General features: G+C 39.3%; 1 protein-coding gene across 2 annotated transcripts; it reads right to left on the bottom strand.

Annotated features, from left to right (window-relative positions):
• Positions 1-97,770: 97,770 nt before the first annotated feature.
• On the bottom strand, positions 97,771-253,125 carry GBE1 (1,4-alpha-glucan branching enzyme 1). Of its 2 annotated transcripts, XM_070750256.1 has the most exons (17): positions 252,593-252,916; positions 207,879-208,048; positions 200,254-200,369; positions 176,901-177,026; positions 174,104-174,239; positions 171,632-171,722; positions 169,658-169,867; positions 156,189-156,304; positions 155,942-156,069; positions 153,855-153,953; positions 148,394-148,504; positions 146,793-146,964; positions 123,968-124,152; positions 123,189-123,319; positions 108,772-108,889; positions 106,006-106,071; positions 97,771-98,444 (listed from the first exon to the last, which is right to left on the bottom strand). In XM_070750256.1, exons 1-17 carry the CDS (start codon positions 252,682-252,684, stop codon positions 98,388-98,390), a joined length of 2,124 nt encoding a protein of 707 aa, XP_070606357.1. In that variant the 5' UTR covers positions 252,685-252,916; the 3' UTR covers positions 97,771-98,387. The 2 variants fall into 2 exon arrangements, with proteins under 2 accessions (XP_070606357.1, XP_070606358.1); XM_070750257.1 differs by lacking the exon at positions 106,006-106,071 and having other exon boundaries at positions 252,593-253,125.
• Positions 253,126-288,358: the final 35,233 nt, after the last annotated feature.

The following is a 288,358-nucleotide window of genomic DNA, read 5'->3' as shown; positions in this document are numbered from 1 at the left end:
TTGATTTGAGTGATTATGTGGGACTCATTTACCATTTGGAACATTACAAGAAGATAATATCAGGAGTTCTTGTGTAAATAAAACCTGCAACTGGTTTTTAGAGGGATTACAATATATATGCAATAGATATATGGGAAATTATGATGAATAGAAGTTTAAGACTTACTGGTATCAAAGATACTCAAAGCATACTTATACAGGTATTTTTTAATTTTTTTCCACAGTTTTCATACATATATCAATACATATACCTTAGAATATATCAATAATATACACAATTATACACTTTTATCAATCAATCTTAAATAGTGTCCTACTACTGCACCTATTATTTCTGTTCATCAGCCTGTTATTATTCATTTCTGTACACTCCCCTCCCTCTTTCTCCTTCTCTCTACCTTCTTACTCCTTTTCTTCCCCTTCTTCCTTCCTTCCTCTTTTCCCCTTCACCTTTCTACTTCTTCTTTTTCCTTTCTTACCTTTTCTTGAGTGAATCTTATCCTGATTTATCCCTCGTTTAACAAAAAGATAATTTGTTCCCATACATTTTGAAGCTATTGGTGTCTCTTCTAAATGTATCATTTCTATACATACAATTCTTTACTTTAAGTATATGCTACTTATCTAATGCTCCTCCTCAAAATCTAATTTTGTCATCTGTATCTAACACCATACATTCTCTGTTTATTTCTTTTATAATCATTCTAGTTAATTTTTTATGTATATTCATTTTCTATATTCATTTTCTATCCAATCATAAAATATAATATTCTGTGTCTTCTTTGTCTTTAATTTTTATTGTCCGTCTATTCATCTCTTTACAGTCCAAAATTTTCTTAATCATAAAAAATCCTTCTGAAGGAGAATTGATTAAGAAAACTTATACAGGGTTGAGTGATATACTTTAGGATTGTGAAATCTAACGTGACAGAGCAAAAGTAATTAAGCATTCAGCATTTTTTCAAAAAAGGAGCTAAATATTCATGCTAGATGATATATATTTACTAAAACATTTTCACCAATTCAAATCTAAAATTATTCTCTATACAGTATATAGAAAACTATGGTGTCAATATAAAATTTATTTTACTCTGCACTGTCACCTCTTTTTATGAATACTTTGGAGAAAACATAGCAATGTCTGCAAATAACCTTATTATACTCTGGTGTTTCCTGAAGTCAAGCACTTTATATTGCAAAAATCTGCAAGAGAACAAACACATTGATTTCAATATAACTAGAATACCAATCATGCAGTGTTCTGGCTCACACAGAAGCCAAAGTTTTTTTCTTCTTGTAAACATATGCATAGAACATGTCAATGCTGCAGGGAACCTGACATTATTAGAGCAGCATTGGCAGACTCTGGTAGTAATCCAAAATACCCATATGTGAACACTTAGAATTTAGAATCAAAAACTATTTTCTGTTTCTTTATATAACAACAAATCTCTAACCAAAGTATTAGGCAATTTCAGACACAGCTTCTATCTAAGAAGGAGCTTATTGTTTTTGACATAGATATCTAATAAATCTTCCCAATTGCACAAATTCAATTTGGTGCACAACAAATCAATTTCATCTTACCACTGATCACCTTTTTCTTTTGTGACCCCATTTTATTAATGATCTGTAGAAGCCACCTTCACACCTTTACCTCTTAAATGGAAAAATAAGAGACAGAGAGGATTGGGCAGTGTGTATAGCTTTCTGATCTATGTTGTGTTACATAAGGCTCAAACAAAATGACAGTTATATTTTGCAGTTACAACATATTAGACTTTTTCCTCAATTGTAGAATTGTATTGGCATGTGAGAATGAACATGGGAGACAGGGAGAGAGCCACAGACTGGACAACTGGCATCTACAAAGTATCTCAGTCCATAGAAAGAGAAAGAGCATGAAAAACATTTCAGAAGAGACTGGCACTAGTTTTCCAGAGAATAAAAGGAAAGGAGAGAAATACTTTCAATATTTCAAGACCATGTCAGTCTAACCTTAAAATATAGAACTACTGCCCTTGGAGGTCCTTCATTTCTGGGCTACCTCAAAGATCTAAGTGAAAATAATTTTTTTCAAAGCCTTTGGTGACATCACTGCCTTCCCTTCAAAAATTAAGTTTTCATATTAATTTCCAACCATTCTTCAAAGCAGCTTCAAGTATCAAAACAACTTTCATGTGCATTTCTATAACATTTCAACATAGGGAAACTACCAGATCACTCTGAATCCTAACATTACTTTATTTAGTGCCAAAATATTTCATAAGATATATTTTACCAGAAAATCTTTAACATATGCATAAAAATGATCAATGTTACATATACAGTAAATTGTTAGGATTCTTTATCATATTGTTAAGTATTATTCAGGATTTTGAATTTTTCTGGTGTTCTTTATTAAATTGTTATATAATAATGCTAAGTTATGTTTTACTGTTCCAAATTTCAAAGTAGAAGCCAGAAGCTGGGTAAAATAAGGATCAATAAGTGGCAGAGAAATAGAAAAAATTAAAATAAAAGTCCTCATTCATTTAAAGGTAATCTGTTCACCCTAGAACAGTGATGGGCAACCTTTTGAGCTTGGTGTGTCAAAATTCGCCAAAAAACCAAGCATAACTCAGGTGGTGTGTCACCTTGAGAAAAAAACATAATTTTGTGATATTTATAGTTTAAATAACAAATATGTATAATTATTTAACTTATCTGCTTAGTGACTTCTTTGTTAATCTGTCAGTTGGTTTCTTTTGTTGGTCTTGCTATTATTTAACTTGTGTGTGGTGCCATGAACTAAGATAAGTGAGGGGGAGGGGGAATTCTTCCAGTGATGGCGAACCTGTGGCAGTCCAGCAACAGCTGGACTGCCACAGGTTCACCATCACTGATTTAGTGACTTTTTTGTTGTTGAATTTCATTGGCTAAATCTTCAATTGAGGTTGAAGGCATCCACTCAAATGTGTAGAGACCCAGCTTTTAACAGGAAAGAAAAGGAATACAAGATTCCCTCTTATTTATCTTTTTTCTTGTTAAAGAAAAAATATTTCTTTTATTTACAGGCTATATTTTATTCAGAAATCCCAAATGGCCTACAGAAGTGTTTCCCAACCTTTTTTGAGCTGCGGCACATTATTCACATTTACAAAATCCTGGGGAACGGTGAGCGGGGGGGGGGGGGGGGGGGGCTAAAAAAAGTTTGGACAAAACCCCCCTCTTTTCCTCCCTTTCGCCCTATTTCTCTCTCTCTCCCTCTTTCTTTCCCCTTCTCTCTCCATCCCTCTTTCTTTCTTCCTTCCTGTCTTTTTTACTCTTTCTCCCTCCTTTCCTCTTTCTCTCTTTCTTGCTTTCTCTCTCTCTCTCTTTCTCTGTCTCTCTTGCTATCTCTCTTTTATTCTCTCTTTCTCACTCTCTCTCTCTTGCTTTCCTTCTCTTTCTCTCTTGCTTTCTTTCTCTCTCTCTCTTGCTTTCTTTCTCTCTCTCTCTTGCTTTCTTTCTCTCTCTCTCTTGCTTTCTTTCTCTCTTTCTTTCTTCCTTGCTTTCTTTCTCTCTCTTTCTTTCTCTCTCTTTCTCTCTCTCTTGCTTTCCTTCTCTCTTTCTCTCTTGCTTGCTTTCTCTTTCTCTCTCTCTCTCTTCCTCCATTTCTCTATTTCTTGCTTTCTTTCTCTCCCTTGCTTTCTCTCGCTTTCTCTCTCTTACTTTTCTTCTCTCTTTTTCTCTCTCTTTCTTTTTCTCTTTCTCTCTCTCTCTGTTCCTCTCTTTCTTGCTTTCTCTCTCTCTCTTGCTTTCTCTCTCTTACTTTCCTTCTCTCTTTCTCTTTTTTCTCTCTCTTGCTTTCTTTCTCTTTCTTTCTCTCTCTTCCTCTCTCTCACACACACTCTCTTTCTCTCTCTCTCTCTCCCTTGCTTTCCTTCTCTCTCTTTCTCTCTTATTCTCTCTCCTCCTTTTTCTCTCTCTCTTTCTCTCTCATGCACCACGCCGGCAACAGAGAGAGAAATAGAGAGGGAGAGCGGAGAGAGAGTGGAGGGCGGCTTGCTGGTCCGTGGCCCCCTGGATCAGCGTCCCTGCATGGCCCCAGCGCAGACTCTGCCATCACCTTCGCCTCCGCCTAAGAGGCAGCAGCCACATTCACCCCTTCGCCCTCCCAGGTGTCCATGGAGCTCAGCGCCTGGCCACGCGCCGCCTCCACCTCCTGGTAGCGCGCCAGACATCTACCTCAGGAACGGGTGGTTGGGCGCCACGAAGGGCGGCGCTTGAAGGCCACCATGGCACCGTTGTTGTCATCACGGCGCAAAGCCAGGCAGTCCCGGATCGCTCGTTTCTCCGCCCAGCAAGCCGGCTGCCTGGGAAAGTGACGCGATTTTTAAACGCGCGCTTTTCAAATACGGCGCTTTCCTGGGCAGTCGACTTTGCTGGCCGGAGAAGGGAGCGATTCAGGACTGCGTGGCTTTGCGCCACTTCAAAAATTTCTGCCGGGGGAGGGGGTTCCTAATGGCTGTGCGGGCACACAATGGCCGGCACCCTCCCACCGGGCCCCAAAAGCTCACTTACCATCACCACCAGGGAAGCTCCAGCCGGGCCGGGCTCCTATTCTTGCTCTTCGCATGTCCGCGTCCCTTTTTTTTTTTGGTGCTTGGAAATCAACAACGCGGATCCTTTAAGAACCTGCGCTTGCGCTCTGCCGGCTTTTTCCTTCCCGGGCTGGGGGGGGGAGGCGAAGGAGGTGCGGGCTTCTCCAAGCAGCAACGAAGGTGAAACAGGAGGGGGTGGTGAGAGTGAGGAGGGGGGGGTTTGACTCTCGTCGCGTGCGTTTGGCGCATTCTCTCCAAAAGTTTCTCCGGCGGCCGCGTGTCACTAAAAATGACTACGCGTGTCAGTGCTGACATGCGTGTCATAGGTTCGCCATCACTGCCCTAGAACATCACAAATGAAACATTACTGTTGCAATTTTTATCAGAGCAGAACCTTTAGACTATTCTAAAAAATGCTCAAAGCTACTTATTTTAATTCCTATAGCAAAATGTCATTTTTTAAAAAAAATGGAACATTACTGAAAGCACTTGAAACATAAAAGTATGCTCTATCTGTAGCAAATCTACTAGGAGTTTACATGAAGAGTCATTACTTGATTTTACATAGAAAAAGCTGTAATAATATTAAAGTCCTTTTCAGTTTTGGTTTCTGGACAAGAACTAATACTGTTGTCATCGGTTGTATGTCCAAGCATACAAGCCTTTTACTAGTTTTGGATCTTTGCAGAAATTACAAATTGTTTTCCTATAATTTCTCTTAATAGTTCTGTTCAAGATAGTTAACTTTCTGTTATTAAGAAATAACTGTTAAAATGCATTAGAGATCACAAGACAAGGATTATTTTTTTCTTATCACTGTCTTTAATTTTTTGGTACAAATAGCCTAGATTTTTGAGCATAAACTCAAGTGTGTGACATTGTTCCTTGTATTTACACTCAGTTTTCTGGGAAGCAGCATGTCTACTTGTGACACTAAACGTGTCACTCTACTGGAAGCTTACTACTTCATTAAGGTCGCATGCTCTTATTTTTTATAGTTTTGTTTATTTTAGCATTCACATTAGTTTTTTTTATAAAATTAGACATCTCAGAGGATTTCCTTTAGCTTATAATCTAGTTGTTAAGAAATTATTATAAAACTATTTTATTACACCTCCAATCAAACATATACAAAATAACATAAAACTATTTATTTAGAATGGTCCATCAAGTCTATTATGTTGAACACACTTTTTAAATATAGGAAAAGGGCCAGTCTACAACTGTTCTACTCTTAAAGGGCTTTTATTGTTAAGAAATAGTTCATAATGTTCAGTTGGAATCCATTGTTTTGATTTTTGTACTTTGGAACATGCCATGACCTCTTTCTATGTGTTACTCTTTCAGGTAATTTAAATACCCACGAGAGAACACCTGGACTTTTTCTTAATTTCTATTTACACCAATTAAGACTTCTTAAAAATCTACATTGTTTTCATGGATGGATTTCTAAAAATTGCTGAAAACCACAGAAATGTCCTTTTCCCATCCATTAATTAAAAGCTAGGGTGGTCCAGTGGTAGGAATGCAATATTGCAGGCTGACTCTGCCCAATGCCAGGAATTCAATCATGACCAGCTCAAGGTTAACTAATCCTTCCATCCTTTCAAAGTTGGTAAAATGAGGATTCAGATTGTTGAGGCCAATTGGTTGACATTTATAAAGAGAGTGTTATAAAGCACTATCAGACAGTATATAAGTCTAAGTGATATTGCTGTTAATTATTCTCCACTGCACTTAACAGTGGAAAGTGGGTTTTACAAACTTTCATGTTGAACCATCAGTAACTTTTAAAAGTCTAAGTGAACCTGAGGGCAAGGAAAACAATTTTCTTCTCCTTCCCAAGTTTCTATTATTATTTTATTATTATTATTATTTATTGGATTTGTATGCCGCCCCTCTCGGCAGACTCGGGGCAGCTAACAACAGCAACAAAAACAGCATGTAAATCCAATCCTAAAAATATCTTTAAAAAAAACCTTATTTGTAAAACCAAACATATATACAAACAAGCATACCATGCATAAATTGTAAAGGCTTAGGGGGAAAGAGGATCTCAGTTCCCCCATGCCTGATGGCAGAGATATGTTTTTAGGAGCTTATGAAAGGCAAGGAGGGTGGGGGCAATTCTAATCTCCAGGGGGACTTGGTTCCAGAGGGTCGGGGCCGCCACAGAGAAGGCTCTTCCACTGGGCCCCGCCAAATGACATTGTTTTGTTGACGGGACCCGGAGAAGCCCACTCTGTGGGACCTAACCAGTCGCTGGGATTTGTGCGGCAGAAGGCAGTCTCATAGATACCCTGGTCCGGTGCCATGGAGGGCTTTATAGGTGATGACCAACACTTTGAATTGTGACCGGAAATTGATTGGCAACCAATGCAGACTGCAGAGTATTGGTGTTACATGGGCATTTTTTGGAAAGCCCATGATTGCTCTCGCAGCTGCATTCTGCACGATCTGAAGTTTCCGAACACTTTTCAAAGGTAGCCCCATGTAGAGAGCATTACAGTAGTCGGGCATGAGTGACTGTGAGCAGTGACTCCCGGTCCAAATAGGGCCGCAACTGGTGCACTAGGCGAACCTGGGCAAACGCCCCCCTCGCCACAGCTGAAAGATGTTTCTCTAATGTGAGCTGTGGATCGAGGAGGACACCCAAGTTGTGGACCCTCTTCGAGGGGGTCAATAATTTCCCCCCCCCCAGGGTGATGGACGGACAGATGGAATTGTCCTTGGGAGGCAAAACCTACAGCCACTCCGTCTCCGTCTATGCATGACAAAAGGGTAGCTTTGGATAAATAATCTAGGCCTGGATCAAATTGCCAATTGAATCAAAATGCTTGTATGCCAGATATTGAGTTATGATGTCTTGTTTCTACTATGGAACAAACCTATGCTCATTAGTAGCTGACATAAAAGTGAGTAAATGATAAAATCCTACTGGTTGGAGATATTTAACGAATAAGCATGTCATTGTCATTGCTGATATTCACACATATTCAACTTGCATGACAAATTTTGCTATCATTATTGCCCTAATTTGCTTATGTGTAATCTTTCATAAGCAACTATATTAAACATTGATGAGATTTTTAATTATAAAAATTCAGAAAATGAAAATGAAATTATAATAAACCAACTATAACCAATAATATCTTACATTGGGTTTTTATAAAGCCTTAATAAATATTTCAATAAAAGCAGTTCACTTTCCATACACAGACCTTATGTCTGTGTGCGCATTAGTAGTACTATCTGAACAGAAATGGCAACAGAAAAAAAGCTAATGCTAAATGTAATGTCTGCTTCCAAGAACATAATTCATTTGTTCTTTCAACAATATTCATTTTCAAAAGTCAGCAATAACATTGTAGCTTTTTGCTTAATTCCTCATCTGAAAATATTCCTTGACATTATATTGTATGTGACCCAAATAAGTGCTTTGCAAAGCACATTTTCCAGCATTGACAGATATATCATTTACTTTGTGTATGTTTAAAAAGTAGAAGATATGAACAGGGGCGAGGGAGAAAGGGAATTAATGTGCAAGCAAAAAGCAAGCTGAAAGTGAAAATTGTTAGAAAAGTCTACTTCATTTTTTAGATGTCACATAAAAGCCAAATTCACATGGTATCAGACATTTTCAGAAGTCCCACATGACTCCCTGCTAGCTCTGCTGCAGAACTAAGAAATCCAGCAGGTACTGCAGTGTTGTCAAAAATTTATATGATTAGTAAATGGGAACTGCCTGTTTTCCTACAGTTAATGTTGAGTGCTAATATAGATAGCTGAAACATGATAACTAGGTCATCTCTGCTCCAGGCAATAACTAGATATAAACCCTTTAAAATAATCTCTAAGCTATTCTGTTCATAGTAATACTCTTTTTATTAATTCTTTTTCTTCTTGGATGTCAGAATAATTAGTTTGACCAAGAGGTCATTTGGACATGCCCCATACCTGTAATTTGTTTGCCTAAGGAGCTTGTTCCTTTTTATGTTCTGTTTAATATGGATCCTTAGAGAAGATTTTGAATATTCTCTACATAAAGATGTCTTTAAAAAAAATCCTCTGGAGTTTAATTAGCAATGCCTTTGAACTCTTTTTGGTGGAAGAACTCATGTAAGATGTTACAAGAACCTGTAAGAACTCAACTTTCCCCAGTTTAGGCACTTAAGATTTTTAAAAATGAGGAAATCAATATTAATTAAAGTTTCATTTTCTTTCCATAAGAGCAAGCATCAATAAAACAAATAAATCGTTAACACATATTTTGCTTATTTTCCCCCCATGTCTTAATGGTAAAAACTGATTTTATACACTGAAGGACAAAATAACACACCAAGTGTATAGAATAAATACACAATACTTTATATTCTCATTAAAAGTGTGCTATTATCATAATTTAGAATTGTATAGGCCAAAGCAAGCACACTGTCATAATTATTATAACTGACTTACTGTATTGTCTAATGCAGTGATGGCGAACCTTTTTTTCCTTATGTGCCGAAAGAGCATGCATGCATATACTATTGCGCATGCGCGAGTGCCCACAGCCATAACTCAATGCCTGAGAAGGGTGAAAACAGCTTCCCCTGTTTCCCAACTTCTGGTGGGCCCAGTAGGCTCAGGTTTTGCCCTTCCCAGGCTCCAGAGGCTTCCCTTGAGCTGGAGGAGGGTAAAAACACCTTCTCCTATTCCTCAGGAGGCTCTCTGGAAGCCAAAAATACCCTCCCAGAGCCTCTGTGCCAGCCATAAATCAGCTGGCCAGCACACATTGGAGCTGAGCTAGGGCAACAGCTCAAGTGCCACCAGATATAGCTCTGCATGCCACCTGTGGCACCCGTACCATAGGTTCGCTATCACTGGTCTAATGTACATTATCAGGATGAAGAAAGGGAATGTATGCACAGTTCAATTTATATTGAAATTTATACAATTAAATTGTACAGTAATGACAACCCTTCTCTCAAAGAATTCATTATTTTATATATAACCAGTAGTAGGAATGACCAAGGTAAGTATATTCGCATACATTTTTTAAAAAAGGTATAGAGAAATGAATGTGCAAAATGTTGTTATATATAAATAAAACTTGGCTATAACTGGGGGAAAGGATTAAGAGTAAAAAAACAGTGATAAGATGTATTTTGAAGTAGGATCTGAGGAAAAAGAATCTTAATGCATAGTAAATCACTTTTTGGAGAATGTTACAAAGGGAAAAAGTGCATATATATCTTTCAGTTGAGCAAATTCACTATAGTTTATCTTCTAGAACAAGTCTAACCCACTACAATAAATTTTCAGTTCATGAATACATATTTTAGTTCAATCTCAATGTTCCTGCTAGACTCATCTTAGTCAGCTCACCTATGATTTCTTGGTCATTATAGGGATATCTCCCCAAAAATTATCATCCCAATGCTATTGGCAACTCATACACTCAACATGATTATCCAGCCATGTGACAACGAAGACTGAGATGGGAGGAAGGGGAGTTATTTTATGCTCTTAGAAGGACAGGTTAAATTTTGATAATTATCATTTGTAAATATATATTTTTACAAATAAATATATTTATATATATTTATCATGTGTGTGAGAGAGAGAGAGGGTGGGGAGAGGGAATATATATATAAGATAGGTAGATGGCAGCAGAGGTGGGTTCCTCCCCGTTTGAAACGGTTCACCCAAACCAGTAGTGACTGCTGGTGACATCACAATGATATCAGAAAACCAGTTTGGTCGGTGCCAGTACATGGGTTCTGCCATCTTTTAAAAAAAATGTTGAATTTTTTCAAATTTATTTTTTCTTCTGAGCATGCACAGAAGCCGATTTTCTGGCACTGTGCATTTGGTTGCCATGTTGTTTTCAGCTTTTGTTGTTGTTGTTATCATCATCATCATCATCATCATCATAATCATAATCATCACTGTATTTTTTGGCACTGCGAATGCAGTGCGCCAACACGGTGCACATACGTGGTGCAGGAGGAAGTAAACCAGCAGCAAGGTAATTTAGAACCCACCCCTGTATGGCAGGTAAAACACTGGGAGCAGGGGTTGTTTGTTTTGTTAAAATATAGGAAAAGTACATTGTTGGGTTAAAAACTGAAACTGACTTTTATGTTTCCCTGCAATGATATTCCAGATATTTTCAGTGCCTTGAAGGGGAAGGCAGGTAGATCTTTTCTTTTCCTTCCTTCCTTCCTTCCTTCCTTCCTTCCTTCCTTCCTTCCTTCCTTCCTTCCTTCCTTCCTCTGTATATGTCTGGGAGAAAACCAAGTGGGTTCTATGTAATCCCAGAAATTGATAATTCTTCCTCCCTGCCTGCCTTATTCAGTCACTGTTTTGTAACAGCTTAGTGATGCTATATAATCAGCACTGTTAGCAATAAAATGCATCAGTTGAACTTGTGTAATTACTGTTTTAATTGATCCACTTAATTTGTATCCCTTAAAATTTGTGCAGTTCAAAAGATCTTTCTGGTTCAAATAGTTCATGTTTTCTGATGGATATAAATGTAATTGACCAATTCTCTTCACTAGTGTTCTCAGCTTTGCAATCTGACGGGTTCTTGGTGCTCTTTGAGCTTGCTTGTTTTCTTGTAGACTTTTCATTATCCTAACTAGATAATATCATCAAGAAATTAAGCAAGCTTAGAGACCACCAAGGATCCCTCATTTCAACCCTGAGCTATGAATATTCTCATTATTTTCAATAATGACTATGCTGGATGGGAATTCTTAAACTTGAGGAATTGGTCCAGGTTGGGAACTATTGCTGAGGAAATGCCAGCTTGTTCCAGTAATTAAGTCACCAGGATAGAAAGTAGGAGACCATGAGTTATGATCTCCTAGTTTAATGAAAGTTAGCTGGGTGACCTTGGACTCATCACTCTTTCTCCGCCCAGACTTCTTGTTTGGAGGGGAATAGGAGGAGGAGGGAATAGTAGATATGATTGCCACCTTGAATAGCCCTGATCTAAAAATTGAGAACAGTTTTCAAAGCAATTTAGAGAAACAGTAATTAGTTAGTTAAGCCTCGTGATTTTTCATTACTAGACATCATGCCTTATTTTCTATTGCTTGTGATAATTTTTATTTTATCTACCTAACTAGGAATTAGAGTTCAGTTAGTCTTTTTTCACTCTAGTCTGTGATTTTTGTTTATTTGTTTATTTATCCCATATTTGTGGCTATTCATCTATTCAGGTTGAAACTTTGGGCAGTGAACAAAATTTAAAAAGAGAATTTTATTAAAACACTAGATCAATTAAAACTAATTAAGGTTCAATACAAAGTGAAGTCCTCTAAGATATACCGTATATACTCGAGTATAAGCCGACCCGAGTATAAGCCGAGGCACCAGTTTTGCCACAAAAAACCCTGGGAAAACTTATTGACCCGAGTATAAGCCGAGGTTAGAAAATGCAGTGGCTACTGGTAACTTATAAAAATGGAAACCAATAAAATTACATTAATTGAAACATCAGAAGATCACATGTTTTAGAATATTTATTTTAAAGAAAACCAGTAAACTAGCTCTGTAAATTTAAAACAGGATTCCTTCTCATCATCTCATCATTAATTGGATTTACATTATTGTTCTGTTTTTATATATGCTGTGAGCCACCCTGAGTCCTTGGAGAGGGGTGGCATACAGATCCAGTTAATTAAATAAATAAATAAATAAATAAATAAATAAATCTGTACAGTGATCCCTCGATTTTCGCGATCTCGATCTTCGCGAAACGCTATATCGCGATTTTTCAAAAAATATTAATTAAAAATATTTTCCCACCCGATGATGTCACTCTCTTCCTTTCTCATCTTTCTTTCTCTCTCTCCTTCTCTATCTTGCTTCTTCCTCTCTCACACTCTCTTCCTCCCTATCTCATCTCTTTCTTTCCTTCTCTCTCTTTCTCTATCTTTCCCCCTCTTGCTCTCGAGTGGCGGGCGGCGGGCGAGCGGCGGGCGGGCAGCAGCGAGGAGCCGAAGATCGGGGTTTCCCCTTTGCGTGGGCGGCGGGGAAACCCCGATCTTTGGCTCCTCGCTGCTGCGCCGCTGCTGAGCAGATCAGCTGCTGGGCGGCCGAAGGAACCTTCCCTGGGTCTTCCCCGCCGCCCACGCAAAGGGGAAACCCCGATCTTCAGCTCCTCGCTGCTGCGGCGCTGCTGAGCAGATCATCTGCTGGGCGGCGGAAGGAACCTTCCCTGTGTCTTCCCAGGTGCGGAAGTAAAAACACCATCTGCGCATGCGCGGCCATGGAAAAAAAGGGCGCGCATGCGCAGATGGTGTTTTTACTTCCGCACCACTATATCGCGAAAAATCGATTATCGCGAGGGGTCTTGGAACGGAACCCTCGCGATAATCGAGGGATCACTGTATATCCAAACAGAGCTTCAGCATTAGCTGCTGTGAGGTTATCAGCATAGAAAACCAGATAGGTAGGTAGGTAGGTAGATGATAGATAGATAGGTAGATAGATAGATAGATAGATAGATAGATAGATAGACCAACAGACAGACAGACAGACAGACAGACAGACAGACAGACAGACAGACTAGTGAGACAAGCAAAACTTGCAAAACACAGACAGCTCTTGTGGTTTTGTATCCTAAATATGCAGGTCCTATTAAGAATCAAACTCATTTTTAAAATATATAAAATGCTTCCCCTCATACTTATTAATTGAAATTTGCTCTCAAACCCACTTTATAAAAGGCAACTTTTAAAGATCCACAAACACACTTTAGGAATTCCTGTCTAGCTCTTGCCTTATTAGTTCCTATCCAAGCAAGGACAGCAACTACCACAAAATACCATTTTTTAAAGAGTTTAAATCCTTTCAAAGGAGGGGGAGGAGAATCTGACAGCAGGGGGCCTTTTTAATCCAACTAAGGGCAATGCAGAGAGAGCAAGGAATAGTTACTGTAAACCTGTTGACAAATACACACAGGGAGTAAAAAAAAAAGCCTCCGGGTTTTCAGCAAGAGGTAGCTGGCTTTTTTCACGGTGGGGGGGAGAGGGGGCATACACACACACACACACACGACCTCACCGGCTTCCCATTGCTTTCCCCCCCTCTCAGTTGGAGCAAATGGCTGCCTCCTTTGCTTGAGCCAGGGAGAAGGCACAAGCTCCACCCCTCCCACAGCTCCTACGGCGTGCGAGAGGGGACAAAAGCTGGTGCCTCCTCGCTCTGGCTCAAGCAATGGCGCCCTCTTGTGGTGACTTTGTCAATAACCCGAGTATAAGCCGAGGTTGTGTTTTTCAGCCCATTTTTTGGACTGAAAAACTCGGCTTATACTCGAGTATATACGGTATATAATCCTGCCAGAATTTCTATGATGGCACATTAGTTCATTGGTTGGGAAAGAGTCTTGCTGTGTTCCAGGGTTCTATGTTTACATGTTTACAAGACTGAAAGGGAGAGCTGTGGAAAAAGTGACTGTTTTTGAAAATGCAACTTACAGACCTGATCATTTTCATTTTACAAATCTCCACTTCAGTTGTTTTTCCACCATTGTACCCAGTGTATATTGAGGTAAAGCAAGTACAGCACAATAGTTCTTTCAAAAGTTTAAACTTCAGATCTAACTATGTTTTAATAGTAGCTTACAAATTTACTGAAATATTGTATTCTATGTTAATGAATAATTTTAATCAAGGGAAGATGGGTAAACAGACCTTATACATTTTGATAATATTAACTATGGATTGATTATAAGGGCTTTGCATTAAAACCTTATTTTGCCATGATTCTACTTTTATATCTGGGTTATTTTCAGAAATAATGTCAGATAATGTCAGAAGTCTGGAGGTCTTCTAGTCCAACTGCCTACTTAGGCAGGAAACACTACACCACTTCAGACAAATGGTTATGCAATCTCTTCTTTAAAACTTCCAGTGTTGCAGCATTTACAATTTCTGAAGGTAAGTTGTTCCACTGATTAATTGTTCTAACTGTCAGGAAATTCTCCTTAGTTCTAGGTTGCTTCTCTCTTTGATTAATTTCAACCCATTGCTTCTTGAACTACCCTTGGGGGCTTTGGAGAATAATTTGACTTCCTCTTCTTTGTGGCAGCCTCTGAGATATCAGAACACTGCATCATGTCACCCCTAGTCTTTATTTTCCATAGCTAGTCTCCAAGGATGGGACATAACATATTATGTCCCATCATACCTATGAGAAAGTATCATGTTAACCAATGCCTCTTTTCATATGATTAGACATATCCAGTTCCAGCAACTGTTCTTTATATGTTTTAGCATCTAGTCATCTAATCATATTTGTTCGTCTTCTCTGTAGTCCTTCTAGAGTCTCAGCATCTTTTTTTTACATCACGGTGACCAAAACTGGAAGCAGTATTCTAAGTGTGGCATTACCAAAGCATTATAAACTCTTCATGTGATTTTGATTCTATCCCTTTGTTTATGCAGTCTAGAACTGTGTTGGCTTTTTTTGGCAGCTGCAGTACACTGCTGGCTCATATTTAAATGGTTGTCCACTATGACTCTAAGATCCCTCTCACAGTTACTACTGTTGAGTGAAGTACCCACCTCACATACCTGTGCATTTTGTTTTTCTTGCCTAAATGTAGACCTTACATTTTTAACCATTGAATTTCATTTTGTTAGATAGCATCCAAGTCTCAATCAAGATGGATTATCTCAAGACGGATTATCTCAATCCCCCCAAAACTGTAAGATTCTGCAAAAGTTTATTTCATTCCCATTTTCTTTAACAACTATATGAAACTTCTGGGATGAAAAAAAGATAATAAACAACACATAGATAGCACATTGTGCCAGATTAAGCTGTGGTGGTGCTGAACTATCTGTGCAACTAGTAATATGTTGGATAACAACTGATAAATTGAATCTGAAACCCATGCGGTCTAGAATCTGAATGTACATTTCTTTCTATTCACCTTGAGATTTGATCAAAAAATGTTCTGTTTTACCTCAAACAGTATTTTAGTGGTCGATTGCCATTTATAATTAATCTTGGGTATAAATAATATAGTTCATGACCTAGCAGTTTCTTAACTGAACTGCAATAATTCAATTCATGCCTGCCTATCATTGAAGACATTAAAATTTCCCTGAAACTAGATTCGGATTCAGAGCAATCACACTACAGTGATTATAAAGAAGCTATTTATCATCTTTAATTTTTTAATAGTTTGAGTATCAAGAAAGTATATTTACTTTTGTACCTTATAAAGGTACAAAAGGAAGCAATGTTGCAAGTGATTTGTTATTGGTCCAAGGACTTTTTAACTTATTAAGGCATTTAACTGGTTTCCATCTATAATATTTGCTGCCTTGTTTGCTCATGATTATAGGTTTGGGTATTTTATTGTATTAATGTATTTTAACCTTATTTTTACATTGCACACAGGAATCCACAAAATGTTTTACTAAATAAATACATACATTTATTTGTAATTCAATGGCTGGACACACAACACAATCCCAAATAACATTGTACATCAGGCAATTTTGTCTTGATTTACTATTGTTTATATATAAAGCGAAGAGCCTACAGCTACCAACAACATTATTTATGGCAAAAAACACAAACATAAGTACTATAGATCAAACCCCTGAATTATTTTTAACTAGATAAATCTGAATTTTCAAAAATGGCTTACAATGCAACTACTCATTTTGCATTTCATATATATTATCAGAGATCAAAAGGAAGATGTGGAACAGAAGCTAGCTATCAAATGGTCTGCAAACAAATCAAAGCACTCCCCTAAATTGCTGAAGAAGCAATTTGAATGCTGCTAAATAAACACCTTTGAAATTGAATATATGTTATATGCATACCACTCACTTTGCCTTTTTTAATATTAAACAATACAGTAAGAAAGTTATGAAAGTTTAGTTTCAGAGCCTGAGGATGGAGGTGAAGAGAGTTAAGTAGTAATGTAGTGGCAAAACGGAGAGGGGCGGCATACAAATCGAATCGAATGAATGAATGAATGAATGAATGAATGAATGAATGAATGAATAAATAAATAAATAAATGCAAACAGAAGTCGGACAAAGGCAAATATAATTTATTGTCTGGTTTTACAGACTGCTTTCAAGTAAAATTTATTCCCCCCCCCCCCCATTTTTTTAATGGCTGTATGTTAGTGGCAAATATTTTGTAAATGGACATGTTCACAGCAGCTATGATGATGACTTAATATTTCTTCAGGATTCTAAGTATTGTGATACCACAAGATATGTTGCTTTCTTTTGCTGTTTACACCCAAAACCTGCAAACTAGGGATAGAATCAGAATTTAATCAATTAGAAGATCTTTTTCAGAAAATTGAAGGAATTTTCAGACAAATGCCATCCTTCAATCTCCTTTTTATAAATTAACTCATGATTAAGATTAACTGCTTTCAATATTATAATTCATCAGAAGTATTAACAGTGACTTGAAGTTACTGTACCTATGTTATATTTATAAATAATGTAAACATTGTGTGTTAAATTGTAGATCATCCCAGGCTCCAATCAGGAATATGTTTAGTTACAATAATGCACCATTGATTTGTGGGAAATTTCAGAAAGTGGTCAACCAATGCTTCTATAGGGAAAACTTTTGGCAGAAGTTTTTAAAAGGAAGCAAATGACAAATTCTGCTACATGCTGTGTTTGAGTTAGTTTATGCATCATTTACTTACTTACTTACTTACTTACTTACTTACTTACTTACTTACTTACTTACTTACTTACTTAATTAGTCCAATATACAATAATACACAATGAAGATAATAGAGAACACCTTTGAGGAAATAGAATTAGAGAAAGAATAGAAGAGAGAATATAGCATAAAATAAATCAATGAGAGAATAGAAGAAAGATATAGGGATAGAAGAGAAGATATATGGGATATAGGAGAGACAATAGGACAGGGATAGGAAGGCACTCTAATGCACTTATGCACGCCCCTTACTGACCTCTTAGGAGGTCATGTTGTGAGATGCCTATGCAAAAGGAATAAAACATATGTTATGCTACTGCAATACTGCTTTTGTGATTTTGATGAAATCAATAGACATACCTCTTTTACATTTATCATGTTTTGTATGTTTGTAATGTCACAGAGACTGGTAACAAAATGGGGTATTTACTTCACTAAGCTCAATCAATTAGGAACTGTTTTATAAAACATGTCACTGTATCATTTTTCTTTTGCTTAGGTCCACATATATATCATTTGACAGTATTTACTTACAGCATTTCTAGAACCAGTGACTGTTCCAAAAATCAATACTACTGATCTTGCCATTTTCCAAATGTCTCTACTTTCTATCTCTTTCACACAAGCATTTTCATTCCCAACCTTGCATATGGCTTTTAAATGCTAGTCTGCCCATGTTCTACTTGAACACTTTTGGCAGCAATCATCCTTGTTACTTTCGCTTCAGGGATCTGGATACACAGAATGTTTGTTCTGGTTTTTTATTTCCAGGGACTTATCCACTGAATAAGTGGAATGGGGTTTTTTTCATAGAAATTTGTAAAGTTAACTTGCTAAAAAAATTTAAATAGAACATTTTACTTAGAGTGTTATTGCCCATTTCATATTGTTCACCGAGAAGATAAATATGAATAGACTCTCAATGCAGATAAACTGAAACTAAAAAGCCTCATACTTTAAAAAAAAACCCATTGAATCTTGAAAACCTATGCCATAGTTTATACAGACAACCTGGTTTCAAGACCCTAGGACCATATAATAGGGTGAGCTCCTGTTACTTGCCCTAGCTCCTGCCCACCTAGCTGTTCAAAGGCATGCAAATTCAAGTAGATTAATAGATATCACTTTGGTGAGAAAGTAATAGCATTCTGTACCCTTCGCATATAGTCATACTGACCACATAACGGAAGTATCTTTGGGCAATGGTGGCTCTCTTGGCTAAGAAATGGAAATGCATCTACCCTCTAGAGTTGGATGTGACTAGAAAGGGGAAAATATTATAATATACATACATACATACATACATACATACATACATACATACATACATAGCTGAAGGGGTTGGATACTGTAGCCTAGAGGATAATTCTCTGCCTTACAAGGCAAAGGTTGCAGGTTCAAGTCCCAGTGGGTATGGCTAGCCAATGAGGCCAAACTAAGGCCGAAATAGATCTATCCTAGTCTCCCTTAATTTTCAAATTCAGAAAAAAAAGTGACACATACAGATAGAATTGTTGGTTATCAATAAAATTAACTGCCTTGGAAATGGCCCTGGGTTGGGCTGAGAGGCAAATAAGGAGCTGTGATGTTCCTTCAATATACCAGGGTGATTCAAAACAAAATATGTAACCCTTCCCTGGTGCAGAGCTGAAGGGGTTGGATGGCTCAGCAATTGCCTGTTGTGTAGAAACTTCCTGGTGAATCAGTGGGGTAACATCTGGGGTCGTTGATGTAGCTGAGGTATGCTGATTAGTTAATGGTTGTTGATTAGGCGTGATATCCTGAGTAATTGGAGCTTGCAGGCTACTTGATTGTTTTGCAATATGTGTTCTGAGTCTAGTTTCTGTTTTTATGGCTGGGTTAAAAGAAAAAACCTCCTCCCTTTTCCAACACTTCAAAACTACAGGACATGAAATTGATTTTGAAAGTACTAAATTAATTTCCAAAACAGAACACTAGAGCAAAAGAATAATAATGGAAGCCATCGAGATAGAAAAACATCCCCAAAATATGAACAAGCGGGATGATACCTCCCGCCTACCAGACATCTGGAAACTAGCCCTCAAACGTAATCCAGCCATAAAAACAGAAACTAGACTCAGAACACATATTGCAAAACAATCAAGTAGCCTGCAAGCTCCAACTACTCAGGATATCATGCCTAATCAACAACCATTAACTAATCAGCATACCTCAGCTACATCAACGACCCCAGATGTTACCCCACTGACTCACCAGGAAGTTTCTACACAGCAGGCAATTGCTGAGCCATCAAACCACACCCAGCCACCAGTATGTATAGAAGGAAGGCAGCTTAGGTCTCTCAGTGTTCGCCTTAGAACACGGACAGAAACAGCAGCCTGAAGATGATGAGTGGGACCTCATCGAAACGTCATCAGAAATTTCCAAATCCTACACGGGAAGAAACCCGAATATACCAAGACCATCATACATGTACCCGTGAAAATCTACGACAATATATATATATATATATAAGCTAAAAAAACATTTGACATTATATATATATATATATATATATATATATAAAAATATATATATAATAAAAAGAAAGAAAAAATGCATATTAACTGGGTTTTTCAAGTCACAAGAAACAGATGTCTCCTTCTTTTTTTTAAAGATAATTGTGTGGTCCACAATTAATAGAATTATTTCACTAGAAGCTGAAATTGCATCTAAAAGATGGGAAGAGTTTTCAGTAAACAATATAGGCTATCCCAGCTGGCTTTTTACTTCTATTTCTTTCATCAGTATTCCCACCTGGCCACCATCTGCAATATGCCATCTTCCATCTGGAAACTGTTTAATTAATCAGTTTTTTTAAAAATGGAAATACTCCTGTTGGTGATCAATTTCCCTCAAATTGCTAAGAAGTAATATTAAGAGGGGAGCTTCCCTTTGGCCTTTATAGTAGTAATACAGTCCAAACACCTGTAAGATTGGCAATGTTTTATTACTAAACATTTTAGTAATAAAAATGTTTAAGCAAAAGAAATTATATAAATTATGCAATTATCACTTGATCTCATAAGTGTTCCAAGTAAATAATGCATTTTATTGATTGATTGATTGATTGATTGATTGATTGATTTTGTCCAATACACAATGAGGGTTTTAGTGGGTATACACATAGTAAAATACATAATGAAGGTTATAGAGGATATACTCATAGTAAAATATATCTAAGAAAGAATAGAAGAGAAGATATAGGAATAAACCATATCAATGAAAGAAAAGAAGAAGATACAGTATATAGGAATAGAAGAAAGGTATAAGAGATATAGGAGAGCAATAGGACAGGGGACGGAAGGCACTCTAGTGCACTTGTACTCGCTCTTACTGACCTCTTAGGAATCTGGATAGGTCAACCATGTATAATCTAAGGGTAAATTGTTAGGGGTTTGGAAAAGGCCCAATGTGGGAGGGGTATCTTTGTTTGCTGACAGCTCCATATCAATAGCCCCTGTGCCCAGTTCATTGTCATTTATCTGACCCTCCTCTTTGTCAGAAATATCATCAAGAGAGTCCCTGAGGGAAAGATTACCTGAATCCAGTCTGAGGTCAAAGTTTGCAGTTTTACACTGTGATTGGAGGCGAGGTTGTCTCATTTGAGAGGCAGAGGTGGCTGGGGAGGAACTCCCAGTCATAGCTTCATTATTTTTTGTTTGGACATCTGGTGATTCCAGAGCCCTGTCTGCACCTGCAGAGAGACCTTGAGCCTAGCTAAGGGTTGGGGCTGGGCATGGATGTGCTACACCTCCGAGACATCAGCCTCCCCCAACCTCAAGTCCACATTGTCCAAAGACATAGTGTCAGATGCCCTAGAAGATAGGGGTTTATTGATAGGTGTGTGACTGGTTGAAGGCTTGGAACCTTTGGTGTGTGGATCCTTTGTCTTGTGAAAGGCCCTGTCCTTTGCCCTCTTTTGAGGCCTTCACCTGCTTGGCCCAAGTCTTTTTCAGCCATTTTGTGCCATGGAATAGTTTCAAAATGGCCATGGGCACTTACATCCTACTTAAAATGGCCAATGAAACCTTAGGACTATTCAAAATGGCTACCAGGGCTTCAGCAAGCAGTAAGATGGCCGCTGGCACTTTTTAATTTTTCAAAATGCCTGTCAGTGCTTCAGTTGCCATTAATTTGTATTCAAAATGGCTGCCTGCACTTCAGGACAAACAAAGATGGTGACCGTGGCTTCAGAAGTCAGTAATTAACATTCAAAATGGCCACCAGCCCTTTGACTGAAGCTAATGCTAACTGGTGCCTTATTATTATTCCAAATGGCCCCCACAGGTTGCTTTGGTTTTTACTTCTTTCAGAAGCCTGCTTGTTGGAGAAGCAGGGAGAGCTGTTTTGAGGCAGCTCATGTAGGATATTGTTCGCAAAGCAGTTTATTGATCCGGACTGGCTGTGATTGGCCTAGGCCCAGCTGGAGGGAGAGGTAGAAGGAAACTCAAGCACTGGGCTTCTGCGGCTTGATGGTGATGGCCAAAACAGCTGGTAAGATGTGTAAGGACCTCGTTCCCTGTGAGCAGAGCTTGCCTATTAGAAATAACGAAAAGCCCCTAGCTCAGAGAGAGCAGATGGAGCTGGGATGAATAGTAAGGTAGTTTTTACAGCTGTCATCGGCTCGAGGACCAGCTTTGGCAGGGTAAGAGGCCCCTGCCAGCCTCGACTGTTGTGCGTGAACAGCACTGGAGAGATAGACATGATTGATTTTACTAGTACTCACAGGTTTTTGTAAAAAAAATATTCACCTCAGAACTAACTAGCCTGAGAGGATGAGAGCAATGCATGCATTCTAAGGCTAAGACTGAGCCAAAAGAGGGGTAGCCAGGTGTGTGGGCCAAAATTATAGGTTTTCAGACTCAGTCCTGATTGGCTGTGGTCGGTGTCATTCTCATTCTTGGAGGCTAGCTCCACCTATTATGGAGAAGAGACTGGTTTACAATCTTTTCTAGCCCAGCATCTTGGTCACTACATTAATACGCTCCATACTATATGAAATATACAATGAGATGAGGTTTAGATTATTCATAATACACAGTACTGAGCACTGTGGATATTGAACATTTGAATAGAAATTAAGGTACATGCTGATTTTAACTAATTTTCATTTTCAAATTGAATTGTATTTCCATTTTTTTTCATTCCAATTGTCTATATCTGTGAGTTTTTGTTACAATATACAAACTTTTATTTAAAACAGTGTAATTGGGAATACTTGGTGATTTAACCTTCTAACTTTTCTTTGAGGTTGCATATATGGTGATGTCCTATGAGAGGCAAATTGAATTTGGAAAAAATGATTGGCAAAGTCAGTCAGTTGGGAACCTGTTTATAATCCTAGTTTTCTTGTTCTAGACAAATCCATTACTTGGATTGAAGAAATAATTGTTAGGATAAATAACAAAAATGAAGCAGATATGTATAAGAAATTTTGAGCCAACACAAAAAGAATATAAAGAAAAAGCTGCTTTGAAATTTTCTGCAGATAAGGTACTTATCTAAAATACGATGACAGCTGCCCCATTATTATTTTACAGATTATGAAATCAAACACTGATCTTTGCTTAACGATCCATGAACCTGCCATTCAACTTCTGGCTGTTAATCTATGAAAAATGCCTATGAATTAATTCAAACATGATAAAGGACACTCCTTTGTTTATTAGGAGCTGTTTGTACAGCTTTGCAGCATCAAGTGAGCAGAAACTGCCATGTGGTAAAATCCACAGGCAAATGAACTAACTTTCTTTCCCACAATAGATCAAGTTGAAGGAATATCAAACGTATCAACTCCATGTCTAACTGATGATTTTTCAATGAAAATCTCATTCCAAGAGCCCCAATCTCATACGGTGTTTCTTGTATAGTGCTTGTTATCTAATATAATAGGATTTGGATAGCTGAGAATTATCTGAGCTTGGTAATGCTTGATGCAGGCACCTGACAGAGAGAATACTGACTGGAAACCACTGATGAACACAGTCGGTCTATTGCAGTGACTTTTAAAAACCCAGGAGGTTTTCATCCCAAAAGTTTCAGTAGATTTTATTCACTTTGGTCAACATTTTGCCTGCATCAGCCAATTAATGACAGAAATATTACCGTATTTTCTGGCGTATAAGACGACTTTTTAACCCCTGAAAATCTTTCCCAAAGTGGGGGGTCGTCTTATACGCCGGATACGCCGGCGGGGAGAGCAAAGGCGGCGGCGGGAGTAGCGGAGGCGAGGCGGAGAAGAAAGAAGCGGCGGATAGCTGGCGAGGCGCCGGCTAGAGGGCTGGACTCTGTCGCTTTGCCGCCGCTCCCGCCGCCGCCTTTGCTGGGGTTGAGCGCCACGCCCGGCGGCAGGAACTGCGGGGGGGTAGCCGGCGTAACGAGCCCTTGCCGCAGCTATCCGCCGCTTCTTTCTTCTCCGCCTCGCCTCCGCTACTCCCGCCGCCGCCTTTGCCTCTTGCCCGGCGGGAAGAGCAAAGGTGGCGGCGGGAGTAGCGGAGGCGAGGCGGAGAAGAAAGAAGCGGCAGATAGCTGCGGCAAGGGCTCGTTACGCCGGCTACCCCCCCGCAGCTCCTGCCGCCGGGCGTGGTGCTCAACCCCAGCAAAGCCGGCGGCGGCAAAGCAGCGGGGTCCAGCCCTCTAGCCGGCGCCTCGCCAGCTATCCGCCACTTCTTTCTTCTCGCCCGGCGGGGAGAGCAAAGGTGGCGGCGGGAGTAGCGGAGGCGAGGCGGAGAAGAAAGAAGAAAAGAAAAAAGAAAAATAAAAGAGGTTTTGGTTTTTTTTAAATGCCTGTCTTCCCCCGCCCCCTTCAGCAACTGTTTCAGAACTTTCACATATTTGAATACGTTCCATTTAAGATGGTTGTGGCAGTTGACAGTTTGAATGCCTTTGTCAGTTCTAGGAGGGCCGTTGAGCAACCTGTTTACTAATTGTCCAACAGCTGGTTACACTTGACTTTACCTGAAGAGGTGACTGTTTGATGCTTTATTAAGTTTAGTTACTGCAAATGAATTTTAGGACAATTCTTAATCTTGTTTTTCCCTCAATTTGGGCTGTCAGCATTCTTAGCTATGCTAAGTGGGGTGGAAATCTCTTCAGGCATAGTCAACAGCATTAAAATGGTGGGCCCCACAAGGATTGAAGCCTTTTTACGTGTGTGTGATAGCCACCACCACACATACAAAAAATGTAATTTGATAATGTTATTTTACATTTTTAAAAAATCTTAATTATTTTGTTTTAACGTTTTATTACATTGATTAAATTGTATACTGCTCAGAGTCCTGCTATAAGCCAATTACAAATTTAGAGACAGACAGACAGATAGACAGACAGATGATGGATGGATGGATGGATAGATAGAAAGATAGATAGATAGATAGATAGATAGATAGATAGATAGATAGATAGATAGATAGAAAGATATATGATGGATAGGTAGATAGATAGACAGACAGACAGACAGACAGACAGACAGACAGACAGATGATGGATGGAGGATAGATAGATAGATAGATAGATAGATAGATAGATAGATAGATAGATAGATAGACAGAAAGATATATGATGGATGGATGGATAGGTAGATAGATAGATAGACAGACAGACAGACAGACAGACAGACAGACAGAAAGATATATGATGGATGGATGGATGGATAGGTAGATAGACAGACAGACAGACAGACAGACAGACAGATGATGGATGGAGGATGGATGGATGGATAGATAGATAGATAGATAGATAGACATACAGACCGACAGAAAGATATATGATAGATGGATAGAAGATAGGTAGGTAGGTAGGTAGGTAGATAGATAGATAGTTAAATAGATAGAGGGAGAGATAAATAGATGAGAAAGATGGAATGATAGAAAAGTAGGTAGGTAGTTAGGTAGTTAGGTTTGATGTTTGATGACAAGCAGTCTTATGTTTTCCTGCTAAACACCTGCATGTCATAAGCAGTTGAATTAAAATTATTATCATATTGAAATCAAATCTGATGGGGTTTTTTTTCATTTTTATTTGGTGTGCGTCAGAAGAGGGGTAGTCTTATGCGGCGAGTATATCTCAAATTCTATATTTTAACTGGAAAAGTTAGGGGGTCGTCTTATACACCCAGTCGTCTTATACGCCAGAAAATACGGTACTTAAAGAAACATTTACTAAAACAAATACCTAAAGTTCACAAGACATATTCATTTATGATCCAAGTTTTATCACTATACTAAGATGCATTGGAAATAAAAACAAAGAAAGTGAGCTGTCATGTTTTCTTTTTTCTAAAAGAAATTGTATTTACAAGCAGAGCTAAATAATAGTTATTTTGTCCAGGTTATTAAATACTTCACAGATTCAAAGGTATGCTTTACAGCCACAGCATGGTTTACGGCAATATGAAAATGCAGCCATTGTGTTACTTGTTAATCTTCCACACATTTTATTGTATGGATTACACTGGGGGAAGTGTTAAGATGCAATATCCCTGTGATATGTCTTTCATGCATTCCAAATCCATAATTGCAGTCACACATCATTTAATAATTATAACCTCAGATTATTTCACACAGACTTGTTGAACATGTGAAACACAGATTTCTTAATTGCTTCGTGACTGTGACTTTGGTCCTTTGTATATGTAAATAAGACAGCAAAATTATCCTGCTGTTATTTACAATACTGTGCTTTTATTTGAAGTCATGTTAGACACAATTTTAGATTAAGATTCAAAGAGATTTAACTCTCTTTGTATCTTAAAGTTCAAATGTTGAACTTTGATCAAAGTGGACTTTTCTTAAAAAAAAAAAGAACTTTAAAATGAAAAAGGATATAATATTATGTCCTGTCTGTCTCTCTCTCTCTCTCTCACACACACACACACACACAATTTTTATTCCTTTTTCCCTTTTTCAAACATCTTTTCTAATATCTGGCATGTGATTCAAACCAAATTATAAATCTAAATATTTCACATAAAGAGTATATAGGTAGTCCTCAAGTTAACACCACAATTAACTCCCACATTTGTGTTGTTAAGTGAGACATTTGTTAAGTGACCTTTGCCCCATTTTATGACATTTTTGCCACAGTTGTTAAGTGAATCACTGTGCTTGTTAAGTGAGTAACACAGTTGTTAACTGAATGTGGCTTGCCCTTTTACTTTGCTTGTCAGAAGGTCACAAGAGGTGATTGATAACATGACACTGGGACACTGCAACCATCATAAAAACATGTCAGTTGCCAAGCATCTGAATATTGATCATGTGACCATGGGGATTCTGCAAAGGTTGTAACTGTAAAAAATGGTTATGTCACTTTTTCCAGTGCTGTTATAATTTTGATTAGTCACTAATGAACTATTTTAAGTTGAGGACTACCTGAACTCAAAATACAACTATAAATTAAATTGGAAATCACATATTATTTCAAGGCTATCTTATGATATACTTATTTGGGAAAATATTAAGATCCATCAAAATTATGTTAACAGTTACTCTAAATGCTATGATTTTAGGATATGTTTTCCATGTCCTAAAAATCTGTTTAATCAATAGTTGTAATGCCTGCTTGGTCAGAGATCAATGTCAAAGCATACTGTGTGACAAATAAAATAATAGCTTAAATATGAAGCCATAAAAAACACTTAGAGCTGTTTTGGTCACATTGATAATCAATGAATTATTTCAAATAGATTGTCTAGGAAAAATAAACAAACATAATGTATTTTCAACAGAGCTATGTGATATTGGGAAACAATCACCCTCCATGAACACCCACTATATTTTTAAAAGTTAGTCAAAGTCACCAGCCTAAGGAAATCTTAATTAAAATCCCTGTGGAAACAAAAGGAACACAGAAGAGAAGATCTGTGTGTGTCATAGTAAATTATGTTGAGGCCACTGATGCTTTAACACCATCAAATACAGAATTGAGTTAAGAGACAAAAACTCTATACATTTCAAAATTTCTATCTCTCCTGGAGACATATATCTTGAAAAGCCATTTATGTTCCATAATTAGAGGAAAACTAAGAGCTCAATCTAAACTAAGGTACCAGTACATTGTGTTCAATGAGGTTATTTCCAACTGACTATAAGATTATGTCTTAAACTGGTATGTAAATCTTTTATATACTATGGGTTTATGAATGGTTGAAGGCAATGCCCAACTTTGATTGAATAAACTTGGATATTTAGTTTAATTTGAAAATACAATTGCCAACCTAAATGTTTTTGTTGTAATAATAGAAACAATCAATATTTATCCAGTTTAGCCAGTGATGGGCTACCAAAATTTTTACTACCACACTGTGGGTGTGGCTTAGGCATTTTGTTTCAACATCTTCCAGTGCAAATTTGGTGCTCTGGGCTGGATCTCCAAATTTTGCTACCAGAACTGCGTTCCTGACCGTTCCCGTAGGAGCCCATCACTGAGTTTAACCCTTTAACTTTAACCAGCTATTTCTCAATTAACATAATTAGTTATGGTACAACTAGGAAATGTGAGGCAGGAGCCATTGCTTTCAACAAAGACTAAACCGAAGATAGACTGACCACTTTGAAATCTGTGTTGTAAGGTTGGGCGGGATTTGTGACCAAATTTGAGTTGGTCCAAACTCAAGGGAGATCCCCATGGCACCATTGTAATTTTGTCCTTCTATTGTTTTGAAATCACATAAAGTAGACAGATAAACACAGCTTAGATATTTAATTACCACAATTTTGGTGTATAAGACTCACCTTTTCCTCCCTAAAATGGGCTGATAATTAGGGTGCATCTTATACTCTGAATGTAGCTTTTTTCCCCAGCCCTAACTAGCTGCTAATGATCTTCCCAGCTCTTACCTTGCAGACACTTTCATTGTTTCTCTCTGTGAACAATGTTTTCCAAGCCCTAAGTCTTTGCAGGGTTAGTTTCATTACTTTAACTTGCTCTGAGTAAGTTTCTTTCCAGCTCTAACCAATTGCTAATGATATTCCCAGCTCTAACCAGCTTGCAAGCTCTTTCATTGTTACTCTCTGCCAAGACTGTATTCCAAACCCTGTCTTTGCAGGGGGGGGTTTTCTTCATTGCGTTAGTTGCCCTAACCAGGTGCTCTTAATGTACCCAAGATCTTTCATTGTTACTCTCTGTGAAGAATGTTTTCCAAGACCTAAGACTTTGCAGGGGTTTTTCTATTGTTTTACTTACTCAGACTGTTTCTTTCAGGTGCTAATGATGTTCCCAGCTTTTACTGGCTTGCAAGCTGTTTCATTGTTACTTTCTCAGAATTAAAAAAAATTAAGCCCTTAACCAGGGGATAAAATAATGTGCTGAAGCTGACCAGACTAAAGATGCTAGCCAGATAAATACTTGGTAAGCAGATTCTTTTTCCTATTTTCCTCCCCCAAAACTAAGGTGCATCTTATATTCTGGTGCATTTTATACTCTGAAAAATACGGTATATCTCTGTATTATAATATTAATAGTTTCTCCTGTTAAATCTGGTGTACTTCATAGTGGAATGTTATGAAAAATCCTTATTTAAGGATACTTTTTCCAATAAAAAAGTCAGTAATGGTTAGATTTGACATAAATTTAACACAATTTGACATAAATTGTCAGATCATTTTATTGAATGCGTGTTTTCATTTATGATTTTAATATTTGATTGAAAAGTTATTAATAGGTTTAGCTTTGTTTGTTAGCTGGCATAATATTTTGTGTCATTCCCAAAATCTGTTTTAGTTTCTAGTGTTCTTTCAATTCTTTGATGAGTTTAGAAATTTGTGGTATGTTGCCAAGAGCAGTATAATATTGCCATTCTTATAATCTTACACTGTCAGATTTTGAAAGCTTTTATATATAAGAATAATGTGAACATGTGCCATTGAGCACTGCTTTTACATAAGTGATGATGAATGTATGGTAGAAGAGGCTATTTATTCAGATTGACCATTATATGAAAAAATCTGCAGATGAAAGTTATAGTTTGATTCTAAAGCACAGAGATCAGTTGTTTCTGAAATAATGTTCAGGAACCCATAATATTACAAAGCCAATAAATTGTTCTGTTAAATGTGAAATATTAAATTGTTTACCATTCTCTACGTTAATTATAGAGGTACCCATGGAAACATTTATCTACTGGTATTTATTCCAAAATTTGCTACATGCAAAAGGGGCATTAGTACCTACCTGATACACCCTTTCTCATAGGGTGGAGCTAACCTCCAAGGATGGGTTGACACTGCCTTCTAGCCAATCAGGACTGAGTCTGAAATAATAAAAGCCATTCCTGTGCCTCGATACCCCCTCTTTGACGAAAGACAAAGGCCAGACTCCATGTGACGCTCCCAAACCAGTCAACAGGCACACAAGTCAGCCCCTCAACTGTCAACAAGCATACTAGTCATCCCCTCAAACCAATCCAGACCACATATTCGGGGATGGGGGGAATTTGAGGTTAGCTCCAACCTACGAGAAAGAGTATATCAGGTAGGTACCAATGCCCTTTTCCATAGTGGGTGGAGCTAACCTCCAAGAATGGGACATATCAAAGCTGTCTTTCCATTGGACAGGCAACTACATCTGGCTGGTGACTCCAGTTTCCTGCACTGCTGGTAGCAACACCCATTGCAACACCCAGAGCCAAAAAGCAACTTCAGATGAGTCAAAAAGTCCAGTTATATTGTCAGATGAACAGAGGTGGAGAGGACCAGGTGGCAGCCTGGCAGACCTCACCAATTGATGCCTAGATAGACCCTGCTGTGGCGATGTCAGCACCACATTCAAATACGCTGTCCCTTGGTTGCCTGAAGGAAGAACAGTTGATCATAAATCATTACAATTTCAAAACTAACCCAGCAACCCAGAGAGGAGGAGAATGTCATATGACTCAGAGAAGTGAGCTGAAAGGAACAAACTGCACTTCCACCTCTGTAAGCCTGCACGGTTCATCTTAGGCTGAGGTTGTAGTACTATCTCTGAAGGTGGTGTGCTGCATGCACACCAAACTGGGTAGAATAAGTTTGTGTGCCCCAGGAAAAACAGGAAGCAACTTAGGAGGCAAGTTGGAATCAAACTGCAGCTCCATCCTACCAGTGAAAAATACAGAGGTCTACTCTGATGGGTAGAGCCGCCAATTCAGATATTCTATGGACAGTGCAATCACCACCAAAATGGCAACTTTACAATCAAATGGCATAGCGACATGATCCGCAAGGATTCATAGGGTGCCCCAGAGAGAGAGGTGAAGACCATGGACATATCCCAGGTGGGATACCTATGGACCACAGGGGGAGAGAAATTGAGCTCCCCATCCTGCCAGGAATTTGCGTATGAAGGGATGAGCCACTGGACACCTCAAGGAGTGCCAGGATATCATTGTTGAGAAAGCCGCTTACTGTCAATGAAGCGTGTTGGGGGAGAGGCATTTGGCCAACCTGTGGCACTGGAATTTAAATACCCTACTGATGATGAAATCAACAGGAGAATATCCACCTGCATATCTCCCCTTGGGGAATCAATAAGAGCTCCTAAATGGGGTTGGTCACAGATAGAGGTAGGAAGCAATTTCTCCGACTAATGGAGAAAAAGTGGAACAGTGAAGCTTCTGCACTTGATTAGGCAGTTACAAGTCCTTAAGGGCTTGAGAAGAGGAAGACAATGAGTCAATATACCATCCAGAGAACACTGAACCCATATGGGGATGCTCTTCAGGTGAGCCATGAGTGCTGACACCTAAGGAAGTAAAGGCCATGGATCTTATGATGCTCCTAGGGGGCATGGCCTGGTATTGAAAAAGGAGCACCATGGAAAAAGGCCTTAGTGAGGTCAAACAAGGTGAGGAATTTGCCCCTCCAATGTCAGCCAAGAAGGTAGACAGTGAAAACACTCTAAGGCATTGATAAAGGACCTAATGGTTCAATTGTCAGAGCCACAGGTTGCTGACCTCTGAACTAAACCATTTAAAGACCAAATTCAAATGGCCAAAAGCATGGTCAAATTTCTGTGTTTGATAGCACATAATTACATCAACTGGACCAAAATTAGCATCTGGGAGCTAAATCTTCCCATTATATTTTGTCCTAAAATTTTTCTGCTAACCCTGAGTATTGATAGATGTTAATTAGACAGGAAAGCAGCAATTTGTTGTAGAAAATGAAATGGTTTATTTGTAGGACATTTATTTCTTCGCTTATAAATGTGAAAGGGAATATATTGAGTCTCCCAGTTTACATATACTGTTAAATCTGAAGGAACTATTCAGGTTCCTTTAAAAAAAAAGTGAAAAGAACATTTTCCACCATAATAAAATGGGAAGAAACTGATAAAAGGCAGGAGAAAGTCAGGCCATTTAATTTCCCAGTGGCAGATCTAATAAGGAAAGCATAACCAAGTGCCTAGGCAAAAGCTACAGGTGCTTTTTTCCTTAATTAAAGACACATACCTAATGTTCATCAATTTACACCACTTGTTAATAAAGAAACATTACCACTTGCCACTTCACAGAAGTGGAGTCATTCTCAACAAAAACAATTCCATTTATATAGGTTTTCTGACTAAAAAACTTGTAAGGAAATCAGAGCCCTAGAATTTTCTGCTTCACAGTACATAATTGCAGTAAATAGCCCCACCTTTTTATTGTTCCCTGACTCTCTTCTTTTATAAGCTAAAAGCAACATTTGTTGCTTTAATAAAACATTATTTTCCTTCTCAAACCTGTGTCCATTCTTTGCCAGCCAAAGAATTGGCCCTTGTAGTCAATGTTTTATGTGGCCATGGCTTGACATAATGTCCTATAATTGGGATAAATATTTTTAAACTTTACAGCTGTTTTTTGGAATGATGTAGCATGGGATAAAGAAGTACTGTTTGTATTTCCTTAAGTTCAGAAGCATCTGTAGGGTGAATCAAGATGGCAATAATGGTCATGTGATTAAAGTCCCATCCCTTTTGTATATACAAGAAGATCATATACATGTAAAAAAAATGATATGCAATATTTTAGGTGGGAGGGGATTAATGGTGAGGATGTGTTATGAATGAATGGATGAATGGAGTATGCCTGAATATGTAAGATATATTTTATCTCCATTTTTATCAATATTTTTATTGTTGGAATTTTAATTAATTATTGAGGGGTTATTTTAAAGATGGATGACTGGGATTGGATGAAGTGTATGATACGAATGAGAGTAATGTTATGAATGGAAGGGTTCAGCCTACCTGGCAGCATAGAGGCAAGAGGGATGGGGGAGCCTATCTTTGGGATGTTAGAGGGCCAGAATATTCCGATGCTGCTGGGGAGAGGAAGATATGGTGGGAGCCACTGGGCAAGCTGTTCTGGAGGAAGAAGGGGATGCTGCTTGAAAACGATCCCTTGTTCCAGCTTCATGAGCTCATCTGGGGGTACTAGTGACAAGTGTAATCTGGGCCCTGGGCTCAGGCTGCTGCTATTCAATGCCAGGTCGGTGGTTAACAATGCTCTCCTTATCTGGGACTTGATCCTGGAGGAGGAGGCCGACCTGATATGTGTGACTGAAACCTGGCTGGGCCCAGAGGGAGGAGTTCCTCTCTCTGAAATTTGCCCAGCCAGGTTTCAGGTATGGCATCAGCCGCGACCTCAGGGAAGGGGGGCGGAGTGGGTATTATAGCCAAGGAGACTTTTTGCCTACGTAGACTCATTGCTCCTGAAATTGTGAGTTGTGAGTCCCTCTTTGTGAAGTTGGACCTAGGGGTTCAGGTGGGCTTGCTGCTCACATACGTGCCTCCCAGCTGCGTGTCAACAGCCCTGTCTGTGCTGCTCAAGGAGGAGCTACATGCCTTGTTTGCTCTCCATGTGTCCCAAACCTTTCACGGAGGGTTTTCCACCTCTTGAAAGATTGGGGACACATGGAGAGCAAACTGGGAAGAGGAGAGGTGGAAAACCCTCCATGAAAGGTTTGGGACACATGGAGAGCAAACTGGGAAGAGGAGAGGTGGAAAATCCTCCTTGAAAGGTTGAGGACACATGGAGAGCAAACTGGGAAGAGGAGAGGTGGAAAACCCTCCTTGAAAGGTTGAGGACACATGGAGAGCAAACTGGGAAGAGGAGAGGTGGAAAACCCTCCTTGAAAGGTTGAGGACACATGGAGAGCAAACTGGGAAGAGGAGAGGTGGAAAACCCTGTGAAAGGTTGGGGACACATGGAGAGCAAACTGGGAATAGGAGAGGTGGAAAACCCTCCGTGAAAGGTTGGGGACACATGGAGAGCAAACTGGGAATAGGAGAGGTGGAAAACCCTCCGTGAAAGGTTGGGGACACATGGAGAGCAAACTGGGAAGAGGAGAGGTGGAAAACCCTCCGTGAAAGGTTGGAGACACATGGAGAGCAAACTGGGAAGAGGAGAGGTGGAAAACCCTCCGTGAAAGGTTGGGGACACATGGAGAGCAAACTGGGAAGAGGAGAGGTGGAAAACCCTCCGTGAAAGGTTGGGGACACATGGAGAGCAAACTGGGAATAGGAGAGGTGGAAAACCCTCCGTGAAAGGTTGGGGACACATGGAGAGCAAACTGGGAAGAGGAGAGGTGGAAAACCCTCCGTGAAAGGTTGGGGACACATGGAGAGCAAACTGGGAAGAGGAGAGGTGGAAAACCCTCCGTGAAAGGTTGGGGACACATGGAGAGCAAACTGGGAAGAGGAGAGGTGGAAAACCCTCCGTGAAAGGTTGGGGACACATGGAGAGCAAACTGGGAAGAGGAGAGGTGGAAAACCCTCCGTGAAAGGTTGGGGACACATGGAGAGCAAACTGGGAAGAGGAGAGGTGGAAAACCCTCCGTGAAAGGTTGGGGACACATGGAGAGCAAACTGGGAAGAGGAGAGGTGGAAAACCCTCCGTGAAAGGTTGGGGACACATGGAGAGCAAACTGGGAAGAGGAGAGGTGGAAAACCCTCCGTGAAAGGTTGGGGACACATGGAGAGCAAACTGGGAAGAGGAGAGGTGGAAAACCCTCCGTGAAAGGTTGGGGACACATGGAGAGCAAACTGGGAAGAGGAGAGGTGGAAAACCCTCCGTGAAAGGTTGGGGACACATGGAGAGCAAACTGGGAAGAGGAGAGGTGGAAAACCCTCCGTGAGGGTTTTAAAACAGTCGCGAAAAGCCGTTTTTTTGCGGGGGTTTTTTTGGTTGCACGGATTAATTGACTTTACATTGTTTCCTATGGGAAACAATGTTTCGTCTTACGAACCTTTCGTCTTACGAACCTCCTCCTTGCACCAATTAAGTTCGTATCATGAGGTATTACTGTATTTACTAGCAGTAATGGTTGCTGTTACACTGTAATAGCAACCATTCACAAAGATGAATCAAGCAGCAGCATTTGATCTATTTTAAATGTTGATTTTTTAAAATTTGTATTCATTTCATTTCATTTCATTTTATTGGATTTGTATGCTGCCCCTCTCCGTAGACTCAGGGAGGCTAACAACAGTAATAAAAACAACGTGCGACAATCCAATACTAAAAACTAAAAACCCTTAATTTAAAAACAATCATACATACAAACGTACCATACATAAATTGTGGAAGCCGCGGGGGAAAGAATATCTTAATTCCCCCATGCCTGACAACACAGGTGGGTTTTAAGAAGCTTGCGAAAGGCAAGAAGGGTGGGAGCTATTCTAATCTCTGGGGGGAGTTGGTTCCAGAGGGCCGGGGCCGCCACAGAGAAGGCTCTTCCCCTGGGTCCCGCCAAACGACATTGTTTAGTTGACGGGACCCGGAGAAGGCCAACTCTGTGGGACCTAATTGGTCGCTGGGATTCGTGCGGCAGAAGGCGGTCCCGGAGATAACCTGGTCCGATGCCATGTAGGGCTTTATAGGTCATAACCAACACTCATTCATCTTTTATGCAAACACACAAGATAGATTACAGATTATACTCTGCAAACAATTAATGCACTCATGAAGAGGAATATTTTTATGCATAATTTGCAAATCTATTATGAGTTTGTTTTCTGAGTAAAAAATAAATTGGGGAGAATACTACAACTTTTTCATGGTGTTAGGTTCTTTGGCAAAATAATTGTTAAAGAACTCTAGCATTTTGATTTCCTGTCACTGCCTGTCTTTTTTGTTGTCATACTATCCCATCATTTTATTAACAAATCAGGAAGGTACAGTAGCTATTTTGTCACAGAATCGATTACTCCCATGACAGCAGAAATGTTTAGAGAATCATGCTGTTCGATATGACTAAAATATACCATAAAGAAAGAGATTAAGAAGTAAAGAGCTGTGGTGGCAAAGTGGTTAGATTGCAGTACATATTCACATGTAATAAATTAAATTTTAAATTTGATTTCCAGAAAAAGAAATAGCAAACTGAGGATGGTCCTACAAATGCATGGGCAGTTGATTTATGGCTGCATGAAATTGCGCTGGGGCCAGGAAGAAATTGGCCCAGCACTTAACCAATCGGCTGCAATCTCGCGAGGTATTGCGAGATTGCTGTCCCAGTGTTGCACTTTTGCGCATAGTCTTTTCAGCCAGGGGTGTGCCTGGGCGAGCCTTAAAGAGGGCTGCGCCTCTGGCACTCTTCCTCTTGCCCCCGGCTCCAGAAGAAGTGGGCATGCTCAGTGTCCACTGCCGAGGGACTCAGCGTGACATGGGCCTCAGATCGCGCTGCGCCGTCCACCTTCAGAAGCACATATTAAATTGGAACGATACAGAGAAGACTAGCAGGAGACGTGGGCGACGCACAGATGATCCACACTCCTCCTTTGTTTGCAGCTCCCGAAATGGTGGCCAGGCATCTACAAAGTTAAAGCCTCTGCTACAAGGTGTGGGCCTTGGTTCAGGCCACTCTTAGGTTTAGAGTGCAGAGGGAAGGGAAGGAAGTTCAGGACTCAGTTTGGCAGTGACACGCTAGTTCCCCTCCCATCCTTTGTTTTTGATGCTTGCTGCATTTGTGTTCCTGGGCAGGGGGCCTTGTGGAGTTCAACTTGTGGATTCCCCCCCTCAGTTTGCCATAGCCCTTTCCTACAAAGGTCCCTGGTGCAAAACTAGGAAGCCTTCCCCAACTTTGTTTCATCAACAGTTTAAGCAATTTACGTTCACTGGGTGGATTGATTTATTATTGTTGTTAGTCATGAGTTATTCCTGATTTCTCATATCTATCAATGAATTAAGGGATTAATAAGCCATTCTATTAATCAATATACCCTATGAATTAGAAATTATTGATTAGAAATAAATACATTAATGATTTGTTAATCCATTCAATTGGAATCAGGCACATGACAATGAAGAGGGAGTCTACAAGGTATTAACTTATTCATTATCACGTCTAAAGCATAGCCCATACATTTAAGACAGGGGTTTTATTAATAGAGGATTGTTAATACCATCAGCCAGGGGTGATCTATGGTCATCGGACATGCATCCAACAGTGCACACAGGGTGGCCTTACCGCTGTGATGTTAACTTACCTTGTTCTGTTTTAGATCACTGCTTATGGGAGGAGCCCGAGAGAGCTACAAAGTTTGACTTCGAATGGCAGAGAATGCTGTGCCAGTGGGTCATGTTCCTCCATCCTGACCGAGAGGCCAGCAATGGAGAGGCTCTTCCCATTTTCATATGGGGTGGTTATCAACTGTGGTGCCACCCATTTCGCTGTTGTTGTACATGGTGGCAACATCCTTGGTTTGGCCTGGCCGTGATCGGTCATGCCTGTGAAGGCCTGTGGGTCCTCGTTGTGTGGTTGCGCCAAGTGGCTGGTCTTGCTCAAGTTGGCATGATACTGGAACGTGAGAGGCTTAGCTGTTATCTGTCTAGCCCATGTAGACCTTCAGGTCCCCCCTTTTTGTTGGTTGCCCAGTTGCATGTTGCTTTGCGCTGTAATCCTCCGGAGGATTGTGTGGCACAACTTATTATTCCCTAGAGTGGGGATGAGGCAAGGAAGGGGTTAGCAACAGTTAACATCAATGCCAGATTAGAATTGACAGGCCTGGGCTCTACCGAGCCACTGGCATTCACCTCTCAGGTGAGGTGAATGCCAATTTTTCCTTGGAGACCTGCAGAGGCACCTGCGTGAACTGGTGCAGGTTGAGGGGGGAATCGGGGGGCCACAATAGAGATATGAACCCCCCTCCATGGCAGGTTAGGGGTGGAAATGGGCAGTGGTAGCAACTGTGTTCTCATTTAGGACATCCTTTGGAAGATGATGGGCAATCTCTCACCAGGAGCTCAAGGTACCATGTGGCCAGGGCAATTGGAGAGGGGGTGCCCTTGGGACTCACCTATCCCAATAACCAGGAGGGGATGGGATGGTGAGCCCTTCCACATGCCAAGGGGTGGCCAGGAACCACGTTAAAGCATGGTACCTTCACCTTGTTCAGCAAAGAGCTATGCCCATAGTTGCCCAGGAAGGTTATTCATGAATTATTTCTGCCCCAAATTTATAGTGGCCTCTGCAGGTCCTGATTATTGGTCGATAATCAGTTAAAGTTCATTTAACTTTAATAAAGTGACCCATTTAAACCCAGCTCTTGGTGTCCATGTTCTTATTCCGCCTCCAATGCAAATGCACAGGCAGCCGATTTACAGCCATATGAAATTGCGCTGGGGCCAGGAAGAACTCGGCCCAGCACTTAACCAATCAGCTGCAATCTCGCGAGGTATCACGAGATCGCTGGACTAGTGTCACGCTTTTACGCATAGCCTTTTCAGCCAGGGGCGTGCCTCGGTGAGCCCTTAAAGAGGGCTGCACCTCTGGCATTCTTCCTCTTGCCCCCGCTCCAGAAGAAGCAGACACCCGCCCACCCTCCCCATCTTACAGTGTGCCTTGAATGGGTCGTCCACAGGCGCCGAATAGGAATTTTTTGTGGTCTCAGCTTTTAGCAGCGTCTGTTTTTCGCCTATTCCACACTGGGGAGTGAGGATGGACTGGTTGGGGGGGGGTGTCGCATGTAGTCACAATTTGATAATTGGCTTCCTTTTGGTCACTGGAGTTGACAGGTTAGGGGTGGAAATGGGCAGTGGTGGCAACTGCATGTTCTCCTTTAGGGCATCTTTTGGAAGATGATAGGCAATCTCTTGCCAGGAGCTCAAGGTACCATGCAGCCGGGGCAATTGGAGAGGGAGTGCCCTTGGGATTCATCTATCCCAATAACTGGAAGGGGATGGGATGGTGAGCCCTCCCACATGCCAAGGCGTGGTCAGGAACCAGGTGATGGCATGGTACCTTCACCTTGTTCAGCAAGGAGCTAAGCCCATAGTTGCCCAGGAAGATTATTCATGAATTATTTCTGCCCCAAATTTATAGTGGCCTCTGCAGGTCCTGGTTATTGGTTGATTATAGTCAGTTAAAGTTCATTTAACTTTAATAAAGTGACCCATTTAAACCCAGCTCTTGGTGTCTGGGTTCTTATTTCGCGTCTGGTGCAAAAATTGCAGCCAAGGATCAAGGTGTAGATTAGCTGTGGTGGTGCAGTGGTTAGAGTGAAGTACTTCAGGCTATTTCTGCTGACTGTCGGCTGCCTGCAATTTGGTAGTTCAAATCTCACCATGCTCAAGGTTGACTCAGTCTTCCATCCTTCCAAGGTGGATAAAATGAGGACCCAAATTGTTCGGGGCAATATGCTGACTCTGTAAACCACTTAGACAGGGCTGTACAAGCATTGTAAAGCAATATATAAGTTTAAGTGCTATTGCTATTGCTAAAATCAAAAAGAAATACTCTATTTTTATAGTTTTATAAAATAATATTTTTCCAATGAGCAATGGTTGTTTGAGAGGTATAGTGCAACCAGATAATATTTTTACCTGTAAGAGCAAAGACTGCCTGAGATTTATCATGATCACTGGAGCATCTCATATCCTTCCAAATTTCAGCATCAACACTATTGCTAAATTTCAAGAAAAACATTCAAAATAGTCTCAAGGTATTGAGGGTCTTAAACTTAAGACAGAGGAGGAATTTAAAAAATACCCAAAGCTGTATGTATTTAAGACTTATGTATGAACTTTATATACAGGTAATTTTCAAGAAAGGTATTTACTTTTTGCATTGCATATTTTTCTTTTCACGCTTCCTACAATATTACAAAAAATATGTATAAACCCCCATAGCTTTAACCTTAAACTGTCTACCATGAAACTCATCCCATTTCTGAGAGGTTTGTAAGCGCATCAACATGCCTACCATCCCTGTCCTACTGTCCCCATTTATTTATACTCATTTCATATACTCATGTCCATGTTTATACTCACATGTGTTATCTTGTACATGTTTGACAAACTAGATAAATAAAATAAAATAAATATAATATGTGTTGATTATTCATGAAGTATAGGTGGTTTGTAATTGTTTATTTAAAAAGAGTAATTGAGTAAAAGTGACCAAAATGTATATATCATTTGAGAATGCACCATCCTATTATTCATTTTTCTATCATAATTCTAGACTTGTAGGAAACACCTGGCTATGAACTGTGAAAGGCAAAATAGTTATTGTGTGCATTCAAGCTTTGTTGAGTTATTGAACTGTTTATTACATCTAAATTGAGCTATTTCCAATAAATTGGTCAGAAATCAATAAAAGATCTGGGCAGCAATATATTAGAAGAAACCAGGATTCCTTAATTTCCATCTTAAATCTGAAAGGAAAAAAAATGCTCAGCTTTTCCTTAATTAAAATATGGCATTTTATCCAATTATACTCATATTTTATGGTGTGGATTATTAATATCTTCTGATAAATCATCTTTATTATTTATATACCTAAGATCTAAAATGAGATGAATGGAAAGCATATTCATCAGATGTTTCTGTTACATAAACAATATTCCATAAGCAAATAAAATGCAAATGTAAAAAAGAGAATTTTTTTTTAAAAAAAGTTGAAGCTTTTCCTGAAGCAAATTTGCAGTACCTATTATATTACTTAATTTATAGATGATTTAGAGCAGTGTTTCCCAACCTTGGCAACTTGAAGATATCTGGACTTCAACTCCCAGAATTCCCCAGCCAGCATTCGCTGGCTGGGGAATTCTGGGAGTTGAAGTCCAAATATCTTCAAGTTGCCAAGGTTGGGAAACACTGATTTAGAGCATGAGTTCAAATTTGATCGTATCACAGGCTGGATTGTGACAAATTGCAATCTTTTTGCCTTTGCAGGTAGGCATGCCTGCACAGGGCATATATGGCATCCAGTTTGACAGGCCTGATTTAGAAAGTATTTATGGCCTTCAAAATACTATTCCAAAATTTATATTATTGATGAATGACTTCTGGTAGATTGATGTTCTGATATTTGTGTTTACATATAATATAACTTTTTTGTTTCCTCTGACTTTTTGGAAATCTTTACTCTTCTACTTCTCACATTGCTTGTAAACATTTTTAGCAACTTGAAGTGTTTTCATGTTTATCTCAAATCACATCACTGAACAGATTAAAGCAGACATTTGATTATACCTGTGAACCTGTTGTAAGACTTAAGCATCAACTTTTTAATCAATTTTGCAGAAAGAAAGCAATAAAGACTCTGAAAAGGAAGTTCATTCTGGAGCACTTAAGCTTTTCCCTGTAGATATCACCAATTCTTTATTTAAACAATTAAAGAGTATTATCAAATCATTTTTGTCTTATAATTGGTTCTTCATTATAGTGTAGGTTAATATGATGATATTACTATATTAAGAAATATTTTAAGCACTTTATAAGAATAAGCAATTAATGCCTATTCTTATCAATGAAAATATAGGCTGCTTCTTCCAATCTAGCTGAAACTTCACATAAGCCTACATAAGCCTCCAGGCTGCATAACTGGTGCATTAGAGCTGAAAATGAGATGGGGGATATCTAATATAGTCCTGGTAATCCTGCCTAGAGCTGAAATAGATGTGGGGGTTGTAGCATCAGAAATGTTGTGATTAAAAAAAGATTTTTTCCCCCCCTCTTTTTAAAAGTAGCTTTTGGGTGTTAGAAAGAAATATTTTTCTTTTCAACAATTTTAAACATTAACAAATGAACTGAGTACATAATGGAATGCCTCAACAGACCTTTAATATAGATTATGTTTAAGGTATTTAAACGATAGGCAAGGAATTTTCAATTCTCCAGACTCTTAAAGTTTCACAGGAGATAGTATACAGTGAACCCTCGATCATCGCGAGGGTTCCGTTCCAGGACCCCACGCGATGATCGATTTTTAGCGAAGTAGCGGTGCGGAAGTAAAAACACCATCTGCGCGTGCGCAGATAGTGTTTTTGCTTCCACTGCCGCCCGCCCTTCGCCCGCCCACCCCGTTGCTCGCGCCTGGGGTGCGCGCGCGTTTGGGGACTCCCTAGATCCGCTCCCCAGCTGGGGAGCGGATCTAGGGAGTCCCCACCGCGCGCGCGTTGCTGGGGAAAGTGCGCGCGTTTGGGGACTACCTAGATCCGCTCCCCAGCTGGGGAGTGGATCTAGGGAGTCCCCACCGCGCGCGCGTTGCTGGGGAAAGCGCGCGCGTTTGGGGACTCCCTAGATCCGCTCCCCAGCTGGGGAGCGGATCTAGGGAGTCCCCACCGCGCGCGCGTTGCTGGGGAAAGCGCGCGCGTTTGGGGACTCCCTAGATCCGCTCCCCAGCTGGGGAGCGGATCTAGGGAGTCCCCACCGCGCGCGCGTTGCTGGGGAAAGCGCGCGCGTTTGGGGACTCCCTAGATCCGCTCCCCAGCTGGGGAGCGGATCTAGGGAGTCCCCACCGCGCGCGCGTTGCTGGGGAAAGCGCGCGCGTTTGGGGACTCCCTAGATCCGCTCCCCAGCTGGGGAGCGGATCTAGGGAGTCCCCAAACGCGCGCGCTTTCCCCAGCTGGGGAGCGGAGCTGGGATGTCCCCAAGCGCGTGCCGCCCGCCCGCCCACGCCGTTGCTCGCGCCGCCGCTGGGGTCTTACGGGGGCAAGAGGGGGAAGACCCAGGGAAGCCTCTGCCCGGCGGGGAAACTCCACCATCTATGCATGCGTGGAAGGGCACGCATGCGCAGATGGTGGAGTTTACTTCCTGGTTGAAAACTCGCGAAATAGCCCTTTCGCGATACTTGAACACGCGAAACTCGAGGGTTCACTGTACTCAGATTGACTCACAAACAACAGGGGTTAATTTATTTACTGCAAACAAGAATTAAATCACATACATAAAGATCTTTTGTTCTAGTACATAGACGTCAAAGTCTACATACAATATAAGCGAATGCTCTCAAAATGAAATGCTAGGTCTTTCATGCTTTTCCAAATCAATGTACATTTAGCCATGATTTTAAGAGAATTCTGGTTTAGGAGTATAAAATAGTTCCCTCTAACCTGGATTTGTTTTCAGTCATTAATCTGGAATTGCTCTTTTGTCATTAACTTCATTTCCTACAAATCTGACTCAAGTAAATAATAGAAATAAAAAGAAGTGGATCTGTTTTCAGTTCCTTTACTATTCAATTAATAATAAAATAAAACTGAGTTGGATTATTGCAAAAGGATGCAAATATTGTCATCAGGTGACATTGTTTCTGACGTAAGCTAAATTTTATTTTCATAAAGTTATGGCAATTCCTTCAGCCAATCGGCTATGGAACTATAATGAAAGTTACTGACATTTAAAATATATATATACATAGGATTAATTCATTTTACTTTGATGGTTTGGTGAATGTCTGGAGATCAAATTCCTTTTAGTTATAATGGATTTCTAAAAGGCTTATGGAATAGGTAAAGATATAGAAAAGCTTTAAGTAATGATGACTTGAGATCAGATGATAAACAGGGGTCCTGTTAAGTACTGATTAAGATAATATGTTATATGAGGATATATCCTTTGGCATATAAACCTCATAAGTAAAATTAATTATGATATACCATCTACTGTGCATAAATCTGTGATTAAGATTTATGATTTAATTGTCTTAAAATTCCCACTGTATAAATCTGACCAAGGAAACAAAATAGATTTGCACAAATTAGGTTATTTTATTTCTGTGTTAAGAGTAATATAAAATTTCTGATAATATAAAATAATGTAAAATTTCTGTTAAAGGACCTTTCTAAATTGTTTTATTGTGCAGGGTTTACAGTGATCCCTTGAGTATCGCGAGGGTTCCGTTCCAAGACCCCTCGCGATAATCGATTTTTCGCGATGTAGGGTTGCGGAAGTAAAAACACCATCTGCGCATGCGCGCCCTTTTTTTCATGACCGCACATGCGCAGATGGTGGAGTTTGCGTGGGCGGCGGGCGGCACCCAGGGAAGGTTCCTTCGGCCGCCCAGCAGCTGATCTGCTCCGCAGCGCGGCAGCAGCGAGGAGCCGAAGATGGGGTTTCCCCGTTGCCCAGGCAAAGGGGAAACCCCATCTTCGGCTCCTCGCTGCTGCCGTGCTGCGGAGCAGATCAGCTGCTGGGCGGCCGAAGGAACCTTCCCTGGGTCTTCCCACCGCCCAGGCAAAGGGGAAACCCCAAGATCGCTTGCCGCTTGCCCGTCACCCGCCCGCCCGGCCGCTCGCTTGCCGCTTGCCCGTTCACCCGCCCGCCCGGCTGCTCGCTTGCCGCTTGCCCGTTCACCCGCCCGGCTGCTCGCTTGCTGCTTGCCGCTTGCCCGTCACCCGCCCACCCAGCCGCTCGCTTGCCGCTTGCCCGTTCACCCGCCCGCCCGGCTGCTCGCTTGCTGCTTGCCCGTCACCCGCCCACCCAGCCGCTCGTTTGCCGCTTGCCCGTTCACCCGCCCGCCCGGCTGCTCGCTTGCCGCTCGAGAGCAAGAGGGGGAGAGATAGAGAAAGAGAGAGAAGGAAAGAAAGAGATGAGAGTGTGAGAGAGGAAGAAGCAAGATAGAGAAAGAGAGAGAGAAAGAAAGATGAGAAAGGAAAGGAGTGACGTCATCGGGTGGAAAAATCGCGATATAGCGTTTCGCGAAGATTGAGATCGCGAAAATCGAGGGATCACTGTATACAGCCATAACCTTACAGTGGCATATTTGCCATGCTGAACTGCTTACTTAACTTGCTGCTTCAAGATAGAAACTTCCTAGCATCTAACATCATGAAAGGTTGAAATTTCATGGTGGGGACAATATGAAATATAACAGATAGATGATACTGAACCACTTGTAACAACCAATATCTACTAATTTTTATCTAAGAATCTCAAGCAGCGCACATTTAAAATACATCTATTTGCCTTTGTGGGCATGTAAGCAGTGGTGGGCTTCTACGGGTATGGTCGGGTACGCAGTACCAGTAGCAAAATTTTGGTCAGGTACACAGTACTGGTAGCAAAATTTTGATTTTTGTTTCTTTTTTTCCCTTCTGGGCTCTGGGTATGTTTTTCCTATTGCAGTAAATGAGGTTGAATGTGTATAATTTTAGAAGAGCTGTGCGTGTGTGTGTATGTGTGTACATACACTTTATATAGTAGATAATCAGGGGTGGGGTACTGCCCGGACATGGGGGAATGCAGTAGGATAGCGAAAATGGAGTTCCACCCCAGAACACCCAATTTGCACTGAAAGATGTTGAAACAAAATGGTAGTAAAATTTTTGGTAGCCCATCACTGCATGTAAGTATACCCTAATGGCCACTATGTGATACAGATCTTACATTAGGCTGGTCACTGCCATAATCTTATATTATTTTGCTCTGAAGTAAACATAACATGAAAATCATTTGGAAGGTTGAAAAACCAGAATATCATTTTTTCCATACCTTTATTCAGCAATGGACATAATTTCATTTAACTAACTGCCTGTCTTCTCAGTTCCATAATAGAATTATGGGTGTGGGAGTGTGTTTTGCTAAGGACATGCATCCTTGCCTGTATCTCCTTCCACCAACCTTTGTCTATTTTGATTGATACTAATGGTATAGTGCTTGTTAGCCATCAGATTTTCTTTCTTTCTTTCTTCTCTGCTTCCTTCTGCATCTATGTACATTAATACATAGTTGAAGAAGTAATACCAGGCTTTTCTCCAGTATCGGCTCATTGAAATACTTTAATTTTAATTCCAATTATGAGTACATATTTTAGTTTTTTTCTCATTACAGCTAAAGTTTCATTATTCCTAGCACGTTCCAGGATTGCTGTCTGCAGCTTATGTTCTAATTACAGGGTTGTAGTCACTATTATATTTATGTCAAGCTACTGACCTTTGACTATTATTATCTTCACTTTTGCTAATGAAAGATACATCTACTAGTGTCTTTTCGGTAGCTAAAAATTATATCATAGCTATAGTATTCTTTTTAAAAATATTTTTCTTAAGAATTATATTGAACAAATAAGAATAATATAAACCTAATACAGAAATACTTAAAACATATGCACATATTTTTAAAAAGTTCAAAAATGAAGAATGTCCCCAAAACATTTTGTACATACACATTCATTTCCATAACTTTTCCTATCTTCATTAAAGTCCTCTTTTTCTTTGTTTTCCTTATTCTACATTGTTTTTATGGTTTTTTTAAATTTTACTAAAAATAATCCTCTGTTCAGGATTCAGATCAGAAGCTGGATTGCGATGTGTCAAGTTACTTATGGAAGATTTTACTGGAAAAAAGAAAATAACAGAAGAGTATCCCTATAAACTAGAGCAGTGTTTTTCAACCAGTGTGCCGTGGCACACTAGTGTGCCGCGAGACATGGTCAGGTGTGCCGCGAAGCTCAGAAAGAAAGAAAGAGAGAGAGAAAGCAAGAGAGAAAGAAAGCAAGAGAGAGAGAAAACAAGAGAAAGAAAGAGAGAGAAAGAGAGAGAAAGAAAGCAAGAGAGAGAGAGAAAGAGAGGGAGGGAAGGAGAGAGAGAGAAAGACATAGAGGGAGGTAGGGAGAGAGAAAGAGAGCAAAAAAGAGAGGAAGGAAGAGAAAGAAAGAGGATGGAGAGAGAGAGAGAGAAAGAGGAAGGAAGGGAGAGAAAGAGGGAGGGAGAAAGAAATAGAGTGAAGGGGAGGAAGAGAGAGAGAGAGAGAATTTTTTTGTCCAAACTTTTTTAGCGCCCCCCCCGCCCCTCAATGTGCCCCAGGGTTTCGTAAATGTAAAAAATGTGCCGCGGCTCAAAAAAGGTTGAAAATCACTGAACTAGAGAATATTATTGTCTTCAAGAAATAAACAAAAATACCAGTATTTCTCATCATTGGTGAAGCTGCTGGGAACTTTAGTTCAGAAACATTAAGAGCAGCGGTAAAATCTAGCAGGTTCTGTCAGGTTCATAATTTTAATTAGTTTGGTGAACTGGTAGTGGACAATTTGAATAGTTCAGAAAACTTGCAAATACCACTTCTGGCTGGCCCCAAAGTGGGGTGGGAATGGAGATTTTGCAATATTCTTCCTCCAGGAGTGGGGAGCGAATAGGGATTCCTTCCCACCTCTGCACTGAGGAAACACCTTTGGGAAATCTATGAATTCTAAAATCCTGTAGTCCTAACCACCCAAACCTCCCTGTTATTATTTGAAGTCTCTCAAAATTGACTTTATTCAAAAACAGAATCACAGAATATCACATTATTTTATCTGTGTCTCTTGCCTCCTCCCCTCTCTTTATAGGAGTATTTTACAGGTTAGAGTTTTGTTTTACTTAACATGTTTGCTTTCTCTCTACTGAACCCAAGACCATTGAGAAATATAAATGACTCATGACAATTATTCTGAATTCTCTGAAGTCCCTATGTTCACTTAAAGTGTTTGCTTGTGACTTCAGATTTTTTTTTTAAAAAAGTATTTATTGATTTTTTAAAAAGAAAAGTTTTTTCATATATATTCTTAAACAGATGATAACCCACATCAATTACATTTTGAAATTACAATTCATCGCACTATGTATTCAGTTAGACTATGTACATTCTAATACATTAATAAGGAATAAAGCATAATATAATAGTGAGCATGAATAATTTGTTCCTATAGAGAATAGTTTTGTCTTAAATAGTTATTTCATTTCTTCCTATTACTATTGCCAGATATTTAGTTTTATCTCTATGTACACCGATACTCTGCAATGCTATGTTTTGTTTTTATTGCGGATCCATTTGTGTCATTTATGCCATGTCTCTTTGGTTTCTTTATTCCTTGTTCCCTTGACTGCATTTGTCATTTCGTCCATTTCCGTGCATCTATAGATTTTTTCAATGATTAGGCTTTCAGACGAGGTTTGTTCTTTTTTTCACATTTGTGCAATATAAATTATAACTGCAGTGATTATATGCATCATAAGAGAAAGTATTTGCTTAGGTATTGTTTTTTTCCAAATTCCAAGAAGCATATATTCAGGGGTAAATTCTGTTTAGAAGTCAAAAATTTAACCCTGTGACTTCAGGGTTTTTTTAATTTTACCATTAGAAAGCTATCTGAGAAAATATATTACATTTTATGTCTGAAGGGTCTCCTTATGTATTATGCCAAAAAGATTAGACAAGAAGAAACTTAAAGCCAGGACTTAAATTGAATATTAAATTGTAAGATAAAAGACAACAATTCAACATGAAATATCTTTCCTAGATTAGGAACTGAATGAACTCTTGCATGCATACACAGAGTTCAGTTGTACAGGTTAGAATGAGATGTTATTTTTAAAGTGCAGAAGAAATATAGATGGCATACTTTACTAAACCTATATTACATCCTACCCTAAATTAATTTGATATCACTTTTTAATATTATTCTTTAATTTATATAAATAATGATTTGATTTAATGAATTGTTACATGACATTTATACCTTTTCACCATGTGATGCAAAAATAAATAAATAAATTATTCAACCATATTTTACAGAATAACTTTTCCTGAAATATTATTTTTTAATCTGTGAACTAGATGACATATTATTGAAAATTAAAGAAAATTACCATTGAAGGTTAATATAAGAGATCTATGGACAGAATGTCCATTTTTTTCTGCTTTAAATGTGAAGGAAAATCAAGTTGTTGAATTAAATTAATGCTACCTTTTTTTCATTTGTCCTTCTGAACACATTAACTGGTTGAACCTGCAAACAGTGCATATACTTTAGTTCTTAATTAAAACCTTTCTTAGTCTGAAACAGACAACAAGTTAATTGAAAGACTGCATGATCCAATGTGATCTTCCAAACATTATACTAATGATAGAAATGTGCTTTGATTATTTTCTTGTTAAATTCATGAAATCATCCCAGGAATATGAAGTTTTCTCCAATAATTTGTTTTCAACATTTAAAACCCCTTAAAAACAAAGTAACACACTGTACCTTGTAGCTTAAATGTTTTACTGTAGTTTTAAGCATTTTCACATGAAGCATTTTCTCAAGATGACCAAACTCAAATGAAATGAAAAAATAATCATAATATAAAAATGACTCTTTCCCCTTTAACAAATACATGAAAGAAAACTGAAGAAAATGTCATTAGATAGCCAGACTGCCTGGTTACAACCAGTTCCTCCATTCAAGTGGAGAAATGGCGACTGCTGATTGGTTGAGCCACCTCAACCAATCAGCAGTCTCCATACAAAAGGGCTAGATGAAAGACTGGCTCTTTGCTGGATCTTGTATAGACTTGCAATAAATAACTATTTCAAGTTATTGAAGCCTGTCTCAAGCCTCTTCAGAACCAGAACTCAATAAATGTTATAATGCCACTCAACACATTATGGGATTCTGACACATTCCATGATTGCAGTCTCGTGTAATGTGCTCTACAAGGGTTTGTCTTTAAAAACCACTTGGAAGCTTCAATTGGTTCATAATTCATCAACATACTTATCAAGAGATGCTAGAAGACATGAGTACATTGCATCTATGGCTCCCTATTAGCTTCCAAGTACAATTCAAAGTGCTGTTTCTTACATTTACTGTCTGGCTTGTCTCTACAGTATTTGCAGCAATATATTCCTCACCTAATTTTGGTTCAATGGATTCAGATGTCCCCAGAGAATCTTTTACGGAATCCTGCTCTCCCATTTTTTATGAGGTAAGGGAAATAGAGATATTGTTATAGGCATACATTTTCTGTGGGTGCATGTATACTTTAGAATAGACTTGTCTCATAAATACAGATTGCTCCTGCTCTATTGGCTTTCCACAAGCTATTAAAATAGTTATTTTAAATAGTCTTTGGAAAATGAACATTAATTATTGAGTTGTTTTTTACTAATTATCTGACTGACTGACTGACTGACTGACCGACTGACTGATTGATTATTGTGCTGTTTTTGACAAATTTGTTTTAGATTCCTTTACTGGTGTTTAATTGCATTTCTATTGATGTATGTGAATGCCAGAGTACAGACTTTTTGATTGTGGTAAGGTGTAGGCATAACAAACAAATAACATTTGAGACAAAACGTAGTTGTATATTTGCTTAAAAAAACAAAATCATGAAGCAAAGTGGACTGAAGTTATAACATGGTATTAATTTATTTAGCATATGGCATACAATGTCAGGGAAATCTATACATTTCCAAGCCATTCTCAACAACTATCACCCAGTCTACAACCTTCCCTTTATGGGGAAGGTTGTCAAGAAGGTGGTGGTGCTCCAGCTCCAGCAGTCCTTGGAAGAAGCCGATTATCTAGGCCCTCAACAGTCGGGTTTCAGGTCCAGCTACAGCATGGAAACTGCTTTGGTCGCGTTGATGGATGATCTCTGGCGGGGTTTATCCTCTGTCCTGGTGTTTCTTGACCTCTCAGCAGCTTTTGATACCATCAACCATGGTATCCTTCTGCGTCGGCTGGAGGGGTTGGGAGTGGGAGGCACTGTCCTTCAGTGGTACTTCTCCTACCTCTCCGGTTGGTTGCACTCGGTGTTAGTGGGGGGTCAGAGGTCAACCTCTAGGTCTCTCCCTTGTGCGGTGCCTCCGGGGTGGATCCTCTCCCCTCTGCTATTCAATATCTACATGAAACCTCTGGGCGAGATCATCCAGGGGCATGGGGTGAGTTCTGTTGCTAGAGGGGAAAAAGGCTAATCCTATCTTTGTTGTATCTTGGGTAAGGGTATTTGCTTATGAATAGACCTAGCTATCTCTTTAGCTCTTGTGTAGATAGATAGATAGATAGATAGATAGATAGATAGATAGATAGATAGATAGATAGATAGATAGATGATAGACAGACAGACAGACAGACAGACAGACAGACAGACAGACAGTGTGCAATAGGGTTGATATTCCTGGAGGCATCTGTCATATGGTAAATGATTTAGCTTTACTAGATAAATGGTCAAAGCAATGGAAACTGCAGTTTAATGTTTCCAAATGTAAAATAATGCACTTGGGAAAAGGAATCCTCAATCTGAGTATTGTATAGGCAGTTCTGTGTTAGCAAAAACTTCAGAAGAGAAGGATTTAGGGGTAGTGATTTCTGACAGTCTCAAAATGGGTGAACAGTGCAGTCAGGCGGTAGGGAAAGCAAGTAGGATGCTTGGCTGCATAGCTAGAGGTATAACAAGCAGGAAGAGGGAGATTGTGATCCCGCTATATAGAGTGCTGGTGAGACCACATTTGGAATACTGTGTTCAGTTCTGGAGACCTCACCTACAAAAAGATATTGACAAAATTGAACGGGTCCAAAGACGGGCTACAAGAATGGTGGAAGGTCTTAAGCATAAAACGTATCAGGAAAGACTTAATGAACTCAATTTGTATAGTCTGGAGGACAGAAGGAAAAGGGGGGACATGATTGAAACATTTAAATATGTCAAAGGGTTAAATAAGGTTCAGGAGGGAAGTGTTTTTAATAGGAAAGTGGACACAAGAACAAGGGGACACAATCTGAAGTTAGTTGGGGGAAAGATCAAAAGCAACATGAGAAAATATTATTTTACTGAAAGAGGAGTAGATCCTTGGAACAAACTTCCAGCAGACATGGTTGGTAAATCCACAGTAACTGAATTTAAACATGTCTGGGATAAACATATATCCATCCTAAGATAAAATACAAAAAATAGTAGAAGGGCAGATTAGATGGATCATGAGGTCTTTTTCTGCGGTCAGTCTTCTATGTTTCTGTGACAGACAGACAGACAGACAGACAGACAGACAGACAGACAGACAGACAGACAGACAGACAGACAGACAGACAGATACAGACCGACCGGCCAACCTTACATTTTGATCTGTAACTATCTATGATACAGACCAAAATGTAAAGTTATTTTCTGATTTGATAAAAAGATCTGTAGATGATGCAAACTGTAGTGCTAATTAAATGTTTCAAAAACACTTTTGAACTTGCTAGTAGTCTGAATGGAAGAAGTACCTTTTTTTCTGCAAGAACAAGTCAATTTGTGTTCTCTTTATCCTTTTGATTTGATTTTATACTTGTTTTTATGCAGTAGCAATAGTTGGAGTATTCTAAATTGTGGGAGGAAAATAGTGTTGGTGGACAGCAGGGAAGCTTTCCGCATTCTGTTTAAGACAACTTTTCTATGTAGCCTTAATTACAAGGCTGGAGTTGCATAGCTATAATTATTCCTTATTATCTGCTAGCTTTATTGAAACGTTTCGTAAAATAAAAGCAGGTTGAATGTCAATGGAGCAACGTGCCAGTTTTAACACATTAGATTGCTAGGGCAGAGGAGAAGGGGCAGACCTGCCAAGCAAACCCCCACCCCTCCATTTTCTGTGGAAAGCAGTTCCTGGCTTCCAGCCACATGGTCCTCCTGCTGGAAATGACAAGGGTTGACTTCATGCATTTCAAATGAACAAATTAATTGCTGCTGCTCTACATATTCACATTCTTACATTGATAGATTTGATCCTTTATAGACATTTGTACCTTGAGTTTCTGCATGGTTTTACATTCATTCCATACTCAAAAAGATTGGTAAACTGATCACATCATTACTTCGAGGCTTCATGGGGCAGGCTGCCTGGAAGAAAGTAAAACTAAAGCAACCCCACAAATCATTTACAATAGTTAGTGGGTACTTTTTTGTACAACCAGTTTAATGCCTTGTATATATTTATCTGTGTTGGTAGTGTACTGATTACTGGAATACACTGAAAGGCAAATGTGATGTGGTGCTTTTAACAAAGAAAATAAGACAATTGGATATTCCTGTTCCTTCATAGAAACTTATCCAAAATGAAAACAGGGAGGAAAAATACTACTACAGTACAGTGGTACCTCTAGATACGAGCTGCTCCACATGCGAGTATTCCAAGTTACGATTCGCGACGCAAGCAAAAATTCTGTTCGACACCCGAGCTCAAATTCGGGATACAAGCCAAGCTTCTGCTAGGTGGCACAAGAATCTCCTTGCTTTCAGTTATCTCGGTGTGAAAAACAAAGTCTAAAGGCATTCGTTCAAGATGCGAGTAGATCGACTTACGAGCTCGGGTCTGGAATGAATTAAACTCGTATGTTGAGGTACCACAGTATTAGTTTTCGCCACGACAAGGATATCAAAGAAAGTTTAGGTATGGATGCAATTGCTATCATTTGTAAGGTGACCCTGATGCAGAATGACACTATTTCTTTAACAGTTCTCTGTTTCAGCCAGTCAGCAATATTCTTTTGAGTATATTTTCAGTTGCCTGAGGTATTTTCCCCTCTGGTTCTCTTTTCCCCCCCAGCACTCATGGAAACAGGGAATGGCAACTAAAATCTCACCCTTAGACTTTTCTCCAGGCCCTTCTCTGCATGGGGTACTATTAGGCAAAAACTGTTTAAACTTATTAAACAGTGTCCAGTAAACATAGAGCAAAATTGATTTAGCTAGGATCGCAAACTATATTGCTAGTGAATCCAAGCAATATTCTGCCTTCCCTCTGACATAGTTAATGATACTTAAAGTACCTAAATGTCAGGAGCCTTTAATTCTGGCAAAAATATCATGTCTCTCTATCAGCCAATACAGGAAGATTTTAGAGATAATACCGCTTTAATTCTGGATGAAAAGAATTTCTGTATATATCATATAGTGATGCCCATATATATGCATATAATTAACTATGAACAAATGGCTGGAGTGGAACAAATTGTTGATGATGGGTCTCCTGTTCCATTTCTGTTTCCTAATAAATACAATCCAGCTCCATTTTTCTCTTTTATGTTTCCATTTTTGACATTCCGTTCTCCGATCACAAGTACACATCTTGCTTCCATATTCTGTCAATTTCAAATTAAACATCACAAAAATCATCAACCTCTTCTTTTTATGCATCAGTGATTGGTATATAAACCTGCATGATCAGTGTATTAAAGGATTGTCCACACTATCTAATCAATATTTTTGGACATTGGTTGTATTGTAGACAAGTACCGTTCTTACTATACCTTTCGTAATTATAAAACAACACAATTTTTTATGTCCTGAGTAATAAACATGGTCTTCTGACTGAAAGTATCTTATCACAATCCATCTCAATTTGTTGATACCTAAGGAATCAATCTGAAGATGTTTCCTTTCATATCTCACTCTGTTGAATATCTGGGTGTTCATGTACCATGTTCCTGCTATCATTCTGTATTTGCAATTTTAAATTTTATTTTCATATATGGTAACATCAGCAAAGAGATACTCTGAAGGCTTTAATCTAGCCACATCATGAACATAATTAGTGCTATGAAAAATCCTCAGCATATTGAGTTATCATATGACCTGATGGGGCCATCACTTGGCATAATATCATCAATTGTTTTATAATTCATATCCATGTGTTTTTGTTTAAAATAAAAATGCAGATTGGTTTACTAAATCCTTCTTCTAAAATTCTAAATTTTTAGATCAAGACATTTATTTTTATAATGTACCCTATTTATCTTATGCTTGACTATATGTGTAATAAGTATTTGACTAATTTATGGTTAACAGTAAATATTATGTGACTACTTTTGAGCATTTTCAGTTAGATCTCAGAATTTCCTTTACTTATATCAGATCCAGGATGATCACATTAATGATATCAGCAATCATGTAAACACAGATAAAATCTTTTGTGACCCTGCTACATGAATAAATTGTGTTATTCATCTGTTAACACAAGTATTTGTCTCATAGTGTTTAGATCAAATCCCTTCCCTAAGGAATAATGCTAATTAACTGCAGGCTGCTTGCTGTGGAATTTAGGCACATACATGGCTAAATATACTTTTCCCCTTAGTTGTGGTTCGATAAATAGGAAAGTCAAATCCTAAAGCAAATAACAATATAATGTACATTGGCACAAACAGGTAAAAAAGAATGGATTATTCAACTTCCTAATGTTCCCATTAGGATTGGTTGAAGACATACTATCTGCTAATGCTGTAAGGCAGCGGTCCTCAAACTACGGCCCACGAGGCGCATGCGGCCCGTGGCAGCGCACAAGATTTTACATATACACAATAAGCTCCCGAATCTCCTGTCCAGTAACCGCGAAAAATAACACACCCCCCCCAGCAGCCTTTTCCAAGGCTGTGTAACGGAGCTGGGCATTGGAGTTGGGGGTGGGGAGCAACGAAAGTGCGAAGGCTGGTGAAGGTTTTTCTTATTTTGAGTGTCATGCGTGTATGCACGCATGCTCCCCATCCCCCTGCCAGCCCGCAGGGGGGACAGGGAGGCCATGCCCCCATGTGCTGCCGTCGCCGGCCCGAAGATTGTGGGGGGGACACAGATCTACACCCCCGTGTGCTGCCAGCGCCAGCCCGAAGATTGCAGCGGGGGGGAAGGATCCACACCCCCATGTGCTGCCGGTGTGAAGATCGCAGCTGAAGGGCAAGGATCCACGCCTCCGTGTGCTGCCGACGCTGGCCCGAAAATCGTGGGGGGACATGGATCTATGCCCCCATGTGCTGCCAGCGCGCCGGCATGAAGATTGCAGCAGGGGGGAGAGGATCCACGCCCCTGCGTGATGCTGGACCGAAGATCGCAGGGGTGGTGGTGAAGATCCATGCCCCCCATGTGCTGCCAGCGCCAGCACGATGATCGCTGGGGTGGGCAAGAGAGAGAAAGAGAGAGAGAGAAAGAATGGGAGAGAGAGAGGGAGAGAGAGATAAAGAAAGAGGGAGAGATAGAGAGGGAGAGAGAAAGGAAGAGGGAGAGATAGAAAGAGTGAGTGAGAGAGAGAAAAAGAAAGCAAGAGAGAGAGAGAAAGAAATAAAGAAAGAGAGATAGGGAGAGAGAAAGGAAGAGGGAGAGATAGAAAGAAAGTAAGAGAAGGGGAGGAAGAAAAGGAGAGGAAGAAAGAGTGAGAGAGAAAGAAAGAGAAACCTTGGCAAGGAGTTGGGGACTTGCTCCACTTCGCTTCCTCCTCCTCCTCCCCAGGGCGGCGTTAAGAAAATCACCGCTTTTTTTAATAGTCCGGCCCTCCAACAGTCTGAGGGCAGTCTCAGGCCTGTGAACTGGCCTCCTGTGTAAAAAGTTTGGGGACCCCTCATGTAAGGGATATTCCACCGCAGGAGATTCTATGAAAAGCTGTGTTGCAAGCCAGGGGAAGAAAACATTTCAAACCTTCTTGGCAGACCTTTATTCCAGGAATTAGTAAAAAAAATAATTACAATATGCCACCATTACACAAGCTGAACTTTCTGATATACTGTCAATCTTGAAGCTGACTTGGCTGTGGCTGTTTTCTTTTCTGTAGTTTTTTTTTAAATTGGGATTTTCCCCCCCACAGGGCTTCAGGTTTAACACAGCTTGGAGGTGAAGGTGAGGTAGAGATAGATTGGGTTTTGTAGCCAAAACAAAGTAGTTCTCTTATGAGTCAAGGATGTTTCAACTACTGGCTGCCCAGAGGAGGACGAAAGGACAAAAGGCTTTCCACCAGTTTGTGCCAGGATGTTATCTCCTTATAAAACTGTTCTTTGAGGAGCTGGCTTGTTTGCAATGGATGTATTACTTGGAATGTTGACACATACCTTACTTTCCCAGTTGATAGTCTTTCTACTTTCAGTTCAATTCTGAGAAAATAGAAAGCAAGGACTTTTGGATTTAATTTAAGGAATTTAACAAATATACCAGTCCTACAACATATGGAGTATTTATGCAGTTTTACATAGAAGAAGGTTTTAATGAAAATTACTTTCGTGGTAAGGCCACACTTGGAATAGTGTATCCAGTTTTGGTCGCACAATGTAAAAAAGATGTTAAGACTCTAGAAAGAGTGCAGAGAAGAGCAACAAAGAAGATTAGGGGACTAGATGCTAAAACATATAAAGAATGGTTGCTGGAACTGGGTATGATGAAAAGAAGGACTAGGGGTGGCATGGTAGCAGTGTTCCAATACTTCAGGGGCAGCCATAAGGAATAGCTATTCTCCAAAACACCTGAGGGCAGGACAGGAAGCAATAGATGGAGATTAGTCAAGGAGAAATTTCCTGATCGTTAATTAATCAGTTTGCCTCCAGAAGTTGTAAACACTGGAGGCTTTTAAGAAGAGATTGGATAACCATTTGGTATAGGTTTCCTGCCTAAGCAGGGAGTTGGATTAGAAGAGCACCAAGGTCCATTCCAACTCAGTTGTTCTATAATTGTATAATTCTACTTCTTAAAACCAAATCATAAATAATATATTATAATAATATAACACAACTTAACATAACAACACAACACAACAACATAGCATAGCATAGTTATGTAACGTAACGCAACGTAACGTAACATAACAACATAATATAACAATTAAGAGAAGGGGAAAATGTGGGAAACAAAGAAAACTGTCAATCACACAGAGAATCTCAGAGAAAATCAATACAATGAGCTTAGCTAAACTGATTATTTATCAAGTCATTGAAGATGTTTCATCATATAGTATGTTCAGTGGTAAAAGGTTGATTGCAGAAATATTATCTGATACTCCTCTTGCATGTTGACATGTAGGGTCCCTTTTAATTTTCGTTCCTTCTTTTCTTCCTTTAGAATTATCTTTAGTTTAATAGAACATGGCAAAATAAATAAAATTAAAAATTTTAGGAGAATAAATTATTGTTGCTTTGTCTAATCAAAGGCAATCTCCATTTATAAAATCCTGAGTAGTGAATGAATCATACATAAGGTGATTATATCAATTCTTGGAATGTTAGGAAAACAGTTTAATTTTTAGGAATCATGCTTTTGTATTAATCTTAATTCTATATAATCAGACATTCCAGAAAATCAGTTTGTATGATGTTTTAGGACAAGCTAATGTGTTATACAAAAACTAGTAGTTTGTTAAAAATGTGATTCCCCTTGTCTTTCAGCTTTCCTGAAAAAAACTATCCTAGCGGCAATGCAGAATCTCTAGAAATTACTAATAAAGGACAAAGATCAAGCTGCTTCCTCCAGATAAGATATTCCTATCGTTTCTTACTGAGGCAATATAAACAATAAAACTGGATTTGTTTTTCTTTGAAAGTTACCTAATCTTGAAAGGATCATATATACACTGATGCAAAATTAGTTTACTTCAAAAGACTCTATAGGTTTTTATGCACTATTTCTGCACTAAACTCAGAAGACTGATTGCCAAGATCAAGCTTTGTGATGATAATGTTCCTTAGGCCTCAATAGAAAATGTGTTCCCCTTCCAGAAATGTTGCAGTTGGTGGCATTATCATTACATTTTTGCAGACCTTTATTTTTATTTTCCTTCAAAAATCAATTCAGAATCTCCACTGCCAAAAAACCAAAAGAGCAAAGTTCATTAGTTTGAACAGCTTATTTGTGAGCAACCAAAATCAAGCCTTCATATTTCATAATGTTCCAATTGTAAACCATTGGCAGATTTTTATCTTTATCCACCTTCCCCTCAATGTTTTGTAGAAATTGAACATATAATTGAATTATATAATTGTTTTGATTACATTATTTCAGTATTCACTTTTTGCTTCCATTATTCAATAAATACCAATTCTAAACTTGTATCAGTGCTTGTTCTGTCTGTTCTGTGTTCAGCCAATGCATGTTTCCTTCTTATTTGACAGTTTTTTCCATTCCCTCTGTTCCATTTATTTCTAATAGATATAAGATATTAATATCGATATTAATATCTTCAACAAAGGAGGAAAAACAGACTATGGAAACTACAGACCAATTAGCTTAACATTAATACCTGGGAAGATACTGGGAAATATAACAAAATACAATAAAAAAACAGATATGTGAACATCTAAAAACAAATAAAGTTATAATGAAAATCCAGCATAGGTTTGTTGAAAACAGGTCATGCCAAACCAATCTTATTTCATTCTTTGACAAAGTGACTGCTAATTTAGTAGATCAGTGAAATGCTGTGGGCATAGTATACTTAGACTTCAGCAAGTATTTGACAAAATAGACCACAATCTATTTCTTGGTAAGCTAGAAAAATGTGGGATAGACAATGTTACCATCATATGGATTTGTAACTGGCTGACAAACCATACTCAAAGAGGGGTCCTTAATGGTACTACATCTACAAGGAGGAAAGTAAACCGTGGAGTACCACAAGATTCCATCTTAGGCCCAGTACTCTTCAATAGCTTCATAAATGACTTAGATGAGGGAATAGAAAGGGAACTCAACAAATTTGAAGATGACACTAAAGTGGCATGAATTGCCAACAGCCTGGAAAATAAGCTCAGGAATCAGGATCCAAAAAGATCATGACAGACTTGAATAAGGGACACGATACAACAAAATAAAATTTAATGTGGAGAAAAGTAAGATTATATACAAAGGCAGGAAAAACCAAAGGTACAAGTACAGATTAGGCAAAACCTGGCTCAAAAACCAGGGACCTTGGAGTCCTAATGCAGCGTTTCCCAACCAGTGTGCCGCGAGACACGGTCAGGTGTGCCACGAAGCTCCTAGGGAAGCTCCAGCTGGGTGGGGCACTGCCGTTGCCGGTACCTCTGACCTGGAGCTCCCACTCGCAACTGTCCCCTGGCCACAGCCCGATGCCGCTGTTGCCGGCGCTCTCCTGCTGGGCCCCAAAGAAGGAAGGCGGGGAAAAGGAGAGCTTCAGAGAAAGGGAGAGAGAGAGAAAGAAAGAAAGAAAGAGAAAGCAAGAGAGAGAGAGAGAGAAAGAGAGAGAGAGACAGAGAGAGAAAGAAAGATAGCAAGAGAGACAGAAAGAGAGAGAAAGAAAGAAAGAAAGAGAAGATAGCAAGAGAGGCAGAGAGAGAGAAAGAGAGAGAGAAAGAGCAAGGGAGAAAGACATAGAGGGAGGGAAGGAGTGAGTGAGAAAGAGAGCAAAAAAGAGAGGATGAAAGAAAGAAAGGGATGGAGAGAGAAAAAAGGCAAGAAAGGAAGAGAGAGAAAGAAGGAGGGAGAAATAGAGCAAAAGGGAGGAAGAATTTTTTTTTTGTCCAAACATTTCTTTAGCCGCCCCCCCCCCCCCCACCGTTCAGTGTTCCCCAGGATTTTGAAAATATGAATAATGTGCCGCGGCTCAAAAAAGGTTGGGAAACACTGTCCTAATGGACAATCAATTAAATATGAGCTAGCAGTATGTGGCAGCAGCCAAAACAGATAATACAATCCTTGATTGTATAAACAAAGGCATAGAATCAAAATCCCATCAAATATTAGTACAACTTTATAAAGCCTTGATAAGACTGCATCTGAAATACTGCATCCATTTTTGGTCACCATATTACAAAAAGGAAGCTGAGACTTTGGAAAAAGTACAAAGAAGAGCAACTAAGATGCTTAGAGTCTTGGAAACTAAAACATATGAAGAACAGTTGCAGGATTTGGATTTGACTAATCTAGAGGAAAGAAGGACTATCAGGGACATTGTTAAATTAGGACAATGAGGACTCACAAGTACTGTAGCTAAGGATTCTTTATTGGAAAGCTGTAGTGCAGTCGGAACTGAGCAGTTCTCCAAAGGGAAGCCACTTTTAAAACTGGCTTGCCCAGAGGCGCAGTTCTGACAGTCCTTTGAATTTGCTGGTCGCGCTCTGACCACTTCGTGACCGGCATGCAAATCTAATGACATACTCCTATACTCAACTCTTCTTCCCCCCGAGTCCATGGTTGCCTTCTAATCACTTAGCCATGTGACGTGGTCTTGCAAGAAGATTGGTCATCATGTCACTCTATTGGACCAGCGCAGATCAGTCTCTATGCTGGCTCCGGACAGTGAGGTTAGCTCTGCTACAGCTGCGCTGCTGAGTCCTGAAAGGATCTGGAAATATCCTCCTGGCATTGTAGCTGCGGCACCACCGCTGGCCTCAGGATGGCCCAAACCTTTGGATGAGCCCCCCAGAATGCTGCTGGAGTCTCAGGGAAGGTCAGATATTGGTATTTCTGTATTGGTAGTCATCCGGCATGTTGACTTTCCTTTGTTGTTGTTTGGATCGTTTGTATAGGTTGCGAGGGGTAGAGTCAATCTGTTGGTTGTCCATCTGGCTGGACTCTGCTTGTCATAGCCTACCAATGTCCTGTCACCTACGGAGTTGGTCTATGTGCCTCCTCCACTCTCGATCATTTTCCAGCCGGACATTGTATGACTTAGGTCCATTTTTTTCGATGATGGTGACTTTCTTCTATTGGGTCTTGTCAGTATAATTCCTGGGGAGTATCTTATCTCCCACCACAAGGTTTGTTCTGGGTTGGTTATATTTGTTTGGTTTATTGGGTGCATAAGAGGGGTTAAGTCTGTCCAACTGTGAGTGGATTTTCTGCCCATTAATAATTAGCATTTGCCCATGGATGCATATGGAGTAGTGTTGGGTGAGCAGGAACTAGTCTACTTGCTCCTGACAATCCCCCAGTTTTGTTGTGAATGAGGTTCTAGTCTGGCCAATGTTTCCTTGGATAATCTCATCATCCATTCTGCTCATCCATTGCTGGCTGGACAAAAGTTGTGGGTGCTTCATCACTAGAGGTTTTTCAAAAGAGACTGGACCATCACTTGTCTGAAATGGTATAGAGTCTCCCGCTTAAGCAGGGGTTGTACTAGAAGACATACAAGGGCCTTTCCAGTTCTATTCTGATTTATACACAATAAATAGCTATCACTTTGCTTGAGGGTTATTTTTGGTGGTGGTGGGGGATTTCCAACCTATCAAATTTAGCATGCATCACAGGTATGACTAGCTATAGATTGTATCAGTCTGATTGATACACAATGAATAGTTATCACTTTTCTTGAGGTTTTTTTTTGGTGGGGGGATTTCCAACCTATCAAATTTAGCTTGCATCCAATTAATAATTCCAACAGTGTATCATATCACAGGTATTACTAGCTTTGGATTGTATTATTTTTTTGATTTTTGAATTTTTGACTAGAAGCACATTGAAGTATCTGAATCCACAGCAACATAATGTGATACTACCCAGAGAGATGTTTCTCATGAAAACAAGGTAAACATCCCAAGTTCAAGAATAAATATACTATAGCAAATGTATTTCATAGTATGACTTTTTCCTGTCTAAGAATCTTTAGGTTTCTCCGAATTATTCACAATGCTGAGAGGCATTTTTCTCCTTGCTGATTTTTAATAAGTGCACTGCTCCCATGCTGTGAGATAGTACTGCTTCTCTTATGCACATTTCCCTTCTGAGATTATTTGAAGAAAATTCTTTGCAATTTATTATTTTGGGGTGCTGAACCTACTTCTGCAATTTTAGAGTTTTGTCAGTAGGAAAGCAAGAAATGACACAATGGGTATCTTGGCTTTATAGCCGATGTTCTGTACAAGAGTTTCTAATTGTTCGTCTTAAATGAGTTTTGAGTGTGCACATCGGGATACAATTTATTAGGGCTCACTGAGATGGCTGCATAATTCTCAGATAAATGATCCTTTTTCTAGTTAACTTATTCATGCAGCATTTCAAGTATCATCAGCCAAAGTTTATAGAGAATATGAGAGGATGATAATCAAGTAGTCAGAAAGGTATTGGAGCATACATAAAAGCAATACAATTCTCTTTTCTATTAACCTCTTCTAATTGTACTAGGTTGTGTTTTCTTTGTGCATACATATAATGTGTGTTATGACACATTTCAATTCATGCATAGCAGTATGGGAATATTTGAATGTATATATTTTTTTGTTGTTTGAAGACCGGTCATGGCTATTATTTTCATTCAAAGAAAAGGCCAATTTGAAAAAGAAAATAATTTAAATTTGTTTATCCATATAGTATTTTCTACAGCAAATTATTCTGCATCAAAATGGTGGCTACAGATGGGGTAAAATGAAATGAGAGGTTTTTGAAGGGAGGAGCCCTTCAAATGGGCTTTTAAAGCTTTTAATCAATTAAATGAAATCTACCTTTTTATTTCAAGGAGCTCAGAATGTGTGTGTGTGTATCCCTGTACCTTATTTATACCAAGCCGTGGTGAAGCAATGGTTAGAATGCTGATCACAATAACCTATTTCTGCTGATCACTGGTTGCCAGCAGTTTGGCATTTCGGGTCTCACCAGTCTCAAGGTTGACTCATCCTTCCATCCTTCCGACGTTGGTAAAATGAGGACCCAGATTGTTAGGGGCAATATGTTGACTCTGTAAGCCACTTAGAGAGGGCTATAAAGCAGTGTGAAGCAGTATATAAGTGCTATTCTATTGCTATTATCTTGACATTTTTTCCCTCTTCATATTTGAGATATTATTGCATTTATAATACAAAAATAAGAGCTGGGCGAATTTATTATTGTATACAATAATATATGCAATACAGTAGTACCTCTAGATACGAGTATAATTCGTTCCAGAAGGGAGCTTGTATGTCAAACAACTCGTATCTGGAACAAATGGCTTTAGACTTTGTTTTTCCCCTTCGAGATAACCAAAAGCAAGGATTCTTGCGCCACCTAGTGGACGCTCGGCTCATATCCCAAATTTGAGCTCGGGTCTGGAACAGAAATTTCTCTCCCCTTGTGGCTCGTATCTTGGAATACTCGCATGTGGAGCAGCTCGTATCTAGAGGTACTACTGCATATTATTTCTGCTATAAGCTTTCTATTTTGATTTTATTATTATCAAAGTATATTTCATTGCTTGATGTTTATTTTGACAAAATTCTCCTCCTTTCACTGTAGTTTTGTGCAACACCCCACAGAGATAACGGAATGGCAAAGACACATTTTTATTTCTGTTTAATTCATTCTCCCCTCTTCCCCCTCTCCTTTATAGATCAGTGATATAGGACGCATAGGCTGCAGGATATAGCTTGAAAAGTACATTATTATCACCTTTGCAGAATCGGATTTCTTTTTTTCCATAGAAGCTTTGAAAGAGGCAATCCTCCTTTAGCCCATTAAACTTTCCAAGGGAAATTGTCCATTTTCCATCTGTATCTGCCATCTATGAAGTCTCATTTGCTGGAAGGAAAAGCAGACTGTTCTTATTAGATCTGCTGAGGTTTTCTTAATTTAGAGGCTTATTTTTAATCTACCTATTTTCTTCTTTTTGCAGTTACTAAGAAGTATCTAAAAGTGCCAGAATCTCTATGCACCATGTGTCATCCATATATTTTTCCTTGTCTCTACCACACAATTATTTTTCTTATTTTATGATATTCTACTCTAAATTGGTTCTTTAACAGAAGATACTTTTTCTGCTTTTCTACTTTTTCAAAATAATGCTTCTTCAGATTATATGTCTTTTATTCTAGTACAATATTGGTGAGCAAGGCATGCTCATCAAATCTTTCCTATTTATTAGCAATTTTACTGGCCTGCTTAAAATCAGGAATTCAAGAGAATTTAAGTAACTAAGAATCCCAGTATAAGACAAATTACAGTGCTAGTGTTATAATTATAAATTAACAATATCATCCACATACAAAGAAAAATAAAATAAAATATTTTACAGGTGGCATTTGCCACCTGCCCGCTTATCTAAAATGTACTCAAATCCATTCCCGAAATGTTTGAAATGTCCAGATAATGGAACATAATATCATGTATGATGGATGTGCCCAGCTGCAAAAAGCTTTTGGAAAAAAAATAGAAATTATTTAGAACAAATTATTACTCAGCAAATCCCACTAAAAACGGAATTATGTTTACTTGGAATAATTAGACAAAAAATATACAAAGAAGACAGATATTTAATACTGCACATAATTACTGCTGCCAGGCTTGTATAAACACAACATTAAAAATAATATCCCCTCAACATTAAATTTAATAAATAAAATTTTGAAATTGCCAAAATGAATAAACTGACACTGGAAATACAGGAAAAAGATGATACGGAATTCTATCAAACTTGGAGCAGGTAGTACAAATGGGTCAATCAGAAAAAATATCTAAAAGTTTAAATACTTATAAATTGCCATGGAATCCATGAGCTCCTGCACCAACTCAGCGGATTTGTTGAGCAATGGCATTTTGAAGTCCCCTAATACTATAAGTCTGGGGAACTTGACCACCAGCCTGGCTACCTCCTCGAGTAGCGCAGGCAGGTCTATTGACACATAGCTGGGAGGCAGGTACATGAGCAACAAGTTTAATGGCAAAATTAATCATTTTGTATTTAAATGTTTTTCACTTAAATTGTGGTTAGTAAATATACTAACAGGACTGGCTAATTGTATATAGTGACATGAAAACAATTAAGGACACAAGAACTTAATAGCATTTTCCTTATAAAGTGCAAAATATGCAAAATGTACAAAGTATTTTCTTATTCTTAAATACTAATCCTCCCCTAAATAATAGACAAAATAATAATAAAAGGAGAAAAAAAAAATCCTTTGGACTTTAGTATTTTAAATTAGTTAAAAATCACCAGTAAAATAATTATATTTAACTTTTAAAAAATTCACATTGATTTTCAAGCTTAAACAACACCAGGATACTTAGTTGATCTCCTATCTCAAAGTATTTGCTACATTAAAAATATTGCATCAGCTCCAGAAAATACTTAGTCTTTTTCACATTTCTACTAAGGATTGGAATATATGAAAGAAGAAAAAGTCTGAGAAAATCTCTCACGCATACAGAAATAGCAGAAGCTTTAATATTTCTATAGATAGTTGCAGAAAGGAGCAGCTGAGGCAGAAGAAAGCTGGTGGCATAGTGGGCAGAGATTATGTTTTACATGACTGATCTGAGATGACCGGTTAGATTCTGAGACTTCAAAACTTGGGCTTCAATGACTACTGAATAGTACCTTTCAGTCAAGGGGAAGTGCCATTTCCAGCTTACTATCATCAAAAAGAGTTCAGGCAAGGTAAATAGCAGCCATTCACTTGATAAATGAAGCTTTACTGCTCATGGCTGCAGAATTCAATAGGTTTTCAAAGAAAAAGCTAAGATCTGCAGTTGGCCATAGTATAGAAACCCTTAGTGGTCTGACCTGCATATCTGAGAGACTACCTTTGTCCCCTGTGCAATCAGTAAAATCAATCAAGCAAAACAACTTTGTCAGAGAACAAAATGTTGGCAGGGTGTTCTCCATGAATGGCCCTGAACCTTTGGGTTTTACTGTCCCTTCTTGTGTATATGAGACTGGTGAAATGTGAAAGCCACCAAGGAAATTTTAGAATGCATTGCTTTTTCTAGGTACAGTATTTTACTCTTGAGGCTGGGATCTTAACAATGAAATGGGTTTTACGCTTTCTATCTGCTTAAACTTATTTTCATATGTGATCAAAGTATTTCATTTTCTACCTAACATGATCGAAGTATTTACTTTCCTATCTAAATTTCAATATTTTGCAAACATAGGCAAAGACTGTTATTTGAAGGGAACATAATTTTTAACTATTAAAAGAAAGCAAATAACGAAAATAATTATTGGAAGATTTATTTGCTGAAAAGATGCGGGGAGATAACATGAGTATTCATTACCATTCAAAGTGTTTAGATGTCTGAAGTGGAAAGAAAAGGATGTTTAGTATACAGTGGTACTTCTACTTATGAACTTAATTTGTTCCGTGACCAGATTCTTAAGTAGAAAAGTTTGTAAGAAGCAATTTTTCCCATAGGAATCAATGTAAAAGCCAATAATGTGTGCGATTGGGGACACCACAGGGAGGGTGGCGGTCCTATTTCCTACCAGGATATTCCTAGAGAGGCCCTATGGAGGCTTCTCCCCACCTTTTCCGGCCCTGTTTCCTCCCAGGAGATTCCTAGAGAGGTCCCATAGAGGCTTCTCCCCTCCTTTTCTGGCCCTATTTCCTCCCAGGTGACTCCTAGAGAGGTCCCACGGAGGCTTCTCCCTGCCTTTTCCGGTTACAGTTTTGGAGGCTTGGGCTTGTAAGTGGAAAATGATTCTTGAGAAGAGGCAAAAAATCTTGAACACCCGGTTCTTATCTAGAAAAGTTTGTAAGTAGAGGTGTTTGTAGGTACAGTACAACTGTATGATGAGAACAGCACATTGGATGCAAGTTAGGTTCCAATTAATTATTAAATCCTAAAACTTAATTTTCTTGTTTGACAATTAGTAGAGACCTGATTTTGCAGAATGAAGTGAGCATCACAAAATGTAAGTTCTGTGGTACCTCTACCTAAGAACGCCTCTACTTAAGAACTTTTCTAGATAAGAACCAGGTGTTCAAGATTTTTTTGCCTCTTCTTAAGAGCCATTTTCTATTTAAGAACCCGAGCCTGGAAAAATTTCCCAGGAAATTTGAGAGTGGGACGAAGACCCAGCCAGTTTCCTGCCATTTCCCCTTTAATCCCAGCCATCTCAGGCTTTTCTGGGCTGCCAGAGGTGCCTTTCAGTGGCACTTAAGAAGGCTTTGTCAGTCCAGAGCAAACAAAGCATTTTCCTTTCTCTGGGTGCTTGGAGAAGGAATAAACCTCTGCCAGTGCCCAGAGAAAAGAAACTCTCCCTTTGCTCTGGGCAGCCCAAAGTATTTTTCCTTTTTCTGGGCACTTGGTGAGGGAATAAACCACTTCAATGTGGTGACTCCCTCTCGCTGCCTCCCATACACCTGGTGCAAGGTTGCCTCCGGAGTGTCTGGGCAGGAAAGGCAAAAGGGGGCACTTCGCCCTGGACAGATCAACTCGGCTTCAGCCAAACTGGAGTCACCACAGTGAAGGAAAGGTGTGGTGTTGGCTACTAAGCAAGTGAGTGATAGGAGAAGGGAGCCCTTTAGCATGGGAAGGAAGAGGAAGCACGTAGCAGCAACAGCCGCCTTTTGGTCAAAGGAGCGGGAAGTTCCCCTCTCTCGCTCACCTGGGTTTCTCTCTCTGGTGCAGTGTATGGGAGGCGCATGCTCCTCCTCACTGCCTCAGAGTCCCTCTTTTTTTTTTAAAGACTTAAAGTTTTGGATTTTTTTGATTCACCTCACCTCCCCTTCTTCCTTCGGCAGCACTGTCCTCCTCCCCTTCTTCCTCCACCTCACCCAAATTCCAAGCTTTTATTTCTTTTCTAATGGTTTTGCATGCATTATTTGCTTTTACATTGATTCCTATGGGAAAAATTGCTTCTACTTACAAACTTTTCTACTTAAGAACCTGGTCACGGAACAAATTAAGTTCTTAAGTAGAGGTACCACTGCATTATTAAAATAAGTATACTTGAAATTAGCTGCTACATATTCAGCATGTACAAGATGATCCTGTGCAGATTCAGACATCCACATTCATTGAGTTCAGTGGGTTTCTGCATTCACAATGTTGCACTGACTTTTATTAAATTAGTTTCATTTTATATTTCAGCGATTTCTTCAAATTTCCTCTGTAAAGTAGAAACATAGAAACATAGAAGTCTGACGGCAGAAAAAGACCTCATGGTCCATCTAGTCTGCCCTTATACTATTTTCTGTATTTTATCTTAGGATGGATATATGTTTATCCCAGGCATGTTTAAATTCAGTTACTGTGGATTTATCTACCACGTCTGCTGGAAGTTTGTTCCAAGGATCTACTACTCTTTCAGTAAAATAATATTTTCTCATGTTGCTTTTGATCTTTTCCCCAACTAACTTCAGATTGTGTCCCCTTGTTCTTGTGTTCACTTTCCTATTAAAAACCCTTCCCTCCTGGACCTTATTTAACCCTTTGATATATTTAAATGTTTCGATCATGTCCTCCCTTTTCCTTCTGTCCTCCAGACTATACAGATTGAGTTCATTAAGTCTTTCCTGATACGTTTTATGCTTAAGACCTTCCACCATTCTTGTAGCCCGTCTTTGGACCCGTTCAATTTTGTCAATATCTTTTTGCAGGTGAGGTCTCCAGAACTGAACACAGTATTCCAAATGTGGTCTCACCAGCATTCTATATAGCGGGATCATAATCTCCCTCTTCCTGCTTGTTATACCTCTAGCTATGCAGCCAAGCATCCTACTTGCTTTCCCTACCGCTTGACTGCACTGTTCACCAATTTTGAGACTGTCAGAAATCACTACCCCTAAATCCTTTTCTTTTGAAGTATTTGAAGTAAGTAAGTATTATATATGTTTAGAAATCCCAGTGGAAAAAATGTTTTAAAACTAAAATGTCTACAGATTTTTAATGATGTCATTAAAAATAGATGGTATAGAGAAGGCTTTATATACTAAACTGCTCCCTTTGATTACATATTTAATTTAATTACATATTTTAGCATGTATAATACAGTACTATACAGTGCATCACATGTTTTCCATAGTACTATTGTCTTATATATTAGAGTATGAAATTACTATTGCAGTACCAAATTACACTTGAATAATTTGATACAAATTGCTTGATATGGCAATTTCTTTAGGTTAAACAGTGTTTTTTAATTGAAGTAACTGTTGAACTGAAAATTAGTGAGACCCAAAATTTCAATTTATACCTATACATTAGATAATATTTTTTTCTTAGCAAGATTAGAATTACCGTATTTTTCAGAGTATAAGGTATACCAGAGTATAAGACGCACCTTAGTTTTGGAGGAGAAAAATAGGGAAAAATCTGCCTACCAGGTATTCATCTGGCTAATATTTAGTCTGGTCAGTTTCAGCACATTAGTTTGCTGGTTTTGAGCCTATGTGCTTGCTTTTTATCCTCTGGTTGGGGCTAAAAAGAGTTTCTAAAATAATTCACTTCTCTCTTTCTTCAGTGAGAAACAATGAGAATATCAGGCAAAAGGAAGTTCGCTTTACTAGCAAAGTACAGACGATCACTTCACTCATTAGCATCTTGTTGGGGCTAAAAAAAAGGGCAGAAGATCACTTGCTAGAAAGCAGGGAGGATTGTTTCACTGTTAGCACCTGGTTATTTCTGGAAAAAAAGGTTCAGCTGATTGTAGGACAGAGCAGCAATGAAAGAAGCAAGCAAAGGGAAGATTGCTTAGCTAGCAAAGCACAAAAGATCGTGTTAGCACCTTGTTAGGGCTAAAAAAAAGCTTATTAAAAACTACAGTTGGAGTATATGACTCACCCAAATTTTAAGCCATTTTTATGGGGAGAAGTATATACTCTGAAAAATAAGGTATTTACTATGGATTTTGTGATAATAACTATTAAAAATACTTGGAAATAGTACTGAAACTTTGATGGTATGATTCATTTTGTGAAAGAAGTTTGCACAAATCATCTCTTCAAACAAAATATTCTGATGGCATCTCCAAGATGATTTAAGATGTCAAATCAAATCAGGTTCTTTGAAATTGCTTCAGACAGATTCAAATGTAGTTGTATTTATTTATTTCTTCAATTTATTTGGCCCCGCATCTCAAACAAGTAACCCTGGGCAGCATGTAGTGGATTTCCTTATATTTTCTGGCTTTGTAGACTTTTAAGCTTTCTTGTGATTCCAAAAAATGGCAAAATTTAAGAAAATTGAATATTATATGATAGCCAGTCTGTAAAACATAATAACAACTCTACTACTCAAAAAAGAAGAAGAAGAAGAAGAAATAGTTAAAGAGATGTAGTCACTTTGATCTTCAGTTAGAATGTATTTTTTCAACAGTTTTTAAAATTACTTCTGTACTGGAATATGATATTTTCTACATAAGGGCAAATTCTCTGCAGTTTATAAATTGAACTAGAAGTTGCTGTGCTTTTCTGTATTGCTGTATGGTATCACTGTTTTAAAAGATAGAGGAAAATTGTTCAAAAATGTATTTATGTGAAGTCCTGGAAGATACCTGGTTGAAACATGCTTAAAGATATCAATCTACTAGTGCATCTAACAGCTGCCCTATTTTCATAGACTTCTACCAAAAGTGAAACAGTTACAAATATGTTGATATAACCAACAGAAACATTTTTACTTTATTAAAATTGATTTAAATTGATTATTTCTGCTTTCAAGTTCTTAATTTGAGTATAATCTTGTCACCTTCACATTTTGATTTTCAATCATATCTTAGCTGATTTGCATACCACTGCTGCAAATTACATTCATTATGAAAAAATACATAATTAATATGTGCTGTAAATATCAATTTTCGTTGTAAACACTCATGTTGCATATAAAGTAACATTTACAATACAATCTTATAGAGCAACAAATTCATGGAATATCTGACAGTGCTTCAGTTGTATATACAGTGGTACCTCGACATATGAGTTTAATTCGTGCCAGAGCCGACCTTGTATGTCGATCATCTCGTATCTCGAACAAATGCATTTAGATTTGGCTTTTCGCACGGAGATAACTGGAAAAAATTGAATTCTTACGCTCGGCTCATATCCCGAATTTGAGCTCGGGTGTCAAACAGAAATTTTGCTTGTGTCGCAGCTCATAACTTGAAATACTCTCATGTGGAGCAGCTCGTATCTAGAGGTACTACTGTAGTATCTAGACCAGTGATGTCAAACCATTTTTGGTTCGCATGCCAAAAGGGTTTGTGCGCGTGTGCTAGCACGCATGCACATGCCCACACCCATTCCCTCCTTCACCCATGCCCACACCCATTCTGACACAAATTAGGATTTGAGCCTAGGCTTTGCAACTCTTGCAATGCACAGTTCTCATTCTCATCATGAGACATTCTTGTCATGGTTTTTGTTCTATAAATTTAATTATTGCAATTTTTAAACTACAGTGGTGCCTCTACTTAAGAACTTAATTCGTTCTGTGACCAGGTTCTTAGGTAGAAACGTTCTTAAGTAGAAGCAATTTTTCCCATAGGAATCAATGTAAAAGCAAATAATGCATGCAAACCCATTAGGAAAGAAATAAAAGCTTGGAATTTGGGTGGGAGGAAGAGGAGGAAGAAGAGGAGGAGGACAGTTGCTGCTGAAGAAAGGTGAGGTGAGGGGAATCAAAAAAATCCAAGACTATATTGGGGGGTGGGATCTCATGGCTGGGGATATTTCCCTCTCTTCTGGGAATGCCCCCAAGCTCCATTCCCTGGGGGTTCTGGTCCTTTTGGACCAGACCGGATCTCTCCTGCAGGGAGTGTGATGCATGGGACACTGCCAGGGGCTGGCATGCCCCGCTTGGCAAACTGGCTTGTCTCGCACCGGCTGTGTAAAGCTGGACAGACAGTCATTCCTGTTCCAACACAGTTGTGGAGACTACGCAATGCCAGGATAGTAGCAGAACGATTCCTGCTGGAAAGAGACTTGGAGGAGTTACCTTCGGAGGGGAAGAAGGAATTTCCTGTCTATGGTGGTAAGCGGAGAGTGCCTGAATGGGATTTTAGACTTTTGTTTCTGAGTGCCTGAATGGGATTTGAGACTTTTGTTTCTGCGCTTCGTTGCTGGATGGAGTTAAAATGGCCTGAGATTGAAGAAGGCAGCTATCGGTGCAGTGTGGCATTTCAGCCAAAGCTTTGAAAAGTAGCTAATTGCCCATCATTCAATTTTTTCTAATTACCTAATTGGTTTTCTTTGAAATTCACCTTTTGAAATTTTAAACTTCTGTTGTGGAATCCTTATCTTTCTTTTCTTCTATAAACAAAGAGGAACGTAAGACTGGAAGTCACTAAAACCGGAAGGAACTATAAAAGAGTTATTCAGAGAAGACTTGGAAAATTGATTACCTAGTGACATCCTGTGGCTGGAGGAAATATAGTAGTTTGCTATATGTTTAAAGACATCGGTATTTTTGCTGTGAAAAGATGGATCAGCTAATACATGGAAGGAAGAAAATGTTCAAGATGAAATTATTTGAACTGAATTGAACTGATTTGAATTGATTTGATCTAATTGTACTGATTTGAATGAAATTACATTTGGACTGCCTGATCTGACTGAAATTACATTGAATAATATAAAAATTGAAATTAAATTCTCTTAAGAAAACTAAAATTAAAATAGAGTGGTACCTCATCTTACGAACGTCTCTTCATACGAACTTTTCGAGATACGAACCCAGTATTTAAGATGTGTTAAAGTGTTTAACACCCGGTTCTTATCTAGAAAAGTTATTAAGTAGAGGCGTTCTTAAGTAGCGGTACCACTGTATTATTATGACTTAACATGCTGTGGAAAACTAGACAATTTTGGTTTATTTTAAAAAGTTGTAAAGATCATGAACTGAGTCAATTAGACAGCCTGCATACGCAAGTCCATTCACCCATACTTCAACTCTTTTTTCTTTCCCCCTTCTTTTTATATATAACCCATTTTATTTATTCATTGAAATGGATCTTAACTCTTTTTTCTGTTTTCTATAGGAATTCACTGTTCCTATTTCTTATACAAGAATAACAACAAAGAAAAAGACAAGTCTTCAGTAATGATGAAGGAATAAACAGATTTAAGGCTGAGGTGAGAGGAAGGGATAACTGTAAGAAGGTGATGTTATAAAACTAGCAGTTTCCGGAATATGCCACTTAAAGCCCTTTCACTAGAGCTCACAACAATGCTAGGAACAAGCAATAACATGCCCATCAACATCCAACCCTTTTATGAAAGGAATGCACCAAAGTGGAATTGCCTTTTGCACAGCTGCTGAGCACATCCTCTCTAGAGAGAAACACTGGATATTGGAAGAAACATCCTCTGTCTCAGTAACAAAACTGACAGCTGGGAAAAATATAAAGTCACTGCACAGAATGTTTTCAATGGTTTGAAGTACAACATACTGCTAAATAAAGAGTTGTTATTTTCTTCCATGTGGTAATTTTATACAAGTCTTTCACCTGGTGGGTAAGAAGAGTCAAGAAACACCAAGATACTCCTAAACATTGATTTATGAATAAAATATTTTGCTTTTATAAAAATTGTCTGTCTGTCTATGTTATAAAAGGTAAGCCCAGCAGATCAACTTCACTAGTTTGAAAATTAGCAACTTGGAACTATCATTTTACTTGTTTAGATATTGCCACAGTGAAAACATCAGTGTTTGTATCCAGCAACAATTAGACCACACTACTTGTATAGTGATATATGTTCCTAAGCAACAAAATTGGATAAAAAACCCCTCAATGCTTCATACATCAACAAAGAACTCATAAGGTTGCTTTGTGGTGTGCGTGTCTGAGGTTTTTGACTTCTCAAAAACAATAGACTGAACACTGCTAGCAATTGATATAGTGTTGCCATTGTAAATAAACTAAGTTATTTTTATTCAACTAAAGCTGTGCCATTCTATAAAGAATAATAATGAACCCTGTTTTTCAGTATAAGCTGAAGCCAGTGTGAACTTTTGGAGATTCTTGAGAGTGAACAGAACTCCTATTGCTGTAATTCCTGCCATTTTGAGCGTACTAATGAAGACATTCTATTTTCCTTCAGCTTGGGGGGGTCTTTGTTATTCTGACACGCCAGCGAGACTCATTCTAGTGTGTAAGGATATGAGCTCTACTAGAAAAAAAGTTTGTGTGACTTTGTGCATTTTTAAAAAATAAAATACAATATATACTCCATAAACCTTGTTTCTCCACAGACAATGCTTTAAACTGACTGACCAGGCTATAGTTTTCAAATTACGTAAACATTAAACAAAATATAATTTAAATTTAGGAATAAGGTTCAGAAGGAAAGGACAGTCAAGGGTGAAAGATTTGCTCACAGACCAACATTTTGAGATTCAGTCTTCAACATAAAATATAGAGTTAGAGAGAAATGGAAGCTTACCATATATACTAGAGTATAAGTCGACCCAATGGCTCTTCTGCAAAGGTGACAGCTGGGCGGCAATGTTTCTCGGCGTTCTCCCGAACCCGAACTTTTGCCAAACATTTTGAGTTCGGTGTTCGGGAGAACGCCGAGAAGTGCCCAGCTGTTTCAAAAGAGTCTCAAAGAAACAATATCTAACTGATCCGATAATAATAGTAGTACATAAAAGAAGTTAAAAATTTCCAAATATTTTACCAAGTGAGGGAACTAGAAGAACTAGGCAAAAGGACATCAGCTGGGGTTTCAACATTCCCTTGTCCATAAAGGCACAGACTCAGCTCAAATTTGACTTTTTAATATTGCTATTGTATGTAACCTTACATTAACTATTGTTCAATTAAGTTTCATATCATTTTTATGAAGGGGAATAATTAAATTTGAAAAAAACTTTTTCTAAGTACCACATAACGTAATTCAGATGTAGTGTCACTATATGTAGGTGTCATAGATTAAGCAGAAGTTATGAATCCAGTTTCCAGTATTAAGCTCGACTTTTAAAAACCTTCATTTTCTGATTTCCAAATATTTAATCATTATATTTTATTTACAGTATATATAGTCCCCTTTGTCCTGTTATTATGTCTATTACCCAATGGAAAATCAGTACAGCAGATAATATGTCTTTATTAATCTACAATTTTTAAATATAGGAAAGAGTCCTAATCATGTGTATATGAAATGCCAAATATAGATCTGGAAATATGTGGCTTTCACAAGCCAGTTGTATTTGAATAGGGGGAAATACAAACTAAAGAGATTTAGAACTGTGGTGGGAGGCACAGGTAGATGAGGGGAAAAATACAAATGTTCAAGTTAATACAAATGTTCAAGTTAATCATGTTGTCACAAAATATTTGTGCACTGATACAGTGAGAGAAACAGCATGTGTAACTAGAAATTCCTTTAAAAGCATTAAAATGTGCTATCCCAAATAGTTTATATCAGTTGTGTTGTACATATTTGGATTGACTTTGAATATAGTTGTGCATCCAAATGGATATTTTTTTTGGGTAAATCATTATGCAATGAGAGGTCTTTGGTGCTTTATGAGCATAGTTGTTCTCTTGCAGATGTTTTATTACACAAACTAGGTAACATCATCAATGCACTGACGAAACATCTGCAAGAAAACAACCAAAATCAGAAAGTACCAAGGACCCTTCATTTCAATCCTGAGCTACCAATATTCTCGTTTATTGGAACCATAAGTGTAATTACACTGATATGGACTGTATAAACCTTTTAATTATATAATTGGAACAAACGCTAAAGCCTACTTATATATTTTTAACACTGAAAACTTGTTGAAAAAATTGTTAGCTATTTTAATTGAAAATAACTCCCTCTCTAGCTATCTTATGAGAAATGTTTACACCTGTGCCTTTCTGATAATATCTGCATTTGATATGAAAAGATGCAAACTTAGAGTTGTTAACTGAGATATTATAGATTTTGCTTCTGTTTGCAATTTCAATCACATTGGACAATTACCTCATTTGCCTTAGCAAGCAGAACAGCAGCGAGTAAACACCACTATGAAGAAAGAATGCTATTAAGGAGACTATAAAAATAATTGAAGGTTTACTTCAAGTTTATATAAAATTTTTAAGCATCATTGCAAAAGGTTATTAAGATTTCAGTCCTGTACCTCAGTACAAAAACTCTAAAAGTTGAGGCTATGTTTGATGAAAAGGATCACATTAACAATTGAAAGACAAGTTCATTTGTTAGGAGCAGCAAATCAGCTTTAAAAACCTTGCATTACCAAGACCTGCTGCTTTGGAGACTGAATTAGATTGTTTATGAAGTTTAAATTGATAAACTTTTCAAAATTTAAAAAGTCAAAGAGCTGAAGGATGTGTCAGGAGAAGAAACCTCAACTATGGAAACTGAGATGCGTGAAATTATCTGTAAACAAAGATCTTAAATGCTTACTATTTTATATATAGTACCTGAAATGTTCCTTTTATTTTCTTGTCTACATCTAAGCATAAGCAAAATAAGAGACTATTTTAATTACTTTATCCTCATTTTTCCAATTCACAACATAGCATTGTGAAGTCATCCGCAATAGTTAATCACAGCAAATCAATTGAAGAAACTTTGTTGAAGACTAATTTGGCAGGAATGAGCCTTAGAAGATAGCTATCTTGGATGCAGAGTTTTATGGTAAGCTGGTTATCGAGGAATAGTAGACGACATTCATTGTATTTTAATTTTAAAAAAATCTATGTATATCTCAGTATGCCAGGGATGCAGGGAACTCTTGGTGTTTTCTTGTTTGTGAACCTTCTTCTGCACTTTCTCCAAACATAAAATAAATGAATGGTATTAAAGTTTTACATAAAAATCAAACTAAAGCAAAAAACAAGTTATCTATTCCATGGTAGCTCAGTCACAAGAAAGAGCCAGCAGTTCTTTCTGGATTGTAGAAATGTACAATGTCACCTCTATTAATACCAACTATAAAGTTATTTCGGAGCCTTATCCACCCCTAATCTATTTCCAAAGTATACTTAACCATGCATTGTCCCTAGAGAACTTCTGTCCATTGCAAACAATGTGTTTCTGTTTGTTTGAGCCCACTCTAGCAATTCATTGACTGCTATGCAGAGGCAGGTAGACCCTTTCAATTAAATCAGTGGTTATCATAATTTCTAATATCTCTTGGGGTGATATTTTACTTTGAATACTATCATACCATAATGGCTATAACTCTTGAATGCAAATGGAAGGTTGATGGTTAGAAATATGGCATATATACATATTCAAAGCACTACGACGGTATTCTATCCTATGCTTTTTTTTTAAAAAAAGTTTTTTTATGTTCCTGAAGACAAAATATAAAATACAGAATTAAAACAACAACCCAAGAACTAGAAACAAGACATAAGGAAAAGGAGAGAGAGAAAAAGTGTACATAACAAATAAAAAAATAACAGTAATAGATCCTACATCCCAAACTGCCCTCTGCTTTGTTAAAGGTGTAGTGCAGCATCTTTTATTATTAATATTGTCATTTGAGATAAGGGTAGAAGAATGTAGTAAAATTGCAACAACTCATTGACAAATGACTAACATATGAGTAAATTTTACTCCAGAAAGGAATATTATTGGAATAGCATCCAAAGCTGTACAAAAGCCCTCCAAGTCTTGGTGTGACCCCTTCAAGGTGAAACAGCTGAGATTCCAAAAAGATCTGTGAAAATTGTTTTATGTCATATAATGCTTAATTGAGTCCAAAATTCTTAGTTCATATTTTACATTTTATTTTTTATTTGAATTTTGAACTGCATGCTTTTCCTCACCAAAACACAACCGGATGCTTGCGATAATAAATCTGGGGGGAAAAAAATCTGAATTGATAAACATTCCTCATGATTTATTTATTTATTTAATTTCCATCTCATCGACAAATTCTAAGCTTATAAATGTTGGAGGGCAAGCTCTTTTTGCAGTACACTGGATTATAACCTTAGGTATCAGTTTTAAACATCTCATTTGTGATCAGCTACCCTCAATTATTTTGAAAAGCAAATATAATTCCTGTAAGCCAAACTATGAACACATTTTAATATTCTTGTAGCATCGTTTACCTCTACCTTTAGATATTAGACTATTTAAAAAGAACATTAACTTTGTGACATCACACTGCTGGTAACATTGTTCATGAAACAGCCACATGGGGGTGTCAGCCGAACATTTGTATGTGATAATGGCACTCTAATTTTATATGCAGTCAGCGTATTTTAAGGATTTTAAATGTGTTGTAACAAAAGCTGGGCTTTCCAAAGGAAGCATAAAAGCAAAATCCACCAAGATCTCCTGCTCTGAGAGGCAGGGTTGGATGCTCAAGCCTTTTCTCTTTATGTTCCTACATAACCATCTCTCTGTGCTATCGTTTTCTTCATTTTGATGCAAATAGTAACAGAACATCCTAGGGATGAAGAAGAATTTATTTGACTTTATCAAGGTGAATTTACTTTGTGATGCTAGTCAGTCCAGTTTTAGGCTGATGCTAAATGAACACTGTGCGGTTTTCTCCCACAATGTTTCCTTAATGAGAGGGAAAGGATATCAATACTCTATCCTTGTTTAGTGTGCTTTATTTACCATTTTCTTTGGGAAATATTTTTTAAAACATAAAACTAATGGCTATTAAGTATTGTTTTCTTATTAGTTGTATACAACCAATGTAAAATTTCATGGGGGGGGGGGGAATGGCACAGTTAATTCATTGAAAAAATTGATCAAAGAAACATGGATTTTTCAATGGATTCGTATGTTTTTAATTGATGCTCCTTACATTATATATATTTCCTAACCCTTTAATTTCAACCATTGTTGTTCGAGCTAAGTTACATTACTCCTTAAACCACCAAATCTATTCTTAAAGTATCTCCAAATCTCTGGAATAGGACAAATAACTTAAGCAGGCAGTGGAGAATCTATATCATCGACCATGGTATCCTTCTGCGCCGGCTGGAGGGGCTGGGAATGGGAGGCATTGTTCTCCAGTAGTTCTCCTCCTACCTCTCTGGTCGGTCGCAATCGGTGTTAGTGGGGGGTCAGAGGTCGACCTCTAGGTCTCTCCCTTGTGGGGTACCTCAGGGGTCAGTCCTTTTCCCCATACTATTTAATATCTACATGAAACTTCTGGGTGAGATCATCCAGGGGCATGGGGTGAGGTATCATCAGTATGCTGATGATACCCAGCTGTACATCTCCACCCCATGTCCAGTCAACGAACCAGTGGAAGTGATGTGCCGGTGCCTGGAGGCTGTTGGGGCCTGGATGGGTGTCAACAAGCTCAAACTCAACCCAGACAAGATGGAGTGGCTGTGGGTTTTGCCTCCCAAGGACAATTCCATCTGTCCGTCCATCACCCTGGGGGGGGGATAATTATTGACCTTCTCAGAGAGGGTTCGCAACTTGGGCGTCCTCCTCGATCCACAGCTGACATTGGAACATCATCTTTCGGCTGTGACGAGGAGGGCATTTGCCCAGGTTCGCCTGGTGCACCAGTTGCAGTCCTATTTGGACAGGGAGTCATTGCTCACGGTTGCTCATGCTCTCATCACCTCGAGGTTCAATTACTGCAACGCTCTCTACATGGGGCTACCTTTGAAAAGTGTTCGGAAACTTCAGATTGTGCAGAATGCGGCAGCGAGAGCCATTGTGGGGCTTCCTAGATTCGCCCATGTTTCTACAACACTCCATGGCCTGCACTGGCTGCCGATCAGTTTCTGGTCACAATTCAAAGTGTTGGTTATGACCTTTAAAGCCCTACATGGCAATGGACCAGAGTACCTCCGGAACCGTCTGCTACCGCACAAATCCCAGTGACTGATAAGGTCCCACAGTTGGCCTTCTCCGAGTCCCATCGACTAAACAATGTCGTTTGGTGGGCCCCAGGGGAAGAGCCTTCCCTGTGGCGGTCCTGACCCTCTGGAATCAACTCCCCCCGGAGATTAGAACAGCTCCCACCCTCCATGTCTTTCACAAATTACTCAAGACCCACCTATATCGCCAGGCATGAGGGAACTGAGACACCTCCCCTAGGCTTTCATATTTTATGTTTGGTATGTATGTGTTGTATGGTTTTAATTGTTGGGGTTTTATATATCTTTTCTTTTAATATTAGATTTGTTCACTGTTATATTGTTTTTATTATTGTTGTGAGCCGCACCGAATCTTTGGAGAGGGGCGGCATACAAATCTAATAAATTGAATTGAATTGAATCATTATTCTGTTTGGAGACATATAGAAAACTATTTGATTCATATGATGACTTAGTGCATTAGTTTTCTATTAATGTGAAATTGTCACATGCAGCTCAATCACTTCTATTCTTAAAAATGCTTTTGAATGACTCATGGAAAGCATCTTTTACATTATCAAACTGAAGCACATAGGCTTCAATCAGGTCCTCCATTCTAGAGGAAAAATACTGACTGCTGATTGGCTAGATCGTCTGGCAGCTCCCTATACAGGTGAAACTCAAAAAATTAGAATATAGTGCAAATGTTCATTCATTTCAGTAATGCAACTTAAAAGGTGAAATGTAATATATGAGAGAGACTTATTACATACAAGGCAATATAGTTCAAGCCGTAATTTGTCATAATTGTGATGATTATGTGGTACAGCTCATGAAAACCCCAAATTGTCAATATCAGAAAATTAGAATATTACATGCCGTCAATAAAACAAAGATTGTACATAGAACAATATTTGACCTCTGAAAAATATAAGCATGCATATGTGTTCACAACTTGGTTAGGGCCCCTTCTGCGGCAATTACTGCATCAATGTGGCATGGCATGGAAGCTACCAGCCTATGGCATTGCTGAGGTATTATGGAAGACCAGGATGCTTCAATAGTGGCCTTCAGTTCTTCTGCATTGTTTGGTCTCATATCTCTCATCTTTCTCTTGGCAATGCCCCATAGATTATCTATGGGTTTCCGGCCAGGTGGGTTTGTTGGCCAATCAAACACGGTAATCCTATAGTAATTGAACCAAGTTTTGGTGCTTTTGGTAGTGTGGGCAGGTGCCAAGTCCTTCAGGAAAATTGAAGTCAGCATCCTCATAAAGCTTGGCTTTGGAAGGAAGCATGTAGTGCTCTGAAATCTCCTGGTAGACGGTTGCATTGACCCTGGACTTAATGAAGCACAGTGGACCAATACCAGCAGATGACATGGCTCTCTAAATCAACACAGACTGTGGAAACTTCACACTAGATTTCAAGCATCTTGCAGTGTGTGCTTCTCCATTCTTCATCCATACTCTGGGTCCTTGGTTTCCAAATGAGATACAAAAGTTTCCACTGTCTATATTGATAGAGTGTTTATTATTGTAGCTCATATTTTGATTTGTTATTAGAATGTAATGAGAGCTATATATATAAAAAAATAAAGTAAGAATTTGCATATATTATTTAAAAAGAAACAAGGAATCTCTGTTCATAAAACCATAATCCCCAGCAATTTCTATCATTAAAGTCAGTTGTGAAAGATTTGGGAAACTAATTCAACAAGTTTGGTAGGGAGGGATATGATTGACTAGGTATTTAAACCTACTTAATGCCAATCGATTCTGCCTAGTATTAATGTTTTTAAATAAGACCATACCACTATTGGCCATGATTTACAGACATTTGCTGTTTTTATTCTGGTATTTCCAGCTAATGGTCCATACACATATCTCGTGAAGACCTGACATTCCAATCTAAATATTAGCCCCACAATTGATTGCTATACACATATATTGTACAGCTAATAGAACATTCTCAGATGCATAGTTAGGTACATTATACAGTTTAGTACTTCATCTTATAAAAAGATCATTATCGCCAAAGTAACTTCCATAGCTCAGTAGTAGAGGACATAAAGATCATTCTTTTAATTTTATTAAACGGTCACATAGCAAGTAATCTTAAAATCTCAATGACTAATCTTGACCAGATAATCATAGAGGACTACAGTAATATGGAAAAAATACCTAAAAATCTGAGTGACATAAACTCCAGTTCATAAACAGAAGTCAGGTGCAGCAATATATGCTATACACAATGACACAATGTAAATGAGCCAAGAGTTATTACAGAAAGGAATGGTTCATGTTTTCATAAGGATAATTTTGAAAATATTTTTAAACAATTTTTGTAATGTGAAAAATGAATCTTAAAGGTCCTTCTGTGCCTCTTTTAAGTATGTGAAACAATGATCGGCCAGTTTATAGCAAATACTGTTTCATGGCAGGTCATAGCTTCCATTTCTGCTTTAAAAGTGTGGGGAATATGACATACCTTACTTGATTACTTGTTATCACAACTGTACAGACTTTACCAACTGGGCTGTGTTAAATTGTTTAAAAAGTTTTTAACATATATTATTCCTTTGAGATTTGATTATTTAAAAACAAAAAAACAGAAGCTTTGTTTTACAGGTTGATTAGTTCAAAGGGTCACTATATCCTGCTATCCTTAGTTAATGGTGGAATTTTAAGAAGTCCTACAGGATTTAGGAAAAAATTAATGTGAGCATGCAGTTTTAGAATTGTTACAAGAAAATTAGTTTTAATGACAAAATTGCACTCAGTAGAGTTTATTTATTTGTAAAGATTACCAAAGAATTAAAAAGGAGTTAAACTGTGCCAACCTAATTAAAATTAATGCCATACCAAACAGATAAAACTCTGTAGGCTGCACTGCATATTTAAAAGAAAGTTTTAGAACATTACATAATTTAAATCTAAGACTTAAAATTCACACTACATGAACCAATCAAAGCCCCTCCTGATTTCCAAGGAACTTTGTAGTATCCTAAAACTTAGTGTCCAGATATTTTGAGTTAAAGCTCCCATGAGCCCCCAAATGCCAGTATATCTAATGGCTATAAAAAATAAAAGTTGTACCATATACAGTGGTATCTCTACTTATGACCTCCTCTACTTACAAACTTTTTGAAATACGAACTTGGTGTTTAAGATTTTTTTGCCTCTTCTCACAAACCATTTTCCACTTACGAACCTGAGCCGCCGCTGGGATGCCCCACCTCCGGACTTCGGTTGCCAGCTAAAGTGCCTGTCCTTGCGCTGCTGCGATTCCCCTGGGCCTCCCCGCTGGGATTCCCTTCGTTCTTGCCGTGGCTGGGAATCCTTGCCTCCAGACTTCCATTGCCAACTGAAGCGCTGGGAATCTCCATGTTGGTGGCAAGAGCCAAGGGGATCCCAGCGGGGGGAGGCTCAGGGGAATCCTAGCAGTGCTTTGGCTGGCAAAGGAAGTCTGGAGGTGGAGATTCCCAGTGGCGGTGGCAAGAACGAAGGGAATCCCTGGTGGAGGGAGGCTCAGGGGAATCCCAGCAGTGCAAGGACCAGCACTTTGGCTGGCAACGGAAGTCTGGGGTGGGGATTCCCAGTGGTGCAAGGAAAAAGGGGTGACTTTTGGGATGGTTTTGCACGCATTATTTGCTTTTACATTGATTCCTATGGGGAAAATTGCAAAGTAGGCAATTTGGATTATTATTATTATTATTATTATTATTATTATTATTATTATTATTATTATTGCTGTTATTGTTATTGATTGTTGTTGTTATTATCCCAGAATATTATTTGTAGTTATTATGCCATCCAGATTCCTCTCCCTTATGGTGAGGTGACACATTTGTCTAATCCAAATTCCACTGAAATATTTTAGGATTATATATACAGATAGTGTTGAGAAGCAATTCTATACTACTATGGTTCTGACATTCAACCAGGTTTTAGGATTTAGAAAATGTCAGCAGAATTGGGTCCGTTCTGATCTTTGAAGGGGAAATATTCCAAAAAGTGGGCATTATAGCAGAAAATGAACATCTTCTAGCTGTAAGGACTCTGATACTAGCATAAATAGATCCTGCCTAAATAGATAGAATGAATAAAACCAACTATTTAATAGGATTTACTTCTGCTTCCTAGAAACTATTTGTTAGAATTCAAATTGTTAGATCAAATTCTTTTATTTTATCTTATGTTTCTATATAGTTATTAAAAGCATGAGTATTTTGAAATATTTGCACATGGTTGACTTGCATTGGTATCATGCTCTGGATTCCCCACATAACACATAAAGTCTTATAAAAACACACAACTTCTTATAAAAAAAATGTTTTAGTAAAAAAAAATGGTTAATATAATAGATTTGCTAGATTCAAGGTTGTAGACATTCCATATAAGCAAATTCATTTCAGGATAGTAAGAGCAAATGATTTGGTGAGAATTTATGACCAATGTGCATAACGGAATTCAGGTTTTGAAGAACAGCAATATCAGAATTTATGAAAACATACAATATTGCTTGACATTTATAAAACACTTGGAATGCACAAAATGCTTCTCATATATTATATCTTGACTTGTAAATGGCACATAAAACACTGGTTTAAACAATTCCAGGAGGCCCCATCCCTGTAAATGGCAACTGAACCCAATTTAAATGGAAAAGAATGGATTTTGCTTTGGCAAAATTCTAAATGTGAACCTGGTGAAAGGAGTGAAAGTGATAATTTGATCAAATGTTTTTGATATCAAATTCTGTGTTTTATTAAACAAGTGATTTGTGGAGTTGGATGCATTTTTTAGAAAAAGCAATTAAAAGTAAATGTCTACACCAGAGTATATTATTTCCCAAGGATACCAAGGGGACCAGTTCTAAACGAAACATTGTGACAGTAGGAGTTTCATTGTGTAGAAGAGAAAGATTCAGTATCTCCATATCACAGAATGTAGTCCAATATTATTCATTGTATTTCAACAGTTGCAAGTTGTGCATATTTTATGTTACTCATTCTAGGGCTTAAATAGCCAAGGGCCAAAAAATATGAATATGCACGTAAGACTCACTAAAGTGATGGAAACCCAGCATTTCAAGATTTTTGCAATTGAGCCCTCTCTTTTCATAAGTGTGGCTGGGAGAAATATGTATTAAATAAGGCAGGCTGCCCTAAAGCCAGGCTTACATCCAAAAGAAATGAACTCTGTAATTAACTTGGCAATCTGCTTGCTTGAAAATCATGTCAGTAAGTCACAGAAAGCATGACAAATGCTTTGCTTTATAAAAGCTGAGGGAAAAAATGCAGAAGAAATAATCTTAAAATACTTACTGCTTTTGTCACAGATGGTGATAATGAAGTTCAGGAACAAAAAGTCTCATCAAACGCAAACAAAGAATGGATACAGCATATTGTACTAAATCAGTTTGGTTAACCACAGCTAACTGAGTAAATCACAATTAAATGGGTTTGCACAACATATTAAACTATAAATTATAATTTACAAACCACAGTGGCTAAGTTAATACAAAATGCTAAGCCAAAACCAAATAAAGCATAACATGACAGCAGTTTGTGCAACCTGAGCCCCAAAATATTTTGATTCTTCAGAATATTTTTAACAAATTGCAAATTGGTAGAAAGATAGGGAAATGCATATCACATCATCTTTATTTTAATCTAAACACACTTAATTCTTAAATAATTAAAGCAAATAAAGTTTTAATAAAAATATTTTCAATACCAAGAGAACTAAAATCTGCAGATCTGTCACAACCTAGAAATAAACTATTTCAATTCCTTCTAATGGAATGGTGCCATAGGACATTGCATCCAAATGAAATAGACACAGGGAGTTCCCCCTGCCACATGCCATTACTATACTGAACACCTAATTCCCACAGCTCTCTCTCTAATATTTATGTGCACGTATCCATGTAGTATGGTTGTATTCTCCATTCTTATTGGTAGAATTATGATTACTCTGATGCTTTGCATGCATACTGAGAGCTTCTGCACTAGACACAAATTCTTTGTGTGTTTAATTGTGTGACACACTTGGCCAAATAAAGTACACTGTTCTACAAGGAGAAAATCTCAGAAATGAAAGCAGGTTAATTTTACTAGAATTAGGTAAAATAAAGGAAAATTAAGTCCTGAGTATTAATTGGTTCCGGTTTCCAAGATACAGTTTCAGGTCTCAAAAATTATGAGGGGGATGCGCACTTATACTCCATAAATTTTCTTCAAAATGTAATAAAGGAATGAGAATGGTGCCACACCAATCATTAATGATGCCACACCAATTATTTGCTGGCCAATCAAACACAGTAATCCTATTGTCATTGAACCAGGTTTTGGTACTTTGGGCAGTGTGGGCAGGTGACAAGTCCTGCTGGAAAATTTAAGTCACCATCCCCATAAAGCTAGCATGTGGATGGAAGTATGGAGGGGCAGGAGAAGGAACACATTGTTTAATTAGATAGAGCTGTGTGTGGAGGAGAGGCAAGAAGTGGCTCTCCCTCCTCCCCGCCATCTCCATCTCCCAACCTCTTTCACCCAATTGAGGCTTTGAAGTCCTTAGGGACTGCTTCCCCATCGCGGCTGCCATGTTTGGGGCATTTCTAGGGGTGCAGAAATACCTACAGTCATGCCCCCAGTCATGCCACGTCGGATGGTCTTGAATGTCGGATATCTGAAGGACAGATAACCGAGACTCTACTGTACCTTATTTTGAATATTCATCTAGTATTGAGTTTTTACAAGAGTTCACCAATTGCCATGACATGGACATTTACTAGTTGCCAGGACAAACTCTTATTTGTTCCTCTATCATCTTACCGTATTTTTCGCTCTATAAGACGCACCTGCTGATAAGACGCACCTAGATTTTAGAGGAGGAAAATAGAAAAAAAATATTTTGAGCCAAAAAGGGGAGAGGAAGAGAGGAAGGAGTGAAAGAAGGGAGTGAGGGAGGGAAGAAGGGAGGAAGGAAAAGGAAAGCAAGAAATGGAGGGAGGAAAGGAAGGAAGGAAGGAAAGAAAGAAAGAAAGGGGGAAGGGACAGGAACAGAGGAAGGAAGCAAGGAAACTTATGAAAGGGGAGAGTAAGAGAGGAAGGACTGAAGAGAGGGAAGGAAGAAGGTAGGAAGGAGAAATAAAAGAAGAAATAGAGGAAGGGAAGGTAAAAGAGAGAAAGAAAAAGAGCAAGAAAGAAAGCAAGAAAGAGAGAAAGAAAGAAAATGAAAGAAAAATAAAAATAGAGAGGGGGAATGAAAGAAATGGAATGAGGGAAGGAAGGAGAGAAAGAAAGCAAGAGAAAGAAAAAAGAATGAAAGAGGAAGAGAGCAAGAGAGAAAAAGAAAGAAGGAAAGAAAGAAAGAAAGAAAGAAAGAAAGGCAACTTCAAAGAAAGGCTCACTGAGCATCTCTCACTCTCTCTCTCTTTCTATCCCTCTTTCTTTCTTTCTCTTCCTTTCTCTCTCTCCTCTTTCTTTATCTCCTCTCTCTCCCTCCCTCTCTCTTTCTCTCCCCCCTCTCTCCCCCTTTCCCTCTCTCTTTCTCTCTCTCTCTTGCTATCTCTCCCCCTCTCCCTCTCTCTCCCCCCTCTCCCTCTCTCTTTCTCTCTCCCTCTCTTGCTATCTCTCCCCCCTCTCCCACTCTCTTTCTCCCTCTCCCTCTCTTTCTCTCTCTCCCCCTCTCTCTTTCTCTCTCTCTCCCCCTCTTTCTCTCTCTTCTTCTCACTTTCTCTCTCTTGTTTCCTTTCTGTCTGGGCAGATGGCTGCCTTCTGCCTTGGGGCGCGATTCGCCCCCTCTCCTCCTCCGCCGCCGCCTTCTGCCTTGGGGCGCGATCCGCCCCCTCTCCTCCTCCGCCGCTTCCTGCCTTGGGCGAGCAATCCCGGAGTCCGGGACTGTGTGGCTTTGCGCCATGAAGAGGAAACGGCTCCGGCAGCAGGGAAAAGTCGGCCGTTTTCTCTTCATGGCGTAAAGCCACCCTGTCCCAGACTCCCGGATTACTCGCCCAAGGCAGGGGGCGGCGGAGGAGGAGAGGGGGCGGATCGCGCCCCAAGGCAGAAGGCAGCGACGTTGGAGAGGGGGCAGATTGCGCCCCAAGGCAGGAGGAGGCAGCGGAGGAGAGGAGGCAGATCGCGCCCCAACGCAGGAGGTGGCAGAGGAGGAGAGGAGGCGGATCGGGCGGGCAATAGGGCAGCGTGGAGAAGCCAGGGGCGCATTTGGCCGGAGGCACCATGGGGAGGCAGGGGCGGCCGCGGCTCCCTTTACTCCTACTGCCACACCTCCCCGCGGGCTGGCAGGGGGATGGGGAGCGTGCGCCCGTGGAAAAGGGCGCTCGGGTGTATTTGGGGGTGCACGCCTGCTCACGGGCGCAGCTTACGGGGAACGGTGGGCCAGGCAGCAGCTAGCCAGCCAGCCGGCGGGATGGTGCTTCCGAATTTGCAGCCTCCCCCCCCCTCCCTGCCTGCATCTTCGCTCCATAAGACGAGGCTGATTTTTCATCCTACTTTGGGAGGAAAAAAACTGTGTCTTATGGAGCGAAAAATACGGTATTTGTTTCTCCTACACAGAGACATAATCTCTTCATATGCAGTAATCATAACAGCCATTCACAAGTTTATCCTCCATGCATTTAACTGACTTTGTTGATTGCATGAAGTTTTTAGCTTTAACAGCCATCAATTCCATTTTGTGGCAGCAAATTCTGTTACCAAATTACCAAATTGCCTCTGCTTAGTAAAAAACCATTTTCTCTCAAGCTCACATTTTCTCAAATGAAAGATTTTGAATACTATTACTTGGAAGAAAGACCTCATATTCTATGTTGGAATGGTTTTCTCTCCACAACCACTACAAAGGTATCTGTATTGGAAGGTGAGTTTGTCTCCCAATCTTTCTTACGCATTAAAAAACATTTTGATATTAGAATGCTGATTCCTTACTACATTCCCTGTTTTCAAAACCTTCAAGATTTTTTAAATTTTTTAAAAATATAGTGTGCAATGAAATTTATCTTCCATATGGAAGGCAGCTTAGTTCCAAACAGGATGCAGCATAATATGACCCAATAATGCAGACTTGATTTAGAAGATTGAATTATACATAACCTGATGATACAACTCAATATTTTGAACTACAGTGATCCCTCGATTTTTGCGGTCTCGATTTTCGCGAAACGCTATACCACGGTTTTTCAAAAAATAATAATTTAAAAATAGTCCGCGTTTTTTTTCTACACCACGGTTTTTCCCGCCCGATGACATCATACGTCATCACCAAACTGACGTCGGCCATTGCTGATTGGCCGAAATCTCGGCCAATCAGCTTTGCCATCGCAAAAAAAAGCAAAAATTTCGCCCGACTGTTGATGGACAGAAATCTCGGCCTATCAGTGTTGTTTGGCCAGCGTGCTTTGGAACTGTTGGAACTTGTTGGAAGATGGCTCCTAAACGTCACACACGGAGCAGAGGCGGCGACGCTAAAAAGAGCAGGAAGATACTGACAATTAAGGAGAAAATTGAACTTTTGGACATGCTGAAAGAGGGACGCTCTTATGCAGATGTTGGTCGGCATTATGGGATCAACGAATCGAGTGTGCGATACATTCGGAAAGACGAAAAGAAGATAAGGCAAACTTCTCTGATGACATTCAACAAGGCTGCAAAAAGAATGGTGATGCCTAGAAACAAACGCCTTATGAAGATGGAAGCTGCTTTGTCCGTGTGGGTACAAGACTGCCGCAAAAAGAGCATTGCTTTGGATACCAACACCATACGGACAAAGGCACAGCAACTGTACACCCGTCTTGCAAACACAGAAGGAGGCGATGCAGATGAGGGAAACGCAGGTGAGGGCTGGGGTTTTTTATTCTGTCATTATTTAAGTGCTTTTATTCTGTCATTATTTAAGTGCTTTTATTCTGTCATTATTTTAGTGCTTTTATTCTGTCATTATTTAAGTGCTTTTATTCTGTCATTATTTAAGTGCTTTTATTCTGTCATTATTTAAGTGCTTTCATTCAAGAGTCACTTCTCTCTCCCTTTCCTGTCATTCTCTGCAGATGAAGGTGCTGATGACTCTGAAGACAACCAGCCATCAACATCTTCTGCTTCTTCAGCCCCATACACATTCACAGCAAGCAAAGGGTGGTTCGAGAAATTTCAACGGCGCTATGGCCTGAAGAGTGTGTCATTGCACGGAGAAGCTGCCTCAGCAGATACAGGTGCAGCCGAAAAGTACGTCCAGGGCACGTTTAAAGACCTAATTGCAGAAGGGGGCTACCTTCCAGAACAGGTGTTCAACATGGACGAAACAGGCCAGTTCTGGAAGAGGATGCCTTCACGGACTTTCTTGATGCAAGATGAAGCCAAAGCCCCTGGCTTTAAGGCCATGAAAGATCGGGTGACTTTGATCATGTGTGGGATCATGCAGCAGGCTTTTTGATGAAGCCAGGGCTAATTTATAAGTCACGAAATCCAAGAGCACTCAGGAACAGAAATAAGAATGCATTGCCAGTGTACTGGATGCATAATCCTAAAGCATGGATTACAAAACCCCTCACGCGGGACTGGTTTCATCAGTGCTTCATCCCACAGGTGAAGGATTATTTGTCTGGCAAAGGACTCAATTTCAAAGTGCTTCTCCTAATGGACAATGCTGGAGGCCATGATGACCTGGCACATGAACATGCTGGGGTGCAAGTCGAATTCTTGCCACCAAACACCACATCGCTTATCCAGCCGATGGATCAAGGTGTTATCCGCGCATTTAAGGCACTGTACACGCACAATTCCCTTGGAAGCATCGTGGAAGCAATGGATGCTGATGAAAACTTCACATTGAAGGCCTACTGGCGTCAGTACACGATCGCATCGTGTCTGAAGAACATTCAGAATGCCTTAATGGATATGAAGTCACAGACAATAAATGCCTGCTGGAAGAAATTGTGGCCAGAAGTGGTGCATGATTACAAGGGATTTGCTCCCGAAGAAATTCAACATGCTGCAGTCCAGAACGCTGTGAAGCTGGCACAGGCACTGGGTGGAGAAGGCTTCGTTGACATGACACCAGATGAAGTGAATGGTTTGCTTGATGAGCATGGCCTACCGCTGACAGACAAAGATCTGGAGGAGCTGACCAGGTCAGCGAGTGAAGAAGAGGAGGAGGAAGCAGAAGCTGAACAAGCTGAGGAAGAAGAAGATGCTGGCCTAACGCTTGAGCGGCTTGCAGAACTGAACAGAGCTGCTGCACATGTACAACGCATGGTGGAACTTTGGGATCCCAACATGACTCGCTCTATACAGTTTAAGGCCTCCCTTGACAACACCTTTGCACCATACAGAGCCATGTTAGGCCAGAAAAAGGAACTGCGCCAACAACTGCCCATAACTATGTTTGTCACGAAAACCAAGAGGTCTGTCATACCATCACCTGCAGCGTCCATTGTAGAAATGGTGATAGAAGAAGATCCCGAGTTATCCTAGTTATGCTACCCCCCCCCAAAATGTAAATAAATATTGTTATCATTTATAACAGGATGACTAAGTGTCTTATTCAATGTGTACAGTACAGGTACAGGTAATGGGAAGGGGAAATGGTAATTAAGGGGATGGGAAATGGTAATTTGTGGGTTAAAAGTGTTGGGACTGAGTGGCATACAGAAGAATGAATGAATGACTGAGTGAATGAAATTCAAACACAGGTGAGGGCTGGGGTTTTTTATTCTGTCATTGTTTAAGTGCTTTTTAAGAAAGGAAGGAGGGAGGGAGGGAGGGAAGGAGGGAGGGAAGGAAGGAGGGAAGGAAGGAGGGAAGGAAGGAGGGAAGGAAGGAGGGAAGGAAGGAGGGAAGGAGGGAGGGAAGGAAGGAAGGAGGGAGGGAAGGAAGGAGGGAGGGAAGGAAGGAGGCGGGCATTCTAAAAGCCGAGAAGCCATTGCCGCCAGCGCTGCTGCAGGAGGACTCGTGCCCCAAGAAAGCCGGTGAGAGGGGCGAATCGGGCGGGTGGGGGGTAGCGGCGAGGAGGCCGGAGGCGCTGGGTGGGTGGCCGACATTAAATACAACCATTGCCAGCCTCCGAACTTTCGTCGCTCCCTGCCTCCACCTGCAAGCCCTTGCGCGGCCATGGAAAAAGGGCGCGCATGCGCAGATGGTGTTTTTACTTCTGCACCACTATACCACGGAAAATCGATTATCGCGGGAGGTCTTGGAACGTAACCCCCGTGATAATCGAGGGATCACTGTACAACAAAACATTAAAATATTAAACTTTTATAACAATCATATCATGGGTGTTAGGTTTAGTTCTTTACTAAATGGATTTATGATTTTTCTAGGCTGATACAAAGTACTACATAAAATTGCTTTTTAAAAATTGCTGTAATTGTTCAGTGACATATAGAAATTAGACTGAAATTCAATACCAATTATTCAAAATTATTATTATTCAAAGCAAAATTATTAATAGGGGATTAAGCACATCATTTTTCATAATCATAGTTTTTTATAGTTACAGTAAATAATATTTTGAATTGCAACTGCTTTCCAATACAATTTGAAGAGGAAGGAGGAGATGCCTCAAAATGTCTTCCTAGAGTACCATATGCAAGTGGATCTACTGGGTCAACATAAGATGGGAAGAAAATTATTTGCAAGAACAAAAGCTCCCTCCCCCCCAAAAAAGTCACACACAATATGTTATTTCAGTTGTGGAGTCCCTGATGCTCTCTTGGTTGTTTCCTTGCCGATGTTTCATTACTGAAGTGAGTAACATCCTAATTACTAAGCTAGGTAACATTATTATCAATTATTTACAGAGTTTAAGATAGTGGGGGGAAAAGAAGCAGCAAAGTTATGAATAAAGATAGGAACTGAAGACATGATGAAAAATAATTGTGAACAATGGAAGACTTCTTTAAAAAAAAGTCTAATAATTGTCTAAAATATCAAGGATGGAATAAAACAACCACACACACAAATAAATAAATACATTAAGGATGAGAATTGTAAGAGATTGCAGTAAGAGTGTTTATAAATAGTTTCTCTCGTTGCCTTCCATAATCTGGCTTTCCCCCTAAAAACTGCAGTTGAGAAGATTAATTTCAAGAGCCATTGATTTGAGAACAAACTTATCTGATTCCAATAATCCCCTTTCTACCACAGTGTTATATTAAAAAGGACAAAGATGTGGAATTATTGCTACATCCCCCCCTCTATTTCCCCGCTAAACTTTGTTAACCTCAATCCAACTGAAATGAGGCCGTGGTCCACAGAGAATTGGAAATAAGGTGAAACAGATATTTCCATTCTCATTTGATTGGAAACCACTATATTCCAAATTGCCCTATTCTGTATCATATTTGAGGCAGCAATGAAACAGTACAACTTCTATCAAGTTGGAACACAGCTTACAAAGTAGTTTACAAGCTACAACTTTTATAATGACTACAATTTAATTACAACTAATATCTGTGGGAAAACTGCAAACAGAAGTTGAAAAGGGAATGTTTGTTAAATGTTCATCTGTGATTAAATTGCTTATACAAATAGACTATTCATTAAACTGTTCTATTATGTCAGTTCTCCTTGCAGAAACATAAACTTGGATAGGGAGTATTAACTGAATATTGTAATCCTGGAAGAGTTGCTGCCACAAATATTAATACAAACTTTACTATCAACACTGATGAATTTTCAAATGCGTGTCCCTTTTTGAAAAGTATACTTAGCACATGTAATAAGAATGTAATATGAAATATGTATGTAATAAGAAACTAATTTTGCTATATTTAATAAAACTTGCTTATGTTACAGTCTAAATCAGTGATGGTGAACCTTTTTTTCCCTTGGGTGCCAAAAAAATGTATGCATGTGTGAGTGCCCATACCCATAATTCAATGCCTGGGGAGGGTGAAAACAGCTTCCCCTGCCCCCTGGAGGCCCCCTGGAGGCTAGAAATGGCCTGCTTCCCAACTTCTGGTGGGTCTCATAGGCTAATGTTTCACCCTCCTCAAGCAAAGGCTTCCCCCACCCCCTGGAGGCTCCCTGGAAGCCAAAAACACCTCCCAGAGCCTCTGTGTGAGCCAAAAATCAGCTGGCTGGCACACACATGCACGTTAGAGCTGAGTTAGGGCAACAGCTCGGGTGCCAGCAGATATGGCTCTGCGTGCCACGGGTGCCATAGGGTCGCCATCACTGGTCTAAATGAACAGGAGGTAAATTGAAGTGCATTTTAAACATGAAATATGTTTAAAATGAAATATGTATTCAGGCCATCAAGAATAATATATACTTGTACTTGCAAATACTTTCCTTATTTTTTATGATTTCCAGTTGTTGCTTTGCAAGTATCTGTACTGTATATGAAATATATATATGTAGATTGTTCTGAGTTCGGGTTTTGCCCCATGTAATATTTTGAGTGTTTATGCGACGTTTTGGTGAAATCACATTCACCATCATCAGGCTGAAGTTGTAAGCTTCGTGCTGCTGTAGATATAGTTTATATATCTATATAGTTTATATATCTATATCTACAGCAGCACGAAGCTTACAACTTCAGCCTGATGATGGTGAATGTGATTTCACCGAAACGTCGCATAGACACTCAAAATATTACACGGGGAAAAACCCGAACTCAGAACAATCTACATACATATACCTGTGAAAATCTATGAAAACATATATATATATACAGTGGTACCTCGGTACTCGACCACAATTCGTTCCAGAAGTGTGGTCGAGAACCGATTTGGTCGAGTACCGAATTTATTTATCCCATAGGAAATAATGGAAATGGATTTAATTGGTTCCCAGCCCCTGTTAACTCGCTGGGAACCAATTAAATCTATTTTCTTTATTTCCAATGGGATAAATAAATTCGCTACTCCAAGCTGCAGGAAAGGTGGTGGCTGCTGCAATCCCGGCAGCTTTGGGAGGCTCTTTTCCTCATTGCTTCCTCTTATTACCTGTAAGCAGCTTCAAAAACTTTCTCCTTCCCTGTGGCTGCAACAGCGGCGATTTCCCTTCCAGTAGCAAGAGCGCCGGGAACGTCACGTGATGAAGGGAAGCTGCTGGAGCCAAAGCAGCTTCCCTTCATTACGTGACATTCCCGGCGCTCTTGCTACTGGAAGGGAAATCGCCGCTGTTGCAGCCACAGGGAACGAGAAAGTTTTGGAAGCTGCTTACAGGTAATAAAAGGAAGCAATGATGAAAGGAGCCCCCCAAAGCTGCCGGGATTGCAGCAGCCCCCACCTTTCCTGCAGCTTGGAGCTCTTAGAGAGCTCCTCAGCCCCCTGAAGTTGCCGGGATTACATTTTGGATAATAAACAAAATTTTCTCTGGCTGTTCGGTATCTGAATTTTTGTTCAGATACCGAAGCAAATTTTTGCCGAAAATTTTGTTCGTTATCCGAAATGTACGAGAAAGGAAGCGTTCGAGTACCGAGGTACGACTGTATATATATATATATACACACACACGCATGCAGACATGCCCATGCAAATACCTTTGCTTTCAGTAAAGTTTTGGTGTTAAGAGAAGATAATGTATTGGAAAGTTTGTGTATTTTTTCCACTGCTAAGCATTTAGCAGAAAAAAATATTTAACAGAACTGCAATTCAAATTTCTTGCTTGAACCAATATTTTTCATTAAAGCTTCTAATGTGCATAGATAAGTTACTTAAGAATACCAAAATGCACAAACACCAATTTTACATTTCTTTATTTGCACATCATTTTATAACATCTCATTACACATATTATTTTCCTACACAAAAGTTTGATATGGACAATATCCTTACACCACATATACAAATCTAGAAACAATAACATATTTATTATATTTTATATTATAAATCTAATGAAAGTGCACCTGTATTTATTGGACTGTTTATTTTATTTCTTGGTTGAAAAATTTATGTGAATTTGTAACTTTTATATAACTATCTGAATCTTCTTCCAGAAACTGTTGAACTTGTAATTAAACTAAACCTTATAATTTATTATTTTCAGATAATTAAATACATCCGCTGCTGTAGGATTTATATATACTAAATCTCGGTATTCTAGTAACATTATTAATAGGAGAAATTTTATTCACTAGACTTATGAAATGTTTATCCCAAACTTCTCACCTATTCTGATCTGATGGTGTTTGTGTAAATATGAGGGCAAGATAATGAAACCCTTTCTTTTTGCATGAATAATACCTAGCTTTTAGGATTGGTGGGAATAAAAAGAGCAATGTTTATTGTTACATTTATTTCTAAAATGAATGTTTGGCGATGCATTGAAATGTTTCCAGACAGTTTTGAAGCAGAGCATGCCAACTAAACATGATACTAAGAAGCTTGATGTAGAGTTGCTATTATAAGGAAACATTAGTAATATGGTCTTGACAAACATAGCAAAATAATAACTAATTCTGTCTTGAATATTTTTGATAATTACATATCAAAATTGACTGTAAACCAAAACTGAAATAAGTTTTAACACTGTATATTTTTTACAGTCTGGAAATTCAGAATTCAATCCCTTTATACCTGCAACTGGTATTAATTTTTTAAAAAACTTATTAAATACGTTTTAATTTGATAAAAAGAATTATCTGCCATTGTTCACTGATAAGTCACATAGTTTGGTTTCAAAAGATGTTAAATGATAACTAGTCAGCAATGTAACTAAACTGATGATGCAGATGGCTCAATGCCAGTGCCAGGCTTTAACACAAATGAACATGAATTAACTTCATTAAAAATACATTTCAAACTGCTAGGACTTTTAAAAATCTCTACATGGTAAAAATGTTTAGGAAAGGGAATGTGGGTTGTTTTTAAATGTTTACTGAATTAAAAGTTAAATGTTTACTTTTGCACAAATATAAGGGTCTGCTTGGCACAGCAACCAAACTGGACAGACATAGACTTCAACAGATAGTTAGGATTGCAGAAAAAATAATTGTAATCAGCCTGCCTTCCATTGAGGACCTGTATACTGCATGAGCCAAAAAGAGGGCTGTGGAAATATCTACAGACTGCTCAGTTCCTAGACAAACTGTTTCAACTTCTTCCTTCAAGACAAAACTATAGGGCATTACAGTGATCCCCCGTTTATTGCGTCCCCAACCATTGCGAACAGGGTACTTCGCTATTTTTCAACCCGGAAGTCAAAAATACCATCTACGCATGCGTGCCGGGCACGCATGCGTAGATGGCAGCGGCTTCCCTGGGTCTTCCCCCTCTTGCTGGCGTCAGCGAGGAGTTTCCCCACCGCCCACGCAAACTCCTCGCTGCCGCCCGCCCTTCGCCCGCCCACGCCGTTCATTCTCGCCGGTTTTGAGCTGAGTCCGGAAGCGAATTCGCTTCCGGACTCAGCTCAAAACCGCCGATAGCAAGCGGCAAGGAACGGCTTGTCTCGGCGCTTTCGAGCTGTCAGCTCGAAAGCGCCGAGACAAGCCGTTCCTTGCCGCTTGCTATCGGCACTTTTGAGCTGTCCGGAAGCGAATTCGCTTCCGGACTCAGCTCAAAACCGCCGATAGCAAGCGGCAAGGAACGGCTTGTCTCGGCGCTTTCGAGCTGTCAGCTCGAAAGCGCCGAGACAAGCCGTTCCTTGCCGCTTGGTATCGCCGGTTTTGAGCTGAGTCCGGAAGCGAATTCGCTTCCGGACTCAGCTCAAAAGCGCCGAGAGCCAGCGCCCCCTGGACCCCCAACCCGGGTTTGGGGGGCTGCTAGGAAGCCCTCCATGCCGGCGGCAAACAGCCGCCCCGCCCCCAATCTTCGGCTCCTCGCTAGCGCTGTGGGAGTAAAAACACCGTCTGCACATGCGCAGACGGTGTTTTTACTTCCGCATCGCTACTTCGCGAAAACCCGCTCATTGCGGGGGCTCCTGGAACGGAACCCTCGCAACGAGCGGGGGATCACTGTATATGCCAAATCAACCAGACACATACTATCACTCTGCTAAACAACAAATTCCCACAACACTGTTTATGTCTAGGATATCAAATCACCTAGTAGGGCTGTATTTCCTATTATCCTTCCAATATTTTCATCTTTCCTATTATCCATTTTCCTTAGCTTCTCATGACTATAATTTTGTTGTGTCTCATGATTTATATCACTTGCCTTTATTTAGCATCCTATTATGAGTTATGTTGTTTGCTTATTAAGTATCCTATGCCTATCATTGAGTTTGTATCTTATGTTTTATAATGATTGTATTTTATTATGATGAACATGATTTATCATTTGTTGCTTGTATGTACACTGAAAACTTATGCACCAGAAATAAATTACTTGTGTGTCCCATCAGACTTGGCCAATAAATAAAGAATGAGTGCTAACACTCTAAAAAGAACTCATAAATTAATATCTTTATTTTGTGACAGTTTTTTTGAAATAGGCACATATTAAAAGACAGTCCATAATTTTATATTTTGACAGACCTAAATTTGACAGAGCTTGTACTATCAATGAGCTTTCCTTTATTGTGAGGTCCTTACATAAAAGTGGTTTATTAGTTTTTAGAGAAACAACCCTCTTTCCCATGAAAACACAGTATAACTTAAATCTGGAATCCAGTGTTAGTGCATCAGATGGCAACTTATTTCTAATACAATAAACACACCCATGTGATTTGAAAAAAAAATCTGAAAATACAGCAATTTTTGAACATGATTTGTAACATTACTTCAATCCTTATGTCAGAAAGACTGTTTCTGAAATCCAGTTCTATAATACAAATGCATTTCATAATGCATAATACAAATGCATGTTCATAATGCATTTGTTCTTCCGTGATTATAATCTCTTTGAATAAACATTTTATAATATATTTGTAATTATGAATAAATGCTCATTTCAATTTCTTAGTATGAACACACCTTTATGCAGAACCCCCCTCAGTTTTTTGGATACAATCATTATTGAATATTACTTGGCCTTTGAAGTAATGGAGCCAGTTGCAAGCCTTTACATCTGAATATCCATATTTTGAAATACTATGGCCACTCTGCTTGGAATGTATACCTAAAGGGAGAATAAAAATATCTTATTTTTGATCCATCAGAAACCTAAAAAAAAAATCTAAATGACTTAAATACTTAGGATACTTCATTTAATGGCACTGAAGAATCAAACATTTATTAAATGTGGCATGGATATACAGTGTTCCCTCAATTTTCGTGGGGGATGCGTTCCGAGACCGCCCGCGAAAGTTGAATTTCCGCGAAGTAGAGATGGCGAAGTAAATACACCATTTTTGGCTATGGACAGTATCACAAGCCTTCCCTTAACACTTTAAACCCCTAAATTACCATTTCCCATTCCCTTAACAACCATTTACTCACCATTATTACTGGTACTCACCATTGAATAAGACACTTAGTGATCCTGATATTTATAAACATAATTATTTATTAACAATAATAATTTTTTTTGTTATTTGCAAAAAATATTAGTTTGGCGATGACGTATGATGTCATCAGGTGGGAAAAACCGTGGTATAGAAAAAACCCGCGAAGTATTTTTAAATTAATATTTTTTGGGAAAAATGTGGTAGAGTGAAATTCTGGATTTGTATTTAGTCTTAAGACTAAATAATTAATAGAAATAACACACTTTGCATCCTTCATATCCTATTACTGATGCTGGATTGGGTATTAGGTATAAATGAAATTGGATCTAGAGGACACATGATTTAAACTGATACAAGTCTGAATGTTTGAAGATACCCAGGCCAATGTATTGTGTACTAGTAAATGACAAACTCTTAGTTGAATTTGTATTTTGCCTGATATATCATTCAGTGGGAATAAATACAGCAGAAGATATAATAAAGCATTTAGTAACCTGCAAGTCAAAGGGCTGAAATGGGTCTCACTCATATATATTCAACAAATTTGTTGAAAAATGGTAATAATGTTCTTTCAATATTATGATTAATGTTTTTATTCTTTTACAGATAAACTATGAATCTGAAATCATTTTTAGGCAAGGAAAAAAGAAATCTGTAAGTGGATTTTATAATGTTCCTATTACAGGTCATCTTCTGAGTTTTTAACTAATTGATATGTGTACTTAACAGACTGCAACTGAGGAGAGAGGGAGAGGGAGGGACGGAGACGGGGGGGGAGAGAGAGAGAGGAACCTGGAGAGGGGGAAAAGAGATTTTCATTGAATCACATTCTAACATGTCCAATGAATCATAGCTATTTTTCAGTTATCAGAGTGTTTTTCTCTAAGGTTTCTGTGATAAATAACTCCTACAAATCTGCTCAGCAGGGAAGGACATTTGAGATACACCTGGAATGCGGTACTCTGAAATTTTCAGGAAAAAAAAAATAAAGTCAAGGGAATGGTTATTGATACTTGCAAAATACGTGATATGGAGTTTATTTCCAAATATTTTAGCAAATAAAAACATATATTTGCCAATACAGTGGTACCTCTACCTAAGAACGCTTCTACTTAAGAACTTTTCTAGATAAGAACCGGGTGTTCAAGATTTTTTTGCCTCTTCTTAAGAACCATTTTCTACTTAAGAACCCAAGCCTGGAAAAATTTGCCAGGTAATTTGAGAGCAGCACGAAGGTCCCGTCAGTTTCCTGCCATTCCCCCTGGGTTTCTCTTTCTGGCGCAGTGTATGGGAGGCAGCCTCGCGCCAGGTGTATGGGAGGCATGTGCTCTTCCTCGCTACCTCACTCTCTCCTTTTTTTTAAGCCTTAAAGTTTTGGATTTTTTTGATTCCCCTCACCTCACCTTCTTCCTTCAGCAGTGACTATCCTCCTCCTCCTCTTCTTTTTCTTCCTCCTCCCACCCAAATTTCGAGCTTTTATTTCTTTCCTAATGGGTTTGCACACATTATTTGCTTTTACATTGATTCCTTTGGGAAAAATTGCTTCTACTTACAAACTTTTGTACTTAAGAACCTGGTCACGGAACGAATTCAGTTCTTAAGTAGAGGTACTACTGTACTTCATGTTCAAAATTAATGAGAAATAAGTATGAAACAGTTATTAATGAAGGACAGGCAATCTGTTAATGAAAAATGGTCATTGACAAAATGATGTGGGTCAGGATGATGTTTTTTTTAAAAAAAACCTTAGCCATAGCTATCTGAGCACATGTTCTTCACCCCTTCTGTAATCCCAACCATTATTCTTTTTGCCTTCTTATTCTATATGGATTCTACACACACTTAGAAAAGGCTATACATTTTGATAATACGATACTTTTAAAAATATTTAAAACAATATTAAGAAAACAAACATATTAATATATCCATAAAGCAAAAATAAATTTTCATTTCCCTTGACATCAGCTGAACATCTCATTTATGTCCCTTCTTGAAAAAGTTCTACCTTTTTTTTTTCATTTGTAGAAAAACTTGGATTAAATTATATTTTAGCATTTGAAGGAGGAAATTGGATTGGATTTTCCTGCCATTATTAACTACTAACACTATTTCACTTTCCACAGCAGGTTTTTTCTTTCTTCCCAAAGACTCTGAAAGCAGTCTGATGGCAAAGATTTTTTTGGGGGGGGAAGCCATTTCTCTCTGCTTGCCTTGATTTTACAAAGGTTTTCTGCAGATAATACTTGATTTTTATCCTTACCTTTTTTCCAGCAAAAAGGGTCGCAAATACCCCCCCTCCTCAGTTTGGGGACTATCTATCCCATTAACCAGAGTGGATTAAAGGGACATTCTTTCTCTTTCTGCTCTGCTAAAGGGCCATATAGCCAACCAAAATATGTACATGTTGGGAGGGTTTATTTCATATTTTTGCCTTATTTTTTGCTTTTCTAAAACTTTTCTAAAACCTGATTTCTCTCTTTCTCACCCTGCCCCTAAAAATAGGAATATTTTAAGATGGATTGCTTAACAGTTGTTATGGGAACTTTTAAAATCTTATTAAGTTTACTTATATGTTACCTTCAAGAGATTCTGAGTAGCTAGCAACAATAAAAATGAATAAAATGTATTTTCACAATAAAATCAACACAAAAATATAGAGCCAGATATTTAATGATTAAAATATATATTTATCCAAAATAAAGAGTAGCCAATCTATCCCCTAGAGATATGCTAAAAAGGATATATTTCCTCCTTCTACAACACTGTTAAAGAGGACAGGCAGCATTCTTATCTCAAAAAGAAAAGCATTTGAACGGGTTATAGACTCAATCTTAACTATCTTCTCAAATGCTAACCGCCAAATAGGTCTCTGGTAGGCAATGAGATCTCAGTGACTGCACTTACTTCTTTTAATATAATTAAGTAATAATGAAAGGATATGCATTTTCTTCAAGCTCCAAATATTTAGGGAAAAAAATGAAAACTTCTTTAGTACACTGTTTTATTGGTATTATTAGGATTTTTCCTAGAATATTTTAATCCACATATTATGGCTATGTGGATATTGTCTTCTACTGTCAAGAACTTGTCCCATTTAAATGCAGACTATTTTTCTATTGCACATAACTTTAATTGAATAAATACCAAATTAGATAAATACCAAAAAAGAAAGAAAGATATATAATGTGGAAAAAGAAGGAAAGCTACAAATAATATATGAAAAAGAAGGTAAAAATGTCTTTAACATTGTTGAAAGACTAAACATGGTGTAAAATTCTGAAGTGCATCGATATTAGTAGATGCATCATTTCATCCTAAAATAAACTTATTTGCTAGTGCAAGGTTAGTGAAGATGAGGACTCAGCCACCCTCATCTTGCATGTTTAAGAATATCCAATATGCCTGCCACAACAATTTAATTGAATGAAGATTCAAATGGCATTAATGGAATATCAACATAAATATATCTGCTAACATTTATTTTGCAACTTACTTAATTTGAATTGTAACATGACTAAATATCTACTTCAATTGATGTTTAAACTATAATGTACATTTTGTAGAAAAATGTCAATTATTGCTGCATAATTGATAAAACAACAGCTAATTGAGAATGTGTCAAGTTGTCATATCATATTGAGCAAGAGCAAATACATGTCATGCTTGCAGTTGAAAATATGTGAGAGCGCTAAGTTGAATTTCTTCGCTCCACTGAGAATAACATGTGAATTCACAATACACTATATTTTGTGCTTTTTAGTAGATATACAAAAGTGCAAACTATACCTGTGTTATACTTGAATTAGTATAAGTGGAATTTCCTTTTGAAAATGTTTGCACAATTGGTTTGTGATTCAATGTCATTTAAAAAGAGTATATGGACTTCTATAAAAAAATTGCAGCAATGTAAAGTAAAAAAGTATAGAATAAACAATCATTCTACTACTACCCATTTCTATAGTTAGTCAAAGTAGATTGAAGAGAAATTCATTGTGGATCAAGAAATATAAAAAACAAATTAAATCAACAAATAAAACAATAAGTAAAAAGAAACCAAATTTACATCACCAAAAATCCAGTGTTATAATTACAAACAATTTGCAATTATTTGTTATAATATTAACGTTACAGAAGTAATGACTTCATATTAGATGATTCAGAAAGAAGCAAAATTACCAAAGGAAATAATATTTACATTCATTATAATAAAAAAAAAACTTGGATCATTTACAATATTATGGACGGTAGTTACTATGGGGGTTTAAAACAGCTGAATTTATATATATACTGTGTATATTCAGTAAGTGTGTGTCTATGCTGAACTTGTTCCCAGCAAAGTGGGTACAGAATTCAGGCTTAAATAGTTGAAAAAGCTGCTTCCTTGTAAAGGAATGTAGGATAAATTATGGTCACAATTTATCCTTCTGTTTATCAAATGCCATTTTGGGATTTTTTTTGGTCTTTTCTCTCCAACTAACTGATCTAATTTATTCTATATATACTGCATATGTGAATCTGTGAAACTTCTACAGTAAGAACCAGTGCAGCAATAGTTACTATTCCCAATTTATCTCATAAAGTAACAGGTCATTCATTTTCTTTGAGCCTTATTGGGCTGCCATCCTAATAAGATGAATAAAAATACATATCAGTTATAAAAACATACTTAATGTCACTCTTCCTCCTGTAGGACTGCATCACAGTTCACTTCTTCCACTTCCAACACTTCAATCAATAAATCCATAAATAATCACATTATTTTTATCTATTTTCAGGAAAAAGTCTATAAAGATTTTCCAATCTTTTAAGAAAGGACTAATTATTTTTTCCTTGATTTAATTGGTCAATTTTGTCATTTCTGCTAATTTTATCAACTTCACAGTCCAATCCTCCATTATGGTAGTTTGTTATTTTTCCACATTTGCACATACGATAGTTTCAATTAAGTTATTATATATAAAACCAATTTTCCATGTGCCTTTTCTAAGTGGCTATCTGTAAAAAAAATCTTTGGTTTCATCATAATGTTAATTTTTAAAATTCTCAGCATCATCATATGTATTTGTAACCAATATTTTTTATTCTTTGAGAAGTTCACAGTAAACATTTTAGGCTTTGCACATTTCCAATAATTATCAGAGTACATTTATATATTTTAGATTATATTTTTTTCTAGTGTTATATACCAGCTTTACACCATTTTATAGACATTGTTCCTGAAAATGTGTGAAAGCATTATTCTTGGTATGTTTCTTAATTTTGCATATTGTATATTCATTCTGTACACCTACAGATTCTTGAAATATTTTTGTTCATTTCTTTTTCAAAATTGCAAACCTCTCTTTCATTCTCCCTTCAGGTATAGGCAAGTCTCTTTGATAGATTCACAAAGCTGTCACTGAAGCTGAAAGATTCTTTCCCAGCTGTGGAAACTTCCTTTGGAATATATCCGTTGTAATCTCTATATGCTCTGTTAACAATGTCCTCTTCCCTATTTTCATTGCTTTCCAGGTTGTAGTCATTTCTGTTTTTAAATTTGTAATCCATATAGAGGTAGCATTAAAAGATCCTTAAGAAAAACATTTTAGCCCTTAACTCTTTAGTTCAATTCAGCACTTCATAGGTCTACTCACATGATCTTTCTCAAATGCCACTTATCTTTTTGTTTAAAAAGCTTAGCCATTGAATCCCCTTAAGAAAGTTAGAGTTTTCTTTATCACAGAGCTATGCATTATATTTTTAATTAAATACAAAGTACTTTAAAGTGGATAATTTAAAATTTAACTAGCCCCTTCTGTTTTAGTTTTCTAAATTCTAAATTTAAGAATTCAATTTCTTAGTAATTTTTTTTTTACTAAGAACTTTATTTTGATTAATTTTAAATGCTTATTGTTATTTCTTTATATGGTATATAACTTTAAGTGCTACTGCTATTATATTATTGAAATCAGGAACATTTTATTTTCGGTAAGCCATATTTATTTTTTCTTCTGACAAAATTATGAAAGTTGTTCCATAAATAATATATCTAATAAAATAGCCTTGAACCAGTTGCAAAAACAAGGTTACTATTTTGTTTCAAATCTATTAGTTTATGTAAAAAAAGAAAATATTATTAATATTTACTATTAGGAAGTTTTCTTTTCTGCTTTGAGAAAACTTAAAGGAAAAAATGTATTATCTAAAAGAGACTTTTTTTACTGGTTGCAATATTGCTCCACTTAGCATGTTTAAAGGTAATATGCAGAAATCATAGCTGCATGGTTATTTGGAACATCAAGGATTGTCCAAAACATCAAGGCTAGAGGAGAGAAATGAATAGAAATTAGACATCTTCTTTAGTCACTAGAAACATGTTCTGCTAAAGCAGGGGGGATCTTTAGAGTGTATTATTTATTTATTTATTTGTTTGTTTGTTTGATTTTATTTTATTTGTATGCCAAGGACTGGGGCGGCTCACAACATAACAAAGACAAATTGACAATACATCTAGATCTAATTAATATAATTAAAAAAGCTAAATGTTCTAATATTATTAAAAATATTCATTACCATTCATTCCGTGAAAACACACTAAAACACTCGTTAATCAGGGGGAAGATCTAATGACCCAGGTCTGGTGACATAGATGAGTCTTTCAACTTTTTCCGAAGGCAAGGAGGGTGGGGGCAATGCGAATCTCTGGGGGAAACTGATTCCAGAGGGCTGGGCCCCCCACAGAGAAGGCTCTTCCCCTAGGTCCTGCCAACCGACATTGTCTCGTTGATGGGACCCTGAGGAGGCCAACTCTGTGGGACCTGACCGGACGCTGGGATTCATGCAGCAGAAAGTGGTCTCGGAGGTAATCTGGTCCGATGCCATGTAGGACTTTGTAGGTCATAACCAACACTTTGAATTGTGCCCAGAAACTAATTGGCAGCCAATGCATGTTGACAAAATGAAGAAAATGTTCTGTAATCTTAAAAGGTGATAATATAAATGTGCTAGACTTAATGATGTCATAATTCTCTTTGGCCATTCAATTCTGGAGTCCACCAATTGAAAAAAAATCATGGAACACAACACTGAACTTAAGATGTCTTAAGATGTTTTCAGTAACCCTACTTCCAGCTTGTAATGTACATTAATGATTGGTGATCTATGGTTTGTTTTATACATATTAGTTTAAGCATGGAGATAAGGATTTTGCTTTTTATCATGCTATTTGGCCTACACGTCTGCCTGTAATTTTACCTTCAAGTACTGTGTGAGCTGGTGTCCTCGGCTTTGGCCATCACTTTCATTCAGTACATTGGGTTGCTAAGGAACACAAAGGAAAGGATGACCCACACTCAGGGTTCAAACTTATATTGTAGTGCCATTATCATGCCATTAGCTTATAGCCAAATTCAAACTATATTAATTGCTTGGTTATTAAATTCTTTACATGCTTTCGTTCACGTGCATTTGTTAAATTAATTTTTACAGTTTTTCCAACCTCTGTATACATTAATTGTATTTTGCATCTGCCCTATGCTTGTCATGTTGATAATATGTTATGGTTAATAAGACCATAATTATGTGAGGTTATCTGCTGTATATTAATTTTACATTACATTTGGTAGGATAGTAAAATTTGCAGAAAACCACTTTTCAGAATTGCATTGAAATCATTTTCCTACCCTGGGATTTCATTCACTGTGATATATGAACTATAGAACAAGAATGTACATATATGCAGAAAAGACCATGCATAATGATTCAGGATATTAAAGTGACTATTGATTACTGGTACATATTCTAGGATCACTGATATGATTGATTATTAATATAAATATGACAAGCTGCCTATGGAGATTCAGTCATCCATATCATAGTTGTCCTAAAGGTGCTTTTACAAGAGGCAACTAGACTTTCTTGTTTTTTTCTTTGAAAATGTCTTGCTTCTCATCCAAGAAGCTTCTGAACTGAACAAGCTTCTTGGTGAGAAATATATTCAAAGAAAAAAACCCCTAGAAAGTACAGTTTCCTCTGCAAAAAGCACCTTTGAGAGAACTATGGTTTCTGATATGGTTATAGTATTTAATTTATTTATATCATACTTTTTTTTTTTTTTTACAAACAACTCAAAATAGTGAAGATATCTAATACTCCTTCCTATTTTCCCCACAACTGTCCTGTGAAATGAGTTGGCTGAAAGAGTTTCACCCATCTAGTTTTCTTGGCTAAAGTGGTACTAGAACTCAGTTTCTAGCATGATACCTTAATCACTAGACAAAACTGGCTCAAGTCTATACAATTAAAAATATGTAGCCTATAAATGATTGGATATGAAACTGCCTTAGTTGATTTAGAGTTGAATTAAACAGTTTTGTTTTATGTTTTACAAAAAATTCATTATGTTTGGATTTGGCCCACAAAGTTGTTCCTTTACTGTCCTTTTTTCATCAGTATCTAAACTAGACAAAATAAATTTTATGTTGATATTGATGGCAAAATATAGATAGCGACATATAGATGTGGCTTGCTTACAACAATTGCTAAATAAACAAGTTGGTCTATGATAAAAGTAAAACATGCATAACAATAGATGGAATACTTAGCAAATGGTTGATTGGAACAAGGCAATGATGTGTGGTTGGACAAATTTATGAGCATCCTTGTGGTACTATTAGAGCTACTGTATGTTGTTTGGGGAAATGTATGTATACTTTGTATGCATCTGAAGCAACATTGTTGGCTGAGAACACAAAATGATTTGTAGTGAATGCTAGTATGTCTGAATGATAAGAATGTATGTGGGAAATTGATATGATAATTCATATACACAAACCAAGATTTTTTGATGGTAAAGGAAAATGTGGAGTGAACAAATGTAATTTACATTAGTGGCAGTAGAATATTCTAGTAAAGCTGAATGAATATTCACTGAATACAAAAGAGTGACTACTACAAAAGAAAGACACTGAACTACATTTCAAAACAAGTGTATGAGGGGAGACTGAATAGATGAATAAGAGGCAGAAGAAAACCAAGCAATTTTGATTGGATGAATTTGGTAAAATCTTGAAGAAAGAGGGAAATGAGAATATTAAAAAAGAAATGGCAACATATTAATTGGAATATGAACATGATGGAAGAAATAATTTTTCAAAAAATTGAAATACTATATATGAAGTAAGCTAGAATTATGAGTTCTACAAGAGTAAATTAACTGTATATTATTTCATTTTATTATCTCACTACTTAAGTGCATCTTGTAATTCCTTTTTGTGATCTGTTTAATATTATTTAAAGATAGTTTAAGCTGTGAAAACATTTTCCCAGTGAATAAAAGAAAAGGAAGCAAAGGAAAGGAAACCAACATTATTATATTCTGGTTACATTTTTATGCACTTTATGTTTAATGTGATCAAAATTTGCACTGAACAAATTTTATAATAATCTCCAGATGAAATAGAAAAATTAAACAATGCATCAAATGGAAATCTACCCCACATTGCTTTATTGTCTTTAAATTAAATCTTAAAAAGAAAATGTAAAAATATTATGCTTGCATTACTAAGTTAAATAGTTCCAATACTCAAATTCTCATATTGTAAAGAGATAAACTACAGAAGTTTTAATAGATGATCCCAGTTAATTAAAATATTAGCAATGAAAATCACAGGATGCTTACATGCAAAGAATTAAACATGCCACTTATTGGTATGTTGAACATTATTAAAGAGGAAATCAGGAAAACAAAATGTACACAGAAATAATTTATTAAATTTATTTTGTGCATATTTGGGAGGTCAGAACTGTTATATAAAATTTAAAATATTGAAAAATTGTTTAGCTGCCACTTCAATCATAAATACTTTTATGACATTTACTTTTACATGCAAGATTAATTATAATATTTTATAAAAGGAAAAGAGGAAGGCAACATGCAATCATCCAATACAGGATTTTAAATATTAACTATCTCTCTGAGGATATGCTTTAGATAAATTACACTAGAAAAACTGTACTTACCAAAATAGAATTGGATCGATGATTATGTGAATACTGCTGTGAAAAAAAATCTGTGGCATGATCCAGTCTATTATGTCCTCCATACTCTGGAGCATCAGAATCCAAGGCAATTTTATATGTATGGCAATAGTTAAGGATTTCTATAGCAGAATTAAATCATTTAAAATAAGAAATAATACACAGAATATAATAAAGTTAATTGCAGAAGTGAGCTCTTTAAATAACTCTGTTTAGATATTCTATGTGTTGCATATCATGAACTGAACACATATGGCTTTTCATTAGCATGCTGGGGTCACATTCCAAAAAAAAGCAAAGCAGTCATAAAAAATAAATTTCAATTGCTTAATCTTTTTCAGATAAATGTAATTAGACCTAAATAAAATAATTAGATGTAGTTATCTTTCAATGTACAAAATACAGATGGCTCTTAGTATGTTTAGCAATTTTCTTCTATATAATTATAATTAGGGAACAAATTTTGAAGACAGTTTAGGGAAATAGGTTGTTATAAGGAATCAAACTTCTATCTAATCTACATGAACAAGGGTTATATACACTACTATTTAAGTACCTGTTTATTATTGAATATAAAACATATTTACCTATTTTACCTGAAGGAATAAATTCAGTCTATACCCAGTTATTTAGGAATAAACTGCTTATAGGAAAATTGAATTTACTTTGGCATAAACATGTGTAGGACTGCCAGTAATCATGAATTAAGTATAAAGAAAAATTACTTAATATATGAACTTGGGTCCCACGTAATCTACTCATGCTTTACCATCATTAACTCAATGTGACTTAGGTCATAATTACCAAAATGTTCCAAGTGGAAATCCAGAGGATTATTAGGAAACTTAATACAATGTGAACTCTGAAAAATGAAAAGCTATGAGATTTATTTACAGCCCTCAAAAAAAAGCCAAATACCTCTTGATATAAACACACATAAATGCACTTAATATATTCAAGAAAAGACTGGACATGACAGGCCCGTTCCAACTTGGTCCCTTGGTCTCGACTTCATTCTGTGTAAAAGGTTTACTTTACTAAGGGCCAAATGTATTACAGTGCAGCAAAGACAGAACTGAGATTTGCACACCAACTTTTCATTGTTAACTTTCCCCCCTTTGTCCCTTCCCATTGTTGACCACTCATTGTCCAATCATATTCAAATAAAATGTTTTAGGAACTGTCTTTTCAACTCTAGAGTATGTGGTTCAGAGGTGAATGCCTTTCGCAGCTGTCCGACCTTGAAGTTGTGTCTGCAGAAGCTATGATGAGTCAATAACCTTCTCCCTTCCCATCCAGCACCCCCATAGTTCATGGCATACTGGCAGCTAGCGAATAAGAAGCACAGGAGTGAGATGGCAATTCTGACAGGTCCAGTTAATAAAGTAAGAAAGGCTCTTATAAGTATACCATGACCTTTGAAATCATTCAATCATCATTTCTAAATTTTAATTCAGATTTCTTATGCTGCTACATTAACTAGAATTAGATTGCATTTTCTTTGGGTCTTGTTTGTAACATTGTAAGCAAGTCCTTCTCAAAAGTTATTTAATATCCTTACTTTGTTAGATAGGCTTGTTTATTTCCAAAGATACAAATTAATAATGATATGGCAACTATAGTTTTTCTATTACAGCAACATCCTTACTACTGTAGATTCTTGACCAAGTCATTCCAATTGATAGAAGTAGGGCGCTCTATTTTCCTGTCTCTTGGATTATCCTCAGATATTGTTCCAAAATTCTTCATGCCTGTGTTTGTTTGTTTGTGTTTGTGTGTGTACGTTGAGGTGAGAGAGAAAAAGATCTTAGAGAAACAAGGGTTACAAAATTGTGTTTGAAGCCTATAAATCGGAAGACATGAGGACCAAGCTTAGATTGACTTTTCCCTAATTCTCTTGAATGTATGAGGGCAGAGGCAAAAAGTCAGGTTCTGTTAGTAACCCTATATCAACAGAAAACCAACCAGATTTATAGATGCAATTTCGTGATTTGGCTAAATGAAAGGGCTGACAGTCTCCCACACAGAACATTTTTCTATCTAGCCTAGAACAATATATTTCCTGTTAGAGTGATAATGGACAGATATAACACCAACTGAAAATATTGCACATCCACATATTCCAATATAGAGGTTGAATCTATATCATGCGTTGATAAATTCTCACTACTGGCAAACTGAACTTCTGCTACAAGATGTAACTGTTTTTATGCTCAAAAGGTTACTACTTTCCCTTAATAGGACTAATTTCCTCTCAGAATGATGAAAGATTCCGATCAACAGCCATAGTTTATATAAATTATTTAATATAGCTATTACATTAATAACTGTTCCTGAAAAATTAAATGATGAAAATTACTTAGGGCAGCCTTTGCTTGATCTGAATCTCTGCAAACGTATTACACTGTGTTCAAAGCTGATGCTTAAGTCAGCATGTTTCACAGAGGATTGACCCAGAAAAAGTCCTAAAACAGCATGCAGAAACTTTCTTCCAGTAATTGTTTATATTGACAATCATTTTTAGTTCCTTCTTGCCTACCACAAAGAATAGAGCAAAATACCATTTGGATTACTTTACTGCTGCTTCTCCATTGAAATATGATTTCAGCAGGTGTCAGCACACTGCTGAAATGATTCATTATGTATTTATAGAGGTAAAACAACTACGTGAAGTGTTGATGGCAGCTGGACCTGTTAAAGTCACTAGTGATATGAAAAAACACAATCAAGGCTAAGTGAAGCTGTAAGAAAATCAGTCTGTCAAAGGCACAGAAGCAAAAATTAGATAAGAACATCTAAATTAAACCAAGAGATATAGAAGCTATAAAGCAATTAAAATTATAGCCAATTATAAACCAATTATTTTGTTGCCAGGTATCTCTACATTCAAATTTGGAAAGCCTCAGGAAAAGAACATATTAAAATTAGAAGCTGTTATGCTAAAAGTCTGCTAGACCCAAAGGCCCTTCCTGCCAAATTGCTCTGCATTTTTCTGCCTTATTTAATGTTAATTTTTCTTCCTGTTGTTTGAAGGCTTTGCCCTTCATTCATTCATTCCCTTCATTCATCTCCTTCATTCACTTTCTAAAATAATTCTTCTTGTGTTTGAAGGCAGTTTCTTCACTGTTCTTACTTATGTCATTTCCATACACTATGCTGAGAGATTAAATAAAGGTCTTACTTACTCTTATATAAAGACTTATTCTTACTGAAGTTGTTCCAGTTTAATATACCATATATACTCGAGCATAAGTCGACCCGATTATAAGCCAAGGCACCAACTTTTGCCACAAAAGCTGGGAAAATTTATTGACTCGAGTATAAGTTGAGGGTAGAAAATGCAGTGGCTACTGGTAACTTATAAAAATGGAAACCAATAATATTATATTAATTGAGGCATCAGTAGATTAGATAGATAGATAGATAGATAGATAGATAGGGAGAGAGAGAGAGAGAGAGAGAGAGAGAGAGAGAATCGATAAATAGATGATAGATGATACATAGATATAGATAGATAGATGATAGACAGACAAACAGACAGATATAGCTAAAAATAAAATCAAATAAATTGAACCAGCCAGACCCCTTTTTCCTCATCGCGCCCAGCCAAAAAGCAAGCCGCCGGAATCCCTGGCTGGGGACAGGGCAAAGGGGAAGAGAAATAGAGAAGCCCGGCTGCTGTTGCCAATTCTGCTGCTTAGCATTCCCCCACCTGAGAGGCTCCAGGCAAAGCTCCGGGAGAATTTCTGCAGATCTTTGACCGGTTTATCCGCCACCTTTCTCGGGCGCTTTGCCCGCCCCTCGCCTGTTGCTCGCCTTCACCCACATACAACATGCAACCACAACACCGCACCCACAATATCCCACCCATGCCTTCATCTTAAGAACACGGGATTCCCAGATAGACAGACACACGCACGCATGAATGCACAAAACCAGGAGCTGCCGCTTGCCCGAGGGGTCTTCCCAGCATCGCCAAGCAAAGGGTGAGTGAATGCTGTCTCCCCTCCCTCCAACCTAGGATTTCCCTCCAGGAAAGAAGCTGCTGGCAGCATTAATGGGAGTTCCCTGCAGGGGGCTGGCGTGGGGGTGGCATGTGGGGACCCTTCCTGGGAGGGGGATACAAGCCTCCCCCCTCCTGGTTTTGTGCACACTTTCGTCGAGCGCTGTCAGTGAAGGGGCTGCAGGGGGGCGGGGCAGGTGCTACCGAAGTGCTCGGTGAAAGCGCTCTCAGTTAAGGGTCTGCAAGACGGCTTTCTTCGAGTGCTTTGTTAGCACCTGGCCTGCCCCTCCTGCAGCCCATTCGCTGAGAGCGCTTTCACTGAGCGCTTCAGGAGCACCTGCCCTGTCCCTCCTATAGCCCCTTCGCTGACAGCGCTCGACAAAAGCGCTCTCAGGGAAGGGGCTGCAGGAGGGGCGGGCCAGGCGCTACCAAAGCGCTCGGAGAAAGCCCTCTCGCAGCCCCTTCACTGAGAGCGCTTTTGTCAAACACTTCAGGAGTACCTGCCCCACCCCTCCTAAAGTCTCTTCGCTGACAACGCTCGGTGAAAGCGCTCTCAGTGAAGGGGCTGCAGGAGGAGTGGGGCAGGTGCTCGTGAAGTGTTTGGCGAAAGTGCTCTCAGTGAAGCAGCTGCGGGAGCGCTTTTGCTGAGGGCTTCGGCAGCAGCTGCCCCGTGCCTGCACAGCTTGCTCGCCCAAGCCACCAATGCCTGCCAGTCTCCCGTGGGCACCCTCTGCTCCAAACTGGAGTCCCTGCCAGTGCTCGGAACATCCGCTCGGGCCACCCGAACACCATCAGTGACTCGAGTATAGGTCGAGGTCGGATTTTTCCGCACAATTTTGGTGCTGAAAAACTCGAGTTATACTCAAGTATATATGGTGCTTCTCATTTCTTCTTCTTCATATTCCCCTTTCCCCTCTCCAAAGCAGAGCTGGAATGGTGACGTGTGCTTGCCTCCGTGGCTCTGAGTGGTAGTGGAGTCCAGTGCAATTATGGTACTACACCTGTGCAGGAAGCAAAATCATGTGTGGAGACTCAGGTGATCCCATATTTCGGCGTATATTTTTGCACGCACGGAAGCAAAAAACTGTGCCAAAACACAGGTGAACCTGTGTCTCCATGCGTAATTTTGCTACCTGCGCAGGTGCAGTAACATAATTGTGCTGGACTCTGCTAGCACTCAGAGCCACGGAGGCGAGCACACGTCATTGTTCCACCTTAGCAACCCACCTCTGCTTGGCATTATTAATAGACTTTTATCATCGTCATTATCCATTAATTATCTCAACCTTTTATTAGTTCTATCAAATCAATAAGCTTGCCACATATTGTACATCTGAGGTTGTATTCATCTACTTGTAAGAACTGCTAAGGACCATATGAAAAAACATATATAACTCTTCCCTGGTACAGGAGGAGAACCTATGGCTTAGAGTTTTAAGCTACTGCCTTATAAGCAGGCTGCCCCTTTTCAATCCCAGTGGGGGTATGGATAAGCGATGAGAGCTAAATAGCTTGAACTAGATCTATACTAGTCTCCCTTCATTTTCATTATCAGCAAAAATATATTATATTTACACACACACACACACACACACGTTTTCGTAGCTTTTCATGGGTATAGGTATGTAGGTCTTGGCATATTTGGGTCTTTTCCTGTGTAAGATGGAGAGAATCTTGGTGCTGTTTTGATGAGATTTCAATCGTCATCTTCAGGCTGGTGCTTTCTGCTTCATGATCGCGCAAACAAAGCATGGTCTGAGCTGCATCTATAAATACTAGTGGAGATATGTAGAGTGCTGGCTCAGCTGCTGCAAGCGAGTTGGTTGGCTGTGTTGTAACATCCTGATTAGTTGGTAGAGTAATTATCGCCAAGATTCTATCAATCTTATATGGGAAAAGACCCGAATACACGAAGACTTACACACACACACACACACACACACAGAGTGTGTGTATGTGTGTTTTCATTTTTAATATGCACCAATGTGCTCACATAAAAATATGACAATGAAAGTTATCTTAATTTATCTTATCTACTATGTATTTTTGATTCTTATTTAACTTATGGAATATACATACACTATTTAGAGTTGGTTTAATTACAGTAAATGAAACGGATAATTCTTTCCATTACTTTTTTTTTTTTTGCTTCAAACCCTCCCAATTCCATTGGCTTTTAGTTGGCTGAATACATCAAAAATATTGTCTTCATTTACATAAAGCTATTAAGAAGAAACCTATGATCAAGCAAGTTATGCAATATAAAAACTGCATAATGGCATACCAAATTTGAAACAGCCTTTTCATGCCTTTGCAATGAAGACAATTCGTTCATATAATTAAGAATTCAAATTATGTTCAGTGGGTACAAATTAATTTAGCGGAATGTTCCCTATTCATAAGGGAGATTCCGTACCTTACTAACATTAAGAAATTAATATCTGCTGTCTCAAATCCATACATAAAGCTTACTTTAGAAATTTGGGGAATATAGTCTATTTATTCTCTTTTTTTCTTCTTAACTTTTGACTTGAACTTGCTATATTTTTTGTATTGTGTAATTTTTTTTCAATAAAAAGCAAGAAAGATCAAATAACCCCCCTCCACCCGACTATAGTATCAATTGCTGTCTCTTATAGCACCCTCTACACTTCTTGCCACCCTAGAACAAGCCCTAGAACAAGGACAGAAACACCAGCCTGAAGATGACGAGTGGGACCTCGTTGAAACATCGCCAGAAATTCCCAAATCCTACATGGGAAGAAACCCGAATATACCAAGACCATCATACCTGTACCCGTGAAAATCTAAGAAAACATATATATAAGGAGCTGTGATGTTCCTTCAATACACCAGGGTGATTCGACACAAAAATATGTAACCCTTCCCTGGTGCAGAGCTGAATGGATTGGATTGTAGCCTAGAGGATAATTCTCTGTCTTACAAGGCAAAGGTTGCAGGTTCAAGTCCCAGTGGGTATGGCTAGCTGATGAGGCCAAAATAAGGCCGAAATAGATCTATCCTAGTGTCCCTTAATTTTCAAATTCAGCAAAAAACATGTGACACACACACACACACAGACACACACACAGACACACATATATATAAATATTGAATTGAATATATATATATATTCAATTACTTATGTATGTAGAAAAAATTGTAATTACCCTAGAGCAGTGGTGGCGAACCTATTGCACGGATGCCATAGGTGGCACATGGAGCCATATCTGCTGACAAGCGAGCCGTTGTACTATCATGTGTGTGCTGGCCAGCTGATTTTTCACTTGCACCAGGCTCTGGGGTGGGATTTTTGGCTTCCAGATAGCCCCCGGGGGATGGGGAGGGTGTTTTTACCCTCTCCCTGCTCCAGGGAAGCTTTTGGAGCCTGGGGAGGGTGAAACACGAGCCTACTGTGCCCACCAGAACTTGGGAAACAGCCTGTTTCAGCTCCAGAGGGCATCTGGAATGGAGGATTGTTTTCGTCCTCTTTAGGCATTGAATTATGGATGTGGGCTCCAGCACATGCACAATAGCATGCACCTACCCTCTTTCGACACCTGAGGAAAAAAAGGTTTGCCATCACTGCCCTATAGTTTTCTCCCTAGACTGCTACCTAATTTCTGGGGGGGAAATATACTTTTTTTCTTCTATAAAAACCTTTCTTGGAAATTAAAGAAAAAAACATTTTATTATTTTGTTTTTAAACAAAGACTGAATTGATTGTGGCAAATAAAAGCAATTTTATTTGATTTATATCCATTTGCTTATGTACCCTGAAACGGATAAATAATTTAAGGATTTCTTAGGTTGCTCCCTGTTTTTATCTAAATCCTCTTTCCTTTGTAAATATAAGTTGGAGAAGTGGTCTGACTGATACTGCAGAAATATGCTAAGAAGTATAAAATATTTGGCTTACAATTACTGTATATCTCTATCAATTTGTATATATTGAAGAGATTTCTTTGAAGTAGCCTCAACTTTATGTTGAAGCCACAGGAGCTGAGAATGTTTAATCTGTTTTCTCAAGAATCAAATATATTGGATAATGAGAAGGAGTAAGATATGAAAAGATTGTTCAAAGTAAATATGCAAATATTGTACTTTCAGAAAACCCCAAGGGTTTCTCTTATATTTCTATAGTTATATACTCATTGTTCATAAGTAATTACAAACTAATAGTCAGTGTGCAATCCACTATCAAAAATAAAATAATCTTCCTATTAAAAAGGGGGGGGGATGGGGTATTTGAATAATATTGCAAAAACATTCATTTTAATAGTATTAACTGTAACAGATTAAGCATCTTGATGAAAGTTGGCATTTTGTGATCTTAAGTTAAATTATTTGTCTCCATTTTATGTAATGACTGAATTCAAATAACCAGGAACACTTACATAAGTGCACTTCAAAGCATGAACAAGCAAGCAGCTCAAAGAGACAATTTTGCCTTGGGCAATCAGTCTCTAGTGACTCATTCAAGTGACCTTGTTTGCTCATTAGAAGCTTTAGGTGCATCTTACAAATGTCAGGGAACTTTAATTTTCTTTTTTAAAGGCGGATGTAATCTTAATGTTGATGTTAATCTTCCCAAGATTTCAGGATTTATCAACCATTATTTACATTGCTATTGAACTGACATGTTCTTCTATTCTTGTATGAATTTGCATTAGTATATCTTTGATCACTCAATTAAATTGTTTTCATGCATTATATATAATATGCAAATCTAAGCATATTGCATCTATATACATATTAGGATAAAAGAAAAGAGTCTACCTAGTAATCAATGGATAGCTTATGTACACATTTCACTGAATTATCAACCAATGTAAACACCACAGTTTGATGTATATAAATGAGATCGAATCATATTGAACTTTTAGATATTGATTTGTCAAGGCACTTCAGGACACTATAAATGGGTTACCAATTGCATAAATCCTATGTATTTTTTTCCTAGTCCTAATTATTGAGTCCTTTTGGTGCTTTCTACCTTTCCTTTGCCCCAGGCTATTGGACAGTAGCACTTTATTCTGTTCCAGCAATATCTTAAAATATACTTAAATATTTATAAATTACTTAAAATATCCAACCAAAAACTAGGGGGGGGGGGGCAGAATTCCTGACCATGAGAACAATTAATAAATGGAATGCCTTACCTCTGAAAGATGTGGTTGCTTCATTACTGGAGGTTTTCAAGAACAGAGTAAGTCCAGAAAAATATAGTCCTGCTTGGACAGGAATTTAGACTAGAAGACTTCCAAGGTCCCTCCCAACCCTATTATTCAATGTTCTATCCTTCATTGCTGTCCACATAAAGCTTTTTTTAAAAGGTCCCCTTGTTGTTTATGTTTGGGTGTTGAAGCTAGAGAGAAAAAAATATTAGCTATCCAATCGCAATACTTAATTCCTCTTAATTAAATCATTCTCCTGCAGGTTTAGGCTAGAAATCTCCACAGATAATATACGTTATTTTAAGATCTATATGAACATGAGATTTATGTTGTTTATTTGTAACTGATAGGAAGGGAAAACTTCTTCCCAAATCCCATCAATATGTACCAGACTTGAAAATCAACAAGTCAAGTGTAGCTGCCCATGTTGTGAATCAACAACACAAAAACTTTGGAAGACAAAAGGATTCCTTAATTCCACCTACTCTTTGAGTTCTCTTTTGATTTAAATTTGGCAACTTCCATCCCTCTAGCTAGGACATGTGTGTGAGTGACAGTATGTATGTATCACAGAGAGAAAAGACAAATGTATTTTATAACAGTAAAGTTTTGTTGTTACTTTAAATTTACCAAGTCTCCATGTATTCCAGAGAACTAGTTGTGCCTCAATATTTGATTGAAAGTGTTTTGACTGTGGCTGTTGACAAGGGCTGTGTGTGAGAGAGACAGAGAGAGACCATAAGCAGAACCTGGAATCACATATAATACTTCCTGGAATATTTACATTCCTTCTAACTTCAAAATCAGGGAACAACTACTTCTACAATACTATGCAATTGTTTGAAGTAATCATGTAATCATGTAGGGAAATAAGGATCCTCTTCATGCTGAAGCCAGTAAGGAATGGAACAAAACAGGTCTAAAATTTTTCTGACTTTGAAATGTTCTAAGCTTAAAACAGCTGTTCTAATTTACAAAGCGAAGTTTATATATTCAGTCTCTGAAACAAAATGTTTGTTCTAGAGTGATATGGAACAACATTGCTATTTTTATTGAAATTACTTTAGTAATTATGAGCTTTTCTGAGCGCAAGATTAGATTTTTATTATTTTATAATACTAGTTTTGTAGACATTTATAATAGTTTATCTTTCCTAATTTTCCAGTTTAGTCAATGCAGCAGCATAAATAATAATGAAAAACTGCCATTAGCTCAATTAACTTTAGTGATGTAGACGAAGTGCTGGGAAAATGAATAATTATTTAGCTGCCTGTCTCAAGACTGAAAGCTATTGTGCATTCTATTCTAACATAGAGGACAAGCTCTATTGAAATTGACTCTGGCTAGAAATATATGTAAACAAATATATATCCACAAGACACAAGCAATATTCATACATGCTGCTAATAGTGTTGAGTCTAGATATGATATGAATGTAAATACTATTAGCATTAAGTCAATTTTCTAAATTTTGGGATGCATGTAACAAGTAGTCCTAGGCTTATGACTACAATTTCTTGCCACAGTTTATAACTGCACATAATTGCAGTTAAGTGAATCTGGTTTTCCCAGTGACTTTGCTTGTCAAAAAGTTGCAAAAGGTGATCACATGACTCCAGGATATTATAACAGTCATAAATACATGCCATTTGCCAAGCATCTGAATTTTGAATACACGACCATGGGGAAGCTGCAACGATTGTAAGTGTGAAAAACAGCGAGTCACCTTTTTCAGTGCTGTTGTAATTTCAAATGGTCATTAAATGAATGATTGTAAGGTGAAGACTACCAGTACAGGCACCCTCTATGCATGTTCCTATGTATTCATATGGTACTTTTAAACATAGGTTTTCTTGGTTCATAAAGCTTGCCTGGAAGTTAAAAATCCAATAGTGATGGAATTTTGTTTAATTTGATTTAATTAATGAAAGAGAAAACAGTAGCATCAAAATCAATGGGAGCACATGACTGACATTTTTTGGGTTCAGAAAATAGATAGGATTGGCTCTGGTTAGTACTTGGGTGGGAAATTTACAGGCCATAATCTATATTGAAAATTGAGTTGGTTTTTAAATTAGGTTCTTATTTATTGCTTGATTATTTATCTGATAGTATTCCTTGTTATCTGGATGTTTATTTCTACTGACATGTTAGTCCTTTTGATTCCAACCCAGTAGTCTAAGAAGAATCCAATAGTCCAAAGGGGGAAAAAACCAGGAACTATTCACAATATATGGACTGTAACAATTACCGTATTTTTCGGAGTACAAGATGCACCTTAGTTTTGGGAGAACAAAATGGGAAAAGAATCTGCTTACCAGGTAGTCATTTGGCTAGCATTCTTAGCCAGCACATTATTTTATCCCCTGGTTAGGGCTTTAAAAAAAATTATTCAGAGAGAATAACAATGAAAGAGCTTGCAAGCCAGTAAGAGCTGGAAACATCATTAGCACCTAGAAAGAAACATTTGGAGCAAGTTAGAGCAATGGAAAAAAATCTGCAAAGACTTAGGGCTTGGAAAACATTTTTTGCAGAGAGTAATAATGAAAGAGCTTGCAAGCCAGTAAGAGTTGGGAACATTGTTAGCACCTGGTTAGGGCTGGAAAGAAACTTATTTGGAGCAAGTTAGAGCAATGAAAAAACCCCTGCAAAAACGTAGGGCTGGGAAAACATTCTTTGCAGAGAGAAACAATGAAAGAGCTTGCAAGATAAGAGGTGGGAAGATCATTAGCAGCTACTTAGGCCTGGGGGGGGGGAAAGGCTACATTCAGAGTATAAAACGCACCCTAGTTATCAGCCTCTTTTAGGAAGGAAAAATATCAGCCTCTTTTATACTCCAAAAAATATGGTACTATGTAGGACAAACAGGCAGAACACTAGTAGTGCATCCGTGAACACCAACTAGCAATCAGAAAATACAAAGAAAACTCATTAATTTTACAATACATAGACTTAGCCATAATTTCAACTATAAAACTGTCAGCATCTAAGATAAATTAAAAAATACGAAGTAATTACTGGAAAATTAACCTGCAAACAGGTTAGCAATCAACAGGCATATAAACAACATTTACACACCTTTCAAAAAAGATAATAATGAAAGAAAACAAAAGGAAACAAAAGCAATAACAACAAAAAAGAAACTACGATCTCATCAGCAATCAGCATCCAGATAAACTGAGATTAACATCAACTGACCAACAAGCAGGTGTCCTGGTGGCATGATAGTTAGCACTACAGGCAAACTCTGTCCACAGCCTGGAGTTTGATCCTGACTGTGCTCAAGGTCGATTAAGTCTTCTAACTTTCAGGTTGGTAAAATGAGTACACAGATTGTTGGGGGCAATATGCAATATAAAGCACTATGGGCAGGTATATAGTATTAGTCTATTACTAAATAATATCCTAATTAAGGAATTGAATATTTAGCCAGATCAAGAAGTATCAACAGCCTAATCAAGGAACTAACAACAAACACTACTTTTGTGCCTTTGTGCCTTTTTAAACAGCTTTTTATTTTTTGAATTCCACCTAATCTTACACCTTATTGTAAACATAAGACAAAACTGGACAAGGGTTGAGGAATTCTATGTTCTGTTATTTCATTCATTCATGGTTTGTTCCAGTAGTCCATTATTTTGTCAGATTATTCTGGTAGCCTAACATTTGATGTGGATTTTGTTAATTTGAGTGATGACCACACAAGCATGGCTTTCCTAGTTCATGTTATTCTTATATTTGAGATAGACCCAAGGTCCAAAGACCTTTACTGATAAGGTAAGGTACCAGCCAGGACTCTATTGAAGGCAGTTTTTAATGACAACACTATCCAGCTGAAATCTATATCTATATTTTTATCATTATATATCTTTTTGTTTTATAGCTATATTTAATTTAAACAATATTTTGAAATAAAATAAAGGTGTTTTGTCACATTTAAGAATTACATTTAGATTTGGTTCTATAATTACCCATTTTTTAAAAAAAAAAACCCTAAGTAGTAGTATACAGTGGTACCTCTACTTAAGGACGCTTCTACTTAAGAACTTTTCTAGATAAGAACCGGGTATTTAGGTTTTTTTGCCTCTTCTTAAGAACCATTTTCTACTTAAGAACCCGAGCCCAGAAAAATTTCCCACGAAATTTGAGAGCGGCACGAAGGCCCAGACAGTTTCCTGCCATTCCCCCTTTAATCCCAGCCATCTCGGGCTTTTCTGGGCTGCCAGAGGAGCCTTTCGGTGCCGCTTAAGGAGGCTAAGGCAGTCCAGAGCGAACAAATCATTTTCCTTTCTCTGGGCACTTGGAGAGGGAATAAACCTCTGCCAGCGCCTAGAGAAAAGAAATGCTCCCTTCACTCTGGGCAGCCAAGGAGTCGCCACAGCGAAGGAAGCGAGAGACCGAGAGGAGAGGAGAGCCCTTCAGCATGGGAAGGAAGAGCCGCCCTGAGTCTTCGGAGAGGGGCGGCATACAAATATAAATAATAATAATAATAATAATAAAATAATAATAATAATAGGCAGCAGTAGCAGCCAGTGTATAGGAGGTAGTGTATGGGAGGCACGCCTCACAGTATTGGAGATGCATGCTCCCCGTCACCGCGTCCCTCTTTTTTTTTAAGCCTGAACGTTTTGGATTTTTTTGCTTCCCCTCGCCCCACTTCCTTCGGCAGCGACTCTCCTCCTCCTCCTCTTCTTCCTCCTCCTTCTCCCACCCAAATTCTGAGCTTTTATCTCTTTCCTAATGGGTTTGCACGCATTATTTGCTTTTACATTGATTCCTATGGGAAAAAATGCTTCTTCTTAAGAACGTTTCTACTTAAGAACCTGGTCATGGAACAAATTAAGTTCTTAAGTAGAGGTACCACTGTACTTTTAATTTGTTACAGTTATATTACACACATATAGACACACAGGCACACACATGAGATACTTATACTTATATACTTAAATACTTATACTTAAACACACACACATATTAAAAATAGTCATTGACTCTTTTCATTGAAATTAATTATCTTGTCTTCCATAGAAATATCACTTTGAATAGTGTATACTAGAATAATGGGACCATTTTGTGAGATTCATTATCAAAACTAATAGAAAACTATCTGTATGCCAAAGTAAATTCAAAAACAGCAGAGGGCGATGTCATAGTCTTTTCCATAAATTATCATTCATTTTAATAGTGAAACAAAATATGATATATAGAGAAAAGGATATTTTCCTGGTTTTTCTACACCTACTCGGTAATCGGTATAACTTTTAGATGGATGGAAATTAAATATAAATAGGAGATTTGCCCTTTCGTAAGCAATAACTTTATTTAATTCATGCTTTTCACTCACATAGGCCTGCAAGGAATAATATAAAAGTAACATTATATACTATTTAATTTGAACATAAAATTCATAGAAACAAAAAATATTTGCCAGGAAACATCTCCATGAGTGTCCTTGAAGAACGTTTTGTTTTTCTCTGCATCTCACGCAAACAGAAGGCATTAACACACTTCATTGTGCCATTAATTTAAATTACTTAAATTTAATATATTTTGTATTGAATTAAACATTCATTACATTTGCTAACTGAAAGAAGTAAGCATATGGTTTAAAGTTAACAAGATTCTTGATAAACACAAAAAGTAAAAATATAATAATGTGGAACTTTTTGTATTTCATACTTTTCATACTTTTTATTGCACAGGAAATTATAAGTATCTAACCAATAAAACTGTTGAAAAATATGAATGGATTTAGCGCTATATAACTTTTTAAAGGCTTGTTTTCCAACAAATCAAATTGAGGAAAAATGTTATGTTGGATATAAAATTTTAGAATCAAGAAAAATAATTTGTTTGAAACAGTCTAAAAGAAATATGCAATATTGATAAAAATTAATTTCTTAATTTTTTAAAAATGCAATTTTTTTCCGATTAAAATGCTGAATGTACATAGTGCTGAAAACTATTATATAATATTTTAAAATTATATATTCTTTACCGGAAGTGATGCAAGCCAGCCAAATTTTTCTTCCAATTTATTCATATCTCTGTCAAACACATTTAGGAATCTATAGCGAAGAAGTTGATCATCAGCTAAATTAAACTGTCTCCTTGCATAGTGGTAGCTTTCATTATTGCCTTGTCTGGGAAAGTCTAACCATTCTGGATGTCCAAATTCATTACCTATTTAAAAAAGAAAAGATGGAAGGACATGAAAAATAAATGGATCTTTGGTAAATATCCTTGAAAAAATTGTTTAAACACAGTTGCAAAAAAAAACCCTGAAACAATGTTTAAAAAATGTAGATGTAGTGTTTTACTTACTGTAAAAAATTGTGTTGCTAGATAGTAAATAAATTGAGCAAGTTTGTATTCCTCAATTACCATGTACTGTTCAAAAATCATACCAACTTGAGTAGAAAAGCAATTTAAAAATTATTACTCCAACCTATTTTCATTATAAGGTATATTAGATTTTTTAAGGAAAGAGAGTTGAAGCAAATCAATCAAGATGACTTCCTACAAAATGTAATGGATTATAGAGGAAATTGAGCAGACCATGACAAGTTTGAACTAATTATTACTCTCAAAGTCACCTCACCTATTTGATGAAAAAAGAGAAAGAAGCTTATACCAAAATATTGCCTTTTAACAATTCTCTCTAGTTGAAAATCTTAGACATGTAAGCTACAAAAGATAGGAAATGAAGTTCCAACTGTAGTTGATATAAAAATTGTTTTCAGGAATGGTTTTGCCTCCTTCCTAGGGCTGAGAAAAAGCGACTGGCCAAGGTCAGCTAGCTGGATCGATCGATCTGTCTGTCCGTCCCTCCCTCACTCCCAATCTAATTTATATACCGCCGAATTCCTCAAGGACTCTGGGCAGCTTACAACAAATAAAACAATATTATTTATGCCTAAAATGGGACCAGAACTCATGGTCTCCCAGTTTGTAGGCTGATGCCTTAACCATTATACCAAATTAACTAAAATTGAATAAAATAATATTTTCATAATCATTGCGTTGACAACCTATAAAACATTGGATTTATACAGGGGTAGGTTCCTCCTGGTTCAGACCAAATCATCCGAACCGTTAGCGACCTGCTGGTGACATGACAATGGCTTCACAGAGCCTGTTCGGGCAGTTCTTGTCGCCATCTTTTTTGGGGGAATTTTAACCTTTATTTCTTTCCCCGAAGCACAGCTGATCAGCTCCTCAGCTGTGTTTCGAGCTAAATCCTGACACTGAGCATGCACAGAAGTAAAATTCTGTGAGGAGATGTCACGAAATGTCACGATAGCAAAGTTAAGTGGAACCTACCCCTTGATTTACAGTATTTTTTTTCTATAAATATATTTTTCATATTTTTTTCAAAATTATAGCATAGCATCTCTGACTTTAGCTATAACGTGATCATACCTTTAAGTAAGATGTATGACATCATCTTTATGCTAGTTGATTGTATTAATTTGAGTGTTTCAATTTAGACCATACAGTAAATGGTAGAAATTTTATATAATTCATTAAAGTACTGTATATATTAACAAGAATAAGTGTACATACATATAGGCAATGTAAAAGGAAACTCTGGTGCTCTTAATATTATGTAGTTCTCTGATGGTAACCACATGACTATGGCCTAAGGTTGTTTTGATTTGTCTAGAAGTTTAATTAGCAATCTAGATTACTGATGCTTTCCCTTAGCTTCCTGAAACTTTCATTTTGATGCAGATTTGATAAACAGAAATGAATATTTTTAAAAATGCCCTAGTCACCTGAAGATTTGGGAAGACAATAATAATTTCCATTTTTTCCCTGTTCTAGTGGTGACAATTTAACAAAGATGACTTATTCACATTGGTCTAGTATATAAGTTTTCTGCAAAATATATAAAAAATGTGGACTAAGATACTATGAATACTGAAGTCTATAACTGATTTTTTGGAATTAAATTCAATGCTCTGAACCTACAGTAAGATAGAAAGGTAGATAATGGTCAGCTGTATAAATAAACTACATATGTAATATCCTAAGATTTTAAAAGCTAGAACATTTTTGTTAATTTTTAAATTTTGTTTTACATTACATATCAATGCATGAACAGTGTGGGATTTGGGTGTCATACATCCTAATATAAATAAAACTAGTACAATTAATCATAACTATATAATTATTATTACATACTTATAATTATAATCATATAATTATTATAATTCAACCAATTTATATATTTCTAATAATAATACACATTTATATTGTTATAGCCTGTCATTATATGATAATTCAAGTATACATTGTCAACGAAGCGGTGGAAGTGATGTGCCGGTGCCTGGAGGCTGTTGGGGCCTGGATGGGTGTCAACAGACTCAAGCTCAACCCGGATAAGACGGAGTGGCTGTGGGTTCTGCCTCCCAAGGACAATCCCATCTGTCCGTCCATCACCCTGGGGGGGGAATTATTGACCCCCTCAGAGAGGGTCCGCAACTTGGGCGTCCTCCTCGATCCACAGCTCACATTAGAACAACATCTTTCAGCTGTGGCGAGGGGGGCGTTTGCCCAGGTTCGCCTGGTGCACCAGTTGCGGCCCTATCTGGACCGGGACTCATTGCTCACAGTCACTCATGCCCTCATCACCTCGAGATTCGACTACTGTAATGCTCTCTACATGGGGCTACCTTTGAAAAGTGTTCGGAAACTTCAGATTGTGCAAAATGCAGCTGCGAGAGCAGTCATGGGCCTACCTAGGTATGCCCATGTTTCACCATCACTCCGCAGTCTGCATTGGTTGCCGATCAATTTCCGGTCACAATTCAAAGTGTTGGTTATGACCTTTAAAGCCCTTCATGGCATCGGACCAGAATATCTCCGAGACCGCCTCCTGCCGCACGAATCCCAGCGACCGATTAGGTCCCACAGAGTGGGCCTTCTCCGGGTCCCGTCAACTAAACAATGTCGGTTGGCGGGCCCCAGGGGAAGAGCCTTCTCTGTGGCGGCCCCGGCCCTCTGGAACCAACTCCCCCCGGAGATTAGAACTGCCCCTACTCTTCCTGCCTTCCGTAAACTCCTTAAAACCCACCTTTGCCGGCAGGCATGGGGGAACTGAAACATCTCCCCCGGGCACGTTTAATTTATGCATGGTATGTCTGTGTGTGTGACTGTTAGCATATGGGGTTTTTTAAATATTTAAATATCTTAAATCTGTCTGATTGCTTATGATTTGTTTTTTACATGTTGTGAGCCGCCCCGAGTCTTCGGAGAGGGGCGGCATACAAATCTAAGTAATAAATAAATAAATAAATAATAATTAATATTCGCCCTTTCTGATCCTATCTCTAGCCTAACTTTTAATCATGACACCCTTTTATCAAGACATTTTCTTTCTATCCTACCTAACTTCTAATCATGCCACAATTCCAAGAAAAAAGGGTAAGAAAGAAAAGAAAGAACTCCTTTCCTTTCTATCAATCATTTCTTCAGACTTTGGTTGCTACGATTGTTTTTTGTTTGGTTGTTTTTTGTTTTACTTGCCTCTCATATTCCTCTCTTGGATTTTTAGTATTTTCCATTTGGAATACAGCTGGTGCTCTAAGCTTAAATTTCAGTGTTGTCACTAATCAATCTTATTTTAATCTTTCAATTGTAAATGTATAATAATTCAATTGTAAAAGCAGAATAAATTTCTAAGACAATAATTCCTATATTTTAAAATGCCTTCACATTACCACATCTTCCCAGTTTAAGAGTCCAATTTTCTGTATTTTTAAATTTTTTATTGTTTTTCTCTCTTTAAGTATTTTCCTTTCGGTCTGATATTTTTCTTAGTATGCATAATTGCCTCTTTAACAAATAGTTTTGAGCAAGTGACTGAGAGAGAAAAAGAACCCCGGGTCAGACAGCAGAGCTGTGACTCTCTGTGACCTCACAAGGTTTCCCTATTTGATTAACCACCCCACAGGGTGGCTTTGACTCCTTTCGGAACCCACCAACATGGAGAACTCAGCACAGGAGTGCAGAGACCTGCTCCTTGTATCTGATCTCGCAGTGAGGTAAACCGGCAAAGGGAGAACATTTTTGTTTTATTATAAAATATGAATATTTCTCCTCAGTTACCAATAAATATCCAATAAATGATTTATTTTGTGTTCAGAGTTTCAAAGAAATATATTTATTTTAAAAACTACAACACAAAATGCCCAGAAATAATTATAATCCAGAACTGGAATTAGTTTATATCATTCTTTATCAGTACAAAGTCAATACAATGTCTATCAAAATGAAGATTGCTACTAGAGTTCTTCAGATATTTCAAAACTCACTTGCATTTACCACTGATTGAGAGCAGTTTATCTAGAAATGCTATAAGCATGCCTACAAAGGCTGGGGATCCACTAGATACTTAATTATACTGCAAAGAAAACTGAAAGAGGTGTCAAAAATTGACAAGCAACAAAGCTATCTGGTATCTTCATAGCTTAGTGCAAAAATGTGCAAAATAACCCTGTCAAGATATTTTTGCAGACTCCCCCAGATAGACTAGCTCTAAAAAGAGCCATTAAAATTTGTCATTTAAAAATATGAAAAAATGAACTTCCCAAATGACAGCTGTCAAGCTTCATGAATAAATTAATATGTATGAAGCAATAGACATGAAAAATTATAATCCATGATTATTTATATCCTTGTAAGCTACTACAACTACTACACACACACAACACCGTGGGTAAATTATAAATGGCTAAATTCAAATGTTTATCTAGCTCTATTTTGTATATTTATTACAAAATAGATAGACTTGTCTAAAATACTATTATAACAGAAAACACACAGGAAGTTAATCCCCAAAACATGAAAGTCACCTGAAGTATAATAATTTCCAAGCAGACTTTATACTCCTTTAGAAAATAGGTTTCTTGCATGAGGAATATACAGTAATACCTCATGATACGAACTTAATTGGTGCAAGTAGGAGGTTCGTAAGACGAAAGGTTCGTAAGACGAAACATTGTTTCCCATAGGAAACAATGTAAAGTCAATTAATCCGTGCAACCAAAAAACCCCCCGCAAAAAAATGGCTTTCGGCGACTGCTGGGAAGCCGCGTGGCTGTTTTAAAAGGTGACAGCCGGCCTGGGGGGCTTCCCAGCACCCCCTCGAACCCAGGTTCAGGGTTCGGGGGGGTGCTGGGAAGCCCCCCAGGCCGGCTGCGACCTTTTAAAACAGCCGCGCGGCTTCCCAGCTGTCTCCGAACGCCGAACACGGAAGTTTGGCTTTGGCGTTCGGCTTCGGGAGACAGCTGGGAAGCGGCGCGGCTGTTTTAAAAGGTTGCAGCCGGCCTGGGGGGCTTCCCAGCACCCCCCCAAACCCCGAACCCGGGTTCGGGGGGTGCTGGAAAGCCCGCCAGGCCGGCTGCGACCTTTTAAAAGAGCCGCGCCGCTTCCCAGCTGTCTCCTGAAGCTGAACGGCAAAGCCGAACGGCAAAGCCAAACTTCCGCGTTCGGCTTCGGGAGACAGCTGGGAAGCGGCGCGGCTGTTTTAAAAGGTGACAGCCAGGCTGGGGGGCTTCCCAGCAACCTCCCGAACCGAACCTGGGGTTCAGAAAAATTTTGCCTCTTCTTACGAACTTTGTTCGAGTTACGAACCGGCATTCGGGAGGCTTCTGGGAAGCCCCGCCGCCCGGTTGTCACCTTTTAGAACAGCCGCGCGGCTTCCCAGCAGTCTCCGAACGCCGGTTCGTAACTCAAAAAAAGTTCGTAAGAAGAGGCAAAATTTTTCTGAACCCCGGGTTCGTATCACGAGTTGTTCATAAGACGAGGGGTTCGTATCTTGAGGTACCACTGTACTAACTCTAAAAGAGTATCTTCTTTAGAGTTGTATGTTTTCAGGTTAACAATTTGCAATCTACTTTTCATAAACCTACATGATTTCCATTGTAGCTTATGCAAAATGATGAATCTTTACAAATGTTGGTCTGCAAGCATCAAGAATATTCTAAGGCCAGTGTGCCAACATCAAAAGTGCTAAGTTGATCTAGATTTGCATTAGTTTTCCCTACTTTTTCATCAAATGTGATTGTTTTTTTCCCCTCCAAATTAATTATATCCATGTTATTAAATCTGGATCAAGTTTCATACGTTAAAACAAAATGTTTCAAATCTACACATTTATACATGAACAAATAAGCTTATTTTTTAAAAGATAAAAACTAACAAAATATAAAATAAAGAGTTGAAAGGAGGAGAAAAGACCAAAGTACAAAATATATGTCAACCATCTCAGCAAAATCTTTCATCTTCAGCAATCATTTTTCATCTTTCCACTTTTGACCATATAATACCACTACCATATAGACAGTGTAAAAACTGAGGGTAAAGGTTCATTTTCCGGGCTTGTGGGTTGGTCTCCAAATGTTTCATCACCAGGCTAGGTAACATCGTTAGTGGAGGTTTTTTATAGTATAAAAAGTTATTAAAAGTTCCATGATATTTTCCAGCTGTCTGTTAATTTGACTCAAAAGATACATCTCTTATTTCAGTTGTATATTAGTCTTTAAAATCTTTGCAATTAGTATATGCATTTATGTTCACAATTTTCTGGCTTATTTATTTGCAATTTTTTTACAATATTGAAAAAAGGTTTAACTCACTGAAAGAAACTTTGTTTTCACTGCCTCTAATCTGGCCTCCTTAGATTTGGCTTTCCCTGCCTTCTGCATTTTATCAGCCATAGCAATTCAAAGAATGCAGCCATAATTGGGAAGATTAGAAGCCTGAAGGTCTCCAGATGCGATTAGTATTGAGCTGAGAAGTTTAGCAAGGCCACAAAATGGCGACCACCCATGAGACATCCCCAAAATGGCTGACAGGCCTTAGTCGAGGGAGGAGCATGTGAGGCAATCACTGAAGTTGGTGCAGAAGTTGGTAATAACAGCTTGCCACACTATCTGTAGAAGGCCTGGTGTTTATGCGAACGTGGGAGTGATGACTTCACGAGGAGCAGATGCAGCCACAAATAATTCTTTTGAGAAGTTCAAGGCCCTCATATGTCCATCACTTGAGCAGAAGTGGAAAGAGGAGTTGCCACGCTAGCTCAACCTGAGTGGGCAACAAGTTTGTGAGTGGGGGGCAAGATATGTGAACTTTCAACTGGGTGGGAAGCTCAGATTCAGGTTGCCCAATGTAGGTGCCAGAATGGCTATGGAAATAAATTGGAACTTTGAGGAATACTTTTGACTTGGACTGGTTTAAACCTGGATCCTTGAAAATACCCCCAGGAGCACGCTGCGAATGGATCAGGAGTCCGCTTGCCCGTCTGCCCATGTGGGGAGGTCTGGGAACAGCTGCCTCTTGTCATGTTGCCACTGACTGTCTCCTGAGCCTCGCACTTACGGAATCAGCTGTAACATGGTAAGAGGGTCTGATTGGCAAGAGATAACCATAAACAATGGTGATAAACTTACCACCATTGCACTGAAGTGCTCGGCCAGGGAAGTTCCCTTTCTCTCTCTCGATCGCTGAGCTGTCACGAGGCAGTTCGCTGAGTTGTCACGAGTTCTTTATGATGCCTCCTTGGCTATCCGGGCACAGGCCCCAGCCAGCTGACAGGAATATCCACAGTACTAAATACATATATAGGACAGCTCCCACTCCTTCCACAGCCGAGATATTTGGATAATAATATATGTGGGTCTTCAGCTGGGGAGCTGAGCAGCAGCTGGGTTGATGCCCTGGGCTGCCTTAAACTCAGGTGCCTTGGTGGGACTCATTCAGGGAATTCACTCAGGTAATAAAAGTAGATAATAGACAAGTTAGAGATCTTCTTCAATGGAGAAAGACACATGTCCTTGGCTCAGGATTGAGTTAAAAGTGGGGAAACCAAGGCACGGTGGTGCTATTTATACTCTTTCGGGCTCAGTCCTGATTGACTGAGGGTAGTGTCTTTTCCCATTCTTGGAGGCTAGTTCCACCTACAATGGAGAAACTATCCCTCTCACTCACAATCCAAGTAAGTCAACAGAGCCAGGTCTTCAGACATTTTTGCAGTTTACCTAAGAGTTCAAGCAATTCTTTGTTTATGATGGTCAAATCATACTGCTGTGTTTGTGTAAATACAAACAGAAACCTGGAAAATGTATCTGTATATTCATCATTGTATTATTAGCATTGCTGTATGAAAAAGAAATTCAGAACAGATGTTATTTATCTATTGCAATATTTTCTATTCTGATTTACAATTACTGTATTTACGATGAGACCTTCCACATGACTCTATGGATGAATGCTTTACCTTAAGATAGTGTTTGGCATTTTACATACAGAAAGCATGTGGCCCTGGCTCTGATCCTGAACAATGATCTACCTTTAATAGTAACAGATACATTCATTCAACATAACAGCACATTGTTCATTGAATGAACAATGAAATTCACATGAGTGCATGTTTCTCACTGAGCAAATTAAATTTATCCAAACAAAACTCATTTAAGTTTTCAATAGAAAATATTTTCCAAAATTATATTAAGTTGAGTCCAAAGAAATACCGTATATACTCGAGTATAAGCCGAGTTTTTCAGTCCCCAAAATGGGCTGAAAAACCCGACCTCGGCTTATACTCGGGTCACCACAAGAGGGCGCCGGGTGACCACAAGAGGGCGCACCGCGGGAGCCCGGAAGCTGCCCTACCCTTCCCACAGCCGCGGAGCCCCCTTTTACTTCCTGCTTGGAGCTCGTGTCGGCGCCTTGCAGCTACCTTTCCTTCTCCGTTCCAGCAAAGTTGCCAGCCAACTGCTCCGACGAGAGAGGAACAGACGATGCGAAGGTGGGGGGGGGATTCCTGCTTCATGAGTCCCCCCCCCACCTTCGCATCGTCTGTTCCTCTCTCGCGCCGTCGGAGCAGTTGGCTGGCAACTTTGCTGGAACGGAGAAGGGAAGGTACCTTCCCTACCCTTCCCACAGCCGCGTCACTCGGAGCCCCCTTTTACTTCCTGCTTGGAGCTCCTGCAGCTACGGTACTTCTCCGTTCCAGCAAAGTTGCCAGCCAACTGCTCCGACGAGAGAGGAACAGACGATGCGAAGGTGGGGGGGGGACTCATGAAGCAGGAATCCCCCCCCACCTTTGCATCGTCTGTTCCTCTCTCGCGCCTGGTGGCAAGCTTCCGCTGCTTCCAAGCCGCATTCGCCTTCCTCCGCCGCGGCAGAAGGTGAGAGATGCCTCTTCGTGCGCTCGATCTCCGGGGGTTGGGGGCGAGCTCGGCTGGGGGGGGGGTTGGCTTCTACGTGGGGGTCCGGCTCCCGCCGCTGACGCGCCCCTCTGACGCACTAGACCTCTTGTCTGCCCGGCCCGAGGCACGAAATCGCTGCTTATGCCAGGCGGCATTGCTTGTGTTCCAGGCGAGCCGCCCGGCATAAACAGCCGGGCAGACAAGAGGTCTGGCGCTCCCACGGGGAAGCCGCCAAACGCCGTCAGAGGGGCGCGTCAGCGGCGGGACCCGGCCGCCGCCCCCCCCCCACGTAGAAGCCAAGCCCCCCCCCAGCCGAGCCTGGTGGCAAGCTCGCCCCCAACTCCCGGAGATCGAGCGCACGAAAAGGCATCTCTCGCCTTCTGCCGCGGCGGAGGAAGGCGAATGCGGCTTGGAAGCTCTTCCGCCCCCCTCCCAGCTTCCAAGCCGCATTCGCCTTCCTCCGCCGCGGCAGAAGGTGAGAGATGCCTCTTCGTGCGCTCGATCTCCGGGGGTTGGGGGCGAGCTCGGCTGGGGGGGGGGGGTTGGCTTCTACGTGGGGGTCCGGCTCCCGCCGCTGACGCGCCCCTCTGACGCACTAGACCTCTTGTCTGCCCGGCCCGAGGCACGAAATCGCTGCTTATGCCAGGCGGCATTGCTTGTGTTCCAGGCGAGCCGCCCGGCATAAACAGCCGGGCAGACAAGAGGTCTGGCGCTCCCACGGGGAAGCCGCCAAACGCCGTCAGAGGGGCGCGTCAGCGGTGGGACCCGGCCGCCGCCCCCCCCCCACGTAGAAGCCAAGCCCCCCCCCAGCCGAGCCTGGTGGCAAGCTCGCCCCCAACTCCCGGAGATCGAGCGCACGAAAAGGCATCTCTCGCCTTCTGCCGCGGCGGAGGAAGGCGAATGCGGCTTGGAAGCTCTTCCGCCCCCCTCCCAGCTTCCAAGCCGCATTCGCCTTCCTCCGCTGCGGCAGAAGGCGAGAGATGCCTCTTCGTGCGCTCGATCTCCGGGGGTTGGGGGCGAGCTTGCCACCAGGCTCGGCTGGGGGGGGCTTGGCTTCTACGTGGGGGGGGGGGGCGGCGGCGGCCGGGTCCCGCCGCTGACGCGCCCCTCTGACGCGCCAGACCTCTTGTCTGCCCGGCCCGAGGCACGAAATCGCTGCTTATGCCAGGCGGCATTGCTTGTGTTCCAGGCGAGCCGCCTGGCATAAGCAGCGATTTCGTGCCTCGGGCCGGGCAGACAAGAGGTCTGGCGCTCCCACGGGGAAAAGACGGCGGCTTAAGCCCTTCCCTGTGCTCCGGAAGCTGCTGACGCGCCCCTCTGACGGCATTGAAAAGGCGCGATGCCGGAGAAGCGAGCGATCCATCCGGGAGTCCAGGACAGTTTTGCGCGAAAACGGCAGCAGGGAAAAATCAGCCGGGCTAACGGCCGCGGCTCAAAAAAGGTTGGGAAACACTGAGATAGAGAGAAAGTGAGAAAGAGAGAGTGAGAGAAAGAGGGGGAGAGAAAGAGAAAGAGGGATAGAAAGAGAGAGAGAGAGAGTGAGAGATGCTCAGTGAGCCTTTCTTTGAAGTTGCCTTTCTTTCTTTCTTTCTCTTTTTCTTTCTCTCTTTTACCTTCCCTTCCTCTATTTCTTCTTCTCTTTCTCCTTCCCACCTTCTTCCCTCCCTCCCTCCCTTCACTCATTCCTCTCTTACTCTCCCCTTTCATAGGTTTCCTTGCTTCCTTCCTCTGTTCCTGTCCCTTCCCCCTTTCTTTCTTTCTTTCTTTCTTTCTCTTTTTCTTTCTCTCTTTTACCTTCCCTTCCTCTATTTCTTCTTCTCTTTCTCCTTCCCACCTTCTTCCCTCCCTCCCTCCCTTCACTCATTCCTCTCTTACTCTCCCCTTTCATAGGTTTCCTTGCTTCCTTCCTCTGTTCCTGTCCCTTCCCCCTTTCTTTCTTTCTTTCTTTCTTTCTTGCTCTTTTTCTTTCTCTCTTTTACCTTCCCTTCCTCTATTTCTTCTTTTCTTTCTCCTTCCCACCTTCTTCCCTCCCTCCCTTCACTCATTCCTCTCTTACTCTCCCCTTTCATAGGTTTCCTTGCTTCCTTCCTCTGTTCCTGTCCCTTCCCCCTTTCTTTCTTTCTTTCTTTCTTTCTTTCTCTTTTTCTTTCTCTCTTTTACCTTCCCTTCCTCTATTTCTTCTTCTCTTTCTCCTTCCCACCTTCTTCCCTCCCTCCCTCCCTTCACTCATTCCTCTCTTACTCTCCCCTTTCATAGGTTTCCTTGCTTCCTTCCTCTGTTCCTGTCCCTTCCCCCTTTCTTTCTTGCTCTTTTTCTTTCTCTCTTTTACCTTCCCTTCCTCTATTTCTTCTTTTCTTTCTCCTTCCCACCTTCTTCCCTCCCTCCCTCCCTTCACTCATTCCTCTCTTACTCTCCCCTTTCATAGGTTTCCTTGCTTCCTTCCTCTGTTCCTGTCCCTTCCCCCTTTCTTTCTTTCTTTCTTTCTTTCTTTCTTGCTTGCTCTTTTTCTTTCTCTCTTTTACCTTCCCTTCCTCTATTTCTTCTTTTCTTTCTCCTTCCCACCTTCTTCCCTCCCTCCCTTCACTCATTCCTCTCTTACTCTCCCCTTTCATAGGTTTCCTTGCTTCCTTCCTCTGTTCCTGTCCCTTCCCCCTTTCTTTCTTTCTTTCTTTCTTGCTCTTTTTCTTTCTCTCTTTTACCTTCCCTTCCTCTATTTCTTCTTTTCTTTCTCCTTCCCACCCTCTTCCCTCCCTCCCTTCACTCATTCCTCTCTTACTCTCCCCTTTCATAAGTTTCCTTGCTTCCTTCCTCTGTTCCTGTCCCTTCCCTCTTTCCTTCCTTCCTTCCCACCCTCCGTCCATTCATTCACCCATTCATCTCTTGATCGCTTAAAGCTAGTTTACTGGTTTTCTTTAAAATAAATATTCTAAAACATGTCTCAATTAATGTAATTTTATTGGTTTCTATTTTTATAAGTTACCAGTAGCCACTGCATTTTCTAACCTCGGCTTATACTCGGGTCAATAAGTTTTCACAGTTTTTGTGGCAAAAATTGGTGCCTCGGCTTATACTCGGGTCGGCTTATACTCGAGTATATACGGTACATATATTTATAATATAGACTGTCAACTTATAAGAATAAAAGTATAAATGCTTAATACTAATGCTATAAAAACACGTGTGGTCAAATAATTCCTTATTGCTTTTAGAAAAATATGTATTGTCTATTTACCATTTTAAAAAAATGGAATAATAGGAAAGCTACTCTTTGATTTATGATCACAATTGAGCCCAGAATTTTAATTACCGGTATAAGTCATTATGGTTAAGTGGCATGTCCATGTGACAGTCATGAGTATATTAATCCTATTTTAACTACTATTTATGGATAGTCAGTAATGTGTAAATCTAAATATGGATTAAGACCAACTACAGGACAGAGAAAAAAAATGAGAAAACTGTAGTAAGCAATGGAAAATGTGCATTGGTGCTGGAATAAATAATTTGTGATTACACGTGATTCTGACTATGAAAAAGTCTTGTTTTGTTTTATTAGGCTTAGTTCAGTGGTGGGATTCAAATTTTTTACTATAGCTTCTGTGGGCATGGGTTGGTGGGTATGCCAAGGAAAGGATACTGTAAAATCTCCATTCTCTCCAAATCAGCTGGGATTCGGGAGGCAGAAAATAAATGGGAAAGGTGGTATTTACTGGTTCCTCAAACTACTTAAAATTTCCACTACTGGTTCTCCAGAATTGGCCAGAACCTGATGAATCTCACCTCTGAGTTACTTACATTATCTATTCTAGAATATCAAGACACTATTTAGAACACTCACAGTTGAAATGAAAAATTGGCCCTTTATAAAAAAATTTCTTCTGAACATAAATCTATGATCATAAATTTATTGGATCAAATTACAGGCTAGATGGCTAACGTGAAAAGTTCTTTGTGCTTGAAATATAAGAAATAAACAGCTTTGTATTCTTCCGCATGTATTATGAACAAAGTCACTAATGCATATAAAATCAAAATATAAACTTATTATAAAGATTCACTTCAGAGCACCCAAAAATGCTTATATGTGATAAAATGCGTTTCATTGTAATTTGCTTTTCCCAATATGAGTAGGTTCAGAAAAGTTGATTTATAAAACATAGCTTTTAAAGTACACCATAATTATATAAACTGATAATATTTGAATAAAATTTCTAGCAATCAACTTAACTACATAAGACATTGTATATTCTAGATTGTTACATATTTAATGGCTCATTGAACAACAAAATGATCGTTATTTCCTTTTCAAAAAGTACAAACTACAATTTCAAGAAATAAAAAGCAGGGAAAGTGCTCAAATATGAAACTATGATATGTGCAATATACAATAACAAAAAATATAGACTCCTTTAAAATTGGATATGTGTGATGAAAGCAACAAATTTGCACTTTATGCCATAAAAATGTTTAATTTGATTCACTTTCCTCCTATTTACTTTGTCCTTTAAATTTTATCACATTGAAGAGCTAAACTGTTACTACTGCAATAAGGAAAATGCAATAAAATGTCAAAATGTTTACAAATATTGGCCCTCTTTACTTTTCTTCAAACTCTCTCCGTAGCCAGCATGGATACTGCATCACAAGCTGTATTTTGTTGTTTTTAACCATTTAGTTGTCTCCAACCCCTGTTATCTTTGTTTAGGCAATTAGTTTCCATGCTATCCTGTCAAGACACAGCTTCTTTCAATTGTTGGATGTTCAGCTTTGCATCACATTTGAAATTATCAAGCCAGCATGCTCTCTGCTTTCTCCTTCTTCTTTGTCCACTAACCATTTCTAGCATACAGTGATCCCTCGATTTTCGCGATCTCGTTCTTCGTGAAACGCTATATCGCGATTTTCCCCACCCGATGACGTCACTCTCTTCCTTCCTTTCTCATCTTTCTTTCTCTCTCTCTTTCTCTATCTTGCTTTTTCCTCTCTCACACTCTCTTCCTCCCTCTCTCATCTCTTTCTTTCTTTCTCTCTCTTTCTCTATCTCTCCCCCTCTTGCTGGCGGGCGGCGGGCGGGCGCATCAGCGAGGAAGACCCAGGGAAGGTTCCTTCGGCCGCCCAGCAGCTGATCTGCTGGGCGGCCGCAGCAGCAGCTGATCTGCTGGGCGGCCGCAGCAGCAGCGAGCAGACGAAGATCGGGGTTTCCCCGCTGCCCACGCAAAGGGGAAACCCCGATCTTCATCTGCTCGCTGCTACTGCGCTGCCGAGCAGATCAGCTGCTGGGCGGCCGAAGGAACCTTCCCTGGGTCTTCCCCGCCGCCCACGCAAACTCCACCATCTGCGCATGCACGGCCATGAAAAAAGGGCGCGCATGCGCAGATGGTGTTTTTACTTCCGCAACCCTACATCGTGAAAAATCGATTATCGCGAGGGGTCTTGGAACGGAACCCTCATGATAATCGAGGGATCACTGTACTTAGCTTTCTATGCTTTCTTGATTTTCCTTTGGTTTGAGTTATGGCCAAAAAGCCTGTTTTGTTGTTATTGTAGCAAAACATGCTACTTTTTAGTTTCACTAACCCTATCCTTGCAGTTTTACCATTTTCATTAATATTTTCATTTTGTTATATGATCCTGTATGTCTTTTTTTTTTAAAAAAAGAATGTTTTGTTTTTGTTTCTTAATTTAGAAAGAGTATTGCTCATTCTAGAGCAGGGGTGTAAAACTCATGGTGTCACGTTGTCACATGACGTATCATAATGTCTTTTCCCTTTGCTAAACAGGGGGGTGGGGATGGCCATCATATGATATATATGGCCTGTTGCCCATGGTTTTGACACCGTTATTCTATAGAACAAATTCCAACAAAATATTTTTGATATATTGACTAAATTGGCTTTCCTAGACTAGTCAGCTGATTTAAATACCATTCATAGCAATTTCTTTGTGGTTCATCTAGTTGTACTGAAATTAAAAGGCAGGGTTTTTCAAAACTTATATTTCATCAATTGGTATTAAACATAGTTTTCAGGAATTTAGTTCCCATCTATTACAAAGGTATATAAAATTAAATCCCTGTCACAATAAAATCAAATGTGACTGCCCTTAACAGCATTCCAATATTAATAAAGTAAGTAGTTGGAACATATTATAAAAATGCTTTCTTCTAATCATCTACTGCAACTTTTATTTAAAAGGCAATTAATATCATTTTACTGTATTTTTAACTGAATAGCATTAGTACTCCAATATATACCACACACATCATCTGAATGACTACAAAATAATGACTATCTTCCCCCAAAAAAGTTTGGCAGACTGATTTTACTAGGAAAGAGAGAGAGAGAGAGAGAGAGAGAGAGAGAGAGAGAGAGAGAGAGAGAGAGAGAGAGAGGGAGAGAAAACTCATAAATTACTACTTATCTAATTGTGTAGATGAGATGCAAAATACTTTGATGAGGATAAATACATTTTTCTGCCTAATCTGCAACTAGCTGTATAGAAATTAATTCTTGAAGCTGATAAGAAATGACAGGATGTAAAAATGATAAAAAGTAAAACAATTATTGCTTTATGTTTATGTAAATCAATACTTTTAAACATCTAGAAGGCGGAAGAAATGCCTTCAGTTTATAACTTTTTTTCTGAAGAACTTTATCTCTGACAAACTATAGAATAGTCAGAATGCTGTGCTTCCTTTAGCACAAATTTTAATGTAAGCAGTGCCAGAAACAGCAGAAACAGTCAAGCACATACAGTATGTTCAGATTCATAACTATAGTTAGCCAATATGAAGGAAAATAATAAAATTGCTAGGTTACTAGTTATTATTATTCTTACTAGTTGTTAATATCAGCTCACATATTGTTCTGGATAAAAATAATTGAAGAAATCTATTTCAAATTATACTTAGCCACTAATAAAATGGGAACATTTTTATTTACTTACCAAAAGGCACACAAAGATCCCAGAGCCATATGCCTTTGGTATGAGAGTTACAAAAATCTCTAAATTAATTTGCCTCATATTTGTATAAACTAATAAAAGAACCGTTGTACCTACCTGAACGGTCTTCTCAGTGCACTGGAAGGAGAGTCCAACATGGGTATTACTCCAATCCTATTGGTAGAGACTGAGTTAAATTTACATATTAACTAGCACCGCCCCCTCTGCTCTTCCCATGAGCCAGTTTTAAAAACGAAAGAAACCATTGTAAGAGGATAACCAAATTTTATTATAACAACTCTTAACTGATAACTGACCACTCCGGCGTCCCTGTACCCAAAACTAAACTGGGTGGGTTTGGACTCTCCTTCCAGTGCACTGAGAAGACCGTTCAGGTAGGTACAACGGTTCTTCTCCATTGCATCTGGAAGGAGAGTCCAACATGGGATATACCAGAGATTTACGGCCCATGGGAGGGAGAAGGTCTTGTCAGGGACGTTGGAGATAAGCAAACCCTTTGTAAAACACGTCTCCCAAAAGCTGCCTCTGCTGAGGCAAAGGAGTCCAACTTATAGTGTCTTATGAACGTTGATGGTGCCGACCACGTTGCAGCTCTACAGATGTCATCTATGGACGCCTGGGTAGACCAAGCCGCCGAGGTCGCCGCACTCCTCGTTGAGTGAGCAGTCACTCCCGTTGGTACTGATTGATTACGGGCCTTGTATGCCTCCGCGATACATTCCCTGATCCAACGACTAATAGACACTGATGACACTCCAAGTCCCTCTTTATCTGAAGCAAAGGAAACAAACAACTTTTCCGATTTCCTAAAGGCTTCTGTGCGTCTGATGTAAATCTTGACCGCACGGCGTACATCAATCTTATGCCACCGTAATTCCGATGGGTGACTGCCGTGGGTACAAAAGTCTGGAAGAATTAATTCTTGTTTCCTATGAAACTCTGAATTGACCTTCGGAATGAATGAAGGGTCTAATCTCAGCACTACTCGGTCTGGGTAAAAGATACAGAGATCAGGTCGCACCGACAAGGCTGCTAACTCTGACACTCTCCTTGCTGATGTAACAGCCACTAAGAAAGCTGTTTTAATTGACAATGTCCTCATTGGTATAGATCTCATAGGTTCAAATGGTGGCTTGGTCAAGGCTCTGAGAACCAAAGTAAGATCCCACGAAGGGAACCTCCTGATCGGTGGAGAATGTTGGTTTGTTGCTCCCCGTAGAAAATCCTTCACCCAAGGATGGTAAGCTAAGGAGCGAACTCCTTCCACTCGTATCATGGTCGCGAGAGCCGCCACATGTCGTTTCAAAGTATTGGGTGTTAGTCCCCGATCAAGACCAGTCTGCAAAAACTCCAGAACTGTAATGACCGATGCTTGTTCAGTGCTGATACCTTGTTTTTCACAGAAACTGCAAAAGGCCGCCCATGTGGTCTGATAGATCCGAGAAGTAGATGGACGCCTTGCAGCCTGCATAGTGTCTATGACCTTCTCTGGTAACTTTAATCCTCGTAACCTGACCCGTTCAAGTGCCAAACGGTCAGTTGAAGCCACTGGGGATCGGGATGTTGGAGTTCCCCTTGGCTGAGGGATATCATGTGATCCGGGATCCTCCAAGGGGGTGACATCGATAGTGCCACCAGGTCGGAGAACCACGGTCGTCGAGGCCAGTGTGGGGCTACGAACAACACCTCTGCCCTCTCTCGCAGTAGTTTCTCCACTACTCGTGGTATGAGATTCGTTGGCGGAAATGCGTAAAGTAGTCCGGGCGGCCAGGGTGTCCGGAGAGCGTTGATTCCCTCCGCTCCTGGCTGTGGGAATCGAGAGAAGAACCTTGGAAGCTGGGTGTTCTGGTAGCTGGCGAAAAGATCCACCGCTGGAAGACCAAACCTCATTACCGCCTGTTGGAAAATGGCCGGGTCCAGCTTCCACTCTGACTGATCCAACGTGGACCGGCTCAGCCAATCCGCTTGTGTATTGCTGATTCCCGCGATGTGTTCCGCTGTTAGGGACCGTAGATGTTGTTCGGCCCAGCGGAATAGCGCCTCTGTTTCTTCCATGAGACGCTGCGACCGTGTACCCCCTTGATGATTCAGGTGGGCCCTGGTCGCCACATTGTCCGTAAGAACCAACACGTGCTGTTGGTGTACTAAGGGTGCAAATGTTTGTAGGGCTAAAAACACTGCCCTTAGTTCCAGAAAATTGATATTGACGGAAGACAGTTCCTCCGCCGTCCACAGGCCCTGAGCCATGTGAACTCCGATGTGGGCACCCCATCCGGTGAGGCTGGCATCGGTGGTCAAGATGATCTGATCCTTCGTTTGGAAGGGGGATCCTCTGCTGATCGCGGCAGACGTCCACCACTGTAATGAGTCTCTGACCTTCCGTGGTAAATGAACCGTCCTGTGGCAATGGCTCACCTTGATCCTTTGAGCAGGAAGCAGGAACCACTGTAGTGTCCTGATATGGAACCTGGCCCAGGGGACTATGCCAATGGCGGAGACCAGGGTTCCTAATATCTTTGAAAGCAGAGAGAATGGAACCGGTCCCCGCTGAACACTGGATATCAAACGGTTGATGTTGTCTTGTCTCTCCTGAGAGAGCGACACTGTGCCCTCTTGAGTGTCTATAATGGCTCCTAAGTGTAGGAGTCTGGTGGTTGGTGTTAACTGGCTTTTCTCCACGTTGACTGTGAAGCCATGGAGTTCCAGTGTACGGATTGTCTCGTTGAGGTCCTTCTCTGCCGCCAGTTTGGACCTGGACAAAACGATAATATCGTCCAGGTAAGCCATGAGTCTGATGGATCTTGCTCTTAGACTGGCGGTCAATACGTCCAAGAGCTTCGTAAACGTCCGTGGAGCCGATGACAGGCCGAACGGCATTGCTCTGTATTGGTAATGTCGTCCCTCGGTGCAAAAGCGGAGAAACCTGCGATGTTCCGGATGGATGGGGACGTGCAGGTATGCCTCCTTGAGGTCGATGGATGTTAAAATGTCCTGTTTCCGGATGGAAGCGAGAATGGTCTGCAGCGAATGCATCCTGAACCTTCGGTATCTTATAAAGGGGTTCAGTTGTTTGAGGTTGAGGATCAACCGGCAGCCTCCGGAGGATTTGGGCACGATGAAAATCATGGAATAGAACCCCTTGCCCTCCTCCGGCTGCGGGACCCGCTCTATAGCACGTATGTCGAGCAGGTGGGTGATCTCCCTGTGTAGCTGTAGTTTCTTTATAGTGTCCTTTATGAACGGGCAACGTAAGAAGCAGCTGGGCGGTGGTTGGAGGAACTCCAGCTTGAGCCCGTGTGTGACTGTGGCTAGGGCCCATTGGTCGGAGGTTAATTGCCAGGCCTTGCTGAAGCCCTGAAGCCTGCCACCCAAGGGCTGGGGGGCCGCTGAGTCACTTCGTGCGTTTGAACCCTCTCTGGGTGTTGCCGCGAAACGGTCTCCTGGACTGATGATAGCCTCTCGGCCTGTCCTGAAAGGATCCCCGGTCGCTCCTATAGGTCTGATTGTATTGACCTTGGGAAAAGGAGCGCTGGCCCTGGTTGGAAGTGGTAGGATCCCAGCGAAAGGACTGACGCCTTGAGTACGGGGTAAACCGTCTATCTGGTCGTCTGTTGGCCCTGGGAAGAACCTTCCTCTTATCCTTGTCCTCCACTAGTACCTTTTCCAACAGATCTCCGAAGAGAGTGGAGCCCTGGAAGGGTCCGGATGCTAGGCGCCATTTAGACTTAAGATCAGCCTGCCAGTTTCTTAGCCACAAAAGCCGGCGTGATGACAGCGAGGTTGCCATGCTCCTTGTGGAAAACTTGGCCGCGTGAAGAGTAGCGTCCGCCGAAAACTCGGTTGCCGCCAATAATTTACTTAAGTCCTGGCGGAGACGTCCATCCTCGGGTCCTAGTCGGGATTGCATCTCCTTTATCCACATTAGTGATGCTCGGTTGATAAATGATGCAGCTGCTGCCGCCCTGAAGCCCCAGCCGGACATCAAGTGAGACTTATGTATCAATGTCTCGGCTTTCCTCTCCTCTGGTCTGAGACTCTCCCCGGTCTCCGAGGGGACTAAGGCACTGGAGACAAGCGTCACCACTGGTTGGTCGATTGGGGGGAATTCAAGCAGCTTTTCCACCTCCTCGTCAAAGGTGTAAAATTTCCTTTCGAGGTTGGAAGGCCCCTGTGCAGCTGCTGGTTGCTGCCAAGGCCTCTTTATGCCTTTAACAAAAATGCCGGAAGCAGGAAAGTGGTCGGACTCGGGTTGAGGTTCCTCGAGCAGCGAGGCCGAGGTCTGACTTGTCTCAGCGGCCTCTGCCGCTTTTGCAGCGCCCGGAAGGTTCATGACCTGCTTGGCCTTAGATAACAAGGTCCGGAATAAGGCAGGTTTGAATAGTCCAACAGAGGGTGTCTGATCTGGTGTAGTTTCATCCTCTGAAAATCCAAACTCCGGGTCACTGTCCTCAAACTGATCCTGTTCCTCCAACAAGGACCCCAAACCCGAGGGGGGCGGTGCCGACCAAGAACACGTGGGCTGTTGAGGGGGTCTACTGTATTGTTGAGCCCCGGCTATGTTTTGTGAGTACGCAGTTACAATGAGATCTTGCAGATCTGGGGGCAAATTTTGCCACGCCCCCGGTTGTGCTCGTAAGCCTGCTGCTGTGGGGGTGAAGGTGGCTGCTGGCCCCTGGTAGCTCGGTCCCGCGGGGCCTGCTGACCCTGGTCTAACCCAGGATGTGCTGGGTGAAGTCATGCTCGGAGGCAGGGGTTGGAACTGCCGGTCTGGGGACCAATCTCCCTCTACATCAGCCCCTGTAGGCCCAAATGTGGCTGGGGGTGAGATGGGATCTGCAGAATGTCTCTGAGCCAGAGGAATCCCCGCTGGGGATGATTGCAAGGCTGCCTCCAACTTCTTTTCTAGCGCCTTAATGCGCTTCTCTGCCTCTTTGATGGAGGTAGATGAGGCAGAGGAATGGGCCCTGGCCTTTTCTTTAGGTTTCCCTTTGGCCTTTTCTTTGGAGGGGGCCGGAGAGCTTGGGGGATCCTTCCCTTGATTCTCCTCCATGGTACTCACAAGTGCCAGTCGTTAGCGTTTTAAGGCTTTCCTGATTTCTGACCTCCGGTGGTTTGTTTCACCTCACCTCGTCAGAATCGCCAGAGAAAATGGCGCCCTCGGTCTCCCGGGCTCTGCGCCTGCGCACTAGGGCGTCTTAGCCCATTCGCGCCAAATTCCGCCTCACCGCTGGCCAATTTGGCGCCTAATGACGCTCTCGCCGCCCTGCGCTCCCCCAAAATGGCGGCGCCCAGCCTCCGCGGCTCCGTGGGCTGCCGTCCGGGTCCTCCGACCCTGGGGCCTCTTCTGGCCTCCTCGGGGGGCTGGCCTGTCACTTCGCTGTGACTCCGCTCGGTCCTGATGGCCTCGGAGCTCTTGGCGGCGGCGGTGGCGGCGGCTTTCCAGCGGCTCGCCGTTCCGTTGCCTCATCAGCTGTGAGGCGCTCGGCTTCTGCCTTGCGAGCCGGCATCTAGCCTCCTAGTGGGGAGGGCGGACCTCCCCACCTTCGGCTGACAGCCTCGGTATGGCCTCGGAGGCCAGGGACCCCCAGGCTGGACGCTCCCCTACGGGGTGTTCCCACTGGGGGAATACAAAAACCCCTGGGGAGGAACGTTGGGGGTGTTGCCCGCTGAGGGCTGAGACCCCAGACCGTCTGGATCCTCCTTGTCTTCATTCCTGAAAAACAAAGAAAAGAGGATTAAACCGGTAATAACAATCTATTGACAATTCTGTTTATTTTTCTTAAGCTACAACTCAGTATGTCTCTACTCATTGACTGAGTTTTTAAAACTGGCTCATGGGAAGAGCAGAGGGGGCGGTGCTAGTTAATATGTAAATTTAACTCAGTCTCTACCAATAGGATTGGAGTAATACCCATGTTGGACTCTCCTTCCAGATGCAATGGAGAATATTATAATAGATCAGTAATTATTCAATAGCACAAACACAGATCTCTTCCAAGGTCAATTATGCAGCACAATCAACCATCTATAAATTATAATCATAGTTAGTTTGCTATCAACTATCACCTCAACTGGGAGCAACATCCATGGAAATTAATGGAAATCCTCATTATACATGTACAGGATCACACTATGCTTTGGCCTTTAACTAAGTTCAATAAACATGTCCAATTTGTAAAAGAAAATGTCATCACAAGGTGTAGTATGCTGAAAGAAATCGGAAGGTAATACAGTAGTCCCTCACCTATCGCTGGTGTTACGTTCCAGACCCGGCCGCGATAGGTGAAATCCGCGATGGGGAATTTATCGACTGATAGTACTTATTTAAGTATTTATATTGTAATTGTTTGGTAAGTTTTCATTGTTTTAAGTGTTTATAAACCCTTCCCACACAGTATTTATTTTAGATACAGTATTTAAATACAGTATTTACAATTTTAGATATATTTTTTTTGAAAAACCTGCCGATCGATTTCGGCGGGCTGTTTAAATCTGCCGATCGACTTCCTCAGAAACCCGCGAACCAGCGAAGATCCGCAAATGATTTTTCTCATTAATATTTCTTGAAAACCCGCGATGAAGTGAAGCCGCAGTAGGTGAAGCACGGTATAGCGAGGGACTACTGTATCCCAAATGACTTACCCATGAAATTGAGGTAGCCTTCTCCTCCAAGAGAATGAGTAATGAGTCGTATCATTTTATGAAGCTGTATTCCTCGATCAATAACTGGTGTGAAAGCTGACAGAACACTCATATAGTTATACATCTCTGCATCCATCAGCCAAAAAGCCAAAGTCTTATCACCAACAAGGGCCTTGGTAAATAAATAAATGAAGCAAGAAATGAGGCAGGGGAAAAAAATCCTTTTATGATATTAATGTTTTATAGGACATAAATGAAGGGCATCTTATAGAAGAATATATGGCATTCTTTATTTATTTATTTTATTTAATTGGATTTATATGCCGCCTCTCTCCGAGGACTCGGGGCGGCTCACAGCATCAGTAATTTATGAGTTTGTTTGTTTTTTACTTTCAGCTCTAACACACAAATATATAATTGTTTTCTTCTATTATGCCTTCACTCATGACTTCATCATGTCTAATGGTGTATTTTTTCATTCTATATTCACATGATTTTCATCCATACCTGTTAAAATAGTTTGTGTCATTTTGTTTTACAATCAGCGAGGCACAATCTTGCTTGGCAAAGAGCCTCATTAAGTGTCTTTGTTCTGTTCTCTGCTGTATTTGCAATTTTTTTTAAAAAAAGTAGGTTGCAGCCTTGATTCATGTAACCTTGTTGGAAACACTCATCTGATTTCCTATTTCTGGAGAATTATTATCTTCTGCTTGTGTAAGAAATATGACACTTTGATTGTTGGACTGGCTGATGAACCTTCCTTGGTTCTCCAAACATTAAACTGAATCTTGAATCTTAACTACTCTTCTGCACGTTTCTATTAAAATAGTTCCATATAATTAGGACTGGAAAGATCTAAGTGGTCTTACAACATGGAACTAACTCAGGAAAATTCTATCTCAATATATTTTGGGTTTGAAATCAAATTTCCTTCATTTCTGTTTGGCAATTAATTGTTTACCACTGTCTAAAAACTCTGTGAGTGCATGTATGAATATTTCTGGGTATAAAATCAGGAACAGGAAAGTTTGAACTACATAAATCTAACTATAAACATCTTCCGTACCTCCTGATTTCCATGGGGGATGAAACTAGTCAACAGTCACTGTTTCCTGGTGATCAATAATGGTCAAAAGCAAATAAATATAATAATTTTGCAGACATTTGTTACATTTTAATTTCAGATTTTTTATAGACTGAGTAAGGTGGGTTTATATCAGTATCTTTCCAGTTACTGAGTTAGCAATATTCATAACTTTTTAATATAATTTTGGGGAAGAATAATATTGTTAAAGTTGATTCCGAACCATATACAAACCATCTGGAATATATTATTATTTGAAGAACTATATATCTGTCAAGCATGGAGCATAACAAAATATATAAGGCTATATAGGGAAAAAAACAGAATGTCATTTCAGATTTTCAGTCATGGACAGATGGCATGTACTGGTTTTCTATACTGCTATGTTTAAAAACGGAATCTTAAAAAAATATAATTCATATTTCTTTTTACTCTTTTTCCCATTATATTTCAAAGATGAATAACTGCAATCTAATTCTAATTGTTGTGAACATGAACTGCTGAATTGTTACAATACCTGATCATGACTCTCTGCGTAGGTAATGTACTTCTCTCCATATCGTCTGTTTGTTAAAGTAAACACAATGTTTCCCATGTCCCAGTCCTCATCCTTACGCTCCTTCATGATCTGAAAATGAAAAGGGATAATTTTGAATTATTTTCTTATCATTTTTTTCAACGTATCATACGGCAAGGGCCCTAAAATAGTTATGCGAGCTGGAGAATTCTGAAAGTAGAAGCCCACAAGTCTTAAACTTGCCAAGTTTGAAGAACTCTGTCCTACGGTATTAAACTGTTCATGATCAGTGGCTCTTTCATAAATTTTTAAATGTTAAGTTATTATGTGTGCAATATAATTCTGTTCCAGTTTCACATCGTAGCACAACTAATATAGCACGTAACAATTAACAAAACATGACTGATCTTGATTTATCTTGAAATAATTCAAACAAAGTCAGACCTACTTAATATATAAAAAGGAAATTTTCAGAAAATTGTATTGCTGTAAACTAAAATCAAAAGTAAAAAATAAAATCCTCCCACCTAAAAAGAAAAGGAAAAAAATATGCCTCTATCATAGCAAGGATTTTTTTTTCATAAAGTTACCAGTAAAGTTGTGCTTCTCTTGAAAAGATTTACCTTTCAATATACATAATAATTGCAGTAAAGCTTCTTCCAAAATGTCTCCCAACAACTTATTAACTATGCATATCTTAAATTCATTTTCTTTCTATTTCTGTAAAACAGTAGGGGCTACATGCCATCACTTTTATGGCTGATTAAATACAAATTTCACCACCCTATCTGCCTGCTTCTTGCTATGCAATGCTGCATAATCCTTTGATTAATGTATTAGCTCTAATTGAAATAAGGTAAATTATTTCTGTGTATTTAATTTTATGGCATAGGAAGGGCTGATCAACAGGAGTGCTGATTTACCACCAGTTTATCAAGTACTCAGGAGGCCAGGGCTTGGCAACACAAGGAAACAAAGAAAAAAATAAGCTAACAATTTAGTAGCTGGCCATCAGCACCCCAATCAACAGCTAAAAAGCTACACACAACCAGGTACCATATATGACACACAGAGCAGCTCAAAGCACACACTCTGCTAGAGACAAGTGCCCTGAGAATGGACTTCACCATGGTCTGAAAGCTTGGAAGACTAAAAGATCCCAGTGACTAACCCAGATTGGATCTTCAACATTATCCTGGGATACATATATTCGCCTTCATTTAATATATGAATAATATTATACAAATAAAAAATAACAATAAATACCACAATGAAGTAAACTGATATTACAGTGTCAAAATGATGACAGAGAACTCTTGACTTTGCTAATTATGTATTTAACTTTACAGAACAAAGTCACATATGCTTTGGTCACCTCCTGTGTGGACTACTGCAATGCATGCTACCTGGGCCAGCCCTAGTAGTTATTAATAGAATGGCATTGACATGGAGGGAAATATGCATATTTCTGCATATTTCCCTCCATGTCAATGCCATTCTATTAGGGGATAGAAAGTGAATTCACAAATTTGCATGTTATACCAAGCTGGTAGGAATAGACAATATTCCAGAAAATATGCTCAGATCCAGAAGGATCTTGACAGACTTGAATACTGGGCCATATCTAATATTGGAGGAAATTGAATATTCAGTGAATTATTATTATTATCACAAATATAGGCTGTGAAATAAGACATGGAAATATGTACTAGGAATGGAGTTATTCTGAATGTAAAAGAAAGCATAAAATCCTGAACATCACAAGATGTATCACAAGAACATCACTGGACACAATGAACACCATTGTGAAAGCTCATGTTAACCCAAAGCAGAATCAGATTTGCTATTAAAACCAAACCATAAAAAAGGAAATCCTATCCAAATGAAGACACATACTATAAATTCTGCTAAAATATGAAATATATTAATTAAAATTACAATTCAAGACCATGACGAACACATGACAAACAGTAACTTTTCAAATCTTCAATTTTAATCTAAATGAAACAAAACTTTATATTTTTCTGTTTTACATTGCAATAGAACTGACATGTACTATATATCTTTAATTTACAGTATCCTGTATGAATCATATAGGAGCCTTCTGGAGAAGTAATTGATAATTTCCCTTTGTCATATCTGACTTTTATTCCTTTAATTTTTTAATTTTCCTTTTTTACCCTTTGAAATTATTTTATAAACAGTACATCTCATTTAACTTTGAAGAAATGAAAGGACAGACAAGGAAGCAAAAGTTTTGTATATTATGGATAAGAAACAATGCCAAAACTTTAAGCTGAATCTAACATAAAGAAAAGAAAGACAAAGATTTATTTTTCCAAGAATTGGTTGATAACAAATCCAAGTATCAGCTGACATAATGAACTCATACTACATTATTAAATATTTTGGTTTATAGATTTACAAACACAAGAACGAGTGAGTCTTATTATAACTAATAGATTATCTGTACTAGCAATATGCTTTTAATGCAATCTGATAACATTTTTAGACTACAAAAAAAGAAATTAGCTAATGATAGGGGAAATATACCCTTAAGCAACATTAATAAATACTGTATTAGGTCTACAAGAAAATAGATCAAATTTGTTTCAAAATTATGTTTTTAAAGACCTAAGAAATGAATCGTGCTTTAGAATAATATACATATTTCAAGTTGTACATGGCTGCATATTTTACAAAGATGAAATATATTATTATATTACACTGACTCTATTATGTTAAGTTTATAAGCATAGATCTGTACAAAGGTGCAATGTCTTAATTTAGAATAATGTTTCTGAATTTTTTTCCATAAAATTCAATTATTTCTATATATGGAAACATATACAGCAATAAAAACTTCAATTTGTTTAGCATTCATCTTTCTTGTTTTTGTTCTTAAAGAAAATAAAAATATTTGATCTTAGTTTTTATCACTAGAGTCCAACATTGGGAAGATTTTTATACAAATATGTTTAGCAATAGTTAAGGCGCTAGATTCATAAATATGCAATTAATGTATTCTAAAATCATTGTACAATTTCATGTGCATAACAAATACATTTTTAATCTCCATTTTGTTAGGACTTAAGCTTGCTATAAGGATTATTGTATTTTATACAAGCATTTTGTGAACCTTCCAGATTAGTTTTGAGACCACTGGCTGAGAATGATGGGAGCTGTAATTCCAATGCATGTGGGAGTTTTAATTAGATACTAAAAACACAAACCGGGAAATTTGGCTAAATAAAGATACAAGGCATTTTTTCCTTCTTTGGTAAAAAAATTAGAACAGAGAATAGGAGTGAGTAAGTGGCTACTACATTTTTCTTCTCTAAATTATGGAAACCCAGTTCAAAGACACATGTATCATATTATAATGTTGGTGAGTGTCACTGATGCAAAACTGGCTCCACAAAAAGAGGGGGAGCCAGAAGGACTTCGGTTTTAGCGGTGGTTTCCTCAAATACATCCCAAAAGCTGGTTGTAAGACACTGAGGAGGAACCTAGGTTGGCAGTGTTTTTTTCGCCTTGAACAATAGCGACTTGAAAAGCCCTGGATGAAACAGGACTGATGAGATAGGAGGGTGGAGATCCCCTCATCCTCTGAAAGGTCCAGGTCAAATTGGCCCTCTTTCATGGACACCTCCAATCGAGAATCCACAGATTGATCAGAGCAATACCTGTCATAAGACCAACCTTGGCAGTCATCATGTGCTGAGGTATGAGCGTGAGGAGATGGCCTGGCTATCCCAGAGTATGAAGTAACCTGCCAGCTTAACTGTATCATCCCCACTACAATGCCCTATCTGATGGCTTTGTTTATGATACACTGCATATGGAGGTCTGGTGCCCTGTCAGGGGAAGCAGCTTGGACCCCAGCAGCCATTGGATTAATGGTCACGGAGTGTGAAGACCTGCCTGGAGTCTGACTTGTCCTCAGCCGAGGATGGTGGGACCCACAGATCAGAGTCCTGAATATTGAGGTTCAGACTGTCCAGAAAGAGGACTTCTGGTTGGTCAAGTAAGGATACCTTGGCACAGTTATTGGCCACACCATCCTTGGTAAGCAGACTAGCATCAGCATAGTGTCTGGAGCATGGCTGCGGCTGGACCAGGCACAAATTTTCTCAAAGGCTTTGTCTCTGCAGTATTTTTCCTGCTGGGTAGCCCTGGAGATTTAGATTTAGATTTTATTGGATTTGTATGCCACCCTTCTCCGAGGACTCGGGGCGGCCTTGGAGAGTCCTCTGAAGACCTTGGACTGGGGGATACTCTCAGAGGAAAGTTGAATGTGTGCCCTATATCCTTTCAGGGAGTGGTCTAGTTCCACCTCTTGGTCTGAAGGATTGATGTCTTTCTTCTGGCTTTTGACAGAGTGGGACCTGAAAGGTTTGTCTGGCCCAATGTCGTCTACCATTGAAGCAGTAATTAAATGCAGGAAAAAAGCAGCTGAGACAAGTGCTGAGGTGAATACAAAATGGCCTCCTCCTCACAGAGTGTCCTTGTGTAAAACAAAATGGCTACCCCCTCAACAATATAGCCATGAAACAAGGCAGTCCATTGGTAAAACAAAATGGCTGACCCTTTCAGCAATATGGCCACAAAACAAAAATGGCCATGTCAGTCACAGTGCCAAACAGCTATAGATTGTTAAGAGGCCACTGCAGTTTGCAGGCAGTCAACCGTTCATGGGGGCACCCATGTTTTATGAGGCGGTGAAGGCAAAAAGATGGAGCTGGAAGACTCCTGTGCCAAGGGTAAAGAAAGCAAGCTGTTCAAGTGTACGAGCTCCTGCGGACTTTCCAGATCTAAATTATCCACCTTTGATGAGATTGGACCTGAGCACTAGACTCTTCTGGCTGGTGATCTCCTGAGCACAATGCTCCTGTGGCTAAAGGGTGAAGTCCCCAGTAAGCAGCGGAGTTCAATCAGCCAACACCAGCAAAACTGTAAGATGCAATGCTGCAAGAGCGCAGGAACTCTGTGACCAGACTTTAGATAGCCAGTCAATCAAAACTGGAGAGCTGGAAGCCCGTGGCCCGGCAGGAAGGGGAACCCTCCCTGCGTCCCAGTTTCCAAATAGCCCTTGGCTGGAGGCTTGGTAAAAGACACAGCCAGAACTGGAGATCTGAGCCACGCTCAACTCAGCAACTCAGATATGTTTTTAAAGGAGTCAGCTGGGGAAAAACCCATGAAATTTTTTGGAAAGGAATCTGTAGAAAGGTGGAAATTATCACTCAGGATGGTAGATAAAAACATGTGTCCTTTCAGACTGAGGACTGAGTCAAAGAGGGGGAAATGAAGGCAGAGTTTGACAGACTCAACCCTCATTGTCTGAATGGATGGTGTCATCTCATCCTTGGTTGTTAGCTTGACCCACAATGGAGAACTTTACCTTTACCAATGGAAGCATGACTGAAAAATGTGGCAAAGGATGGAAGGAATTTATTCTCACCTGAATCCATTTGTCAGGAATTGCCATGGCCATCCGGTAATCAAATCCAAATCCTCCTTCAATTACTGGACAACAAAGTGCTGGCATTCCAGACACATCCTAAAAGAACTATAAGTTACTTGACATATAATGAAATATCATAAAATAAGACTATCTGGAATTGAAAATAAGAAGAGAGATCCTCCAGAAGAATTAACATTCAGCCATAAATAATGAAAATATTTTCAATCTCATTCAATATTAAAGAATCATAAATACAATAATCTGCAATAAATATTATGAAAGCAAGTTGTTTCCTGTTCATATTTTTTCTCATGCTGCAAAGAACTGTGAAAATTAATCAGTACATGATATGTACTTGAAATACGCACTAATGAAAAAACTGATGAAGGACAACAGTTTTATGGCTATTCAAACTGTCTTTTCACTTGCTAATAATTAATTACATATAGTATAACAGAAGTAGCTTTGGAAGAATCAGGACAACTCAGCCAAGCTGACTTACCATAGCATCTTGCCCTGGTTGACTCACCCTGAGACCACTTATCATATGACAATTCAGTGCAGGATAACTCAAGGGGTAAATGAATTACAGTGGGCCTTGTCTTGCTTTAGGTTTGAGGCTTCTTGAGGCTGAGGTGAGCTGCAATTCTACTTGTCTCTCACTTGAGTTACCAGCATTGAATTGTCTAATGGCAAGTTGGCTACAGCAAGTTGGTCATAGCAAATTCACCAGGGCAAATTGGCCAGATTTGGAATATTATCAATACTGTTACTTATTTTTTTTCAATGCATAGGAAACTGGATCAGATCTCTTTTGTTGGAAAGCACCCAGAATAGTTTTAAAAAGTTATATAAGTTAAGATTCAAATCTTTATGGAATAGTATTATAACCAATCTACCCTAGACTATATGTGTGCATTTTCTTTAGAATTCACTGCACTTGCATGTAAGATCAAATTCATGTTAGCCACTTGTAATTTAGAAGAATATCAATAATTCTTCCCTCTCAATTTATTTCTGCCACAAGCAAGTGGATCAATTCCACATTTTGTACAGAGGCTCCCACTTGAAAAGAAGTTAAAGTAATTTTCAGTTTAACTAGAATAAATTGAAGGAATATCTTGTTTACAAAAAAGTATATGAGAAAATGCAAAAAGATTATAAAATAGGAATCCTGATCACCCTATTATGGCTTACTGGATGATGGACTCATTTTATTTGAAAAGAACCTCAAAAATCAATAAAACAATTTTAAGTTTAATACATTCCATAGTTGCTTCATTTCACCAGTTTTTGTTTAAAATGCAGTGTAATTATTTCTCCAGGACCAAGGCCTGTACAATTTAAATGTTAAACAGTTAAAAATGTTAAGAGATAAAAGTATATAAAGATTTCTAAAAGTACTTCTTTACTTGTAATAACAGCAATTCTAGCACTATCTTCTAAATGTAATTCTGGCAAATATATTGTTATTTATAATTCATGGACGAAGAATTAAACTTACCAAACAATAGTCATAATGAATTAGAAATAGGAAGAACATTAGGTCCTCATAAAGGTTGTTGTTACAAAGATACATAAAAATTTAGCTGTAAAGGCAATATAGTGAGTTTCCAAAGTCATAAATACATTATAGAACAGTTAAGTCATGACAAAATTCATTGTTTAAAAGAATTATAATTCTAATTATCTCTCAACTCATGGTTGTCCCAAAGGTTCTTTTTCAAAAGGCAACTGGATTTTGTTTTTCCTTGAAAATACTGTATTGCACTTCTTATCCAAGAAGCTTCTTTAGTTCTTTCAGAAACTGAAAAAGCACTTTTAGGACAATTCTAATGATTGTATTATAATTAGGCTGCATCTTAGAAATACTTGCTGATGCTCATGGGAATACACTTGGACAGGAATATACTTTACAGCATATATTTAATTCTACAACTGAAACTAGTAAAATGTTTAACAAATCTTGCATCATGCTTAAGCATTAATAAACTGAAATTAATATAACTAATAATGATTTGTTCAAAACAGCTTTCAAATAAATAAATACATAAATAAATGGGTTAATGTAATCTGAGAGTTACCTCTGCTACTGTTATACATTCTGGATGCAAAGTATGTGTCATGTAGTTTGCCATCATTAGGTAGGCCACCGCATCTTCATCAACATGCATACCAAAATATTCATTGTAATCTCCACTAAAGCCTTCACCTAATAAATAAATTGCCAAGTGTCATAAGTGAAAGTTATAGGATTTACTGTAGGTTTTCAGATAAAACTCTTAATTATTTGAATTGTGGTACGATCGCTGATATACAAATTAAACTTACTAATTCCATGATGGTGATATAGCATAGATGATACGCCATCAAATCGAAACCCATCAAAGGCATACTCTTCCATCCACCATCTTAAATTGGAGAGAAGAAATCTCAGAACTTCCCAGCTGAAATATAAATAACATATCTCAAGTGTTAATGAATAACATATATCTACTCCTAGTGTTTCTATATTCACAATTTTATCACGTTTTTGATAAAAGAATAAGACCACAAAACTAATTGTCATTATTTGCTACCTTTATAAATACATTTTTTGTCTGATAATGTTCAGACAATACGTGTATGATTTTTCCCACCTGCAATAGAAAAAGACACTTGGTAAATGAAGTTAATATCATTAAAGGAAAGGTAATTATTTACACACTCACATACGCATCCATCTAATTTTGGTTTTGGTGTTAAAAAAATTCGTACACACACATACACCACACACACATTTCATGCCTTACCATAAATTACTCAACAACTGAAAAAACAGTCAATCTATATGGATATACCATATTTTTCAGAGTATAAGATGCACCTTTTTGCTCCTTAAAAGAGGGTCAAAAACTGAGTGTGTCTTATATTCCGAATGTACCCCACCCACCCGCCAGCCCCCACCCTTCAGAGGCATAAGGCAACATGCCTCACCACTTGGCCTTGAAGAGGAAAGCATTTTCATTGCATTTCAGGGGGCAGACAGTTCAGGTCAGTGCTGGTCAGTGCTGCCGCCCGAAATGCAATGCTCTGTTTTGGTCTCTGCATGCTTCGTTTTTGGAATCGTGGAGGGCATCGTGGCACTTCCTCCCTACTTCCAAAAACGGAATGTGCAGAGATCAAAAAAGAGTATAGCAAAAATAGGGCCCGAGGAGGCATCACGTTTCAGGCGAGTGGGTGATTCCTGCCAATGCTGCAGCCCAAAAATACTTTCCTCTTTGATTCCACAAAGGGGGCATGCAGCCAGTGCTGCCTGTCACCCGAAATGCAATGTTCTTTTTTGATCTCCAAACAGTCCATTTTTGGAAGTGGAGAGGAAATGCCACAATCCCATCCCTGATTGCAAAAACGGAGCTTGCAGAGACCAAAACAAATCATTGCATTTCGGATGACAGGTAGCGCCGGTTGCACGCCCAGTTGAATTGTCAGTTGCTGAATTGTCTCATGGCAAGTTATCCCAGGACGAGTTGGCCACAATGAGTTGTCCCAATATGGCATAAAAAAGCAGTCTCAAACTGTTCAAAGTCAGAATAAGATATTCAATAAGGATATCTTCTCTGTATATCTTCTCATTTGCAAACAAAGCAGCCTCTGTGGCAGTGTGAGGTCTGTGCAGATTTTAATATTCTCTAGTTCCAGGGTTGAATTTCTGGCATGTGAAGTTTTCTCAGTTTAACAGTATTACACTGTTTGACCATGATGCAACAACAGGTGGAAAAGTTGGTGATTTTTGGAATCCAGGAGGAAAGCTTTACAATCGAGGAAGAAGATGGTGGGTGGGGGGTCTGGAGAGTGGAGCCTTCAGTGCCAAATCCCTCCCCCATGAAAATCCCACCCCACCCACTCCAGTTAAATGCCCAGAATTGGTTTTTGCTTGTTTTGTTCCCCTAAAATTAAGGTGCGTCCTATATTCTGGTGCGTCTTATACTCCAAAAATACGGTATTTCTCTCCACACAACATTCTGCAGAGATCTTCCTTCAGATACAGATCTTTTGGAATTAAATTAAAAGAAATATGTATGAGGATTTTAATCAGAGGATTTGAAAGCTATGGATAATAGAAAATGTTTTTAAATTTCTGAAATTGTCATCACTACAATGACATATTGGAAATACTATTTTTTAAAAATTCTGAATAACTTATTTCAAATATTTATTTCTCAAAAAATTTCAATAAATTACATGAATAAAAAGTTAGCAAATATTTTTTTTATTTATTTAGCACTCACTCCAGAATGTATGCTTCTAGGAATAAGGACAAAAAAATACCCCCACAAAATACAATACCTAATTACCCATATAATTATGGCTGCAAGAATATCCTATGCACAATTTTGGAAAAACAAAGAAATCCCGCCAGAAAATAATATCATAGACAAACTCTTTAGATGTTTAGAAATGGATATGATGACCATAGAAATTAAGGGAATTAGCAACTCAGAATACTATGAGATTTGGAATAATTGGTATAATTGGATTGGCAATAGAGGCAAAAGACTGGGATAAAATGTGAAAAGATGTACAAAAAATGAGAAATATATACAGTACTGTAAACATGCAATTTAATATACAGTGGTACCTCGAGATACGAGTTTAATTCGTTCCGGACCTGGGCTCTTAAGTCGAGCAGCTCTTATCTCGAACGACTTTTCCCCATAGGAATTAATGTAAATAATTTTAATTGGTTCCAGCCCTCAAAAAACTCACAAAGTTAGTCTAAATTATGCAGAAAGACATGTTTTTAATGAAGAAATGTACATGTACATATAAATGAATAATGAAGTTTCTTTCACTTAACTTGTAAACTTTCTTAAACTTTTAAATTTACATATGTTCAACTTCTCTGCCACCCAATCCTGTAGGACAGAGGTCCCCAACCCTTTTTGCACCAGGGACTGGCTTTAAGCGATCAAGAGAGGAATGGGTGAATGAATGGACGGAGGGTGGGAAGGAAGGAAAGAGGGAAGGGACAGGAACAGAGGAAGGAAGCAAGGAAACTTATGAAAGGGGAGAGTAAGAGAGGAATGAGTGAAGGGAGGGAGGGAGGGAAGAAGGTGGGAAGGAGAAAGAAAAGAAGAAATAGAGGAAGGGAAGGTAAAAGAGAGAAAGAAAAAGAGCAAGAAAGAAAGAAAGAAAGGGGGAAGGGACAGGAACAGAGGAAGGAAGCAAGGAAACTTATGAAAGGGGAGAGTAAGAGAGGAATGAGTGAAGGGAGGGAGGGAGGGAAGAAGGTGGGAAGGAGAAAGAAAAGAAGAAATAGAGGAAGGGAAGGTAAAAGAGAGAAAGAAAAAGAGCAAGAAAGAAAGCTGCAAGCACCCCCCCGAGCCCCCCAGGCCGGCTGCAACCTTTTAAAACACGCGCGCCGCTTCGCAGCTATCTCCTGAAGCCGAACGCGGAAGTTAGCGTTTGGCTTCAGGAGACAGCTCCTTGGCGCTTGTATCTCGAATTTGGGCTTGTAAGTAGAACAAAAATATCTCTCCCCTCCCAGCTCTTATCTCGAGTTGCTCTTAAGTAGAGCAGCTCTTATGTCGGGGTTCCACTGTATGTACTTATAAAGAGATAATTATAAGAAATATAACAAGCTTTAAAAAGTGGGCATATATCTGTATTAAATTATAGAAATGTTTTTAAAATTTGGAAAAACTAATAATTAAAACTTTTTTTAAAAAGTTAGCAAATATATTTACTAATGTTTTACTGGAAAAATACATAAATTCATAAATTTAATATACAACAAAAATGTAATAAACAAAAAATATTTTAAAATTGTTGTATATAAAAATAATATACAATAATATACCACTAAGACTTGTCAAAAAAGTGATATTCTTTTGAATTGAATAGGTTGAAACTATGGGGAACATATTTTCCCATAAGGTTGCTTTAGAAAAGGTTGTTTTAGAAATCTTGAATTTGTAAAAAATAAAAGTTTGACCAGAAATTTAAAAAATACTGTAGTTTTTGTACACTAAGATGTACTCTCCCCCCCACCAAATAAGTGGGTGAATATGTCTGTGTGTCTTATAAAGCAAATAGTACTATGGCAAGGAGAGGGGGGTTAGTGGGGCATTTGTCACCCCTGCCTGTCACCATTACCGCTCAGAAACGCTGAAGCCTTTGCTTCTAAGTAGCTGATTGACAGTTGGATTGCCCTTGCAGAAAACGTCCAATTAACTGTTTTAGATAGCAGGGATCACCACCACCTAGAACAGCTGATCAGCGGTATTCCACCTGTCAACCAGCTGTTTGGCAATGAAAGCTCCAGCATTTCCTGATGGCGGCAGCAGATCAATTCATTTGACCGGTGGTGGGTGCAATAGAGCAGAGCCCTGATACTGGGGCTGCAATAACATGCTGAAGCTGACCAAGCTGTTTGCTGCAAGGACACTAGCCAGATGGATGCTGAGAGGCAGAGGCAGATTTTTTTTTCTTGTTTTCCTCTTCTAAATATAATGTGCATCTTATGGTCTGGTGCATCTTATAGTGTGAAAAATATGAAGGATATGAAAAATATCCTTCAAAACCTAAACTATACTCTCTGTCTTAAGATCAAACTTTATGACACCACACCAAGTAAAGGGAGTAGCCATTTTAGTACCTGGCTTGATGTAGAAAATACAGAGTCCAAGAAAGATCTCTAGGAAAATAAATCATATATTGAAAAACAAAATTTGAATCCTTTTCTAAAATGCACAAGAAAAGCCAGAAATAGTAGTACTATTTTTTTAATTTCTTCCCTGTACCGATCCACAAAATCCCATTTTGATATATGTGCATAATAGCTATTACACATAATAGCTCTTTTTAGAAAACAGATCTGGAAACTATAATTGGTACATGGGTAGCAGAAGAATAACAAACACATTATTTTAAATGCATGGTTGTACGCTTGAATAAACCATTCAGATTTCCCACTAGCTGACACTTAAAATTTCAGTTCTCTAATATTATACTATGAATATCTGGAATTTTATTTCCATAGGCAGACAGTTGTTAGACCCTATATTCAAAGTGTATGTGGACAAATTTGTATGCATAATACCGGAATAATGGATTTCAGAGATTCGGGGAGTTAGGCAATATGTTTTTTTTAAGATGCAACACAACAATTGTATTAGAAATCTGTACATTCTCCCAAGAGCTCCAGCAGTATTTTTATCAAGAGGAAATATGGTGACATTTACAAACTAATATTTAAATACTGAAAAAAAATGGTTTTACATGCTAGGACAATCCTTATCTATTTTGTATTACCAAAGAATACTTGATATCAGGAGGATGAACATTAATTTCCAAAATAAGAGTAAATATAGTATTCCACCTGGGACATATATAGAACACAGAACCACCCTAGAGTCATGATTATGAAGTTGGAAGTGCCAAGTAATCTTATCTGAAAAATCTCCAACAAGAATTTGATAGAATCTGCCCTTCTAGCTTATGACTAATGGTTCTTAAAATAGTATAAAATCCTGGCTTCCACTAATATTGTGAATGTACTGTATGTGCTTATTAGTGCAATAACTGAACCTTTATCATGTTATTTATACTTGTGCGAAGTATATGCTAACAAGTATTTCTAACATTTCATTTACAATGAATGTTTTATAATTCCTGTGCATTGTTCTTTTTTCTTTTTGTTATTTCAAAAGCAATAAAATTGCACACACACACACAAACGTATATACAGTACATATATACAAGAGAGAGAGGGAGGGGAGGGGAGGGAGAGAGAGTCAGTCAGGTTTAGCAGTCAGGTTGATGACTTTGGGCTAGTCAATCTCTCTTAGTCCTAGAAAGTAAGCAATAGTAAATCTCTGGTGAACATATTGAAAACTATATGGACTTGCCCATGTAGTTGCCCCTTAAAAAACACAAACCAAATCACATTACAGGGCAAATTTCCATTTCAATAATAATATATTCTAATATAGTTTAGCCTTCTGTACTAACCAATAAAACTATCTTTTTGGTGCTCATGCCCTGAGATTAATATATAGTATAGACAATGAAGCCACAAAGGTCACTAGTCAATATTATACAGTGATCCCCCGGGTATTGCGATCCCGATCATTGCGAAATGGCTATATGGCGATTTTGCAACCCGGAAGTAAAAACACCATCTGCGCATGCACGCCCTTTTTTCTATGGGCACGCATGCGTAGATGGTGCCGGGCAGATCAGCTGCTGGGCGGCTTCCCTAGGTCTTCCCCCTCTTGCTGGCGGGAGGGCGAGCGGCGGGCATCAGCGAGGAGTTTCCCCACCGCCCACGCAAACTCCTCGCTGCCGCTCGCCCGCCCTTCGCCCGCCCACGCCGTTCATTCTCGCCGCTTCCCAGCTGAGTCCTGAAGCGAATTGGCTTCAGGACTCAGCTGGGAAGCGGAGCGAGCGAGCGGCGCGAGCGAATGGCTTGTCCGCCGCCTGTTTGCCCGTGCGCCCGCCCGCCCTTCGCCCGCCCACGCCGTTCATTCTCGCCGCTTCCCAGCTGAGTCCTGAAGCGAATTGGCTTCAGGACTCAGCTGGGAAGCGGCGCGAGCGAGCGGCGCGAGCAAACGGCTTGTCCGCCGCCTGCCTGCTCGTGCGCCCGCCCGCCCTTCGCCCGCCCACGCCGTTCATTCTCGCCGCTTCCCAGCTGAGTCCTGAAGCGAATTGGCTTCAGGACTCAGCTGGGAAGCGGCGCGAGCGAACGGCGTGGGCGGGCGAAGGGCGGGCGAGCGGCAGCGAGGAGTTTGCGTGGGCGGTGGGGAAACCCCAGCGCCGCTTCCCAGCTGAGTCCCCTTCCCATGAACCCCAATCTTCGGCTCCTCGCTAGCGCTGCGGAAGTAAAAACACCATCTGCGCATGCGCAGATGGTGTTTTTACTTCCGCAGCGCTACTTCGCGAAAAACCGATCATTGCGGGGGGGTCCTGGAACGGAACCCTCGCAATGATCGGGGGATCACTGTACTATGTACAACTCTTTAGGTGACGTCCATTCTTTATAGCAGAGGTCCCCAACCTTTTTTGCACCAGGGACCGGCTTTCAGCTAGACCAGTTTTCCATGGCCCGGTGGGGGGGGGGAGCTAGCTGTCAGCGGCGCCGTAAAAGGGGCGATCAAGAGAGGAATGGGTGAATGAATGGACGGAGGGTGGGAAGGAAGGAAGGAAAGAGGGAAGGTACAGGAACAGAAGAAGGGTGCAAAGAAGCAAAGAAAGGTGTGAAAGGGGAGAGTAAGAGAGGAAGGAGTGAAAGAAGGGAATGAGGGAGGAAAGAAGGGAGGAAGGAAAAGGAAAGCAAGAAATGGAGGGAGGAAAGGAAGGGAGGAAAGGAAGGAAGGAAGAAAGAAGGAAAGAGGGAAGGTACAGGAACAGAGGAAGGAAGCAAGGAAACTTATGAAAGGGGAGAGTAAGAGAGGAAGGACTGGAGGGAGGGAGGGAAGAAGGTAGGAAGGAGAAAGAAAAGAAATAGAGGAAGGAAAGGTAAAAGAGAGAAAGAAAAAGAGCAAGAAAGAAAGAAAGAAAGAGAAAGAAAGAAAGAAAGAAAGAAAGAAAGGCAACTTCAAAGAAAGGCTCACTGAGCATCTCTCACTCTCTCTCTCTTTCTATCCCTCTTTCTTTCTTTCTCTTCCTTTCTCTCTCTCCTCTTCCTTTATCTCCTCTTTCTCTCCCCCCTCTCTGCCCCTTTCCCTCTCTCTTTCTCTCTCCCTCTCTTGCTATCTCTCCCCCCTTTCCCTCTCTTTCTCCCTCTCTTTCTCTCTCCCCCCCCCTCTCTCTTTCTCTCTCTCTCCCCCTCTTTCTCTCTCTTCTTCTCACTTTCTCTCTCTTGTTTTCTTTCTGTCTCTTTTGCTTTCTCTCTCTCTCACTCTTTCTCTCTTGTTTTGTTTCTCACGCTCTTTCTCTCTCTTGTTCTCTCTCTCTTGCTATCTCTTTCTCTCCCTTTCTCTCACTCTCTCTTTCTCACTTTCTCTCTATCTTGCTGTCTGTTGCTTTCACTCACTCTCGTTCTCTCTCCGTTCTTCTCAGCGGTGACGCGCGCACGCCCTGCCCGCCTCACATTTGCCGAGAGGACTTTCGCCCCGGGCTCTCAGCAAGGGGGTTTGCATGAGAGGCGGGGCCGGCGGAAGGTGATATTCAATGTCGGGGGCGCACGGGCGGTTTTGCGCGCGCTCCCTATCTCCCTGCTAGCCCACTCGGAATACGTATTCAAAATAAGAAAAGCCTTTGCCGTGCGTTCCGGGTGCGGGAGGAGCTGCGGTGAAAGGCAGGAGGTGGCAGAGGAGCAGAGGGGGCAAATCGGGCGGGCGGTGGGCAGCGCGGAAAGGCCGAGGGGGCCCTGGCGCCGCGGACCGGCTGAAAACCCCCAACGGCCCGGTCCCGGTCCGCGGACCGGCGGTTGGAGACCCCTGCTTTATAGGATTCAATTTAAAATACTCCCAATTTTGGCTACTGCTCATCTTCCAGCTAACTGGAAAAAGTTCTGCCATATATTTTTAATTACTAATTTTCCTTACTTTATGCCATTATTATTCCCTTATTTGTCTTCTTTTTTAAATTGAAATTGATCAGATCACCTGAATCTCTAGACTGCTGAAAGTCTGTGAGTATCTGGCTCTTTTTCACAAGCACTTGATCTTACATGCATCAATAGAAATTACCAGTGGGAATTGACACATTGCTTATCCTTGGCCCTGGAAAAAGCAATTCATGAGCCAAGTCTCCAGCTTGTATTCATATGCCTATTGAATATGTTTACAAACTCAATCATTGGACAATTTGATCTATATACTATTACAACTTTGGTTGTCATCACCTTTCACTGGGAGAAATAGTGCATAAAATACTAAAACAATAGTGCATTGGGATAACAATTTTTAAACCTTAATGGGCTAATTTATAAAACGTGTCCAAAATCTGAGACCTATGGCAGCCAAGAAATTCTATTTGAAGAAGTTGTGAATCCTTCAGCACTATTGTTGGGCTGGCACCGTAGCTATGTGATCATTCTGTGACAATTTCTTAGCCAATCTCACTATCCTTCACTATTCCCCCCATTCAGCAGCAACTATTTACATCCATGCTGATCAAGGAAGGAAGGAAAGGAACAGGAAGGAAGGAAGGAATCCATCCCATGCACCCTTCCAGGTCCATGCCATATTCCTTATGCTTCCTTATCTATGCTGCCTCCCATATCTCTTCCTAAACCTGCACTACTGCCAGCATATCTTCTGCAATTCTTGCAGCACATGTTGCATACCACATGCATTGCCCCTGACTCACATCAATCCCTGGCATATTTTTCATAACCTGTGCAGGACTCTTGTGCACCGCACACATGCTTCCCAACTGTGTCACTTCTTGCAAGCCTTTCCTAACATATGTAGCCTCTCTTGCGTATCCCCATGTACCCTCCCCCATTCCATCTTCTTTGCTTGCTGGGAAGTAACGCGTTCCTCTACAGCACATCTTGTGTAATCTCAAGCATTTTCAGTCACTGTTCTGTGCACAATCCTTGGATCGAAACCCCTGACTCAAAAATCCTTTATTTTATGAATAAATCAAACTCTTTATTGATATAAGCACACATAATGAAAAACAGGTTTTAAATGGCCAGGAAGAAGGGAGTATTTTCTCTTTAGAGTTAAATATCAACAATGTCCAGAAAAACTCGACCTAATCAGCATTCCTAGATAACACAGTCCATTTATCATTTAAGCAGATGGATTTTGCTCATGGAGTCCTGGCAACAAGCATCCAGCACAGAAATGAGTTTTATTGTGTCAGAAATCATGGTTTTAAAGCTTTGTTCAAGCACACCCCCAGTCTCACATCTCTTCCATTGAACGACGTTGAATCCCCATACCCAATTTCCCAAGACCCTTTGCCTTTATACTCCTGGAAGTGACATCACACCACAAAGAGGATAAGTCAATACATTGATACCTTTTATTGGGCAACTCCTCTTGCCTTCTGAGCAATCTTCTATAGCGAGGGTCTATCCACTGACTTTCTACTCTAATGTCTTCCTCATCCTCTGACTGGGACCACTCTTCCATTGTCCTATCAGCTCCCTCTAGTGGTTTCTCAGGGTCACTCAAGTCCCTCATTCTCGCTCTCTGCTTCAGCTGGGAATTCCCCTGGCCCAGGGTATCCAGAGGGATCTGGCTCATCCTCCTCAGAATCTAACATGATTTGAGGTGGACCAGAAGCACTCACAACAGGCACCATTCCCAACTGTGTCCCATTAATGATTGTCATAGGGGTCAAATAAGCAATGAAGAAACAATCAATATTAATAAAAAATTTAGGATACAAGCAACAAGTTACAGTCATACAGTCCTAAGTGGGAGGAAAAGGATGATAGGAATAATGAGAAAAACTAGTAGAAATAGAAGTGCAGATTTAGTAACCTTGTCACCTCCTACATGTCCTACTTTATTCATGCAGGTTTTTGTGAACATCCACATGACCCACATACATACTCCAACTGTGCTGCTCCTGTGACTTCCTTGACCCAGACAACATCTTTGATCCACTTCTGACTACACTTCCTGACTTATGCCACTCACACATGCACTCTCCCTGATACATGAGGGTATTTACGCCCTACATCCGTACATTCTTTCATACCTATATGACACCTCTGGAATACACCTACATACTATTTTTGACTTGCACCCCCTCTAACTTCCTCTTCCACCTGCAGTTAGCAGTAGCCATTTACTTTGCAACTACAAGCTGTCATTAGCCCAGTTTTTACTTACAAACTTCTCACAAGTAAATTAAATGAGATAGCAATCTAGTAGGAATGGGAGAGAAGGAGGGAAGGAGGAAGAAAGGAAAGAAGGAGGGACGGAGGGAGGGAGGGAAGGAAGGAAGGAAGGAAGGAAGGAAGGGATTTCTTATTCTCCTTGCCATCTTCTCATAAGGAAAATCAGTGGGGAAGCTTGCAGGAAATCTGAAGTTTCTCTCACTCCCACTGCTTTTTGCCCACCCATGGATATTTTGTAGGTTTAAGAAAGGAAATAACACTGAAACTATGCAATATAATAAAAGTTTAGTGATCCCTAAAATAGTACTAACCTCGTATTTACCATTGCTACTCCCCGACCTGCAATTTTGTATTTAGATTGCATTTGAAATTCCCCTCTGACAATAACATTAATACATGCTGGGAGTTTCTTTCCTGCTTTCCTGTTTATTAGTTTTAAAAAATTATGAACAAATTTAAAAAGTCAACGATTTTACCCTGTGTTTCCCTTTTTCAGAAAATTAAAAAAACCTCCATCTTGTTGGTTACATAATTTACAGAAACGACTAAACAATTGCCACTTTCAGATGTTCTTATCTACAGATGAGAAGATGGAAACCAAAGTCTACCAACACTCCATGCACGCTTGGCTTCAACAGTATCCATTCACTGTCTCATGAAAAGAGTTGAATCAGAATACTATATAGCAGGTTGAGAACACCCTGTAGTATTCAGAAAGTAAAACAACTGGAGAGGAGGTTCCTAAATAAACAATTCAGGCAGAATTGGGTACCGACAAGATGCTTGCATAATATGCAGGAAGAGAAAGGAAGAAAGAAGGTACAATACTAACTATATGGCACAACCTGTCATATATTAAGAACATTTTAGAAGCAGTATAATACAACTTTGAGATCTGTAAGTAGGCATGACCCACTTCCCAGAGGCTATCATATGAGGACAAATCATGCACTACAAATAATATTTGGAGGTGAGAGAAACTTCAAATGTAAGTTATCAGATTCCCTTTAGGGATTGCACCTATGACCACGCAGGACCAACCTGGAGGAAGCTATCCACCAGTTGCAAGAACACGAGTGAGAAGTTAGGTGGGGAGACCCAAACTCATTTATAGCCTCACACTGTATAATATAATAAGGACATGCATTGAATTTGGCAGCTACTATGCTTGTTGTCCAAGCACAGACAAAAATAGCCAGAGAAATGATTGAAGCCTGGGAAACAGGTGTCCTGTCAGTCTGATTTAGCACCAGCCTACTAGGTATTTAGGAGTTGAGTGAAAATTACCAAAAGGAAACAACCATATATGACTTCATAGCCAGCCATCAACAATCTAACATCTAAAAGCTATATACAATCAGACACCATATAATTACAACACATGGAACAGCCCAGTCTGGAGAGAGAGAATCAAGTCCTCTGATGATGGCTCCAGCAGGAACTGAAAGCTTGGAAAAATAAAACTTTAATCGCGATGACTCATTCAGTGGCTATGAAGTCATATATGGTTGTTTGGATCCTGCAACATTATCTGGGACATGTGTATTTACCTTCATCTAAAAATTAGTCTGGATGGGTTTGCTAGATGTTTAAAGAGTCCTTTCTTCCATATATTTTGAGTGACCACTTAATGAGTTTTAAAGTATACCAATAAAAATGTACGAAAACGAACAATTACTTTTAGTGTCCTTCGTAAATATCTCAGTACATAGCTTAATTACCATACAATCTTGTCCCCCTCAGCATAGTTACATTTTAAAATTTTTGCACACAGCTGTGTTTGAATGTAGATAATAAAGGAAACAGAATTCTTCAAGGGAAATTATATGTTATTTGAGAATTTTCTAACTAAAGTGGCATCTGCGATTTAAAGTTTCCTATTATACCATACCAATTTAAACTTAAAAGCAAGGCGAAAAAAAGAATTTTATCCATCAAGAATGTTTATTAAAAATTAAAGTTATTCTTCTGTAGCATATCTTATTTGCATATATTATAAACCTTATGTTCAGGGTTTGGATATGAGGGAATATTGAAAATATAATATGCTACATTTCCAGAAACAATGTTCTTTCTTTATATAAACTCACAAATATTATATATTATTATTACTGTTACGGATAATGATGGAATAAAAGTAATAATATTAGTTTTTAAAATTTTTTACTTCTTTTATATAAGCATATAATTTACACAGCAGCTTGTATCTAAATTTGTTCAAAATATTACTTATCCAGCAAATCTGTCATCCTAAGAGTATAAGTGACTGGCCCAAAGGCTCCCAGTTGGCTTCATGCCTAAGGTAGAATTAGAAATCATGGTCTCCCAGTTTCTAACCTGATGCCTTAAACCTCTACACCAAAGAGGCTTTATGTTTACATGCATAGAGATATATACACACATATAAGAGAAATAACTTACATATGAAAGAAGAAAAATGGCAATAATTTTCCATAATGAAAAATGAAAAATGCTTTACCTGCCTCTCAAAAAATAAATAAAAAATAGAATTGGCAGATCTTAACAGGTAATTGAAGCAGGGAAAAAAAAGAAAAGTAGCATGGAGAAAAATGGAGTGGAATATTATGAAAAGGCAATTAAAACAATAACAAAACCATTCTATATTGCATTTGTTTGTCCAATTTACACATATCTATTTGATAGCTGACTCCAATAATTTTCCATACATATTATCCAAAAAGAAGCTTATATGTTCCATTGGTTTATCAAACTACCAGAGGAATTTTGAAAAGTAAACATTTTTATCTGATACTTTAATTTTTTACAATCAGACAAATATTAATTAGTGCATCAAATTGATTAAATCGCTTGTCAATGCCCAGCTACTAAATTCTGTTGGATAAGTTGTGCGGCATCTTTCATAAGTTCTCAATGCTGCTGCTCTTAAGGGCCAGAATAACAGATTGATAATTGGATGAAAACAAATGACCAATAGATTATGGTTATGTAAATTAATGATACAATGACACATCATGTTATTTATACCTACTTTGCATAGTCAAAAAGTCGGCTATCCCAAAGAACATGTGTTCCTCTAGCACCAGAATGGAAAAATGCAGAATCAGTACCATCAAAATTGTTCAGGCCATCTTCAGAATTCTTAGATGCATGACTGTGCACAACATCTAATAGAACTGTGATTCCCAATGAGTGGGCAACATCAATCAGTTCCTTCAAGTCATCTGGAGTGCCGTATCGACTAAAATGCATAAACATTTGGAATTAATTGTATACAAAATTGATTTTTTTTAAAAAAAAATTCAGTATGATTACTGCTATTATGATTCAGTAGAACTGTAACTGTTATTTAATGACAGCATATTAGGCAGGCATAGAAGATATTTTATCTTTTTAAACTTAAGAAAATCAAGTGATAAGACTGAGATGAGTATAAAAGGCACATCAATCATGTGATATAATCCTAGGCTAAACAAACAACAGTTAAACCTATACAGAGTATTAACTCAATAAAATTTACATTTTCTTCCTTTTTTTACGCTGGTATACTGATCTGACTCTCAGAGTAAAAGAAAGGCGGTGAAAAAATAACTCACTGGGAGGCCTTAAGCAAATCAATACATGCTTTCAGAAGTGATAGGAAAAAAGTAAGTTCAATCTCTCTCATATCAATGCTGTGAAGTATATACACGATATAGACTGTAAGCACTTCACAAGTAAAAAGTGCCGTAGAAATGAAAGAGCAAAATTTTAATTTGCATCACTTTTCAGTCATTTCAAAAGGAAATCATAACTTAGTTCACATTCAAACTGACTTTTAGAAGAGTATGTTTTTAGCAACTTTAATTTCAGCAGCATATGCAGTGTATGTTGAATGTATTTAGAAATGGAATTGCACTGGAAAAAAAGCTGGAAGGACAAGCTGTAGCTACAAAGATAGCTTGTTCTAATCTCAAATACAGTATCTTGTGATAGAACTCTTGATTATATATGCAGAGCTGGCAGCCATTAGATTTCAGATAGCTTTGAATCTACAATGATACTCAAGCAATTAACAATGTAACTTAGCAATCAACTGCATCTACCTAATGTGAAAGTTCATATGGTTTATGCTTGAATATTTAAACTGTAATATTTATAAATCTAAAAGAGATTTACAACATTATTTGAATTAATTATAGTTATAAATAAATTTATATTATACAGCCCCCCCAAATTACAGTGGTTTTGCTCAATCAAACCAAAACAAATGAATTTTATGCATGTTCCCACTAAATATCTTTCAGTGAAAATAAAAACCACACTTCTCAGTAGAGAAACTAACAAACTATTCCATGTTTTTGAAGAAATCTACATAGATAATGAATTAAAAATAAAATATATTGTTTTATTGTAAGTTATCTTGACAGTGATCCCAATAAAAGAAACAAAACAATTACAATAAAAATATTCATTTATTTAAAATAATTTAGTATACATTCCCTTGGATTGCCTCATTCCCAACTTTGAGGTTTTATTTGGACACAGCTGTCATCCACAAATTTTGAAATCTGGGAATGGAGAATATATATTTTTTCAACTGAAATGAACAATTATTGAGATGTAGGATTGAAAAACTCAAGCCCCTAACATACTTTCAGTTTTACTACTACAGTACTTTCCTCGATTTCTTTCTTATGTTCAGTAATATTTATTTATTAATCAAATGGCTTTATAAGAAAAGTTGAAAATTGCAGAAGTTGCCTTTTATCAAGTTCTTTGATACCAATGAATCAATGTCGGACCATATTTCTATTGTTTGTACCATGCAAGGGTGACAGTCACTGAAATATTAATCCATTTTGGACTGTAGGTTCATTTGGGCTACAACTGTTCAACTCAGTCCATCACATACTCCCTGATCAAGTTAGTCAATTTTGTATTTTTCATTGGCTTATATCTTTCTAATAGATTTTTCCTATGAAGAGGAAAAAAGAATAAAAACAGCAAAAATAATAAAGCATACCTTGATGCTGCAAAAAAACTTGTGACCTGATAACCAAAACTTGCATAGTAAGCATGTTCCATCACAGCCATCAACTGAATACAGTTATATCCTGTTTTAAAAAGAAAAGTAGTGATTGCAACAGTGGCTTTTTAAAGATAACAGTGCCAATATTACAACTGATTTTGTCAAGATCATCTGTATTTATCAAGACATAATTTAGAAGTACATTAACAGAAAACTTAATGAATTAAGCCCAAAAGAAGTATATTTTAAAAAAAATCAAAACTGGGAAAGCTGACATTTGAAGCAAGCTTTTAAGTGTATTGAAATATTGGCCTTTTACTAAGAAATAAATAATATGCAAATATAATTGTAATTTCACTTTAAAACATTAAGTATCCCAATGTGCATGTTCTGAACTTAAACTGCACTTTTGATATTTACAGTGTTAATCATAAAAGTAACTGACTGAAGTTACTGATATATTAAACTTTGTGCATTTTTTCTTAATGATTCAAACATTTCCATTTCTAATTGACATTTTTTCCTCCAAATTTATTTCCCTCAAGGAATCTTTTTAAAAAAAACCAAACACTGAAGAAGCAGAAGTTTGATTTGAAATTTATTGAAAGTTCAGAACACCAAAGGAGGGGGGGGGGGCATTTCTATTTGTCCCTTATGCCACTCAAAATATTTTATATGATGTTAATGAAGTAAATCTGAAGGGAAAAGTATAATTTAATGATGAAAACACACATATTTAAAAGAAAACTTTTACTAAACCAATGAAGTCAACATATATAACAGCAGATAAGTATCCCCTTTAAAAACCAAGCAAGGATTATTGGCAAAGAATAAATTACACGTCGAACTTGAAAGTTTGTGAACATAACCATTTTATATTACTTCATGCATTAGCACTTAGTATCAACACTAATTAAAATCTTGATTAAAAATATTTCACTTAATTTAATTTTCTATGACTATATAGTTATATTTATGGCGTGGTGTCATATATGTATTTCCTGTTGATAGAAGGATGGAGTGATTTTAAATTGCAATTTTAAAAGATTGTTCTGTGAAAAAAAACGTATCTGTATTGTTTACAATGTTCACAACCAACTGTACTATTTATTAAATTACAGACATTTTTTTTCTATCAGTTATTGATGTTTCTAATAGAATCATGGTGAATTTTAAATTGATCTGTCTCTTTGATCCTTCCCCCTCAAAAAACTAACATTGGATCCAACCTGTCTGGACAATTTTCATCCAGTTTCTAAGTCCCATCCATCTCTTAGATATTTTTTTTTGTGTGTGGTGATGGTAAAGTTTTGAAGAACTTATTTACATAGTTTTATATTTTAACTATTTTTCTATTTGTCTTTTTATAACCTATGAAATGTTGCTTTATTATAGGAGAGATCAGTGGCATAACGCAGTGATGACGAACCTTTTTTCCCTTGGGTGCCCAAAAAGCACATGCCTGAGTGCCCACATCCATAATTCAATGCCTGGGGAGGGAGAAAACAGCTTCCCCCACCCCCCGGAAGGCCAGAAACAGACTGTTTCCCAACTTTTGGTGGACCCAGTAGGCTTGTGTTTCGTCCTCCCCAGGCTCCAAAGGCTTCCTTGGAGCCGGAGGAAAGTAAAAATGCTCTTTCCCATCCCCCTGGAGGCTCTCTGGAAGCCAAGAATGCCCTCCCAGAACCTCTGTGCAAGCCAAAAATCAGCTGGCCAGCACACATGTGCATGTTGGAGCTGAGCTAGGGCAACGGCTCGCATGCCAGCAGATATGGCTCCGCGAGCCACCTGTGGCACCCGTGCTATAAGTTTGCCATCACTGGTATAAAGTTTTAATAATAAATAAACTCACCAAGAATCAAAAACTATAAATCAATTTTCTAATTATTGTATTTGTATGATAGAGTCAGAAGGGATTCTGGAGGTCTTTTTTTCCTTAGTATTTTCTTGAAAATTTCCAATGATGGAACTGCTCTATTGCATACGAGCACTAAGGCGCTAATGATGTTCCCAGCTCTTACTGGCTAGCAAGCTCTTTCATTGTTACTCTCTTCGAAGAAAGATTTTTAAAGCCCCAAACAGGGGATAAAATAATGTGCTGAAGCTGACCAGAGTAAGAATGGCAGCCGGATGAATACCTGGTAAGCAGATTCTTTTCCCTGTATACCTCCCCAAAAATTAAGATGCATCTTATACTCCAGTGTATCTTATACTCCAAAATATATGGTACATGCAACTTGATTCATAAATTGAACTAGCAATTTACTTATGGATGTGGCTCTTTACATTATATTACCAATAGTATCTTGGCTTTAGTAGCTTTCTGAAAAATAATACATGTACCACACATTAAAATGACCTGAGGTGATGCATTAAATAGGAATATGGAAACTTTTGAAATGAATTTTCTAATAAAAATACAAGAGTCATTAAAATGTATATCAAAAGAAGTCACAGATCACTTACCAAGGTCTTTGATTTTTGGAAGGACATTGTATGTAAAGTTTTTATATGAAGCTATTTTCCCTTCAGGGGAAGCAATTCCCACATGAGATTCATAGATTCTTACACTTTTGGGTTTCTTAGGAATGGGATGTTTACACTACACAAGAAAAAAAAATAGTTTAAGAATAAAAATCTGAAAGCTGTTAGTTTTCTTAGGCAAGAATGGACATGATGTTAAAATATAAACTAGCACATTACATTTTTTATAAACACAAGATATGGAGCATTGAGGGCAATTTAATGTGCATAAACTCCTTTCTCTTTAGTTCCCATGGGACATAATTTAATTCAGACATATTCCACAGGAAATGTTGCTGGTTTCAAAATTGTAGGTAGAGTTAGGCAAAAGTCTACCCTTTTTTGCATGCTTTCACTGTACATTCAAAGGGGGCAGGTATTTGATCATCTGGCTGAAATTATCGTTGGAGATGCTCCAGCCAGGCAGATATTATAAAGGCAAAATATACATTGGCTACATAGATTTCTAATTTTTAAGGTTGGAAAATTCTTTTTAAATAACCTAATTAAAATTTCTCTGGTCAGACAATTCATAGTATCTCAATTTGACCAAATTGTTTTTGACCAAACAATTTGTAAGCAAACTTCTATTCAAAAGTCATAATGTATTAGATTTCATCATTAACTTGAAAAATATTACACAGAATAGATACAATTCTCTTTTACGGTGTAGAAGTATTGTAACAACATTATTTATCATTATTTTTGTCAGCAAATAATGCTTTTAGAAAAATCCTAGGGCATATTTTAAAGTTTATCGGTTCCTGTGCTATTTATATTGGAAACATCATCCACTGAACATCTTATATTGTCCTTTCCACTCCATTGCATCCCAGTCCTCAGTTCTCATCTTTCTTTCCTATCAATAAATGAAAGATTAATTTACAGAGCCTATTAGCAGGAATCCTGTAGAAAGAACATCCAAAATTAATAACAAGTCTCTTGACTGCTAAACAAGTTGTAATTGCATGCAAGTTGCATAAATCAGTATTGCTTATCACACAGAACTGAATTACTGAAATATGGAATGCTTTTTGAAATGTGAAAGTTCACAGACTTTGTAAGATTAAAGGCTGGCAGCAAATCACAGAAAAGCTTAAGTATATTTGACAATTTTTTATTTGGTTTTGAAAGGGACAAAAAACAGATGCAGGTGCTCTGTGTACTGTTATAAATTTAATTTTCTAAAGAAAGTATTTTCCTTTTGTAGCCTATGTTACTCTGCAATATAAATAATGGATACAATTATATTTAAGGTTGTTTGAATGAACTCCTGGAAATTTAGATTCTTCAGAATAATCACAGTAATAAAACTCACTTTAATATTCCCAATAGGTTCTTCAGTTGACCTAAGTACTTCAACAACACCTATCACTCCAACTGAATCTCAAAATATCGTTTTACCAGGCAATATATTGAAGTAACTCGGCACTCATGAAAGTTTTCTGAATTTAATTCCTGGAAATGCTATCTTGGTACAGTATGGAAATTGTTTGTCATTACTTTTTTCTAGGATTTTTTAAAGAAAACAACCAGTCTTAATGTCTTCCATCTAGATCTGTCCAGCCTTAATTTTTCAGCACAAATAAAATAAATTAGGGACTACATTTGATTGATAAAATTTTCCAAGGATAAATGTGTGTTGGTATGTTGCTGTGTGTGTGTGAGTACACACACACACTACTATATATATATATGTGTATATATATATGAGGCCAGAACAAGGCCGAAATAGATCTATTCTAGTCTCCCTTAATTTTCAAATTCAGCAAAAACATGTGACACAAGCTGTGATGCTCCTTCAATATACCAGGGTGATTCGACACAAAAAACATGTAACCCTTCAGAGCTGAAGGGATTGAATACTGTAGCCTAGAGGTTATTCTCTGCCTTACAAGGCAAAGGCTGCAAGTTCAAGTCTTAGTGAGGGTATGGCTAGCTGATGAGGCCAGAACAAGGCCGGAATAGATCTATCCTAGTCTCCCTTAATTTTCAAATTCAGCAAAAACATGTGACACATACAGAATATAGTTTATCGGCTATGAATAAATTAACTGCCTTGGAAATGGCCCTGGGTTGGTCTGAGAGGCAAAAAGGAAGCTGTGATGCTCCTTCAATATACCAGGGTGATTCGACACAAACACACACACACACACACACACATATATATACAGTATATATACTGTATATATGTATGTATGTGTGTGTGTGTGTGTGTGTGTATGAAGGTCTTGGCATATTCAGGTTTCTTCCTGTGTAAGATTTAGAAACCCGAATATGCCAAGACCTTCATACCTGTACCCGTGAAAATCTACGAAAACACACACACACACACACACACATATATACATGTGTGTATGTATGTATGTATCACATGTTTTTGCTGAATTTTTAAAATTAAGAGATACTAAGATAGCACTATTTCGGCCTTTAAGTATATATAAAGCCCAGTAAAGGTAAGGCTACCTGATGAAGGCAAATAAGTTCAAAATAGATCTACAGTATAGTAGTCTCCCTTCTTTTATATATATGTGCGTGTGTCTGTGCGTGTCTGTGTGTGTGCGCGCAGGCGTGCATATAGTTGGCACTTCTAATAAACAATTTTCTACATGTAAAATATAATTCTTTCTTCAAGTAAGTCTCTAAGAGAGTTTACAAATTTTAAGAAAAAAAGCTCAAATGTATAAAAATATCAATTTTTAAATTTATAAGAAATAGATCAGTTAATTTAATAACTTACTTTATATGGAGTTGATGGCTCCCAGTGTTTCCAGTCATAATTCACATTGGTACCCTCACGAACTACGTATCTAGCCCAAGGAGAAATGCGATAAAGGATCTCTCCAGTTTTGGTTCTTATTACCAACTAAAAAATTCAAAGTAATGAGAAAGTATGGAAATTAAATTAGGATTGGAAGTATAAATGAGATGTAGCTATGATTATAAACATCAATCCCATATTTAAAGAATTCCTTTTCTCAGTACTATACTTTGAAAAGATTTATGATACAGATTATTCTACACTTAAACCAAGCCACATACCCACAATTAGGAACAAACTCTGCTTTATATTTTCAGACATGATATTCCAGGTCAAATCCTATTTCCATATATAACTTTTGAACTGCACTTTCACAATAGCTCAATATTAGCTGTCTCAGCTGCCACAGAAAGTACACACATTGGAGATAATATTGCAGATTCAGTATTTTTCCTTGCCTTTAAATATGGAAATAAAACAAGCGGTTACTTATTCACCCTTTATTTTCCTTCAAAAAGCAAACCATGGGATGCCTATATACAAATAAAAGAGAAATTTATTTATTTATTTATTTATTTATTTATTATTTAGATTTGTATGCCGCCCCTCTCCGCGAACTCGGGGCGGCTCACAACAAAGCATAAACAGATCGTACAAATCCAAATAGATTCAAATAAATTTAAATATTTAAAAAAGTTTTTAAAAAGAACCCCAATATACTAACAAGCACACACACAAACATACCAAACATAAATTGTACATGCCCGGGAGAGATGTTTCAGTTCCCCTATGCCTGACGGCAAAGGTGGGTTTTAAGAACTTTACGGAAGGCAGGGAGAGTAGGGGCAGTCCTAATCTCCGGGGGGAGTTGGTTCCAGAGAGTCAGGGCCGCTACAGAGAAGGCTCTTCCCCTGGGGCCCGCCAACCGACATTGTTTAGTTGACGGGACCCGGAGAAGGCCCACTCTGTGGGACCTAATCGGTCGTTGGAATTCATACGGCAGCAGGCGGTCTCGGAGGTATTCTGGTCCAATGCCATGAAGGGCTTTAAAGGTCATAACCAACACTTTGAATTGTGACTGGAAATTGATCGGCAACCAATGCAGACTGCGGAGTGATGGCGAAACATGGGCATACCTAGGTAAGCCCATGACTGCTCTCGCAGCTGCATTCTGCACGATCTGAAGTTTCCGAACACTTTTCAAAGGTAGCCCCATGTAGAGAGCGTTACAGTAGTCGAACCTCGAGGTGATGAGGGCATGAGTGACTGTGAGCAATGAGTCCCGGTCCAGATAGGGCCGCAACTGGTGCACCAGGCGAACCTGGGCAAACGCCCCCCTCGCCACAGCTGAAATGTGGTTTTCTAATGTGAGCTGTGGATCGAGGAGGACGCCCAAGTTGCGGACCCTCTCTGAGGGGGTCAATAGTTCCCCCCCCAAGGTGATGGACGGACAGATGGAATTGTCCTTGGGAGGCAGGACCCACAGCCACTCCGTCTTATCCGGGTTGAGTTTGAGTCTGTTGACACCCATCTTTATAGAGAGTTGGAAAAACTCTCCTCCCCAAGGAAGCGTTGGTAATCTCCTGGACCCAGCTCCGTGTCACCTCCCTGCCGGCCGAGACCAACCAGGAGGGACACGGATCCAGTAAACAGGTGGCGGAACTCACAGATCCAATGGCCTTGTCCACTTCATCAGGTGTCACCAGATCAAACTCTTCCCAGACAGGTGGACAAGTACGTGCCCCAGTCACCTCAACTGACTCGTTGTCAGTCGACTCTGTTTCCCAATTGGAGTCGAGGTCGGCCCGGATCTGAGCGATTTTATCAGCCAAAAACGTGTTAAAATCCTCTGCACTACTCTGCAAGGGCTCCCCAACTCCCCCCTGATTAAGAAGGGAGCGGGTCACCCTAAACAGAGCGGCCGGGCGGGATTCCACTGATGCAATCAAGGCGGCATGGTACGTGCATCTTGCCGCCTTGAGCGCCACTTTGTAAGTCTTAATAAAAGCTCTTACAAGTGTTCGATCAGATTCAGACCTACTCTTCCTCCATCGCTTCTCTAGACGTCTCTTCTGGCGTTTCAACTCCCGGAGCTCCTCGTTGAACCATGGAGCTCTACGGGGTCTAGCGCCACGGAGAGGTCGCAAAGGCGCAATCCGGTCAAGAGCCTCCGCTGCAGCCTTGTTCCAGGCTTTCGCAAGAGACTCTGCCGAACTGTGGACAAGTGCCTCTGGTATAACCCCAAGCGCCGTCTGAAAGCCCTCTGGGTCCATCAGGCGTCTGGGGCGGAACATCTTAATTGGTTCCGCCTCCCTGCGGGGAAGGATTGGAGCCAGGAAGTCAAGCCGTAGTAGAAAATGGTCTGACCATGACAAAGGCAATGCTTCTAAGCCCCTTAGTCTCAGACCATTACTCAATTGCTCGGAAAGGAATACCATGTCATGTGCGTGCCCTCCCTCGTGAGTCGGACCCCGTACTACTTGAGTCAGGTCCATGGCTGTCATGGTGGCCATGAACTCCTGTGCCAACCCAGAGGTTTCGCCGAGTGACGGCAGGTTGAAGTCCCCCAAGACAGTAAGTCTGGGGAACTCCACCGCCAACCCGGCTACCTCCTCGAGTAGCACAGGCAGGGCTTTTGACACGCAGCTTGGAGGCAGGTACGTGAGAAATAAGCCCACCTGAACCCCTAAGTCCAACTTCATCAAGAGTGACTCGCAACCCGCAATTTCCGGAGCAATGAGTCCACGTAGGCAAAGGCTCTCCCTGGCTATAATAGCCACTCCTCCCCCCCTTCCCTGGGGTCGAGGTTGATGCCATCAAATCCCGGATGAGGAGAGCTTTATTTACCACCGACCTGGCATTAAGCAGCAGCAACCTGAGCCCAGGGGCAGAGTTACACTCATCACCAGTACCCAAGATTGGGCTCACGGAGCCAGAACAAGGGATCGTTATTAAGCAACGGTCCCTCGTTCCCCTGGAATGGCTAACTCCGTGGCCCCCGCCATATCTGCCTCTCCCCAGCAACACTGGAATATTCCGACCCTCTGCCTCCCCAGAGATCGGTGCCCCATCCCCTCCCGCCTCTTGAGCGTCAGGTGGGCCAAATCTACCATTCATACTCTTACCATTCATCTCATCCATACCGTAACCCCTCCCACCCCAGTCATCCCAATCATACCAGCCATTCAGCTCATGCACACAGGTAACTCTGTCCCAATCATCCATTTAAATTTAGAACCCCCAATACTAAAAATAGATTAAATTGATAACAGTTTAAAACACTAATAAATATGTAAAAATGCAATTGCCAGTTAATTAATTGATTAGTTAAATATTAAAATAAATATTAAATATATTTATAAAAATATAAAAATATAAAAATAGCTAAGAATAAAATGTATTAAAATGTATTAAAAATATAGAAAAATATAGAAAAGGAGTCAGTCAGCAGTTCTTAAATAGTCAATAGAGAGGTGGTGCCAAAGTCTAGGTAAATGGCTTCTAAAGGGTTTATATGATTGTCCACTTAGTAATTTTCCAGGTTTCTGGGGAAAAAGATCACCAAAGTGCTGGCCCTGACCCCTGACCAGCATCCCCAGTCCAAGTCCATATGGCTTAGTTGTTATTTCCCCCAACTTCCTCAACCTTATGTTCTTCTTTTTTCTTGTCGTTTGTTTCAATCGCCTTCCAATCGCCTCACAATAGTCTCTCCGGCTCCAGACCTGCACCATGGCCTCCGTTTCAATGGTCCCCCTGACGACGGGCGCCCCCACCATTTGGCGCCACAGCGTCCCGGGAACAAATTTATCACTGAAGGTCCAGCCTTGTTCAGTCTTGGTGCTCAGTCTTCTCGGTAATATTCCCCAACAAAAAAAACCCGAAAGACATTCCAGAGCCGCAGGGCATCAAGGTCTTATTGAGGGTGCTCTCTTCCAGCCTCCAAATCTCCCCATCCTATCGAGCGCGGCAACAGAGGAAGGCAACATGCAGTGGGTGAGGGGCGGCTGAGTTCTAATTAGCCGCTGCCATTACCGCTTCCCAGCTGATCGGCCCGACAGTCCTCACAGCGAAGGAGACAGCGAAGAAGACAGAAGAGCCACGGGAAGCAATCGTCCCATGCAGCAAATGCTCACCCTCCAAGCCTCCGGGCTGTAAACGAGCTGCAAATGGGCTGTACGGCGTCTCCGACTCCCTCCGACTCCTTCCCGACAGTACAACATAGCTCAGCTGCAAATAGCAGCCGCCATTCCGCCACGTCTCCGTCGGTCCGGTTCCAGGCGTGTCCGCGGCCAAACAGCTCACCACTGCCGCGAACACCGCCGAATCAAAGGTCTCCGGAAGCAGGGACACCTCACCTCCAAAACAGGTTGCTGACTCGACGTGGGGGGTTTCTATATTCTCTATATTTTCTGATGTTTCAACCGTAGTCCGGTGGAGCTATGATTCCACGCTACTTCCCCCACCGGAACTGGAAATTTATCAGTATGTTTTACTGAATATACAAAATAAACTGACTTAATTTTTAAAAATGAAAAGAAAAATACAAATGATAAACCAAAAGAATTACCTGGAAAATTTAATCTACAAAAGAGACTTGTTACAACCTTGAAAATATCTATGCAATGGAATAAAGAAGAATTGAAGAGAAATGAGAAACTATGACAATATTTGATTGAAGTAAAGATTAAGATTGTTTGCAAAAGGAAATACTACAATTAGTTTATTTCAACAAAGGCTTTTTTTTGGCAAGGTTCTGACAATCGTTTTTGGATTTTTTGCTGACAGCAGGATTGAGAAGCTGATATTGTATGCATTTGCTTATAAATAACTGATGGGACATGGGATGAAGACTGTTTATAAACACATAGAAGTTTAATAATTATTAAACATATTTATATTGGCTGTGATAAAGGTAGGAAGTCACTCCCTATGTATTTCTATTCTACAAAGGCCACCTACAAATTCTATAGTCAAATCCTACAGTCAAAATCTACAGTCAAAGTTGAAAGTGCACCAGAAAATTACATATAATGTCTGTACACAAATGCTAGAAGCCTTCGAGCAAAAATAGGGGAATTGGAATGCTTGGCGAAAGAAAATAATATTGATATTATTGGCATAACTGAAACCTGGTGGACAGATGAAAACTAATGGGACACAAGGATTCCAGGTTACAAACTGTATAGGATGGACAGGAGAGGGAGAAATGGTGGTGGTGCGGCCTTGTACATAAATGAGGAGTTAGTATATCATGAACTCGAAGTTCAAGAAAATTCATACTCACCCACAGAAACGTTATGGATAAAAATCCCAGGACAGAAAACTAATATGACGTTAGTGATCTGCTATTGCCCTCCCAACCAAATTAATTGGAAAATGAATTTAAGGAGGTCTCAAAAAGAAATAGGGTAGTCATAATGGGGGACTTCAACTATCCCCGAATAGATTGGGTAAATTCTTGTTCTACACATGAAAGAGACACAAAGTTCCTCGACATGTTAGCTGATTATTCCTTTGAGCAGATGGTCATGGAACCAACCAGGGGAAAGGGGATCCTGGACTTGGTTCTAACTAATATTCAGGATTTGGTTTATGATGTCTTTGTAACCAAGCCCATAGGAACCAGCGATCACAACACAATAACCTTCAACTTAAACATGGATAGCAAATTGTCAGTGAAAACAAACACGGAGACCTTACTTCATGGAGGGAATTTCGCCAAAATGAGGAAAATAGTAAAGAATAAACTAAAAGGAACAGTAAATATAGTCAAATCCCTCCAAAATACTTGAAAACTATTTAAAAATGCATTACAACTGGCTCAACTAAAATGCATTCCTAAAAGAAAGAGGACTGGAAAGTCCAAGAGGATACCAGTATGGCTTACGAATGAGGTAAAAGAGATTATTGGAAAGAAAAACTTATTTAAGAAATGGAAAGCTCTTCCTACCGAGGAGAACAGGAAGGATCACAAACTCTGGCAGACCAAATACAAGGCGATAGTCAGGAAAGCCAAGAGAGATTTTGAGGAGCATATAGCAAAGAATATTAAAAATAATAACAAAACCTTTTTTAAGTACATCAGAAGCAGGAACCCAACCAGAAAAACAGTTGGGCCACTCGATGACAATGGGAAAAAGGGGATAATCAGACAAGACAAGGAGATTGCTGAAAGGCTAAATGACTTCTTTGCCTCCGTTTTCCAGAAAATCAATATGGTTTCTGCAAAGGCAAATCATGCCTTACCAAGTTGTTAGAATTTTTTGAGGTTGTTCATAAACACATAGATAAAGGGGATCCAGTTGATATTGTATATCTTGACTTTCAAAAGGCTTTTGACAAAGTCCCACCTAAAGGCTCCTAAAAAAGCTCTTCGGCCACAGAATTAGAGGACAGGTCTTGTCCTGGATTGGAAACTGGCTAAATTGTAGGAAGCAAAGGGTGGCAATAAATGGACAATTCTCTGGATGGAAAGAAGTGAGAAGTAGTGTACCACAAGGTTCAGTTTTGGGACCTTCACTTTTTAATTTATTCATTAATGATATGGATGTAGAAGTAAATAGCAAGATTGCAAATTTTGCTGATGACACTAAATTGTTCTGGGCAGTGAAAAATGAAACTGAGTGTCAGGAACTCCAGAATGATCTCTCAAAATTGAGTGAGTGGGCAACAAAGCAGCAAATGCATTTTAACCTAAACAAGTGCAAAGTTATGCATATTGGGGCAAAGAGCCCCAAATATACCTACCAACTGATGGGGACCAAGCTTTTTGAGACAACCCAAGAAAGGGATCTTGGGGTTTTGGTGGCAGCTCACAACAACAATAAACAATATGGTACAAATCCAATAGTTAAAAACTAAATTTAACAAACCCACTATCATTAAAAACAATCACACTACCCAATCATAACCACACATAAATCTTACTAGACAAGGGGATATATCAATTTCCCCATGCCTGGCGACATAGATAGGTCTTCAGAGTCTTGCGGAAGGTGAGGAGGGTGGGGGCAATTCGAATCTCCAGAAGGAATTGATTCCAGAGGACCGGGGCCACCATAATAATGGGTTGTAAGCCGCCCCGAGTCCTCGGAGAGGGGCAAAATATAAATCCAATTAAATTAAATAAATAAATAAATAAATGTTTATGTATACTATATAGCCTAACTGCTACCATATTAGAAAGTAGTTAAGTGGTATTGTTCAGAATTCTTTTGTATGAATTAAGACAGAAAAACTGAGTCGGGTTTGCAGTTGAATGACGAACTGTACATTTTTTTTTCAATTAAAGAATATTTGCCTAATTTAGTTGTCTGGTTTTTGTATTTCTATTATTTTTTTCTTAATGTATTTTTATTAATAATGTTATTTATGATAGTAAAATCCAATACAAACTTGACTCATACTATAACTTGACTCATACTGAATAAAAATAATATAAAATATTGGGGTGGGGTGGGGTGGGGTTTTCTTTACAACAGCAGGTGTGATAAAAAGATTTGTCTGCCCATAGCTTTGTGATTTAAGTTTCTTCTGTTTCGTGTTTTTTTCTGAATACCCAGCACACTTTGCATAAAATCTAATGTATCACTGAAATACTAGCTTGATAGAATGTTATAAATTGCAAAGATAGAAATAATTGTATCTTACATAGGTTCCTTGTAAATAGCCACCCTCCAACATTTTGCCTGTTTATATTAAAGCTGTTCTAAACAAAGAGTATTTATGTCTAGTTGTATTTTACTGATTTACTTAACAGTCACATTTGCCAACATTTGCTTTCAAATAACTTCATACTAAGAATGTGTCAGGCACAGCATACAAATATATAAAAGAATAACTATAAGAGTTTCCAAAACACTCATTTTCTTCATTTTTTAATATTAATATGATCATTCAACAAAATAGAATAAGGTATGCTAGGAAACTCAGTGAGTGGAAATAGGTTTTTTTCAGTGGCTGCCAGAACTCTAAGGAACATCATGGTCCTTAAGATCACAATGGTGCTTTGTTAACCATTGATACTTAATATCTATTCCATCAAGCATAGTTTTATTCCACATATTCCACCAAGGAAGGTTTCTTTTGACACGGTTTGGTTACTTCACTGGACTGTTGCTAATTTAAAAGGCTATGACTGTTTTACCAGATAAATTTCATGAATAAATAATGCTTGCTCCATTGTAGTTGCTACTTAATATATGTCTTCTTACATTCAAAAGCCTCTGATGATTTATGTAAATTTTCTTTTGAATAACAAATGAAGGTCATTACCACAACTAATAAACAATTATGTTTCTCAATGCTGTCCTTCACATCAAGCTAAAAGTTAGCTGCACAAGCTTTATTTTTAAACAATATTCTAATAATATTTGTATATTGCATTTTAAGTGGTCTCCATTGATATACGACTAAAACTATTCATATTGTTCCAAGTGCAGTCTTACAATGCATCTATATAAATACATTACTATATACACAGCTTTATTTTAAATTCCCAATGATTCCAAGCATCCAATTTGCTTGTTAATGGCAGTTACAGTTAGTTGACATTTTCATTGAGCTATCCATCATGACTACAAAATCATTTTTCTGATTAATCTCTTCCAGCTCAAATCTCATATATACAAGGGGTGGACAAAAAAATGGAAACACCTGATTTTCTGGCATAATGTTTGAACATGTTCAAATCAATCAAAACTTGACATATTTTAATGGAAAATAAGTATTTGGTTACCTACAAAGAAGCAAGATTTCTGCCTCTCACAGACCTGTAATTTCTTCTTTAAGAGGCTCCTCTGTCCTCCACTCATTACCTGTAGTAATGGCACCTGATTGAACTTGCTATCAGTATAAAAGTCAGATGTCCACAGCCTCAAACTGTTACACTCCAAACTCCACTATGGTGAAGACCAAAGAGCTTTCGAAGGACACCAGAAACAAAATTGTAGCCCTGCACCAGACTGGGAAAACTGAATCTGAAATAGGCAAGCAGCTTGGTGTGAAGAAATCAACTCTGGGAGCAATAATTAGAAAATAAAAGACATACAAGACCACTGATAATCTCCCTCAATCTGGAGCTCCAAGCAAAATCTCATCCCTTGGGGTCAAAATGATCACAAGAATGGTGAGGAAAAATCTCAGAACCACACTGGGGAACCTAGTGAGAGAAACTGCAGAGTTGGGACCAACATAACAAAGGCTACCATTAGTAACACACTACGCTGCCAGGGACTCAAGATTCTGCAGTGCCAGACGTGTCCCCTGCTTAAGCCAGTACATGTCCGGGCCTGTCTGAAGTTTGCTAGAGAGCATTTGGATGATCCAGAAGAGTATTGGGAGAATGTCATATGGTCAGATGAAACCAAAGTAGAACTGTTTGGTAGAAACACAACTTGTCGTGTTTGGAGGAGGAAGAATGCTGAGTTGCATCCAAAGAACACCATACTTACTATGAAGCACGGGGGTGGCAACATCATGTTTTGGGGCGGTTTCTCTGCAAAGGGACCAGGATGACTGATCCATGAACATGAAAGAATAAATGGGGCCATGTATTGTGAGATTTTGAGTGCAAACCACCTTCTATCAGCAAGGGCACTGAAGATGAAACGTGGCTGGATCTTTCAGCATGACAATGATCCCAAACACACCGCCAGGACAAGAAAGGAATGGCTTCGTAAGAAGCATTTTAAGGTCCTGGAGTGACCTAGCCAGTCTCCAGATCTCAACCTTATAAAAAACCTTTGGAGGGACTTGAAAGTTTGTGTTTCCCAACGACAGCCCCAAAACATCACTGCTCTTGAGGAGATCTGCATGGAGGAATGGGACAACATACCAGCAACATTGTGTGCTAACCTTGTGAGGACTTATAGAAAATGTTTGACCTCTGTCATTGCCAACAAAGGATAAATAGCAAAGTATTGAGATGAACTTTTGTTATTGACCAAATACTTATTTTCCACCATAATTTGGAAATAAATTCGTTAAAAATCAGACAATGTGATTTTCTGGATGTATTTTCTCATGTTGTCTCTCATGGTTGACGTCTACCTATGATGTCAATTACAGGCCTGTCTCATCTTTTGTAAGTGGGAGAACCTGCACAATTGGTGTCTGACTAAATACTTTTTTTCCCCACTGTATAGATATGCCTGAATGTATATGACATCACAGATAAAAATACAAAGATGTTCAATATTGCTGCGCTTAATCAATATTTTTAATAAAACATGGCAGTCAATTTTAATGCATGTAAAAAACTAAGAAAATATTAAATTGAACAGTACAGTTTAAAAATTAATTAAGCTTTCAAGTTTCCCCTAGGAAAAACCTATGGGGCATATATGTACATGTTGGGTGGATTTGTATAACCATTTCCTCTTTTTTGCATAATTTAGCCTATAGCTGTTATAACATTATGCAATTCCTTTGCCCATAAAACACTCAGAATTCCAAAAAGACTTGTCCATTGTTTTGACAATGAAATAAATAAGAAATAATGATCAGCTTTGAGTATAATTAGACTGCTGATAGGTGATTCAAGATTGTACTGCTTCTTATCATGTCAGCCAGATGTTTATACTGGATTTGTTATTTTTATCAATCTATCAAATCCTTCTAAGGGACCTGGAATAGGCTAATGTTATTCTTTGGTAGCATTAAAAGTATTGTTTTAAGATGTTTCAAGTAAAGCTGCCTTCTACAATTGATTTTATCAATACTGGTGTGGTGCTCCAGGGGTTTTGAGATTGCATCCAAGGCACCTATTATTTTTGGTGCTATCTTTGCTTTCATTTGCCACAATCATTCTACTTACATTTGCAGGATTTGTATTTTATGATTTCTTCCAGTACTTTTTCTTCTATTCATTTTATCAGCTAGATAGATGATTCACAGTTTCTTTGGTTTCTTTGCAGAGGCGGCACTTGCTATCAGTTGCTGCGTTCTTAAATCTTCAGCGGATGTAAACAGAATTACTCCCTCTGCTTTCTTCAACTCTTAGCCGTTGCCAGGTCATATTATTATCTGCTTTGCCCCGCTACTTCCCCCCCTCCTTTTTTTTCTTTTTGGTTTAATGTACTGACCATGTAATATTTTGCTTTGTATCTCCTTTATTCTTCATTTGGTCTTTCTTATACAGCAGTATGGACTCTCTGGAATCAATAAGACTTCATGGTACACTAGCTTCAGTGCATCTTCTTCGGATATTCGTCTAATACTCTTTTTTCTTCTTCACCTCTCTGGTACAGTTGCAACATTCCATCCCCATCTTTTTGCCTTGCTAAGCAGAGTCTGTCAACATCATTGCAAGGATGAAGATAATAAGTAATTGTCATTTTCCCCCCCGATTGTCCTCTCCAGGGCTTTTAGTTCTGCTTAGTTCAGTTCACTATTCCAGTGGTATATCTAATGACTGAAATTGGCCAGATGTTAACTGCCTTGTCAGTGTTAATTACACTGTCAGCATGCAGGATATCTAGGTATTTGTTGTGATCATCTTCATCTAGACTCCTGATGTTATTGGCCATCTTGGTTTCTTCAGTTTTCACTTTTTATTTTATTTATTTATTAGATGTATGTGCTACTCATTTCATTTAGATGAGAGAAACACTTCGCCCTCCATATTTCCCCTAGTTAATGGCGATGTAGCATATTTCTCCAATACAAATTCTATTGTAATATTTTGGCTGTATACTTGACGGTGTTGAGCAGCAAATGACAAATCTGTTCTTTTTTTTTTAATATTCAGACTATCCAGAAAATAATTCAGAAAAGAAAAAGAGATTAAGTTATTTTGTCCTGTTGTCTGAATAACTCTTGAGTACAGTATTTAATTATTCAAATGCTCTCTTTTCTGAGAAGAAATTGATAACACAATTCTATGGTGAACAGACAATTCAAGGGATGAGAACATATTTGTATTCCCATTGTTTCCAACATGAATTTATTTTAGTCTTTTCAGGCATTCCTTAAAATTATACCCTTGATCAAATATTCTGTACTTTCAGTGGAAAATACCTTTCAGCCTTTGCAATCTCTCAAACTCTTGTGCCATATGGTACAGAAACAAAGCAAAGAAAAAAGAACAGTGGTAGATGCTCCCATTTTCTAATATGATAACAACACACCATCTGAATGCCACACTTCGTTTTTTATCAGACATAATTATTTCATTGTCAGTAATTTCTTTGAATAACTACATACTTTGTGAAACATTCCTTCTTGACCAAAGTCATATATATGGTTAAATAATCTTACTCTAGTAATACATGGATTTTACTAGGTGTCTACTGAAAATTAGATATATACAGTAGAACCCCGACTTACGAGACTAATTGGTTCCGGAAGGAGGCTCGTAAGTCGGAACGCTCGTATGACGAAACATTGTTTCCCATAGGAAACAATGTAAAGTCAATTAATCCGTGCAACAACAAAAAAACCCGCTGCCGCCGAACGTGGAAGTTAGCGTTCAGAGACAGCTGCGAAGCAGCGCGCGTGTTTTAAAACATGGCAGCCGGCCTGGGGGGCTCGGGGGGAAGCCCCCGAGCCCCCCAGGTCGGCTGCCACATTTTAAAACACCCGCGCCGCTTCGCAGCTGTCTGCTGAATCCGAACGCGGAAGTTAGCGTTCCGGATTCAGCAGAGAGCTGCGAAGCAGCGCGCGTGTTTTAAAACGTCACAGCCGGCCTGGGGGGCTTGGGGGCTTCCCCCCGTGCCCCCCAGGCCGGCTGCCATGTTTTAAAACACGCGCGCTGCTTCGCAGCTGTCTGCTGAATCCGAACGCGGAAGTTAGCGTTCCGGATTCAGCAGAGAGCTGCGAAGTGGCGCGCGTGTTTTAAAAGGTTGCAGCCGGCCTGGGGGGCTTGCCAGCACCCCCCCGAGCCCCCCAGGCCGGCTGCAACCTTTTAAAACACGCGGGATACGAGCGCCAAGGAGCTGTCTCCTGAAGCCGAAAGCGGAAGTTAGTGTTCGGCTTCAGGAGACAGCTCCTTGGCGCTCGTATCCCGAATGTGAGCTCGGGAGGCGAACAAAAATGTCGCTCCCCTCCCAGCTCTTATCTCGAGTAGCTCGTAAGTAGAGCTGCTCGTATGTCGAGGTTCCACTGTAATTGTATTTTTAAAGCTGTATGTGAATTCATGTATAATCTTGTCCAATCCCCACATGGTTAACGGAATCCTATTCTGAATATTAGTAATTTATAAGGCTGGATAATTGCATTAATAGCACAAATCTCTTTAAGGTCATAATAAATGTTTACATAATTCCTTTACTGCTAATATTCAACATATATTTATTTACTAAGGGTTAGTTTTTGATGCTGGTTGATTAGTGTTCTTTAGATGTTACAGAAAAGAGAGTTGGAGAAAGAAAGAAAGAAAGAAAGAAAGAAAGAAAGAAAGAAAGAAAGAAAGAAGAAAGAGAGAGAGAGAGAGAGAGAGAGAGAGATGGACAGACAGAAAAAAAGCTTGTATCAAGTAACAAAGTCTTGCCTCTGAAATAAGTCATGCCTTCATTTTCCAAAAGAGGGAGATGTAACTCTATTCATAAAAATAAATGGAAGCTTTCTATTTAAAAAACATATAAAATATATTCTAGTGAATGATTAAAAATTAGTAACATCTCTCATTTTATTTTTGCATTAAATGTCACTTTATGTATCATTACTGATCTATTGATTAAAAACACAAATCCAATACTATGGTCTCATCTACATTAACCAAAATGAAAACTCTATTCAAAACTATGAAAAGCAAAATGTATATGAATTCATATGACTAATATGAGATATATCAATCATCATGGCAATAGTTAGCAGTGACATACGTTTCAGCTTCTAATACCTTTTAAAGAAAACAGGTAGACAACAGCTGTCCACCACTATAAACTTTCAAACATTCCAGACTATCTTCCCTCTTTTATTTTCTGTGCTTGCATTCATAGACTGACAAACCATGAAAAAGGGTAGTTCTATTTTTTCTCAACAAGACTAAAAACAGAAATGGACAAATTTCATGCACATAAATAGGAACATTTCCTGTCACAGTCTGCTGTTTAGAGCAGGGGTCCCCAACCACCGGGCCGCGGACCAGTACCGGGCCGCGGGGCATGTTGCACCGGTCCGTGGAGTCAGCAGCTGCCGGCCCTCATGCCGCCACCCCCTCCCTCCAGCGCTTCGCCTCCCGCCGGGCAAGAGGCCTCAGGAGGCAGGTTCTGCCGGCCACAGGACGATGGACGGGACAGAGGGGCGGGAAGGACCGAGAGGCTCAAGCCTCTTTTGGCTTCTGCCGCGGGGCGCTTTTGCGTTTTTGGCTGGGGAGAGGCAGGAGGGCCAGCCTGACCCCCTCTCTCCAGCGCTTAGCTCCCGCTGGGCAAGAGGGCTTGGGAGGCAGGTTCTGCCAGCCATAGAGCGATGGCGGTAAAGAGGAGTGGGGAGGACCAGCACCCCCATGCTTAATCCCGCCCCCAACCACACCCCTTTCCGCTCCCACCGGGCCATAGAAAAATTGTCTTGCTGAAACTGGTCCCTGGTGGAAAAAACGTTGGGGACCACTGGTTTAGAGGATAATGAGTTAGAGCTTATTTGGTAAAATCTTGCATTGTATGTAATGAGGTAAAAGCAGAGTTTTGCTTCTAGTGTGGCCATTATACTTTTAGAATCATACAATGTAGGAGGTAGAAGAGATATTGAATATAGTTTGTCCAACTCTGTGCATAGTGCATCCCCAACAGATAACCATCCATCTCTGCTTAAATTTTTACAGTAAAGGAATCCTCCCACCCAAGTGTCTTCCACTATTGAGCAATGCTAACTGTTAAGACATTTTTATGAAATACAATGAAATTTATTCTCTTGTCATTTTGAGCCATTGCTGAATATCCTGCCTTCTGTAAAAACTCTGAACAATTATGGTCACCTTCTACATGAATATAAGCTATCATGTTTCCCAGTAGTGTTCTGTTCTCTGTGTTAAATATTCATAACAATTCTAACTGTTCCACAAAATGTGCTTCAATCTAGACCTCTTATCTTCTTTGTTTCTCCCTCTAGACATGCACCTGTTTGTCATGCCCTTATTAAGTGATAGTGCAATACTTTGTGTCTGGTCCAATATATAATAGAAATTTGCTTCAATTTTTCCCCATAGTATTTTTAATCCAAGAAAATTTAGTGATTTCCCTTCTTTGTTCCATCTCCATAACTTCACCAGTCAGTGTTTTCCTGTTGATTGGAATTGATTGATCCTCTTGTGTATATGAAGAATGATGTACAAATACTTAAAGCATCTTATTATTCTATATCTCTTCTCAAACATTCTACAGTCAGGTTCAGAAATAAATTATTCTATTATACATGGGAGTGTTATACACTTATTATCATTATTTTTATTAACGTTTTATAATATCTACATCTAAAATTTGAGGAGTGCGTGTGTGTATTCTGTGGGGGAAAAGGGTCAATCACTCCCATTGCCCGGTGACGGAGCTGCCCAAACCGGAGCTCTTGCCTCGGCCTCCCTCAGCCTTTCATTTTAAAGCTCGCGCTCAGCCTCCCCCCACCAGAGGCAAGAAAACGGCTCTTTGCCTGTCACCGAAGCCAAACTCCCCCACGCAAAATTAAGGTGAGAGAAATGAGAGCAAAAAGGGAAGAGAAACAAATGAGAGAGAGAAGAGGGGGAGAGGGAGAAATACACAGAATAGGCGTTGATTGCTTACCTGAACGCCTCTTCTCGTACGGTGAGCGGGTACAGCAGTCACATGGGTTGCTCATGTCCAATCCGGTGGAACTGAGCCTAGTATTAAAAAAGCTTGCCGGATCCGCCCCTTCCCCAGAATTCGCGAATCCATAGACTAGGCTCAGTTGTGAAGCTCTGTAGTGTTCAACTCTTATTGTTAGAGGAAGAAAGGTATAGAAAGGTAAAGAAGACACATACAAGGGCGGGAAGTGACTGCTGTACCCGCTCACCGTACGAGAAGAGGCGTTCAGGTAAGCAATCAACGCCTATTCTCCGTACTGAAGGAGCGGGTCCAGCAGTCACATGGGACATACCCAATAGATGGTCCCTAGGGTGGGATTAGCTTGCTATCGTGTGAGATAACGGATTGGAGTACCCTTCTGCCGAAGGCAGCGTCCGCTGAAGCGTAAGAATCAATCTTGTAGTGCCTGATGAAGGAATTTGGCGAGGCCCAAGTGGCTGCTTTGCAGACCTCCTCCAACGGGGCTTGAGTCGCCCAAGCGGCCGAGGTGGCTGCGCTCCTGGTGGAATGCGCTGTGATGTTCCTTGGAACTGAGAGGGAGGCCGACTCATAGGCCTTAGATATAGTCCCTCTGATCCAACGGCCTATTACTGTTGAAGACACTTTGGCCCCCATGACTCTGGGATGATAGGCTACAAAAAGTGCTTCTGACCTCCGAAAGGGTCCTGTGCGTTGGATATAGATTCTCAGCGCTGTGGTGAGATCCAGGGTGTGCCATCTAATTGCCAAGGGATGGTCTCGTTGGAGGCAGAAGGAAGGTAGGACAATATCCTGAGATCTGTGGAACATGGAACTGACCTTGGGTAAGAAGGTGGGGTCCAGTCGCAAGACTACCTTGTCCTGATGGAATTGACAAAGGTCCTGCCTGATTGAGAGGGCAGCCAGCTCCGAAATGCGTCGGGCAGAGGTAATAGCCACCAGGAAAGCTACCTTAAAGGATAGGTACCTGAGGGACGCCGATTTTAGGGGTTCGTATGGTGCCTGCGTCAGGGAATGGAGAACCCGTGGCAAATCCCAGGATGGATACCTGTGGACCTTGGAAGGTCTGAGGTTGGCTATGCCCTTGAGGAATTCCTGAACTTCAGGGAAGGATCGGAGAGGCTGTCTGCGGGAACCCCCTAGGACAGATGAGATGGCTGCCAGATGACGCCGGAGGGTGCTGGTGGAAAGCCCTTTATGGAAGCCTTGCATAAGGAAGGAAATAATTCTGTGTATGGGGATGCACAGAGGGGAGAGACCTTCCTGTAGACACCACTGGTGAAACTTGGACCACGTGTGGTCGTAGATTCGATTGGTCGAACCCCTTCTGGCCTTTAAAATGACCTCCACTGAATCGGGGTCATGACCACGCAGTTCTAAATCTCTCCTGATAACAGCCAGGCGGTGAGGTGGAACCACTCCGGGTCTGGATGGAAAGAGGCCCCCTGCCGCAGCATATCCCCCGAAACGGGGAGTCGCCAAGGGTCCTGGACGGACAGCTGTTGGAGATCTGCGAACCAGGGCCGGCGGGGCCAATGAGGGGCGATTAAGATTACTCGGGCCCTCTCGGTGAGGACCTTGTGAATCACGTCCGGGAGGATTGGAATTGGAGGAAATGCGTAGAGTAGGCCTGGAGGCCATGGACTCCGGAGGGCATTGATTGCTTCCGCTCCCGGGGATGGAAATCTGGAATAGAAGCGAGGGAGTTGGGCGTTCGCATTGGTCGCGAAGAGATCCAGGATTGGTAGGCCGAATCTGAGGGTGATTTGATGGAACAGGTCTTGATGGAGGTTCCACTCTCCTGGGTCTATCGTTGCTCGGGATAGCCAATCCGCCTGGACGTTGAGACTCCCCGAGATGTGATCGGCTAGGAGCGACTGGAGATGTTTCTCCGCCCAAAGGCCCAACTTGAGGGCCTCCCTCATGAGAGCCTTGGATCTCGTGCCCCCCTGTCTGCAGATATGGCTTTTTGTGGCAATGTTGTCGGTGAGAATGAGAACGTGCCGGTTGGGAATGCGAGGAGAGAAATGCTTCAGAGCCAGGGAAACGGCTCTTAACTCTAGCCAATTGATTGGCCTGGAAGCTTCCTCCGGGGACCACGTGCCCTGGGCTATCATCCCCTGGGCGTGGGCGCCCCATCCCGATAGACTGGCATCTGTGGTGATGACAAATTGATCCGGGCACCTGAACGGGGATCCTCTGTCCATGGCCGGAGACTTCCACCACTTGAAGGATCTGCGAACACTCAGTGGGATGACAATGCGTCGATTTGAGTTGCTGTGCCCCGATCTCTGAAAAGGTAACAGGAGCCACTGGAGTTCCCTAGCATGAAGGCGAGCCCAGGGAATGATGCCTATGCATGACACCATCTTCCCCAAAAGGGAAGATAGAGTAACTATGGATACTGAAGAATTAGATAAAATGTTAGAAATTAACTCCACTATACTGAGTTTTCTCTCGGGAGAGAGAAAAACCTGGGAGGATTTTGAATCAATAATGGATCCCAGGTGAGAAATGGATGTGGAAGGTTGGAGGTGACTTTTATCAAAGTTGATGGAAAATCCATGGTCCTGAAGGACTGACATGGTGACAGAAAGGTCTGTTTTCACTTTCTCTAGGGAGTTCCCATGAATCAAAATATCATCAAGATAACATAAAATGTGGATGGGAGACGCCCGGATATAGGCCGCCAGGGACCCCAAGAGCTTTGTAAAGACCCGAGGGGCCGAGGAAAGGCCAAATGGCATCGCCCTATACTGGAAATGCCTGCCTTGAAAGGAAAAACGTAAAAATTTTCTGTGGCATTTGGCTATAGGAATGTGAAGGTAGGCCTCAGTGAGGTCTAAGGAGACCATGAAATCTCCCGAGTGAATGGCGGCCAAAATAGAAGACAAGGAGTGCATCTTAAACTTCCTATATTTGATGAATAGGTTTAGTTTCTTTAAATCCAAAATAGCTCTCCAACCTCCGGAGGACTTTGGAACCATAAATAGAATGGAATAAAAACCTAGGCCCTTCTGACCGGAAGGGACCGGTTGAATGGCTCTGATGGACAATAGATGAGAAATGGCCTCCTCCATACGGTTACAATCTGAGGATGACCTGGGAGAAGGGCAGGAAATAAAACGTTTTGGGGGAGGAGAAATAAATTCTAAAAGAAGGCCTGTTTGAACAGTGTCAATGACCCAAGGGTCCTTGGAGGTGAGACGCCAATTAGAGGCGAAATGAGCTAGGCGACCCCCTATGGGAATAGAGGTAAGATTACCATCTAGGTTTTTTTGAAGCCCTGTTAGAGGAAGCTCCCCTTTGGAAGCGAAAACCTCTACCCCTGGAGTTCCTACCTTGGGAACGAAAGCGGGGGGAATACTGACCTGGAGATCTCTGATAGGAAGCCGCTTGATCTTGCTGGCGCCCTGGGCGACGAAAGGACTGCGTTTTGGTAGCCTTTTTTGTGGTTGGACCCAAAACTTTCTTCTTGTCCGTGGTTTCCGTGAGGAGTGGATCCAGAAGATCACCGAAGAGAAGGTCGCGCTTTAAGGGACCCTGGGATAACTGCCACTTTTGGCGAACTCCCGCTTGCCAAGGGCGAATCCATAGGAGTCTTCTTGCTGTTGTAGAAGCTGCAATAGACTTAGCAGAAAATCTAGTAGATTGCAAGGTGGCATCAGCCACGTACTGGGCAGCTGCAAAGACCTTGTTGAAGTCTTGTTGACCTCTCAAGTCATCGGGAGGAATATGCTGTTGAAGTTGGCGAAGCCACAGTAGCATGGCTCTGGAGAAAAAGGAAGCCGCTGCAGAACTTTTAATGGCCCAGGAATCAGCGGTGAATCCTCTTTTGAGCATTTGCTCAATGCGCTTGTCCTCTGGTCGGAGGACTTCCTCCGCCTCGCCTGGCACAGCCGCTGCCGAGTGAAGAATCTTGACAGGTTCATCCGGTTTGGGAAAGGATAGAAGCTCTTCATAGGAAGAGGAAAGTTTGTACAACTTTCTGTCCTTGGTGGAGGGATTAAGGCCAGAGGCTGGAAATTCCCACTGTTTGAGTAAAGCATCTTTAAACAATTTAGGCATAGGAATTACCTCGTTATCCTCCTGTTCCTCTGTGAAGTAAGGTAGATTCTCCTCCGGGGGATCAGTGGAAGTGGAGGCTTGTTTCTCCTGTGCCGCTAATCCCGTAGAAATTCTAGCTTTGAGGAGGAGAGATTTGAATAATTGAGAAGGAAAAATAGTAATTGGAGGAGGAACCTTTATTTGGGATTCCTCATCATCTGATAAGCCCTGAAAGGGATCCTCATCATCCTCTATATCGTCATATTCATCCTGGGAGGAATCTGAATCATCCTGAATAGGAGCTCTGACCGCTGGGGAAGAACCCAAGGGGCGGGAGGGACGAGAAGGAGGAAGAGGTAAGGGAAGCTCATTGATGGTGGAGAGTTTGGCATCAATGGCTTTGGACAACACAGCAAAAATAGACTGGAACTCAGGAGGTAAACTGGAAATGTCAGCAGAAATGGCAGAAGAATCCCTAAAGGCCTGGGAGGATCCTGGCTGGGGGGAATCTTCAATAATATCTGGTTCCTCTGGACCTATGCCCCATAGGTTAGGTTGGGGTCTGTCTAGGTTTGGCTCATCCAGAGATAACACAGGGACCCCAGAAGGAGGCAGACTAGAAGCCTCTGGGGGGTCTTGACTACTGATTACTTGGGCCTGCACTTTCAAACGTTTTGCTGATTTGTCATGGATTTTTTGTAGGGCTAGGTCCCTTCTCTTCTCGGCCCTGGTGACCTTGGTCGAGGGGCGGGCCCCTGGAGAAGAGGAGGAAGAGGCCTGGGGGATACTAGTAATCTCATCGCCTGTAGGCCTGGCCTCTCTGGGACCTTTAGTTGTGCCTCTCTTGGGAAAAGTAGCCATAGTCTGACAATTAACAGAAGACAAGGCTGAGCCAATAACTGAATAATAAGGAGAAGAATTTCAAGGACTTCCCAAGAGGAATGGATCCTGCTTCGAGGCCTCGAAGCTGCTGAAACTTGAGGACAATCTGGGCAAACCCAGAGTTCGTGCCCCCAAACCCAGCGGGGCCAGCCTCCCTAAACTTTATAATTAAGTAAACCAAGGCACTCTGGTTGGAGGCTTAGCCGGTGGAGAATTTAGCCTGGGACCCCCAAGGCCCGCTCCGGGATCCACGCGGTGGACTGAGGCCTACACGGCTGGCAGGGGGCCAACACGAGAGGCCTAGATTTAAAAAGGGCGCGAAGGCCTTCGCGCCGAAAAAAATCGCTCCGTAAAATTTCTTAAAGGGGAAGCGATCGACTAAGTCCGGGAGACTAGAAGGCGTCTCACTCCGCAGGAGGTATTTCTTAAGCCCTTAAATATTTTTGTATACAATAAATAATCAATAATTCAATAGGTAAATACTTGCACCAGGACCTCCAGGCCAAAGGATTAGAAGAATCCACAAGCGGCCGCAGGAATCGTAACCGGCAAAACCGCCGGGGGAAAACGAAACCGCAACTTCTCCCAAGGAAAAAAGCCTAGCCGCTTTTTTTCTTTTTTTCTTTTAAACGGCTGGCGCAATTAGTGCAAGTAAATAATTAAAGACAATAAATCTTACTACTTTTTGAAGGAAAAGATCGAAGGGAAGGTGTTAGAATGTTGAACGAGCTATCACAATACAACCGCAGGATATGCGAACTGAGCGAATTCTGGGGAAGGGGCGGATCCGGCAAGCTTTTTTAATACTAGGCTCAGTTCCACCGGATTGGACATGAGCAACCCATGTGACTGCTGGACCCGCTCCTTCAGTACGGAGAAATGAGAGAGACCTGGACGGAAAGAATGAGAGAGAAGGAAAAGAGGGATAAAGAGAGAGAAAGAAAGAAAAGGGAAAGAGAGGGAGGGAAAGAGAAATGGAGGAAGGAGGGAGAGAGGAAGGAAGGAAGGAGAAATGGAGGGAACAAGGAAGGAAGGAGGAAGGAAGGAAAGAAAGAAGGAAGAAGAATGAAATGAATGGAGGGAGGAAGGAAGGACTTTTTTGGGGGGGGGGTTGTAATTTTTTTTTATTTTTCTCTCAACATACTTTCAAACAATACAGTGTGTCATCTAATTTTCCATGAATAAAATGTGGTATTTTGTTAGTAACTAATATAAATCATCAAAAGAGTTGCAAAAGTTTTTTTTTTTAATTTTGTCATCCAGTTACATTTTCTTTTAATTAAATTCCCTCCTTAATGTTCCTTCAAAAAGTACAACACCAATTATATTTCTAACTTATTAACCATTGTACCAAAGTGCTTCCTGCTTTCTTTATACATTTTTCTATAAACCAATAAAATTTTGTATAGCCAATCAGATGTTAACAAAAGAAAATTTAAAAACAAAACATAAACATATATAAATTTTATACTTCTTCCCCCCCTCTAAATAGCACATTTACCTAATCCCAAATTTAAAAATTATTTCAACCTATCTAACATTTAGCCATTAATAGTTATCTACATTTCTTACTTAACTATTAATCTTAAATTTCAGTCAATTTGAGAAAAGAAAAAGGAAAAAAATTCTAAATATTCTCTATTTTCAATCAATTAAAAATCATTATCATTAATCTCCCCAACCATTCTAAATTCAATTCCATTTATGCATTAATTCAAGTCAGTATCACCCATTACATATCTTATTATAATCAATACTTCTAACTTTATTAAACAGATCAGCAATTCCTAAATTCATATATCTAAATATAAAAAATAAAGTCCAGCCCTCTAAAACTATCACAATTTCTCATGCAGCTCCATGGCAAAATTAATTGCCCACCCTTGATCTAAACCTTAGCAGGAGCAAATAACTTTGGGTAAATAGAGCTTCAATATCTGGGAATTTGACATCTTTAGTTCCGGCTGGGATTACAGTACCCTAGATGGATCTGATTCACAACTTGGTGGTTCTCACAGATTCTCAAGTCCTATTTGAAGAGTTGGTGGCAGTTACAGCTAGAAGAGCATTTCACAGTTCAGACTGTATGCCAGTTGTAGCCTTCTTATGATCAGACATTCAAGCCTCACCATGTCACACTTTGACTTCTGCAATGTACTCTACATGTACCTATGGAACATTCAGATGTTTCAACCGGTGCAGAACATGGGCAGTCCATGTTAGAGGGCTGTTACGCAAGCTGCATTACCATATTCCAACTCAAAAATTGCTCTCCTTGAACTTTATTTGGGGCTTGGATCCTCATTAGATGAAGCCTGATGTCTCCCATCCAGGCCCACACAGCCTCCAAGTATCACAAAAGGGCAAGGGCATCAACACTTGAGTCACTGGGAGTGGATCCTGGTGAGGAATCTTTTATATTCGGATTGCTATATATTTATCATTTACATTTATAATAATCTATTTTGTTCATTATATAGTAACATTGGTAATTTATGATAATTTTGTTTTATATTACTTTAACAGCAATCTATAGAGGTGAAGAAACGATTTGCAGGTCTTATTGAAATATTAAGTGATACCTAACTGAACAATACAAAACTTCAATTATGAAATTTGACAATAGATTAAATATTGATAAAACAAAAGTGTCTTCTTGAAACACGCACCTTTAGTTTGGATCCATGAGATACAGGGCGAAACCCATCTGGTCCAGGTGGAATGAACAATTCCCATTTCCCAAAATCAATTTTTTTATATGGATGGGAAAATGGATTCCAGTTGTCTATAATAATAATTAAAAGTGAATTAAATAGTAAATATTCATTAAATTGCCAGGTCATATATAAAAACAGGAACGAATTGTCAGTGCTTTTTTTTTCTACACAACTCTTATTACTTTTGGACTCTTATGAATATTTGAGAAATTATTTTAATATTTGCAGTGCAGTTCCAAAGCAGAAGAGTTAAATTTAATTTTAAGCTAAAAGTTAAATTATGAAAAATGAAATAATACAATCCACAATTCCCTAAATAGTTATTTGGGAAATAAAGAGTTTTTGACATTAAATCTTCATATCCTTTCCACGTTTTTTATTCTGCCTCTTCTAGATTCTCTGAAGACCTTGTGCTTCAATTAAAAATCTTTCAGTTTTTAGATAACTTTTGGACCCTAGTTTTGCTGAATGTGTAATTTATCCATCATGTAGTCTGGCAATTAGGGGGGGGGGGAAGTAGGTGCAAGGAGTCTACAAAAAATAGTTACAACTATCCCAACTCAGAAAACTTTTGATCTGAGACAGAGAGTTCAGTTGATTTAATCATTTTTAGTATGTCAAAAATATAAATGCATAAATAAATAAAACAAGTTGCTTGATTAATTTTCTAGCTGTTTGACAAAAGACAGTTTAATTAAAGTCAAAAAGAGGTTCCTATATTTAAATCCTATGACTCCAGGAATTAAAGAAACCACTCCAGGAACTGCAACATCTTAAGAATGTCATGTTATTCCAGTATTCCTACAATCACTATAATTTTCAATAAATTAAAGTAATGAATGTTAAATTCTAAATGTAGTTAATAGGTAAGAATCTACGTAAAAATAATTTACCCATAGTTTTTCAAACAGCTACAATGTCAATACCACCTCTTTATTAGAGCATTAGATTACTAATTGCCTCATATTCATGATTTAATATATTTACAGTTCAATTGTCCAGTTACAATACTGGGAAGACTCTCTTAATGCTATGAGTATCTCTGTACTGAAGAGCAAAAACAAAGCATTAGAAGCACGGAGAGCCTAAATATACATGGACTTTTGTTTGAATATGTGTCCTGGTGTTAAATGAGAACATAATTTGCAGCAAATACTGGTATAAGGTAGATTATCAGTATATCAAAGATTAATGTAATTGTGCTATAGGAAAAAGCTGAAGTTATTCCAAAATATACACAAATAGTTCCTACTTGTGTAGGAACTTCCTACCGCACGAATCCCAGCGGCCGATAAGGTCCCACAGAGTTGGCCTTCTCCGGGTCCCGTCGACTAAACATTGTTGTCTGGCGGGCCCCAGGGGAAGAGCTTTCTCTGTGGCGGCCCCGGCCCTCTGGAATCAACTCCCCCCGGAGATTAGAACTGCTCCCACCCTCCTTGTCTTCCGTAAACTACTTAAGACCCACCTATACCGCCAGGCATGGGGAATTTGAGACACCTTTCCCGCAGGCTTATTATAATTTATGTTTGGTATGTATGTGCTGTTTGGTTTTTAATTATGATAGGTTTTTTAGGTTTTTTAAAAAAATATTAGATTTGTGCCAATATAATATTGTTTTTATCGTTGTTGTGAGCCGCCCCAAGTCTTCGGAAAGGGGCGGCATATAAATCTAATAAATTATTATTATTATTATTATTATTATTATTATTATTATTATTATTATTATTATTATTACTTGGCAGATGCAACAGGTGGCTTACTTCATCCCTTCAGTTTCTCTAGCAAGTTAAGCAAATGGCTCTTAGAGTGGGGCAAAAGATGAAGAAAATTCTGACAGAATTCAGTCTACAGAATTGCTGATCAGCCCTCATGTTGGCCAACCTTAATAATGATCCTTTAGATCTATTTTTTTAAAAAACCCACTGTCATTCAAAAGCTAGAGCCCTTTTTGACATACTTTCCCAATTTCTTGGTAAAGAAGACTGTAATTTCATCAAATCATGAGATGGATGGATGTGTCTGTGTACTGTATATCTATATCCTTTTTTTTGTATTGTTGGAAATCCAAATACATTATATTACTTCAATATAATCATATTGTACAAGTATTAGTTCAGACTGATGTTCTATTGTTTAGATAACTTGAAGTATTAGAAATAGAAAGAAATATCAAATTAATTACAATGTGTTGTTCTTTTGATGCTTTCAAATCATTTGGGGCTCCTGGAAACTGCCTATACTACTGTACAGCTTTCTTGGCAAGATTTCAGAAGTGGTCTGCCAATTTCCTAGGTTTGAGAGAGACTGACTGGTTCAAGGTATCTAATGTGAAATTAGTGTCAAGAATAAACAATACAGTATTCTAGGTGATATTCCATGTAAGGTAAAAAAAAAAGGTTGTGGATATGTAAAACAATGATAATGCTGAGTCACAATGACTCAGGCTGCAACGTGATTGGGCCGGAGCATTATAAGAATGAAAGCACCTTTGCAGTGGATGTGGTTTTGTTGGGTTTGTTGGATAGTTGGTTGGTGGCTTAGTTTGTGGTCTGATTGAAGCATTGAGATTGAGCTGCGTACTGGTGGTAAAATAGTTAAATCACAGCTAGTATAACAGCTCCTTGTAAGTAAGGTTTGTACATAGTTAAAGTGAAATATATTTTGTAAATAGAAGAAGTATTTTTCTGAATACACTGAAGAGTAAAATTACTTAAACCTCCTGCTGAGCTGATTTCATTATTTACCTACGTTGTTTCCTGAGTTCCTGGCTGAGCATTCTGGCATCTATCCACTTCCTAACCAATTGCTCTCAAATGCAAATTTTCTGGACAATTATATTTTTTATCAGTTTCTAGCTTGATGCCTTAACCATTATATCAAACTAGCTCTATATTAAACTATGTTTCTATACTATATGTAGTACAATATGAAAAAGTCAAGCTTTTGACCTCTCCATTTTCTGCCACATATAGCATCTGATATATGTCAAATATATCACAGAGTATAGAGTATAACATTAAAAATAAAGAAACTATAGCAGATTACATCAAATTATTTGTTGCACAATAAAATATTTCAATCTTCTGAAGACTCGTTCATTTTTTTTTGTGAGTGTGTAGCTGTGTGTTTATTTTGGTATATTTGTTAATTTTCCTACATGTATTATACATATTATAAACATTTAAGTTGCCTTAGAAGCCATATTGTGGTTATATTTAAATGCTGTATATGATATATTGCATGTATGAGAACTATTCTTGCTTATATATATTTAAATCTGTATTATGTATATATATACTATTAATTTTGCCATTGCTGCATACTTTCCAAATTTAAACTCATATAGCTTGTACGCTGTGAAATATATTTGACTGTTTAAAAATAGCAAAAATGGCTATGTATATACATAGTTTAAGCACTTTTATAATTACATATATTTGTAAACAGAAGTTTAGATACCTTGGCCAAACAGTATGTCTCAATGAATTCCTAATGAACAGACGACATAACCTCTACAGTGAAACAGAATTAAATAGAAGTAACAGCCGGTTAAGAGTATTTATATTCTGGCTTCCTTTTTTCCCCTCCTGTTCTTCCTTCCAGAAATCTTTCAGTTCAGAGATATTCACTGGCTTCCTTACATGCGCAGAGTATTTGAGATATACCCACAGATTTTCAATGATGCAAGTCAGGGAATTATAAAGACCATTCCAAGCCATCCATGAAGTATGTACATGAAAAAAAGTTGATTGCTTCATCAAATGTTTGAAAAATGTTATTTTTCCCAATACAGTGGTACCTCAAGATACGAACCCCTCGTCTTACGAACAATTCGTGATACGAACCCGGGGTTCAGAAAAAATTTGCCTCTTCTTACGAACTTTTTTCAAGTTACGAACGCCAAACCCGAACTTCCGGGTTCGGCATTGGGAGGCTCCTGGGAAGCCCCCGGGCTGTTTTAAAAGGTGACCGCCGGGCTGGGGGGCTTCCCAGCAACCTCCCGAATCCCGAACTTTTGCCGAACTTCCAGGTTCGGGGTTCGGGGGGGTGCTGGGAAGCCCCCCAGCCCGGCGGTCACCTTTTAAAACAGCCGGGCGGCTTCTCAGGAGCCTCCCAACGCCGAACGCGGAAGTTCGGGTTTGGCGTTTGGCTTCCGGAGGCTCCTGGGAAGCCCCCCGGCTGTTTTAAAAGGTCACAGCCAGGCTGGGGCGCTTGCCAGCAGCCCCGACTCCCTGCCGCTCGCCCATGGCCGGCAGAAGATCGCTCTTGCCCGGCTTCCGCGCGAGGCATCAGGTCAGCATTCTGTGGGGCGGGCGGCGGGGAAGCCGGCGGCTGTGGCAGCTGCTGCAGGAGGCTTTCCCCCTCCTCGTCCGCCGCCCGCCCGCCCAGAATGCTGACCTGATGCCTCGCGGGGAAGCCGGGCAAGAGCGATCTTCTGCCGGCCATGGGCGAGCTACAATAAGCTTCCACGCCCTCGTCCGTGCCTGGCGGGAGGTGAAGAGTGCTTTGCCCAGTGCAAAGTTGACAGCAAGCAGCTCCGCAGTCCCCAAAGGAGGCTTAACCCCGCCCCTCTGTCCCACCCCTCGCCCGTATCCGGCATAACTTCCTCCTGCCTATCCCCGCTCTTCTGCCGGCCACGGGCGAGGGGTGGGACAGAGGGGTGGGGTTAAGCCTCCTTTCGGGACTGCGGAGCTGCTTGCTGTCAACTTTGCACTGGGCAAAGCACTCTTCAGCTCCCGCCAGGCACGGGCGAAAGGCGAGGAAGCCTATTGTAGCAGCTGCCACAGCGGAGACATTTGGGGTTTTGGCTGGGGGGGGGAGGGGAAGGCAGGAGGTCCGGCCCTTCATTTGCCCTCCCAGCAAAAGACAAAGCCGCACAGCTCCGCATCGCCGAAGGAGGCTTAACCCCACCCCTCTGTCCCACCCCTCGGCCGTGGCCGGCAGAAGAGCGGGGATAGGCAGGAGGAAGTTATGCCGGATACGGCCGAGGGGTGGGACAGAGTGGTGGGGTTAAGCCTCCTTCGGCGATGCGGAGCTGCGCGGCTTTGCCTTTTGCTGGGAGGGCAAATGAAGGGCCGGACCTCCTGCCTTCCCCTCCCTCCCCAGCCAAAACCCCAAATGTCTCCGCTGTGGCAGCTGCAACAATAGGCTTCCTCGCCTTTCGCCTGTTTCAGCTTTCCATCCATCCACGTCACTTCGCCGCTAAATCGTATGGCAGCAAACAATCTTTGGGGTTTTCGCTGGGGGGAGAAGTAGGACCTTCCTAACTTCCTCCCCCCCCCCAGCGAAAACCCCAAAGATTGTTTGCTGCCACACGATTTAGCGGCGAAGTGACGTGAAGGGATGGAAAGCTGAAACCGGGCTGTTTAAGCTTTCCATCCATCCACGTCACTTTGCTGCTAAATCGTATGGCAGCAAACAATCTTTGGGGTTTTCGCTGGGGGGAGAAGTAGGACCTTCCTAACTTCCTCCCCCCCCCCAGCGAAAACCCCAAAGATTGTTTGCTGCCACACGATTTAGCGGCGAAGTGACGTGAAGGGATGGAAAGCTGAAACCGGGCTGTTTAAGCTTTCCATCCATCCACGTCACTTTGCTGCTAAATCGTATGGCAGCAAACAATCTTTGGGGTTTTCGCTGGGGGGAGAAGTAGGACCTTCCTAACTTCCTCCCCCCCCCCCAGCGAAAACCCCAAAGATTGTTTGCTGCCACACGATTTAGCGGCGAAGTGACGTGAAGGGATGGAAAGCTGAAACCGGGCTGTTTAAGCTTTCCATCCATCCACGTCACTTTGCTGCTAAATCGTATGGCAGCAAACAATCTTTGGGGTTTTCGCTGGGGGGAGAAGTAGGACCTTCCTAACTTCCTCCCCCCCCAGCGAAAACCCCAAAGATTGTTTGCTGCCACACGATTTAGCGGCGAAGTGACGTGAAGGGATGGAAAGCTGAAACCGGGCTGTTTAAGCTTTCCATCCATCCACGTCACTTTGCTGCTAAATCGTATGGCAGCAAACAATCTTTGGGGTTTTCGCTGGGGGGAGAAGTAGGACCTTCCTAACTTCCTCCCCCCCCAGCGAAAACCCCAAAGATTGTTTGCTGCCACACGATTTAGCGGCGAAGTGACGTGAAGGGATGGAAAGCTGAAACCGGGCTGTTTAAGCTTTCCATCCATCCACGTCACTTTGCTGCTAAATCGTATGGCAGCAAACAATCTTTGGGGTTTTCGCTGGGGGGAGAAGTAGGACCTTCCTAACTTCCTCCCCCCCCCCAGCGAAAACCCCAAAGATTGTTTGCTGCCACACGATTTAGCGGCGAAGTGACGTGAAGGGATGGAAAGCTGAAACCGGGCTGTTTAAGCTTTCCATCCATCCACGTCACTTTGCTGCTAAATCGTATGGCAGCAAACAATCTTTGGGGTTTTCGCTGGGGGGAGAGGTAGGACCTTCCTAACTTCCTCCCCCCCCAGCGAAAACCCCAAAGAGAGAGGCATTCGCTTTCCTCCCGCCGGCCCCTCAATCGGGCCGGTAGGGAACAGAATGGAACCAGCCCAGAAGCAATAGACGCAGGATCGGGCCGGCAGCAGGCGCAGGGCGAGGCAGCAGGTCTGCATCCTGGGCAGGCGGGCGGGCGGCGGGCGAGGAGGCGCGGCCGAGCGGCGACAGCGGCGGTTCTCCTCACTTCGGAGAGCTTCCTGGGCATGAAAACGCGCGAATCCAACAAGAACGAAAGCCAGGAAGCTCTCCCTGGCGGAGACCGCCGGCCCCTCAATCGGGCCGCCGTGACGGGGACCACTGGCCTGCCTAGCGGGCTGGGAGGGAGGTGGAATACGGGAGGAGGAGGAAGAGGAGGAGGAGGGAGGAAGGAGAGAGAGAGAGAGGGAAGCCGCCCGGCTGTTTTTAAAGGTGACAGCCGGGCGGCAGCGTTTTTTTGCGGTTGTTTTTTTTTTGTTGCACGGATTAATTGACTTTACATTGTTTCCTATGGGAAACAATGTTTCGTCTTACGAACCTTTCGTGTTACGAACCTTTCCCTGGAACCAATTAAGTTCGTATCTTGAGGTTCCACTGTATTAAAAGTATTGACTGACATATTATTTTCTTTTTTCTCAATCTGTAAATAACATCTATGCATTTAACTGTGCAAACAGGTATTATTGTTAGGTTTTTAGCGGCTGAGTCAGCTTTTGATCACTCTGGAGTTCATTGAAATATTCAATATTTTTCAGAAGAGCCTGCAACTTTTACACATAATCCTATAGAGTCCCTGTCACGACCACTCAGATTGTAACATGGTAACTATCCTAAGGGCACCAGTACGTTTCATGGTTTTTGGATAAGAAAATAGGTCTCCAGATGCAAAGATCAAGAATTGATACCCATCAAAATTATTTCAGCAACTACAGTTCAATAACTGTGTCTTATGCTGCGTACAAACATACATCACATGTATTTTAAGTTAAAATTTTATTGAGATTTTATCCTCTGATTTTAGTAACAAAATTGAAAGCCAACCCATGACATTAGGACTGATTTTAGAGACCATAGCATTAAAAGAAGCTCATATGTGCTGGAAAATACTTACTAAAATCACCAGTAAGAAACACTGCTTCTGCACCAGGAGCCCATTCTTTACAGTATAATCCTCCATCTATGGATCTGTTGATTCCAAATGTTTGGTAACTCTTTGTGAATTTGCTGAGACCTTCTTCATTTTCTTCAATCTTCTTTAACATGCGATGAAATATACCATACCTTCAATAAAATAATGTGATTTATGGAGTTGTTACACACACACAAATGCTTTCTCAATATCCAATTAAATTCATGTTTTTGTCATATCAGAGTCCTGTGTTAACTGCTTTAAATATTAATATATTTAAATCTATGGAGCCAATTGTTTAAATCAACCATTATATTGTATCTTACTAAGCCCAATTATTAAAACTTTTGTTAAAAAAATAAAATTGCTGAAAACAATAGTATCCCAAACTTTCTTAAGAAAGTTTTTCTTCAGAAAACAAAACTTATAGCAGAGCAACCATGCTATGGTTCATATTATTTAACTTAAAAGGGTCATTTGCTCAAAGAAAACATCTGTCATAGTGACAACTAAGATATTACAACTGTGGCGAAAATGTCATTGCTATGAAACAATGTAGACTTATTTAAAGCAATGCTACAGATCTTAGACATCTTCTTAACAAGCTCCTAGGGTTTCATTTACTGGCTATTCTACCTGACTATTTTAACATTTTACTTGCAAGGTTAAATCTTTCAATATACTTTAATATTCACATGAAATGTTGACAGAGCATGTTATGAGTGTACCCATCACATTTAACAAGAAATACCTCCTATCAATGGTTTTGTTTAAAAGACTTATATTTACCAAACAACTTGTAAACATTTTTTACATATGAGGCTTATGGCTTATTTAATTCTGTCTCACTCCCAGAAATGATAATGCATATTTTACAGAGAACTATTTTTATGTCCCAACCCTTCAAAATGTTTTAAAATTGGTCATGTAATCATGTTCACTCCACTTGACCTCAGAACAAGTTAGCAATATCACAAATCAAACAGTGCTATAATACTAAACAGAAGGAAGGAAAAATTGCCAGTAAATACCGTAAGTCAGTCCTAAACTATTTTGCTGTTCCTGTTCCATGCACAAAGGGAGAAAAATTAATTGCACTCAAATTACCGGATAGATTTTTTTTAGTATTTGCTCTGTGCTTTGAGCCATTTTACCAAAAAGAAACAAGAAAAAAGAAGAAAGAAAGAAAGAAAGAAAACAAACAAATAAACAAACAAACCCTATCTGCTTGTATGAAAGGATAATTATACCCACATATTGATTCTAATTGACAGTTTTGATGATACTTAGAGCAAATAAATGTTGGTTTCTCCAGCAGTGATTAAGACACAAATCATTTCCAAATAACTCATCAATCAATCTGAAAATAATTCTGGAGTTTTGACCCAGCGCAGCTGCCATATTTTGATTGTCCCTGACAGACCTCTAACTATTGGAGCTATATAGTGTGAAATCTTTCACTCCATTAAATCTATTTCCAGGTGTAGGGTGAAATTTTATTTTATTCACTATTTTTATTTTCTTTGTTGCTCAATTGTATAAATTAACCTGTATTATTATTATTATTATTATTATTATTATTATTATTATTATTATTATTATTTCTGTTAATTTGTATTATATTGCACCTCGAGGACTGCGCATGTGCCGAAGCGAATTCTAGGTGCTCCACCTCAAGCTCCAGAGTAATTTATTATGTAAAGGGAAATCCCTCCCTTAAAAATACTATAAATCCTTCTTGAAGAAGAACAGAAGGAAAAAGAATCCACAGACATCAAAGAGAATCCAAAGATTTATGGTTTTAAGCAAAGACGGAGATTCTTTCGCTATAACGAGTGAGTACAATAAATTTTAAAATGGCGGAGGGCAGACTGAAGCCAAGCGAAAATCAACAAAAAGCTGGATAGATTGTTGGACATTTGTTCAGGATTTGAGCAGATTTATTACAGTGGAGTCAACAATTGGAAATCTGGCTTCGGATGTTAAATTGATTAAAAAGGAGGCGGAGTTTTCTGCTGGAAAGATTCAGAAAGTTGAAAAACAAGCGGATCACGATGAATTAATTAAACAAATGAATTATAGAATCGCTAATCTGGAGGACCATCAAAAGAGAAGAAATTTACGTCTGCGTGGGTTCAGATCAGATTTTGCTTCAGGCTCAAACTTAAATGAAGCAGTAATTGCTTGGATTAATAAGTAAGCTTTGATGATATAATATGTGTCCATTGGGCTGCCCCACGCAGAAATAGGGAGAGGCAAAGAGACATTGTTATGGCTTTGGTCAGTGAAAAAAAAGCGGAGGTCGTTTACAAGTCTTTGAAAAGTTCTGCCAGCCTTAAACAAGATGGGAACGAGATAAGAGTTCTGAGGGATCTCTCTTGGGAAACCTTGAGAGCGAGAGCTGCCTTACGCTCAATTTCAAGCCGTTTATATCAAAGTGGAAGAAGGATTACTTGGGGGTTTCCAGCTGCTATTTTGGTGTTCCAAGAAAATAAAATGTACAGGGCTCATACATTGGAGGAGGGAAAGGCATTATTGGATCAACTGGGGATCAGGTTTGAAGAAACTGGAGCACAAGGAACTATGGGTGAGACAAAAAAAGCAGAAGAAGATTTTTTTGACGGTCGTAGTACCCCAGATGAGGAGGAAAGACAAAGAGAAGAGCAACTGAAGGAGTTAACCGGACAGGTGGAGGCCATTAGAAGAGAACAGAGAAAAATACGAGCTCAGTGTGAGAAGAAAGCTGAAAAGTGACCTTGTTGGCTCTCCTTGTCTTTTTGTATTTTTTCTTAGAGATGTTTTGGATTCTTGTGTATCTGTTATTCTATGGGGAAAGTTTAAGGGGGGGGGAAGGGTTAAAGAAGTTAAAGAAGGAATTATCTAAAGAAGAAAGGAGGGTGGGAGGGGAACATTTCTCTTTTATTACAATTAAAAGTGGTTGAAAATGGAGCTCAGTAGTGTAAAAACGCAATCAAGAGAATGTGTCTCATAATTGGACAAGGGTTTTTCTTGTCCTCCCCCCCTTAGTGGGGGGAGTATGGGGGAGGCACGTTGGGGGGGGGGTGACAGGGATAAGGAAGGGGGGGAAATTAAACCAAGGGCAAAACAAGAGGGGGAAAGGGTTATCTTGGTATATTATGATTGAGTGTAAGATAATGGTTTTAAATGTGAATGGTTTGGGATCAGGTTTGAATTGTTTTAGGATATTAAGGATGGCTAAGCAACATAAGGTGGATATTATGATTTTGACAGAAACACATAAAAGACAGGGAGAAAGGGATAAATTGATTAATGATAGAAATTGGAACTGGGTATATGAATCTAGAGGAAGGCAAAATAGTAGAGGTACAGCAATTTTTATTCATCAGAGGGTTCCTTTCGAAGAGGTTGAAGTTCAGAAAGACAGAGAAGGAAGGTGGATATTTGTTAAAGAGAAAATTAATCAAAAGAAGTTGACATTAGCAGCAATTTATGCCCCAAATGCGAAAACAAAACAATTTATAATAAACACTAAGAGGAAGTTAGCAACTTTATGGAGGGCTCAACTTTTTTGGCAGGAGATTTTAATATGCAATTAATAAATGGGATGTTATATTTAAACAGACTTAATATGGTGGATCTTCATGCAGATATTTCAAACAGAAGTACATATTATTCAGCAAGATATCATACATTTAGCTGCATAGATTATATATTAATGAATGGGGGGGCAATATACAAGTTAAAAAAGTAGATATTAAAAGTATTTGGTTATCAGATAATGCCCCACTATTGGCAGAATTGGAAATAGGTCAGGAACGCAATCAAAGAATTTGGAGATATAATGCAGTCGTAACTGCTAGTGAACAAGATAAAGATAAATTGCAAACAGAGTTATGTGAATATGGGTGGTATTAAACAATGAATTGTGTGGGATGCATGTAAGGCCTTTATGAGGGGACAATGTATATGTATGGAAGCAGATATTAGGAAGAGGTGGGATAGAGAAAGGGAAAGGAAGATAAAAGAAATAGATTTGATACAAGAGCAGTTAAGATTAACTAAAAGTAGAGATTGGAATAGCTTATTGAAATTGAAAAAGAAACAATTGATGGTGTATGATGAGATCAAATGGAACAAGATGAGAATGACGATGCGACAAAAAATACAGGGCTGGGGGACAAAATCAATGCAGCAAATGACCAGATATCTGAAGGAGATGAAAGAAAAATCATGTATTTTAGCATTGAGAGACTCTAGTGGAGTGGTTAGATAAGTAATGAGCAGCTACAGAAGATAATGGGAAAATATTATGAAGATTTGTATAAAGAGGAGCAAGTGAAGATAGGAGTCCTCAAAGTTGGGAAAATAGTAAGTGAAGAAGATAAACAAATTTTGAATGCAGAAATTACACAAGATGAAATTGCTAGAGTAATTAAAGGGTTAAAACAAACCGAAGCACCGGACCCGGATGGGTTTACAGGGGAATTTTATAAAACCTATGTGAATGTATTGCTGCCGCATTTGGGGAAACTGTTCAATAATATATTGTTAAATCATGATATCCCACAGACATGGAAGCTTTCAGAAATTGTTACTATTCCGAAGATGGGTCAAGATTTAAGAGAGTCTGGGTCCTACCATCCGATCAGTTTGGCAAATCAAGATTATAAAATATTTATGAAAATATTGGCAAATAGATTAGAAATATTTTAACAAAAATAATTGAAGAGGATCAATATGGATTCGTGAAGGGAAGAAAAATAAGCGAACTGATTAGCAATGTAATAAATGTGATGCACCATGCTACCGTTACTAAAAGGAAATTGGGAATTTTGAAATTAGATGTGTATAAAGCCTTTGATAAAGTTAACCATAGGGTGAAATTGGAAAAACAGATAAACGGGATGAAGAATATAGAATTAATTTTTACAAAGTGGAACAGGAGCGACTTAGGTAAATTAATAGGTCCCATGAAAGGAACTATGGAAATTTGGAAAAAATGACAGGGGAAAATAGGATTATATAAATCTAAACTGTCATCGCTTTATGTAATAAATAGAGATAATGAAATGAATTTAAATAGGGTCATATGAGAGTTGAAGGGAAGAGGGATAACTAAGATATAACAGTTATATGAGAAGGATGGCAGGCCAAGTAGAAACCGTATAGAATGGTGGTTAGGTAAGGGAAGATGGTTACAAATAAATGCATTATGTAAATATCTTAATGAAAGGGAGAATAAAGAAGTACTATTGAGGGAAGAGACAGGGTTAGTGAAAATAATAAGAGAAAAAAGTGAGGGTATAAAGGTGCAAGCAACCAATATATATAAGTTGCTAGTGCAGTCAGACAGGGACATGATTGAAGGACTGACTAAATGGTGGCAAAATGAGATACAAGTAGAGGTACAAGAGATGGAAAATAAAGTAGAAAATATAAGGAAAATTAAAAATACAAGAATTAGGGAAATGAGAAGGAAAATATTACATAAGTGGTATTATACTCCCGTTCAACTCGCACACTTTCAGCAGAATGTCAGGGGTATCTGTTGACATGGGTGTCAAGATAAAGGAGTGTTTATGCATATGTTTTGGGAATGCCCGATAGTGCAGGAATTTTGGCAAAAAGTGCAAGAGGACATTAATAGAATGCTAAACATACAATGGACAATCACTAAGGAAATGGCAGTACTAGTTAAAACCAATGCAATGGGAGAATTTAGAGAAATAAAACAAGCAGCAATAGAAAGCGCTCAGGTGGTAATAGTTTTGGGTTGGAAGGATGCGACAAAATGGACAATGCAAAATTGGTATAGGTACATGGTGGACCATATTCAATTTGAAATTATGGATAAAAGGATAAATTTGGATAATGAAACTGAATTGAGACAACTGATGGGACTGTGGGACAAGGTAAGACGATATATGATGAGTAGAATCCGAGACCAAGCTACAAGAAATAAATTGGAATCACTCTACAATATGTAAATAGATATTTTGCTCTTGGGTCAAAGTGGATTATATAAGAAACACCCCCGATTTGGTGGTGGGGTATGTGTGTGTGTTGGGGTGGTGGGCACATTTCACTATGCACTGTTTTATGTTGTGTGTATATTAAACCTGTTAAAAATTAATAAAAATACTTTTTAAAAAACGTTATTTCCATATGTGAGTGGAAACAAATAAAATATATGCTCTGAGTGGTCACTATCGGAGCGCTCAGTGGATATGCAAAAATTCTCAATACAATCCGGTACAATTATAGATAGTCATTATATCATTCCTGTTTTGTAAATTTCTGACGTAACATGAGCCTTTTCTATAAAGAGGAAGAAAAGACAAAAAGTGACTTTTTTTTTTGTTTACATTTCAAAAATAAAAGCTCAGAGACCAGAGGCCAACATGTGGAAGAAAAGATAATGTCACCACCTATTAGACCTCCAGGAGGGATAAAGAAGCTTTGTATGCTTAGGCTTAGAAACATCTCAGTTGAGGAAAGGGAGGCAAGTGGGAAGGGGAGTAAACACCCATATGAGCTGCAGCACAGATTGCAGTGTATGATCAAAAGAAGGTGACTTGCTAAATTTACTTTTCAATATCTTTTGCATATAAAAATATGAACTTTACTACTAAGTATTAAAACTGTATAAGGATTTATTTACATTCCATCATCAATTTTTTTTGTAATATGCAAAACAGAACACATTCCTCCCTCAAGAAAAGAGCTCTAAATATAAATTTGCTTTGTCAACAAATGTGTGACAGGTGATGGAATTCTGAAGCTTCTTTTGGTTTAATTTGAATGTATAAAATATAAGTCAAACCAAAAAGAAAGGAAAAGACAAGTTATACATGTTTGGGAGGAGAGAGGTCAAAACACAACAGCAAAACTTATCAATTAACTATAAAGCCATATAATTCATATAAAGCCATAAAAGAACTTTTTAAAAATGTGTTTAAGACAACCATTGCCATCATTCTTTATCATTAGAAACTCTAACTACTCTGTTCTGCTTTTCTCCTAGAAAAATCCATAGTGCCTAGCCCTAATTCTTGGGGAATGTTTGAACTGTATTGAAGAAATAGACAAAATCCTGAATGCTGTAAATGTAGTCTCCCATGAAATAAAGTTGGTTAGTCTCCCAGAATCATTGAATCATTGGGACAAAACAAGGATAAATTCATCCTTGAAGGTAGGAGTGGTCCCACTAGAATTTTAAAAGTAGTGGTCCATCTTTTCCCCTTTAAACCACTCCTGTGTCAAATGGTTTAAATAATTTCTGACCTATCACCAACCTTCACTGGTGAAGTAAGATTGATGAGAAGTTAGTCAAGCTACAGCCTCAATTGGCCTTGGAGAAAGTGGATTATTTGAATGCTTTTGGCACTGGCACAGATGTTGACCTACAGCATAGGATGTTAAAGATCTTGAATGGAACATGAAATGATTAACTTATTCTGTTTCTTTCTATCTTAATTTTTACCATTTTTAATTAATTGTTAAGTTGCCCGAAGTCACTTTCGGTCATATAAATAAAATCAATCAATAAAATATTTAGTTATGAATAGCAAAAAAAAAATCTACTACCATACATCACACCAAGAGGGGAAAGCATTGTCCAAACAAAACTAAAATCTATAAGAATATTACCAATAGCAATGAAATCAACTTTCTCGTGAATTTGAGAAAGGGTTCTGTCATATGCATATCTGTATCTGAATGAAAATGTAACTACAAATGTATTAGTGTGAACTCAGCATTGCTTTCTTACAAAACTGTAAATATTAGATTACCTAGTCAGACACAGTGCTCCAAGCAATTTCAAGTATAATTTTCCTGAAAAGGTTCATGCAGATACTACCATGGGTTCATGCAGATATTTATACCAAGACATAGAAAGGAAATGAAGACCATAAGAGAAGATGTAGCATAGAAAATTGGCTTTTCTTGACACATAAAAGTTTTTCAAGTATTATTGGTGTAGAGATGTGGTTTTATAGTGGAAAACACCCTAAACAGAAATTCAAACTAAACGCTATCTTAATATCATTCCAGTTGTCTTATAATTCATGTGATAAATCAAAATATTTATATATACAGATATCTAACTTATTAAGAAAAGTAGGCAGAATTTGGCTATTAGTGGTCATTAGTTCAATCTCCATTTCTAAGCCGAAGACCCAGTACTGTCCAAAGACGTCTCCGTGGTATTGTAGCTAGCATGACTAAATGTTAAGGTGCACAGAACGCAACTGTTACCTTCTTCCCAAAGTGGTCCCTATTATTATACTTACATTTTTTAAATGCTTTCGAACTTCTAAGTTGACAGAAATTGGGACAAGTAACAGGACTTCCCTCCATTATGTGGTACTAGGGACTCAAACTGCTGAACTACCTTGTGATTGACAAGTTCAGCCCCTTAGCCATTGAACCACCGCATACCAATATATTGCACTAAAGAAGTAGAAGTAGCCCAAGTTCTTGATAGAAAAAGTAGAAATATTAATGTACAGTATATTTATTATATAAATTTCACTTCACTAAGTTCTCCAATATGCATATGGCTTGGAGAATGATGTGACTGATTTGCAACCAGTACTCCCAAAGATTGATGCAATTTTTCCCCTATTGTTGAGAGGCCCGGGTGGCCCATTACAGGCAGCTCCTATTGTATCAGGCCGTATTTTCTGCAGCCTATTCATATAGGAGTTTGGAAACTTTGGAAACTCCATGGAAGTAGATTCCACTCTTCAGAAGCCTCGTAAAGCCTGTTTGTCTAGGCTCTCGGGATTCCAGAGGCTTCTGAAACCACTCAAGTATTCTGAAGGCTTCCAAAACTGCACATGGTTTCCAAAAAAATTAAGCCCATTTGTGCAAGACTTCCAGAGATTTCTGATGTCATGCATAAGCAGGACCGGCCTATGGTGGTTGCAGTTTTATACCACACTGCAGTAATATTTGCATATGGCCTACACCAAATATCCCATCTCCAATTTGAGGCATTTCCACGCTCCACTTAAAAGCAGCAAAAAGAGCTGATATTGTATTTGTGTAAAGCAGTCATGTAGGAACTTGCTTAACAACCATAATGACTGATGAGCGAAATGTCAGGATCAACTGTAGTGGTAAGTCAGAATTCTCTGTATGGATATCAGTGGGACTAAGGAAGGGTACTTAACTGAGGACCAATGAGAGAAGGGAGTGGGAAAAGTCTCAGGGAGTGGGGAAATATGTTATACAATCCAGGTAGTGGTCCTTCCTTTGTTGAGTGCTACAAGGCACAGTGTTCTCCCCTTCCTGTTTAACATCTACATAAAGCTGCTGAGCAAGGTCATCCATTGATTTTGAGTAAGGTATCAGAGTAAGGATTATAGGGTAAAGGTAAAGGTTCCCTTCACAAGTACATGCTAGTCGTTCTTGATGAGGCTCTAGGAAAATCTAAGCAAAACCAAGCACCTATGGGTTTTTGGACCTCCTGATTTAGTAGCCTTCAATTCTTATTTCTCAAAGTGTTGACACTGTTCCAGGCAGCCCTGGTACATAATCTGAAGTTTCTTCCAGGCTCACAGTTCCTATTCAAGAAGCAGAAGGCAACTGTGGCCAGAAGAATCTTTGCACTTCAGTTTGTTTAACAACTGCACTCATTAATGGATTCTGAGCCCTGCTCATAGTCATACATGCCTTGCGACCTCCAAGCTGGACTTTCACAATGTGCTTTACATGGAACTGCATTTAAAGAATATTAAGAAGCTTCAATTGTTGTGGAATGCAGCTGTGTGGACAGTAACTGGGGTCAATTGCTGAGCACATGTGATATTACTGCTTTGCAAGCTGCAGTGACTTTCAGTGTGCTTCTGGATGACTGTAAGATATTGTCATGGCCGAGGATTCAAAATTCAGAAATCTGATCCAAGTGTACCAGTAGAGTGTCAGCCTTAAGAGATACCAAGCCAGGAATCATCTGGGAAAAATCAGAACACCTAGAACAATTGGATAATAAAGTTGTATGCCCTGGACATGAATAGAAAAGAGAATAAAACAAAGATTCTAAACCTTCTTGAAAAAAGGTAGTAACTGTCTTAATTATGATAGCTGATTGCGGCAGTCTTTATCCATGCTTCTCTTTTAGAAACAGTCTGAACTCAAGTTCTGGCATGTATTTCCTATTAATTCTCATGCAAAAATTCTGAAACACTCACCTTTAGACTAGTTGACCAATTTGGCTTGATTCTCTGAACTTCAGGTTGGATTTTGCCTTCTCTTTTGCATTTTTCTGTTGAATGTAAAATTACCCAGGCAAGCTTTCTTTCCAAGAGGTTCTGTTTTGATTTACATTTCTTTGCTTGTTTGCCATTTATCCACTTAACCTTGAGAAAATTGCTATTATCCTTTAGCAACTTTCTATGTATGTGAGTTTGAAACCTGAAACAGAACAGGTGTTTGGGACTGAATTACTTTCAGAACTGTCTCTTTCCAATTGCCTATACCCATCATACCAGATCTGACAGGAAGGTCAGGCTTAGAGTGCCATCAGCTAAGAGCTGATTTAGATTTCTATGTCACTGCATGTCAGTGAACATATGTACCTGTCATTTGTTGGTTTCATGGCTATTGCATTTATATATCTTCAAATGGTAATGTTCTAACTAGAGGGTACTCAAGCGTAGAACAGAAAATCAGACTAACCAATCAGTATGCAAGATGCACATCTCCATACAACGCATAGTTGAGATTTAGGAGGTGTGCCCGTTGACCTACTGCAATCTATACTTATCTATTAATCCCCTAACAGAATGGATGTGTCGACATCAAGAAGCAGTTGCAGACAAGTCTAAATCAAGCTGAAGGAGTATCAGCTGGCAGGCCCCAGGAAGATAGCCCTTCTTGCTTTAGGGCCTGCCCTTTGGAAAATTATCCATCCTTCAAGATTAGATCCTTACTGGTCTTCTATTAGTCCTTAAAAATATGGTATCAATACCAAGCTGGAATCTTGGTTAAGTGATGCACTTGTCTCCTGGCTGCATGGATATAGGTTGGATAATGCCTGTTGTGAGTGTTCCTTGTCCACCTCAGGCCATGTCAGATTCTAAGGAAGATGAGCCAGGCCTCTATGGATACCCTGGGCCAGGGGCATTGCCAGTTGATGCAGAGAGTGAGAGTGAGGGAGAAAGTGACCTAAGTGAACCCGAGGAACCATTAGAGGGGGCTGATATGACAATGGGGGTGTCAGGCCCAAAGTTATTATGTGAAGTCAAAGGTTGGCCTGACACAGTTTGGTAGTGATAGAGAAACAGGGGGGGGGGTGAGAGAGAGGGGGAAAGATATGCCACCACACATTCCTTTCTGCAGATGCCATAGCAACAAACACAGGAAGGAATCAGGAATCCTACATAGGATTGGTCCTCATGACTTCTCTGTGGGTGTGGGGATGTGATATGGGGTTTTGATACAGATGTAATCTAAGGGACTCAGAGTTGGAATGATTCAAGTCGAATCCAGATAAGGGTGTTAATAAATCGTACCCTGCGAGAAGCACAGGCATGGAAGTGATGCTATTTGGTTCGCTGACAGGGGGAGTGGTCCCAGTCAGAGGATGAGGAAGACATTATAGTGGATAGTGCGTGGATAGAACCTCGATATAGGAGACTGCTGAGGAGTTGCATAGTAAAAGGTATTAGTTTACAGCCTTAGCCTCTTTGGGGTGTGTTGTCACTTCCAGGCAGTATAAAAGAAAAGGATTTTGGGTAATTGAGTGTGGGGTTTCAACGCCGTTCAATGGAAGAGGTTTTAGGGTGGGGATGTGCTTGAAAAAGATTTCAAAACCATGATTTCTACCTCAGAAAAAGATATTCTCTGCTGGATGATTTTTGCCTGGGATTTCAGTGAGCTGATTTATATTCTTGAATGATAAATGGACTTTGTTATCTAAGGAATGTCATTTAGGCCGAGTTTGGCGTCTTTCCCAACTTTGTTGATGCTTCATTACGGAGAGAAAAATAACTCCCCTTTTCCTTGCCATTTAAATCTGCTTTTCGCTGTGTGCGCTTTGATAAATAAAGAGTGTGATTTTTACCATGAAATAAGGGACTTTTGAGTCAGGGAGTTTGCTCTGAGGGGCATGCATAGAACAATGCCTAGTTATTCTGTATTTTATTTTTATTTTTTATATTATGCATTTTATGAATTTTGTTGCAAGTTCCCTGAAGTTATATATATGAGATGAATGGCTATATAAATCCACAATTTTTAAATATTCTAGAAATTCTTTTCCTCAAATTTACTTGGGTCTTATAGATAATTCCAAGCAAAGGCAATGATCATAGTCTTCCACTAATTTTATCTGCTTGGAATGGTTGTTAATACTATAAAGAAACCAGTGGTGTTCTTGGAAACAAGACAATGGCAATTTTCAGTTTCTAATTTAAGTCATCTTCTACAATTTGGTTTACGAGTGTGGTGGTTCAGCGGTTAAAGTTTTGAGCATGTCAGCTAGAAAGTTGACAATGCAGTATGAGACCCGAGTGCTGCATAATGGGATGAGCTCCCATTATTTGCTCAATTTCTGTCAGTTCAAAAGCATGCAAATATGAGTAAGTAAATAGGTACCACTTCGGTGAGAAATTACAGCATTCTGTGTGCTTCAGCATATAGTTATGCTTTCCACATGACCATGGAAATGTCTTTGGACAACATTGGCTCCAAAGGGTAAGAAACAGAGATGACCACCACCACCACCCAGAGTCAAACACAACTGGACAGGGAAAACTTTTACCTGTACCTTTCGTACTATCAGGTAGAACAAGTCAGCTAACTTTCATGCATTGATCATCTTGATATATAAAGTTCTTAACATACATTATAACTTTTTTTTTGCTTGTGATGGTAAACATTTGATTTATCTATGTAGAATTACCAATGATAATTATATTTTTCCATTTTATGGAAAAATGGCAAATCATCTATCCTTTTTTGCATTATTCTAAAATCCAGGAAAAAGAAAATATTGGCAAAAGTCAGAGAACAGAAACTACAATCTTGGCGGAAATTACAGCAGAAAAGGACAAAGATATTTTTACTTTGCTGCTGATCAAATTTAACTCAGCAAAGTGCAAAGTCCAGCTCAATAGTCAGCTTTTTAAAATGTATTTTTCTGTGCATAGTTCATATAGGTACATCCATGTAAGCATAAGTTATATATTATCACCAAATATGTAATGTCATCAATTCCCCCCTCAATGACGTTTCACAAAGTTCCAAAAGATCCCCTAAGCATTAACAAGCTGGTTTATAAACAGTTTTTAGCAATACAAGAAATTACAAAAACTTCACTGTAGTGTAGTGATCCATGCATGCTTCAATCTTGGGTTTTGCTGGCAAGTCACCATATAAAATATGTTCCAATTAATAACCAAAAATGCAGACACACAGAATATTTGAAAAGATTAAACAGCAATAATGAAATATTTCCTTGACATTTCCAGTCAGCAGCTGTTAATTCTGCTAGAGATGTAAATACTAATAAGTAATTAAAATGTGGTAAGTGAGCAGCATGTTAATATCTTTTTTTTAAGTAAGAAAGATAAAAGAAAAATGCTATTTGATAGTTTTAGAAAGAACATATTTTCTTAAAACTGCATTAAATTAAACTATTACCATTTCCACATTATTTCTACTGAAAAGATAGTAGCATTATACCTTACTTGTGGACATGTCAGCCTTTTGAGGGGGGAAAAATGATGAGGGATTTCTTGACAAAAGCAACCACTAGTGTATTCTAAGGTTAAAACTGGTTTCTCAAGGGTTTTTATTGTTAGTATAATGGGTTTTTACTGTTTTTTACTATTTATATTTGACTTTTTAAACATTTTATCATATTATTATTGCTGTAAGCAATACCACGGCCATGAGATTGGGCAGCATAGAAGTCAGACAGACAGTCAGTCAGTCAGACAGACAGACAGACATGGAAGTTTTATATATTAAAAAAATCAATTTCAATTTTACATAAGATTTTATACCAACATGACTACTGTAATCCTGCAAGTAATCTAAAAAGATATAAAACAGAATTTTGCCAATCATTATGCCGAAATACATATTTGATTTTTTTAAGTATTACCAGCAACTATGCTATGCTACATTTCATATTATTTGACTGTACAATGTTTTTAAAAGAGAAACAACTAAGACAACATTCTATGACTGTAATAAAATATTTGATTTTATGATACTTAAAAGTCATGGCTATTTATTTTTTGTATATTCATGTATGCAAGATCTAAAAACCCAGGACTTTGTTCAAGCATTTAATAAAGGTCTATGGTGGTTTGCCTCTTTCCTGCCCAAACATTCCTCTTAGCACAGACATGCAAGATTTCCCTTGCTCCTAGGCACATCAAATAACTCCTATGCATGATTGTTTTACTTTCTTTATGTTAAATTAATGCTCAGGGACGGGTAGGCAATGCTCTAATTTGAGAAGAAACCTGTTGAAATGCAGAGACATTTGTGTCTAAAATCAGTAGACTAAGACTTTGTTAGCTCATGTTTCATATTACACAGGAGAAAATAAACTGAAAGGTCAGTGGAACAGTTACAGCATTGCCCTTTTCCAAGGTAATCAGCAGAGCATGTAGCAAAGACGTGAACATAACCGTGACTAGAAAGACAGTACTTGATAAAGAGGCACACTGCCAAAACTACATGGGACAAAATACTATATTCTAGTACCATCTGAAGAGATCACACAAGAGGTCTACTTTGAGTAATTCTGATTTATTACTTTAATTTGAAATTGTGCTCTTGTTAAACATTCAGGTTTTCGTACTGCCAAAAAAGATAACAGAATCTTTACTGCTGACCATTAATCACATCCATAGGTGAACAACAGAAGCATTATAGTTTATTAATTTGTTTGCAACGACAAAAACAAGACATTTATTACAATTAATTCCACTGGTTGACTAATGTAGTAAACTGAACACGATAACTCTATGTAATTGAGTAGAATTAGAAACCTAGGATTCCATTGTGAATCCCTTTCCATTTTAAAATAAGTTGCTTAGTTCTCCTTATATTATGAGCATATTCACATCAGACTATAATAATTGTTGTGTGTGTGTTTGTGAAAGAGACAGGGAGTTGTTGTTAGAAGACATCTTAAAGTGTTTGTTTACTGGAAAGTTATTTTTAAATTGATCTGTTAGCAACGGCATGTCAATTCCCATTTGATTCTGCCAGCTATTTGTATATCAAGGTCAAGCATGGAAAAATACAGATGTAATGAAACCTGTAGCAACTATAGAATATGAGTCAGAAGTCAAGCTAAAATGGTTGATCTTTTACACAAACCAATTTTAAAGAAACTGCTGTAAACTGTTATGCTTGAACTATCTTTGAAAACAAAAAAATATATAACGGCTCAATAATGACCTCTGTGCCATACCGATTTCAATTAAAGGTCCATATTTACCTATGTTGGCAATACACGTGGTGTTAAACTTTGAAGATGAAATAAATTATCTAGATCTTGTCCAATGTGACTTAGTACAAGAATTTTCATTGTATTCCAATGGCCCAGCTGAGAAATGTATATTCTATCTCTCTAGATACTATTACTGGGGAAAGAATTACCTGGTTTCTTGAGAATTATCATTAGAATTCCCCAAAAATTCTACCTTATCTCATCTGCTATGTAACATGTAGCTAAAACAACAGGAAGGATCATCTGTGGTTTTGTAATTAATCAGCATCAGCATCCACAATGCCCAATTGCCTTCTCTAGAAAGGTTTGAATATTTCAAGTGTCCCCTGGGAAATAGAACAAAAATGCAGAAGACAAACTGAAGCTGAACCCAATGGATGTTGCTATTTCTTGTGTGTAGGCTTCCAAGTTCAGAATTTTAGTGGATCATAATTAAAACGCAGCAGTTAAGGAGGCAATGCTCATTTTTTTTAATTATTGTTATTATTGAAGGAATTTTTGATGGTTTGGTACCTCCAGGTAGAAAGGATGAAGCATGGGTGAAGCATAACTGAAGAATCATCCTAGTATGCTATGAATTGAGCAAAGGGAAAGAAAGGAAATTCAAAAGCTGAAATTCAGTAGACAACCAATCTATAACTGGTTGCTGGCATTCTGCTTAAGATAACAATTAAAGGATGTATGGAGTCCTTGATGCTCTCTGAGCTTGCAGATGTTTCATTACCCAATTACATAATAGCATCAGTGCTACCAAGTGTGGAGTTTGCTTCCTGTATAATAGCTTGCCCTGCCAGTATTGGTGGAGGTGTGGTGTACTTGAGTATTGTTTTCTGCTTGATTACAGTATTATTTTCAATTTTAAGGAGAAAATAATAACCTAATCCAGGACAAGATACTATATATTATATCCATATCTCCATCTCCATCATCTTCCTCTCCCCTAACATCACTAATATTGATGATGTTAACTAGTTGGATAATGGCACCTGAAAACAAACAACCAAGCTCAAGAGAACACCAAAGACTCCACCATTCAATCCTGAACTAGAGATATTCTGTTCTACTGCTAAAGGATTTATTACTGATTATCCCATATGGACTTTGATGGAAAACCTCTGGAAATTTATAGAGTTCACCTGGTCTACCCAGGGAGCAGAAGGACTTAGGGAAGATGGCAAAATGGAGAAGGGGAATGAGACAGATGCTTACTGTGATAGCCACCTGTGAAGATGGCAGACTTCGTGGATTACCCAGCAGGTAGCAGAAGCAGCAGTGATTGAGGCATTAAGTTATATAACAAATCTTCAATGAGTCCTAACTTTTGGCTGTACATATAAACAAAACTTTTCACAGAACCAATGAAAACAGAGGAGCAATCTAGCTTCCCATTAATTCCCATTAATTCTACCCAGAGACTAAGACCTTAACTGAATTGCCTACCAAATCTTCAAGTAGCAATACAAGTTTTACCTGAAACCCCTCTGGATGCACCAATTATGTGGAGCAGATAGATCTAATAGGTTCTACTACCCTGTATGGCAGGGTGGTCTCAGCAAGCCAAAAATCAGTGAGACTGATAATGTGCACAAAATATTGATAATCTCCTCCAAAACAAAATCCTATTGCAACTGCACTAACACACACACGCACACACACAAAAACCCCATATTCAGAACGCAGCCCCAATATGTCAAACTTAATAGTTGCCATGGAGACCATGAACTTCTGACATACTGAAAACTCAGTATCACCTAGTAACTTGAAGTCTCCAATGACAAACAATGCAGAAATAATTAACAGGAATGTTGCCACTTCTTTGTTCAATGAGATTCTTCTTTTTTATTTATGGGTCTACGGGTTTGTTTTCTACAAAGAGAAACAGGTATGGACAATATTGCTCTTTTGAATAGCATAAAACCCAGAGAAATGCCTTTTGCTCCTGAACCTGATTATGTCTATCTATTCCCACTAAATATCTAACATCAATTATGAGATATTGTTCCATATTTGTTAATAAATCTTTACTTATAATGGGATGTTGTAGAATAATTTAAAGCTTTATAGGATTGTTCCTCCTATAAGTCCAGATTGTTCTTAAGTACCGTACTTAATGTATTCATGTAGCTGAATCTAAGGAAGTATATCTAGAGGAAATTAATTAAGTGCTACAGATACCCATATAACTTTTTGTTTCTTTAAATCCAGCACCCGATCCAGCCTATCTCATGACTATGAGTGTGGAATTTGTATCTTTTGCTGATGATAATAAAACTATCATAAATACGTTTCAAATGGGTAGGCAATATTAAAGGAAATACCGTATTTTTCGGTGTATAAGACGCACATTTTTCCTCCCTAAAAGAGGCTGATAATTAGGGTGCATCTCATACTGTGAATGTGGGTTTTTTTTCCAGCCCTAACTAGCTGCTAACGATCTTCCCAGCTCTTACCTTGCAGGCTCTTTCATTGTTTCTCTCTGTGAAGAATGTAGGGTTTTTTCCATTACTCTTAACTTGCTCTGAAGAAGTTTCTTTCCAGCCCTACCCAGGTGCTAACAATGTTCCCAGCTTTTACCGGCTTGCAAGCTCTTTCATTGATACTCTCTGAGAAGAAACATGTTTTCCAAACCCTGTCTTTGTAGGGTTGTTTTTTCATTGCTTTGCTTGCTCCAGCTCTAACCAGGTGCTAGCAATGTTCCCAGCTCTTACTGACTTGCAAGTTCGTTCATTGTTACTTTCTGCGAAGAAGAATGCTTTCTAAGCCCTAAGTCTTTGCAGGGTTTTTTCCATTGCTCTACTTGCTCAGACTGTTTCTTTCCAGCTCTTATTGGCTTGGAAGCTCTTTCATTGTTATTGTCTCTGTTCTTTTAAAGCCCTTAACCAGGGGGGGAAATAATTTGCTGAAGCTGATCAGACTAAAGACACTAACCAGATGAATACCTGGTAAGCAGATTCTTTTTCCTATTTTCCTCCTCAAAAACTAAGGTGCGTCTTATACTCTGGTGTGTCTTATACTTCAAAAAATACGGTACTTATATATATTTTTAAAGTAACTAGAGCAAATATTACCTTAATCCTCCCGTTTCATAGATTCACAAAACTGACTATTGCTATCATTACAGTGAATATTACTGTGTTCTACTAAAGAATATACCTGTTTCTTATATCAAATTTTATAGTCATACATTATTTACCAATTTCTTTTTTGTACTGAAATACTGAAGAATAAGCAATCATCTGGTATTTTTATCTAAGTACACTATATTAGGTTTTGTGATAAACTGCTATTACCATGTCACAATAGGTAGTGATATTAAATACAAATGACAGTTGCAACCTATAATATTTTGTCATGATCTTACCATTTTGTTTGTTCCTGCAGACTTCATTGACAACTAAAACGGGCAACGTTGCCTAAATAACAGAGCTTTATTATTATATAAGATTGTGATCAAGTGAAATCAAAAACTACAAGCAAATATTACTTGCAAATTTGTTTTGATTGTGACTTTATTATTATTACTCCTAAAGAAATTTAAGTCAGAAGTGCATCAGATGATACCTGCTGCGATTAATTTTTCTATGAACACTTCTTTTATTATTGATGTGCTTGTTTTTAAGACAATTTTCATTTAAAGCAAAACAGAAGCTGCAGCTAAAAGCTAGTTATACTTGAATAAAGGTTTCTGATCCATTATTACTATTTATATCTTCTAATTTTAACTGTTCAAAAAGGAAATAGGCTGGTTCATATCACAATGAAGCTAGCAATTCAAACTAACACGGCCTTAAATCTGTCTTTACATCAAAAACTGTTCTCTTTTCTTCAAAGCATACTCTTGATTTATTATGTTTTCAGTCCTATAGAAATCAGGTGGAATCAGCACACTTCAGGTCCCTCTGATCAATGCTATTGATGTAGCACCAGCACATTGTCCAGCATTCCCCTGAAATTTATATGAACTTATCCTAACAATGTTCAAGAAATCTTTAAAAACCTAGCTGTTTTCTGAAACCTTGAGTTAGAATGGGTGCCAAACTCCTATAAACTCCATTTGATTGAGGATCTAGGTTTGTTACATTATTCTTAAGAAGAGCTTGTTATCACTTCAATCTCTAGATCTCTAAAAAAGGCTATCAGAAACATTGATTTTAGATTTATAAGCTAAGATCTAAGTAAGTCAACAAGAAATCTATTATATATTACTCAAATCAACTTGTATATTAAAATAAAATCACATTAATACAAGCTTGATCCATATTTAAACTTTATGGAGTCTAAGCTTGATTTAATTCTCATCTAATGAAATTGGTATTTTCATCTTGCAAAGTATTATTTAAATCTTTTAAAACACCATCACTACACATGTAACTGAATATTTTGACACTATTGTTTTTCAATTCTCTATTTTTTATCCTTATTAGGTGTAATAAACTATGCCAGTGATGGTGAACCTATAGCACGGGTGACACAGGTGGCACACAGAGCCATATCTGCTGGCACGCAAGTTCAGCTCCAACCTGCATGTGTATTATTTTTTATTATTATTATTTATTAGATTTGTATGACGCCCCTCTCCGGAGACCTGGCCACCTGATTTTTGGCTCACACAGAGGCTCTGGGAGGGTGTTTTTGAATTCCAGAGAGCCTCCAGGGGGATGAGGGAGGACGTTTTTACCCTCCCCTGGCTATAGGGAAGCCTTTGGAGCCCATGGAGGGCAAAACACAAGCCTGCTGAACCCACCAGAAGTTGGGAAAGAGGCAATTTCCGGCCTCTAGAGGGGCATGAGGGAGTGGGGAAAGCTGTTTTCCCCCTCCCGAGGCATTGAATTATGGGTGTGGGCAATCGCACATGCGCAATAGCATGTACACCATGCTCTTTTGGTACCTGAGAAAAAAAAGTTTCACCATCACTTAACTATGCCAATGGACTCCAAAGAAATTGCTAGCGTTACCTTGTTTCTGCTCCACATTATCTTAAACGTTTCAAGAATCCATAAATGAGCAATTTAAGAAAATCATGTCATGTTTAATTAAATGACCTGTTAAAAATAAGAAGCTATCACAATAAAAAAAATATGTCCAAAACAAAGGAAACACATTCTTTTATTTGCGATTTAATTTTGCTAATGAAGAAGTTGTTTTCCTACAAAAGATAGGAGTATAACAAAGATTAATCATCATGGATTCCTGCTACCCTAAGGTTAAATTAGAGCAACTATGGCCAAGCGAATCCTGCCAATATCTTCTGAATTTTTTCATACCATCACTGGAGCCCAACAGGAGCTTTAGTCACCATTAAGAATAAGGAGGAAAAATTAATGTATGGAACAAATAGATGTTTTAATCATACCTAGCCACAATATATTTGATCCGTGGTGATCCAGACACATCAGAATGAAATACAATGGATACAATAGATATTTAATAGATATTTCAATCTGTCAGACAGGAAGGAAGGAAGGAAGGGATAGTTCCTCTGGTCCAGTTGCAAAGCTTTTTGAAACTGCCTTTTAAATAACTTTGGCAAAGCATGTATAACACTGCTATCAATTTGATGTTGAGATTTTTAAAAGGTGAGCATGCCACAAAGTCATCTGAAGCATAGAAGAGGAAGAACATCAAGGAAGAGATTAAAATGTCACTAAGTTTTTCTGAGAAAACTAAGGTCCTTGTGACAAAAATTTAAATTCAAGCATATTTTAACTTTCCTGATCAGAAGATCAAAAGAAAAACAAACAATAAATTAGTGTGGGAGTTATTTAAGATGCAGGTATTCCTCAACTTAGAATCACAATTGAGCCTAAGCAAAGTAGTTAATTGGGTTTTGCTCCATTTTACCTTTTTTTCACAGTTGTTAAGCAAATCACTGCAGTCCTAAGTGACTCATGTGGCTATTAAGTGAATATGACTTTGACTTTGTTGACTTTGCTGGTTGGAAGCCAGCTGGGAAAGTTACAAATGGTGACCTGCCCCTGTGATAGTGCAACTGTCATAAATTTATGGGTCATTCTGTGTGAAGTGGACCAGTGGTACCCACCTTACCATCTCAGATTTTGATGAAATTTGGCATATAGTTTCTTTATCATATAAAACTATGCTGTGCAAAATTTTACTTCAAAAGATTAAAAATTGGGAGTTTTAGGAGACCTCAAATAAAGGGTTGCAAAATGCTGAGTCGGCAAAAATGACATTTGGGCCAACTTCTAGAAGCTGTAAACACGGCAGTTCCATTAGTATGTTGGAGATATTTGGAGAATCTGCACACCATGTAAGGCTTTATAAACTGGCAAAATCCCATGTACCTAGTCTTCTTACTTTTTATATGATTCAGGCTCAAACTTTACAACACCCCCCCCCCTGAAAAACGAATTTACAACAACCTTCAGGCTGCTGTAGTTTCAAAACTACTTGGCCTTTCAAGTTTCAACGGCTGTTTTCAGACACTGAAACCTCCATTTGAAAAGCTGGGCGGGGCTACATTTGGCATATAAGACACATCCAAATTTTCACCCTCTTTGGGAGGGAGGTTCATTTTATACTCTGAAAAATAAGGTAGTTTGATTTTGTGACCATGGGGATGCTGCAATTTTGATCATGTGATCATGGGGATACTGCAATGGTTATAAAGGTGAAAGCTAGTCATGACTTTTTTTAGTGCCATTAAAACTTTGGTTACTAAAGGAATAGCTATAATTCAAGGACTATGTGTAAATATTAGATTACATTGATAACCATAATCTATACAGAAATCACTATGCTTTACAGCTGGAATGTTTCAATAAATCAGACAAATTCTTTAGGTCCAAGTGACAAAAATTTATGTTTGTTTATCCCCATTCAATAATAATAGCTTATTAATATGATACAACAATCTTTAATATTTTTACATATTATAACTGCATTCTTTCCTCTCTCAAAATTAATGTGTTAACATGCTCTTCATCCTGGATTCAAACTAAAATTCTCCATATAGCTAACTAATCCAAGAAATTTCCTATGTCTTATTAACATGACCTTTGCTGTACTTTACATAGTGCTTATATTAAATTTTCAAGGACTACTGTGACTGAACTTTAAAATATAATTATTTGTTTATTCAGCTATATACTTTAATGAAATCCAAGTTCACTGACATGGTTTGAAGGAACAAAGTATTTTCAGTAGGACAGTTTGTGCATATTAATGAGACAATGTAAATTTTCTGTAGATTTACAATATATAACAAAGCATAAATATCCATGTTTTTTTTAAAGACACATTATCAATCATCTTGCATTTGCTTTCCTCTTTTTATGCACTTTCCCCATCTCTTGCCTTGTGGATTTTTCTTAATGATGCAAAATACAATAAAATCAGTTTTCCTTCTTCAAATTCAATATTCAGATTAGCTGGTAAAACAGTATGTTATTTTAACATTCTATAGTTCATTTTGAACTGAAGAAACATATGAATAGAGAACTCCAAAAGAAGCTGTCTCCTCTTCTTTCTCCTCTTCCTCCTACTCTGCTGCTACCAGGACTGTTGGGATACTTGGTCACAAACTGGTACTGGTTTATAATAAGACCAGATCTAACCATCTTATGGTTAAATAATGTACAAACCTGACATACGTTACAGAGGAAAATCAGTAATGTTACCTTCTTGGAAATGTGTCCATAATAGGCTTCAGGTCCTGCACCAATTTAGATTCCAGGGACAGGGAAGATGGATTTGTCATGACACCTTAGCAGTACTGAGTTTACTGTTCCAGATTTGGCAAGTATGAATGCCTATCCGTTCAGTGCTATAGAGCAGTGTTTCCCAACCGGTGTGCCGCGGCGCCAGGTGTGCCGCAAAGAAAGAGGCTCAGCTTCTGGTCTCGCAACATTTTGCGAAGAGCAAAAAGTTGTGAGACCAGAAGCTGAACTTCCTTCTTTCCGGCTTCCAAGCCACCCCACGGCTACTTCCCGCTGCCGCTGCCGCCGCCATCACCCTCCTGCTACACGCCGCCTTCCCGCTGCTGCCGCCCTCCCACAAGGCCCCAAAGATCACCTGCTGCCGCCGCCAGGGTAGCTCCAGCCAGGCAGGGTGCTGCAGCTGCCAGAGCCCACTGGCCTGAGAACCTACTCCCTTCAAGCTCCGTTCGCGGGGTGGTTGGTTATACTTTGAAATGGGTGAGACACGAGTGAAGCGCCGAAGCGCTCAAGTGCGCGGCCAGCCGCCCCCTTTCCATCTCACCCAAGGAAAAGAGCTGGGGGGGGAGGCAGTTCCCACTGCCTCCGAAAAGCAGCTCAGAAATGGGGTCGGGATGCGAGACCCCATTTCTCCCCACCCGCAGCTTCAAATGGAGATGTGGAGGGGAAGCAAAACTCTGCAGCCCTTTTCGCAAGCTGGTATTTGGGCCCCTTTGGAGCGAGCACCTCCTTCCCACACTTGCCCTGGGTGCGAATAGTTCAGGAGTTAACACTTTTGGGGGTCTTTCCACCCCAATTTCTTCCCGCTTTAAGCCTCGGTACGGGAAGAGCCTTTTGTTCTGCCGCGGTTCAACGGAGCCGTCCTTTGAGAAAGCTGCGTCTTTTTGCCAGCGCTTTTAAAAAAGACTGAACTCAGCTATTCGGAAACGTTTTCGATAGCTTTTACGTTTTGTAGCTGCTGCCCGATCCTCAGTCTGCTCCCCATTTGCAGAAGAAAGACTCCCAGGTTTTGCAAAAAAAGGGGGGGGGAGGGAAAGACATAGAAGGAGGGAAGGAGGGAGAGAGGAGGGCAAAAAAGAGAGGAAGGAAGGGAGAAACAAAGAGAGATGGAGAGAGAGGGGGAAAGAAAGAGGAAGGAAGGGAGAGAAAGAGGGAGAGAGAGAGAGAAATAGAGCGAAAGGGAGGAAGAGAGATATTTTTTTGTCCAAACATTTTTTTAGCCCTCACCCCCCCACCCCACCCCCGCTCAATGTTCCCCAGGATTTTGTAAATGTGAATAATGTGCCGCGGCTCAAAAAAGGTTGGGAAACACTGCTATAGAGTATGGGTCTCCAACCTTGGCAACTTTAAGACTTGTGGACTTCAACTCCCAGAATTCCTCAGCCAGCCAGAATTCTGTAAGTTGAAGTCCAAAAGTCTTAAAGTTGTCAAGGTTGGAGAACCCTACTATAAAGCAGTGTGCTCTACTTGATTAACTGTGTTGGGATCTGAATGAAAGTAGTATTTCTGTCCTTGTTCTTTTGAATCTTTCAATGGTCTTCAACACTATCAACAATTGTAACTAACTGTGGAGATTGGGGATTGGAAATATTATTTTAAAATAGTTCTGCTTCTTTCCCAGCTCTCAGTTCTAGATAGTGGTGGTTGGGATGCATAAATCAACAAAGTGGTTGCTTCATTATGAATGACTAGTGATCAGACCCCATTATTTAATATCCACTGTATGTGGTACAGGTTATGTAATAGCTTGACTTTCAGTACCATTAATAAGTAGATGATGCCCAACTCAAATCATGATACTGGGCCATATTATTGGCTATGGAAATTGGATAGAAAAGAATAGGTCCAAATTGAACATTATGGAAATGCACCAGGATCTCTCTATGCCCAATTTTGCTTTGGAGCAGAGTTGCACTGTCCTTAGAGCAACAGGTTTGAACTGGATTCTCAAGTCCTGTATAAACAGCAGGTGGGGGCAAAACTAGGGAAGCCTTTGCCTAACTTTGCCTTCCTTGGGATGGAATGATCTAACTACAGCAGCTGAGAACTTCATCAATACTCAGATAACAAATCTAACTGTGATTTTTCAGGAGGGGGTGGTAGAAGATGGTTTATGCATGTAAGATACTGCTGCATTGCAAGAATGCATACACTCCACTCAAATTGTGTTTTACTGAATACCTAACTAAATAGAAGAAAAATGCAACCTCCACATGTAATACAGTTAAACTCAACACTCAAAACTTAGACCCGATAACCACTGGCAATTCTTTCAATGCAGTGATTCTCATTCATTCATTTATTTATTTATTACTTGGATTCGTATGCCGCCCCTCTCCGAAGACTCGGGGCGGCTCACAACATGTAGAAACAAATCATAAGTAATCAAACAATTTAAAATTTTAAAGATTTAAAATTCAATCATTCATATACTAGATACTCAAAAAACAACTCTATACTCACCCTCATATTTTACATACAGTATACAATATAGTGACATAAAAAATTCTGTGTTTTTTCCTTTATAATTTTGTTATTTTTATGTTATTTTATTGTTTTCCATTATGTTTTCCATTATGTGGTGGCTATTAAACTCCTACTAAGAAAAGATCGCATAATGCTCATTAATATTTTTAAAATAAAAAATGGGCATGCAGCAAAGTATCCGACATTAGGCAGAGTTATTTAGCAAGCAAGTTCCTCTTAAGCTATATTATTTTGTGCATCTCAATCTTTTGCATCTTATTTCCTACAAATATTATTCCAAATTTATTATTTAGTGAAACATTTCCCCAAAATCAATGTTATATATGATGTGGTATAAGCAGCCTTTAGAAAACTTTATAAGGCAGCATACATGTGCCTACATGAAAATTTTATTTCATAATAATAACAATAATTAATAATAATTTATTAGATTTGTATGCCGCCCCTCTCCGAGGACTCATTCATCCTTGGAATTTTAATGTAAATTATTAGGGCAGTTCACAAAATCAGAATAATTTGGGTGGAGAAATTTAATTTTAAAACCTACATAAATAAATACAAATTTTAAATACATCATTAGATAAATAAAATATGTATTTAAACAAAAGCAGATTAAACAAAACAAATAAACCTCCTATGAAAGCATTTAATCAGGCATCAAGTGTAACAAGAAACATGTTTTTATATCCCAAAGTGCAGGTATTTCTTAATTTATAATCCCAGTTAGGATCACAATTTCAATTGTTAAGTGGTATGGTCATTAAGTGAGCAATTTGGACCTGATTTTATGATGTTTTTATTGCAGACTGTAACCAAAGCATACAATTGCTACATGAATCATGTGGTCATTAAATAAATCCTGCTTCCACAATTAAGTGTGCATATTGGAAGACAAATGGGAAATTCATAACTGTAATCAACTGACCCTGGGACACTGCCACCATGGCAAATGTAAGCCATGTACCCAAATTATGTTATCGTCTGACCATGTAGGTGATACAATGGTTGTTACATCTAGGCGTTTCATAAGTTACCCTTTTCAGTACTTTTGTAATTTTCAAATAATGTTAAATGAATAGTCGTAAGTCCCATTTTTGTAGACGTTCCTTTTCAAACTACTTTTATGATGTTGTATTCACAATCCATGTCTTATAGGGATTAAAATTTTAGGCTAAGGGTTGGGAGACTCTTAGCCACAGAAGCTCACTGGTAATTCAGATACTCTTTCTCAGCCCAAGCTACCTCACAAGGTTAGTTTGTAGGAAGAAGCATTATATATGCTGCCTTGAGCTCTGTACAAAAAAGGCGGAATATAAATCAAATAAATAATTGCCCATGAAATATTGGTAATCTGACAGAACAGCCATATGATAAGCAGTGGTGATGCAGTGGTTTTACTACAGGCTACTTCTGCTGCCTGCTGGCTGCCTGCAGTTCAGCAGTTCAATTCTCACCAGGTCAAGGTTGACTCAGCTTTCCATCTTTCCAAGGCTGGTAAAATGAGAGCCCAGATTGTTGGAGACAATATGCTGACTCTGTAAACTGCTTAGAGAGGGCTGTAAAGCACTGTGAATAGGTATTTAAGTCTAAGTGCTATTGCTATATTCATACAATTTGAAGTTGCAAATATCCCAGTCAAAAGTCAATCAGAAAATGGTTTTGGATAAAATAATTCTTAATATTCAGACATTAAATACTGTTTTAAAAAATGAGATAAGACTAGGATCACACGTTAAATACGCATTGCAAATATTGAAATACCTGGATAGTTTCATGCTAAAATATAATTGTTACCTCATAGTTCATTAAATATACCATCACGAGCTACATCAGTTTTACAAACCATGTTACAAACCGTTATACAGTTTATACTTACTGCATATTACAAACCCATATCATGTCTTAAAAATGAAGAGAGGTTATAATTTTCATATGAAATGTAAAAAGAGAGGATTTGTTGGCAGTAACTTAATAACACAATTTAAAATTTATCCCTCTTTTGGCAGACTAGTTCCAAGTTCTTCGATACAACATCACCATAGCAATTTTTCCATATTCTTGACACAATGTTGGAAATCCCCCCCCCCCCCAATTTGATAACTTTATAACACTCCTGAGAAGCCCATGATACCCCCAAGTTTATCTGAGGGCTCCTTTTCTGAGTTGCCAATTCTTAATGGCTGCCAAGATTAAAAATCTGATAATTAGATGGAAAGCTGGCAAAGCTACTGGAAGTTGGCAAGACAGATAATGCAAATTAGTAACCCATTTGATTTCATTTCTGGAAAAGTCCTATGGGAAAAGCTCAAGGTTACAGACAGATGTTTACCCCTGCCTTATTTATAATTTACATGAAGATTCAGGCCAGCACGTAAAATGCAATCCAAAGGGCACCATTCAAACCTTGTTCCCACACAGGTAAATAATAAGCAGCGTTGTGCAATGTGTATTGGCCCACACTGCACAATTATTGTTTTACCTAAGTAACCTGATAAATGGTTGCCATTCATGTTATATACTGATCATGCAGTGATTCTATTTCAATTTCAAAGTAGTCTTAGGAGAGCTCAGGAAAGCTCAGGCCATATTGCTTTGATAATCATTACCAGACTAACTGCCAGACAACAAAGGTATTATATTTTGCCAAGAGACCTAGATCAAGGAATTGGCATATTCAGAATAACAATATCAAAAGATTAATTTAATTTAATTTAATTTATTCGTCTTCTATGCCGCCCAATCCCATAGGACTCAGGGCTGCTTACAATAAAAAATAATACAATAGTACAATAATAAAAAGAAGTCAAACATCAACAGTAGATTAACCCTGCTGTTCTGTTCGGGTCTGTGAGACCCGAAATCAAGGTTTGAGACCCTGTAAAAAGTTTTCCCTGCATATCTGAAACTTGAAATTTCATGACTTTTCATCATTTCAGGGGTTCTCTCTATGAGAATTTTTTTTGGGGGGTGGGAGGTTTCTTTCTTGCTGAAAAAAAAAAACTCCCTAATGTTATGTTCCCGGGTCACCCTGACCCGGACCGAAAACTCTTCATTTGCAGTGCTTATGTTTGGTCTTTTTGAAAGCTTTTTTCACTTGGAAAGTAGTCTGAACATTTCTTCACACAATGGAATGAAAATTGAACTGAAAAAATTAATCCTTATTGGTTTATTTTGCCCATAAATGTGCCTCCCCCCCGTTTTTGTGAAAGTTTTTTCAATTTATGGATAGTTTTGCTTGCAAAATGCAGTCTATTTTACTGGAGTTGGTGTGGGAATGGTACCTTGAACATTTCTGAATATAAGAAAAATATAAAGGAACTGAAAAAAATGATTCTTACTGTTTTTTTAACATCAGAAATAAGGCCCCCCCCCCCCCTGGCTGCTTGCAACAATTTTCACTTTTTATTTTTTTATGCTCCAAATCCGAAATATTCTTTAAAATCTTACGCATTCATTTACTCAATTTAACAATGCTGATCATCAAAAAAATATTTGTGGGGGTGGGGGAAAAATTTTTTTCTTGGCAAAAAAAGAGTCACATTTACTCTGTTCGGGTCATATAGACCCGGATCAAAATGATTTTTTTTAGGTACTTGAATTTGGTCTTTTTGAAAACTTTTTCCACTGGAAAACTAGTTTGAACATTTATGAACATAATGATATGAAAATTGAACTGGAAAAATTGAGACTTATATTTTTATTTTGATCAAAAAGCCCCTCCCCCCATCCTTTTTGAATTTCGTGTCAATTTATATTTTTTAAGGCTACAAATCCCTAAGGAATTTTCCCCCAAAAGGTTTGATATACTAAATTGAACAATCCTGAACATAAGAAAAATATAAATGAACTGAAAAAAAATGATTCTTATTGGTTTATTTTTGAATATAAGACCATATCATTTTATACTCGAGTATAAGCCTACTCGAGTATAAGCCTATTTGAGTATAAGCATGGGGGCCCATTTATGAGCAAAATAAACCAATAAGGATTAATTTTCTCAGTTCAATTTTCATATCATTGTGTGCAGAAATGTTCAAGCTACCAATCCCACACCAACTTTAGTAAAATAGAATGGATTTTGCAAGCAAAACTATCCATAAATTGAAAAAACTTTCACAAAAACGGGGGGGAGGCACATTTATGTGCAAAATAAACAAATAAGGATTAATTTTTTCAGTTCAATTTTCATTCCATTGTGTGCAGAAATGTTCAAACATGTTTCCAGGTGAAAAAAGCTTTCAAAAAGACCAAACATAAGCACTGCAAATGAAGAGTTTTCGGTCCGGGTCAGGGTGACCCGGGAACATAACATTAGGAACTTTTTTCGAACAGAACAGCAGGGTTAAAACCCCATTATAATCCTAACGAACCCATTATAAAAACCATTATTAAAAATAAGAATCAGTCAAGCCTTTAAGAAAAGTCATAAAAGGGGTATGTTCAATTTTATTTTAATTTATTTGCTATATTAGAAAAGAATACGCTTCAGAATCAGAAGCAAATATAAGTTAGGAATTCTGTCAAAGTTTGTGCTCAGTGTCAGTTTTTACAAGAAAGTGTACCAAAAATTCTGGAGCAAATTCTTTCAGAACTCTGACTTTAGGTGCACATGCATACCTAAAGCTGGATTGCTGAAGAGCCCATTGCTTGGACAAGCAAACATCAAAGTCAATATATTTCTAAATGTTTTACTCTGTAAAAAGAGCAAGGTTTGGTCATTACTTTATAAATATTATAATGTATTTATTAAAACTAAGTGGTATATTTATTTTTGCTGAACTCTAGCCCCATTCAATTATTATTTTAGGACACCATGGTACCACAGAGTTTCAGCCTTGACTCTGGGCATTCTTCTTCCTACAAAAAGTTGGTTTCTAAAATAAAGAATATTCATCCTTGCCCTAAATATATACCTTTTTATGTCTTAATGAGATATATGAAGCCAAATCATCCAGTGTAATATAGAGTTTGCTAGAGTTCAGCAAACTTTGACAGAATATATACACTGGATGGGCAATTAAAAGATCAAACTTATATCAAAGAGAGGCTCAGAAAAAGTTCAGTGTTCTTTAAAAATGGCTAAATGGCAGTCAGAAGATTCACACATGATTATGTAGCAGTTACTGTATTTCATACGGAAGGAATAAGCCTATGAAAACTATAATGGGTTAAATTAAATGTGTCAGATCTGTGAAAAGTTACATAGGAATCTGTACATAGGAATTTAAAAGCTACTGTATTTCATGTTTTTACCAGCAAACCACATAATGAACTTATTCTCTTAAATAAGAAAATTCAATTCATTTTTCATTTGAACTTCTACAAGCTAGCTAATGGGAAGAAAATACAACTATTTTTTGTTTATCCCAGTAATATCTAGAATGAAGGAGAAATTAGACTGGCATTCCAAATTCTAAACTAAAAAATTTTAATTATGTTTTTTTCCCCCTCATGAAATGTACAACACTCAAAAAAGATAATTACATAAGATTTAAAAAGCAGATTGAGAAAGACTTAGAAAAATAGGGAAATCTTCAGTTATCACTAATGGACAGGACTGCGCTAGTCAAGATACTACCACGCTTATTGTTTTTATTCTTGACAATACCAATAAAAGTGGATAAAACTTTAATTATTCAAATAAAATAATATTGAAATTTATTTGGCAAGGGAAAAGACCAAGGATAAGTTTGAAGATGCTACAAGATGTAAGAATCAGGGGCAGCTTTGGCCTCCCAAATTGAGAGCTATATTACCAAGCAACAGTAATGACATGGATAATGGATTTTGCTGAGAAATAGGAGACTTTTAATATTAGAAAAACAGGATTTAGAGATTGGATGGCATGCATTTATTTGATATGGAGGAAATAAAATACATAACTACTTCCAGAGAATAGCATAAGCATTTTCAATTTGGAAAAAAATAAAAGCTAAACACTAATTAAAAATAGAATGAGTTGGATATCTATAACAGAAACATTGATACATCCAAGTAGAATGAATTGGGACAATATACTGAGATACAATGATAGTTTGACAAAGGAAGGCAAGTTGGAATTTGCATCACAGCTTGAAAAACAAGATATTAAAAAATGACTGGTATATGAGGATGCAATCACAAGCAAGATGGGTTGGATCCTTTTTCACTGGGCTGTTGAAGAAAACTAATGGGGGAGTTGGGAAGACATAGTCTGAAGTTAATATCTGAGATAGAATGAGATTCCAGCAGACCTGAAAGAAGTGCTGGTCTGCCTACTCCTTGAAAATCTTGGTCCACAACCAATAACTTCCATTCCATCTCCAATTGTCCTTTTTGGAGAAAGGTTGGGGAGAAAATAGTATTATTGCAAATGGCATAAACAACCCTGGTATAATCAGATTATCTGAACCTCTGCCTTCCACCTGGGCAGCGGCTAAAGCAAGCAGTAGTTCCAAGAGGCAAGGAGGGGGGAAGCTCCCACAGCTTGGCGACCAGACACTATGCCCCAACATTAAAGCTGATGTTAAAAGTCACTATGCTTTGTCAACTGATGACCACCAAAGTCCATGCCGCCCCCTTGCTGTCCAAGCCGCCCCAGCTTCAGCTAGCACACTTCTCTGATGACAGACCAAGGCAAGCCCTTTACAGTCAGTCAAAAACGGTTCCAAAGCCACTGCCATGGCAGGAGTAGCTTAGCTACCGAAACGCCCGAAACCTCAGATGTCACTGAGATCTTGGGAAGAGACTCATAATGTCAAAAACAAGCTAAGTTGGCGCCGAAGTGAGAATAAAATACACATTCAGGAAGGGAGACCTAAGAAGCTACGTCCATCCAGTCTGAGGACAGAGTCGAAACTGGGTTCAGAAGGGCAGATCCTGCTAAAAGTAACAGAATTTGTCCTCATTCTGAGTGGATGAAGACAACCCATTCTGAATGCTGGCTCCACCCATGATGGAGAATGCTCTGTTTGTTTCCAAGTGCATTCCAAAGTATTCGTTGCTGCCTACTTGCATATTTCAAAATAGTCTCTGTCAGGATAGCCATATAATAGCTACTAGGCTTTCTTTCCTTAACTACTATAAAGAGTAGCAGGAAGCCTGCTAATAATTATTCACAATTTTCCTTTTAACATTTTAGCTATTAAGATGTCTTCATAGTCTGTAAGCTGGTAAAAACCAGTCTTTTCCAGAAGTTCTTGGACACTAATATATGTGAGTATGAAGAGGCATTGAGACAGTCTTAAAGAAGATAGTCAATTGTCATTATTTAAATAAACAACAGCTTAGCCTGGAAAATAAACATGTTGGGAGAAAAAAGTGTTAAAAATTCTTTTTTTGTTTCTCTTTGGCATAAGTAATTCTCATAACAGGATTGCTGTAATGTACTCTACATGGATCTGCCTTTGAAGCCCAGTCAGAGCATACGGCTGATTCCAAATGCAGTGATGGGAATGGTAGAATGGTACCTTATACTACTGTGATCCCACTTCTTCATACACTGCATTAGTTGCCAGTTGGCTTCCAGGCATAATTCAAGGTACTAGTTGTCACATTTAATGACCTTGACAGCATAGTCTGTGACTATCTGAGGAATCAGTTACCACCAATTGTTTCTGCCCATAGGAAAGATTATTCATTCCAGTTCCTATCCATCAGTATCCTCGTACAGGAGCCAGCAGGCATGTCTATTCTTTTGCAACATCTGTCACCTGGAATGATAACTCCATAAAGATTTGTTCCCACCATGATGATACTTCAAAAGCTGCTAAAAACATGGTTGTTGCTCCAGACCTTGGGATAAGGTGATTGTGCAGCTTCTTTTGTTTTAATGTTAAGACTGGTTGTTTATTCTCCCATTCAGCTGGGTCTCTTTCTATAAGTATTGATTGCATGAACTGAATTGAAAAGAGGTACAAAGATTTTAGACAGCAATGCTAACCAAAGAGAGAATGGAAAAACAGCACAGAGCAAATTTCACAACACTTCAAATATCAGAGATTACACAACAATGACCCCAGTATGACATACAAAAAGGTAATCTGTCCTCCAGAAAAATCAGAAAGCAAGCATATTTTTGGTAAATTAATATAATGTTGCAGCCAATCAATCACAGAAAACACTAAGTTTTATATTACTAAGAAAGCAAAATACAGCAAGAAATCATTTTGCAAGGATAATTTCCTCTATTACAACAATAATAAAATAATAAGAACCTTGAAATTTTTTATTCTGCTTTTAAATCAGTTGCCTTAGTTATCATTTGTAACATAGACATAAATCATCTCAACTATATATATTCAAAATAAAATTAATGTATTTTAAAGAGCATTTCCAATGTTACGTGCTCATCAAATTAAGATCAAATATTGGTGAACACACAAATAATTGCTATGTCCAATAAACCAAACATATACAACACTTAAAGCACTGATAAATAACATCCAGAGGAAATAGAATGTGATGATTCATTAACATGTGATTATTTGTGCAAATTGCAAGTTGCAACACTGAGTTGTACATTTATGCATATTACTGTATATGTTCCCAAATCTAACAAGCCTAAATAGGCAAAGCCATCTAAAGTCATTTCCGTAGCCAGCCCTAGAGTTAGGAACTGAAATACTAAAGAACAGTACTGGCTACTCTAGCCAACTCAACAGGAAATATGATCAATGTTTTCAAAAACTGTTGTGAGATCTAAAGAAAATGAACATAGCTATATTCCTTCCCCTTTTAAAAAAACCTGTGCAGTTAATTTCTCAGGGCTGAAACTTGATTACAATGGTACCAAATTAGTCATATCATTCAAACATAAGGCTGTTTGGTCATCCTCCTCTCTCCTGCCAGAAATATTTTCTTGGGACAATCAATAATCATTTTTTCTAAGGCAGGAAGATATTTGTAATGAGATATTTACAATTCACAATATAATAAAATGAAAGAATGGTGTCCTATTACAAACTAACAAATCATATCAAATAAGAGAAACTGAATACAGTACAATAAATCAGAAGGTACAATTAATATACACAAATAAGTCCTGCAAATTTTCCAGGGAAGATAAAAATTGATGATTTTAATTTAAATTGGATTTTGGGGATTTTTATCAAATTTATTTTAATAAAATGCTTTTGGAGTAAAAAACTAAAGGAAGTTTTCTATTTAAGATACATTAATAATTTAGCTTATTCAGCATGAAATAAACCAGATAGCATGAGGGCTATATATTCTGCAATATTTACATTTTTTATAAACTCATCCAGTGAATCCAAGCTCTGCAAGCTAAGATAACATGCATTGTATTCATGCATTGACACAATTTCACAATAACTATGAGATAAATTAAAAAACAAAGTTATTTTGCAAACCTATGCACACGACAAACTGATTGTTTGAAAAGAAATGCATCTGTACCACCAGGCTCTAAGTGTGAGGAGGAAAGGCAAGCAGTAAAAATGAAAGTGAAACCTTCTAAGCATCTTATAAATATAATATTAACAACCCTAACCTGTTATTTCAGATCCATCAGGGCAGCGCCTGTTAGCAGCCATTCACTCAACTGCCTGTCAAATCCCTCACCTTGTTGTGCCACTGCCGCATCACCAACCATCACATTAAAGTGAATGGGACTGTCGGTAAATCAACAGTGAGTCAGAAAAGGAGCTGCTGCGGGGCAGAGATGACAGTTGCTCTTTAAAAACTATGATTTAAATTGACTTGATTTTAATCAAATTCACCCCTATTTTATACTAAGTTTATTTATGAAACTATTTAAAAAACTTCATGTATTTTTGGTTCAACTTCATGGTCTTATAAAGCAGTGTTTCCCAACCTTGGCAACTTGAAGATATTTGGACTTCAACTCCCAGAATTCCCCAGCCAGTGAATGCTGGCTGGGGAATTCTGGGAGTTGAAGTTCAGATATCTTCAAGTTGCCAAGGTTGGGAAACACTGTTATAAAGTGACAGATCACATTTCCTGTTTTTCCACAACTGTGCCAAAAAATCAGCTCATAATGAAGGAAGCTTCTGGGATTTAAATAATAATAATTTCATGACTTTGGGACCATAGTGTACCCTTTTTTCTTTAACAGGAGTCCCCAACGTTCTGTCCATGCCTGTTGAGAACTACGCCACACAAGCGGTGGGCAAGCTTACAAATCTTTATTTGTACATGTGTGGGATTAAAGCTGAGTGCATGAAACTATCCCATCTGACCACAGCCACTGTGGCCACTGGTCCGTGACATCAGAAAGGGGCTACACTTTTATAATAACCCTCAGGAATAACTTAAGTAAAAACATGCTATTTTTTTTCTATGGTAGCTGAAAACATGCCTCATTCTGGTCACTTACTTCATAACGAAATCACACCACATCCATTGTTCCCTCTAGAGTGTGTGGGCCCACGGCCGCGCAGGCAAAAACCAAATGCCGTGCAGGGTTTTCAAACCCCATGCGGTAGAGCTGGCCCATCTGACAGCTGATCTGCCTCTCCCAAGCTGTCGGCCGGGGAGAAACCCCCATGGGTTCTAAACCCTGCCCAGCTTCTCTAGCTCTGTCTGGGGACCACGCCCCACCCACCCCACACGCCTGACAGGCACCAGATAGGGGAAGGATGGCCCTAAACAAGTCAGGTGCAATCCCCGTCTCTTCTCTCAGGGCAAACTTCTGTTCCCCGCCATGTGCCGGGGGGAAGCTGAGCACTCCGCCTCGAGCTTTAAAGAGAAAGGTGGAGAGAAGGCGAAGCAAGAGCTCCAGTTTGGGCAACGCCGCAGGAGTGTGTGTGTATGTGTATCCTGTGGGGGAAAGGGGCAGTCGTTCCCATTGCTCGGGTGACAGAGCTGCCCAAACCAGAGCTCTTGCCTTGCCCTCCCTCCGCCTTTCCCATGGCCCCTCCCTGAAGAAAATGGCTCTTTGCCTGCCAGAGAGGCGGACTCTGCCACTGTCACTGCAGCCACACCCCCAACTCGAAGAGAGGCTGCCTCTTCCAGCGCCTCCCTCTGGGTCCTGCAGCCCCTACTTCTGGATTACGAGGAGAGAAAGAAAAAGGAAGAGGAAAGAGAGAAAAAAACAGAAATGAAAGTGAGAGATATGAGAGCAAAAAGGGAGGAGAAACAAATGAGAGAAAGAAGGGGGGGGAGAGGGAGAAGTAGACCTGGAGGGAGAGAATGAGAGAGAGGAAAAAGAGAGAACATTGACCACATCTACTGATGATTAATTGTTTCTTTATTTCATTGCTATTATTTCCAATAGGAAGTAGGAGTTTAGTTTGATTTCAACTCTCCCCTCGCTCCCCTCCCCACACACACTGATTTTCTGATTTCAAGTTTTAGTTGTAAACGTAAAAATTATTTTTTTTCTAAAATTAAATGAGAGTTCAAATTTATAATTTAATGGCATTTTTAAGAAAGTTGTTCTAAATTTATTTTCTAATAACCACTAATGCCATATAATAAAAATAAGGTATGTAAAAAATGATACTCCTTATGTTTTATGACTTTTTAATTACAGAATTATACATAGTTATAGCTATAAGGCTGAACAGGGTTTCTATATCAATATATATTTTAAATGACATATCTTATTTTACAATAAATTTTATATCTATAGCCATTTAAATGAAATCCAATCTGCTTAATTACTGATTGCTATAAAAAGGCAGCAATATAAAACCACTCAATAACAAATTTCATAAAAATCTTGCATTATTTTGCACTTAAAAATGTTATATTTATTAAACAAATGTTGCTGCCCACTCAACTTCCCTACAAAAAACAAATTTAAAACTGAACCATTACAAGCCAAAGCTAACAAGTAAAATTTAAGAATAAGAATAATAAGCTCCTTCCTGCTTCAAACACTTCACTATCATCCCAGTGCTGAAGAAGTCCTCCATCAAGGAAGTGAATGGCTACAGACCAGTTGCTCTAACATCTGTAGTTATGAAAACCTTTGAAAGGCTAGTGATGTCCCACTTGAAAACCATCATGGATCCACTGTTATACCCTCTGCAATTTGCATAGTGAGCAAATAGATCAACTGATGATGCTGTTAATATGGCTCTGCACTACATCCTACAACATCTTGAATCTCCAAAGACCTATACTAGGGTCCTTTTTATAGACGTTAGTTCAGCATTCAATACCATCATACCAGACATTCTTTTAACTAAACTAAATCAGTTAATGGTACCTGAACACACTTGTAAGTGGATCACAAGTTTCCTAACAGGCAGGAAGCAACAGGTGAAGCTAGGCAAAATCTCATCAGATACCTGTACAATTAGCACAGCCCCCCAAGACTGGGTACTCTCACCACTTCTCTTCTCTCTATATACCAATGAATGCATCTCAAACTATCCATCTGTTAAACTACTGAAGTTTGCAGACGATATAACAGTGATTCGTCTCATTCGAGACAATGATGAAATTGCATACAGATGGGACATTGAACAACTAGCCTCATGGTGCGACTGGAACAACCTAGAACTGAACACAATCAAAACCGTAGAAATCGTGATATATTTTAGGAGAAACCCTCCCATCCTACTGTTCTGCATGGCCTCGAACCATCCAAAAATAAAGTAATGAATCAAACACACACACACAAATTTGTAAAAATCAAACAAGGATTGCTCTTTATGTTCAGAAAACTGCAAACCATGAAGTTTCAGAGCGATGTGAGTTTAAGTAGGCAATAAGTCAGAGTTAATTACTCCAGTCCGTGCAGGAGCCTTTCAGGCTTACAGTAACCAGCAATAATTCACAATTGGAATGTCAGAATGTCACAGAAATCTAAAGGCCAAAACGAAACCACGATGCATCAATGTCTCTCTCCAAAGTTGAACAATAATCTCCCACACAGATCTCTCCAACCCTCCCCTTTTTTAAAGGTTGCAGCAGCAGCAGCATTAGGTCTTATCACCTGTGCCCTATAATTTGTTTCTGCGTTTGCACAGCTGCTCTTGTCTTCCCAGCATTCTCCAGATCCAAGCATTCAGAAACAGGATTATTCATTAACTCTTTCCCTTCTGATTCAGATGAACCTGTGGCTGGAGAGCTGACTGAATCCATTCCCCTCTCTGTCTCTCCAGTCCCTCCCTGCTCCCTGTCTCTCCCTGTCTCTGCTTCTTGTTCACTGTCTGATTTGTACTCCAGCCAGACTGGTCTTCTGTGAACAGATGGCACCTACTCCTCTGCGTCAAAATCGGCAGCCATAGGAGATGGCCTGAAGCCCACCACAACACCTACTACCCCTCACAATACTAGACAACACAGTATCAACAGTAGAGACCTTCAAATTTCTAGGTTCTATCATTTCTCGAGACCTAAAATGGTTACCTAATATCAAACATGTCATTAAAAAAGCACAACAAAGGATGTTCTTTCTGCGCCAACTCAGGAAGCTCAAACTGCCTAAGGAGCTGCTGACACAGCTCTACAGAGGAATCATTGAGTCTGTCATCTGCACCTCTATAACTGTCTGATTTGGTTCTACAACCCAACAAGACCAACACGGACTTTAAAGGATAATCAGAACTGCAGAAAAAACAATTACTTCCAACCTGCCTTCCATTGAGGACCTGTGTACTGCACTAGTCAAAAAGAGGGCTGCGAAAATATTTACTGACCCCTTGCATCCTGGACATAAACTCTTTCAAATCCTACCCTCAAAATGTCGCTACAGAGCACTGCACACCAAGACAACTAGATACAAGAACAGTTTTTTCCCGAATGCCATCACTCGGTTAAACAAATAATTCCCTCAACACTGTCAAACTATTTACTAAGTCTGCACTACTATTTTTACTAGTTATTTGTCATCATTCCTATCACCCACTTATGACTGTATGACAGTAACTTGTTGCTTGCATTCTTAAGATTTTTATTAATATTGTTTCCTCATTGCTTATTTGACCCCTATGACAATCATTAAGTGTTGTGCCTCGTGATTCTTCACAAATGTATCTTTTTTCTTTTATATACATTGAGAGTATATGCACCAAAGTCAAATTCCTTGTGTGTCCAATCACATTTGGCCCATAAAGAATTCTATTCTAGCCTCTCAGAAACTCTCAAATGTTCACAAAAAGTATGAAGGATCATACAGAGGTCAAAGTTATCTCAAACAATTTGAAGCTAAACTATGCAGTTTTAAGAATAATGCCCAGCAACCTGAAATGGAATGGTGTCTAGTATTTCTGATCTTCTATTCCCATCTTGGCTTGGGAGTTTTATATTAGTCCAAATATTTCAAACTAGAAAGAAAGAAACTTCCCCGTGTACAGCCCATTAATATAACTGAGTCTGGAAATTATCATATCCATTAATATTTAAAAATTATCTTCAGGAAATCAGTTGTATATTAACCCACAGAGAGAATCTTGCTTGTTGCTTCATACTGGGAAATCAGATTTTAGTTTAGAAGCACCCACAAACAATATAGCTGATCCTTTTGAACAGTATGATCCAATTCAGAATAGATAGAACTATCCCTCTCTGAAATAATAATCCTCCTCACCCTTCATCCCATCTTGGAGTACTTCCATCTTATCCGGATTCATTTCAATTTACTATTTCTCACTTTATTCATTACTGCCTATAGTCATGTTATCTTTTCATTTCCTGAAAATTTAATAGGAAAATAGAATTTGATGTCTTCAGTATACTAATAGCATGCATCTCTATTAGTTTTATGCAGATACTAAAAGGGACTGGAAAACAAAATACACAGCATTGAATTGACCTGTTTTAAGGAGTACGTATCTCCAAAGAGACACAGGTTATGACAGCAGCCACCAACCTTTTGGGCACCAAGGACCGGTTCCAAGGAGAAAGGCTTTTTACAGAGACAAGAAGGGGCGTGATTTCCCATGATGGCTGCATCTCGCAGACAGGGATACACTTGTCGGCATGGACCGGTTTCTGACATGCCACAGACTGGTGCCAGTCCACAGAGTAGGAGTTGGGGACCCCTGTCATATGAAATCTACCTAAGACTATGAATGTTGAATGTTGTTTTCAAATACTGTATCTCTATTTAGCACTAAGATTGCCCATTGTTCTGAGAGATGAGGAAGAACCAATAGAATCTCTCTAAGGGCAGAAGTCCTTCAGCTAATTTAGAGTTGATAAGTGAGAGTTGAAGGTCACACAAGCTGCAGCCTAAGTAGCAGAGGAGTGAGAACAGATATAAAGTTGCAAATTTAAGATTTAATTGGATTTGCATGCCGCCCCTCTCCGAGGATTGGGTCAGCTCTAATTAGAAGGGATGTATTTTGGAGTAGTGGTGTAATAGAAGGATGTTTTTCAAAGAAGACTATGTGCTAATCTTTTAGCAAAAGGATATAAAAAATAAAGAGAATTACTTAAGGATACTAATGGGAATCAAATTTAAAACTGAAAATCAACCCAATTGCTTGTTTATCTGTCACTATCAATAATCTAGTAATTAGAATATTTTGTAATTTTATTTTATTTACCATTTACATATTGGCAAAATTCCAATTCACTAGGATGCCAAATTAGGAAAAGCTGCCTCAGTTGCATTCCTTTACTTGATCCCAACTATATAAAAAAAAGGGGTTTGATTTTTACATATTTATCCATCATTTGTTCAGAAGAAATAATCACCACATATCATATTGTAGAAAAGTTATATTTATAAGATGAAACTAAGTACATTTTCAGACTAAATGTCATGCATCAAGGCTTCCAAGTCTTCTATTATCTACAATCCATATTATATTATTGTCAATATTTATCATTTTTTAATAATCTTATTTTCTAGAAAAAGTTCATATTATAATCTTTTACAAATAGGCACATATCATATTCTAGAAAATACTAGTTTAAAAACATTTCCAAAAGAACTTCAAATATAAACTAGGGTTCAATTTATTGTTAAAAAGCACATGAAATATATATTTTTTTTAAAAAAAATATGAAATAAAAATTTAATGCTTCTTATCCCTAATCTGATGCAGCCTTCCAGGTTTAATTTTTTAAAGATCTTTTGTACGATGAAATTAAGAGACAGAAAACCCCATGACTATGTTAGTAAAAAACATTGTGTCAGGTACAAAAGAGCAGGTTCACACACAAAGTCAAATCAAATTGATATACAGTATTGCTAAACAGCCTGAAGGCCCAATTAAACTGATTTATTGCTAAACAAGGAAACTTCTCAATTAACAATTAGCACCTGCTTAAAGATAAGGAACCACAAAATTCAAAGGATAGATTGATCCCTCATTGAACTCTGACCACAGGTTTGCCATTCCTCCTTCTACATCAGGAGTGTCAAACTGGTGCCCCACAGGCCATGCCCACTCCAAGTCTATGAAGGGAAAAACATTATGGGACGGCAACATGTCACATGTTTGACATCCAAGTCCTACAACAATTTACAAATCTAACTTGTGATTTAATTTCACAAAATTGGGTTACTTGAAATATTCATGATTCATTCAACAATGTATGTCTAACATGTTTATCAAATTAGCAGCTTCCTTCACTTTCTAAATTTTTTAGTTATATATCTGAAGTTTAATTCAGGAACCATAGTCCAGATAAAGATTAGTTATAATTCCTAGCATATCTATTATTTATTTATTTGATTTCTATGCCGCCCTACTCCTAGGACTCAGGGCGGCTTACAACATGTTAGAAATCTAAATAAAATTGCATTCTAAAAATCCCAATATTAAAAATTAGACAAACAGATTCATACCTCATACATCCTACATTCATTCATTGGGTGGGGCAAGATATCAAAGTATCAATGGGCCCAAGCCTGCCAGCAGAGATGGGTCTTTAGAGCTTTATTGAAGGCAGGGAGAGTGGGGGCAGTACGAATCTCTGGGGGGAGCTTGTACCATAGGGCCGAGTCTGCCACAGAGAAGGCTCTTCCCCTAGGCCCTGCCAGACATCATTGTCTGGCTGATGGGACCTGGAGAAGGCCGACTCTGTGGGACCTGACTGGCCGCTGGGATGTGAGGCAGAAGACGGTCCCATAAGTAATCTAGTCATATGCCATGTAGGGCTTTATAGGTCATAACCAACACTTTGAATTGTATTCGGAGACCAACTGGCAACCATTGCAGCTCGCAGAGTGCTGTAGAGACACGGGCATGTCTCGGAAGGCCCATTATTGCTCACATGGCTGCATTGTGTTACCTGCAATCTCCAAACACTCTTCAAAGGTAACTCCATGTAGAGAGCATTGTAGCAGGCGTGAGTGACTGTGCATGAATGACTGTGAGTAGAGACTCCTTGTCCAGGTGGGGTTGCAACTGGCAAACCAGACAAACCTGGGTGAACGCCCCCCTCACCACAGCTGAAAGATGGTATTCTAAAGTCAGCTGTGGGTCAAGGAGGCCGCCCAAGCTGCAGAACTTCTCTGAGGGGATCAAAGGTCCCCCCAAGAGTGCTGGATGTACAGAAGGGTTTGTGCTTGGAAGGCAAAACTCATAGCCACTCCGTTCTGTCGGGGTTAAGACTGGGGAGGGTGAAACACGAGCCTACTGGTCCCACCAGAAGTTGAGAAACAGGCTGTTTCCAGCCTTGAGAGGGCCTCCGTGGGGTGGGGGAAGCTGTTTTTGCCGTCCACATAGAATTATGGGTGTGGACAGTTGTGCATGCGTGACAGCATGCGTGCATGCTCTTTCAGCACCCAAGGGAAAAAAGGTTCGCCATCACTGCCTTAGGCCAATTGAATTGAGTTCTTAAAACTGTTTGTTAAATAATATAAAAATAATAGTCCCAGTCTGTCAGCAAACTACACATTCCTAACAGTTATTGGAATAGTAACAATTTGTTTGGCTTGAAAAGTAATCTCTACTCTACAATGCACATAATACTGTCAGCATGTTTGAGAGGAAACTTTACTATGGATGTGCTTATGTATACTAGCCAAAAGGGACCAAACCTCATCAGTCTTTACTGACAGGGTGCTGAATGCGGAATCGGTACAACTAACTATAATAATCTATACTTTTATTCTCATAACAGTATAATACTGTGGCGATACACTGTAGATATGGTCTGTTTGTTTGTTGAAAGAAGTGGAAATTAGGGTAGGCTTGGCATAATAATAATAATAATAATAATAATAATAATAATAATAATAATAATAATAATATGAAAATATGCTAAGTAGTTTGGTCATATAAGGAATGAATTACAAAATATATGAGAAAAAAAGTTTGAATTTAGAATAAAACTTTTTGGAGTCGTGTTGGCAAAATCCTGAAATGAGAAATTTAAAGAAAAGGCAAGCTATGAATGTGTATCTTAATAACAATGATTTTTAAGGACAGAAAGATATAGGAAGGGATATTGAACATCACTGGTAAAACAGTTTAAGCTATGTTAGAATTTTTTCATCTATCACATCTTTGATTTTGTGGGTTTGGTTATTCATTTTCTCATTTCTGTATCCCATTACTTATCATAAGGCTAAATAATGGACAAATATGTACAGGGCACAGAGTCCCCCCATAATACGCACTGATAATATATCTCTGGTCTTATGATCTCACCCAAAAAATTAAATATTCCCCTAATGCTCCTTGGAACGGTACACTGTAATACAACTAGCATTGTTTTGTGTGGTTTTCTTCTAAAATTGCCAAGAAGCCATGAGTCAAAACACATTATTCCACAAGCGATTAACACAACCTATTTCCAGCACATGTGCAATTGCCCACCTTCTATTAAGGAAATATTTATTTGGCTTAACTACAATAATTTGCATACATTATATAGATAGAAGAACAACCTGTTATAAGGTTTGTTTGGTAAAAAGTTATCAATTCTGGTAGCATGCATACAACCAGGTTGCAAATAAGTAGTCCCCTAATTTATAAAATTGAGCTAAAATATACTATGTAAACAGAGATGTAACAACTACGTAACTTTCAGAGTTCGTAATCTATTGTTTGTTACTCTTTTGTTTCTACCAACCGACAGAGAACGGAAGGGAAGTTTCACAATGTGAAAGGAGTGACGGTGTTAGAAAGAATGGTGGGAATGGAGAGCAGAACTCCAGCAGAACCACCAAGGGACCCAGGTGGTTAATTTACCTGCGCTGGAAGTCTTGCTCAAAAGGAGTCAAGTAGGGATCTTTCTCCAGCAGTCGCTTCAGCTCAGTCGGAAACGAACTTAACATGGCCATCTTTGCAATTGTAGTGGCACTTGATTAAGAGAGGTCATCTGGAAGCGTCCCCCACCCCGCTTCGGAACAAGACTAAGATAGGCTAAGCCAAAGAAGTGGGCCGGCAAAGCCCCACTCCTCCCTCTTTTCTAGTGCAGCTAAACAGATGCTCTACATTCAGTCATTTGCTAAAAAAAAACAAAAAAAAGGGAAGGCATGACAGGGCCGTTCCGGGTAATCGCCCGCCCCCTGCGACGTCGCTAGGATGATGCGGCAATTGGCACGTGGGACGTGAAGATCTGCAGCACTGAAGCCTCGTCCCTACGTATGACTCACGCTGGCTTCTCGCTGCGCCGAAAGCCGGCTCGCTTGAAACTAACGGAGCCCTTTTCTGCAGCCTTTTCACGCTTAGCGAGTCAGATGTCCAACAGCTCAAGCGCGTCACTGAAGCAACATTTGTATGGGGAGGATCTCTACCAATCAGGTGTTGAGATCCCGGAAGTGCCGCTGGAGGGCTTAAAGAAAGCGTTCTGAGTTACCCCGTCGGGATGTGTGGTTTGCTAAGAAGTGCGCAAACGCAGTCGGGGGTTTGAAGCTGCTGCCCATGAAAGGGCATCGGCGTTCTTCATGTTTTGAAAATTGTGAGGCGAGTGTCAAACTGCAGAAAATGTAGCTTGGATAATGTGAGAATAGTTTGGGAATGGTGTTTGCTGTGTTAAAACCTTAAAGACGGATGAAAAATACTGTTTCGTACATGTAAACTTCATTTATTTCTGTAGGATGTATTGTGATAGTACGATTGTGGCTGTTTTAAATTTAACTTGTATGTAGTACGATGTAATTAAAACTTTAACGTGGAGATAAATTTATTATTGTTATAACAATTACAACGCATTTGTTTTTCCCACGTTCTATAATGGCAGAGGCAATTTCTACATTCAGTAAAACGATTGGTTATATTGTTAAAAATAATGAAAGCTTTAAAAGTTTTAACTATTATTGTTAATTTCTACAGTATCTTGTGACATCAGATAAACTGGTATCATAAATAAAATCTAATCTATTCCGAGAAAAATCAAACGCTAATCGCAGCTAATCATTACTTATGCTAATTTCACAAAAATAAAATAATTAGGATTAAATATAATGAAAAGCATAAGCCTTTATGTTATTTCTATTATCATTCATAGCACACTTTTAGGAATGAAATACAATCATCCTAGAGCAGTGATGGCCAGCCTATGGTGGCACGCAGAGCCATATCTGCTGGCACATGAGCCGTTTCGCTAGCTCAGCTCCAACGTGCATGTGTGTGCCGACCAGTTAATTTTTGGCTTACACAGATGCTCTGGGAGGGCATTTTTGGCTTCCAGAGGGCATCTGGGGGCATGGGGGAGGACCTCTTTACTTTACCCCAGCTCCAGAGAAGCCTTCAGAGCCTGGGGAGGGCAAAACACAAGCCTACTGGCCCCATCAGAAGTTGGGAAACAGGCCTTTTCCAGCCCCAAGAGGGCCTCCGGGGCGGGGGAGCTGTTTTCACCCTCCCCAGGCATTGAAATATGGATGTGGCACTCACACATGCGTAGTAGTACACATGAATGCTCTTTTGGCATCCATGGAAAAAAAGGTTCACCATCACTATCCTAGAGACTTAGTTCAGAATAATTATTTTAGTCAGAATTTGACATTGCAAAATTGCAGGTGAGATGCAGCCAAGTTCCAAGTGAGAGAGGGTATTCACTATTGATTAAAAAAACATAATGAATGACTCATAAAATTAGTTGCAAAGAAAAAATATTTTCTTTATTTCTAGCATAATTTGGGGGTGGAGGGGTGATATTAGCAAACCATTTAATATATGCCTTTGTTCTAAAGTCAACCGTAACATTGTTAATTATATGAATCCTACCGTAAATTTATGTGTGTCAAAACTATATGAACTTTTGCTTTCAATAATTGGTATTCCTGCTCCTGAGCAACAATAACTGCAACTAAAAATGTATAACTGCCCTGCACTCTGGCTTGGAGGAATTTTAGCCCATTTCTTCTTACAAAAGGAGCTTCAACTCAAGCTCCTCATGGTAGGCTTATTCATACATCATTTCAAAACATTTATATAGGGTTAAGGTCATGACTCTGACTTGGTCATTCCAAAACTTTAACTTTATTCCACTTTGTAGAATCCCATCCCATCTAAGTGCTCTTGTCCACCTCAGGTCATGTCAGATTCTGAGGAGGATGAGCCTGACCCCTCTGGGTAACCTGGGCCAGGGCGGTTGCCAGATGAAACAGAGAGTGAGAGTGAGGGAGAAAGTGATGTGAGTGAGCCTTAGGAACCACTAGAGGAGGCTGATATGACAATGGAGGAGTGGTCCCAGTTGGAGATGAGGAAGACATGAGAGTGGAAAGTCAATGGATTGACCCTCACTATAGAAGATTGCTCAGAAGGCGAGAGGAGATTGCTCAGAAGGCGAGAGGAGTTACATAGTAAAAGGAATTAGTGTATTGACTTAGCCTCCTTGTGGTGTGATGTCACTTCCAGGCGTATAAAGGCAAAGGATCTTGGGAAATGGAGTGTGGAGTTTCAACTTTGTTCGATGGAAGAGATGTGAGACTGGGGGTATGCTTGAACAAGGTTTTAAAAACATGATTTTCTGCCTCCATACAACTCATTCTCTGCTGGATGCATTTGCCAGAACAATCCATATGCTTACATGAAAAATGGACTTTGTTATCTAAAGAATGTTGATTAGGCCATATTTGCTGCCTTTGTTTACATTTAGCTCAAAAGAGAAAAATACTTTGTTCCTGGCTATTTTAAAACCTGCTTCTTGTTATGTATGCTTATATAAATAAAGCGTTTATTCTTAAAATAAAGGATTTTAGAGTTGGGGGTTTCAATCTGAGGGCCCTTTACAGAACACCATCTGAGTTGGTCACCAGGACCAGAGATTTAGTTTTCCAAGCTTTCAAACTCATACTGAAGCCCATCCTCAGAACACTGGGCTGTTCTGTGTATGGTATTTAGTGGGAGGTGATTGGATATCACTTTCAGTTTTAATTGGAATGTTGATGGCTGGCTATTAAGTCATTGGTTGTTGTTTCTTTGTACTGCTGTATCCTCTGTTCCTAAGTACCTTGGAAACTGGTGGTAAATCAACATTCCTGTTGATTGACAAGAATGCCTGTTTCCCTGGCTATTTTTCTCTCTGTTCAGCCAACAATTATTCTACTTTAACCACTCTTTGGTCGTAGGAAGCAATGGATGGAAACTAATTAGGGAGAGGCCCACCTAGAACTAAGGAGAAATTTCCTGATAATTAGAGCAAATAATCAGTGGAACAACTAGCCCCCAGAAGTTGTATATGTTCTAACACTGGAGGTTTTGAAAAAGATTGGACAACAATTTGTATGAAATGTTATAGGTTTCCTGCTTGAGCATTTGGTTTGGATAATAAGACATCCAAGGTCCCTTCCAACTATATTATTCTGTTTTGGGTCATTATTTCCTGTTTTCTGACCTATTTTCTCTTGAATTTCAGTTCTCAAACAGATATTCTGACATTTTCCAGTGGAATTTGCTGGTATAATGGAGAATGTATGGTACTATTATTAAAGGCAATTTGTTCTGGTCCAGAGGTGTATATGTGTGTGTGTATGTGTATTTCCAAGGTTCAAATACAAGATCAAGGAATCTATCAACCAATTTGACCTTCCATTTATCTGCTATATTTTTTTTTAAAATCAGTTAGCAGGTAGTGCTTAACAACAAAATTAGATCTCAAAGCTCTCTGTTAACAATCTGTTATTGTATTTAACTCGCAGAAAGTCCACAACTGGCTTCTATTCTCTTATAAACCTGTATAGCCGTTGTATCTGATCTGCCCAGGATCAAATATTATTAATTGATTCTTAATAATAAAAATAACCCTCAATATATCATATTTGCATTTCTTTAAAACTATGAGTGGAATCTTTCCAGACAACTGCTTCTTGATATTCGCTGGTAGAGTGCTCGGGTCCCTAATACAAGTGATGTCGTGTTCGCCAGCCCACTCCAGTCCTCCCCCCCAAACATCAAACACAAACATAAACCTTATGTGACCCTCAGTGAAATTGAGTTTGACACTCCTGATATATGTTAACAATGAACAAACGTCCAGTCCTACCAACAATTGCATGGCTGATTTAACTACTGATGTCTGTATCTGGATGTCTTCTTCAGGTTGATTTTTCAATTGTTTCAAATTCATCAAACCTTTTATCCTATTTTTTCATTTAAAACTTTTTTTCAAAAGTTTCCAAAAAGGCTTTAACATTAAAATAATCTGAGTCTCATCTCTATATTATTTAACATATAATATACTGTATATTATTTAAAGTCCTTAATTTAGTGTTGCTTTGTCCTCATCACGTTTTCACAGCTAAATACTTAAACTATTCCCTTTAGTGGACAAAGAAAAATAAATGTTCCATAAAAATGAGCAAAAAAACCCAACTCTCAAACAAATCCAGAAACCACCTGAGGTAATAACACTCACAACAGAGAGTAGAGTTTAAAATTGACAAATTCCTATCTTTTAAAAAAATTAAAAAGCAAGGATATATACAAAATAAGATGAAGCAACGGAGTTCTTTTAGGGAAAACTAGTAAAGTACAAAATCCTTAGAATAAAAATCCAGCATAGATCACACTGAGTTACTTTCACTTCAAAGAAAAAGAAAAAAAATCCTCAAACCACTGACTTCCTTCTTGTTGGAAAATATATTTTAAATCATATTTATACATAAACATAGGTTCACAAACGTGTGTGTGTGTGCGCGCGTTGTGGTCGAGCCACAATTATAATGAATGGATGAAACAATATCACTTATTTTAGCTAATTAAAATCAATTAGCAAAACACATTTTACTCTAGCATAGGGGTCCCCAAACTTTTCAACCTCAGGGACCACCAAAGTCATGATTTTAAATCCCATGGACCCTAATTCATAATTTTATATGAATTTTAAATCTCTAAGACCACTAATATGAATTTTTTCAAAAAAGATAAATACATTTGTAAAATAATGATCACAGCACTTCTATTTTATTAATTTGAAATGCACCTATTTAATATAACTATAAATGCTTATATAGTACATGGAGAGGGGCGGCATACAAATCTAATATATTATTATTATTATTATTATTATTATTATTATTATTATTAAATTATAACAAAATAATAAATGCTTATTTAATCATAACAAAATACTTCAAGGTTGTTTAATTGCAAGAAAATTATTACAGTTAGTTTAATTATTGCAAAATAATTGAAGCTTATTTGCTGATATTGTTGGGAAAGTCAGCCCCATATTCCAGAGCTATAGCTCCCCTCTTCCCTTCCCCCCTTCTTTCCTTCTTCTTTCCTTTCCTTCTTTCCTTCCTTTCTTTCCTTTCCTTTCAGTTTCTTTCCTTCTTTCCTTTCCTTATCTTTCCTTTTCCTTTTCTGGAAAAGGTGGGGCTGGAAATTTCCACCCATAGAGGGTGGCACTTGCAATGTGCAACTTTGCAGGTGGTGAAACATGCAAAACGGAGCACAGCTCTGGCAAGCCAGAATGAAATAATGGTGGTGCTGTGGTGGGTGGGGGTTGCGATGGCCAGAAGCTCTGGGAGCAAAGCACTACTTGCATTTGTGAGGCATCAGCATTCCTCATTGGTATATTTGCACCAGCCAGTGGCACAAGACAGCCCTCATCTCCTGTCACTTGGGACTCAGAGCAGGAAATGGCATCCAGTCTGGGGAGCAGCCAGAGTTTGCTGTCAATTGTAGATGCTAGCTCAGCCCCCTGAAAACTTGTCTCTCCAGGAGCCTGGACAAAGTTTCCCACGCTGCTTCAGTCAACTTTAGCAGGTGCTTTCTCTTGGGCCTCCCACTCTGAGACCTCACAGATGGAGAGATGTAGGCCAGAAAGAAGGCTTTACCTCCCTCCCCAGGCAGCCATTCGGCTGAGCATGGTGAGTTTTTGGTCTTACCTTCCTGCTCCAGTTCATGTGACTCACACCGCTATACTCAAGGTGAGGTTTGCACTCAGTCTTAAGAGTGGGGGCTGGCATGTTGGCAGAGTGATGTTGGGGAGTGCAGCCTTGTGTTCCCAATCATGGGCTGATTTGCTCTCGGCAATGTCCAGCCCAGGGGCCAAGAGTTCTCCATGGACCACCAAAATTTTCTTGCAGACCACCAATGGTCTGCGGACCACAGGTGACCTGTGCTCTAGCATACTATGTTGTCCTATTTTAAACCAAAAGGTTTGTTGTCTCAAGATTAGCATTAGACTTTGATATGTTCTGTGCACATAGTCATAGTCTCTAGATAACTCTAACTATTAGATAACTTATTTCTTGTTTTTCCTTCTTGTCCAATTTAGAGTTTATAGTAATGCCTTTATAACAAAATCACCCATTTCTGAAGCAATTTTTTGTATTTCCACTATTGTCTCTAACTTTTGGATAAATCAGAACTTCTGGCATTTTTGTCTTTTCCCCTTTTTTTTATTCTGAGATAGCTTAGCAATAGTTAGATTCATTGTAAGTGTTTGATATACAAATCAACAGCAGCAGTTTGTAAACTAACACAGAGCTGAATGGTTAGACATCCTGGAAGGTAGAGCACTCAAAATGTATAGTAATATGTGTTCTTTAATATTTTCTAGACAAGAACTGATATGACCTCATTTTGGCTACCATGTACTAGAAATTAATAATTATAAATCAATAGTGCAAATATTAATCTAGTATAAGGTGACCAGACGTCACGCTTTTGGCGGGACAGTCTTGCTCTTCGATGATTTGTCCCATGTCCTGGGGCCTTTGAAAAATGTCCCACTTTTTAAAAAAGTTCTCCTCCCCTGGCAGGGCTGTGGCGGGAGCCTGGAAACGGCAATCTGGAGGCTGTCGTTCAGCTCCTCTGCCCAAGGGAGGCTCGGGATGTGCCGGTTGCCTCGGCCTCTTAATCCAGGGGCGACTTCAAGGGGGTAGCGCTTCAGGGATGGCATTGAGCCCTGAAATGATGCAAGAGGCCTCCCGCAGCCCCCCCTCTGCTCTGGCCCCGGCCCCCCAAAGAGGCACTGGGGGGGCTGCAGCCTGCCGGCGGATTCCATCCCACTTTTTACCTCAAAGGAGAGGGAAGGAAAAGCAAGAGGAGGGAGAGAGAGAAATGTTTGAAGAGCCTGACAGCTCGCTTCTGCTGAAGGAAAACATGGCCGAGGGAAATCTCACCCGCATTTCATCTGACATAATTTGAGCCTTGGCCGATCAGTTGTTTTTCTTTTGTTTTGTTTTTTTAACCCTGAAAAGATCAGTGATCTTTGGCAAGTCAGCCCTCCCCCCTCCACATGTAAGAAGCGCAGCTCATTCGGGATCACAAAAAAACCCACCCATTTTTCCCCTTCTCTGTTCATTAATCCGACCATTAAGATATGCATAGTCTTTCAAGACTGAAGGATGCCAATGCAAGGTATGTATGGTGGCCTTTTTTCTTTTGCCACTGTTTTAATTGTTTTAACTCCTGGCTTTTGATTGTTTTAAAACCCGTTTTTAGGGGGTTTTAATATTGCATTTTATGTGTATTTTTTGGCTGTGAGCTGCCCAGCGTCCTTTGGGAGTTGGGCAGCATATTAAGGAGAGAGAGAGAGGAAAGGAGGGAGACAGAGAAAGAAAGAGAAATAGAGAGTGAGATAGAGAGAAAAGAGAGAGAAAGAGAGAGAGAAAGTGATAAAAGGAGGGAGGAAGAGATAGAAAGACAGAGAAAAAAGAGGAAGGAAGGAGAGAGAGGGGGGGAAGAAAGAGATTTATTTTGTTTTGCTCCTTATAGGCCAATTTTTTAATCAACCCCCCCCCCAGTCCATGGTGTCCCTCTTTATCAGCGATCTGGTCACTTTAATCTAGTATAAATACAGTGTAAATAATTATATGATATGTGTCATGAGACAAGTCCATTTAATTAAGCAGAACAAGCTTCTTAACTCTTTTTTTTTTACCTGATGAACTCATTTGACACTGTAAATAGAATGGTTTATTTATTTGATTTTTTTTATTTATTTGATTTTTATGCCGCCCTTCTCCTTAGACTCAGGACGGCTTACAACATGTTAGCAATAGCACTTTGTAACAGAGCCAGCCTTCTCTGACTATCCTGAAATATTATTGATGCTCAAAGGTTTCCTAAAGCTGATTCAAATATTCACCAGTGGAATGATTAGTTCTTTATAATGATGATGCATCAGTTGCATTTGCCTTTCCAATGGGGTAAAACAGGGTTGTGTGCTAGCCCCAGTCCTATTCAATCTATTCTTCATTGGCATGTTGTTACAACTATCTAGGGTCTTGTTGAGTGAGTATCAGGTACCAATTAGACAACTGTCCATTTGACTTTTTCTACTTTTTAGTGATGACTCTGTACTCCTGGTACACAAAGACTGCAATCTAGAATTGACGCTGAGCAAAGACTCAATAGTTTCTAAACTCTGACAAAAACTGAAGTACCAGCCCATGCAAAATACCAAGCCCACAGAGTCAAAAATTACTGTTTCATCTTCTTCCTTCAGGATTGCACTATAGGGCACCGTTCCCCAGACAACTAAACACAGGGATTTTTTTCCCCAAATTTCTATTGTGTCTGATCACATTTGTCCAGATAAAATATTCAATTCAATGACACTCAATTGAAAAATGTAAACAGCTTCAAATACTTGGAAAGCATCATCTTAAGCAATGGGTCTTTGGAGAAAGGAATTTACTTCAGGATCAACAAGGCCAGCCAAGCACAAGGGTGGCTGTGTACTAGAGTCCTCATTCTACACAACATCTATCTCTCCACAAGTTAAAAGTGTTCAGACCTATGGTTTTCACTTTTTATATGGATATGTGTCATGGTGTCTATCCCAAAGTCGTATCAAACAACTGGAAAAATTTCAGGTGTGCTTCCCATTCCAACCAATGTTCATTAGCATGATCATATCTCCAGCCTAGAGGTCATAGTTTATGCAGAGCACAAATAAGGTGGGTAGGACGTCATCAAAATGAATGGCTGCCATGTAGCTCACCAATTTCTCTATAGTGTACTGGATTCTGGAATGAGACATCAAGGTCAACCATGCAAGTGCTACAAGACACTGTGGGAAACTTTGCCATTGTGACATCCAGCCAAGGAAACGAGAAACTTCACTGATGAGTTCTGTGCTTGTGCTTTGAAGACAGGCACAACAAAAACTGCTAGAATATCATTATCTGAGTTACTGAATAGCCCTCATAGTAACTACAACAATGGAGTTCCATAGCTCCCACTTTGCTAAACATTGTGCTTCTAGAGTCAGTGTTCACAGATAAGCTGCACAACCAATTTATTATCTTCAAATCTAAAGTATTTGTACCATATATAAATAACAGTCATAGTGAAGCAAATAGTATAAATACAAATCTATAATAAACAATAAAAGTAAAGAAATTTATTTTTAAATGAACTAGCCATGCCTATCCTTAAATTCTACATACTGAATTTTATATTCTTTTATTTAGATGTTGCATTAAGGTAAGTTCTGCATGGTACTATGATATCCCTGCTTCTATCTCACTTTATCTCATTTAGTATAATCTCTCATGTTTGTTTTCTGTGTATATTAAAAATACATCGGCTTAGCTATTACATTAATCACCAAGCCAGTGATGAAATGGGTTTGGCCTACAAATGTATGCCATAATAACTTTGTTGATCATTAAAATTACCTCAGAATTCTTTGTTTCTATTGTTATATTTGATGGCTTAGTACTGCAAATAACTTGCTAAAAAGGATATTAAGTGGAACAAAAGCTTATGAATCTATCAATACTCACACTATAGTCCTTTTTTTTTTTTTTTGCCGGATCCAATTTTCATTTCTGCTAGATGGAAATTGAGTTTCATAGTGATTAAAATTGTAGCTGGTGGAAATATGGAAGAAGAAAACTCTATTTCAGGCCACTTCAAGGGAGTTGTTCCTTGTAAAAGAATATTAGATATTCTGGTCTCTTTTTAAACAGATAATTAATTCCTTGCATATTCCAGATGCTTACTTTTAATCTTCCCATTACTTATATTTCATGCATCATATTTCAGATAGAATCAATCTTTCCCACACTGTTCTACTTACTTTGACACTTTTTCATTTGAATAAGAATTGTACTTCAGACCATATTATCTTTCAAAGAATAGGATAGACATATATTTGGCTTCCAGAACAAGTCCAGAATGAGAAAGGAAACCCAATCCAGCTAGATATGCACAGTTCATTATTTTATGTATTTTATTTACATTGCATACCTATTGCTTAATAATTATATTTACTGATTGAGTCACTGTATTATTAAACTACATTTTAAGGAGTAAAAATGCTAGTTTTCCAACAAATTAATGTAAAAAAAAGTTTTTCAAGGCACAGCTCCTTATGCAGAAACCTGTCCTCCCCATCCTCTGTTCTCCCTCCTTCTTTCCCTCTCTCCCTCTAGCATTAGTATAGAAGTGACATACTCTTTACAGGATAAAATTACTTCACAGATAAGATCACAACCTACAAGTGCCTCTACTAAAGAATTTATTTTCCCACAATTTTTCACTGAGCTTTGAGATATACGTATGTGTTCTCTACACCAGAGATGGGATTCAGCAGGTTCTGACCAGATCTGAAGAACTGGTAGCAGAAATTTTGAGTATGAGGGTTATCAGGAAAGTAAGGTTACAAGGCACGTAGCTCTCGTGGGGAATGTTCGCGGAGGAACTTGGTATTACTATTGTGTAGCAGGAAGCCAGCAGAAGAGAACGAGCAGTGCCAGTGGTCAGTAGATCATCGACTGTTGTTGTGGCCATGGTTAGAGATGGGCATCCTCATTCTGTTTCCCTCCAAGTGCGAAGTGCGTGTTGTAATACGCTACCTGAATGCTAAGGGCATGAATGCTGCTGCAATGGGTGCCCAGGATTTGTGTGTGATGGTGTGCCCAAGATTTTTCTCACTGATTCCTGAGTTTTGAATTTTTTGGCTGAAGGAGAATGGATATGGTGCCACTGCACTGATTGATGTTTGCCCTCTGGAGTATGATGATAAGCCCAACTTTCATCTCCTGTCACTATACAGTTGAGAAATGCCTCGCCTTCAATCTTGAAACGGTAAAGAAATTCTTGGGTGGCACTGACTCTGTAGACTTTGTGTGCTTCAGTAAGCATCTTGGGCACCCATCGCAGCAGCGTTCATGGCCTTAGCATTCAAGTAGTGTATTACAGAAGTGGAATGAGGATACTCTTCTCTAACCTTCACTGCAATGCCAGTTGATGATCTACTGACCACTGGTACTGCTCGTTCTCTTCCGCTGGCTTCCCACTACACAATAATAATACCAACTTCCCCCACGAACATTCCCCATGACAGCTACATGCCTTGTAACCTTAGTTTCTGGATACCCTCGTAGTTCGGAGAGCCGGTAAATATCTCCTCCGACTGGTCCCACTCCCATCTATTCTCTGCTTCCGAAGTCCCAGCTGATTGGGAGAAAATAGATTTTGCAGTAACCTTCCCTTGGAGTGGGAGGGAATGGAGATATTTCAGTATCCTTCCCCTGCCATGCCCATCAAGCCACACCCACAGAACTAGTAATAAAAAGAAGGTAGTAAAAAAATATTGAATCCCACCACTGTTTTATATCTCTGATTTTAATTCTTTTTTGGTGACAAAGGAGAACAGTTTGCAGTTTATTCTTTTTTATTATTTTGGTTGCCTATTTTCAATGCATACCTACACCAAAAACAGCAAAAGGAAACAGACTGAGAAGAAACGCTTCACCCTTCCCAAATCATTGTTTTCTTCTCTTACTCTTCCTGTTCTGCATGTAGCCGATGGCAGTACTTCACTAGCTCAGTTTCTGATGTACTGCACACCTTTACACCTAAATATTCACTTGGGGCCAACTGCTACTGGCCCTAGGCAAGCAGCTGAGCAGTAACTTACAAGCTGGATATCTTTTAGACCTTATATGAACTCTGCTTTTTAGTATTGTCAAGCTTCTGGAAAAATCTATGACCTATGTCTTTTAGAACTGACTTTTTTGGCAGTTACACTTATATTTGGGATGTTGATGCTTTCAAGTAACTATCAAACTACTTTTTTAGAAGAAAAATGTTCCAAAGACAGAAGTTGTGAGATTACAGTGATCCCCCGATCATTGCGAGGGTTCCGTTCCAGGACCCCTAGCAATGATCGGGTTTTAGCGAAGTAGCGCTGCGGAAGTAAAAACACCATCTGCGCATGCGCAGATGGTGTTTTTACTTCCGCAGCGCTAGCGAGGAGCCGAAGATTGGGGGCCGCGCGGCTGTTTTAAAACGTCGCCGCCGGCATGGGGGGCTTGCCAGCACCCCCCGGACCCCCAACCTGGGTTTGGGGGGCTGCTAGGAAGCCCCCCATGCCGGCGGCGACGTTTTAAAATAGCCGCGCGGCTTACCAACTGAGTCCCGAAGAAAAACGTCAAAGGCGAACTTCCGCGTTTGTCTTCGGGACGCATTGGGAAGCCGTGCGGCTGTTTTAAAACATCGCCGCCAGCATGGGGGGCTTGCCAGCACCCCCCGGACCCCCAACCCGGCGAACGAACGGCGGGTGGCCGGGCGAAGGGCGGGCTCGCTGCTCGCCCGGCCACCCGGGTTCGTTTGGCTTCGGGACATGCCGGCGGTGACGTTTTAAAACAGCCGCGCGGTTTGCCAACTGAGTCCCGAAGTCAAAGGCGAACTTCGGGACTCAGTTGGTAAACCGCGCGGCTGTTTTAAAACGTCGGCGCCGGCATGTCCCGAAGCCAAACGAACCCGGATGGCCGGGCGAGCAGCGAGCGAACGGCGGGTGGCCGGGTGAAGGGCAGGCGAACGGCGGGCGAGCCGGGCGAACGGCGGGCAAACGGCAGGTGGCTGGGCGAAGGGCGGGCGGGCGGCGAACGGCGGGCGAGCGGGTGCTGGGGGGGGCTTTGCCCTCCCGCCAGCAAGAGGGGGAAGACCCAGGGAAGCCGCCCAGCAGCTGATGCGCCATCTACGCATGCGTGCCCATAGAAAAAAGGGTGCGCATGCGCAGATGGTGTTTTTACTTCCGGGTTCAAAAATCGCCATCTAGCCGTTTCGCAATGATCGGGAGCGCAATACCCGGGGGATCACTGTATTAGTTTCACACTTGTTGAACTTTACCCAAATTCCTCTATAAATGCATGTTTATAGAATATTAAGTAACTACTCCTAACAGAACAGAATAACAGAGTTTGAAGGGATCTTGAAGTTCTCCCAGTCCAAACCTGCTCAGGCAGGAAACTATATACCATTTAAGACAAATTGTTGTCTAATTGTCTAATTTCCTCTTTAAAATCTCCAGTGATGGAGCAACCACAACTTCTGAACACAACTTTTTCCAGTGATTAATGATTTTGTCAGAAACCTTAGTTCTACATTCCTTCCAGTGATAGGCTGCCACTCACTGATGCTACCAGATGGCTCTTGGTGGCGGGGATGGGTAGTGGGCACACACGCAGTTCTGCTTCCTGTGCATGCGCAGAGGTCAAATCTTGCATATGCAACATTTAACCAATTTCTGGCAATTTCTTTGCTTCCACGCAAAGAGCCTCGGGGCTTTTGGGAGCACAGTGCTGTAGGCTTGACTTTGCGGTGTGCTGCTCTCCACTGAGCTTGGACAATGGATGGCTCATGGCTGCTGCTAGTGCTACTCAGAGGGTAATGGGAACAGAGCACCTCCATTGAGTGAGATCTTCCCTCTTCCTTGCCTACTTTTGCACAGGTAAATAAGACCGGTTCCGGCCACACACACCCTCCCTCATTCTGAAAGGTATCCCCTACTAACTCTTCATCCAGAGGTCTGCAGAAGTGAGTGAGGAGGAGGGAGGATCTCACTCAATGGAGGGGCTCTGCTCCCCTTTCACACTGAGCAGCACTAGCAGCATCCATCCACTGTCCGGGCTCAGTGGAGAGTGGTGCATCACCAGGTCAGGCCTCCAGTGCTGTGCTCCCAAAGGCCACGAGGCTCCGAGCCAGCTGCTGACTTGCTTAGGGCAGCATCACCATGCAGAGAAGATAACATGCGGCGCAGGAGAGCAGGCCAGGCAGCCGGAGTTTTGCAGTGGCACTCTTGCTGCTGGCTGGGGCTCTGCTGCTCTAGGCGCCATGGTGAGATTTTTCTGTTGCACATGCACAGCAACCAAAATCTTGTGCAAGCATTATCGCACGAGTGAGATTTTGGCAAAAATTGGTTATTTCTTTGCTTCTGTGCATGTGCGGAAGCAAAAAAACAGTGGTTTTCAACAGAATCTCACCAATTGTATGTGTACACAACGTGTTCACAGCTGCCGGTGCTGGACCTCTGTGCACAGCTCTATTTCCGCTACCGGAACGGCATCCCCCCCCCATTCCAGGAGCTGCCCATTACTGATTGCTTCTCTCCTTGATTAGTTTCCATCCATTTCTTCTTGTCCTTGTCTTCAGGTGCTTTGGAAAATAGGTTCACATCATCTTCTTTTTGACAGTTATTGGAACTATGATCCTAGTTTTCATTAAACTAGACATAGCCAATTCCTGCAACCATTATTCATATGTTTTAACCTCCAGTTCTCTAATTATCTTTGTTACTCTTCTCTGAACCCTTTCTAGAGCCTCAAGATCTTTTTTATATTGTGATGACGAAAACTAGATGAAATATTTCAAGTGTGCTCTTACCAAGGTATTATAAAGTGGTCCTAAATTTTATTGCTCTTTTATTTCCTTATCACAGAACTTTCAATGAATCAATCTTTACTGCAATCAAAGATCAGCATAAGGAGAATAGGACAGAAAAAATTAAAAATATGAAAAATTAAAGTATTAAAATTGCACAAAAAGCTTAAAAATATTTTAAAACTAAAAATAATTTTATAAAACAATACATTGGGATTAAGAAAAAACAGAAATTAAATCTATCAGTGCAAAACAGTCTACAATAACAGTATAAATGTTCATTAAAACTAATTTGTTACTAATCTTCTGATATATTTTAAGTACTCCTATACAAACATAGCCACATATATATTATAGGAGGATTGGTATAAGAGAAAAGCAGAGAATTATATTTTAGAAAATGATAGTCTCAATTACATTTTAAAATTTGTGATTTATCTTTATTATATTTTACCCCTTTTCATGCTTTTCTTATATTTCTTTGTACTTGTTTTCTTTAAAGTGTTCAATAAAAGCAGAGGGAAGGGGAGGAATGAAGACTTATATTTGTGATAATTCAAGCCATTTCAAACCATTACAAAGAAATTAACAAATATCCTAAGAAGAAGAAAAAACAGAATATATGAGAGAGAGAAACAACTGTTTTATAAAAGCACACATCCTGTTTTCATGTTATTATTTGTAAAAACCTATTTATTTTATCAGAAACAAAAACTAATTCTGATGAATAGCCTGGATAGCTATATTACTATTATTTTAGATACTAATACATGTTACATAATGTAGGCATTTATATAGTATATATACTGTATGCAGTTCAGAAATGGATCACTGTACAGTTAAACATGTACAGTGTTTTTATTCACGAATCAGAATTAAATCCAGTATGGTTGTGATTCCCTATTAGTAGTCTATTGTTTCATGAATGAAGATTTTAATATGCGTCAATAAAATCATAATCTGAAAATGTAACCTAAATGTCTTGTCTTAAATTTTAGGAAAAACAGTTACTGAAGTGTACTTTTTTTAAAGCAAAAAGTAGGAAGTGGTCCAAACAATGTAGAGAGTAGTGAGTAATATATCAGCTGGTAAATCCCTTTCTGCACACATACTGTTGGTAATAAAAATGACTTTTCAGTGTTTATGATTGGCATAAATGTTTCCAATACAAGAAAAGGAGTCATAAGTCAATAGCAGTGCATATGCTTTGAATACAATGAGCCCAACCTGCAGTTGCAGAGCTTTTCAGGTATAGCTAGAAAACCTTTTTCATATCCTTCCTTATTTCTTGTCATTTCACTGGAACTAGATTTAGTTCTCTTAAATATGTCACCCTACAGACTCAGCATCTGTATAAGATCTATGGAATCCCTCCCTCATTCTAAAAGTCATCTGCCAGCATCCCCTATTAAATAAAAGATATATGTTCATGTGAAAAACATGAGCAAGGATGATGTGGAGGACTATTTCCTTTGGCATACATTTACCATTTCACATATTGTATTCTGCTGTTTCAAGAAGATAATCTTTTTTCCAGTACTTTCAATGAAGTCCAGGTTCCTTCCTTCCCCTATAAAAAATTAAATAGCTTATAATAGCATAAACTATTTAATTGTATAAATAATATGCTTAAAATTATGCCTTAACAAGGATAGTAACTCCAAAATAGTTTGATTCTCCAAACCATTAGTTTGTAGCTTAATTGTTGACAAACATTACTAAGCAAAAATAGATTGAAGTCTTTGTCAGGAATTCCAGCCATCAGCTGGTGTCACCACAAAAGCAATCCTATATTCCTTTTGGTTGGGGCTGAACGCATTTGCTTTAAATTATTCATAAAATATTCTGCACACTGCTATGTTTTAAACTCCTCTTAAGCTGCCATGTCAAAAAGAGAAGAAGAAGAAATGGTAATCACAACATAAGCATTAGCATGTAAAAAGGAACTCTGTATAATAACTTCACAATCCCTTCTCATTATAGCATTGTGATCTTCAGGAAAATCAATTCATGTAACTCACTACTTCTAAGAGGATTCCATGTTTTTTGCATTCCATCCATTTCTTTTGAGTGGGTTGGATGCTAAAAAATAACCTAAATAGCAATGCTTCAAATTTTACTTTTGATTCCAGAGCTGTTAATATAAATATAGTAAATATTTGAACACAGTTCACTTCAGAGTTGGAGTTGTTTCTCTTTTAATAGATCAAAGCATAATGATTTTTTAATTACATGCAATTTATATCTGCTTTGTAATGTACAGGAATAGCAGTAATTCTGTATATTGTTCGTCAATCTATTTTATATTCTTATATTGTCTTGGTAATTAAAATATTTATTTAATTTAGTTTATGTATCTACCAATCTTTATATCTCCCATCTCCTTTATAGATGGTCTCTGGGCAGAGTACAAATAAAATATTTAAACATAAAATACAGTATATAAAATTTTAAACATGCAAATATGATTAAAATTCAGTATTAAAAGTTAATTAAAGGGCGAGGAAGACTTTTGGGGCACTAAATCCCACCTGACTGCTCTTTTGTGAATTCCAAGCAAGAGAGCAGTCATTTAATCTTATGATTGAAACTATCAAGAATCTATTTCATAGATTCCTGTTCCACCATATTTTAACATGTATACACTACTTTTGTAAAGCTAGGCAGTGCATCTGTTGTTTTTTCTCATGGACTACAACAGGAGGTAAAATGAAGCAAAATCTGCTCCTATTGCGTTCTTCATTTATTCCTGCACTAGAATATAAAGAAAATGTGTACTTTAAAAATTATTTTTTTACCTTAATGTCGAGGTCACAGTGGCATTTCTCAATACACACCAACCTGTATAACAACTTAATATTACAGTTTTTGAGATGTAGTTTTAATTATCTTTTCTGAGATCCTAACACATAATGCCAAGATAATATTTTTAAAACATTGTCCAAACTTATTGCAATATGTGAGTTGCCATCTGCAGTTTCAGAATTAATGACAAACAAGTATAAAAAAGTTGCTCTTCTCTTAATTATGTCTTCTTGATAGTGTTATCACAACTTTAAGCATAGGTCTGATTCATAACTCGGTAGAATCATAATACAAATCATAATCAGAATAAAAATAATCAGAATACAAAATACAAACTTGGAGGAAACGAACCTGTAGATGACCCTCACTCTGTCAAAGACCTTGGAGTACTCATATCCAATAACCTAAGTCCTAAAGCCCACTGCAACAACTTTGCCAAAAAAAGCACTAAGAGTTGTTAATCTAATCTTACATAGCTTCTTCTCTGGCAACATTGCACTGCTAACCAGAGCATACAAAACATTTGTTAGATCAATTCTAGAATAAAAGCTCACCGGTCTGGAACATATGTGACATTAATAAAATTGAGAGAGTCCAGAAATATTTCATAAGAAGAGTCCTTCACTCCTCCACTCGCAACAAAGTACCATACTTCATCAGACTTGAATACTGTGATTAGACAATTTATAACTAAGTCGCCTCTGATCTGATCTAACTGTAGTTCATAAAATCATATACCAAATGTCCTTCCTGTTAAGGACTACTTCACCTTCAACTGCAACAACACACAAGCACGTAATAAATTCAAACTAAAGGGGCCAGGGGGCAGCAGGTGGTTTGCTGGTCTTGTCCCTGTGCCACTGCCATGTCCAACCAATTGCCCATTTGCCGCTTTTTCCGCCATTCTTTTTCCAGTGGGGGCTGAGCAGGCCACGAGGCGGTCATCTTACTGGAGTTTAATAGCTCCATGTGTCTGTCATCTGGTCTCTTTAGGAAAAAAAGCTTCCAAAATACACAGACTTTTTAAAGATGACCATCTCACGGTTGGCTGCAGTTTGGGGGTGACCGGTCAGGTGGGGCAGTGTGGAGTGGGGGCTGGGTGGAGGCTGGGTAGGCCACAAGATGGGCTTCCTACCTAACACTTGTAACTCTGTCGACTTGCTCGGCATTGTGCCCGGAGAAGCCCATTCTAAAATAAAATGTCTCATGAGTTCAATCAAGCTTCTTGAAATCATGAGGCATTTTCTTTTAGAATGGGCTGCCCTGGACACAACACCAAGGAACACAATGGAGCTACAATGTCAGGTAGGACGCTCTAAACTCGACTGCAGAAAACATGACTTCAGCAATAGAGTGATCAATGCCTGGAATGCTGTCAGGCCGAAGCCATCATGTGGAGTTAGAGACTTTGGCCTGCCACAGTAGTATAGTATTAGGGGAATTGGGAGGGGTAGTTGCATGAGAGGGAAAGCCATCATGTGGAGTTAGAGATTTTGGTGATTTAACAAATACAAAAGCTAGAATTACTTCTAAAACTAGCATATCTTTATTTATTTATTTATTTTTATTTATTTATTTATTAGATTTGTATGCCGCCCCTCTCCTGGATAATACTAAAGAAAAGTTTGTCTCTATTGTGTTGTGTTTCTTCATGTGTATAACACTTAGCATAGAATTCTATTTGAGCTACTGATGTTACTGTAATATCTATATACTACTAAAACTTTTGTGTCTGTTTGATCATTGTAATCTGCATATGGACAAAACACTGCATTACAGGTGGGGCAAAATACATTAACATAGTTACCTCAAATGTGCTAACCTACAGAATACTAGATCCATCACTCAAGTGGAATGAAATTTGGGGAAGCTATTGCTACTTTAGGGCTGCTGACCACTACTGCTTGAGTGTCACCGCCGTGCTGCAATGGTCATGTGATTATCAATGTAAATGTTCCCTGACAACTGCCCAGCCATTAGTAAAATACCTTGTTCCTTCCTCCACCTAATAGCAGCTACTTACCTGAGAGAAAGGAAGGGAAATATTCCAAGTTCAGTTATTAACCTCTCTGTTGGTTTAGGGTGGTGGTTCCCAAAGTGGGTGTTACTGCCCCCTGGGGGAAGGTGGGATACCTTAGGGAGGTGCTAAGAGACCAGAGAGGTGCCAGGGGTCACTAAGAGGGGCCAGCAGGCAGCAGGTGGTTTGCCGGTCCACCCAATCGCCCATTTGCCACTTTTTCTACCATTCTTTTCCCAGTGGGGGCTGAGCGGGCCCTGAGGCAGTCATCTTATTGGAGTTTAATAGCTCCATGTGTTTGTCATCTAGTCTCTTTAGGGAAAAAAGCTTACAAAATACACAGACTTTTAAAATATGACCATCTCATGGTTGGCCACAGTTTGGGGGTGACCGGTCAGGTGGGGCAGTGTGGAGTGGGGGCTGAGTGGGCCACAAGATGGGCTTCCTACCTAACACTTGTAACTCGGAGAGGGGCGGCATACAAATCTAATAAATAATAAAATAATAATAATTGTGCCCAGAGAAGCCCATTATAATAGAAAATTCTCACGAGTTCAATCAACCTTCTCAAAATCATGAGGCATTTTCTTTTAGAATAGGATGCCCTGGACACAACACCAAGGAACACAATGGAGCTACAGTTGTCAGGTAGGATGCACATCTCCCGGTTGGCAGCAGTTTGGGGGTGACATTTTGGTGGGGCAGAGCAGAGACGGGGCTGGGCAAGATGTGAGACGGGTGTCCTCCCTAACACTTGTAGCTCTGTCATGGACTGAAAAGGTCTGGGACCACTGATTTAGGGGAAGGGAGAGAAGAAAAGGAATAGATGGGGGAGAGAACTGCTCTCCCCCATCCCCTACAATTTTAGATATAACAAAATGTATTACCTACGACAAATACATTAAGCATTTAACACCAGGTGTCTTTCAACATTATGTGTAAACTTGTTTCTTCAGCAAATATAATTTCAGTTGCTTCCAGATGGTGCAGTTTAACTCCCTTGATAAGGTTACCCATGAGTGGTTTTCTTTTTAAACAAAAAAAAATTAGCCAGCAATTGTCCTTTTATTTTTTCACACATTTTTTTCCACTTGGAGCACAAATTGATGCTACTTAAAACAGAATGTGAAACAAATTATTTCTATGCAATTGACATTTCTATTTAAATTTGCCCAGTAGATTCAGAAAAATGGCTCTCCAAAAGCTATTGGATTACAGCTTTGAGACCGATAGTGAAATATGACTAAAACTATAAGACATGCACCTAGACATACCAACAACCTTCCTGCCCACTTCTAAAAACCATCATATATTGAGCATGAAGGATTCCAAGAGATTTGTAACATATGTAAGCATAGTTGTATGCTTATAATTTATTATATTGTACGCTATCCAGATCCCCTCCTAGATGGTGGTTTAGAAATATGAAATATAAACAAACAAACAAACAGTTGACTGAATGTTTTAAACTCTTTTGACTAGAGACCCACTTTAATACAATTACCATTCACATATCATTTTGTAAGCAAAACAACTCAAACGTTTTGTAATTTCCTAAAGAATTAAATGCACACAGCATTGTTCCCTCTAAGGTGTGCAGTGGCCTGGAGCGCACTAAAAAATGAAGCCTGGTGCATGCTTTTCTATGACTGCTCAGAGAGGAGGGTGGCGGAGGACCCCCCTCCTCGCCGCCACCTGCCACCGCCACCACCACCAGGTCTTTGCCGGGACCGGCAAAGCAGCGTTTCACTCTTCCTCCTCTGCCTCCTCCTCAGCAGCAGCTCCGCAGGGCTTTGAAATGATGTCAAGCCCTGCACCCAGGAAAGTGGCGCACTTTTCAAATGCGCCCCTTCCCCGGGAAGCCGGCTTTGCCTCCTCCTCCTCCACCATTGCACTGGGGACTGCCTCCTGTTGCCGGATCCTCTCCACTGCCCAGAGAGAGAAAGAGAGAGCCGCTGTGCTGGTGAGGGGCCAGTGGTGGTAAAGGCACTGGTGGTGATGTCACGTCAGTGTCGCCCTCAGAGACCATGGACAGCGGAGAGGGCTGCGATGGCCGGTAAGGAGCCAGCCACAGAGGGGGAGGCGGAGGGGGGGAGCCGGCTGTCCAGGCGCCAGGAGTCTGGTGGGTGGGTGTGACCGAGTTCCTCCCACATGGGCTTCCCAGGTTAAGCAAGCAAGAGAGAGAATGAAAGAAAGAAAGAGAGAGAGAAAAAGCAAGTAAGAGAGAGAGAAAAAGAAAGCAAGAGAGAGAAAAAGAGAGAGAAAGAAAGCAAGAGAGGGAGAAAGAGAGAGCAAGAAAGCAAGAGAAAGAGAGAGAAAGAGAGAAAGAAAGAAAGAGAAAAAAAGAGAGAGAAGTGACTCTTGGTTTTAAGCATATGGTAAAAAGCACCCAAATAATAACAGCCCCCAGCCCTCATCTGTTTTTGATAATGGTTTAAGAGTTCTCTCTCTCTCTTTCTCTCTCTCTCTCTCTCTCTCACACACACACACACACACACAAGGGAGGGAGGAGATGGATGGAAAAAGAGGAGAAGTGAGAGGAGCAAAGAATGAGAGGAAGAGGGAGGAAGAGGGAGAAATGAGAAACAAATGAGACAGAAAAGGGGAAGAGAGAGACAGGAGAGGTACCCAAAAATGAGACAGTGGTAGAAATTTGAGGGGGGATGATTGATTATTAAATATGGATTGACTATGGAATGATTGTAAAAGATATATTTAGGTGTTGTTTAATATTAGGATGTATTAATTCGTAAAATTGGGTTAGAATTATACAACTATATAGAATTACATAGGTAAAATTAATGGAAGATACATATGATAAATAAGGGGTTTATGATATGTACTTACCCGTATATACTCGAGTATAAGTCGACCCAATTATAAGTCAAGGCACCTACTTTTTGCCACAAAAACTGGGAACATTTATTGATTTGAGTATAAGTCGAGGGTGGAAAATGCAGTGGCTACTGGTAATTTATAAAAATGGAAACCAATAAAATTACATTGATTGATGCATCAGTAGATTAAATGTTTTATAATATTTGTCTCAAAGAAAACCAATAAACTAGCTCTGTAATTTAAAAGAGGGTAAATAGGTATAGTATGTCTCCCTAAGGCAGGTATAGGCAAAAAAACATACAACTGCTTACCTCAATCCCCCACTGCTCCTGCTCATTTAGGTTAGGGTACCTAGCCTCTCCTTGCCTCAAAGAGATACAATTTCCCTCTCTATTTACTATTACTAAACATCCAAAATATACTATTTAATTCTATGTATATATGCCATATGTGTACATACATACCACACACAGGCACACAAAAATATACCGTACATTATCTACTATATAAACTGTATGTTTATATACACACAGAGAGAGAGAGAGAGCTCTTGTAAAATTATATACATTCAACCTCACTAACTGTGATAGGAAAAGCAAACCCAGAGTCCACTTTCTGCCACACATTTAACCATAACTAGAACATTACACATGCCTTCAGATGTACTGGTGCTTCCCTAGCTTGCACATCACTGTTAGAGCTAGGAAATGTCATGGGTTGAGTAAAATGTGGTGATTCTCACTTAACAACACTTTTGCTTAACAACCAAAATTTTGGGCTCAATTGTGGTCATAGGTCTTTCTTTCTTTCTTTCTTTCTTTCTTTCTTTCTTTCTTTCTTTCTTTCTGTCTGTCTGTCTGTCTGTCTGTCTGTCTGTCTGTCTGTCTGTCTGTCTCCTTCCTTCTTCTTTCCTTCTTCCCTCTCGCCTTTCTTTTTCTGTTTGCCTGTCCTCCTTCCTTCCTTTCTCTTTCCTTCTTCCGTCCCTTCTCTCCCTCCTTTCCTTTTTTGTCTGTCTTCCTTCCTACCTACCTACCATCTTTCTTTGTCTGTCTCTCTTCCTTCCTACCATCTTTTTCTGCCTGCCTGCCTTCCTACCATCTTTATTTTTCTTCCTTCCTTTCTGTCTTCCTTCCTTCCTAACATCTTTCTTTCTTTCTTTCTTTCTTTCTTTCTTTCTTTCTCTTCCTTCCTTCCTTCCTTCCTTTCCTGTCTGTCTGTCTTTTCTGCCTGTCTTTCTTCCTTCTTTCTTCCTTCCTAGCATCTTCTCCCCCCCTCCCCCCAGTAAATTACAAAGTCAATACTGTACTGGTTTTTATTTAACGTTACAAAGCAAGTGAAGAATAATTTTGAGTATTCTTTAAAATTTCTTCAGGGGGATCCATAGTTTATCTGGCAAAAGATTTTTCATCTGGCAGGAGCCTTGGCATGGGGAAGACAGAAAGTGAAGTCCTGGCAGATGGATGGTTGGTGAGGACCATGCGCTCCTATCCACCCATTGCTCTGGCCAGATTTTTCATCTGGCAGGAGCCTTGGCATGGGGAAGACAGAAAGTGAAGTCCTGGCAGATGGATGGTTGGTGAGGACCATGCGCTCCTATCCACCCATTGCTCTGGCCATTTCAGAGGAGCCTACCACCACCCACTCTGATAATTTTCTTTTGGAAAAATTCCTTGCTGCAATCCCAGCTGTTCAGTTTTTTAAAAAGCTGAGTGGCTGGGATTGCAGTAAGGAATCCCAGAGCGGGTGGGGGAGGTGCCTCCATGGACACAATTGCCTTCCTTTGTGATTGCTGCCTACTTGGAGATCCTACCCCCACTACTGCCAGCTTGCAATTTGGCGGCGGTGGCGGCGGTGGGTGCATGGGGTGTGGACGTGAAGGGGCTGTGAGAGGGCTTTCACCGAGCACTTCCGGAGTGCCTGGCCCACCCCTCCTGCAGCCCCTTTGCTGAGAGTGTTTTCGTCGAGCACTGTCAGCGAAGGGGCTCCAGGAGGGGTGGGGCAGGGGCTCCCGAAGTGCTTGGCAAAAGCGCTTTCAGCAAAGTGGCTGCGGGAGCGCTTTCACCAAGCACTTCAGGAGCGCCTGCCTTTGCTTCAGCTGGGGAGAGTCAGCACCTGCCCCGCCCCTGCACAGCTTGCTCGCTGAAGCCACCAATGCCTGCTGTCTCCCGCAGGCACCCTCTGCTCCGAACTGGAGTCCCTGCTGGCGCTTGGGGCAACACAGTGCCCGAGTGCCATCAGTGACTCGAGTATAAGTCAAGGTCAGATTTTTTTCAGCACATTTTTGGTGCTGAAAAACTCAACTTATACTCGAGTGTATACGGTATTCTTAAGTAGATACTTTATAAATTCTATCCGAGAAGTGAAAATGATATTTACTTAGTATATAGAAACAATTTATTGCTGGACTCAATAAAAGAAGATAGCACATGGCACATAGATAATTCTGTTAGTAGAAAAGTAAAGGATGTGTGCAAAATAGTGAAAAAAATCAAGCTCAGAGAAAACATTAACATTTGAAAAATATTTATTCGATTGAAATATGACATTGAATATATATATATAATATACCACGTTATGTTGGGAGTAAATCATCCTGTTCTAAAATTCAAATTTCATACAGCATTGTCATATCCCTTACTGGACTAGGATAGGGTTCAGGCAGGTTGACTCTGGGGGTTAATAATATAGGTGGACTGGCACCTGCTGGGGAGGGTTTGTCCTATTTTACCTTAGACTCTATTAGTTGTTGAGGGTGCCTGCCACCCAGCATCACTATATGGGACAAGCTACACAATGTTTATGCGTGATTATTATGCAAGTAAGTATGCATTTTTCCAGTGGACCTTACTCCATAGAAATACATTAGCAGGAAAGTGTGAATCCAAACACTACTTTTTGTGATCGAACACTAGGATGTTCCTGTTAAATCCTGTAAATTCTGTAATGTTCTATAATGTTCTGTATCTGGGTTAACTGGTTAAACAAGAGTTGTTAAGCAGAATTGAAAGAAACCATAGGCATTGTTTACCTGCTTCCTATTGGCTGCTCTAGAGAGCGCCAAAATGGAAGAGCTGTCAGCCGCCGGCTGTTGCTGAGGGAAAGTCTTTAAATAGCCGAGCTTCTGGTCTTACGCGCTTCTTCTGTAACTCGCGTATACAGTGAAAGTGTTTTTCCGCTCGCTCAGAGCCTGAAGAGAATAAAAGAGAGTTTATTTGGAAACCGTGTTTCTCGGTCATTTCATTGGCGACGAGGGTCTTAGCGGTGATTTTTTTTTTAGGAAAAAATCAATATGTCGACCCCTTCGCTCATTCAACCTCCCGAGTTGTTTGACCCGGAAAGGTCAACTTGGGCAGCCTATATGGCTAAATTTGAGATTTTCCTGGAGGCTGCCAGCCTACATACGGCTGAGGACAGCAGGAAACGCGCTTTATTTTTGAATTACTGCGGCACGCATATTTTTGAATTGGCCGGGACTTTGACTGATCCCGAACCACCTAATGCTGTACCATGGGCTACTTTACAAGAGAAATTGGCTGCCCATTTTAAACCAACTAAGCCGCCCATAGTTTATAGGCATCAATTTTCCCGTATGTCTCAATCAGATGGGGAATCTATTAACCAGTTCGCGACCAGACTCCGAACTATCCTAGCGAAATGTCAATTTGACAATCCGGAGGCCAGATTGACGGACGCCCTCATTTTTGGGATGCGAAACGTTACCATAAGGAACAAGTTATTGGCAACTGAGAGCTCCACATTGCAAGACGTGATTAAAGCTGCTCAGACAGCTGAGGTAGCTGAGGCTGCGGCAGCTGATTTAAAGTCCAATGACAAGCTGCAAACTGTTTTTAAAATCACAGACTCTCAGCGTCCCTCGGCTCGCCGCCTACCTGACGTCCAGCTCGCCGACTATGAAGACTACAATGACCACTGCTGCTACCTTCGAGGACCACCAGAACGACAAGCCAGGGCAACTTTTCCTGCCTGCGCCGGATGCAGAGGGCAACATCAACGGTCGCGCTGCCCCTTTAAGGACGCCTTCTGCTACAGATGCGAGAAGAGAGGCCACATCGCCGCCGCTTGCCGTGCTGCCTTGCCAGATGACAACTCTTCTCCACAAGGTCAACAGCCTTCCTTTCCTGCTCCCCGAGCCTACCGTCCTTTCCGGCCACAAGGACGGGGTTTTCGCAGACCTTGGAATGCCAGAGGTAACCGCTTTTTCAGTGGTTCTACAGTTTACCCTCCTGCCCCTAATAAAATTGTTGTCCCCATCCTTTTAAACCATCAGCCGTGCCATATGGAATTGGACACAGGCTCGAAATATACACTAATGCCTTGGCATAAATTACATTTGTATATACCAAGTTTGGCACGGGACAGTTTGCAACCTTTGGACATTGCTATCAATGATTTCCAGGGTCACCCAATTAGGATTCTGGGTAAAACTAAGGTTCCTATCACCTTTAGAAATGTGAACCATGTTCTCCCTCTGTTAGTTGTAGACGGGGCTAATCATTCCCTTCTAGGGTTGGACTGGATGGCACCTTTGGGATTAGCGGTAACGGGTCTTAACAAATTGACATTTTCTACTGCCCCTGATTTTGTCACTGAATTTCCTGAGGTTTTCCGTGCTGGTCTGGGTACCTTTAAAGGACCTCCTATCTCTTTTTCTTTAGACCCTTCTGTTCCTCCCGTTCGATTAAAACCTCGCAGGGTCCCTTTACCCTTGCTGAATAAGCTAGATGAACAATTAACAAAACTTCAAGCACAAGGTATATTGGTTCCAGTGGAACATGCACCCTGGGAAACACCAATTGTAACCCCCTTGAAGCCAGATGGCTCCCTACGAGTTTGTGCGGATTACAAATCCACTATTAATAAGGCACTACAGCACAACTCGTATCCTATTCCAGTGGTGCAACAGCTGTTACACACCTTGGGGTCTGGGAAAATCTTCGCAAGGCTGGACCTTGCACAGGCTTACCAGCAATTAACAGTGGACGAAGCCACTGCCTTATCACAGACTATTGTAACGCACAGGGGTGCTTTTAAGTGTACGCGCCTGCAATTTGGAGTGAGTGTTGCTCCTGGTATATTCCAGCGGTTAATGGAGCGCTTATTGGGGGGCCTTGATGGGGTGGTCCCTTATTTCGACGACATTTTAATTTGTGGGGACAACTCTGCCCAGCTGCACAGTCGAATTAGACAGGTACTCACTAGATTGAGAGATAAGGGTCTACGGTTGAAACCAGAAAAATGTGTGTGGGGAACCCCTTCAGTCGAATTTTTGGGATTTCGTATTGATGCTGAGGGCATTCACCCCACAGAGGAAAAAGTTAGAGCAATTAAAGACGCCCCTGCCCCAACTTGCAAAGCAGAGCTGCAAGCCTTTTTAGGGCTCTTAAATTTTTATGCTGTTTTTCTGCGACAGAAAGCCTCAGCAGCTGAACCCCTACATAGACTCCTCCATAAAGGGACAGAGTGGCATTGGGGTGAGAAGGAACAACGGGTGTTTTGCATGGTTAAAGATCTTTTATCGTCCCATAGCTTGGTAGTGCAATATAGCTCAACCCTCCCTGTGAGGCTCACCTGCGACGCTTCTCCGTACGGGGTGGGCGGTGTGTTGGCCCATATTTTTCCTAATGGGCAGGAGGCTCCAATTGCCTATTTTTCTAGAACACTATCTGGGGCTGAGCGCAATTACGCGCAGATTGACAAGGAAGCTCTGGCGCTGGTAGCCGGGGTGAAAAAATTTCATCATTATCTGCTTGGGAGACCTTTTCAATTAGTAACAGACCACAAGCCTCTCTTGGGTCTGCTAGCCACCGGACGGCCAACTCCTCCCTTCATGTCTCCCCGTATGTCCAGATGGGCTATTTTCCTAGCCGCATATGACTACCAGCTCATTCATAAAGGGGGCTCTGCTATTAATCATGCAGACGGCCTCAGTCGCTGTCCATTGGGACAGAGAGTAGAAGACCCAGCGCCCGCTGCAGAGGTACTCCTTATCGAATTAGATAAGTCTCCCGTGGTCACTGCCAGGCAGGTGGCATTGGAAACCAGGCAAGATAAGACTTTGAGCAGGATTTTGAATTACATTTTAAAAGGCTGGCCTGCAAATGGGGACGATCCCTTAATAGGTGAATTTAAAACAAAGAGGCTAGAACTATCAGTTATGCATGATTGCATTCTCTGGGGGGAAAGAGTGGTTATCCCTACTGCCCTGAGACCGAGGGTTATGAAAATGCTACATGAGGGACACCCAGGGGTGGTGAGGATGAAGGCATTGGCAAGGGGGTATTTGTGGTGGCCCGGCTTGGATAAAGAAATTGAGAACTGGGTGGCAACATGTGGCCAGTGCCAAGAAACGCGGCCAGACCCGCCTAAAACCACCCCTGCACAGTGGGACAGTCCCCAAGGGCCATGGTCTAGGGTGCACATTGATCTGGCTGGACCAGTGGGGAATCATATGTTTCTAATCCTGATTGATGCGTATTCAAGGTGGCTTGAAATAGTGCCATTAACATCTACCACATCTTCAGCAGTAATACATGTATTAAGGAAGTTATTTACAACACATGGGTGCCCGGACATATTAGTCTCGGACAACGGGCCCCAATTTACATCTAAACAATTTGAGGTGTTCCTAGCTGGTCTGGGGGTCCGACATGCCCTTACCTCGCCCCACGCAGCGTGGTCTAATGGAGCAGCAGAACGTTATGTTCGAGTGGCCAAAGAGGCCATTAAGAGGTCAGCCCCAGGTGACATCCAAGAGAGATTAGACACGTTTTTGCTGACCCAACACATAACACCTAGTATGACCACTGGGAAAAGCCCTGCTGAGTTGCTAATGGGGAGAAGGTTAAGATCAACCCTGGATAGGCTGCACCCCTCCTATATCAAATTAAAACCGGACAATATACTAATACCTGAACGTGCAGTGGCCGTGGGACAAAAGGTATATGTTAAAAATTTTGATACAGGGAAGCATTGGGAAAGTGGCATTGTGCAAGACCAAACAGGTCCCAAAACATATATGGTGAAATTACTAGATGGCCGCCTCTGGAAAAGGCACATTGACCACATTAGGGGGAGAGTGGAGAAAACCGAGAGTGAAGGACATAAAGATAACACTCATCCCCTCCCCACAGGGAATTTCGCAAGGACAAACAGGAACCCGGAACCAATTGATTGGGACTTACCTGGGGGAAATAGCCACTCCAGCGCTGCCTCAGCTCTGCCATCTCCTGGTCAGGGGAGCAACGCGTCTGCAGGACGAGAGGAACCATCTTCGTCGGTGGACACACAAGTTATGGGCGACCCTCGACGGTCAGATCGGACTTCGCGAAGACCCCCTCACTTAGAAGACTTTGTTACTTACTTGACCGAATAAAAATCTGTAAAATCATCCAGAAGGGGGAGGGGTGTTAAATCCTGTAAATTCTGTAATGTTCTATAATGTTCTGTATCTGGGTTAACTGGTTAAACAAGAGTTGTTAAGCAGAATTGAAAGGAACCATAGGCATTGTTTACCTGCTTCCTATTGGCTGCTCTAGAGGGCGCCAAAATGGAAGAGCTGTCAGCCGCCGGCTGTTGCTGAGGGAAAGTCTTTAAATAGCCGAGCTTCTGGTCTTACGCGCTTCTTCTGTAACTCGCGTATACAGTGAAAGTGTTTTTCCGCTCGCTCAGAGCCTGAAGAGAATAAAAGAGAGTTTATTTGGAAACCGTGTTTCTCGGTCATTTCAGTTCCTCTTTCTCTTTTGATGTAACATGATGCTGTTGTATCTTGATACATTAATTGTTTGGGCTGCATAGGCAGTTTTTATATCTGCTACTAATTAATCTAGATACCTGTATATTCAATCAGGAAATTTCTTTTGATTTCAGGAAATTTCAGAATCTGATCAGAAGATCCAATAAATTAGATGAGGTCATTAAATTGAAACACAATTCTTGTTAAATATGTCCTAAACAAATTTAAACATATGTGCAATATTACTATGGAAACCAATTTTAGTATAAAAAGCACCAATTATTTTCCATCTCCCCTGGTGGTATACATGTTACTACCAGAATGAAAGTGTCATTAGGGTGAGATTCTATTGTTTCAGATGACAAAGCCCCTTCTTCAATTTTGTGAGGGTTTGTTATGTTTCTGTTTTATTTAGTTTCATGAACACTTAGAATTATGTTGCTAAGTTTCTTAATGTGAATTATTCAGTCAATTGACGTGGTACAATAGCTAGGGTATTAGACACAGCCAGAGGAAACAAGGAAGAAATAACTACCCCTCAACTAAGTCTACCTGCATTACAGATTTGTTGTATTGGTTTGATGTGAGCTATGGAACACTAATAAATTACTATTCTTTGCCATTTCTGCCAGAATCCTAATGTTTTAACTGCAGCCACTGAAAATAAAATTGACATTTTCTATAGAGATTACACTCATTTTATCCTCTCCATTTTTTTGAAAAGGTTCTTGAACTTTAAAAATGCCTTCAATTTCAGCATAAGATGATTGGTTTCACAATTTCTCTTGCATTTATTTCTACATACTTTTAGTACAATCAAGATTTCTTCATCACGAAGAAATAAATTGGTTACAGATGTATGTGCTATGATATCTGATTATGCAAAATCTTTTTTAATTTGTTTGACAAAATTAGACAAAATTTACCTGTAGAAATAGTAAATTTATTGATGGAATAAAGTTGATTTTGGAGTTGCACTGCCAAACTTAACCATAATGTGGCCACCTGAAATTTAGAAATTAATTATCCATCATCTTATTCCTGTGTTACTGTTTTCTAAAACTAAAGACGTATCCATACCTGTAAGTGTTCATTCCTTAATCCATCATAAAGCAACCCCTTGTAAACTCTGAACACTAAGAACCAATCATTATGTATCTGCTTTCTATTCCTCTAATTGTAAAGAATAATATCTAGTTATAACCAGTGAAGTGTACCAAAAATTTTACTACCACAGTGTGGGTGTGGCTTATGCAGGTCGCCCTGCATTTTCTTTCAACAGCTTTCAGTGCAAATTGGTACACTAGGGTGGAGCTCCATTTTCGCTATTCCACTGCGTTCCACCCCATCCGGGCAGCAGCCCACCCCTGGTTATAACTATCTGAGCTTCTATCCATTAAGATTGGTGACACAACTTTGTGGGTTATGTCTTCATCAGAAAAATGACCTAAAATATGCAATTTGTATCAGTTGCATCATTACATGAATAGCATATACTGTAGCATATCACAAATACAGATGTCATGACATAAGTTGCTGCTCCGAGACTCTGGAGAGGGGCGGCATACAAATCTAATTAATAACAATAACAATAACAATATTATTATTATTATTATTATTATTATTATTATTATTATTATTATTATTATTATGTTGTCTCTTTTCTTCTTCTCTGTTAATAGTCATATTCTGGCATCATCTTGATTTTAGCCATCTCTTTGTCTAGACTAGAATAACAAAGTTGGAAGGGACCTTGGAGGTCTTCTAGTTCAACACGCTGCCCAGGCAGGAAACCCTACACCTATTCAGACAAATGGTTACCCAACATCTTCTTAAAAACTTCCAATGTTGGAGCATTTACAACTTCTGGAGGCAAGTTGTTCCACTGATTAATTGTTCTAACTGTCAGGAAATTTATCTTTAATTCTAAGTTGCTTCTCTCCTTCATCAGTTTCCACCCCATTGCTTCTTGCCCTTTCTTCAGGTGCTTTGGAGAATTAGCTTGACTCCCTCTTGTTTGTGGCATCCCCTGAGACTTTGGAACACTGCTATCATGTCTCACCTAATCCTTCTTACCACAATGTTTTAGGTAATTTTGATAAACATAAGGCAATCTATCCATATGTAGCTAAATTAAACTGCAAATAGATTATAGCACCTATTTTGAATGAAAAAGTGTTACAAGAACTTGTTTAGGTGCTTCTTACCTCTTTTCTAATACCGGTATTTCATGTAGAATAAAATACTGTATGCAATAATATTTTTTCATGATGACTTTCTCTAACCTGTTTCTTTTTCATTATCTTCAACTTATCAGAGAAGGAGGAAATTGATAATATAATCAAACACAATCATATTATTGATTCATCGGCATCAATAGAGAGAAAGTATGACCCATCCCCTTTCCTGGAATTTTAATCTTTTTTGCAGTCATGCTATGTAAAAGCAGCACAGGTAGGACACAGAGAATAGAAAAAGCAAATGTCATGCTAATAACATTTTCTGGTATTTAAAGATGGTGGATAGCATTTCAACTCAATAACAGGGAAATATTTTTAATCCAAAGCCAACTCATAGTTAAAATTCATATAAATATGTGTTAATTGTATTAAGTAATATAACTTGCCATGAAAAAATTGTAATAAAACAAGGAGATCATATAAACATGACCCAAGTTTATCTTAATTCTCAGATCTCTAACAGTTTATGAAGAAAAATAGTTGTTTTTCAATAACATAGTTAATCCATGAAGTGCAATCAGACTTTTATCATACCTTGATAAAAGGTATTTATCAAATATCTTTTATCAAGGTATATTTTATCATACTCTATTTCTAAAATCTTTGGCCATTAGGTTATCTGTGTTACAGATAATCCATGTTATTTTCAAAACTTTAAATATGTAATCTACTTTTTTATATAAAATGGCAGACATGACTTTTGATAAGGAAATTAAAATGCCTTATACAAACTACACCAATAAGTAATAGAATTGAATACAATTGTGCTGTTGAAATTGCTTTGGCTTTGTAAGCAGTTAAAGAGCATTTTCCTCAAATGATCAGCATTTATTACTAGAGCTGCACATTTACAAACTGCAAAAAAATATCTTTTTTTGCTATGCCAAGCAAGCTATTCTGTTGTATACTTTTTATCTCCTCAAATTGTAGGCATATAGCTATGACCTTGAAGTTCTAAGACAAACATGAAGCTCCCTCTAAGTACTGGTTCAGGAGTTAAGAAAAAGAAGACTATAAATCTCTCAGAAAGAAAAATAGTCAAGATATGAACTTCTGATGATTGCTATTTGTCAGAGATAAAGTTGAGTAAATGGAAGAAAATCATTGCCATCACAAATGACACTATCTTTTAAGTTTGCAGTTACTTTAACTGTGCACAGTACTTTCAAGAATTCTTGCTCATAGAGTTGTATTCATAATGCCGTGAAGTCAGAAATATTTGTGCATTGAAATTAATCATAAGAAAGGAAAATATACTTTGATTGATTTTGTTTCACAAACTGTCTATATGTAAGACATACAATTTTCCTCAGATCTCTTTTCCAAGTCTCTTCATTTTCTGTTTATTGAGGGAGAAGTTTTTAAAACAAATACCTTAAGGTACTTAAAACAATATTTAGTATAGTGTTTGCAGGAACACTTTCTGATTAATTTAATAAGATTAATTGTCTAACATAGAAATTAACACCTACCATATTTTAAATAAATTTCAGCAAGAAAGTTCACCATAAAAATCATAGTATTCTTTATCAAGCTACTTATTTTTCACTGGCCATAATTCTTGTATTCCACTATAATTATTAACTAGCTTTTCAGACTGTTATTGCTAATATGAATACTGCTCTGTGGGCAACAGCTTACTGGACTAACTTTTTATCTGATTTACATCATAAACAGTATTTTACATTATATTTACATCATCATCTTTACACAATACAATGGTACCTCTACTTACTAACGTAATTTTTTCCGTGACCAGGTTCTTAAGTAGAAACATTCTAAGTAGAAGCAATTTTTCCCATAGCAATCAATGTAAAAACAAATAATGCTTTCAAACCCATTAGGAAAACCCAAAACTAAGGGTTTTTTTAAAGCGACAAGCTGAGGAAGTGGCAGGCGAGAGGGGATTTCCTCCATCTCGCTGCCAAAATGTGTCCATGGGAGCCAAAGCCATCCATTGCTTGCCGCCCCCTCCTGCCAGAAGCCCATGGGGGCCAGAGCCAGGTGTGGAGAAGGGAGGAACTTTCAGCTCCTGGACAGACAGGAGAGCTCAGAGCCACTGCCTTCCCACCCAGCTGCCTTGCCCATCTCCCCCCACCCTCGGCCAACAGCACCTGCCCCAGCCACTCCAAAAGCCACACCGAAGCTGCCCGGGAGCCCCCCTGCCAGCATGGGTTGGTGGGGTGGGGGCTCAAGCCACTGCCAGGATAGGTTGGCGGGGCGGCGGGCCCAGCCACCAGCTGCCTCCCCCATGCAATCTGGGTTTGCCAGCGACAGCTTCGTCTCAGCCGTTTCTTCCGAGGGTGCCCCACTGTCTTCTTTCCTGGGTGTGGAGATGATGCCCCCCCCTGATGCCTCCTCTCTGCTGTGCTCTCCCTGCTTACCTACCATCTGTTCCCCTTCCCTGATCCTTCTTCAAAAGCAGCTGAGGGGAGATTTTAGGGAACACCTGGCAGCTTTATTTCAATTATTTTGTCCGGAAGATCCCAGGTGTTTATTTCAGGAGACTAAAAAGAAGAGTGTCCTCGCCTTCTGGGCTTCAAGATAAGTCTCTTTGAAAAGAGAAGAGAGGCTGGGTGGAGGGGAAAAAAAACCCTTTAGCATTGCACACTCCAAAGGGGTTTTTTGAACAAAGATCAAAAGAATTGGAACTCTTTTGTGAAGTGAAGGCAGCGGGTGGAAGGATGGGGTTTATTGTTGCATTTGACTGATCATGAAGAGTCATATTAAATCACCATCCAGCGAATCAGTGCCTCCTTCCCTGTGCGGGAGGAGCTTGAGCTCTTAGGTTTGGAAAGGGACTTTTTGGCTATCAAATGCAACTCCCTGCTCAGTACAGGCGTCTTCATTAAGGCAGTACAGATAGATAATGGTCTAGTTTCAGCTTAAATATATTCACTGAATTGGAATTTGAGCTCACTATCTCTCTAGATAATTAGTTCCATATTCAAACTGCTCTTATTGTTTCTTCTGTGTCCTCTAACATTCAACTGAAATCTGCCTTCTTGAAATCTACTGCAGGATAAAAAGAATCCATTATTTAAGAAAGAGAGTCACAAGTGACCTTTGTCAATATTTTAACATGGATGTTATATAACTATAACTATACACATAGATCCTAATTTTTAAAAACTAAATATTCAATAAAAATCATGAATGGAAGCATACAAGCCGAATTATAAAACTAGGACTGAATATTCTGAATATTTTATGTTAGAAAATGCTGTTTTGGAATAAATTGCACAGAACATTTCCCAGCGAGAATATTTGATTCTTGCATATAA

The sequence above is a fragment of the Erythrolamprus reginae genome, chromosome 4 (assembly GCF_031021105.1).
Source record: "Erythrolamprus reginae isolate rEryReg1 chromosome 4, rEryReg1.hap1, whole genome shotgun sequence".
NCBI lineage: Eukaryota > Metazoa > Chordata > Lepidosauria > Squamata > Dipsadidae > Erythrolamprus > Erythrolamprus reginae.
This window is presented reverse-complemented; position numbering and strand designations above follow the sequence as displayed.

Bases quoted from the DNA above. Each gene is read 5' to 3' on its own strand.
- GBE1 (XM_070750256.1), bottom strand. From the start codon at position 252,684: ATGGCCATGTTAAGTTCGTTTCCGACTGAGCTGAAGCGACTGCTGGAG. The intron at 153,954-155,941 runs GTAACTCTCAGA...TAGTTCTTTTAG, and splicing joins AATGTATAACAGTAGCAGAG to GATGTGTCTGGAATGCCAGC. The intron at 146,965-148,393 runs GTATTGTAACAA...TTATTTACCAAG, and splicing joins ACGCAGAGAGTCATGATCAG to GCCCTTGTTGGTGATAAGAC.